At 44.3% G+C, this 246585-nt stretch overlaps 69 protein-coding genes; 41 read left to right on the top strand and 28 right to left on the bottom strand.

The window, feature by feature from the left end:
- Positions 1-17337: 17337 nt before the first annotated feature.
- Positions 17338-19944, top strand: GSBLH_T00001217001 (uncharacterized protein; the record flags this gene model as incomplete). Its single annotated transcript, XM_013039581.1, has 2 exons — positions 17338-17506; positions 17549-19944. The coding sequence occupies 2 exons, from the start codon at positions 17338-17340 to the stop codon at positions 19942-19944; spliced, it is 2565 nt and encodes an 854-aa protein (XP_012895035.1).
- A 1611-nt stretch (positions 19945-21555) lies between these two features.
- Positions 21556-22566, top strand: GSBLH_T00001216001 (uncharacterized protein; the record flags this gene model as incomplete). XM_013039580.1 has 6 exons in its annotated part: positions 21556-21961; positions 21997-22068; positions 22102-22188; positions 22221-22295; positions 22329-22412; positions 22443-22566. 6 exons carry the CDS (start codon positions 21556-21558, stop codon positions 22493-22495), a joined length of 777 nt encoding a protein of 258 aa, XP_012895034.1. The 3' UTR covers positions 22496-22566.
- Positions 22567-23349: 783 nt separating this feature from the next.
- GSBLH_T00001215001 (uncharacterized protein) lies at positions 23350-24782 on the top strand (the record flags this gene model as incomplete). The annotated part of the gene is made up of 4 exons (XM_013039579.1): positions 23350-23432; positions 23462-23621; positions 23653-24364; positions 24397-24782. The coding sequence occupies 4 exons, from the start codon at positions 23350-23352 to the stop codon at positions 24780-24782; spliced, it is 1341 nt and encodes a 446-aa protein (XP_012895033.1).
- A 190-nt stretch (positions 24783-24972) lies between these two features.
- Positions 24973-26806, top strand: GSBLH_T00001214001 (uncharacterized protein; the record flags this gene model as incomplete). XM_013039578.1 has 4 exons in its annotated part: positions 24973-25183; positions 25216-25289; positions 25318-25534; positions 25570-26806. The coding sequence occupies 4 exons, from the start codon at positions 24973-24975 to the stop codon at positions 26796-26798; spliced, it is 1731 nt and encodes a 576-aa protein (XP_012895032.1). The 3' UTR covers positions 26799-26806.
- A 24-nt stretch (positions 26807-26830) lies between these two features.
- Positions 26831-27302, bottom strand: GSBLH_T00001213001 (uncharacterized protein). XM_013039577.1 has 3 exons: positions 27185-27302; positions 27027-27150; positions 26831-26994 (listed from the first exon to the last, which is right to left on the bottom strand). Exons 2-3 carry the CDS (start codon positions 27106-27108, stop codon positions 26861-26863), a joined length of 216 nt encoding a protein of 71 aa, XP_012895031.1. The 5' UTR covers positions 27109-27150; positions 27185-27302; the 3' UTR covers positions 26831-26860.
- Positions 27303-30855: 3553 nt separating this feature from the next.
- Positions 30856-31148, top strand: GSBLH_T00001212001 (uncharacterized protein; the record flags this gene model as incomplete). XM_013039576.1 has 1 exon in its annotated part: positions 30856-31148. The coding sequence occupies one exon, from the start codon at positions 30856-30858 to the stop codon at positions 31135-31137; it is 282 nt and encodes a 93-aa protein (XP_012895030.1). The 3' UTR covers positions 31138-31148.
- Positions 31149-35345: 4197 nt separating this feature from the next.
- GSBLH_T00001211001 (uncharacterized protein) lies at positions 35346-36409 on the bottom strand (the record flags this gene model as incomplete). Its single annotated transcript, XM_013039575.1, has 2 exons — positions 35346-35956; positions 35986-36409. 2 exons carry the CDS (start codon positions 36407-36409, stop codon positions 35346-35348), a joined length of 1035 nt encoding a protein of 344 aa, XP_012895029.1.
- Positions 36410-36936: 527 nt separating this feature from the next.
- Positions 36937-37664, top strand: GSBLH_T00006220001 (uncharacterized protein; the record flags this gene model as incomplete). Its single annotated transcript, XM_013039574.1, has 6 exons — positions 36937-37026; positions 37060-37136; positions 37171-37282; positions 37313-37411; positions 37442-37615; positions 37647-37664. 6 exons carry the CDS (start codon positions 36937-36939, stop codon positions 37662-37664), a joined length of 570 nt encoding a protein of 189 aa, XP_012895028.1.
- Positions 37665-38071: 407 nt separating this feature from the next.
- On the top strand, positions 38072-40541 carry GSBLH_T00001210001 (Acetyl CoA synthetase subunit ?; the record flags this gene model as incomplete). Its single annotated transcript, XM_013039573.1, has 9 exons — positions 38072-38282; positions 38317-38513; positions 38552-38661; positions 38692-39070; positions 39102-39195; positions 39227-39720; positions 39749-39976; positions 40007-40332; positions 40367-40541. The coding sequence occupies 9 exons, from the start codon at positions 38072-38074 to the stop codon at positions 40539-40541; spliced, it is 2214 nt and encodes a 737-aa protein (XP_012895027.1).
- Positions 40542-41085: 544 nt separating this feature from the next.
- GSBLH_T00001209001 (uncharacterized protein) lies at positions 41086-42174 on the top strand (the record flags this gene model as incomplete). The annotated part of the gene is made up of 3 exons (XM_013039572.1): positions 41086-41568; positions 41603-41909; positions 41942-42174. The coding sequence occupies 3 exons, from the start codon at positions 41086-41088 to the stop codon at positions 42172-42174; spliced, it is 1023 nt and encodes a 340-aa protein (XP_012895026.1).
- Positions 42175-42292: 118 nt separating this feature from the next.
- Positions 42293-42678, top strand: GSBLH_T00001208001 (uncharacterized protein; the record flags this gene model as incomplete). XM_013039571.1 has 2 exons in its annotated part: positions 42293-42608; positions 42643-42678. The coding sequence occupies 2 exons, from the start codon at positions 42293-42295 to the stop codon at positions 42651-42653; spliced, it is 327 nt and encodes a 108-aa protein (XP_012895025.1). The 3' UTR covers positions 42654-42678.
- Positions 42679-42968: 290 nt separating this feature from the next.
- On the bottom strand, positions 42969-45142 carry GSBLH_T00007004001 (uncharacterized protein; the record flags this gene model as incomplete). Its single annotated transcript, XM_013039570.1, has 4 exons — positions 42969-43227; positions 43257-44056; positions 44087-44893; positions 44924-45142. 4 exons carry the CDS (start codon positions 45140-45142, stop codon positions 42969-42971), a joined length of 2085 nt encoding a protein of 694 aa, XP_012895024.1.
- A 980-nt stretch (positions 45143-46122) lies between these two features.
- On the bottom strand, positions 46123-46532 carry GSBLH_T00001207001 (uncharacterized protein; the record flags this gene model as incomplete). The annotated part of the gene is made up of 2 exons (XM_013039569.1): positions 46123-46376; positions 46412-46532. 2 exons carry the CDS (start codon positions 46530-46532, stop codon positions 46123-46125), a joined length of 375 nt encoding a protein of 124 aa, XP_012895023.1.
- Positions 46533-47181: 649 nt separating this feature from the next.
- GSBLH_T00006219001 (uncharacterized protein) lies at positions 47182-47935 on the top strand (the record flags this gene model as incomplete). Its single annotated transcript, XM_013039568.1, is given in 5 exon segments — positions 47182-47231; positions 47305-47524; positions 47557-47733; positions 47773-47902; positions 47922-47935. 5 exon segments carry the CDS (start codon positions 47182-47184, stop codon positions 47933-47935), a joined length of 591 nt encoding a protein of 196 aa, XP_012895022.1.
- Positions 47936-48525: 590 nt separating this feature from the next.
- Positions 48526-50650, top strand: GSBLH_T00001206001 (uncharacterized protein; the record flags this gene model as incomplete). Its single annotated transcript, XM_013039567.1, has 7 exons — positions 48526-48599; positions 48638-48730; positions 48762-49203; positions 49232-49317; positions 49347-49877; positions 49908-50319; positions 50348-50650. 7 exons carry the CDS (start codon positions 48526-48528, stop codon positions 50648-50650), a joined length of 1941 nt encoding a protein of 646 aa, XP_012895021.1.
- Positions 50651-50749: 99 nt separating this feature from the next.
- On the top strand, positions 50750-53604 carry GSBLH_T00001205001 (uncharacterized protein; the record flags this gene model as incomplete). XM_013039566.1 has 6 exons in its annotated part: positions 50750-51041; positions 51077-51897; positions 51927-52280; positions 52311-52761; positions 52793-53282; positions 53314-53604. The coding sequence occupies 6 exons, from the start codon at positions 50750-50752 to the stop codon at positions 53543-53545; spliced, it is 2640 nt and encodes an 879-aa protein (XP_012895020.1). The 3' UTR covers positions 53546-53604.
- Positions 53605-54003: 399 nt separating this feature from the next.
- GSBLH_T00001204001 (uncharacterized protein) lies at positions 54004-54395 on the top strand (the record flags this gene model as incomplete). The annotated part of the gene is made up of 2 exons (XM_013039565.1): positions 54004-54287; positions 54320-54395. 2 exons carry the CDS (start codon positions 54004-54006, stop codon positions 54393-54395), a joined length of 360 nt encoding a protein of 119 aa, XP_012895019.1.
- A 318-nt stretch (positions 54396-54713) lies between these two features.
- On the top strand, positions 54714-55469 carry GSBLH_T00006218001 (uncharacterized protein; the record flags this gene model as incomplete). The annotated part of the gene is made up of 3 exons (XM_013039564.1): positions 54714-54716; positions 54748-54854; positions 54884-55469. The coding sequence occupies 3 exons, from the start codon at positions 54714-54716 to the stop codon at positions 55467-55469; spliced, it is 696 nt and encodes a 231-aa protein (XP_012895018.1).
- Positions 55470-56428: 959 nt separating this feature from the next.
- On the top strand, positions 56429-58217 carry GSBLH_T00001203001 (uncharacterized protein; the record flags this gene model as incomplete). XM_013039563.1 has 7 exons in its annotated part: positions 56429-56545; positions 56579-56651; positions 56681-56839; positions 56870-56958; positions 56992-57062; positions 57156-57213; positions 57246-58217. The coding sequence occupies 7 exons, from the start codon at positions 56429-56431 to the stop codon at positions 57378-57380; spliced, it is 702 nt and encodes a 233-aa protein (XP_012895017.1). The 3' UTR covers positions 57381-58217.
- Positions 58218-61826: 3609 nt separating this feature from the next.
- GSBLH_T00001202001 (uncharacterized protein) lies at positions 61827-62243 on the top strand (the record flags this gene model as incomplete). Its single annotated transcript, XM_013039562.1, has 1 exon — positions 61827-62243. The coding sequence occupies one exon, from the start codon at positions 61827-61829 to the stop codon at positions 62241-62243; it is 417 nt and encodes a 138-aa protein (XP_012895016.1).
- Positions 62244-69641: 7398 nt separating this feature from the next.
- GSBLH_T00001201001 (uncharacterized protein) lies at positions 69642-70883 on the top strand (the record flags this gene model as incomplete). The annotated part of the gene is made up of 1 exon (XM_013039561.1): positions 69642-70883. One exon carries the CDS (start codon positions 69642-69644, stop codon positions 70881-70883), a length of 1242 nt encoding a protein of 413 aa, XP_012895015.1.
- Positions 70884-83403: 12520 nt separating this feature from the next.
- Positions 83404-83991, top strand: GSBLH_T00001198001 (uncharacterized protein; the record flags this gene model as incomplete). Its single annotated transcript, XM_013039560.1, has 1 exon — positions 83404-83991. The coding sequence occupies one exon, from the start codon at positions 83404-83406 to the stop codon at positions 83989-83991; it is 588 nt and encodes a 195-aa protein (XP_012895014.1).
- A 4926-nt stretch (positions 83992-88917) lies between these two features.
- GSBLH_T00001197001 (uncharacterized protein) lies at positions 88918-89196 on the bottom strand (the record flags this gene model as incomplete). Its single annotated transcript, XM_013039559.1, has 2 exons — positions 88918-89097; positions 89128-89196. The coding sequence occupies 2 exons, from the start codon at positions 89194-89196 to the stop codon at positions 88918-88920; spliced, it is 249 nt and encodes an 82-aa protein (XP_012895013.1).
- A 1247-nt stretch (positions 89197-90443) lies between these two features.
- On the bottom strand, positions 90444-91408 carry GSBLH_T00001196001 (uncharacterized protein; the record flags this gene model as incomplete). XM_013039558.1 has 5 exons in its annotated part: positions 91202-91408; positions 91070-91165; positions 90874-91039; positions 90689-90843; positions 90444-90656 (listed from the first exon to the last, which is right to left on the bottom strand). The coding sequence occupies exons 2-5, from the start codon at positions 91118-91120 to the stop codon at positions 90444-90446; spliced, it is 585 nt and encodes a 194-aa protein (XP_012895012.1). The 5' UTR covers positions 91121-91165; positions 91202-91408.
- Positions 91409-92975: 1567 nt separating this feature from the next.
- GSBLH_T00006217001 (uncharacterized protein) lies at positions 92976-94850 on the top strand (the record flags this gene model as incomplete). Its single annotated transcript, XM_013039557.1, has 7 exons — positions 92976-93063; positions 93095-93500; positions 93538-93631; positions 93665-93826; positions 93860-93960; positions 93989-94051; positions 94094-94850. The coding sequence occupies 7 exons, from the start codon at positions 92976-92978 to the stop codon at positions 94848-94850; spliced, it is 1671 nt and encodes a 556-aa protein (XP_012895011.1).
- Positions 94851-95808: 958 nt separating this feature from the next.
- Positions 95809-96620, top strand: GSBLH_T00001195001 (uncharacterized protein; the record flags this gene model as incomplete). XM_013039556.1 has 3 exons in its annotated part: positions 95809-96009; positions 96038-96095; positions 96124-96620. The coding sequence occupies 3 exons, from the start codon at positions 95809-95811 to the stop codon at positions 96597-96599; spliced, it is 735 nt and encodes a 244-aa protein (XP_012895010.1). The 3' UTR covers positions 96600-96620.
- Positions 96621-96643: 23 nt separating this feature from the next.
- Positions 96644-97148, bottom strand: GSBLH_T00001194001 (uncharacterized protein). XM_013039555.1 has 4 exons: positions 96961-97148; positions 96852-96925; positions 96725-96817; positions 96644-96694 (listed from the first exon to the last, which is right to left on the bottom strand). Exons 1-4 carry the CDS (start codon positions 97033-97035, stop codon positions 96658-96660), a joined length of 279 nt encoding a protein of 92 aa, XP_012895009.1. The 5' UTR covers positions 97036-97148; the 3' UTR covers positions 96644-96657.
- Positions 97149-97664: 516 nt separating this feature from the next.
- Positions 97665-98224, top strand: GSBLH_T00001193001 (uncharacterized protein). XM_013039554.1 has 3 exons: positions 97665-97707; positions 97742-98043; positions 98075-98224. Exons 1-3 carry the CDS (start codon positions 97680-97682, stop codon positions 98195-98197), a joined length of 453 nt encoding a protein of 150 aa, XP_012895008.1. The 5' UTR covers positions 97665-97679; the 3' UTR covers positions 98198-98224.
- Positions 98225-99400: 1176 nt separating this feature from the next.
- On the top strand, positions 99401-100702 carry GSBLH_T00001192001 (uncharacterized protein; the record flags this gene model as incomplete). Its single annotated transcript, XM_013039553.1, has 6 exons — positions 99401-99481; positions 99515-99618; positions 99650-99739; positions 99770-100064; positions 100092-100144; positions 100174-100702. 6 exons carry the CDS (start codon positions 99401-99403, stop codon positions 100700-100702), a joined length of 1152 nt encoding a protein of 383 aa, XP_012895007.1.
- A 645-nt stretch (positions 100703-101347) lies between these two features.
- On the bottom strand, positions 101348-102398 carry GSBLH_T00001191001 (uncharacterized protein). XM_013039552.1 has 4 exons: positions 102020-102398; positions 101811-101989; positions 101675-101776; positions 101348-101632 (listed from the first exon to the last, which is right to left on the bottom strand). Exons 1-4 carry the CDS (start codon positions 102276-102278, stop codon positions 101534-101536), a joined length of 639 nt encoding a protein of 212 aa, XP_012895006.1. The 5' UTR covers positions 102279-102398; the 3' UTR covers positions 101348-101533.
- Positions 102399-102459: 61 nt separating this feature from the next.
- On the top strand, positions 102460-103496 carry GSBLH_T00001190001 (uncharacterized protein; the record flags this gene model as incomplete). XM_013039551.1 has 1 exon in its annotated part: positions 102460-103496. The coding sequence occupies one exon, from the start codon at positions 102460-102462 to the stop codon at positions 103474-103476; it is 1017 nt and encodes a 338-aa protein (XP_012895005.1). The 3' UTR covers positions 103477-103496.
- A 276-nt stretch (positions 103497-103772) lies between these two features.
- Positions 103773-104799, top strand: GSBLH_T00006216001 (uncharacterized protein; the record flags this gene model as incomplete). The annotated part of the gene is made up of 5 exons (XM_013039550.1): positions 103773-103818; positions 103850-104007; positions 104042-104431; positions 104460-104579; positions 104611-104799. 5 exons carry the CDS (start codon positions 103773-103775, stop codon positions 104797-104799), a joined length of 903 nt encoding a protein of 300 aa, XP_012895004.1.
- Positions 104800-105297: 498 nt separating this feature from the next.
- On the top strand, positions 105298-106468 carry GSBLH_T00001189001 (uncharacterized protein; the record flags this gene model as incomplete). Its single annotated transcript, XM_013039549.1, has 6 exons — positions 105298-105409; positions 105443-105609; positions 105640-105702; positions 105733-105804; positions 105834-105962; positions 105992-106468. 6 exons carry the CDS (start codon positions 105298-105300, stop codon positions 106466-106468), a joined length of 1020 nt encoding a protein of 339 aa, XP_012895003.1.
- Positions 106469-108109: 1641 nt separating this feature from the next.
- GSBLH_T00006215001 (uncharacterized protein) lies at positions 108110-109237 on the bottom strand (the record flags this gene model as incomplete). The annotated part of the gene is made up of 4 exons (XM_013039548.1): positions 108110-108207; positions 108242-108995; positions 109025-109118; positions 109149-109237. 4 exons carry the CDS (start codon positions 109235-109237, stop codon positions 108110-108112), a joined length of 1035 nt encoding a protein of 344 aa, XP_012895002.1.
- An 801-nt stretch (positions 109238-110038) lies between these two features.
- Positions 110039-114215, bottom strand: GSBLH_T00001188001 (uncharacterized protein; the record flags this gene model as incomplete). XM_013039547.1 has 6 exons in its annotated part: positions 110039-111070; positions 111540-113612; positions 113647-113720; positions 113752-113858; positions 113893-114007; positions 114039-114215. The coding sequence occupies 6 exons, from the start codon at positions 114213-114215 to the stop codon at positions 110059-110061; spliced, it is 3558 nt and encodes a 1185-aa protein (XP_012895001.1). The 3' UTR covers positions 110039-110058.
- A 1679-nt stretch (positions 114216-115894) lies between these two features.
- On the bottom strand, positions 115895-120671 carry GSBLH_T00001187001 (uncharacterized protein). XM_013039546.1 has 4 exons: positions 120573-120671; positions 119728-120543; positions 116123-119694; positions 115895-116089 (listed from the first exon to the last, which is right to left on the bottom strand). The coding sequence occupies exon 3, from the start codon at positions 118878-118880 to the stop codon at positions 116730-116732; it is 2151 nt and encodes a 716-aa protein (XP_012895000.1). The 5' UTR covers positions 118881-119694; positions 119728-120543; positions 120573-120671; the 3' UTR covers positions 115895-116089; positions 116123-116729.
- Positions 120672-130263: 9592 nt separating this feature from the next.
- Positions 130264-132870, bottom strand: GSBLH_T00001186001 (uncharacterized protein; the record flags this gene model as incomplete). The annotated part of the gene is made up of 2 exons (XM_013039545.1): positions 130264-132659; positions 132702-132870. The coding sequence occupies 2 exons, from the start codon at positions 132868-132870 to the stop codon at positions 130264-130266; spliced, it is 2565 nt and encodes an 854-aa protein (XP_012894999.1).
- Positions 132871-157364: 24494 nt separating this feature from the next.
- On the bottom strand, positions 157365-157952 carry GSBLH_T00001184001 (uncharacterized protein; the record flags this gene model as incomplete). Its single annotated transcript, XM_013039544.1, has 1 exon — positions 157365-157952. The coding sequence occupies one exon, from the start codon at positions 157950-157952 to the stop codon at positions 157365-157367; it is 588 nt and encodes a 195-aa protein (XP_012894998.1).
- A 4662-nt stretch (positions 157953-162614) lies between these two features.
- GSBLH_T00001183001 (uncharacterized protein) lies at positions 162615-163064 on the bottom strand (the record flags this gene model as incomplete). Its single annotated transcript, XM_013039543.1, has 4 exons — positions 162615-162824; positions 162856-162910; positions 162941-162990; positions 163020-163064. 4 exons carry the CDS (start codon positions 163062-163064, stop codon positions 162615-162617), a joined length of 360 nt encoding a protein of 119 aa, XP_012894997.1.
- Positions 163065-163462: 398 nt separating this feature from the next.
- GSBLH_T00006214001 (uncharacterized protein) lies at positions 163463-164100 on the top strand (the record flags this gene model as incomplete). Its single annotated transcript, XM_013039542.1, has 3 exons — positions 163463-163672; positions 163704-163934; positions 163963-164100. The coding sequence occupies 3 exons, from the start codon at positions 163463-163465 to the stop codon at positions 164098-164100; spliced, it is 579 nt and encodes a 192-aa protein (XP_012894996.1).
- A 3617-nt stretch (positions 164101-167717) lies between these two features.
- On the bottom strand, positions 167718-168339 carry GSBLH_T00007003001 (uncharacterized protein; the record flags this gene model as incomplete). The annotated part of the gene is given in 3 exon segments (XM_013039541.1): positions 167718-167728; positions 167743-167976; positions 168009-168339. 3 exon segments carry the CDS (start codon positions 168337-168339, stop codon positions 167718-167720), a joined length of 576 nt encoding a protein of 191 aa, XP_012894995.1.
- A 3651-nt stretch (positions 168340-171990) lies between these two features.
- GSBLH_T00007002001 (uncharacterized protein) lies at positions 171991-173700 on the bottom strand (the record flags this gene model as incomplete). Its single annotated transcript, XM_013039540.1, is given in 9 exon segments — positions 171991-172442; positions 172477-172615; positions 172646-172785; positions 172790-172856; positions 172887-173010; positions 173040-173165; positions 173170-173258; positions 173270-173473; positions 173506-173700. Coding segments are annotated over 9 exon segments (1536 nt in total).
- Positions 173701-174670: 970 nt separating this feature from the next.
- Positions 174671-175793, bottom strand: GSBLH_T00006213001 (uncharacterized protein; the record flags this gene model as incomplete). Its single annotated transcript, XM_013039539.1, is given in 4 exon segments — positions 174671-174677; positions 174694-175228; positions 175257-175481; positions 175511-175793. The coding sequence occupies 4 exon segments, from the start codon at positions 175791-175793 to the stop codon at positions 174671-174673; spliced, it is 1050 nt and encodes a 349-aa protein (XP_012894993.1).
- Positions 175794-175993: 200 nt separating this feature from the next.
- On the bottom strand, positions 175994-176761 carry GSBLH_T00007001001 (uncharacterized protein; the record flags this gene model as incomplete). The annotated part of the gene is made up of 6 exons (XM_013039538.1): positions 175994-176157; positions 176188-176305; positions 176336-176407; positions 176439-176579; positions 176610-176710; positions 176743-176761. The coding sequence occupies 6 exons, from the start codon at positions 176759-176761 to the stop codon at positions 175994-175996; spliced, it is 615 nt and encodes a 204-aa protein (XP_012894992.1).
- Positions 176762-178029: 1268 nt separating this feature from the next.
- Positions 178030-179422, top strand: GSBLH_T00006212001 (uncharacterized protein; the record flags this gene model as incomplete). The annotated part of the gene is made up of 9 exons (XM_013039537.1): positions 178030-178102; positions 178134-178208; positions 178238-178317; positions 178347-178409; positions 178439-178489; positions 178525-178798; positions 178833-178993; positions 179021-179074; positions 179108-179422. The coding sequence occupies 9 exons, from the start codon at positions 178030-178032 to the stop codon at positions 179420-179422; spliced, it is 1146 nt and encodes a 381-aa protein (XP_012894991.1).
- Positions 179423-179677: 255 nt separating this feature from the next.
- On the bottom strand, positions 179678-181161 carry GSBLH_T00001182001 (uncharacterized protein; the record flags this gene model as incomplete). XM_013039536.1 has 7 exons in its annotated part: positions 179678-179997; positions 180028-180469; positions 180499-180627; positions 180656-180727; positions 180759-180821; positions 180852-181018; positions 181050-181161. 7 exons carry the CDS (start codon positions 181159-181161, stop codon positions 179696-179698), a joined length of 1287 nt encoding a protein of 428 aa, XP_012894990.1. The 3' UTR covers positions 179678-179695.
- Positions 181162-184361: 3200 nt separating this feature from the next.
- Positions 184362-185333, top strand: GSBLH_T00006211001 (uncharacterized protein; the record flags this gene model as incomplete). Its single annotated transcript, XM_013039535.1, has 3 exons — positions 184362-184632; positions 184662-185205; positions 185267-185333. 3 exons carry the CDS (start codon positions 184362-184364, stop codon positions 185331-185333), a joined length of 882 nt encoding a protein of 293 aa, XP_012894989.1.
- A 1364-nt stretch (positions 185334-186697) lies between these two features.
- Positions 186698-187063, bottom strand: GSBLH_T00001181001 (uncharacterized protein; the record flags this gene model as incomplete). XM_013039534.1 has 3 exons in its annotated part: positions 186698-186875; positions 186906-186960; positions 186991-187063. The coding sequence occupies 3 exons, from the start codon at positions 187061-187063 to the stop codon at positions 186713-186715; spliced, it is 291 nt and encodes a 96-aa protein (XP_012894988.1). The 3' UTR covers positions 186698-186712.
- A 4311-nt stretch (positions 187064-191374) lies between these two features.
- GSBLH_T00001180001 (uncharacterized protein) lies at positions 191375-192678 on the top strand (the record flags this gene model as incomplete). XM_013039533.1 has 11 exons in its annotated part: positions 191375-191434; positions 191465-191540; positions 191572-191721; positions 191753-191832; positions 191861-191940; positions 191973-192037; positions 192069-192097; positions 192128-192229; positions 192260-192363; positions 192393-192489; positions 192519-192678. The coding sequence occupies 11 exons, from the start codon at positions 191375-191377 to the stop codon at positions 192645-192647; spliced, it is 972 nt and encodes a 323-aa protein (XP_012894987.1). The 3' UTR covers positions 192648-192678.
- Positions 192679-192764: 86 nt separating this feature from the next.
- Positions 192765-193561, top strand: GSBLH_T00001179001 (uncharacterized protein; the record flags this gene model as incomplete). Its single annotated transcript, XM_013039532.1, has 5 exons — positions 192765-192898; positions 192930-193016; positions 193047-193099; positions 193128-193360; positions 193391-193561. 5 exons carry the CDS (start codon positions 192765-192767, stop codon positions 193559-193561), a joined length of 678 nt encoding a protein of 225 aa, XP_012894986.1.
- Positions 193562-193644: 83 nt separating this feature from the next.
- GSBLH_T00007000001 (uncharacterized protein) lies at positions 193645-193836 on the top strand (the record flags this gene model as incomplete). Its single annotated transcript, XM_013039531.1, has 2 exons — positions 193645-193769; positions 193800-193836. The coding sequence occupies 2 exons, from the start codon at positions 193645-193647 to the stop codon at positions 193834-193836; spliced, it is 162 nt and encodes a 53-aa protein (XP_012894985.1).
- Positions 193837-194305: 469 nt separating this feature from the next.
- On the top strand, positions 194306-196979 carry GSBLH_T00006210001 (uncharacterized protein; the record flags this gene model as incomplete). The annotated part of the gene is made up of 8 exons (XM_013039530.1): positions 194306-194454; positions 194484-194984; positions 195021-195230; positions 195263-195572; positions 195603-195807; positions 195841-196285; positions 196322-196550; positions 196581-196979. 8 exons carry the CDS (start codon positions 194306-194308, stop codon positions 196977-196979), a joined length of 2448 nt encoding a protein of 815 aa, XP_012894984.1.
- A 2140-nt stretch (positions 196980-199119) lies between these two features.
- Positions 199120-211965, bottom strand: GSBLH_T00001178001 (uncharacterized protein; the record flags this gene model as incomplete). Its single annotated transcript, XM_013039529.1, has 1 exon — positions 199120-211965. One exon carries the CDS (start codon positions 211963-211965, stop codon positions 199120-199122), a length of 12846 nt encoding a protein of 4281 aa, XP_012894983.1.
- Positions 211966-216830: 4865 nt separating this feature from the next.
- On the top strand, positions 216831-217554 carry GSBLH_T00001177001 (uncharacterized protein). XM_013039528.1 has 2 exons: positions 216831-217083; positions 217114-217554. Exons 1-2 carry the CDS (start codon positions 216979-216981, stop codon positions 217492-217494), a joined length of 486 nt encoding a protein of 161 aa, XP_012894982.1. The 5' UTR covers positions 216831-216978; the 3' UTR covers positions 217495-217554.
- A 1372-nt stretch (positions 217555-218926) lies between these two features.
- Positions 218927-220090, bottom strand: GSBLH_T00001176001 (uncharacterized protein; the record flags this gene model as incomplete). XM_013039527.1 has 4 exons in its annotated part: positions 218927-219089; positions 219119-219762; positions 219796-219874; positions 219905-220090. 4 exons carry the CDS (start codon positions 220088-220090, stop codon positions 218958-218960), a joined length of 1041 nt encoding a protein of 346 aa, XP_012894981.1. The 3' UTR covers positions 218927-218957.
- A 17-nt stretch (positions 220091-220107) lies between these two features.
- On the bottom strand, positions 220108-220673 carry GSBLH_T00001175001 (uncharacterized protein). XM_013039526.1 has 3 exons: positions 220623-220673; positions 220287-220588; positions 220108-220255 (listed from the first exon to the last, which is right to left on the bottom strand). Exons 1-3 carry the CDS (start codon positions 220648-220650, stop codon positions 220133-220135), a joined length of 453 nt encoding a protein of 150 aa, XP_012894980.1. The 5' UTR covers positions 220651-220673; the 3' UTR covers positions 220108-220132.
- A 136-nt stretch (positions 220674-220809) lies between these two features.
- Positions 220810-221566, bottom strand: GSBLH_T00001174001 (uncharacterized protein; the record flags this gene model as incomplete). XM_013039525.1 has 4 exons in its annotated part: positions 221423-221566; positions 221093-221392; positions 221035-221061; positions 220810-221002 (listed from the first exon to the last, which is right to left on the bottom strand). The coding sequence occupies exons 2-4, from the start codon at positions 221290-221292 to the stop codon at positions 220810-220812; spliced, it is 420 nt and encodes a 139-aa protein (XP_012894979.1). The 5' UTR covers positions 221293-221392; positions 221423-221566.
- Positions 221567-224824: 3258 nt separating this feature from the next.
- On the top strand, positions 224825-225836 carry GSBLH_T00001172001 (Ribosomal protein L2). XM_013039524.1 has 4 exons: positions 224825-224859; positions 224960-225140; positions 225176-225460; positions 225499-225836. The coding sequence occupies exons 1-4, from the start codon at positions 224841-224843 to the stop codon at positions 225773-225775; spliced, it is 762 nt and encodes a 253-aa protein (XP_012894978.1). The 5' UTR covers positions 224825-224840; the 3' UTR covers positions 225776-225836.
- Positions 225837-225978: 142 nt separating this feature from the next.
- On the bottom strand, positions 225979-227967 carry GSBLH_T00001171001 (uncharacterized protein; the record flags this gene model as incomplete). XM_013039523.1 has 8 exons in its annotated part: positions 227839-227967; positions 227725-227808; positions 227623-227694; positions 227391-227592; positions 227213-227355; positions 226954-227177; positions 226521-226920; positions 225979-226491 (listed from the first exon to the last, which is right to left on the bottom strand). Exons 1-8 carry the CDS (start codon positions 227878-227880, stop codon positions 225979-225981), a joined length of 1680 nt encoding a protein of 559 aa, XP_012894977.1. The 5' UTR covers positions 227881-227967.
- A 137-nt stretch (positions 227968-228104) lies between these two features.
- Positions 228105-228742, bottom strand: GSBLH_T00001170001 (uncharacterized protein; the record flags this gene model as incomplete). XM_013039522.1 has 4 exons in its annotated part: positions 228105-228274; positions 228305-228381; positions 228414-228560; positions 228594-228742. 4 exons carry the CDS (start codon positions 228740-228742, stop codon positions 228120-228122), a joined length of 528 nt encoding a protein of 175 aa, XP_012894976.1. The 3' UTR covers positions 228105-228119.
- Positions 228743-229791: 1049 nt separating this feature from the next.
- GSBLH_T00001169001 (uncharacterized protein) lies at positions 229792-230261 on the top strand (the record flags this gene model as incomplete). XM_013039521.1 has 1 exon in its annotated part: positions 229792-230261. One exon carries the CDS (start codon positions 229792-229794, stop codon positions 230248-230250), a length of 459 nt encoding a protein of 152 aa, XP_012894975.1. The 3' UTR covers positions 230251-230261.
- Positions 230262-232679: 2418 nt separating this feature from the next.
- GSBLH_T00001168001 (uncharacterized protein) lies at positions 232680-233625 on the top strand (the record flags this gene model as incomplete). XM_013039520.1 has 5 exons in its annotated part: positions 232680-232836; positions 232867-232921; positions 232952-233031; positions 233062-233415; positions 233446-233625. The coding sequence occupies 5 exons, from the start codon at positions 232680-232682 to the stop codon at positions 233580-233582; spliced, it is 783 nt and encodes a 260-aa protein (XP_012894974.1). The 3' UTR covers positions 233583-233625.
- A 47-nt stretch (positions 233626-233672) lies between these two features.
- GSBLH_T00001167001 (uncharacterized protein) lies at positions 233673-235500 on the top strand (the record flags this gene model as incomplete). XM_013039519.1 has 9 exons in its annotated part: positions 233673-233777; positions 233809-234006; positions 234039-234209; positions 234242-234299; positions 234330-234382; positions 234414-234530; positions 234561-234648; positions 234677-235197; positions 235228-235500. The coding sequence occupies exons 1-9, from the start codon at positions 233727-233729 to the stop codon at positions 235498-235500; spliced, it is 1530 nt and encodes a 509-aa protein (XP_012894973.1). The 5' UTR covers positions 233673-233726.
- A 15-nt stretch (positions 235501-235515) lies between these two features.
- On the bottom strand, positions 235516-235836 carry GSBLH_T00001166001 (uncharacterized protein; the record flags this gene model as incomplete). XM_013039518.1 is given in 4 exon segments in its annotated part: positions 235516-235537; positions 235557-235570; positions 235605-235736; positions 235768-235836. 4 exon segments carry the CDS (start codon positions 235798-235800, stop codon positions 235516-235518), a joined length of 201 nt encoding a protein of 66 aa, XP_012894972.1. The 5' UTR covers positions 235801-235836.
- Positions 235837-236206: 370 nt separating this feature from the next.
- On the top strand, positions 236207-237968 carry GSBLH_T00006209001 (uncharacterized protein; the record flags this gene model as incomplete). Its single annotated transcript, XM_013039517.1, is given in 11 exon segments — positions 236207-236285; positions 236357-236448; positions 236480-236557; positions 236589-236765; positions 236798-236911; positions 236930-237031; positions 237062-237199; positions 237231-237370; positions 237400-237493; positions 237524-237903; positions 237944-237968. The coding sequence occupies 11 exon segments, from the start codon at positions 236207-236209 to the stop codon at positions 237966-237968; spliced, it is 1419 nt and encodes a 472-aa protein (XP_012894971.1).
- A 99-nt stretch (positions 237969-238067) lies between these two features.
- GSBLH_T00001165001 (uncharacterized protein) lies at positions 238068-238136 on the top strand (the record flags this gene model as incomplete). Its single annotated transcript, XM_013039516.1, has 1 exon — positions 238068-238136. The coding sequence occupies one exon, from the start codon at positions 238068-238070 to the stop codon at positions 238134-238136; it is 69 nt and encodes a 22-aa protein (XP_012894970.1).
- Positions 238137-238655: 519 nt separating this feature from the next.
- GSBLH_T00001164001 (uncharacterized protein) lies at positions 238656-243290 on the top strand (the record flags this gene model as incomplete). The annotated part of the gene is made up of 4 exons (XM_013039515.1): positions 238656-239439; positions 239470-239621; positions 239749-240389; positions 243122-243290. The coding sequence occupies 4 exons, from the start codon at positions 238656-238658 to the stop codon at positions 243288-243290; spliced, it is 1746 nt and encodes a 581-aa protein (XP_012894969.1).
- Positions 243291-244345: 1055 nt separating this feature from the next.
- GSBLH_T00001163001 (uncharacterized protein) lies at positions 244346-245462 on the top strand (the record flags this gene model as incomplete). XM_013039514.1 has 6 exons in its annotated part: positions 244346-244523; positions 244554-244698; positions 244728-244860; positions 244890-244930; positions 244961-245178; positions 245211-245462. 6 exons carry the CDS (start codon positions 244346-244348, stop codon positions 245249-245251), a joined length of 756 nt encoding a protein of 251 aa, XP_012894968.1. The 3' UTR covers positions 245252-245462.
- Positions 245463-245545: 83 nt separating this feature from the next.
- The window catches only part of GSBLH_T00001162001 (uncharacterized protein), a gene marked incomplete at its 3' end in the record, with an annotated part of 1166 nt that continues 126 nt past the window's right edge, over positions 245546-246585 (bottom strand). The window contains exons 2-7 of the mRNA XM_013039513.1: positions 246400-246585; positions 246232-246368; positions 246145-246201; positions 245827-246111; positions 245691-245797; positions 245546-245658 (exon numbers count right to left, since the gene is read on the bottom strand). The exon at positions 246400-246585 is cut by the window's right edge and continues 48 nt beyond it. Of these exons, the coding sequence (XP_012894967.1) occupies positions 245546-245658; positions 245691-245797; positions 245827-246111; positions 246145-246201; positions 246232-246368; positions 246400-246585 (885 nt within the window). The remainder of the gene's footprint in view (positions 245659-245690; positions 245798-245826; positions 246112-246144; positions 246202-246231; positions 246369-246399) is intronic.

Genomic DNA, 246585 nt, shown 5'->3' with positions numbered 1-246585 from the left:
GCTTTGAAGATCGCGCAGATGGTGGCTAATGGTTTCAATGCAATCGATGGATATCGGATATTTGAACGAGTGGTGAATGGTGGTCTGGTATACCTAGGTCCTCGAAGTAATGATCATCCTTCGATGCTAGTCATATCCAATGACAACCCATACTTGCCATTGAAACCAGGATTGACTCGTGGAATCGATTTCACCTTTCATCGCAATTACTACATCAGGATGCCCGAGTTGACATCACCTTACGAGTTTGCGATGGCGAACATCGATGGTCTGAATGTGACGAATATGATCAAAGGTAGTACGTATTCCGATCGTGCTGTGTCGATCGAATTCATACAACCAACACGTGTTACGTATGTGAGGAATGATGAAGTTGTTGTTCCATCATTGGCTACCTTCGTTGACTGGGAACAATCTGAGTCGTACACGGCTAACACGACGATTCGCTTCCCGTACGGAATGATGACACTGGACGATAGTGCTGCTGAGACAGTCATTACGTACACGGATGACACGGTGAACCACAAGTGGACCATACCATCACGATTGACACAGGCTGACATGATATGGCACATGAACCAATGTTTTGACTCGGCTGCACTGAACATACGATGGAAAGCTGAGTCAGATGGGTACTACATTCACGCGGACCACGTGTTCTCGTTGAGTGGCAACCTTGGCACGATCATTCCCGCTTCAGGATCGCAATCGCATACATGGCGTATCCCTTTCGACGATGGTGTGTACTATGCCAACTATGGTCCATTGGTTGCCGAGTATCCTGTCGATATCACGAACGGTCTATCGAACATACAACTGTATTGCAACATCGTGAAAAGCAAGACGATACCACTGCTTGTCGAATGTCCGCAGATGGCACGGCTTGTACAAGAATTACTTCTACAAGAAACGCATGTTGGTACCATGTTCTGAATTGCTTGATCGCATCGTGTACGAATTGAAGGACGAAAATGGTGACCCGCTATCGTTCATTGGGAACGTGTACCTGCTGATCGGCTTCACTGTTTCAGGAGGAAATAATAAATGAATCTAGTGTTCAACATTGCTCGAACATACGAACATGAATTCACAAGTAACAATCTCATCAAAAGCGACATGGTGATCGACAGAGTGACTATGAAAGGAGAATCGCCTGGCACCTGCCTTGTCCTTGATCGAGTGAACAACATGCAAGAACGACGACAGTCTCCGTTGGTTGTATTGAACGAGGAGTTTACGGAGAATGCACACATGAACGTCGTGGTACCCAAAAGTCGCAAATGGTCATTCTCGTTGACCGATAAGACCGGTGCAACGATTGCCTTACCAATGCCGATTACAGTGTGCATTCACTTCCATGTTCTACACAATAAATGAGTCATAATCGTGCACTACCGGTAAGTGTGATTAACCACAATACAGTAATTCCGAAGAACAACGAACGATACCATGAAACGTTCAACACAGTGATCATGCCTCGTGACCTTGTGTACAAGATCACTTCGATTACATGCAAGATCGATACCACTTCTCTCTGGAACATTCGTGCAATGAATGTGGTGAAGGTTCAAATGCTGTCAGGGTTTGAAATGGTGTACAACGTCGGTCCTGGCTACTACTCGATTACCGAGTTGTGCCGTGCGATAGCCGATTCCATCCAGGTAGACGATGTTAACCGAGCATACTTGAACAGTGATGTGGCGACCGCTGTTGACCTTAGTGGCGCACCTGATTACACGAGTATCCTCAAGTTGGAAGGTATCGTTGAGGCAGGTATGGTAGCGAGTGAACCCTACGATGGGGGAAGCAAAGCTTCCCCCGGGACGACTGCGTCGTCCCCATACGACATCACGAATGGCATGAGTGTGATCCGAGTGTACAGTAGTATCAATGCTCAAACATTCGGTCTGAAGAGTCCGTTGATCGATAACCTGATTCATGTATCGATGGGACTGAACAACATGATCACCTGGGACAACCTATCGATCGATGTGATTGAACAATCGAACCTGGACTACATTGACTGGGTACTGACAGACGCGAATGACCGTCCGATCTCCTTGAATTCGAATGTGTACATCTCATTCACGATTTCGTGCTATACCTCTTCAGTAAAGAATGGATGAATACGTTGCTACAATTCCGATCATTCGATTCAAACCACACAAAGTGAAGTCGAGAAACATGATGGACAAGATGTTGAATCGATATTTCGATAAAGTCGTTGAAAGTGAATTCAATCAACAACGAATGAGGAGCGAACAATGGCGACAGAAGCGAACCTTGTTTGATTCGTACATGAATCTCTCACCCGCTGAACGTCGTCGTGTATCCGTCTCTGACATGCGTGGATATCAAATGCAGCGAATTGACGATGAGAACGTACTGTTGTACTCATTCGAGGACAACGTGGTCTACAATGCTAAAATTGGCAATAAGTTCAACAAGATCATTGTCCAGTCTGTGAATCACGAGTTGTCTGATATGGAGAAACGAGCTATCTTTGATAATCCATTTGGATATGAACCTGTATCACCCTATCGTATCATCTTCCCGACAGCACCGGCTGGCGATGCACAAATCGTGAATTTGCCTGGTGATCTTGGAGCCAGCATCAACGAAATGAAGAATGCTGCGGACAGCATATCGAATGCAGCTCAACAGATGGGAGAAAGTATCAACACATTTACTCAACAGAGTGCAACGATTATCAATGATTTTGCTGGCTTGCGAGACGATGTGACAGAACAAGGTGATCCAGATCGAGCAGTCCTGCTGTGGAATGACGACAATAGTACAGTATATGTTAAAGGTGTGACACACTCTGCGAAACGAGGTGGCCCGAAATACAAAGACTTGGTAGCTGAAGGTCGTGTTGAACGTGGTCGATGGATGGTCAAACCCGAAGTACAACCTGTGAATGTGACGAATCAGATCGTACAACGGATGAATGTGAAGCCCATTATCGCCAAGTTGAATGAAGTGATTACTGTGATGAACAGCTTTGATATCGAGGTGAACCTTGTCAATATTTATAATGCAATAGCTTATGTAGCACAACGAATCAATTTCCTGGAAGATAAGGACAAGGGTTATCCTAAGATGTTAGAATTGTTGGAAGGTGTACAAACAAAATTGACAAATACGAACGAAGGAATCAAGTTGTTAAGTGAGAATTATGCTAAAGTGGTAGAAAGCATTGCTACAGGAGATGAAAAGTTGTCGAAGGAAATTGATGACTTGGTAAATCAACAGAAAGCTGTGATTCAGGAGAGTAATCGATATTTGCAACAAGTCGAAACTCGTCTACAAGGAATTGAAAACAAACCCGATCCTCCTGCAATTGCTGATATCCAAGCATTGATTCCAACACAAAGTGAAATGCGAATCGATGATTTGATGAAGTTTATGAAGGAGCAGTACAATGATTTCTTGAAACAATGGCTTGAGCGAAATAGCTTCATTCAGCAATTTGTATCTGCTGAGTTGGCAAAATCGTATGAAGCAATTAACAAACGGTTGGTTGAATCATTCAATCGTTTCGCACCTATGTTTAGAAATATTTCTAATAGAATAGCGCTTATGAATATGAAACTGGTAACTCTTGGTAAAGTTGTTAAAGAAGAGGGAAAGACAACTAGGCAGCAATTATTGGATGACACGAATGCTCTGGGTGAAGATATAGATACTGCGAATAAACATTTGTTAGCTCTTGAAAACGGACAGACTCAAACTAACAACCTATTAACAAATGTTGGTAATACAGTTGTTCAAACTGATCAGAAGCTTACTGCATTGGGTAATCAACTTGAAAACGGACAGACTCAAACTAACAACCTATTAACAAATGTTGGTAATGCAGTTGTTGATGGACATGCTCAAACTGATCAAAAGCTTACTGCATTGGGTAATCAACTTGAAAACGGACAGACTCAAACTAACAACCTGTTGACAAATGTTGGTAATGCAGTTGTTGATGGACATGCTCAAACTGGTCAGCTGCTTACTACAATGAGTAATCATTTTGCTGATACTCAGCTGTCCCGGGAACAATTATATCAACAATTGTATCAGCAGAATATGAGAGGAATCCAGAACTTAATGGATGCCATTTGGCAATCATATGAATATTTCCGGAATCAGCCACAAATTCAACCTGTGATTGTACTGGACGGTCGTCAATCTGAAAGTGTAAATGCTAGTTTCACACCTCAAGCAATCGATCAAGTGAATCGAGCTGCAGCCTTGATTGACGCGTATGAAAGTACAGATTCTAATTCCACCAAGGAAAGTTGGGAAAGCGATGATACTCGCGAAGATTTCATTGCTTTCTCAAGTTTGCTTGCTCGCAATTTCAACAATCCTGTTTTCGCTCAATTTGCAAATGACCTTGGATTCTCACGTCTCTTCAGGGCTTATCGTGATCGAAATGAAGACCCCGAACTGATGAGTTTCTTCATACGAGTAGCTAATAGTAAGGATCTAACTCCTGATTATTTGGACTACATGAAAAACAAGATCAAACGGTTTGCTGTCAATGTAGATCAACAATTCGAGCAATATCTGCAAAATACGTACAACACGATCAAGGATATGTTCATTACACAGGGTTTCAATGGCTAATGAATATATCTTTGATCTTCTTTTCACTTTGTACGAATGGGGCACGAAGTGCCCCCGGGGAAATCTACGATTTCCCCATACATAGGGGCGATGTACATCGCCCCGGGAGGAAACTTCGTTTCCTCCCTACAATAAATGGCAATTCCATTCACTGTTGATATATCTGCTTTCTATGGCGAACCCGATTTCCGAGAACAGGATAGTGGAACGATTGTGGATCGACGCAAGACATTGAATCTACACAAGGAACTCGAAACACCAGTAAACAACACACCAAAGAGAAAGAAACGATCACCGAAGCGAGCTCCAGCGAAAAGTGCTGGTGCCATTGGCTTCAAGGACACCGGTGGAGCCATTGGCTTCAAGGAAGGTGGCGCATGTAAACCAGGCGGAGCACTAGCCTTCAATGAAGCACAATTGATGAACGAGCTAACCGGACTCAAGAAAGGCGGAGCACTTGGTACTCTTGCTGCCACGATCATCCCAGCACTCATTCAGATGGCTCCACAGATCATCTCAAGCCTCAAAGAGCTAGTGAAGGGTAAGGAGGGTGGCGCGCTGAAATTCGGAGGAGCTTCTGCTGTGTTCCTCAATGGAATCAACCCTGGCGATTATGACGACGTGTTGAAGACCATGAAAGCCATCGAACGACAAAGTAAAAACATTGAAGTCCGAGGTGGAGCCTTGTACGCCGGTTCAAGTCGTGTTGGCACGTTCTTCAAGAATGCTTGGAACAAGATCAAAGGTTGGTACGACAACAATGCCGAGAAGTTGAAACCCATCACCGATATTCTGGTCAATGCTGGCACGAATGCCGCGAACAACGCGATCAACAAGGGTGTGAACTATGTATCCCAGAAGACAGGATCGGATACTGTGAAACAGATCGCGAACGTGGTGGGTGACATGGCAAAGGGTACAGTGGCGGAACTTCGTTCCGCCGGGACGACGAAGTCGTCCCATTCAGTTAGCGATGTGGCAAACCAGATTCAGGGCAAGGAAAGCAAAGCCGGCACTGGTTACGATATTTCTGACCTGGACAACGAGACACAAGCAATTGAAGTCCCGACGAAAAAAAAGAATCGCATCCTCACAGCCCTTCCACAGAACGAGAACAAGATAGAGAAGTCAGTGATCCGAAGGAGAGTGTATTGAAGAAATTGTATATGCACGGCTACATGAATATGGATGCTGAACCAATGACTTTCGATGAAGTTCGAAAACTGGCCAAGCAACTCGAGATACCCGACTTCGATGTGATGGAATTGGACAAGTACAAGTCCTTGGCAAAGAAGTACAAAGAACCAGCGAATTGCATCATCTGGATACCCTTTGAAGACGGTGGTAAGCTTGGTCATTTCGTGTCTTGCTTCCGTGAAGACGATGGCACGCTGAACTACCAGGACAGCTTTGGTGAGATGAATGACTTCCCGTTGACAGGTACGAACCGTGTGTTCCGTGTGAACAAAGTGAAATACCAGTCGATCTTTGCCAACAACTGTGGCTACTTGGCACTCCTTCACTTGTACACACACGACGCTGTTGACCCAGCTATCCAGAGGGTGTAAGGGGAAGCGAAGCTTCCCCGGGGCACGTAGTGTCCCCTACTGTAACTATTGTACTTAAAAGAGTTCAATACATAAATACAAATAGAAATGAAATTCGAAGAGATTGACTTCTACGACTACAAGATCCGCATGTGTCTTGATAATGGTATTCGAATGTACCTTGTCTCTGATCTGCTGCGGCAGTACAACGATAAGCATGGTACAAACAAGCGTTTTACCGATTACTTACGAAACCAACAAACCCAAGAACTGATCGAACACATGGCAAAAAGCGTACGTGAGAATTCTCCCGTACGGTCTGAAGGTGGTCAAGAGGGTCAAAACGACAAGTTTGATATTTGCGACGTGATTCAATACATCACAATATCATCGACTGTCGGTACAAACAAGGGTTACATCATCTGCGAAGAGCTACTTCACGCATGCCTCATGTGGGCCGATCCTGCATTTGCCTGCGATGTGCTTAGATTCCTAACACGTCTTCGACAGGAGGACAATGACTACCTTCGAAAGGCAAACGAAGAGCTGAGACGTGCGAATGAAGAGCTGACCTATGAGAACAAGGAATTGAAGGATCGCCGTGTGCCAAATAAAGCAGGACAACAATGGTACTTTTTCATAACGTACATCGTTGAAAATGATGATAATGTGCACATCTATTCACAACATGTTAAATCAGATAAATGGAAGAGTACATGTTCCAAAATGGATAGAGAGGGACGTGTATGTGTGTATAGAGTGAAAGACATACCGAATGGTTTCACGTTCAAAGACGAGATCGATAAAATCCTTTTAGACTTGTGTAAGAAGTATGGTGGGAAAAAGGTACGTAAGACTCATTATACGATTCCAATGGATGTATGGGAAAAAGAGAGATTTGACATTATTCCAGAAATAGAGAAAGAAGCAAAGCAGGCTCGTGTTGGCCTTGGTTGGCGAAGTGACTTGGATGGTTAGCCCAAAGTAAACATGTTCGATCCTTTTTCACTTTGGCTATGCCAGTCCATACCTCGATCGTAGTCCTTTCTTTTTACTTTGTCGTACATTGCTATCTTTAGGTTGATCCACGTTTGCCATGCCGTCTCTCGGTTTCTGTACGAACTGGAATTCCTTGGTGTTGATGGCTTTGCTGTAGTCCTGTGGTTTGATTTCAACGGCTTCTTTGATGTCCAAGAGATTGTACGTGCGACTCTTGTCTCTCTTGTTTCTCTTGTCCTCACTTCTCGCTATACCCTTGCCAAGTTCCTCTTCGAGTTGCTGCACTTGTCGTTGTTTCTCTTCCACTTCTTTGCGTTTTCGTTCATCACTCAATGCCTTCGGTAACTTCGATCGCATCTTGTTGATTGCTTGTTGTTTGCTACTCAGTTCGTATGGGACGTACTCGACCAACGAATCGTCGTCCAGGTAGTACCATCGTGTGTGCATGCCCATCTGGATATCACGAAGTACCTCACTCAAATTACTCGGTGGTGGTATCTTCATTTTGCGCCACAGATCCTCTCGTCCAAGGATATCGTAGTACAAGAAGATTCGAGTGGCGTTGTCCAGGATCTTGTTGCTCAATCGAGAGAATCCTTGGAATGCAATGAAGCAACTGGTCTTTCGATGTCGACTCATGCAAGCCATGGTGTCCATGAAGTTCACCACCCAGTGATCGTTCGGCTTCGTGTACAAGTCGTCGAAGATGTAGATCGAGGGGTATGTGGTGTCATTGTAGATCGCCACACTTGATCCATCGTCATTCAATTGTTTGTACGCGACGTCCTCGCTATCCGTAAAGTCAGGACGCACCTCACTATCGGTGTTGATCCATTGTGTCTTGATGCCTGCTTTGTTGGCGACATGTTTGAGCACTTGTGGACACTTGTTTTCATAGCTCACCTTTCCCATGAAGAAGCAGATCTTGTCGAATGAGTGAGGTATCTCGTAGCACAACTGGTTGATGAGGAACGACTTACCCGACTTGGAAGGAGCAATGATGAGTGTGAATTGATTGAGGAATGTGTCCTGGCAATCAAGTTCCCAATCGAACTTCATAATGCCCATGCTCTCCTTGTTTTGTCGAAGGTCTTGCAATTGCTCGTCAATGGTCTGCTCTGGTTGGATGTAGTCGGCTAATTCTTTCAGTATTTTGGCATATTGCTTGCTCTTTTCTTCATCGGTTTCATTCTCCATCCGTTGTTTGATGGTATCCTGCATTACTTCGGCTTGATTGAGCGTATTTTCTGTTCTTCTCGTCAATAGTTTGTTGTTATACGGACATCGATGGTTAAATCGTCTTATTCGGTTCTTAATGGCGAGCAATGTTGTATCAATGTTTGGAATGTATGGGGATTCTTCCATTTATTCATGGAGGCAACAAAGTTGCCTCGGGAGGAAGCGTAGCTTCCTCCCTCTATGGCAACCACGGCAATCACGACAGCCACAGTAGCCACGATAGCCAAAGTGAAAAAGGTAGTCACAGCAACCACGGTAGCCATTTACAGGAAATCGCAATCGAAGACACTATTCTTATCCTTGATTTTGATTTGCGTTGCTGTGAGAGTTGTGTACGAGAACTCGGTGATATTGCCGTCCTTATCTTCCTTCATGAACTCCTTGCTCTCCCCGGTTACCACGATATCGATCGTTGCGTCCTTGTATTCGCGAAGATCCGTACAGGGCACATTTCGCAGGTCAATCTTGATAGGCTTCTTGTCGTTATTCACGATCTTCGTGTTCGGACTCAATTTCACTTTGAACTGGATCTCGCCATCGTATTCACTGTACGATCGACTATCTCTCTTCGTCTCATCAAGAATTCTTTTGAACTCTTCCGATTGCTCCTTGGGCAGTGTGATGGAGAAAGTGTTGAACAGTTTCTTCTTGTCTGTTTCGAACTTCGAGTTGTCACCCACGAAAACAATGGTAGCATCGGTGATCTTGCAAACATACTTAGCCGATTCGCCTTCTTTCTTGAATCCAGTCGAGGTGAGAGAAATGTTAGAAGTGTTGGAAAGATCGAAAACCTGAATCTTGTTGCTCATATCTATTTATATTTATGTTTTGAAATCTTTAAGTGATATTAGTTAGGCGTGGGGAAGCTACGCTTCCCCGGGGAGCCTGCGGCTCCCCTTACGCTCCCACAGTGTTGGCACGGATCATGATGAGGTGCATCTGGGTCGTCGCTGCAACATCCTCTTCCAACTCGATTTCGAACTGGATCTGATTCGCTGCTCGCATCGGGAACCACTCGGCTAACGGGAAGGCAAAGATTCGGAACTGATTCAACCACGTCTTGTACGTCAACAGCGTGTCGTACTCGTCGGAACGACTATTGCAAAGATAGTCCATCCATTCGAAGAACGTGTGATCAATTCCATCAGGTGTGTTCGTGTTGTCCACATTGATGATACGCTTCTGTTCACCAGCGATGTTCAATGAGATACGTTTGAATCGAATGTCCTTGAGAGTCGAGAAATCGCCATTGTCGTCCGTGAACATCATGAACATCATCTTGACGGGGAAGTTGACCAGCACACGATCATCGATGAAGTTCTGGCCAGAAGGAATGCGGAACGTCTTGGTCATGATCTGGTTCTTCACCAACTGAGTGTTCTTCAGGATCGAAGGTCGAATCATCACTCGTCTTGTAACTGTGATACCAAAGCGTGCATGTATCGAAGTACACACCGGTGAAAGCCGTGGCTGATGGAACAGCGTCCGGACTTGTAGCGGTATTGATTTTGCCAGCATCGATGTAGAAGTATGCATCATCGTTCGTGGGATAGATCTGAGCATCCATCTGCGTGAGATTGATGAATCGTTCCTGAGAACAACCTTCGAAGATGTCTGCAAAGTTCACATTGATCGTCGTGTACGCCGTGGTCGATCCAGGTGGCTGTACGAACTTGAGCATGTTGTAGAATAACTTGCCGCCATAAGGTCGACCCAGGATGGCCGCAGTTCTCGCGGTTTTATCGGTTGTATCGTAGTCACGGTCATCGTAGTAGATGTAGGACAGTTCCTTCAATCCTTCATTCACCACATTGTTGTGCTTGTTGTCCGTGAGCGCATTCAAGAGTGACCGGATCTGACCGATGTTTTCATTGTCTGCACTCAGAGGCAAGGACGCCAGGTTCTCACCATTCCAATAGGTGTACGTGACCTTCGTGTTGTTCACGATGCCTGACATGTTCTTCTTCACCGGAACATAGATATCCTTCGACGAACTGCCTGCATTATTTGCCAACCCGGTGATCTTGAGCTTGAAGGTCATTCGTGACTTGTAGAGATTGAAGTACACGTCATCACCGGATGGAGCGATCGTCCAATTGATCACATCGGTCGACTTGATGTTATTGGACTGATTGCTGAACACAATCTGCGATTCGTAGTTATGCACAGGAGGAATTGTAGTTGCCATTTACTATAGGACGAGAATTTTAATTCTCGCCCGGGGAATCGTAGATTCCCCAATTACTACGAGGAAAAAAACTGTTTTCTCTCCTCCATAGTAAATGGCAACACCAACACAACCTGAGAAACTTGTATATCTCCAGAACGGAGTATTCAAACGCAAGGAGATGACCGAGGGTATCCAGTACTACTCGGACAACTCTTTCGACACGTTCGCATTTCCGTCGACCAATGGCAACTATGTACTCACCAAGACTGACGATGTGTACACATGGTCGGTCGCAGGTGAAGATTTCACTTCCTTGGATAACTCGTATTTCAAGGACAGCGATGGACAATCGATTACCATTCCAACCAATGGAGCTATTCCCTTCTTCAAGAATAACTCGGCGTTCGGAGCGATCAATCTGCCAGAAAGTGGTTCTTTCATTCTCACGACTGACCCGGATAGTGGACCTTCATTGGAAGCGTTGACGAAGCCCGTGATTTTCGAGGCACTCGAACTTACGAGCACGTCGGACTGGTATGCGGTACCGAACTGGAATTCGACCAAGAGTGATTCGAAGGATCTATTCTTACCAAGTAAGTCGGGAACGTTCTTCCTTTCAGCCGATTCGAGCAATAACTACCAGTTCAACAAGGTCACATCAAGAAGTCTTTTCCATGAAGCTCTAGGAATCGGATCTGATGGGCAGAGAATCGTCACCTACTGGAACGATGCTGCCTATGGTCTATCATTGCCAACCACGGCAGGCTATGCGACATTCAAGGTCGAGAGTAGCAATGAGAGTCCTGTTCTTGCCAATCTCACGCCTGAGATCGTCTACAAAGACATCCTCGGGTGTACTAGCAATGAAAAGTGTCTCGTGTACAACAATGGGACCAACGTGTCCAAGCTAACAATCCCATCCACTGCTGGCAAGTACGTCATGGAAGTCAAAGAAAACGGCACAGTCTCGTTATCACCCACATCGGCTAAATTGAGTAAGACATTCGAGTACACCTCCTGGACAAGTGGACACCAGGTTGTTAGCGAGGCACTCACGTCGGAAGGTTCAGACCTTTCTGCACCGATCAAATTGGAACCCAATAAGACGTACATGATCACCATCGATGCCGTACTTCATTGTGACAACTATGAACAGGCACTTGTAGGATTCACGAGCGTGCCAACTCTCGTAATGGGTGTCGAGACAGCTACAATCATTAAAGCAAGCTTGAATAATCCAGTGCCAACAACGACATTGAGTAGCACGAACATATTCACATCAGTACGCCCTGTAGATATGAAAATTCAAATCTTACGTTCTGGAGACACCACGATCGAACATTACTTCACTCGACTGAAGGTAAGCATCATGGAACTGTAAGGGCAGCGAAGCAGGGGAAGACGTAGTCTTCCCCAGGAAGCCGAAGGCTTCCCAAGCTGCCCGGGGGCGTAAAACGCCCCCTCGTAGGGGGAGGAGACAAAGTGAAAAAGGAAGCCACGGCTTCCAGTCTTTTACTTTGGCGGTAATCGTTTACCCGATACACATTCGAGTTGATCAAATGCAACACCATCGATATCAATGATAATTATATCACCACCTAATGTCATCACACGATGACCTTCGATATCATAGATATTCTCATTGAAAGCACGGAGTTCAGCAATGTTTCGGGGAAGCTTCGCTTCCCCGGCGGGACTTTGTGGGAAGCCTTCGGCTTCCCGGGGCGACAAAGTCGCCCCACTTTGTCCCCCATACTTCACTATGTATTTATCATCATAACATGATTTCACAAGAAGATGTTGAAGATCAGGTGAATTTATCATCATATAAGGAGGATTATACTCATTATGATAATTTGTACCTTTTGGGTCCTCAACAAATGAATTAATCATATCATGCACATATTTACGTGTGATATCAAGACGTTCATCATTCATCCAACAGTTCATTTGTATTTCTATTTATGTTTACATTATTTAAATCTATTTAGGCATCCCTCATTTCACTTTAATCTCTGTCGGACTGACCGATATATCACTCCCACTGTCGTCATCGGATCCATTCTTCTCATTGTACACGCACAGGCAGTGACATCTGTCCTTGCATTTCGAGTCAACCACCAGTTTGTGGTTCTTCCTTCCACTCATCCATTTCCATGCACTTTTCAGCCATTGAATAAAGCGGTTCATTTATGAATGAAATCAAGGAACTAAGGAAACCAGCAAAACGAAGAGGCGCCACTCGAGTGATCATCAGTTCATTCAAGAGAAACATATACTTCATCGATCTCATCGATTTCTCTTCCAAACAAGACAAATGGATTCAGGAAGTGTTGGGCAGACAGAAGAGTACAGGATTCCACAAGAATCGTGGATACAAGTATGTCCTTGTATGTATTGATGGATATTCGAAATACCTGATGGCTCGGCGACTGAAAAGCAAGTGTGCCACAGAAGTCACGCATGCGATGAAGGATATCATTCAAACATATGGACCACCAAAGCATATTTGCTCTGATCGAGGTACCGAGTTCACCAATGCCATCTTTCGTACCAACATCTTGGGCAAGTATGACATCACCATGTATCACATGGATTCAGCGAATAAGGCAGTACTAGCCGAACGAGCAATTCGAGATATCAAGGAAGACATCATGGTTCCATTCAATCAATCGAAAGGTGTGTGGTTCGACTTGATCGATGGTGCCGTTCGTAGACACAATGCAAGGAAGAACAGAGACACCGGATATGCACCCACTGACATTTGGAACAACAACATCTTGTACACGGAGAAGACAGAACCATCCAACATGACAGCGAAGGACACAACACCTCAATTCGATGTGGGTGATTATGTTCGAGTGACACGAAGACCTCGCGTTCTGGAAAAGCGATCATTGACGAGCAAATGGTCTCAGGACTTGTATGAAGTTGTTGACATTGACGATCGATTCATGCCATTGATGTACGAAGTGAAGAATATGGAAAGCGGTAGCAAGCAGAAGTGCTATCATTGGGAACTCCTGGCAAGCAAATGCAAACCACAGCCAGCACCTCCAGTCACGCGATCCAAGAGTCGAAAGGAACCCAATGCATTGCGAGATGCAGCAAGGTCACATCGACCCATTACGAGGAGTCAGAAGAAAGTAGTGGGCACGTAGTGCCCACGGGGAAGCTACGCTTCCCCTAGGTGTTCGAAAACGATCGTAATGCTCTTCACACCACCTAGAAGCATGAGAGGGAGATTCGAATACGTACGAAGGACAGGAGAGTTGTAGGGGGAAGCAACGCTTCCCCCGGGGGCACGTAGTGCCCCCTCGTTGCCCCCAACATTCACAACAGCATAACCAGTGTGAGATACAAGACTATTCAATGTATCGATGTAGGGTCTGTCTAGGATAGGCGTATTGTCAAACGTGACTAGCACTCGATAACCCTTTTCAACCACCGATTCGATTGAGTCGCAATCGTTGAACACGTCGTAGGGGGAGGCATGGCCTCCCCCGGGGGAAGCAGAGCTTCCCCCATTGTCAGGAAGGTACGTTATGACAGTCGTGGTTATCAGGTATGATCCGGACGGCATAGGCGGCATACCATCACCACCCCACTCGCCATTGAATGATTCGGTTTCTGGTGTGTACTCGAAGACAAATGCTTCGTTCGCTTTCACGATACAAGCCGCACTCCCCCACGAGTACTGAGGAACACCATCCACTGTCTCTCGAATTAGCACATGATGACCGTCCTTCTCTGGCATGTTGATGAGCATGTTGTCGAGCTTCTTGAACGTGTAGTTGTTTCCATTGCTGCTGAAAATGTACGACATTTATTTACTTTGGATGATTTCGTTCATATGGTTTGACATACACACCCTTCAAACATGCACCATCATCGATAAACAGATCGGACAACTCGGGAGGCACTTCATCATCCACCACCTTGTAGACCACGCGAACATAGTAGTTGGAGAAGAAGTAAACAGCACGATTCTCGGTTACCACAGGTACGACATAAGGCTGTGTGTCATACGTCCTACAGAAGACATTCAGAGGCACACCGAGCAAACCGTTGGATTTCAATTGAGGCAATAGATACTCCCATTCATCCTCGGTAAACAAAGGTGGACGAGTTTCATCCAACGTCATCTCCATGCAATCATAGTCGTGCAATATTAAACCACAGTTCACATTTGCTTGCGGGGAGCAAACACTGAAGCCGAATAGACGCTCGGAATTGATCGGATACTTGGTGTGAATGATGATGTCGGCGAGTTCGATATTCTCGTCCTCACAAGTGCGTACCAGGGAAGACCATGTGTTGTTTTCTGTTTTCTTGTACTTCATTTAGGGAAGCATCTAGGGTTAAAAGAGAAAATATAAATATATAAATATATAAATGAATAGACCTACTCACACTTTGAATCCCAACACAGGACGAGAAATTCAAATCAACGGAGTTCGCTTCTGGAACCTTCTCAAGCGTGGATACAAGTACGACGAGAAATTGAATCGCTTGTACGATACACCTTTACCACCAGATACGACGAAATATGTTCCCAAGTTGAGAATACTTTCTCCCAGCAATCGCTCCATGATTATTGGTGGCACAGCATACTACGAGTTACTCCGTGACAACTATAGACCACGAGGTGGCAAATGGGTGAAGATGACGAAAGAAGAAGCCAAAGCATACGATAATGATCCTGACATCAACAAGATATTCGCAAACGACAATTCAGACGATTCGTCGTCCGAGTCTGAGTATGTCGACATCGATGAATTCGAATATGACGAAGATGGCCATGCGATTTTCCCATTCTAGGCTGGAAATTCCATAACTATTTTCCAAGTCACACCATTTTCACTTTGGTCACTTAAAGAATTTGTCGCCTATATATAAATGGATTCTTTTCGCGACGAATATACTATTAACCCTGAGACTGGACGAAAGATTAAGGTTGGGAGTCAAATCTGGAAACGATTAGCAGCCAAGTACTATATGATCGATGGGAAGTTCACCGATCAGACCATTCCTGATTCACGAGCGTATCTGTCGAACAAGGTATTCGGGCTGAAACAAGTAACACCTAACAGACGAGTGACACATAGGCGCGTCAGTGATCCCAAAGGAGAGCATAAGTATCTGATTGTTGGAAGCAAGACATGGAACGAGCGATTTCTTGAGTATGAATGGAATGGACATGAATTCGGTGACAAGCGAGGTCGTCCGTTGCCTGAGTTCATGAACACGGTGGAGAAGAGACGTGAAGCACGTCGCAATAAGGCATTCGCTCGGTTCGATCGCAAAGTGGCCGAAGGACGCTTGTCGGACGTGATCAACTCGTCACTCGGGTATGCACTCACGTACTATCACACTGTGGAAGGAGATATGTACAAGGAATGGATGAATGAGAAGCGCACCAAGAAGGACTTCCGGCCCAATAACGATGATGACAAGAGACTGTGGGTTCGACTACCGGGTGAAAAGGGCGATGAGGAAGTGGAACCGATCAACCTCGTATTCGATGAAAGCGAGGAGTTCAATGAGATCGTGAAGAAGTTTATCATGACTGGTATGCGCGAGTACAACCAGTGTTTCGTCACCATCATGGCATACAACCTCATGTTGACACAAGACGGAGATCCCAAGATTCTCAACCTCACCGATGATCGATTGGGACACCTCCGCATCGTTCGCCGAGATCGTATCGATGAGTGGATCGAGGACTACCTGAAGTGGTACCGAAATGGTGTAGAGGAACAGGAGACAGAGGGAAGCGGGTTCGCGTACCATGGGTGGATCGGCTTCCATGTCGAGATGTTCCCACTACGCACATTCGTGGGCTACAAGCACCACACACCTTTTATCATTGGACAGACGGCGGTCAACCCGAACATCGATGACAACCGATGCCTACAACGGTGTCTCATCCTGGCAAGTGAAGGCGGGCACAAGATTATTGCAAATCGCAAGATGGGCGATGCGAGTGTGTACAACAAGTGGTGGAAGCAACCCGACAAGAACAAGGTGTTCGGAGTGGCCATTCACGAGGTGGAGGAGGCGATGAACATTCGCGACAATGCACCCTTCAACGCGAGTGAAGAGAATTTTGCGAGATTGGAAGAACTGTTGAAAGTCTCTCTCAATGTATTCGAGGTCACACTCTTGCCTGGATACGATGACAACTCCGAGGATAAATACGATCTATTCACATGTTATCAAGTGTACAAGCCGAAAAGGAAGGGTGGATGTGGGGAGCAACGAAGTTGCTCCCGGGGCAACGAAGTTGCCCCATGTGTGTCGCTTTGCATTGTGAATGATACACGGGAGAGGGAAGAAATTCCCAAGCATTTTATGTACATCAAGGACTTGAGCGATTTCAAACATCGCATCTTTCGTCAGAGTGATGCAAAGAATAGACATACAACGAGAAACGTGAAGTGCAGGTTCTGTGACGACTTTTTCGGATCTCGTAAAGCCGTTCATGCTCACGAAGTACAAGTACATCGTGAACTCGTCAATGAAAGCGAAGAGTACGAGTTGGCGAACGAGGAGACTCGGTTGCGATTCACCAACCAGCGATACGAAATGCCAGCACCGGTCGTCGTGTACGCTGACTTCGAGTCAGCCATTGATGACAAGAACAGACACAAGCCCATCATGTTATCCTGTCTAGCCGTGTCTCGTATCCCTGCCATCCAGACTCAACTGAGAGTCTTCCATGCACCACACGAGAGCGAAGAAGAGCTTCGTCCTTTCATGGACTATCTCGTGCAATTGCAAGGGAGTGTGAAAACATATCTATTCGATGAATTACCCCTCGAGAACTCTCCGAGCATCGAGAAGGACTTTCGTGCAACAACCGTGTGTCCCTTCTGTCGCAAGAAACTGGAGGACGACAAGGTACGTCATCACGCACATGTGGCAGGTGAATACACCACAGGAAAGGGAGAGATACGTCACTTCGAAGCCGGACAGTACATCTGCACCTGTTGCACCAAGTGTAACCTACAACTCTCATTCAACAAGAAGAACTATCGTCTGCCAGTTTACTTCCACAATGGATCGCACTACGACTTCACGTTCATCATGAAACTCATCGCGACGATGCCTGGTGGGAATCTCGAAGTCATTCCAACCACTGAAGACAAGGAGATGCAGATCGAGTACAATGGCATTCAATTCAAGGACTCGTTGAAGCTCATCAGCAGTCCTCTCAGATCCATCGTCGCACAGACACTTGGAGGCAACCTCGATTTGTACGTGCACACCAAACAACAACTACGCAAGTACTGTGAGTCTCGAGGCAAGCAATGGGATGATGAATACATCGATCTGTTGACACGGAAAGAACCCATGTTCTACAGTCTCATCAAGTCGTACGAGTCATTGAACAATACCGTCATTCCTTCTCGCGAGCAATGCATTGATGATATGAAGGGAGAGATGATGCCACAAGACGAATATGATCACATGGTGAAGCTGTGGAAGACCTTCGATATCAAGACATGGGGTGAGTACTACGAATTGTACAATGTACTCGATGTGACTCTCATGGCTGATGCATTCGAACACTTCCGAAACACGACACTGAATGCATTCGGTGTTGATCCGATGCACTATATCACAGCACCACAAATGGCCTATTCGCTCTTCTTAAAGGTCACAATGGAGGGCGATCATAACGAGAATAGCCTCATGACCCTCGCAAGGAAATGGGCTCAGTACATCATGCGCATCAACGCCAACGAGGGACTCGCCGAGAAACAACTGGTAAAAGTGTTCTTGAATCGCATGGGTGAGTTCTATGAGAGCAAGGGCATTCGATTGATGGAGACAAATGATATCGATGACTTCATGCGATTGTTGAAGAACCTGCGAGGAGGAATCACTCAGATCGTGAAACGACATGCCAAGGTCGACATTGACAACAAGGAGCAAGCAACGTCGTCCCAAGGCATCTACTACCTGGACGCCAACAACCTGTACGGTGGAGCCATGCATCGAATGATGCCTTATGAGTTGGTGGGTGTACCTGAGCGACGAGAAGTGATGGAGAAGATCAATCGTGACCCGAATGGATGGGTGCAATCACTCAAGACGTTCGGTAAATATGGGTTCTTCATCGAGTGTGACATCGAGGCACCAGTAGAACTCCATGATAAGTTCAATGACTTGCCATTCTTTCCCGTACAGAAGGCGGGCATGTACTCCGATGGAATCAAGAAGTACGCAGAGAAGAACGACATTGTGGACAAAGTGAAAGAGGTGAATACACCGAAGCTCATCTGTGATCTTGTACCTCGTCAAAAGTATCTCGTGCATTACTCACTGTTGCAACTGGGCATTCAACAGGGTTATCGTGTCACGCACATTCACCACATCATTCGATTCAAGCAGGCACCATTTATCTTCGAGTACGTGAACATGCTGAGTGAGAAACGAGCCAAGTCCAAGATTACTGTGGAGAAGAACCTGTATAAGCTGTTAGCAAACTCAACCTATGGCAAATTCGTTGAGACTGGACTGAAGCGAATGAAGGTGAAGTTCGCTAACACGTGGAATGAACGTGAAGCCATCATTCAGAAGCATGGGTACGACATGATCGCCGGGACTACCATGTATTCCGAGAATCTGATCGGCATCAAGTTGAACACACCGGTGCGCAGGGTGGAGAAGCCATTCTTCATCGGGTTCGCCATTCTCGATATGTCCAAACACATCATCTACGATTTCTACTACAATGTGCTCAAGAACACATTCGACACCGTGGAGTTGTTGGGACAGGACACGGACTCACTCATCGTGCAACTGCACGATCGCGCTAACATCGTTCACAAGATGTGTGACATGTACAAATCATTCGACTTCTCGGAATTGGATAACACAAGCTACTTCTATGGAGAACTCGTGAAGTATTACGAGCATGAGGTGGACAAGAGCAAGTTCCCTTCATTGGAATCGTTCCTCAACTTCAACAAGAAGTTGCCTGGTCCCATCTTCAAGGACGAGCACAACGGACATCGCATCACGGAGTTCGTGGGACTTAGACCGAAGATGTACTGCTTGGTTGATGAGAAGCATGTGATACACAACGCAGCAAAGGGAGTTCCTCGCAACGTGGTGATCGATGGTGAGAGGATGAGCGTGAAGAACATCGATTTGTACAAGCGTGTTTTAGAGGCAGAGAAGAAGGAAGATGCAGTGATCGAAGGCAGCTTCAAACGCATCAACAACCAGGCCTTCGATATCAGCACGAAGGAGCAGACCAAGACCCTTATGACTTGCACGGATAACAAACGTTGGATCTTGGACGACAACGTACACACACTGGCGTTTGGACATTACCGATTGAAGGACATGTAAAGGAGAAGTTTTTTTACTTTGTTTTCTTTATCAAACAGTGTATAAAGGGCAGACAATAACCAAATTGGCAGACAATGGGGGAAGCGAAGCTTCCCCGGGGGAGCAAAGCTCCCCCAATAGCCGAAAAGGTTTTCGCGCTTTATGCGCCATGGTACTCGAGGTGGGCAATGGGTAGCAATGGTGGTCAGGCAGAAAAAGGGCCGAAAAGATTTTCGCGCTTTATGCGCCGTGGTACTCGAGGTGGGCAAGCAGACAATGGTCAAAAGGCAGCCAGGAATAAAATGGCAGAAAAAGGTCCGAAAAATTTTTCGCGCTTTATGCGCCATGGTACTCGAGGTGACCAGGTAGAAATAAAGGAGGCCAGGTAGAAAAAAGGAGGTCAGGAAAAAAAATGGCAGAAAAAGGGCCGAAAAAATTTTCGCGCTTTATGCGCCATTTTCCTACTACTTATACTGATTTGCTAAAAAATGGCTATTCTTCTCTATTCACAACATGGAACATTGGGTTCGTTATTTCTTTCAAATAAAATAGTAATCTTTTCCATTTTTTTCAAAAAGAGATTATTGCTGTTACATTAGATATTATACAAGTAAGTACACTGGGAATAGCTCTTATAATACGATACTAATCTATTAATAACAATATACATTTAGAAGGATGACTTGCGTGTAATGTTGTAATCACGGCCTTGTTTTGTTTTTTCGTATCGATACAGAGTGCTATGTGAAATACTTATCGTTATGATAGTGTATCGCATGTGTTGTAGTTCCCAACTTTTAAACGAATTTCAGTAATAAAAGTAAACTGGAAAAAAAGGAAAACTTTCAGAACTAGCAAGGAGTTCATATTGATAGTGAAGAAGTGGTGTTGCCACTACCCCGACGTAATAGCACAATAGCTAAGAAGTCTATTAGATAATATAGACATGTGGATGTAGATAAGATAGAAGTTAACGGAACAATCCTATATATCTCATTCTTTTTTTGTTTTATGAAGACTATTGCCGATTTTATCAATTCTGTTATTAGTTATTATCATGTTGACAGTTCCATGATCCAGTATATGCAAGGACACTTGAATAAAGACATGAAAGTGGATGGCTGGATTTCACTCATATTGAGCAATCTAGAATGTATAGTATTGCATTTCGATAATAGAGTATTCATGAATCAAGGATTTGTGGTCAATGAGCAGAAAGTGTTGAAAGTGTTCGGAAATCATCAAATTGGTGATATTTCATATAATGAAGAACAATCCATAGTAGTAGAAAAGGGAAAAGTTTACTTGGATCATGGAAGTCGATTTGAAGGCTTGGTATTGACAGAAAACGAGTTTGGAATTCCATTTGGATATGGTGAAATGTATGATGATAATGGAATATTGGTGTACAAGGGCATAATGATCAATTGGAAACGATTTGGCTATGGAACGAGTTATAATAATAATGGATGTATTGAATATGAAGGATATTGGTGTGATGATAATCGATTTGGAATTGGAAAAGTGTATGATCAAGCAGGTATTGAGGCTATTCAGGATTTCTGGTATAATGAGATGGACAGTGATCAATATGAAGGAAATGGAAGCAATTTCAGTTTCATAGTAAAAAGAATGGAGCTATTTAGTTGTATATTGGCTGATTGGGATATTTCGTTGTTCTATAATTTGGAATCGATCGAAATCGGCGATAATTGTTTTAAATCAGTGAAGACATTCAAAATAAATGGATTGGATCGATTGGAAACTATCAAAATCGCAGAAAATTCGTTTACGCAAGTGACAAATCAGTATGTTATTTTTGAACTTGATAAAGCAGTACCAGCTGCATATAGAGCAGATAAGTCTTTTTCCATAACAAGTTGCCCATCACTGAAAAGTATTGTAATTGAAAGATATTGTTTTGCGGATTTTGCTGGGTCTTTTGAGTTGAAGGAATTGCCTTCACTGACCTCTTTAAAGATAGGTGTGTGTGATACCGATACTTGCTGCTTTCTCTGGAATTCCTTTGTTATCGAGAGTATCACATATCGACTTATTCTAATAATTGTATAGACCTTCCACAACTAGAGGAGATCGAATTAGGTAGATGGGCTTTTTCGCTGTCGTTATCAACGAAAATTAACAGTATTACTACGGACGAATAACACTGACTCGTAGATCTTCCTCAATTAAAAGTATTAAAACTTGGATGGGGTGCAATCAGTGGCAGTTATCAGAGTGAAACGTCTAAACTTGAAATGCGAAGTAATACCTTTCTGAAGCCATTAAATGTACAGATTTACCTAGTTTGCATTCTATAACGCTTTATGGAGACGATAACTTTTGTGATGTCAAAGAATTAGTTTTAGAGAGTAATGTTTTCTTTTTGCTAATATTATTTTTAGATATCATGAATGTTCAAAATGTTAACATTATTAAAGATCAAAATTCATCGTTATTCAATAATCTGAAAAGAATTAGTATAACAAGTATTTCGTTATGTGTTGATGATAGGATAGACGTCTCTAGTAAACTTACTGACCTTTTCAAGCATGATAAACATTTTCAGTAAAAGATAATCCGATTTTGTGAAGAAGTACATTCGATTTGAGTTGGAACTGCTTATGATTGCATTTTCGATTCATTGCACAATTCACATTCTTATTTTTGTTCTATAAATGTAGTATACCATTTTAAAATTAGGATGATAAATAATATGATTAATATGCCGAATAATGTATTAGTAGGGGTTCATGTTTCCTTTGTTCCGTTTTTTTTTGGTGGTTCTCGACTGTTGTGTGATTAAGTCAGTCACAATTTCACAATTCAATCTAAACTTATTCTCCGCATTCCTCTCGCTTTTAAACCTTATTATCTCATTTTCTTTCGTGCTTTCCTATATAACGAATTCTCATTTTGCTCTGTATACAAATAACCATTACTTCATATCACCTTTTCGACTATTTTGCTGGTTTCCTATTTGGGCAGTAATCCATTTATCGATTTTCTCTGTAATAGTATCTCTTTTGTGTAAACACTATTATTATTATTTATGTTTTTTCGTCCATCACTATTCATTCAATTTGAAATCTATCACCTTTAACCGGAGCGACATATTGATATATATAAATATATATTTCTTCTCCCATTATGTCTGACGACACTTCATCTTGTACAAACTGTCCAATTTGACACCCCAACTATTATATCTTCGCACAATAAAAAAATAATCATTCCCCGTATATGTTAATACGTAATTGTACTATCTTGCTCATTTCATTTTATTTCGTCGGGTCGTTTTTGTATGTCCTCTCCTCTTCGCTTCAGCTACATTACTGCATTATTGTTACTGTGTATTTCAGTGCGATACCTTATTTCCCTAAACCCTTACTCAGGTGAACCTTTTTAATCGTTTTTACTTTAGGAATGGGCAAGGGACCTCTTTTTGGAGATTTGGAAGCTCAGCGTCATTGGATGGAGATTACCATTCACTTACCTATCTACGATTGGTATATATCTCCATTCTTCCTAAATTTAGGTATAGAAATGGAACTCACAATGATCTAATGTATTGGGGTCTGGATTACCCTCCATTGACTGCTTTTCACGAATATGTTTTGGGAAAGATAGCAGAATATTTATGTCCTGAAGTGGTGACCTTTGAGGCGAGTCGGGGTTGTGAAACTAGTTCTTGTATCGTAGTGCACATTTTATGTGTTTTTCTTTTAGCTATTTTCTCGATTGTCCGTGCTGGCTATGGATATACTGGTTTATCTTCCGTCTTGCTTGCTTGTGACCTATTTTGCTTCGGACTTACAGAAATCACATTCCGCTTTTATTCCATTCTTCCTGATGGTATTTTCTCCTGCATTGCTGTTAATCGATCATGGCCATTTTCAGTACAACTCGGTTTGTCTGGGTCTCGTTCTCCTTTCGCTCTTCTGTATCGAAAGAGATTACGACTGCATCGGCTCTTTCCTTTTTGTGATGGCCATAGGATACAAGCAAATAGCACTCTATTATTCGTTGGTGTTTTTCGTGTGGTTGTTGCGCAAATGCTATGACCGGAAAAGCGTTTCTCATCTTTTCCTTATCGGACTTACAGTCATTGCTTCCTTTGCTCTCCTCTTTCTTCCTTTCTGCGTCCATCTCCCCGAGGATCTCTCGCCTCTTTCGTCTCTTCGCGCGGTGATTCAGCGAATGTTTCCGTGGGATCGATGGGTGTTCGAGGACAAAGTCGCTTCCGTGTGGTGCACGTTAAACAACGTCATCAAACTGAACCGACTTTTCACTTTCGAGCAAATGAAGCTGATGTGTCTCATCGCTACCATTTGCGCCTGTCTGCCTTCGCTCTTCTTGCTTTGGAGAAAGCCTTCTCCTAATCGAGTGTATGCGTCGTTGTTTTCCTGCTCCATGTCTTTTTTCCTTTTCTCATATCATGGTAAGCTTCCATTCTTCCCCTTTTCTCTTTAGTTCATGAAAAGACCATTCTCTTCCCGTTGCTTCCCATGCTCCTTCTCGGAAAATCAGACCCAGATGAAGCGATTTGGTTTAGTTTCATGGCTTCTTACTCGATGATTCCGTTGTACCTGAAAGATTCGAATTTCCTTCTCGGATTGGTGTACACAGGCGTGATTCTCTTTATTCTGCCTCCTCAGAAGCCTATCGGCGTCACTCCAAATAAAACGGCGAATTGGTTCTTCACGCTTTGCTTAATGGGGGTGGTCGGCTGTAGCATCTTGTATTATGCCTTCCCTCCTCCTGCGCGGTATCCTGATCTGCACAGCGTGTTGATTTCTTCGATTTCCTGTGGATACTTCCTTCTCGAATATTTATTGGTTTTAGTCAAGTATTGTTGAACCTCTTCTTTGTTGTCCGTACACTATTTCCAATTCCTCATACGTGTTTCCATCATAGAAAAAGAGATTCTCACTTTTTCGATCTTGGAATGTTTACTACTCTTCAAAAGAGCCTTCCTCTCGATTTACCTCATCCACTACTTTGTTCTCCATCAGTACTCTTTTTCCACATGCTATTATTTTCACACAAATGTTCGTAATTACCACACACAAGTCCCTCTTCTTCAATTTCAACTCCACACCAATTACCATCATTCCTTTTCCCATCCAACTCTACACAAATCTGTTGTTGCCATTCCAAAGCACCACAATTCCTTTTCCCAGAGTGATGAATCACGACGAAATTGTTATTCTTGACTTCGGTTCACAGTACAGCCACTTGATTGCTCGTCGCGTGCGAGGTGAGTGGTGTTCGCATCCTCTGACGTTTTAGAATTTAACGTCTACTGCGAACTGTTCTCCTGCCTGGTGGATGCAAAGACCGTGATGGAGAAAAAGAATCTGAAGGTACGATCGTGTTTTACCTGCGAGCTAGGGAATCATATTTTCAGGCGGTCCTTCGAGCGTTTATGAGAAGGATGCTCCCCACGTTTCTGAAGAATTGTGGAAGTTCATCGAAGAGAAGCAAGTGCCTCTTCTCGGTATCTGCTACGGTCTCCAAGAGATTGCCCATCACTACGGAGGAGTAGTGGCTCCGTGTGACCACCGTGAATATGGACATGCCATGGTTGGTATTGTCAAGGGCCTGGAAGGTACTCCATCTCTTCCTCTGCTTCTCACCGCCTAGAAAAGGACTCTCAAAAAGCGATGCGTCTGCTGGAGGGTCTGGACGACCCCTTCCAAGTCTGGATGAGCCACGGCGACAAACTCTCCGCTCTTCCTACCGGCTTTTTCGACATCGGCGCGACCTCCAACGCCGAGCACGCAGCCATCGCGAGCCACGACAAGGTGATGTACGGCATCCAGTTCCACCCGGAAGTGACGCACACTCCGCAGGGCCGAATCCTGCTGAAGAACTTCGTTCTGAACATCTGCGAGGCGAAGGCGGACTGGGAGATGGGTTCCTTCGTGAACGAGGCGATTGCGCGCATTCGAAGCGAGGTGGGCGAGGAGGGCCACGTGATCGGTGCCGTGAGCGGCGGCGTGGACAGCAGCGTGGCGGCGGTGCTGCTGAACCGCGCGATCGGGAAGCGGTTCCACGCGGTGCTGGTGGACAACGGCGTGCTGCGTCTGAACGAGGCGAAGGAGGTGATGGAGCGTCTGGGCGCGGCGGGCATCGACCTGCACCTGGCGGACGCGTCGGAGCTGTTCCTGGCGAAGCTGGCGGGCGTGAGCGACCCGGAGAAGAAGCGCAAGATCATCGGGACGACGTTCATCGACGTGTTCGAAGAGGAGGCCAAGAAGATCGAGCAGGAAGTGGGCCATGTGGATTTCCTGCTGCAGGGCACGCTCTACCCCGACGTGATCGAGTCCACCTCCTTCCGCGGTCCCTCCGCGACCATCAAATCGCACCACAACGTGGGCGGGCTCAAGGAGAACATGAAGCTGAAGCTCATCGAGCCGCTTCGCGAGCTCTTCAAGGACGAGGTCCGCGCGCTGGGCGCCGAGCTCGGACTCCCGCATGACTGCATCTGGAGACACCCCTTCCCCGGCCCCGGCCTCGCGATCCGCGTGATCGGCGCGGTGGACAAGCAGCAGCTGGACATTCTGCGCCAGGCGGACAAGATTCTGATCGACGAAATCCGCGCAGCCGGCGAGTACGAGAAGATCGGACAGGCGCTCGTGGTGCTGCTGCCCGTGCGGTCGGTTGGAGTGATGGGCGACGGACGCACCTATGAGCAGACCGCGGCGATTCGCTGCGTGCAGACCACGGATTACATGACGGCGGATTGGTACCGATTCCCGTATGACCTGCTGGCGAGAATCTCGAACCGGATTATTAACGAGGTGAAGGGAATCAACCGCGTGGTGTACGACGTGTCGTCCAAGCCCCCAGCCACGATCGAGTGGGAGTAGTTTGCTTTGGGCTGTTTGTTCAACAAACAACGGGTAAAGGCTCCAATGACTCACGTACTTGTTTACCAGTCGTCATCATCATCTCCGAAGAGACCACCACCGCTCATATCAATATCCTCTTCCTCCTCTTCCTCTTCCTCCTTCTTCTCCTCCTCCTTCTCCTCAGCGGCTTCAGTGGCAGCAGCAGCTCCGGCAGCTACAAGTTCAATGTCCTACCACACTCCCTACCAGCAGCAGGAGCAGCTCCGCAACTGGGCTTCATCAGAAGCTCAGTAATGTCCTTTTCACCAAGGAACTTGGCGAAAAGCATGGGCCAGTAAGGCTCAACAGTGATGTTGGTAGCCTTCAAGAGCTGTGATATAATTTCCGCTCCAAAACGCTCCTACCTTCTCAATTCCGGCAGCATCGACCTTCACGCCAGAATCGGCAAGAATCAGGGTAGCAAGGGTGCAAGCGACCTCGTCACGTTCAGCAGCAGAAACGAAAGACATTGTAGCCAAAGTATTGTGAATTCTAAGGGTCGATCAGAATCGGGTATTCAGTGATCGAATGACCCTAAACTCTGTATTTTTTGCAGTGTAAATTCCGTGATTGGGACACTTTTGAATTTATTAGTTTTCGTAGGAATCGCGCTTGTTTGGAATGTGAACTATTTAGGGTTTGTGTGCCCTAAAGCCCTTGTCTCCATTTTTCAAATTTCACAGAAAGCACGCATTTTGTATTTTTTTTGTTTCGGGAAATAGGTATTGGAAAGCACCGCTTCTGTGCCTCTCCTTTCGATTTTGTACGATTGTTTTATGAACCAGTGAAACTCCCAAATCGAAAAAGCTGATTTTCTCTTCTCACATTTATTCTCCTATCATTGTAGCCTATGGACCTTCTTCCATTTTCCTCTGAAAGGCACTTGAGAGGTTTTTATAAGAAGCAGGTTGAGCTTTTTCTGAATGAATGCAATCTCGAAGATTTAGATAAGGAAGGAGTTCGGAATTTCTTAACTGTTGCCTAGGGAATTGGATGTCACTCGTAGAAGCTCCACAACGGTGTTGTTCCGAGTGATAACACAGTATCTCTCTTTTTCCAAAACAACAACACACGCGTTAATTCAGACGTCATGGTTAAGATACTTTTGGCAAAGTTTTTTCGGGATTGTGTATTCAAGTGTAGAGTGCCTTTTCCTGATATTGTTATTAAACCGAATGAATATTTTCCCTCGGAGCAGACAAGAGGTGAGTGTGCTGAGCGGTTTTCACATAGTTCCCACCTTACTTGAGCCGGACTTATCCTCCGTTCAGTACAATGACAGCGACTTTATCTCTTTTAAAGAGGGGTTTGTGAAGTTTGGAGTAAGTGACACAAGGAAGGTTATTTGATATGTGTAGAAGAAAAGCTTTTTCGGTTTTACCTATACCTACCGTTTCGCAGAACTGAATAATGTTTCTTGTTGTGGAATTCGTTTGATGTAGACTGTGTTGACAGTGTTTGAGCGTGAAAACAAGGAGAAGGTTATACTCGAAATCTATCTCGAGAGTATCATTTCCGTGGAGGAGATGCAGGACGAAAAGGGAGTCTTCCCTCTGATCATCCGAGAAGCAGATCGAGATACGATTTTAGCTTTTGATGACAACACGTCTTGCAAGTAGGTGTTTCTGTGCCTCGTCGATGATCTAGCGATTGGGTCAAGCGAATCACCTCGCTCATGGCTCTTCGAATGGTTTCTTCGCGCGAGCCGATCAACGAGACTTCGTTTAAATAGTACGTCATGAGGATTGGCTTCACGGTAGTCTGTGCGAGCACGGAGCCAACGTCAACGCGTGCTATGGCCGCGATGAAACCACGCCTCTTCTCTGCTACGTGCTCCGAAAGAAAAACTGGGAGCTGGCGAACTACCTCCTGAAGAAAGGGGCGCGTCCGAACTGCATGCTCCGCTGGCAGTTCGTGGTGCGGAACCAGGCGCTGTCCCCGAGCGAAATCCTGAACTTCATGGAGGTGAACAACATCAGTCCGGTTCTGAAGAGCGACGACGGTTTGAACTTCACGATTTTCCATTATCTCTGTCTCTTCGGGAACGTGGAGGAGATCGAGCGGCTGCTGCGTGGGCCGGACGCGCAGTCGCTGGCGAACGACCCGACGGACAGCAACGACATCGCTCTCACGATCGCTCTGCTCTCTCCGAAGACCTCCGTCGAGACGAAGACGCTCATAGCGAGTCGTCTGTACCCTCACTCGAACGTTTCGATTTGCAATCGCTCTTCGCAGAGTCCTCTCCATCTGACGCTGCTGCTAGGAAAGATCGATCTGCTGATCCACATGCTGCCCTTTGCCACCAACACGCGCTTCGATTCTTTCCGCAACTCCATTCTGCATCTAGCGATCAAAGCCAGACTGACGAGTGTGGCGTGGTTCATCATCGGCTATGTGAATTTCAACGAGTGGAATTGGGAGGACAGCACGGGAGACAGCGTCTTCACGCTGGCGATCAAGATGGGATACGAGGACCTCGCCTGCGAGCTGCTGAACTGCGGATGCACCCCGGATGTGAGCGGCGTGAACTGGCAGAGGAAAGGCTGCGAGCGGGATCTGTCCATTCATCAGGCGATCAAGCGCGGAATGCCCACACTGGCGAATCAGATTTTCAAGCAGGGCGGCTATGAGTTGAAAGCCGACTCGGAAGGAAATCTCCCCATCCATCTCGCGCTTCTGTATTATCTCAACGATTGCATCGACTTCCTTCTCTCGGATTCCACCGTTTCCACGTTTATCTCCGTCCCGAATCGAGCAGAGCAGAACTCTCCGCTGCATCTCGCGATCGAGCTCGGTCTTGCCGACTACGCTCACAAGATCCTCGATGCTGGAGCCGATATCAACGCCGTCAACAAGCTGGGATTCACTCCCATCCACTCGTTGATCCGTGCAGCGTGCGGCGAATCCAAGCAGGCGATCTCTCCGGACGATATCACGCAGCTGCTCATCGCACTGCTTCAGCACAACCCCAAACTGAGCATTCAATGCAAGCCCGGCAAGGGAACGCCCGGAGAAACCGCGCTGCACATGGCGATTCGAGGCGGGCTGCAGACGGAGCACCTCGCCGATCTTCTTCTCCAGGCCGATCCTTCTCTTGTGAACGAGCGAGATCAAGAGTCCTCGACGCCTCTTCTGCGTGCGGTCGAGCAGCACAGCTTGAAGCTTGTTCAGGCGCTCTGCGAGGCGCAGGCGGAGCTGGACGTCGTGAATCGAGACCGCGATACGCCGCTTCACATCGCGGTTCGCAACGGCGATGTGGCGATCGTGGAGTATTTGGTGAATCGCGGCGCGTATCTGCGTCTCTGGAACAAGGACGGACTCTACCCGATGCACCTGGCCATCCAGCTGAACAATCTCGAGATCGTGTCGTTGCTCTGCATCTACGACGTGGACGCCAATCTCTGCACGCGAGACGGCGACTCTCCGTTCCTCCTCGCCTGTTCCGTCGGCGGTCTGCGCGTTGCCAACTTCCTTCTCGATCGCCGGGCCGACCCTTATCTCTTCTCTCGTTCCGAAAAGAGCTGCATTTCCATCGTCGCCGACCTCGTTCGCGCTGCCAACGGCGATTCCCAATACGCCGAGCTCGCCCGACTTGTAAATTCGTGCGCTCCCACGCTGGCGCGGGACTGCTTCCCCAACGCCGATCTGATTCGCCGCGACTCCCAAATGCTCGACGACTACGTGAACCAGGCGATTTCCAAGGGACTCATCAGTCCCACATCCACGCTCTCGTCTTCTTCGCTCCCCTTCCAGCGCGCCTCCACGCTCCAGCGCGCCTCTTCGTTCCGCGCCTCCACGCTTCCGCGGGAGGCTTCTGCCGGCTTCGCCACGCTGGGAGCGCGCAAGAAATCGCGGCTGCCGCCGCCGCCTCCGACCAGCGAGCCGCCGGTGGAGACGCTCCGCTCGTCGCCGTCGCGCGTGTCGACGATGGTGCAGCAGCAGCAGCAGTAGGAGAGAGAGGGGCGAGGTCGAGCGTAGAGCGCTGTTCCATGAGATTCGGCAGCTGCAGCAGCAGCTGGACACGCTGGAGGAGCGCATGGCGCTGGAGATCAACGAGAAGGAAGTGGCGGCCGCGTCGTCGTTTGAGCTGTGGAAGGAGACGGAGGCGGGGAAGGAGAAGATCGGGAAGCTGAAGAGCTCGATTGTGAGTCGAGGCGTGAGCGAAGAGACGGCGGAAAGCAAGGCGGAGGAAACGTATAAACGGAGGGTTTTGTCGAAGGCCGTGGAGGCGGTGCAGGAGAAGTTTGAGGAAGAGAAGAAGGCTATTGAGGAGGAAATAAGGGAGAAGCAGGCTGCTCTGGAGACTATGGGAAAGTGAGTGTAATTTGTTAGTTGTTTGTTTGTTACTCCTTTTCGATTTTTCCTTTGTTTTTTTTCCGTCTCTGGAAGTAGTCTTCCATGAATAAGGCACACACTCGTTGCTCTAGTTTGGTGTTTTTACTGTGGGCATTCGTGCCTGTCTTGCTGTTGTATGGATTTTATGCCGTGTATTATGCATAGTCAAATATATCTAGCGAGTCGAAGTTGGCCGTTGACTAAACGGAAAGAGGTTGTTGTAAATTCGAATTCTGTTGGCTTTTTTATTGCGTAGCTAACAGATAGAAAATAGAATTACTGCAAAGTACCGAATTCTCTCCGACCCTCATCGTGCCAACATCGTTTTTGATTATTTTTGGTGTTGATCATATAGATTCTCCAATATCCTGTATGCGAATACTCATATTTATATTTGGGAAGGGTATGAGTTTGAAATCCGTTAAACACAGTGCTATTATGATTCCAGTGGCGGTCACTAGTGAAGAAGATGCTTATCTACGCCAGTACATGCAATACGCAATGTTTCCCTCGCGTGTCAATCTCATAACCTTCGAAACGAGCGTTTCTTCCTTTCCGGTTAACACTCTCCGAAGCATCGCAGTCCAAAACTGTCCGTCGACTCACGTTCTCATCACCACAGTCTACACCATTCCCTCGAGTACCTCACGATTTCCCTTTCCATATAGTCGGTCTCTACAGCTCTCTCTTCACCATCCCCGTATCCCTCCTCAACGATCCCCACCGAGCTCTCATCGTTCCCACATTCCCTCTTGGCTTCTCTTTCGTTCCGTGCGATACGTGGTACGACTGCAAAGACTCGTAACGCCGCTTTTGTTGGGTTTGATGATTTCAGCGCTTCCTACTTCGGATCGATCAGCAAGCGATATCTCTTCCACTGCATCAACTGGGGATCCTGCAGAGACACGTACCAAACTCCCAAATACGTTTGATCGAACCGCCGCCATTCCGTGTAGAAATACGTTCCGAACGCGTGGTTTTCGCTGCTCTCTTCGAACTACAGCACTCCGTTAACATGCTGGAACGACGACAACATGAATCCCATCGTGCTCGTCAAGAAATCGAATCTGCTCCCCGACTTCGATCGGCGATTTAATTATGAAGACTCGTCGATGACGGAGTGGGTGATGGAGCTTCGGTATTCGGGCTTTCACTTCCATTTGCTGTCGCATGGATGGTTTTTGGAGGTTTCCAGCTCTACGTAGGAGAGGAGGAAGGAGTGGTATCGTAGAGAGCCGGCAAATGGGAATGTGGGTCTCTCGAGGATTCAGAGAAACAAGTTGACGCCGGCTCATTTGACGCGAGCCATTCAGAGGTCGATTCGGAAGAAGTACAAGAATTTTCATTCTTTGCCGCCGTGTAATTAGGTTAGGATGTGCTATGGCATGAGTTGGTGTTTGTTTGAAATCGAGTGGAAGGGAAACGAAGTGAATGTGTGTAAAAAAAACAAAGGGGTGAAGAACATGGGATAGGGGTATTGTACAGCGTAAATTGAATTGAAAATGGAAATAAAACGAACTGGAAATCACGATCGAAAGCAAAGAACCATTGAAGCGATGAGGTCAAGCTCTGAATTCTCGAAGAACAATCTAGAGTGAAAAGGAGGCGTAATATATATCACTTTCGAAGCTTCCCGTAAATGATCCACGTTCATAACAGGCTCCTTGCTCTTGACTGCAATTTCCTCAGCTTTCTGGGTGAGTCGCTTTACAAACAGAACATAATCTAGATAGACCTAAAAAATCAGAGTAGAGGAATTGGAAATACTGCAGTGATAGCGAGATCGTTGATTCGCAAGTTTTTATGTCTTCTCATAAGCAGCTTACGAATGGAGTTCTTGGGAACCTTTGGCATTACACAAAATCACAAAACTAAAAAAATGTTTAACCAGCCATCTTCTGATGATGAAGAACTATTTTCAGATGATGCGTTACTCTCTCTACACACTGTAATGTTTGTAGATTCCCTGACACTCTTTTTTCATCCAGTACAAAGAAGTCGGCAGTTTCTAAAGAAAAACGGGAGTCATCTGGGAAATCTCTGTTGGATAAAGTTAAAGAATTAGTTGAAAACGAATCCCGGAACTTCGACTATGATTTCACCCTAAAGAATGAGATTGACGAACCCTCTGTAGTCGCCATTTTTGATTTTTAAAGAATAGCAAGATAGCGTGGATATTCCGTATATAAAGGGGCAGTTGGTGTTCAACAGTCTGGAGTTTTCTACCTATTCTATCTCTGTTCCTGTAATCACAGAAAGGGATATTCAAGGAAATCTGTTTTTACGTGACGTCAGAAGCTATTTTGAGGCGGCTTCCACAGGTAGATTATGCTACTTCCCTTTTGTGGGTAGAGTCGCCGGACGCCTTTTACGCGTCGCTTCTTCTCACAGACGTTCTTCAGCGCATTGATGCTTATAAGCGTTTGCCTCAATCCCTCTACACAATGCTTTTCCACGTCGCGGTGTATTCGAGGGATAGTACATCCTCGGCACGCGCCTGTACCTTGTTTTTGGAGCTCTGTGCGAGCCATGCGAATGATGGAGATATCGCAATGTTTTTCCCACTCTCATCGAACTATTTGATCGTTTGGGAACGGCTTTGTACGTGTTTTTTCGTTCTCGTTAGGTAGATTATTCTTCTCTAAAGGGAATCGACTTTCCGCAATTCTTTTCCACGCATTTGCAAACAAAAGAGTATGTGGATTCGGATGGATCCATTCTTCCCGGTTTGTTCGCTCTCTGCTTGATTGATCGTAGAGTTCATTTGTTTGTTTCCTCTCTCTAACTTTCGGCATTATCTTCAAATCTTGTTGTTCACACTTTCTGTCGTTAAGGACTCGACGTACTCTTTGATTGCCTCAATCAATCAATCGCAGATTCTTTTCTTCAGGCCAAATGTTGCAATTGCTGGAACGCTTGTTGATGGTTCTCGTCGAGCCGCGCACATTCATGCTGTATGATCTGATCTGCAATTGTCTTGGAGAGGTTGTGCTGTATTGTGAAGCCCACAACTGGTGCGAGGTGCGAAATGAAAGTGATTTGTAGGTCAATGAAGAACGTTTTGATGAAAGTGTGTTCCAATACGATGATTCGAAACAGCGAAACGTTGGGTTTGTTTTTAATTCGCATTCCTCTGCTCCACCCGCAGCTGGAAGTGCTACGAAGCGTTGCTTCTTATTATACTCTTAATCGCTTAACAGCTTCTTCTTCTGTTTGTGTCCAACACGTTAAAAGAAAAGAAGTTCACTATCACTTGATTCTTCCTGCTCATCTTCCGCTTGCACCTCCGTCTTTTTGCTCTTCTTTGTCGCACTTGCTGCTCCTCGCTTTCGACTCTTTCGCGTCCACAAATCGTCAGAGTTCGCCGTGCTATTGGAATGCATGTGAGGCAGTTTCTTCCACGCTTGGCTGAACGATCGCTTGGTTTTTGCGGAGACCGAATCGTACGTCGCTTCCTTGCATAGCAAAATGCGATCCAACGTTTCGGTCACGTCCTCAGCCGCCAATCCAAACTCGTTCAATCGCTTCACTGCTTCGTCCACATTGTCTTTGTGCAGGGGAGAAATGATTTGCTGATTCAACACTTCGCACACATCCAAAATCAAATCCTTCTTCCGCGACGCGCTCTGCGACAAGAAATGCGACGAAAGCGTTGTGAAAAGCTGCTGGTTCTTTCGCTGCTTCGACAGATTGCCGAAAAAAGCGGGGAATTTTGTCATGACAAACGATCCCGCAGCGAGGGAACACGTTCGAAGAACGGAGGTACTGAGCGATGGGAGCAAACCCCAATTCTATGCGATCACCCAATGAAGGAAGGGATTTACATTTGTTTTGAGAATGGCATTGTTGAGTATTTCAACGTCACAAAGCGAATCGGCTGCGTCCACCATCGCTTCGATCGTCTTTTCGTCTTTGTAGTGTTTGCTGGTGATCGACGGCAGATAGCAGTCTTCGATAATGAGAGGTGTGAGCGAGTAGTCGTTAAAGAAAAGGGAATAGCGGTCTTGGAACGAGTATTTGGATCCTTCTGTGAGGAGTTTTCGAGCGACTTGGAACGCCGTGAGGTTTTCTAACTAGAGGAAATTGGATGAGAGAAAAAGAGAAAGGTACAGTATCGGCTTTCAGAGAAGGGAGTGTGTCACTCATGGAAGAAACGTTTTCCAGTTTGTAATATTGAAGTTTGTTTAAACACTATACATTCATTGCAACACAAAAACAAGCAACTTGGCGCATATCGCCGCCTGACGACTCCACCAACTCCGCCAAATCCGCTTTGGACATCGCGATTTCTTCCTTCTTGCAAATGAATTGAAGACGCGTAATCATCGCGTCCTGAGGCAGTTTTCCAAAGGAACAATCATAGCATTTCCGAGCCAAACTCTGGATCTTTTTGTTGTCACGATCATTGCAAATGCAGATAATCGGAATCATGGAGGCTTCGATCACTTGAATCAATTCGCCGATTCCGCCTCGATCGCCGCCTCCCATTCCATCCACTTCATCCATCACGACGAGGATCTTTGCATTGGCATTACCCACTTTGGGTTTGGATTGCGAATCGGTTTTTGCGGAGGAATGATCGCTGAAGAACTGATGCACGTTTTTCGTTACGATCATATCATTGAAAAAACGCTGAACGGATTTTCGGTTGCGCGTGTCGCTCGCGTTTAACTCGACGATTTCATAGCCACATTCCTTTGCGATAATATGAGCCGAGGTCGTTTTCCCGATTCCTGGAGGACCGCTCAGAAGAACGGCTTTGGCATCGGGATTTTGACTTGTGTGTTTGACTGTGATTCGTTCTACGATCATAACAAGAACATAACAAGACTGTGAATGAACACATCGTCCCACTGCGTCAGCCATTGCTTCACGTTCTCGATGATTCCTTCATTTCCGATGATTTCTTTGATGGAAGACGGCGCGTATTTGACGGTAAACAAATCCGAAGAAACGAAATCGTGATCTTTCATGAGCGTTTCTTCCTTCTGCACAGCGTTTTCCTCTTCGAGCTGCTTCGATTTCAGCTGCTCTGCCTCGCTTGCAGCGCTGGCTTCCGGATTACTCGCACGAATCATTGCGAGAAGCTCGTCTTCATTGATGATTCTCACGTTCTTTTCGACCGCTTTTTTGTACTTGGATCCCTCCGTAATAGGTCGTCCGTCTTCCATCTCAAAGCCTACTACGAGGTAGTTCGTTTTGCCGCTCACCGCGGAGCGTTCGATCCCTCCGTATCGAGAAATCAGCTCTGACATCTCATCGCGAGTTAGAGACTCATTCAGTCCGCTCAGAACAAAAATGATATTCTTCAGACAGTCTGGCTTTCCTACTGGGATGGGCTTAGAGCCATGCTTTGGGGGATCGCGCGGCTCTCCCAGCCATTTGGGGCGGTACGTTCCTGCAACCTTCCGTTTCGTGACTGTCGGGGCCTCTCCTGCATTGCCGCTTCCAGTAGCATCGCCGTCCGCTTTGGCTTTGGCTGTGGCTTTTGAAGGAGCGCGTTTTCTTTTCACCGGATTTTGCTCTTTTTCTGTTTTCCCATCGTCTTTTCTACACTGATAACCAAAGATTATGCGTACAAGGCAAGTTTGATACTTGTCTTAGTAGTAGCTGCTTTTCTTGGGGGCATAGCTTTAACTTGAATAGGCAGTGTGTTTTGAATGAATAACACAGAACGTTGCCCAAATGGATGACGTTGAGGAACAAAAATATGACAATGGATACGATTTGAATCGCATTCTTGATTTTCGAATATAAATACGCTGCTCACAAAATTGTTGAGATGGCTGAAGAAGGACTGCTTAGTGAAGTTTCCACCGATATTTTGCTCACAGAAAACAAAGAACTTGGCCTTAGCGGAGTTTTGTTTGTTGTATGTTCTTTCTGTTGTCTTATCGAGTTCTAGGAAAATGTTGTAACCTTTTGCAAGAAGGAGCGCATTAATATCCCGACGTTATATACGTTGTGCCAAGTTCTTCAAAGGTATTGAGATTGTGTGTGGTGTGTTATTTTCTAGCCGTTTTGTGAGTATGCGAAAGAATATGGAGAGCACGATCAATCTGTTCTTATTAAATATCACAAAGATGAAGGAGGAGATCAACGTTCTGGAACTGTTGATCCAGAAGAAAGTATTGTATTGCATGTCGCCTCCAGTGTAGGAAGCTGCGGAGGAGACCAAGAATTTCTTCAACCTCGCTTCCTTGCTGTTTGTTGAGTCTCGCATTCCTCCCCAAGACAAGTGCTACGTGAAACTCAGTGTAGGATTTTTCGTTTTATGCCAGCAATAGCCTACTGTGATCGTGGAGATGACGTTGGAGGAAGCCTTGAAGTTCTCTCAAGATAAGTTGGCTGCATTGACAAAGAACGAGGAGAAGATTCGCCAGCAATACAACTACTACAGAGACCAGGAGACGATTTTGACATTGAATATGAATCGTTGTTACGCCTATATTCAGAGTGATGTGGGTTGTGAGGGATTTGGTGAATGTGTAGTTGAACAAGTCAAAGTGAGGAGTTTAAGAATAGTAAATCCGTTTGTTCATTTGTTCATTGTCCATTTGTTTGTTGGAAAGGACTTGTTAGGCTATCGCACACAATGACTGTAGTCGCAGTAAAATCGTAAACGTTCTAGTATTTTTTCTATAAATTCTCCATTCAGTTCCTTTTTCACTCCATCATTTGTTTTTATATATATATTTCCCTTCCTTTCCTTTAGTAGAGTGATCTTTATTAACTCATCCTTTGAAGGGAAAACAGGTCCCATATAGTCTAATAGGTTAGGATAGCAGGCTCTCACCCTGCCGATCCGGGTTCGATTCCCGGTGTGGGAATTCTTTTCTTTTTCTCTTCCAAAATAGTTCCCTTTTTTGCGATTCTGAGGTTCTACGTTTCTACGATATTATTGAGTCTTTTGTGTGATGTTTGTGAGAAGATTAGCCGCATTTAAGCCTATGCCATTCGCGAGGATGTTCACCTCGTCCATCAAGGACTATCCTATTGACGGGTTTTTCACTGCTAAGACTTATGCCATTGTGGGAGCTAGCAATAAGAAGGGAACGCTGGGTAACATCATCGCAGAGAATTTTGTGCAGAAATACAAGGGTGATGTTGTGTTTGTGAATCCGAAAGGTATTGTTGCTCTGCGGATTGGATCACTTTGCAGGCGGAGAGCTGTTTGGAAAGAACATTTACAAGTCCGTGAAGGACATTGACCACAAGGTGGAGGGAGCCGTCGTCGTTGTTGCTGCCAAGTTTGCTGTAAACACGGTGAAAGAACTCATGGAGAATGGAGCGAAATGGATCACGATCATTACTGGCGGTTTCAAGGAATCGAAGACCCCTGAAGGTATTGCTGCTCAGGTATGCTTTTAGCAAGTTTTTTTTATATAACGCTTTAGGAGGAGATTGTGCGTTTGGCTAAGGAACATCACTGTCGTATCATCGGACCGAACTGCATGGGAGTATACGATCCGCAGAGCGTCGATACGATGTTTTTGCCGGCCATCGGGTAGTTGTTTTTATGTGTCTCTGATCGCAGCCTTGCCAAGCCCAAATTTGGTCCCGTTGGTGTATTCTCGCAGAGCGGAGCCTTGGGCGTGACGCTGCTGAACGAGCTGGCTGGCCGCACGAATGAAGGCTGGATCTCGAAGTTCATTTCCTTCGGCAACGCGTGCGACGTGGACGAGCTGGACGCTTTGAAGTACTACGCCACGGAGCCGACGATCCAGCAGATCTGGTCGTACCTGGAAGGCTTCCACAACGGCCCCGCGTTCATCAACGCCGTCAAAGAAGCCACGCAGAAGAAGCCGGTTCTGCTCATGAAGGCGAACCGCGGCGCTGCAGGAGCCAAGGCGTCGGCGTCGCATTCGGCTTCGCTGGCGGCGAACGACGCGGTGTGCGACCAGCTTCTGAAGAACGTGGGACGCCGCTCGTTCTGCTCCATTGTAGGCGGGCGTGATTCGCTGCGACGTGTGGAAGGACATGCAGAACATCGGCACGATCATCCGCAACCAGCCGCTCCCGCAGGGCCGCCGTGTGGCCAGTGGCTCGCTTGTGTCCTCCTTGAGGCGTAGTCGTCACCGACGCGGGCGGCATGGGCGTGCTCATCGCGGACGCCGTGGACGCGTACAACCTCCGCCTGGTGGACTTCTCGCCGTCGACGGTGTCCAAGTTCCGCGCGACCTTCCCGCCCTACTACCAGTGCGCCAACCCCATGGATCTGACGGGCTCTGCGAAGACGGAGGACATGCTCAAGGCGGGCAAGCTCGCGCTCGACGACCCCAACATCGACGCGGTCATCATGGGCGTGCAGCCCATCGCGCCCGGCTTCGCCGACCCCGACAAGCTCGCCGAGATCCTCGTCGACCACTTCGGGCCCGGCAAGACGAAGAAGCCCTTCCTGGTGGTGGAGTTCGGCGGAAAGCACAACGACGACCGCATGATGCGGACCATCATGAAGGAGAAGGGAATGGCCGTCTACCCCGGAGCCGAAGAGGCGCTGCGCGCCTTGGACAAGCTCGCCGGCTACACCGAGTACCTCGAGGCGCGCAAGCAGATCACCACGCAGGTAGGATTCCCGCGGAACTGCCATCTAGACCTTCCCGGAGATGGACATCCCCGCGATTACGGGTCTGTTTGACCGGGTGCTGGCGAAGGGACGCAAGACGCTGACCGAGGTGGAGGGCTACGACGTGTTCACGCTCTGCGGAATCAAGACCCCCGCGTACAAGGTGTTTACCCGCGGGACGGAGGCGGCGGACTTCGTGGCGAAGCAGCTGGAGAGCGGGTCGAAGAAGTTCGTGGCGAAGGTGGTGTCTCCGGACGTGGGTCTTCTCGCCCGGGCTAACGTGCAGATCATCCACAAGACGGACGTGGGCGGCGTGGCGCTGAATTTGAAGGACCCCGAGACGGTGCAGCAGACGGTGGAGGCGCTGCACGCGAAGTTCAGCAAGCAGGACGTGGAGTACCACGGCATTATGGTGAGCGAGATGGTGCCGAAGGGACTGGAGATGATGATCGGAGCCAACCGCGACGCGACGTTCGGGCCGATCACGGTGTCTGGATTGGGCGGCGTGCTGGTGGAGGTGCTGAAGGACGTGGTGTTCAACATGTGTCCGGTGAGCGTGGAGGACGCGCAGTTCTCGCTGCGCCATCTGAAGAACACCAAGCTGGTGAACGGGTAGGCCGCGCGAGGAGAGGGCGATGGGGTGTAGCTTCCGAGGCCAGCCCGCGCTGAACAAGCCGCTGTTCGCGCAGTACATCTCGTCGCTGTCGCGGATTATGGAGCAATGCCCGCAGGTGTCGGAGATCGATATCAACCCGCTCATTCAGTCGCACGATGGATCGATGGTGGCTGTGGATTCTGTGTTCCGTTTAAAGAAGTTATAATTTGCGGTGTTTGTTGATAAATGGCAGAAGAAGAAAGAGGGGATATTTGGAAACACGATGCTTCGCCTTGTCAAATGGATCCGTGATCACCCTTGGTCAATTCCATTCGATGAGTTGTGCAACACAAAGCAAATCGACGAAGGGAGTCGTTAAATACTCGTGGATCGCACTGTTTATTGCCATTCTATCCTACTGCTACAACTATGTTTGGACCGCTTGTTTTCTCTTCCTTAGTCAATTCAATTCACTTCGGTGCAATGGATTTTGCGACTCGGACTCCCCACTGCAAGCATTCTGACCATTTTGTGCACTCTCTGAGGTTCGCTCATTTCTAGAGCCTTGGGATCATATCGCGTCATTCCATCGATTCGGTGGTCGTGTAATCCTTGGGAGCGTGTGTGATGGGTAGTTTATCCTGTAACCCCACCTCATCCAGAATCCCTAACCTACTGCGGACACTTCGATATTCAGGAAATCAAGCGCTCCGCACCCTGGGTACCCGTTGTGATCGTGATGATTGTCAATCGGTATTGAGGCGTAGTCCATGAACTACATCCTTATCTTTCTCTGGGTATCCTTCTTCAGCATCGTTTTCTGGGATCCACGTAGGGTTGGTCGCTCTTGTTGTCAACCAGGCGAATCTTCAGGGCTTTGGTTCTTATTTTGCTACGCTGTCTTTATCACATGCTTTGTAGCATTTCTATTCCTAACCAACCTATTTCGAAGGAAGATGGAGCCATCTCTGTTCTATATGTCCTGTAACCTTATCACTCTATTCTTCTGTGGGATCGTCACATCCTCTATGAACAATCTCACTCACTATCTACACAAGAAAGGTCCTCCCCTGTTCGATATCGGCTTTTTTCTCATCCCTGAAATCCCGCTTCAATATGCGGAGACTTCCGATTGTATTCTGGTGGGATATATCATGATCTGCGTGCTGCGAAGTCTGTTTCTACACCCTGCTGTGCGAAACAAAATGTGGGCAGACTTTGGAAGGATCTCGAGCATCATGATTCTCTGCAAGGTACATTATTTCTTTTACTTGGAATCGATTTCAGGGATTTATGGGATGGTGGACCCTTCTTCCAGGTCCTGCGCCTCACTGCCGACCTGGTTCCCCCAATTACGCTCCCAAGTCAATCAAAAACATCTTTATCAACCAAGGCACCATGTTCGGCCACGCTCTGAACTGCGGCGATCTGATTTTTAGCGGACACACAGGTTTTCTAGTGATCGTCATGTTGCTTTCGGAGGAGCTCTGGAAAGCAAGCAAACCGCAAGTAATAAAACTGTGGAGAGTGTTTACCGTAACAACGCTCATCCTGTTTTCCATTTTCTGCATCGCAGCTAGAAAGCACTATTCAGGTAGTGTTTTGCAGGTGTAAAAAAAACTGTAGTGGATATCGCATGCGCCTACTTGGTCGCTTTTCTCATCTTTTCCTCCTTTCGTCTTAGCTGGATTCCCTCCCATCTCTTGTTTCCAGCCACACGGACAGTTGTACTTCATACGTCCGTGTCTGGAGCCGATACGACCAAATCGGACACGATAATCGTCTCCGAAGAACAAACTAGACCTCATGTCCACTGGATGTCTGCAGAGAGTGTATCCAACGAACAGTTTGCATCCTAATTGTCCCATTAGTATTTTAACCCTATTTGTTGAAACAATGCTATTTGGCTGAGAAACGAAAAATCGGCCCTATTTTTGTCTTTTTCAAGTTGGGAATCGTTCGTAGATTTCGATTAACATGGCTTCGAGTGTGCCTATCAAACTGCTGCATGAAGGAGAGGGAAATACAGTGATCGTAGAACTCACAAATGGCGAGAAGTACCGAGGACACTTGGTGAGAGCCGAGGATAACATGAACTGCCAATTAACGAACGTGACGATGCGAGCGCGAGATGGAAAGCTGTCGAAGCTGGAGAACGTCTACATCCGTGGTAGCCGTGTGCGATACGTCGTTCTCCCTGATATCTTGAAACAGTCCCCGATGTTCCAGAAGGTACAGCAGCTTAAGGAAGCGAAGGAAAGTGTTGAGCGCGAGAAGAACAAATTGAAGGGAAGTAGGGTATTGATCATTTCTCTAATCTTTTCTAGTTTATAAATAAGCTGTTGGTTTGTAAAAGTACATTGCATTTGTTTATTTCCAACAAACTCTCCAATTAAATCATATTCTCTGACAAATGGACCTTCTCCACCATTCCGTTTTGCTTGTTCTTTAGTAGTATACAATCTCTGTGCATCAGCCCATTTCCTCTCTCTCTCTCCTACCCTTCGATATCGCAACACGTATAGTGATAGATCTCCGAATCGTTCACCTTCACCATGGCGGCCGTCCCCAGCGGTTTCCCGCACTTCGCACACAATGTGTTCTCGTCGATCTGCGTTCCCTTCATTCTGGACACTGCCACGATATGCTGGTTCTACGCCTCATCCCTTCCTCTCTCGCCTGCCTCCGCGTAGTCCGACATGGTCAGATTGAATTTCATGCGCGTGTTGTACATGCTCTCCGTCGAGGCGTTCACTGCCTGCACCGTAAACGGGTACAGCAGCTGAAACGGCGTGTCCTCGGGGAACTCATCCAGCACAAACTCCGCATCCAGATGATCGTGGAATCGGTCCAGAACCGCGAAAACTTCGTCCTTGTAATCGACGTCGCTTCCCGCGGGGGGATGCAGCATTCTACGCTCCACGCTTCTTCCCTCGCCTACACGTGCACCAGCGCGTGATACACGCGATAATCGCGGGAATCCGGCAATTCGCAGACCTCCGCGCAGTACCGGAACGCGGTTTCCACGTTTCGCAGCGAGTATAACAGGATTGTTAGCGCCTGCTCGTGTTCGTGTAACCGCGACAACACGATGCACCGCTCTTCCAGCATCTTCCCCGCGGGGAGCGCATCGAGGAGTTTCGCTGGGTCGTAGGAGGCGTTTCGGCGAAGCAGCGCGCGGAGTTCCGCGGTGTACTGCGCGATAACCGCGGGATCGGCGATGTTTTGGCGGGAAACTTCTTCGTTTTGAATCGGGCGGGAAACTTCTTCGTGTTCCTCCTCCTCCTGTTTGTGTTCCCGCGGACCTTCGTTTTGGCGGCAAACTTCTTCGGCCTCGTTGATAGTTTCGATGTACAGCAGCGCCAGAATCTGCGCGAGATTGTGATCCTCGGGGAGCCGCAGCGCCCCGGTTCCCGCGGGGATGTGCGGCGTCACAACGCGTAGATACTGAATGGGGAGCGCGTTTCGCCGGTAAGCGGAGGGCTCGCGCCGCGTGAGCGCGCGCAGATGCTGCGCGGTGTGGTAAATGTTGAGATGGCCGATGACGCCCTTGTCATCGACGAAGCAGCGAAGCACGAGCGCGGGGTCCTCCTCGTAGATCTTCTCGCTGCACTTGAAGACGAGGTCCTCGTCGATGGCCTCGAGTCCGAACAGCACGTGCGTGAGGATGCGCAGCAGCTGCGAGCGCTCGGGCGACGCCTCGCGGTACTGCTGCATCTGGAAGAGCACGACCTCGACGGCCTAGACGTGGAGCGGAGCGCCAACGCCAACGCGTTTGAACTGCTGCTTGCCCTCGAAGAGGTAGAGCAGCGTGAACGTGAAGACCAGCCGCGACTTCTCGGTCATCGCGGTCTTGATGGACTGCACCAGCCGCTCCTCGATCAGCGCTACGTCGCAGTAGTTCGCGCCCAGCAGGAAGGCTTTCAGCTCGTCCGCCGCCTGCAGCGCGATCAGCGCGAACACCAGCGCCGTGTCCACGCGCGTGAGCGTTTCGTTGGAGGCGGGCATGGCCTCGCGGACGTGCCGGAGATACCGCACGAGCGCCTCGTAGGCGTGTCGTCGCGCAGCGACGGACATGAGAGGAACCGCGATGGCGCGCGTGGAGGCGGGGGGCGGGGAGAACTGGAGGTCCTTGTAGAGAAAGAGAACGTCCTCGACGGAGCAGCAGCTGTCCTGGAAGTGCTGGATGGCCTCGTCGAAGCGGCTCTGGGCGAAGAAGAAAAGCGCGGCATCGAAGTGGAGCTGGTGGACGACGTCGCTGTCGAGATCGTGGTTGATGGCGACGGAGAGCGCCTGGTCGTAGAGAGGCGGGTTTTGCTGCGTGAGGAATTGGATCTGGTCTTCGGGAGCGAGCAAACCGAGCTGGTAGACGTTGTGCGAGGAGTAGAAGAGGAAAGGCGAGGCGGCGAAGTCGTCGTTGGGGACGATAGCGAAGCGGCCTTGCAGCGGAATGCGCTGAATGCGCCGCAGATCGACGAGATTGTACACGTAGAGGTAGTTGCTCACCAGCACGAAGCAGTACGGAAACAGAGCGAGGAGCTGCGTGGGCTGCGTGGTGATGCGGAGAAGCGAGTCTTCCTAGCGGGGAGAAAAACCGCGGGGAACTACCGGGAAAAGAGGCATGCCTTGCTTGTCGAGGATGCGGATGGTGTTGTCGCTGTCGAGGAGGAGGACTTGAGGATGCGCGGTGAGCGAGATGGAGAGCATGCAGGTTTTGGATTTCACGCATTTGGTGAGAACGGATTTGGTGATGGCGCATGTCTCCACATCTTGGATGTAGTACGCGATACGGCAGCCGACGAAGAGGGAGGAGTCCAGCCAGCCCATGCAGCGAGGCGTTTCTATCGAAATAGCGCGAGTGGGCGAAAAGAAAACCTTTTGAGGGAATGTAGCTGGTGAAGCGGAACGAGTTGGAAACTGGGCTGAAGGAGAAGATGAGCGTTTTCTTCGTGACGCCAATGCAGAGTTTGGAGCAGTCGAGCTTCAGAGCCATACAAAGACTGTTTTTCGTATCGGGGAGTAGTATCTTTGTGTTCATATCATTCACATCGATGCACTGAGGATATAAGATGCACAACGAAACCTACATAAACACCTTCGGAGGTCCTGCACAAGAGAAGTTGATGCACTGTGTCGACAAGCATCTCTTCTGCCGCAGACCGACATCCAAAATAGTTCTCGTGGATTCTGGGTTCAGAAACCTTTGTTTCTCCATTCTCTACAAACATGAGCGGATCCGTCCAGAAGACACCTTTTCGAATTGTGTACACAAGGAGTTTATCTCCCCGGCCAGATACATAGACAAAGTTGCGGAAGCTAGCTACCGACGTAATATTCACCTCCACATCTTTGAGAAGTAATTCTGTTTTCACCGTGTTCTTCTCCATATCAATTTGAAATTCAAAAATTGTGTTTTCTGCATCACCCTTCCTGTTCTCTCTCTTCCCCCATTCGTTGCACGTTTCCAACAAACTGCAAACAAAAAATAGACAAAAATCTTTTCAAAAACAGAATGTTCTCAGCAAACCCCTAAAGCTCTTCGTTCATCTCCATCGTCTTTATATCCTGCTGCTCCTGGAAATCCTCTATCGCGTGACGATAGCTGTAATTCTGAATCTGCACTCGCAATCCTCGCCACTCCCTTACTCGCTTATACTCCTTCTTCGAACATGCATGCGCGATGTCCACGCAAAGACTCTTCTCCACGTTTTCCTTCGATCCGTCTGCGAATTTTTGCAGCACGCCGATAATTTGATCGTCATAATCCGACACCAACTCCTCGCACAATGTACCGATCTTGCTGGGGTCTAGCTGTGAATTGCATTCAACGAACAAAAACGCGAATAATAAAAAGGAATGCGCTCGCAGGTGGATTCCAGCATCGAGTCGAAGAACATGCCGCGAGCGATGTACTTGCGCGAGGCACGACGCGTTTGGAATTCGAAGAGACGAGCGATGTTGACACAGTTTTCGCAGCGAGAATTGACGGAACGAGCGTCCAGATTGAGATAGCGAATGGTACAGAGACGATTCAGTCCCATGCAAACAACACGCGTGAGGTCTGACAAAATGAAAGAATGGAAAAAGCAGAGAAACAATTCATAATGTCGGTATCGACTTCATTGTTCTTGTCGACCAAGATATGAGCGATCTCCGTGCCTGAGGTTTTGACGATTTCATCGCACGCCTTGCGAATACTGGGCTTGTAGCTAGACATTATCCATCTGTACCAACCCTACCGAATCCAGATATCCACATTTTTGCAACGTTTTGCAAATCTACCCATGAGTGAAATCGAATCACATCAAATCAAATCACATCAAATCAAATCGAATCGTGTGAAACATACCTTCTTACAACCATCGCTTCAAACTCCTTTCGTTCCTCCTACAATGATAAACAAAGGTTCATAACAAAAGCTACTTCTTCCTCCGGAACAACGGGGACGTATTCCTTTTTCAATCCCGCTTCGTTAATCGCGTTCAAAAAGGAGTCGTTGTCAATCGTGTGCCATTCTTGCAGTAATTGGTCCATAACCGTTCTGCAAGCGTCGCAGGTTTGCTGCGTTCCTCCCCCGATACTCAGCGGATCCTCCTCGTCATACTCATAAGGTTCATCTGCAGAGTAGGAAAGAACGGAAATGGAGCAGAGAAGAAGCAGGAAAAAGCGAGTGAACATGAGAGATGAAAATAGACGCACTAGCCAAAAAAGTCGAAAATAACCGCAATTCCAGAAACGAAAAGGTCATCAGTATTTGTACCATGAGTGAAACAAAATCGGAAAACACAGTGGACCTGTGAGATTTTCTTAATGTCAATTATGTTTTCAGTGATGGAACCCAAATTTCGGTCGATTCGATTTCTTATATGTTGGACTTCATGTCAAAGGAGGAGTTGATCAACATGATAATAGAAACGTGATTTTTCCATTATTTGATCCAATTTTAGGTATAAGTCTGATATTGGGTTATTCAAGAATTTCCTGCATAGAGTGGAAAACGATGATAGATTTTTGAAGATATTTGCATTTAACCTAGGCTATACACTTACCGACGAGGCATTTCGGAAGGCCTTTGAACCTTTCGGAAATATCAAAGACAGCCGGTTGGCCCGAGACCAGAGTTCAAATCAGCCGCGAGGATTTGGCTTTGTAGTCTTTGACAATCCAGTCTCGTCTCTCAAGGCATTTGAAGCGGGTGTTTCATTCGAGGTTTCTCTAACAACACTCCCCTTCCACTGTAGGGAAAGCCAGCAAAGCTAAAGTACCAATATGCCCCCCAAAATGCTCCGAAATCGCGCGACCCCGACCCGAAAGCGGTGGTCGACGAGAAATTCGCAAAAGAAAAACGCAAAATCCACGTAAACGGCATTCCGAAAGAATGGAAGAACGCGGATCTCGAAAACTACTTTAAGCAATTCGTACTTGCTTTTTTTAAAGGAGAGTTGCGTAACATGTAGGGAGAAATCGAGGAGGCGTTTGTCTGTTTTGAGAAAGGAACACAAAACTCCCGCGGATTTGGCTTCGTCACGTTCGCGAAGAAAGAAGATTACGACAAAATTCTGGAGCCCGCGACACGCGAAGAGGAGGGTTTCACCCTCACAATCAGCAAAGTCGCTTTAGCCGCGCCCGATGAGCGATTCAAGCCAAGGCGTCTGTACGCCTCTTCTTTTTTCCCTTTCTCATCGCTAGTGAGAATTACCGCGATCGGAACCGCAGTCGCACGCGAAGTCGCAGTCGAAGCCGATCACGATCGCGATCTCGCTCTGCCGGGCGCAGTCGCGGCCACGCCCACGGGCGCAGTCGAAGCCGCAGTCACAGCCGTGGCCGGACGAAGCCGCACCGCCGAGACTACGATTACAGAGAGAAAACGTACGCTGTTCCGATGCAGCGATATCAGGGTTATCCGCCGCAAGGCTATCCCGCACAGGGCTATCCGCCCTATCCGATGCAGGGCTATCCGCCACAGGGCTATCCGCCACAGCAGCAGAACTATCCGCCGGGATATGCGCCTGTTCCTCAGAACTACCCGCCGATGCACCAGAACGCTTCGAACGACACTCCGATTCCTTATAATGATGCGGATTATTCGCTTCCCTATTGAATTGTTTGTTTTATCAGCAACACGGAGGCGAAAACAAGGGTGAATGGGAATGATAAAAACCCGATCCATGAGATTGAATGTGACTTACTTCAAATTCTAGATTTCAACTATGGGTGTGATTGCTATCTGCATTGTTTCGCTTAGAGGAGAGATTGGGTGCATCGTGAAGAGCTCTCTTGTCTCGTAGGCGATTGTGTGCAGATGCAGGCTTATGCGTGTAGATACCACCGTATTTCATCTCTGCTGCGATCCTTCTCCGATACCATGGAGGATATCCGTATATCTTGCCGCAGTGCCAATCGTAGTGTCTTGGGGTAAATGAATGGTGGGAGCGGTGAGGGATAGAGGAAAGCAGATCGAGGACGTGTTCCCCATCGCCCAGCCCATTCCCATGGTGGTTGGTGCGTATCGTTTGCTGTATCAGCTGATTAACGATTTCTACATTGTGGTCGTGGATCTGGACCACCACTCGCCGTTCCTTGCGATGGATGTTCTGAGCAAGGTGCGCGAGGTCATTTACCAAGTCATGAAGGGCAATCCCGAGTATAAACTGGTGGAGATGAACAAGATTGTGTTCTACTACGCCTTCCGTCGCTGCATCAACGGCATGGAAGGTCTCTCCGTGCTGGACACGCCTCTTCGACAGATTCGCCTGGCCAACGACCCTCTCTTCAGCGAGTACACCACCGACAACACTCTCTACGACATCAACGACATCAATCATGAGCGCGAGATCTCCCACGAGCTCCAGGACTACCGTCTCGACGCCTGGGACGCCGTTCTGCAGGTCTCCCCGCGGTTGTCCTCCCATCTAGATGGACTGCCGTCTCCCCGCGGAAATCAAGCGCATCGCGAAGCAGGACCAGAAGAAGGAGCCGTACGACGAATTCTTCGACGTGACGTGCGTCCTCCCCGCGGTTTGAACCCTAGCACGGAGCTGCCGAACCACCTGGTCCCCGCGACCGCCGTGACGCCGATGGCGGAGCTGATCGTCGACGAGTCCTTCGAGGCGGGTCCGGCCATGCAGCGTCTCACCGCGGTGGAATCGGCGCTCGGCGCGACGCTCACGCCGCAGGACTTCGCCGCGTTCCGCGCCGAGCCGCTGCTGCCCGCGTCGGCGGCGGTGTGCAGGCCGCTGGGGCTGGACGCGGAGGGCCGGGAGAAGGAGGCGGAGGCGGAGGACGCGGCCGGCGCGGCGGAGGAGAAGGAGGAGGAGGACGTGGAACTCGCCGTCGGCGCGGCGGAACCCATCGCCGTGGGCGTGCCGGCGCCCAACGCGGGCGGCAGAGCCGTCAACGTGGACACGGGCAGCGAGGTGAAGACCGCCGACGCGAACGTCGCTGCGGTGCCCGCGGCTCCCACGGCTCCCGCGGGAAAGGAAGCGGTGGGCGAGGAAGCGGAGGCGGAGGAACTGAACGTGGTGCAGGTGAGTGGAACCGTGGAAGAAACGGTGAAAGCCTTGTGAGGGAGGGCGGAGGCCGTGATGCATAGACAGACTCCCGAGGGAATCGCGAAGGTGCTGCTGGAGGGAACCATCGCGGTGCGACCCTTCGGCATCGCCGGCGACCTCACCGCCATCCCGCTCATCATCCGCAATGCCGCCTACACCTTCACGCCGATCAACGGCGTGTGCGAGCTGGTCAAGGACGACGGCCCGGTCAAGACGTTCCGCGTGAAACTCCCGCTGAACACGACGGAACCGCGGGAAGTGCTGCGGTACGAGGGACCGATGGCGGCGGAGAGCGCGCCGCTGACCGCGCGGCCGCTGTCGCTGCGCGAGGGCAACGTGACGACGGTGAATATGGCGGTGAACGCGAGCGCGCGGCTGCAGGCGGAGATCACGGCGATGAACTTAATGATCGCCCCGCCCCTGCTGAACGAGAAGGGCGATGGCACGAAGCCGGTAGGAATGGGATGGAGGTGGGACGTAGCACGGCATCAACCCGAAGGGCGCGTTCCTGAAGCAGTCGCAGCGAATTCGATGGAAGGATCAGATCGTCGACATCGGCGCAGAAGTCGTCTATGCCGGGCAGTTGATCGAGACGGTCGAGCCGGAGCGCAAGGACAAGCGGGACTGGGAGTATTGCCAGGCCAGCGCCGACGGACAGTTCCTGGGCATCTTGTCGGGCATCTCGCCGGCGATCGGGGAGGACGTGGACGAGCACTTGCACTGCACGTACCAGAAGCACGAGTTCCTTGCGTCGAGCCACTTCAAGTATCAGTTCAAGCCGTAGCGTTGTTTGTTCTAGAAGCTTTGTTCTATTTTGCTGTTTTCCATTTTTTAGTTCGACAGAAAGAAGTGGGCGCTGCGCGGCGGCATTGAGCTCTAGGGAATGGAAACCGTGGATTCCTGGAAAGCGAAAGGAAACGAGTTCATGAAATCTCGTCAGTATGATAAGGCCGTGGAGTGCTACTCCAACGGAATCAAGCTCGATGAAAACAATCACATTTTGTATAGTAACCGCTCCGCTGCCTATCTGGCCGCAGGCAAGGTGGACGAGGCGTACGACGATGGCGTGAAGTGCATTGCGCTGAACCCCACTTGGGCGAAGGGATATTGCCGAAAGGGAGCAGCCGAGCAAGCCAGAATGGAACTAGAAGAGGCGGCTAGCACATACAAAGAAGGTACTCGCCTTTTTCGTTCGACTCGTAACAACTAGGCATGGCAAAGTGCGGAAATGATCCCATGCTCCAGCGCGGTCTGGCCGAGGTAGAAAAGGCGAAAGAAACGGCCGCCAGCTTCGCCAACATCTTCCGCGTCCCGGATATCGACATCGTCAATTCGACCCCGTCTCTCGCCTATCTGCGCCAAGACGCGGAATTCATGGAGCTTCTCCGCAAAGCCGAGACGGACGCCTCGGTCAAAGAGTCCATCACCAAAGATCCTCGCTACACCGCCATTCTCTACGCGCGTCTCGCCCAAATCGACCCCAAATTCGCCTCTTCCTTCGCCCAAGCCGCTCAGCCGACCGCTCCTCCGACCGCTCAGCCTGCTTCTCCCAAGCCTGCGCAGCCCGCTCAGCCTGCTCAGCCTGCGGAGCCGCCGGCTCCCGAGCTGTCGGAGGAGGAGAAGAAGATCCAGGCGCTGAAGGAGGAGGGCAACGCGCTGTACAAGAAGAAGGACTTCGAGGGCGCGCTGGCGAAGTACAACGCCGCGCTAGAGGTGGACCCGCAGAACGTCACGGTGCGGAACAATGTTTCGGCGGTGCTGCTGGAGCAGGGGAAGCTGGAGGAATGCGTGGCGTACTGTAACGAGACCGTGGACATCGCGCGGTCCGTCCACGCCAAGTACGAAGACGTCGCGCGCACCTACATCCGCATCGGAAATGCCGAGATGAAGCGAGAGAACTACGAGGCCGCCAAGGAGGCGTTCCTGTCGTCGCGCACGGAAAGCCCGCTCAAAGGTGTGGAGGACAAGATCCGCCAGTGCGACCGGCTCATCGAGGAGGCCAAAAAGCGCGCCTATCTCAACCCCGAAGAGGTATTCCCGCGGTTTTTGCTCCACTCTAGGCGCTGAAGGCGAAGGAGCGGGGCAACGCGCTGTTCATGCAGAGCGACTTCCCCGCGGCGATCCGCGAGTACGACGAGGCGATCCGGCGCGACCCGACGAACCCGTCGTTCTACTGCAACCGCGCGACGGCGCTGAGCAAGCTGATGGACTACGGGCGCGCGCTGGACGACATCCAGAAGGCGCTGGAGCTGGACCCGACGTATGTGAAGGCGTACCATCGCCGCGGACTGATCGAGATGGCGCTGAAGAAGTACCATCGGTGCTTGCAGAGCTTCGAGCGCGGGCTGGAGCTGAATCCTGAGGACGCGGGATGCCAGGACGGACTGCGGAAGACGCAGCAGAAGATCGCCGAGGTAGGGCAGAGAGGCGGGTGTGAGGGGTAGATGCAGACGAAGCCGGTGGACGAGGAGCAGCAGAAGCGGAATATGCAGGATCCTGAGATCCAGGCGCTGGTGAACGATGCCACCATGCAGCAGGCGTTGAAGGAGTTGAGCGAGAATCCGAAGGGGTCGCGCGTGCTGGAGGATCCCCGGATTAATAAGGGCTTCCAGCTGCTCGTAGCGGCAGGCATTATTCGATACCAATTTCCTGTTTGTTGCAGAAACGAAGGGTTGGAGAGAGGGGACATGAACTGGACGAAAGCCATTGTGTCTGGAAGTGCGGGATTCGTGATTGCCATTGTGGTGGCGATTTGCATCGAGCGATGCGGAGGAGCGATCGGAGGAATTATCGTGTCGATCCCGACCACGGTGGTTCCTACCTCGTACATTTTTCTCACAGATAACGGAAAAACGCGTGTGGAGCAGGCAGCGTCTCTCTTTGCCACTCCAATCGGTAGGAATTTGCCAGTGAAGTGAGTCGACAGGAACCATGGCCACAAACCTCGTGTTTTTGCCAGTGTGGAAGATTCTTCCCAGTAAATTTAGTAAGCGTTATAGCAACACTGCTACCACCTGGATTACGCTCCTCTTGTCATTCGTGGCATGGTTCATTGCCGCATTCCTGGTCACTTCGATTGAAACCTTCACGAACGAGCGAGGCGTTCCTATTTGGCTCTTTTCGATTTGTGTAATGGTGCTGTGTGTGGTCATCGGCATTTGGCTGTGCTGGTCGCTTCCTCCCACTCCGAAGGGCAAGAATCGGGTGAAGCCCCTCATCCACTTCCTCCGGGGACTCTCCTGCATGGCCTGCATCGTCCTCAGCAGCTGGATTAGCTCGAGTGGGTTTGGTCTTTTCGCGGGAGCCTTCTCTGGCTTCCCCGCTGTGTTCAGCACCTCGATCGTGTCAGTCAGTCTGGCCCAGGGAGCGGCTGTCTCTACCGGCGCCATTGGTCCCATGATTATTGGAGGTTGCTCGTACGTGCCGCGAAACTGTGTCAAACCATAGGGTTGGGTGGTATGCGCTGCTCTGCGGTGCGTTGCACACGAACACGCAGCTTCCCGCCATCGCCAGTATTCTCTTGTCGTTCTGTGCGGCGGTGATTTGCTGGAACGTTCCCTCGTACTTTTTCATCCGGTGGAGATGTGACAGAACGGCGTTGAAGAAGGTACTTCCCACAACAGTCGACAACACAAACATGGCAGAGCACAAGAAGGAAGAGAAGGAGGAAGCTGCGTAATTTGGTGGCATTGCTATTAATAATGCTGTTGTTGTTGTTGTTGTTTTATCCGAGCTGGATTTTTGTTTGTTCTCGAAATAGGAGGGAAGAATTCAAATTTAACCGTGAAATTTTGGCATTTAGCGGGAATCTTCATTTTCGAAGTGTATATTAGTAGAAATGAAATACCTGGAAGTCCCAAGTCTATCTGTTCTGTGTTCTAAACTTAATTCCGAAACGGAAAGTGATATGCAGCTTGACTGCAGAATTGAAATGTATTCCTGTAATAATTCGGATATGGGTCGAGCACAGGTAAAATGTCGCCCGAACAAAAGAAACTATCAAGGCGACTACGACAAGACTACTTGAAAGACGTCGAGCACTTATCCTATTCAAGTAATATCCTTAATCATTCTGCAATTCAAATTTCTTAACTTGTGCACAAGGGAAACTGGAAGATCCTGAAATGTGCAAGGTCTATGGATTCCTTATTTCCACGCTCAACTTATCGTTCCCAGACTACGATTTTAGGTTCTCCACGTTGTATTCGTTTGACAGGTAGTAACGTCAAGCCGGATCATTTCTGCTGTGTTGATAGCACTTCTCGTGCTATCAATGAGATAAATCGACAACTGTGCGAAGTTCCGGAAATTGATTTTGGTAGTGTCTGGAGTGAGATCGATTCTGCTATCCAGCTTCGAAACTGCCTTGTATATAGTTATTTGAGTGATCTTTCGGATGATCCTCTGAGCGAAGGGCAAATGTACAAAAGGGGAGGGAAGGGCTTAGGACTAGTTGGTCGTTCAATTACTTTTTTTACAATAAAGAATTAAAGAAGGTGTTGTTTTTTGCTTGTACTGCGAGAAGGTAAGGGAGAAGGAGAAGAAGGGTGAAGTGTAGCGCGTTTTCGGGGATGGAAACTCCTGATTCGTTTTAGTTGGTGTTGTAATAGAATCGATCTGTTCGTTCTCTTCTTTGTTTATTTGTTTGTTTGTTACAATAGGCGAAATGAAAAGGATAGAATCATGGGAAGCACTAATCATTCATGAGGTGTATTCTACTTTTGCTGTTCTTTTCTTTTGTGGCTTGCTCCTCAATGTTGAGAGAGTGTGCCTCCGAAACGGAAGCTACTGCTTTGTTTGACAAAGCTGTCCTCGAAGGATCTACGCTTGATGTAGATATTATTGCTATGGTAAAGAACGCGAAATGATTGCGATTTGTAGTGTATTGAACGTTCTTGGTGGAATCTCGCTGCAAAGGCAATCGAGAAGTTCCAGTCGCTCGAAACACCCATCCAAAAGGAGTTTACGCATGCGATTCAGGAGAAAAAGTAAGTCGTTGGAGCGGGTGAGGAAATAGCATCCAAATCCGAAAGCTGCAGAGCATTTTCAATGCGCACAAGCAGAAGGCAACAATGATACCGCCTGCCTATCAGTGGGCAGATGGAATCGACGAGGTGGCTCTGAATATCAAGCTAGCGCACAAATGGGACGCTCCAGCCACGTTGGAGTGCGACGACATATCGGTCAACTTCACCGAAACGCATTTCCAGCTGCTGGCTCGCTGGTTCGTTTTTTTGGATTGTTTGTTAGTTTCTAGTCCTTCTTCGGGTAAAACGTTTCATATGAACATCAAGCTGCACGCAGATGTTATTCCTGCTAATTGCACTTGGTCGCGTGCTGCGGTGAGTCGAATTGTGGTAAACATGAAGAAGGCGGAGCGTGGAAAGTGGAGCAGCTTGCTAGGCGAGGGATTCAAGATGCCGCGTAATTCCCACAAGTGGTACTCGATGCAGGAGCAGATCGATAAAGCGGATAAAGAGCGACTGGATGTTGAGAATATAGCGAAGAAGATGGAAGAGAGAAGGCGCGAGAAGGAGTTGAGAGAGGAAGAAGATCGTCGTATGGAAGAACGAAAGAATCGAAAGAAGAAGGCAATGGCGTGAATTCGTTGTTTGTTGAAACAAAAATACGCTGATTTGGAATGGAAATAAGCTGAGGAGATTAATACAGTGAGGATTTGGATTGGAAGGAGTGAAGGTGAATTGATGATAAAGCGAAAGAAAGAAAGAAAGAAAGAAAGAAAGAAAGAAAGATAGAATCACTTCTCGATAGGAATCGATCGAGTGAGTACAAGGGAAAAGAAGAGGAATGTAGCACAATTAACATAATATTGCATTGCATAAACATCGGATCCGTTGACACGCAGATCATTATACAGAGAAACAGAGAAGGCGATTAGAGAAGACAAGAGAAGACTTACAGCTGAATCAGTCTTCAAATACAAGTAACACAGCGCAATGGAGATCGATTGAAACCCTTTAGGATAGAATAAAAGCGAGAAGTAGAGAAGAACGAAGGGGCGATGACGATTGACGAGCAAGGGAACAATTGTTACTCCCACAACGACAGTCAACAAAAAGGGAACAAAGGTAGAATGCGAATCTTGTAAGAGGTAGGACAATATACCGTGATAATTCAATGGGATCTCCCAGAAACAGATGGCAATGATAAGAGGATGAATGCGAGTATGCAAGAGCAACGCCGTTGCAAGAAAGGAAGAAGAACACGTTACACATTGCAGATTACTCAAAGGATGGACTGCATAAAGCATTTTTATGGAATTATCAGGCAATTCCAGCACAGTCGGCAGCTTTTCCATAATAGTGTAATCAATCAGAATTGACAAGATTCCCATAAGGATCGAAACGGGTTCAGAACGATCAAATATATATGCTACGTAATTAATAATCATAGTAAACTACAATCTAACAAAACTCCAGGGATTCGAATCCACAGCAATTCACACCACAAGAAATAGGCAATTCGGTTAAGGAAAAACAAATACTGGTATAGTTCCATAAAGTCAAAAGTAAAGTAATCACTATAAAGAATTTGTTAACTGATGATCGCTCCTCAATTTAAAGAGAGAGAAGAATATCATGTTACTGGTAAGAAAAGTCAGTCCAAAGCACTTCAAGATGCAATTGTCCTTTTGAAGCGGATATCGAAACCTCTCTCCGTATGATATTGGCGCTTGTTAAATAAAGAATAGTACAAATATATTATATATCACCTGTACACTTGTTTAGTCGAAAGACGCGCATATCTATACCATTCAATGGAAGGTATATTCTGAAGTGGAGTTTACAGCTAGTTCGTACGAATTACTCTGCGAATTCGTTAGTTCAGTTTTCAATGTCGATTGTCTGCGAAAACAACGGGGAACAATTTGCCATTCCAGTTAATATTCTCCTAAATCCGAATATCATCAATATGGTGAAGTGTCCCGACATTTACCTTTGCGATGATGCTTGTATGTTTGTTTTTGTTCCTTTTTACGTAGGCGTTACAAGCAACGAGCAATGTCCTTTTGTCGATCATACCAATAATCGTATTTTTACCTCCTACATGTACAATTGGAACCAACAACACGTATTTTTTGAACTTTTCTTCATCTAATCATAGAATCCAAACCTTTACACCCTTATCTGCGATCTCCAGCGCGAGTTCAGCCACTTCCCGCCCCTCCTTCGCCCGTAATCCCGCGGTTTTTTTTACCTCATTTCTAGTCTCGACGGTAGACAATCGCGGTTATTTCGACATAGATCACGTGTTCCTCATCCCGAAAGACCGTTACGAGAAGGGCCGCCTTCTGGGCGAAGGCTGCAGCGGGAAAGTCTACGAAGGGTAGAGAAAAATAAAGTGGAAATTCACGTCAGAATCTACAAAGACAAAATGATCGCGATCAAAGAGTGCCGAACGTCGCCGCAGTTCAGCGAGAAGAGCTTGCTGAAGGAGATTTCGATCATGGCGTCGCTGCGACACCCTTCGATTCTGCGCGTGTACGGGTATAACGTGGAAACGGAGAAGGACGGATCCAAAATCATCACGATTTTGGAGGACCGAGCGAAGACGTCGCTGGATCACGTGCTGGGAAAGCTGTCGACGCAGGACGATGGGCTGAGCGATTCGGTGAAACGGCTGGCTGGAAACGAGAAAGCCTATTGGCTGCGGAAGATTTACGTGATGCAGATCGCGACGGGGCTGTTGTACGTGTTTTTGAAGAAGATTTGCCACGGGGATTTGAAGCTGGATAATATTCTGGTGTCGGAGAAGGGGGATTTGATGATTTCGGACTTCGGAATGGCGAAGTTCGCGAATGGCGACATTACGAGCTCGATCGTGAATATTGGGAATAAACTGCAGTCGTGGTTGAAATGGATTGAAATGTAGTCGAGCCCCGGAGTTGTGGCGGATTCTCATCGAGATTGAGAACATGGAGCCGGATGAAGTGCATCGCGTGCTGCTTCATGCGGATGCTTACGCGCTTGGCTTGCTTATATCGGAGATTCTCACGGGATGTTTCCCAGTGAATGTATACAAGAACGGAGTGGCGAAGGAATTGACGGATGCGAATGTAGGATTGGAGGAGAGCGTAGAGCGTAGTGGGGATTCATGATGGAGGAGGGATATCGATTTAAGGTGAATTCGGCGCTGAAAAAGGACGAAAGTGGGGTAGTGGAAAGAGAGAGTGAAGTGTAGTTATTTACGGAATTGTGTCGGACTGCATGAAAGAGGAAGTAGGCGAGTGGAACGAGATGTGAGGTAGAATGAACGGCCGGAGATGCCCGAGATTTTTAAACGCGTGGAAGAATGGTTCAAGAAGGAAACGGTTTGCATTTGGAATGATTGATGTGTTTGATGAAAATGCAATGGAATTGGTTGGGGTAGTAGTAGTAGTAGTAGTAGTAGTAGTAGTTGGAAAGAAAATATAAAGAATAAAAACCAAACAAAATGATTGTTGCACAACAGGCAATTATACTAGAAAGAAAGAAAGATTGAGTGATAATCGTAAAACACACTCTTCAAGAAGTCAACACTTCACATTGATCCATAATACATTGGCTCCTAACAATTCATAAAATTAGTTCCCATCTCACTAATGTGATTTCGGGAATTCCAAAAATGCAGACTGATCGGGGTTTTATGGAACGAACAGCATTATGAACGTGGACTATTAAATCGACTTGCAATGAAATATTTTGCATTCGTGCTTATTCTGGCTGCTCTAGCGGCTTCTGACAGTATTTCTGGCTGTGCGGGTAACGTACGAGTTTCTCGCGAAATTTTGAAGTATAATCGAGTCAAGTCGATTCATAAGTAGAGCCATTGGAAGTGCTCCCAATTTGTCTGATATTGTTGTGTCTTTGATCACTTCGGAAGGAATTGTGCAAGAACAAACCGAATGCAGTCCCCAAGGATATTTCTTTATTCCAGTTTACGACATCGTACAAAATCAGTCGTATTTTCTAAAAGCTAGGGAGACTATACGCTTTCCATCTCCAAGAAGGACGGCTGGTATCTCTCTCCCGACTCCTATTCGGTATTATTCCTTAGTTTTTACTCCACTCTAATCGCTAGATCAGCAAGGACGATGATGATCATCTCTCTGGTTGCGAAAGCAACTTGGAGTTTGAGATCACCGGCTTCCTTGTCCGCGGCCACACCAGCAACAAGCACTCCTCCGTGCCTCCCCAGGGCCTCACCGTCAAGCTTCTCTCCAGCGACGGATTCGTCCTCAAAACCGCGGAAACCGACTCCCGCGGGGATTACGCCTTCCCCAACGTGGTGAGCGGGGAATACGTGATCGTGGCGGAGCATCCGTCCTGGTCGCTCGACGAGCCTTCCCGCCAAGTGCTCTCCATCGGCTTCGGTCCCGCGGAAATCCGCACCGACTTCGTGGTTTCGGGCTACAGAATCGCGGGGAAGATCGAGAACCTCAGCGGCGTGTCCTCCTTCGAGGGCGTTTCGCTGCAGTTTACCCGCGAGGATGGCTCGGTAGTGGGTACTGCCCAGCCGGATCCCGCGGGGATTTTCTCCCTCGCTTCGCTGACCGACGGAATTTACTGGATCATTCCCGCGGTTGCGCCGGGCGCGCCGGAGTGGACGGTGGAGCCGTCGAAACTGTCGGTGCGAGTCCGCGGGGATTCGGTGGATTTGGGAACAGTGTTCCAGATCACGGGGTTCAATCTCCGCGGGAAAGTGGTGGACGAGCGCGGAATTCCCGTGGAACACGCGAAGATCGGCGTGGATTCGCGGGAAACGGAGGTGGAAACGGGGAAAGATGGAACCTACGTGTTGGCGGGAATGAAGAGCCGGCTGTACATGATCGATGTAGAACCGCGGGGAACAATTGAAAATAGGCGCGAAAAGATCCGTTCCATTTTTCGTTCGAAAAAGTGGAGGGGAAACCGGGGAAACTGGAGAACCAGATTCCGGATTTGAGGATCACGCATTACATTCAGTGTGGAAAAGTGGAAACGGAGATCCTTCGAAACTACGTAAATCGTGGCGATTTTTGTCAATTTTGTAGCCGATGCTTCCCGCCAAATATTCCGTACAGGTATCGCAGAACAACATGGTGCTCAAGGAGTACGAAACCACTGAACAGTTTTGCTTCATGGTATCGATAACCGCGGTTCTGTGAGTTTTTTTTAGCTGTCCCCCGGAATCTACACGATCTCCGTGAAACCCGCCAAATTACCGCGGGAAAATCTGGAATTGACGTTCACCGAGGCGGAGGTTTCTGTGGGGAACCAGGAGATTCCCGCGGAAGTGGTGCTGAGCCCGATCGCGCAGACGATTTCGGGTCACGTGACCGTTTTGACAGAATTGGGCCCGAATTCCGCGGTGGAATTGGTGATGGGGACGCAATCGATCGGAAGTGTCCCAATTGACCCGAAACACAATTTCGAATTCCATGGAATTCTGCCGGGCGAGTACGAAGTGAAACTGTCGAATTCGGTAGGAATCGTGTTCCGGAACAATATTGTAACCGGCAGAATGGATGCTGGGGGAGTTTCATCGACGGGTCGGCGTACCGCGGGGATGAGTTCCGTATCGCGGTGGATGTGCGGGAAAAGTCCGTTTCGGACCTGGAGTTTCGCCAGACCGGCTACGTGGTTTCCATCGTTTCCCCGATTGCCACTCCCGCGGTTCTGCGATCGGCGGCGGGAAGTCGGTCGATCTCGATCCCCGCGGGGACGAGTCGGTTCTGCGTGAGCGGGGCGCGGTACGAAGTGGAATTGGCGGGTTGCTTCCGCACTCCCGCGGGAATCGAGGTGGTGTCGCGGGAGCACGCGGAGCTGTCGCTGGTTCCCGCGGTTTTCGCGGTGGAGGGAACGATTGAGGGCGCGGAATTGGCGGGAATGGGCGAAGAAGTTTTGGTGGGAAATTGGAATTGGCGGGAATGACGCACAGATTTTGGTGCGCGCGAAGCGGGAAACCGCGGTTCTCGCCGAGACGGTGGCCAAAAAAACGGGCGATTTGTACCACTATCAGCTGGTAGTTCCACGTTTCCACGTTTCCACTAGTTCGTTCCCGCGGGGGAGGTTTCGCTGGAATTCGGTGCGCCCCATTCTTCGTTCCTGTTCATCCCCGCGGTTCTCCCTGTCCACGTGCCGTCGACGCGCTGCATCCCCGCGGTGGAGCGTGTCGTCGCGCAGCGGGGCCGCGTGGTCGCGGGGCAGATCATTCCCGCGGTTTCCGACGTGGAAGTGACGCTGACGCTGGAATCGGAAAATAACCGCGAAATATCGACGCTGAGCGATTCCCGCGGGGAATATCAGTTCCCCGCGATTCCGTTTTCGTCGCGGTTCCACGTGGCGGCGCGGAAGGAGGGTTACGTTTTCCACGTTTCCCCGGACGGTCTGCACTTTTCCCACCAACAATTGGGTTCCCTGCGCGTCGTCGCGCGCGATTTGGCGGGAAACCCCATCGAGGGCGTTTTATTGGCGCTCTCCAGCGAAACCGCCAAGCTCACGGGCGTTTCGCGGAGCGACGGTTCCGCGGTTTTCGGTCCCTTGTTCCCGGGGCGTTACTACCTGCACGCGCAGCTGAAGGAGTTCCGGTTCCTCCCCGCGGGGCAGACGGTCGACGTGGCGGAGGGCGACGAGTCGGGCGTTTCATTGCAGGGGGAGCGAATCGCGTTCAGCGCGTTCGGGTCGGTCGTTACGCTGACCGGGCAGCCGCTCCCGCGGAAAAAAATCATCGCGGAGAGTCCCGCGGGAATCCGGGAGTCGGCGAGCACGGATTTGGAGGGAAACTTCCGCGTGCGCGGGCTGAAGCCGGGCGAGCGGTTTTCCCTCCAAGTGCTGGGGGAGGAGCACGTGATTCCCGCGGTGCAGGAGATCGAGATAACCGCGGGGGACGTGCGGGACGTGAAGTTCGTGAGTCTGCGGGAGAGAACCGCGGGGCGCGTGAGCGGCGTGGTGGAGAGCGAGGGTGCGATTCCCGCGGGGATGAAGGTAGTGGTGGAGGGAAAAGAAGGCCGGAAAACGGGGAAAGTGACGCGCGGCGGGAGTTTCGAAGTGAAGGAGGTGAAGGAGGGAAAAGTGCGAGTGAAGGTGGAGGGCGGGAAGGGAAGGTGCGAAGAAATCGAGCGGGAAATTCGGAAGAACGAAGCGAATCACGTGGTTTTGCATTGTGAGGCGGAGAAAACCGCGGAAATGGAGGTTTCGAGCGGCGGTTCTTTTGTGATTCTGGCGATAGCGATGATCGCACTGTTTGGATTCATGGAAAGAGAGTTGTTTTATTGGAGTGTTTGTTGGAATCAGGTGGATTGGGGGAGTGGGGAAAAGGGGAAAAAAGTGGGGGAAACTGGGTTGTGGAATGAAATGGAGTGGAGTATTCATGAATCAAGGATTTGTGGTCAATGAGCAGAAAGTGTTGAAAGTGTTTGGAAATCATCAAATTGGTGCTATTTCATATAATGAAGAACAATCCATAGTAGTAGAAGGAATCGTGGATTTGGATCATGGAAGTCGATTTGAAGGGTTGGTATTGACAGAAAACAAATTGGGAATTCCATTTGGATATGGTGAAATGTATGATGATGATGGAATATTGGTGTACAAGGGAATACTGATCAATTGGAAACGATTTGGATATGGAACGAGTTATCATAATAATGGATGTATTGAATATGAAGGATATTGGTGTGATGATAAGCGATTTGGAATTGGAAAAGTCTATGATCGATATGGTAAATTAGTGAATGAATGTGAATGGTATAATGGAATTGAAAGTATTATTGATGAAAAATATGAAGGAGATGGAAGCAAACCACTGAATATCGGAATGAAACATTTGAAACTGAGTAACAATTGTGTATTGGTTGATTGGGATGTTTCATTGTTGTATAATTTGAAATCAATCGAAATCGGCGATGAATGTTTTGGATCAGTGAAAACATTCCAAATCGATGGATTGAATCGATTGAAAACGATCAAAATCGGAAACAATTTATTTTCTCAGAAAAAGAATAACAGGGGAAAAGATATATCAAAATCATTCCACATATTGAATTGTGAATCATTGGAATCGATAGAAATTGGTATTATTGGAAGTGATTCATACAATTACTATTAGGCCAACTTCTTTATGGTTCGAGGTATTGACATGATATTGAATATTTGGGTAATGCATAGATTTTCAAAATCTAACCCTTTATTATCAACTCTGAAAAATGAAGTTTCCGTCATCCTCATGTTGTAACCATGGAGAATACTTATAAACACTGAGTATTGGTAGTATATAGATAATCCAAATGTTCGAAATGTAATTTACTTGAATCACTCAAATATGCTTGATCGAAATCTTTATAGAGCTTAGTTTTCGTGTTTTTCTTTTACCATTAGACTATAATTCTACTTTTGTTAAACATTCCAATTAGAATCGAAGATGTGTATGATTGAATTACTCATGTTAATAGTAATTCCAATATAAACTCCTTATTTTTCAAATAATTCCATTTTATGATAATTGTGTATTCTGTGCTTTGTATTGCTTTTGTTTATTTAATACACCTACCATTATTCTTTGTACATACTTTTAAAGTTAATCACACTAATATACTTTCTAAATATAATATTTACTCAACTATAAAATAACAGGTCAATTATTGGCTTCAACCCATTATCCCAACACCTTGCACGAAGTTTTCAAAAAACAATTAGTGCCATTGACAACACCACCTCATAGATAACCCTATGAATAAACGTGTTTCCCACTGCGACACATGGCTTCCTCTATGATCCAACAGCGGCATATAGTTCTGCTCCACCAGACTTCGTAACCTTTTGTGTTACATCGTCTGCTATCTGTTGTCACCGTTCACTGCCAGCGACCTCCATCGGGTCGCTCCATTCATCGTAAACAAAACGGCAGCGTACCGAACATTTTCCAAATTGCGGAAGCAGCGCCTTCGTCTTCTGCGTGCATAGCACGGCATGTTGCCTAAGCAGAGCACAGGATGTGAACACTCGCCGTTCTCGATAACTATTCCCTGTCCAGTAGACGCGAGAATCTCGATCGCGTACACGTTGTCTCGCAGCATTCGTTCATTTTTTCTTCCACATTTTCCTGACTCACTCGTTCAGCGACTTTCATACTAAATCAGAGATACCGACTTCTCCATATGGATCGTTCCCTGTACCATCATGAGACACCTTAGATTCCGAATTGGATGAATTAGATGAGTCATACCATGGAGTGTTATCTGACACTAAGTGGTAGGAAGAAAAGTACCGTTCCATACACTATTTAATAAATTACAATGATTTCGTAAGTCTTTTTTCCAGTTTTCTGATCTCCCTATCCATAATAGAATTAGTATCAACAACGAGCGCTTTGAAGAATCGTAAAAGTGTATGCAACCTTAAGTGTGTACTCAGCGTTATCTACGGCTTTACGAAACTACTGCACGTCGTTCTATCCAGTTTCTTGACAACCATGTCCAAAAGTTCCCTTCCTACGCGAAATGTGTTAAAATACAAACTACTTGTGTAATAAGCGAAAAATCAGATTGAATAATTCTATCTACCTCATTATTGACATGATTACTATGAACTACAATCGAGGTAAAAGAATCCACCCGAATATCGCTTTTTGATTCACATTTGTACCTGTTGTATTGTTTTTAGGCAATTTCACAATGGATGGAAGAACCAATAATCTACCTGAGTAATAAGGATAGAATGCTGATTTTTCACTTTAGCTTGTAAGATCTGGAAAGAGAGTATGTTAAATGCAGAGGACATGGTACTGACTTTCATTGTGGTTCTATTCCTTAAAAATTGAATGTGAAACACTGTTTGTAATCCACAGTATATCACTGATCAGCTGATTACTGGGTTTTGAATGTTGTAAACTATTACGACTACTTCGGTATGAAGATATACTTCTACTACTATTTCTTATGTTAACTTGATTTGTGCCTTAAATGTTTCTAGTTTTCTTTGTACTTTTGATATCCTCTTTTTTTTAAATATGTGGGTTCATTCATTGGCATGCGAAAAAAGTATATTTCGTATTTCTTCACCTCAATCGAACGTGTATTTCTACGTTCTGTGTTTTGGATTCCTTGTTAAGAAACGTATGAAATGATCGAAATAGTATTTTGTATCAGAGTGTACCATCTGAATAATATGTTCTGTTGTTCTCTACAATTTCATATTTTGCTTCTCTACTGTATTATCCAATGATTTAATAGCCCTGCATGAACTAAAAATACCTATTTGTAGGGTCATTCTCCTTATGCCGAATTTGATATTCTATAAACTCTCATATTTCTAAAATGTAATATTGAGTGTATTTCACGGATTCGCTACAACACAATTCCATATATACACAGACATTAAAGTATCACCACCCAAATAGTTCACAATTGTTAAAACAGTATTCAACTCTATATTATTATTAACGTTATTATTGGACATAACGTCTTCTACACACAAAACTTTACCAGCCATACATTAGACTGCGTCAAAAAACATTCATCAATATATTCGTGTGATCATCAATACCAGGTAATCAAATATTGAATACGTAATCACCTGAGAGGGTTAAAAACAATGAACTGGCGCTTTGAACGAACATAACTATTTTATCTTATTACTATGTATTCGTTTGTCTTACTTATACAAACGAATTTTATACGTAGCATAAAATAAATACTTTCCTATAAAGGCAGTAACTTGTAAAAAAAGCATAAGAGACCATATTTGATAAACAATATTTATTCCCACCAAACATAAAAGACAACTAGCACTCACATTATTTCGATAGGATTCTATGATACAACACTTTAACTTTAGTAAAGTCATTGTCTTTATATTTGATGGAATCTACAACAATCCACTTCGCTTGAGGCACAACTGGCCTTTTTTCGACCTTCATTCTCTTTTTTACGTTACGTTTCTACAGATTAAGCATGGGAGAGAAGAACAAACACGGACTGCCAACAATTGTTTCCTTTTTTTACATGCTAATTGATATAGAACAGGGTCAGTATATAGTATGGGCCCTTTCTGATCAGTGGAATATACTAGATAGAACTCCATACGCCTATTATTCCTTCCACAAAATGATTGTGTAATTATTATTACCACAAATAGACGATTATGTACAATCTTGTCCCAATTGTGGTCCGTTTTAAATTTATAGCCAATAGAAACTCAAGAATTTTAATTATATGTACAACCATCTATAGCTTTTCTTAGCTACAGTTGTACATCTTATTTTTGTCAGTATTCAATTCTCTATTTATCGAATATCGAATATAGATCAAAAAGTGAATAGTGTCATTTCCAAAATTATAGACTATTTTTGTCTTTATTGTTGAAATGATTGGGTAGTAATATGGGCCTCTGTGTCCTTATTATATCTTCTATTAATATTCATAAATATTCATAAATATTTAAATTTGATAATCTTTTTTGTGAGTTAACAAGATGATATTGACTCTGATATTGTTATTGCTGAGTATATCTTTGTTCTGAAATTGATCTCTAGTTGCCATTGCGCTAAGTGACCTAACTTGTACTACTGGAGAGACGTACGTGAAATTCATTAAGAAGTGCGGCTCGATGTATGCATATGAAGAGTCGTTCAAGGTATATTCTGGATCTACCTTGCTGTATACGGGAACTAATTTTGCGAACTATGAAACTCGAACTATTGAACGATGCCTGACTACCTCCACCAACAACCAATACACCGTTGAGATGATTGATTCTTATGGTGACTCTTGGTATAACGGAGCTTCTCTTGCTATTTATGGAAAGCACGGTAATGTAGTATTCAAGAATTTTATGGTTGATAAGCGTAAAGAAACTTATACTGTGTCTTTGTACTATGGTATCGACAAGGATGCTACTTGGAAGATGACCTCTGGATCGATTACTGATGGCTGGACTGATTATTCGTTCTCTGACAGCACTTGGTCGGATGCTACCCTTGGCTCTGTGACTACGACTGCGACCGGTACTCAGTACTTCCGCAAGCAGTTTGTGGGTCTTGCAAACATGGCTGCTTACAATGTTAAATTGTACTACAAGGCTAGAGTGGTTGCCTATATCAATGGAGCCGAAGTCTATCGTGATAACATGCCTGCTGGACCTATTTCTGCTGGTACTACTGCGAGTGGAAAATACCCTGATATTGCTTACCATGGATTTATTCGTCCTGGTACTGAAGTGGCTGCCCAGCAATCGATTCTGGCTGTTGAAGTCCATTTCTATACTGCGCAAACCAACGTCGATTTCAATGCTTATCTTACTATTTTGGCTTCTTCTACTACGGATGGCAACTGTTTCATCTATTCTGATGATGCCTCCATGTCTTCCATCCAAGGATCGTATGTTGCTAGTATTTATGACTGGTCGAGATCTACTTACTACAGTATTGACTCCACAGACTTCCCTGCAACTGTAACCTATTCTCTCAATGGTGATAAGGCTTACATCAACTCTGTCCGTGTATGGCCTTACACATCTGCTACATCTGCGCCTAGTACCTTCACTTGGCAAGGATCGAACGATAATTCGCAGTGGACAAATGTGATCAGTGTCTCTGGAGCTGCTTATGAGTCGAGCACATATCAAACGTTTGGATGCTATTTCTATGCTGGACTTTATCCTTAATATCGTTTTACTATCGAGAGTAGCAGTACCACCTATTCGAACGTCTACGAAATGCAGCCTCTGACCTGTGTAATAGCGATTCCTACCTCGATTACATTCACTCCCAATACTTACACATTCTGGGCCAAATACGAAGAGGTGTATGTTAAGCCTGATATTACCGAGTTTACTTCTTGCACAGCTCAGAATCTTCCTGAAGGACTCTCTATTGATGCTGCCACTTGCGTGATTACTGGAGTTGTGGCCAATGCTGTGTCGGGTGTGACAGTTACTGTGTCTTCGGTTGTTCTTGGAAACACCTACACTGGAACTTTTACCCTTATTATTCAGGAATGTGCTGGAACAGTCATCAACGTTCTTCGTACCTATGGATCGAGTGCTACAAGTGAGAGTTTCGAAATCAAGGATACTACGAATCAGCAGGTGGTTATGTCTGTTGCTGCCTACTCGGGTCAGGTTAATAATGAGGATTGGAGTAGCATTACTTGTGTTACGAATTCCAAGTATGAAGTGACTGTTGGATCCACCTCTACTTATTGGAATGCTGTTTCCCATCTCTATGTCCGCGCTGTTTTGTCTGGTACTCAGATGGAAACGATTCTTCGTATGAGATATGATACAAATGTCGGCTTCCCTACGAGTCGTACTTTCAATGCTCAGTATTCCATTCAGCCCCATTCTAGCTGGCATTACAAGCATGGAGAAGTTCCTGCTGATTGGTATTCGTCGACTTCCACTGAAGGATAGACTGAGGGAAATGACAGCAACTATCCCGATTCCTCCAACCAGATCCAGCTGTACAAAAAGACGTTCAATGTGGCGGATATCAACAACATTGCTGGATTCGTTCTTTCCATCAAGTTCAAGTATGGATGCATTGTCTATCTGAATGGACACGAAGCGTTCAGAAAGGGATTGACGGATGCTACGATCAGCACTTCGAGTTATGCTGACAACATTTACACGAACACTCTCTATCACCAGATTTCCCTTCCCATCAAGACGGTTCAAGTTGGAGATACCGCTGCTGTGAACTACATCCAGCAGGGATCGAATACCATCGCTATTGGAATTGTTGCTGCCAATGCAAACCAGAAGGAGGCGATCTTCGATGGTGCTCTTCGATTGATGTGCGAGTCAAAGGAATCTCGTGTCTTTGACTACACTATCTCTTACAGTGCAATTAGTGGATACCCTTCATCCTTGTTGAACCAATACTATTCACACACAGTATACTATTCTTCGTGTGCTAATAACTATTACAACATTGCCTTCAACAATGATCGACATGAATGGATCAACTCTATTACTATCAAGCTGTATTATACACAAAACACTCAGCAAGTTCGTCAGTTTGTGTTGAAGGCTCGTAGTGGAAGTGATGAGTGGACTACTTTAACCACTGTGACTGGTCTCACGTGGTCCCAAGCTGGTCAGGCTCACACGATCTATTTCCAGAACAACAAGGCCTATCATGAGTATCGCTTTGAGAACTTTGCTACTGGTGATACTTCTGAATGCTACTGAAAGTTCAATACTCTGGATCTGAGCTCGGTATACACCACAATGACCGTTCCTGATCTTTCGTATGCTGCTACTACCATCTACAAGGATATTGAAATGGGAGAAGTCTATCCGAACTCTGCTTATTACTACAACTTCCAGATCACTCCTGCTCTTCCTGCTGGAGTTGTTCTAAATCCTAGTACTGGTATGATTTCTGGAACTGCCACTGCTGAGATGACGACCACCTCTTACTCGATCACTGCCAACAAGCTGACTGGAGGCACTTCCACTGCTTCCTTCTCTCTTACTGTCCTGATTTGCACGGGAGGAAAGTCTTTGATTACTTTGGTGGTACGCACTGATAGCTGGCCTTACGAGGCTTCTTACAAGCTGTTCCAGGGAGCTGGCACGAGCGGAACCCTTATTTCATTTAATACAGTATTCATCATAGCCTCCGGTCTGAACTATGTGGATTCTTGCTTGGCGGATAATATTTACACCTTGCAGTTGTTTGATTCCCTCAGTGATGGTTGGACCAATCCTGCTGGATACTATCTGACTGTGGATATGGGTACAATGATCTTCGAAATGGGACAGATGCCCGATGACACGCCCTCTATTAGCACGATGTTTTCTTCTTACCTCCCGTTCCAGTTCGATTATTCTGAATGGAAGATCAGCTTTGATACTGTCGAGAATTGGCCCTCTCTTGACTTTGATGATTCTGCTTGGCAGTCAAAGAAGACCAGCGAGTTTACGACGAATGCCAGAGTCACTACCTATGTGCGTCATCAAGTCGATATTCCTGACATCAACAGCTATTCTGTATTGAATGTTCAGGTCAAGTATGCTGGAGGTATTGTTGCCTATTTCAATGGCCGCAAGGTGGCTCGCTTCAATTTGGAAAAGAACTTCAACGAGGAATCGCAGTCGCTTGCTGTCCATGATGTGGACACGCCTTCCAAGTTCCATGTGATCATGACTACGGTTGGTGGAACGAATGGAAAGAACATGATGGCATTCGAAATCCATCGTCCTCTCGGCCAGTCCTCTTCGAATAAGATCGTGTTCGATGCTACGGGTGTGTTCGGAGTGAACGAGTGTTCGATTCTTGTGGATACATACTCGGTTATTACTGGATCGCCCGTCTCTAACACTGAAATCGAAAACTTGTTCGATCTGAATCCCACGACCTACGGAAGTCAGGCGAACACTCAGGGAACTTATATTGACTGGGAGGCAGAGAACCTGGAGGAAACCAAATTCAACAGCTTCGCCATGCAGACCGTGTATTCTCGTACTGGTTTTGGATTCTCTCTCTATGTCCGTATGTCCAGCGAGGAGGAGTATATTTCCTCGTTGGCTGTTACGGGTCAGTCCACGCAGGCTTTGAGACGAATTGCTTGGGGTGTGCCTGTTGGAATTGCTGGATTCAAGCAGCTCAAGTATGAAGTGGATGTGCCTGCTAATGGTGTGGTGTCTTTCAGCTCGATTATGCTTCAGTACTGCAAGCCTAGCGGAACTGGAGTGTGTCCTGGAATCGGCGACTATCCTTCTGTGGGAGAGGGAGAAATCTCGCCTGCTAGTTGCGAGGAGGGATATCGTGGATATTCGTACCGTACTTGCTCAAATGGTCAGCTGGGTGAGATCAACAACAAGTACTGCGTGCAGAAGATTCCCGCAAAAATGCTTTACAAATCGGGGAGATTCGACCTTATTAAGGATGTTGAAGCCCATATCGATGCTCCCAAATATGAAAACATCATTGAAGAGTTTTATTTGGCTGAGAACACCTTCCTGCCCACTGGATTGGAGCTGAACGCCAAGACCGGAGAAATTACTGGAATTCCCACGGAGGAAGTTTTGTGAGAACCTTCACGATCTATGGAAAGAACCAGGTTGGTTCGGCTCTTACTGAGATTTCCATTTCTGTGAAGAAGGGAACATGCAAGGCGGTGGGACATTTCGATACCACTGAGGTTGGAAAAATCTTTGAATACGATTGCGCTCTGGGCGGAGCCTACGTGGGTACTGAGAGGAGAGCTTGTAACCTTGGTAAAAACGACGGAGAATGGGGTCCGGTTTCTGGATATTGTATGCCTATTGTGATGATCATCATTTTGGTGATCATTGCGATTATCAATATTGCTATTGTTGCCTTCGTTTTGGTTCGTGTGACTGGAAGAGCGAAGGCTGTGGGTGGCGTGAAGGGAAAGAGTGCGAGAGCCACACCGTCAAAGAAGAGTCTGTCCAAGAAGGAGAGTACGAAGAAGGCTGTAAAGGTTTAATCATTGTTTGTAAAAAGAGAAATGATTTCAACAATTGAAAAACATGCCCGTTCAAGCTGTTTCGTGGTCTCATAACGAACCGAAATTTAAGTCTTGGTATTTCATTTTTGTAACATGCGAAAAGCATTGATTACCGTGCACACCTGCCATTGTACCATTTATACAAGGTTCTACTCAAAACAGTCAAATGATATCAGTTCCAATATATATATATATATATATATATATGAGGGTACTGCAAAACACAAGATGAAAAACCATAAAATGATATGGTCTTGCTGTTCCTAGAGTTATTAATAGATAAGATGATTCATATCAAAATAGTGATTTAGGTTCTAGTGCTGAATTCACATAATAAGAAATAATATTGTACTATTTATTATAAATGTGACATAGAGTCTATACGGTGTTTAGAGTAGATAATTGTCACATATCAAAAGAGTAATAAATAAGCATTTGTGTGTAAAATGAAGAGAAAGGTGAAGAGGTTATATTTTATATGTAACATAATCGTGCGAATAATATGACTATTCGTAATTTGTAAAAATGAAAGGAATAAAGAAAAATAAACTGCATAAAAGTGTCATAACTCATCGTTATGATCAAAATCATGTTTTACGTTTAAGTGAAATCAAATATCATTTTGATTTCTGAATGAAAACACAATTCATAATTGGATACAATGGGGTTTTAACCTCATTTGAAACAAATAACGGTATCATTATCACTAAAATATGATTTAGGTATTCGTAGTGCACAAATAATAATCACAAGATAACTGGGAAAAACAAATTGTTCATTCAAAAAGCAATAACGTGATCTTATTAACAGCTGGCATAGAGTAACTGCTACACTCCCATATGGTATCGTATTGAGTAATAACAACTTGTTGTTTTCCTAAAACTACAAAGTTAGGAATCACATAAAACAGTGATATGAGTATTGATGACTACAATAAGGCGAATCTACTACTTAGACCATCATTTGATTTGTATAAGGTAAATTGGACTAGTTTGCACAGGTCCAATGTGTGAAAGTTGGGTCATATATGGTAAAATGGATCAAAGAAAATATGAATTGACGCAACAATCATAATTCAGTATCATTGTTAAAATGGTAAAGAAGAACATCATAATAATCAGGCAGGATTGATTGATATTTTGATAATTATAGAATCATGAATTGTGATCCAGAATCGGTTTGAAACAAACAAATAATCAAACAATCAATCAATGGAAATGTTCCTAAACAATGACGAATCACTGAACAAATCAAATCAAATCAATATTATAGATTTAATGCTTGATTTCGACAAGATTAGCGAGAATGGAAGAAACATCTATGAATCAAATCAGATCAATCAAACTATACTCGAAATTGATTTCGATCGAACATGTAGGAAAGAACCAAGTAGATTGACATTTCGAAGATTTGGAATATCTAAATACTATCAATATCAATATTCAGAAATACTTTCCAATGTCACTACACAAGGATAAAAGAAACTCCAATAAACAGAAGTTATTGATTTTAGATTTGGAAGATCTACAAAGCATATCATTTACAATCCATTCATTATTACTTCGAAGTGTCAAGGAACTTGATTCATTATTTCTTCCTTCAAGTGCACGCCAACCAAGTTGAATGGATTGTAATGATGGAAGATCTACATCAATCATTTCATTTAAATTCATTCAATACTTTCAATTATTGTTGAAAAGGATCTATTGAATGCAGCATAACCTAATGTAATGGATTGTAGATTTGGAAGATCTATGCATCATTCAACTATTCAATATCATATCAATACCTCGAATCACAAATGAACTACCATAGAAATTGCAAGATTTACTGCCAATTGTACCAATTTGAATGGATCGTAATTGTGGTAGATTCTTCAATTCAAAATCTCCAGCAAAATCACTGAAACTATATTGACCAATTTGAATGGATTTCAATGATTCACAATTCAATATGTGGAATGATTTTGATTCATCATTTCTCCAATCATTCTTTTTCTGAGTAAATGAATTGCTTCCGATTTTGATAGTTTTCAATCGATCCAATCCATCAATTTTGAATATTTTCACTTCAGAATAACATTCATCTTCAAAAATAACAAGTTTCTCTTCATATTTAGGCTTCATACTCAACACTTTAGGTTCAAAATCTATTGTTACTAAGTTCGCTTGATTTAGGCTCTTAAGCATATAATCAAGGAATATTAATCCACAAATGATTACTGCTAACATTATTAACCACTGCAAGAATGTTGGTATTGGTAAAATGAATGCCAATACAACAATACATAGCCCGAATATTACTGGAATCACTGCAAATAACAGTATATACTTTGATTTTGGTATTCCTTTCACCCATTCTCCTTTATATTCTATTTCATTGTTGATTTTATATGATGTTCCTTGTCCATACCGTTTCCTATTCTTATAATCACCTTCATAAATCACATTTTGGCCTTCTTCGTCATATTCCTTCCCATATATCCGATAAAACCCTATCTCTATTGAACCATAATAATATCCTTCAAAACACTTTACACCATTTTTGTATTCTATCATTTCATCATTTTCAAATCGATATAAAATCGATATTTCTTCATTGTTTTCCCAAATACTGACTCGTTGAAGTGATCCTGATTCAAAATAGTAGCACAATCCTTCATTCATTCCTTTTTCATTCTTTTGACAAATCGAAATCACATTTCCATTCCCATCCAATTCTTTCCAATAACCTTTCATTCCATCCATTCTTTCACAATGATTGCCTCGACATCCTTTTTCATACCTACCTTCAAATATCACATTCCCATTCTTATCATACTCTTTTCCAAATCCTTGACGATATCCATCTTCAAGATTCCCTTCAAAATATAATTCGCCTGAATCATAATACAATTTACATTGTCCTTTTATCTCATTACTTCGATATTCGAATTCTGCTATTATCGTATTGTTCATTGTTTTGATAACAGCTTTCCCGTTCAATTTTCCATCTTTCATCTTCGTTTGAATAGTGTAACCTTGATGTGGAGAACCAATATTCAGAATCACATTCTCACTATCAGTCTTATCTATAGTACTAATGGGAAATTGATTGGTAATACACCAATTCCAAATATCAACCTCAAACCCAGATTCCTTTCCCAGGTCATGAGACACGTTTAATGGTTTTATTTCGATAATACAACTTGATTGAATTCCAGAATCCGTAGATATTTCCATCAATAATGACAAAATGGCCAAAACCATGAAAAAACGAATCTTCTCTATTTGATTCCAGTATAATCCTTACATCATTATTCTACGCAAATTGTACATATTTCAACTATTTACTATCACTCTATGGATTGATTTGTAGTATATGACTATTTTTGTAAAGATTACACAGCTATTGGTGATTAACGAGAATGACCTTTCTATTCCTACAAAAAGGGTATTGAATGGAATGTGGTATATGCGGATCGATACAATTTGGTAAGATTGTCAAACTAAAACTGCATTAGTAGTAGGGAAATGACGCAAAACACGCGCGCAACCTTGGCTGCTTTTTTTCGGTCAAAGTTGCCTTTCCGACCCCATCTACGAGAGCGCGAAAACCGAAGATGCCGCTCGGACTCTATCTTCAGAAAATTCAAAAACGCGCGAAGCCCCTAAAGTCGGGGTCTGGGGGTGATTTTGCCACTTGTATTTTTTGCCTTTCAAGAGAAAAGGGGCTAATGAGCGACATCTTTGCTGTCCATTTTCGGTCATTATCTCTCTGGCTACCTTTATGCCCACGCATCACTCGCGCGACCTTGGCTGCCTTTTTCGGCCCAGCTGTCCAAAGTGAAAGATTGCTTACCTTACTTCAATTCGGTAATGACCGAACGCCAGTGTATGCACGTTGTCGTCCAAGATCCAACGCTTGCTATCGGTGCAAGTCATGAGTGTCTTTGGTAAAGAAAGAACATGTATTATTCCATTCTCATACAAGATTCACCTATCAATGGTTTATTCGATTCAATCAATCCTTACAAGTTCAGAAATCCATTTATCACTTCCATGACTGTGCTATTCAAACCCAATCAAGTCATGTTCAATATTGTGGACTCAATCAATGTGGTGACAAACACCCATGGTGAAGAGGTAACGATCTCGCCTGGTTATTATATACTGACTGAAATCATTGCCATTCCGAACACCATGATTAATACTACATTTTCAATTTCCACAATGGCTACAAGTTATGAGTGTATTTGGATCCAGTCTCCATACTCTATCGATTTCACGAGGTGCATATGATATCGTTACGATCATTGCAATGTTGAATGCGAGTGATGCTCTATTTGAAATAGTGTATAGTGGAGAAAAGGCATTTCGAGTCTATAACCAGTTTGTGATTCTTCCTCTGACACAACTTATTCATTCCTTGAATAAAGCGATTCATTTGTCGAGGTGTGTGTGGAGCATGAATGAGATCAAGGAACTATGGAAACCACCAAAACGAAGAGGTGCAACTCGAATGATCATCAGTGGATTCAAGAGAAACATATACTTCATCGATCTTATCGATTTCTCTTCCAAACAACACAAATCGATACAGGAAGTGTTAGGATCACAATAGAGTACTGGATTCTACAAGAATCGTGGATACAAATATGTCCTTGTATGGATTGATGGATATTCGAAATACCTGATGACTCGGAAACTGAAGAGCAAGAGTGTTACAGAAGTCATTCATGCGATGAAGGACATCATTCAAACATATGGTGAATCATCAAAGTATAGTTGCTCGGATCGAGGTACCGAATTCACCAATGCCATCTTTCGTACCAACATCTTGAACAAGTATGATATCACCATATATCACATGGATTCAGCGAACAAGGCAGTACTAGCTGAACGAGCAATTCGAGATATCAAGGAACACATCATGATTCCTTCCTTCCATTCAATCAATGGAAAGGTGTATGGTTTGATTTGATCGATGGTGCAGTTCGTAGACATAATGGAAGGAAGAACAGAGACACTGGATATATACCCAATGACATTTGGCTTAACAACAACAACGATATCTTGTACACGGAGAAAACAGAACCATCCAACATGACAGCAAAGGACACAACACCTCAATTCGATGTGGGTGATTATGTTGGAGTGACACGAAGACCTCGCATTCTGGAAAAGCGATCATTGACGATCAAATGGTCTTAGGACTTGGTTGAAGTTGTTGACATTGACGATCACATCATGCCATTGATGTACGAAGTGAAGAATGTGGAAAGCGATAGCACATAGAAGTGTTATGATTGGAAACTGCTGGCTAGCAAATGCAAACCACAACCAGCACCACCCATGACTCGATCCAAGAATGGTAAGGAACCCAATGCATTGAGAGAGGCAGCAAGGTCACATCGACCTGTTACGAGCACCCAGAAGAAGAAGAAGAAGAAGAAGCAACAACAACCTCGCTCAAGTGTTTGAAAACGATCGTGATGCTCTTCACACCTCCCAAACATACAAGAGAAGGGATATTCGTGAATGCAGAGATCGTATGACTCTCACTTGTCCATTCGATTCCATTTACCAGTTTGGTATAGAAAAGGGTCACAAGATTGTTGAGTGTATCGATGAATGGCACATCGAGCAATGACACACCATCCATTGAAACACTCACCTTGTATCCCTTATCCACAATCGATTCGATGGAATCACAATGTTTGAATAGGGTATTATTCTCATTGTAACATGGAATCGATGTGATTATCAGATATAAAGCCGAAGATAATTGGAATTGGCATTGATTATTGAATGGTTGAGTGGATATGTGTGTATGTTCAAACAGTGTGACATTATTGACTTTCACAAAACAACCAGAATGTGTTATCCATGAATATTGAGGAACGCCATCCACTGTCTCACGAATGAGGGCATGTTTGCCGTCGTTTTCGGGCATATTGATGAATATGTTATCAAGCTTCCTGAACGTGTAGTTGTTTGGATTGCTGCTGAATATGTACGACATTGATTGATTCAATTTACTTTGGTTGATTTGGTTCATAGTGTTTGACATACACACCCTTCAGACACGCGCCATCATCGATAAACAGATCAGACAACTCGGGCGGCACTTCATCATTCACCACCTATAGACCACGCGTACATAGTAGTTCGAGAAGAAATAAACCGCACGATTCTCGGTCATTACACCAATAATGTAATGAGGCAGTAAATCATTCCTTCAAAACACATTTAGAGGTACATCCAGCAGACCATTGGATTTCAATTGAGGCAATAGATACTCCCATTCATCCTCGGTAAACAAGGGAGAGTAAGTATTATCTAGAATCATCTCGATGCAATCATAGTCGTGCAAGATCAAACCACAGTTCACATTCGATTGTGGGGTACGAACACTGAATCCGAATAGTCTCTCGGAATTGATCGGATACTTGGTATGGATAATGATATCGGCGAGTTCGATATTCTCGTCCTCCCAAGTGCGTGCCAGGGAAGACCATGTGTTGTTCTCTGTTTTCTTGTATTTCATTTAATCAAAACGTGAACTGGGGTTAAAATAGATAAATATATTTATATAAATATATAAATATATAAATGAATAGACCTACTCACACATTGAACCCCAATACAGGACGAGAAATTCAAATCAACGGAGTTCGATTCTGGAACCTTCTCAAGCATGGATTCAAGTACGACGAGAAATTGAATCACTTGTACGATACACCTATGCCACCGAATATCACGAAGTACGTTCCCAAATCGAGTTTTATTTCTCCCAGTAATCGTTTCACGATTATTGGAAAATCTGTGTATACTGAGTTACTCCATGACAACTATAGACCACGAGGCGGCAAATGGGTGAAGATGAGCAAAGAAAAGTCCGAAGTGTACGATAATGATTGGAACATCAAGAAGATATTCATGGACGATTAGAACGATGATTCGAACGATTCGTCGTCCGAGTCTGATTACATCGACATCGATGAATTCGAATATGAAGAAGACGGACATGCTATTTTCCCATTCTAGGTCGGAAATCTGCTAACTATTTCCAATTCATACATTTTTCACTTTGGTCACTTAAAGAATTTGTCACCTATATATAAATGGATACTCATTGCGACGGATATACTATCAACCCTGAGACTAGACGAAAGATCAAGATTGACACTCAAATCTGGAAGCGATTGGGAGTCAAGTATTAAATGATCGATGGGAAGTTCACCGATCAGACCATTCCTGATTCACGAGTGTATGTGTCAAACAAGGTATGGATGAGAATATGAGGTCAATGGAGGCAACAAAGAAACCAAAACAAGCAATTCCTCGGAAACGAGTTGGTGATCCCAAAGGAGAGCGTAAGTATCTGATTGTTGGAAGCAAGACATGGAACGAGCGATATCTCGAATATGAGTGGAATGGACATGAATTCGGTGAGAAGCGAAAACAACCGTTGCCTGAATTCATGAATACGGTAAAGAAGAGACGTCAAACACGACGAAACAAGTTCTTCACTCCGTTCAATTGCAAAGTCGCAGAAGGACGCTTGTCGGATGTGATCGACTCGTCACTCGGATATACACTCATGTATTATCATACCATAGATAAGAACATGTACAAGGAATGGATAAATGAGAAACGAACCAAGAAGGACTTTCGTCTCAAGAACGATGGTGACAAAAGACTATGGGTTCGACTACCGGATGGAAAGAGCGAAGAGGAAGTGGAACCGATAAACTCGATGATGAACGAGATGGATCAGTTCAATGAGGTAGCGAAGAAGTACATCTTGAATAACATGCGCGATTATCCCAGTGTATTATCACTATCATAGCATACAATCTCATGTGGACACATGCCGGAGAAGCCAAGACACTCAATCACACCGATGATCGATTGGGACACCTTCGTATTATACGCCGAGAACGCAACGACGAGTGGTTGGAGGATTATCTGAAATGGTTCAAAAATGCCATGAAGGAACAGGAGATCGAAGGAAGTGGATTTGAGTACTGTAATTGGATCGGTTTCCATGTCGAAATGTTCCCACTTCGTACATTCGTGGGTTAAAAACATCATACACCTTTGATCTTTGGACAGACAGCGGTCACCCCCAATATCTATGACAACCGATGCCTGCAACGATATCTCATTCTGGCAAGTGAAGGCGGACACAAGATCATCACAAATCGCAACATATGCGATGCGAGTGTGTACAACAAGTGGTGGAAACAACCTGACAAGTACAAGGTATTCGGAGTGACAATTCATGAGGTGGAGGTAGCAATGGACATTCGCGATAACAAGGCATTCGATCAAAGTGAAGAGAATTTTGCGAGATTGGAAGAACTGTTGAAAGTCTCTTTCAATGTCTTCGAATTCACTCTCTTACCTGGATACGATGACAAGACCAAGGGTAAGTAGATTTATTCACGAGCTCTCAGATATACAAGCCGAATGGCAATGGAGGAAGTGTATCGCTTTGCATCGTGAATGACACACAAGAGGGGGAAAAACCCCAAGCACTTCTTGTACATCAAGGATTTGAGCGGTTTCAAACATCGTATCTTTCGTCAGAGTGATGCGAAGAATTATAGAAATCTCGCAAGAAACACGAAGTGCAGATTCTGTGACGACTTCTTCGGATCTTGCAAAGCCGTTCATGCTCACGAAGTACAAGCACATCGAGAACTCGTCAATGAAAGCGAAGAGTACGACTTGTCGAACGAGGAAACTCGGTTACGATTCACAAACCAGTGATACGAAATGCCAGCAGCTGTCGTCGTGTACGCTGACTTCGAGTCAGCCATTGATGACAAGAACACACACAAGCGAGTCATGTTATCCTGTCTAGCCGTGTCACGCATTCCAGCCATTGATACCCAGCTACGAGTCTTCCATACACCACACAAGAGCGAAGAAGAGCTTTGTCCTTTCATGGACTATCTCACACAATTGCACGAGAGTCTGAAGTCATATCTGTTCAATGAATTTCCCCTCGAGAACTCTCCGAGCATCGAGAGGGTCTTTCGTGCAACAACCGTGTGTCCCTTCTGCCATGTGAAACTGGACGACGGGGAAATTGACGATTCTATGAAAGTGCCCAAGGTTAGACATCATGCACATGTGGCAGGTGAATACACCACAGGGAAGGAGGGATATGCAGCTTCAAAGCTGGGCAGTACATTTGCACCTGTTGTACCAAGTGTAACCTGCAGCTCTCGTTCAACAAGAAGAACTATCGTTTGCCAGTCTACTTCCACAATGGGTCTAACTACGATTTCACATTCATCATGAAACTCATCGCCACAATGCCTGGAGATTTGGAAGTCATTCCCATCACTGAAGACAAAAAAATGCAGATTGAGTACAATGGCATTCAATTCAAGGACTCGTTGAAACTCATCAGCAGTCCACTGCGTTCCATCGTTGCACAGACACTTGGGGGCAACCTCGATTTGTACGTGCACACCAAACAACAACAATGCAAGTACTGCGAGTCTCGAGGCAAGCAATGGAGTGACAATAACATCGATTTGTTGACACGGAAGGAACCCATGTTCTACAGTCTCATCAAATCATACGAGTCATTGAACAATACCGTCATTCCATCTCGTGAGCAATGCATTGATGATATGAAGGGAGAGATGATGCCACAAGACGAATATGATCACATGGTGAAGCTGTGGAAGACCTTCGATATCAAGACATGGGGTGAATATTACGAATTGTACAATGTACTCGATGTGACTCTCATGGCTGATGCATTCGAGCATTTCCGAAATACCACACTGAATGCATTCGGTGTTGATCCAATGCATTACATCACAGCACCACAAATGGCATATTCGCTATTCTTGAAGGTCACAATGGAGGGCGATCATAGTGAGAGTAGCCTCATGACCCTCGCAAGGAAGTGGGCTCAGTACATCATGCACATCAACGCGAATGAGGGACTCGCCGAGAAACAACTGGTGAAAGTGTTCTTGAACCGCATGGGTGAATTCTATGATAGCAAGGGCATTCGATTGATGGAAACAAATGAAGTCGATGACTTCATGCTATTGTTGAAGAACCTGCGAGGAGGTATCACACAGATCGTGAAACGACATGCCAAGGTTGACATTGACAACAAGAAGCAAGCAACGGCGTGCAGTGAAGGCATCTACTACCTGGACGCCAACAACCTGTATGGTGGAGCCATGCATCGAATGATGCCTTATGAGTTGGTGGGTGTACCCGAGCGACGAGAAGTGATGGAGAAGATCAATCGTGACCCGAATGGATGGGTGCAATCACTCAAGACGTTCGGCAAGTATGGATTCTTCGTCGAGTGTGACATCGAGGCACCAGTGGAACTCCACGACAAGTTCAATGATCTGCCATTCTTCCCCGTACAGAAGGCAGGCATGTACTCTGATGGAATCAAGAAGTATGCTGAGAAGAACGACATTGTGGACAAAGTGAAAGAGGTGAATACGCCGAAGCTCATCTGTGATCTTGTGCCTCGTCAAAAGTATCTCGTGCATTACTCACTGTTGCAACTTGGTGTTCAACAGGGATATCGTGTCACACACATTCACCACCTCATTCGATTCAAGCAGGCACTATTCATATTCGAATATGTGAACATGCTGAGTGAGAAACGAGCGAAGTCTAAGACCACCGTGGAGAAGAACCTGTACAAGCTGTTGGCAAACTCGACCTATGGCAAATTCGTGGAGACTGGGTTGAAACGGATGAAAGTGAAGTTTGCTATCACATGGAATGAACGCGAGGCCATCATTCAGAAGCATGGGTATCACATGATTGCTGGAACTACCATGTATTCCGAGAATCTGATCGGCATCAAGTTGAATACACCGGTAAGAAAGGTCGAGAAGCCATTCTTCATCGGGTTTGCCATTCTCGACATGTCCAAACACATCATCTACGATTTTTACTACAATATGTTCAAGAACACATTCGATAACGTGAAGTTATCGGGACAGGACACGGACTCACTCATCGTGTAGCTGAGTGATAAGAGTAATATCGTTTACAAGATGTGTGACATGTACAAGTCATTCGGCTTCTCGGAATTGGACAACACGAGCTACTTCTATGGAGAACACGTGAAGTACTATGAGCATGAAGTGAACAAGAGCAAGTTCCCTTCATTGGAATCGTTCCTCAACTTCAACAAGAAGCTGCCTGGCCCTATCTTCAAGGACGAGCACAACGGACATCGTATCAAGGAGTTTGTTGGACTGAGACCGAAGATGTTCTGCCTCGTGGATGAAAAGCATGTTGTGAACAATGCAGCAAAGGGAGTTCCTCGTAATGTGGTGATCGATGGTGAGAGAATGAGCGTGAAGAACATCGATTTGTACAAACTTGCTTTTGAGGCAGAAAAGAAGGGAGATGCAGTGAGCAAGGCAGCTTCAAACGCATCAACAACCAGGCCTTCGATATTATCACGAGGGAACAAACCAAGACCCTCATGACTTGCACGAACAACAAACGATGGATCTTGGACGACAACGTGCACACACTGACATTCGGGCATTACCGATTGAAGAGTATGCAGTAAAGACGAGTTATAATTCGCTTTGGTCAACAGGGTAGAAAATGGCAGCTATCAGTTTGCATGCGTTTTGCACCGTGGTCTTTGAGGCAGCCAAGGCAAGCTAAGCTTATTTTTCGACCCTTATTTAGGGAGGAATCTCCGATTTCTTTCGGGGCAATGTAGTTGCCCCTATTTCTTATGAAAGCCAAAGAAAACCAAGTGCACTATAGTGAGCAATGGTAGATGGGGTTTGAGGGGTGACTTCGGACGACCAGCTTGTAGTTGAGTGGGTCTGGAGGGCATCTTTGGCCGCCTTTTCGGCCAAAGGTCTCCGCGCGTGAGGCGCCATTTTTATAATACTATTATAAGACCTATATATTATACCAAGATTCTTGTTGAAATTGTGGAATAAGTGTAATTCCATAATATTATCGTTTGATGCAAAACATTGCTGATTTTGCCAATTCTGTTTTAACGACTATCATATTGATAGTTCCATAATTCAAAATGTGCAGGGATTCTTGGGTAAAGAAATGAAACCAAATGGCTGGATTTCACTCATATTGAGTAATAGAGAATGTATAGTATTGCAATTCGATAATGGAGTATTCATGGATCAAGGATTTGTACTCAATGAACAGAAAGTGTTGAAAGTGTTTGGAAATCATCAAATTGGTGCTATTTCATATAATGAAGAACAATCCATAGTAGTAGTAGTAGAAGGAATCGTGGATTTGGATCATGGAAGTCGATTTGAAGGATTGATATTGGCAGAAAACGAAGGTAATATTGGAATTCTATTTGGATATGGTGAAATGTATGATGATGATGGATTCTTGATGTACAAGGGTATAATGATCAATTGGAAACGATTTGGCTATGGAACGAGTTATCATAATAATGGTTTGATTGAATATGAAGGATATTGGTGTGATGATAATCGATTTGGAATTGGAAAAGTGTATGATCGATATGGTAAATTAGTGAATGAATGTGAATGGTATATAGGAATTGAATGTATTGTTTTCTTTGATTGGGAAAATCGATTTAAATTGAAAAGTATACCATTCTGTATTGCATCAAAACATTATAACTGCCTGATTGTTTTCAAACAATTATAGATCATGATAAAGACATTTTTTTCATGTAATGGTCAATCCTACCTGAGAATATGGTTTTCTGATTATTACTACAATGGTTCTGAATTCTGATTGTTGTTTCAATTCATCATGGTTAATTATCGTTAATCCAATAAAGCAATTGTCGCATACTAAACACTTCTAAATCAATCCAATCTCCCCACAATTCAATTGATAATGTGAATAGGTTTTATCTAAGATTTGTTAATTATTGATAGTAAACTGGTTGCTGCAAACAAGCAATATTGTACATGACAGTGACAGAATGAAAAGGTTCAAATCGATTGATTTGCTATCACGATTCGCATTTATGGTTCCACTAATAAAAGAGTAGATAAAAAATACAGTACAACGCATTACAATACAATGATTGCTGTTTATTTAAAACATCGAATAGGAATAAATCATTGCAAATAAAAACGTCGAGATCGGAGTAGAACTGATAAACTAGGGCAGTGAAACTTAAATGTAATTGAATCCGATAGAATTGTATTGAAAGTAAGTGTGAGTTTACCTCTCAATCAATGGAACAATCATTTATTTGCTTGCTTCTCAATTCATTACAAAGCAATAATTAATCAACTTGATATTAATATAATCAATTGGAATGTGATTGATTCCAGATAGTTGTAGAGAGGAGTGATGTCAATCGTCCTTTCACATGTCGTATTTGACGCGAATTACATATACTAACTACGTGTACTGCTCGCTAAACACGTACTGCAATTCTAATTGTAAAGATATGCAATGTCAGCAGCTCCACAGAAATTTGGAAAACAGTCCCAAAAGTGATTATTAATAGATTCATGGCATTATCCGACAAATAGTACTATTGAGTTAATTACAATCATATCTGATTAAAATAGAGATAATCTACTTTTAAATTGACTGTATAAATAGCAAAAGCAAAGATATAATGGACTAATAATAGATATAACAAAGAATAGGGTGTAAATGTCAAATCATCATACATATATCCTTTAGATTAGTCAAATTAATGAAATAAAAAAGGGTCGTCATTGATTTGAACAAGATCAGCGAGAATAGAAGAAACATCTAAGAATAAAATTCAAGCAAGAGAGCAATACTTGAAATTGATTTTTCTTGAACATAATAAAATGAGCGAGGGAGATCAACATTTTGAAGATTTGGAATATCTAAATGCATTTATTTCCAATAGTTAGAATTACTTTTTAATATTACTGAACAAATATTATCAAAACCTCCTTTTTTAGCATTAATAATAGACGTTAGATTTGGCAAATCTACAGTCAATCAATTTATTCCTTGTTTTATTACCTCGCATATACAATGCATTATTTCTGTTTTCCAATTGTCCACAAAGCGCACTCTCACAAAGTTGAATGGATTGTAATGATGGAAGATCTACATTATCATAACATTTTCATTTCTCCATACTTTCGATTACTATAAATGTAGTCTCTAAAAATGCGTAATCACCAAATGTAATGGATTGCAGATTTGGCAGATCTAATAATTTGAAATACTCACTATTATATCAATACCATCAATTTTTAGATCACTATAATAGAAATTGCATGATTTACTGCCAATTGTACCAATTTGAATGGATTGTAATTGTGGTAGATTCTTCAATTCAAAGTCTCCAGCAAAATCACTGAAACTAAATTCTCCAATTTGAAAGGATTCCAATAATCTACAATTCAATATTTGGAATGATTTCCATTCTTTACTTCCCCAATACTTCTTCTTTTGAGTAAATGAATAGCTTCCTATTTTGATAGTTTTCAATCGACTCAATCCATCGATTTTGAATTTTTCCACTGATCCAAAACAATTGTTTCCAATTTCAATTGATTCTAACGTGGAAAATCGCGAGAAATCAAATGTCACATAATCATTATCATTACATGTCCAATCTGGAATGATTATCGAAGTCACTGTAGAATCTATAGATTGAATGAAACTGTAATTATTCGTAGTGGTAGGAAACAATTGAGCTAATTGATGGTTAACATCTAAAAATAACAGTTAGCTGAATATATACTTTTAACATCTGGCAATATAAGAGAGTAAAATGATTCAGGTAAATCGACATTTCGAAGATTTGGAATATCTAAATACTATCAATATTCAATATTCAGAAATACTTTTCAATGTCACTACACGAGGATAACAGAAACTATGTTTTTCAGTATTGATGGATGTTAGAATTGGAAGATCTACAGTTAATCAATTCATTTCAATTCAGTATTACTTCGTATTATCAGTAAGCATGATTTATCAGAATGTTTTCCAGCAAGTGCACTTTCACCGAGTTGAATGGATTGTAATGATGGAAGATCTACATCAATCAACTCATTCGAATTCATTCAATACTTTCAATTATTGTTGATAGGGAATCTGAGAATGCACGATTACCTAATGTAATGGATTGTAGATTTGGAAGATCTATGCATTCAAACATTGAATATTATAGTAGTACCTCGAATCACAAATGAACTATAATAGAAATTGCATGATTTACTGCCAATTGTACCAATTTGAATGGATTGTAATTGTGGTAGATTTTTCAATTCAAAGTCGCCTCCAAAATCACTGAAACTATATTGACCAATTTGAATGGATTCCAATGATTCACAATTCAATATGTGGAATGATTTCGATTCATCATCTCCATAATATTTCTTACTCTGAGTAAATGAATTGCTTCCGATTTTGATAGTTTTCAATCGATCCAATTCATCCATTTTGAATGTTTTCACTGATCCAAAACATTCATTGCCGATTTCGATTGATTCCAAATTGTAAAACAATGAAACATCCCAATCAACCAATACACAATTGTTACTCAGTTTCAAATGTTTCATTCCGATATTCAATGGTTTGCTTCCATCTCCTTCATATTCAATATCACTTTCAATTCCATTATACCATATACAATCCTTTATCAATCTTCTTTTTCGATCATACACGATTCCAATTCCAAATCGATTATCATCACACCAATATCCTTCATATTCAATCAAACCATTATTATGATAACTCGTTCCATAGCCAAATCGTTTCCAATTGATCATTATGCCTTTGTACACCAATATTCCATCATCATTATACATTTCACCATATCCAAATGGAATTCCAATTTTACCTTCGTTTTCTCTCAATATCAGTCCTTCAAATCGACTTCCATGATCCATATCCACTATTCCTTCCACTAAAAATTGTTCATTATACGGGATACCATCAAAGATGTAACTTCCAATTACCATCACTACTTTTTGCTCATTGAGGACAAATCCTTGATTCATAAATATTCCATTATCGAATTGCAATACTACACATTTTCTATTACTGAAAATGAGTGAAATCCAGCCATCCACTATCCATTTCTCATTCACACGTGTCTGTACACTTTGGATAAAGGAACTTTCAAAATAATAATTATCAATAGCAGAATTGAGAAAATCACAGATATTTTGCATCGAAATACTTATTTTGTAATGTAAACTACAGCAATGGGGCATTTCTACTTTCACGATTAATTATAGTATCTATTTGTATTTCGCAGGTATATTACTATAGTGTTGACCAGTGTTACTGCTGATACTACTGATTGTTTGAATGTTTGTTTCAATATCCGCCATACATCGAATAATGTACTCTTGGTTGTTCATTTTTCTTTGGCACTAAGAGCTTTGCTATTGATGCCCGATGTTGTCTACAATTACCATTATTTCATCGAATCTTAAAGGATAACAAGAAAAATATGATATCATGAAGGTTTTCTATTTCAATCTCAACTCTAGTCATTTTAGGCTAGTAATGATATTTTTTCGAATTTCTATTCTTATCCCATCACAAATGATGGATAAATACTTGCATTTTCCACTATTATATGCTAATGTACTCGCGATAACAGATACATCTTTTTAGTTACTATATATATACTTCAAAAATGGATATACATATATATGAGTTTGATTTAACATAAGCAAGTAGAATACTGACAAATTGGATATTTCATTGTTAGGGACAAGGGTAAAGAAGGAAATGGAATACTTTCTATATCTATGGAAATTGTCACTTCTTACGGTGCCAGACTTATTAGCATGCTTCTTTGGTCACAACAATCATCAGTCACCATTATTGCAGCATATTGCGAAGATAATAACCATGTTATCTATATATCCTAGAGATTTTCAGAAGATTGTGTGTGATTGAATGAAGTCATTCTTTGAGAAAATGAAAAAAATCTACGGTGCGCTTCACTAATTATAGACATGAAAACGAGAAATAAGAATAATCAATCATGTCTTTATGCTGTAATTATGTTTTGAAAGGTGTTTAGATTAGCGCGTTTATCTAAATCATTGTACTTGATAATCATCATGAATCAGAAAATCGATCATATGTAAGCAGATGTTGAGTTACAGCAGAACTAAGGATTCAACATTTGTAAAATTGTCATTCAGGAAAACAGAATATTTTACTATAAATTAATCAATATGCAGAAGAGTTGGCTGATACGAAGCAATACTATCGTTATTTTGCATGTCTATACTAATAGTAATCGTTTTCATGGGATTTTAACATATTCTTTCGATTCAACGGCCCTTAGATCATAATCATGCTACTGTATTCTATTGCCTCTAACTTCAAGCACCATTCACTATATTGAGCGTACTAACATGATAAGTATTGAAAAGGAATCAAATTCGTTTTTTGAATTAGAGGTATGACACGTTAGCTGAGATCAATGGAATTCTATGTCACATAGAATTCATTCATTTTGAGGCATCGCCATATTCTCGGTCGATTGGTTGTGGATTCATAATTTCTGCTAATTTCACGTCTACAAAAGTAGTTTCACTTTCTACAAAAATGGTTTAGGATAGGCCTCGAGAACAAACATCTTTCGATACTCTAATTTACAAACTCAAGATCGCTGGCATACCGTTTCAGCAAACTCCAGGAATAGCTCAAGAAGAACGTTGCAGAGTTGCTATCTTCGAACTCATATTTTGCACTTCCTTTCCGATACATAAAGCTCCATGTCTTCACTTCATCTTTCAACTTCTCCAAAACTGCATCATAATTGAAATACTACATTTCATTCCCTCATTTTCCACCTACGATTTGCTTTTCCACGCTTTTGGATTCGGAATTCACTTCCAAAGCGTTGTTTAAATAGTCCAGAACCATCATTATCATCGTCGTAACCTGATTAAACTCTGGATGTTGTGTTATCGTGCGGACTGCAGTGTACTGGCGGAGCAATTCGTAGATCTGCGTGTGAAGCAGAGAAACCAGCATAGACAAAGCAAACGTTAAGCGAAGGTCGCTCTGAAGTGAGGAATGATGCAATGGCATCGAGATAGAACGAAAAGACTTCCGAAGTACTACATTACATTACACTTCATCGGATTGCTATACTTATTGATTAACTCGTCTTCTGGAAGGGTTTCGAGTTGGACCTTCAGGAGCTGGAAGCGTCGATTCAGATACAGAAGCAACTCGACGAGTTTTCTCGAAGTATATCTATCTATGAGCGAAGCGAGAAATGCCCGACATGTCGAGATCGACGGCTTGCTGAAGCATGTTGCAAAGAACGGCCATAATCGACGAGAGGAGATAGAAGTCCTGGAACAACATCGAAAGGATTCGTCGTGTACGTTCGTTTGATGGATGTGCTTTGTAAGCAGACGGATCAGCAGAACTATGATTAGACAGCCGACTGACCAGGTTCCCTCGTCGGTTCGATCGGTGAAGAAGGAATAATCAGCGGACGACGAAGCAGAGAGCGAGAAAAGACAATTCATGAATGAAGTGTTCTTCGCAAATGAACAAACAAGACAAGAAATACCTGCGAAAACGCAAGCAGAATCGTTAAGAACAAGTACAACTGTTCATCGCCCAACTGATTCGATCGATACAGCAATCCTACGCTTCAACCCTTCTCTCCATTCAAACTGCAAAAGCTGGGAAGAAAGGCATACTCCGATTTGGAGATAATAAACTCCAAAAAGGAGGGAACTTTGTGGATCAGATGATAGAACAGAATCGATCTATGTCACACTCCTTTTCAGTATTTACACGGGAGGCTCTTGAAGATCGCGACAAATCAATTCGTACAGCTCCTCAAACGAAATGTAGCACTCTTCTTCCGCTTCCTCGTTCTGCATATCCGTATTTCGCTTATTTCTATCGTTTACTCTCCGCCAAAGCGCGACGCCATTCGGTTCAACGCGAGCTCGAACGGGTTTTGGGTCGTGCTGTTCACGCAAAGCAGGAGATTGAGAAGCAATTGGCAACGCGTTGCAGAAGGCGATCGGATGTTGGGGAGGGTGGAGGACGGCAAAAGAAGCCCGAACAATTGGAACGGATAGAGTAAAATGGAATGCGACTGGATGTCCGACGCATATCTGCTTCTAAATGGGGAAACGGAGAAACTACATCGCGGAGTCGAGCTTGTCTACGTCGTTTTGACACATGCGGCGAAGCAGCGACATGATCAGCACGGCGGACCAGTGGGGGACGTCTTTCCGTCTCGTAGCGGGAGTTTCAGCGATGAGGGGCATTCCGGAACAAATGAATAGAAGGTCCAAAAAGAAGTAGGGAGAATAGTAGGGAGAAACCGCGGAAATGGCGTGGTCGATGTCGTTCTGGAAATCAGATAGGGAGAGAGCAGAGGTACGTTTCGGAGCATTCGAGAGAATAAGGTGATAAGAACGCCCATAGCTTCCATGTAGAGTTTGTTGGTTTGCTGCTGGGGGGAATGCGACACGATTACATCCACCACCGTTTCAATGAGTGTGTAGGACGTCTTCCCATATGTACGAATAAGAGTTGCTAGGAGTGAGGAGGCGAATAGGCAGCAACCGCGAGAATAATTGGAGGGAGTGATGATGGCATCGGAGATCTTTGGAACTTCGAAGATTTCCAGCAGCTCCTCATCTGTGCACTCCTTCATAAAGGTGTTCAGGAAGCAGCGAGCAAGAAAAAGAGCATTTGTAGCTTTCTGGACGTTATCCAGATAGTCATCGTTCTAGATATCACATCAACGCTGTAGAAATACAGAAACAAACTTCAATAGTCTTCGAGGAACTACAATTACAACTTGACTCATATGTTGAATGAAAGTACCGAAATTGTGCGTGGTAACGGTATTTTTCTCTAGAAATTTAGTTAGAATGCTGTTTCTTCCTACTCATTTCTCGACTCCAATTCGTGGTGATTGTATGGAGGTGGGACTTACTTATGGACTGCAGATAGCCCTTTACTTCGAAGACTTCTGTCCAGATCGGATCGTTAAAGTCAAAAGCCTTATCTTGCGTTATTTTCCATATAGCGTTCATGTCGCCATCCCTTATTGATCCATCCGATAAGATATTTCCCATGCTGAACAAGAATAGAAATACTTTTTCACATTGTTCGTATCATACCTAGGTTTCTGGCATTGAGGCATTGCTTTATTTTTATTTTTCTAATGAGATGAAGGGATATTAATGTGGTTATCCGTTTGCAGAATAGCGATATGTACCTATTGGAGAAGTGTGTGAGTATTGCATTCGTGAGGTAAAGAACTGTGCGGGTATAAGAATAAAGCGAAAGCAGGGTTTTCTTCAAGGACTGTTATCAAGAATCGTGAATTTTCATTTTATTGTGTGGTAGTGGAATAGAACTGTGATATTTTATGTATCTTCAGGGAGAACATCACACTGTATGATAATGGGAAAATATCCACACTCTTTCTACGTTTTTATTCATTTGTTTATTAATAGCAAATTCACTGCTTACGTAGTATACATTAGCTACAAATATTGGTAAAATCTTGGTATGGATCTGGAAGGTTTTCTGTAGAATTGTAAAAAGCCCTCTCTCTCAACTTTTGCCATTTTTCTTTTTCTATATCAGATCTAATCACTTTTTGTACTGTATACCATAGTACTAATAATAATAATATTATTATTATTATTATTATTATTATTTCCTTTTCTAAGGGTACAAAAGATGGTAACTCAAAATGCCTTTTAATACCCTTGGTTCCGTTCCAAAATGGAATAGCAATTATATTACTATCATTTTTCCACAAAATACCATATCACACAAACTTAGAAAGCAAGAACAGATCATTATTATCTTGCCATATACTGTAAGAATGTCCAATTCCGATGAACTAGTGTATATGGAGTGCATTCATAAGGGTTGCACCTGCAAAAGACAGTTCCTGAAGCGAAGGGGAGCCGAGATGCCCCAGTATGTTTGCCTGCGTCACCGGAGACTGTATTTTGGTTTCTCTTGATTTCAATGGATAGCCACCGCTCAGTCCCCACTTTTGAAGAACCTGTTGTGAAAAGTGGTTTTTTATTGAAAAAGGGAGCTCGGTCTAGTAGCTATTCTAAACGATGTGCCGTTTTACTTCCGGATCGCTTGGTTATCTATGAAAACCCCGGTGATAGCAATGCTATTGTAAAACCCCTTTTTTCCTTTCATTTAGGCTTGCATTAACTTGTTTGGATGTTCTGTAAATCAGGATGAGCAGATTCAGAAACGGTTTTACCTCTACAATGAAAATGAAGATCGCTACTTCGAGTTTGAAGCTGTGTTGGATTCTGACTTCAGTGACTGGTTTTACGCAATTGAGTCGAACATCGAGGTTTTCCTATTCTTTTTTCGTTGATTCTAGTTTTTGGGAGAGGAGGGAAGAGATTTCCCTTGTATTGACGAAGACGACTATACAACTCCTGGCATTGGCATTACTCCCCAGACCCGACGAGTTTACTTTTTGCTTGTTCGTTCTAATTGCCCATAGCCAGCGGATCTTGCAAAACACCACGCAGCAGCCCAGCAGCAGCTCTCCGCGAAGCTCACCCCGTCGCTTCTTCGCAATCTGAAAGGCGACAAAGGCGATACATTCGTTTTCTTTTGCTCTCTTTCCCACTCACTCCCAGTCTCTCAACGTGTGGACAGGTACCTGGAACATGGGCGAATGCGAGCCTCCCTACAACATCGAAGAATGGATCCCTCATTTCTTCGATTTGATCGCTGTCGGCGTCGAAGAATGCATGCGTATCCCTTCTGCGTTGTTCCTCCAATTCAGACCTCCCTGAGCTCGAAACCCGAATTAACGGCGTGATCGGAAGCGACTACGTGTCGATCACGGAGAAAGTAGGAAGCACGCGCCGCGAGGTGGGTTTCCACGGCTACATCGCGCTGATTGTATTGCTCTTCTGTTTGTTTTCCATGCAGCTTTTCGTGAAAATCGATTTGATTCAATGCGGACTCATTCCCTTCCACGACATCACCACCAAATCGCTCGCTTTAGGCGCGAACTTGGTCATCACGCGAGCGGGAAATAAGGGCGGCGTGCACATTCGTTGTCCGCTCAATGTAAACTCGTGGAATGACTCGCTCTCGGACAATACCCACATCGATTTCATTTGCTGCCATTTGGCTTCGGATCAGAACGGAGTGTCGAAGCTGGAGAAGCGAAATGCGGATGCCGTGTAGGAGAAAGGAGTGGGGTTGATTGATGATGGGTAGAGCGCTTGTGGATGCATTTGTAAAAAGCGACGACTCTGGAATTGTGTTTTTAATGGGTGACTTGAATTATCGAATCACCATGGATCCTGAAACAGTTCGATTTCTTGTTAGAGCGTATAACAACTAGTGTCTTCAGCACATTCACAATTTCGTGGGATTGCACAACAAAGAATCGCAAGCCGCTCTTCTTGACAATGACCAACTTCTTCCCTCTCTTTCGATGGGCGTTTCCTTCCCTGGATTCCAGGAATTGGACCTTCCTTCCTTTGCTCCAACCTATAAAAAATACGTAGGCTTTATTTTTGGAATTCCTGAATCATAGAAAGGCGATCTGGGCAACCCTGGAGATTACTCGGATTTGACGCGTGTGGCGAATTCTTATGAGTGGAGAATGAAGGGGGACAACACACAGCGAACACCTTCGTGGGGGTTTCGGAACACTATTCCCTAGATACACGGACCGAATCTTAGTGCGAACCGATTCTGTTCCCGATGCACGTGTTTTTGTGTACCAGTAATTCCACAAATCTCCTTTATATTTTTTTTAATTCTGTAGATATGACGCAGTTCGTCGAATCGGCGATTCCGACCATTTCCCCGTTGCTGGCGCCGTTTTGCTTCGAATGGGACCATCTGCTCAGAAATGTCCCATTCCCAAAATGGTCCCTTTTCGCTCCACTCCTCACAATCAGCTGATTCCCGCGGTGGACTCCGCAACGGCTCTCTCGAACATCAGTCGCTGCCTCTTTTTCCGTTTCTGCGTGAATTCCCGCGGGAAGCTCCGTCCAATCAGCGAATCGGACGTGTCCACGCTTCTCCGATTCTTCTCCTTCTCGCTGATTCGCTCGAACACGGTGCTTCTGCGCGAGGGCGACACGTCCAATGCGTCGCTGATGGTGCTGGTGCGCGGGTCCATTCAGTGCGTCAACGAGGCTTATGAGATCGGCGTGATGCAGAAGGGAGACTGGCTCGGCGGCGAAGCCATTCTTCAGGAAGCCTGCTATTACTCCGCCATCGCGCTGACCGACTGCGTCGCGTTGACGCTCTCGGACCACGCGCTGAAGCAGATGCAGACCACCGCGCCGCTCCTCGCCATGTCGCTGAAACGCCTGCTGAAGGGACAGTCCATCACGGCGTTGCTCTCCATTCTCGATGGGCTCATTAGCGATTTCGACCAGAACGCCGTTTCTACGTTTCTACCCTTTGTGAGGCGTAGATCGCTCTGCTTCGCACACAGCTCAAAACCGTGTGCAAGAACCGCGGGAAAGTGCTGGCTTCGCCTGGAGCCGATTTGGCGGCAGCGTTTTACATAATCGCGGGAAAGGTGAATATTTCGATGGAGGTGGAGGGTGCGAAAACCGCGGGAGGATTGACAGGTAGGCGAAGATGTCATCATCGCGTCTCTGGGTCCGGGAACTTCGTTCGGAACCGAGTATCTGCTTCCCGCGGGAATCTGCAACTACACTGTGAAGATCGCCGATGACTCGCTGTTGTGGGTTCTTTCCCGCGATTCTTACGCCACCTACGTGCAGGTCGGTTTTGGACGGGCGTTTCATCGAAGATGGACGAGCAGCAAAGCGAGGCAGCGAAGCAGTTTGACCAGCGCATGTTCGCGTGGGTCAATCACCATCAACTGCCCCTCCAGAAGGCGACTCCCGCGATTATCGATCTCATTTCGGAGCTCTTCGGAGGCTTGACGTGTGCCGCGAATAAACGCATTTGGAATCCCGAAAAACCGCGGAAACAGTTCCGAATCCTATTGGACGGCACAGCTCGCAGCGGAAAGGAGCGTATTCCCGCGGAAGACGATAACGAGTTTGATCTGGGAATCGACGGTAGGGTGGAAACGTGGAACTCCAGAAATAGAGAGTGCGGGCGAGCGTTTCATTCCGAAGGGAGCGATTCTGAATGGAAGCAGCGAGGAAATCTGGACGATCGACGAGTGCGCGCTGCTGGATCTGGACAAGCACGAGTTGAAACAGCTGTGCGAGCTGCTTCGATGGAAGTTCTTCGGGTACGGAATTGTGTCCGGTGGAGTTCGATCGAATTCGGTGAGGACTAGAAGCGCTGGCGCCCAATGGAGTGGCGTATGGAGACTTCGCGGGATTGCAGGTCTGCGTGAATGACTGGGAGGGAGGCAAGTCGCTGGCGTGGAGATAACCGCGGGGCGTGAGGGATAGACCGACCCATGTGCGAGTCACGGGACTGGACAATTTCCAGCAGGAGGTGGAAGGCGAGGAGTTCGTGACACGTGATCTCCGGACCAATCCGATGAATTGGGGCGAGAACCAGCGAATGGGCGACGGTCCCATGGGCATTTCCGTGCTGGCGGGACTGCGGGTAAGTGTGGAAACGGGGAAGGGCGAGGTGCTGGGGGAGGGCGTGCTGCCTTTGGACGGGGTTTTGAGCCGAATGCAGGACGGGAAGAGCGACGCGATAGTGCGGTTGGAGGGAATGGACGGGAAAAGCACGGTAGAAACGGAGAAACCCTCGGATGTAGTCGATCTTTTTGACCTTCAAGGGGCTGACGAGCGAGGAGATGCAGGTGGCGCGGGATGGTGCGTGTGGAGAAGGGTTGGGATGTAGAGTATTTGATGCAGAGCATCGCGCGATCGCGTCGCACCGCCGCGGCGCTGCAGGAAGCCGACGAAGATTTCATTCGATTCGCTCCCGCCAAGCCGCAGAGACCCGGAAAGCCCGCCAAGCCGCAGCGACCTGAGCGACCTGAGCGACCTGAGAGACCTGAGAGACCTGAGAGACCTGAGAGACCAGGAAAACCGGGGAAACCGTTGCCTGGAGTTCCCGGACAGGATACTTTGCCCGCGAAACCATCGCGTCCGTTGCCTACGCCTCCAGGAAAGCCACTACCGCCGAGACCGGAGAGACCAGAAAGACCGGAGAGACCGGAGAAACCAGGGAAACCGGCACGTCCTCTGCCAACGCCGCCAGGAAAACCGCTACCTCCCAAACCAGGACAATCGCAGAATTCGCCGGTACCTGCTCCGATGATAATGCCGGAAATGGTGGACATACCGAAGAGCGAAGGAGACTTTGCGTGGTAACGAAAGAGAGTCGGCTCGCTGGAATTGTTTTCAACAAACATTGACAAAAGTACAGAGATTAGTCGTGTTCCGCAATCGTTGCCTGGACAATAGCACTAGGGGTCAGGAACAACAAGTTCATGTACCGGCCAATTGCACCGATCCACTCGTCCTTATCCTTCTCCGATGAGGCATACATATAATACGTCTGCTCTGTCGTCGAGACTTCAATGCTATGCCTATACATAAACTAACAACAAACAAAAAAAGTACTTCTTATGTGTCTTTTCATCGGCTGATTTTACTGTCTGGCATCTCGACAAATCAATCACTCCATGTGGCGGCTCCTACCATTGTGAATGCCCCAAAACAGCCAAATTACTCTCGTTCCCTTGGAAAAATAAAGTTTATTACCCTTCAGAATAAAGAATCGCTTTCTCCATGTCTTCAACCACATACCTACGCCACTCACTAAATCCTGAAAGATCCTCACTCTGCTTCATCAGAAAACCAGAAAACTGGGGATTCGTGAGATCAACATCAACAATAGTACGCGGCATCTTGAATAATAGCCTATTTTACATCACCTAGAGAATAACGGAATAACCGCGGGGCTCAGAAATTGTGTTCAATTACAATTATTTTTGGCTACCTGACGAATCAAGGAAAATGAATATTCGGCTCGAAGAAGAAGAATCCACGGTAAATTGAGCTGTTTGCAGAGATTGATGGATAGCCGAGCTACGTAATTGGAGGCCAGAACCACGGCCAAGTGATGCAGCTCCTTCCAAGAGACAATTTGAAAAAGCGCTCTATGATATTCCTGGTCTTTTTCTGCCTTCTTGTTCTTCTCTATCTGTGTATCATTGTAATTAGATCAAAACGCTCCTAATCCTGTTTCTTCAAACACCCTACTATGACTCTGGTGTGTTAAATCTATTGTAAAATCAGTAATCAAGGAGAAATAGAATAGAGCAATAATCGGGACAACCCTAATTGGGCCATATGTTAAAGCTTGTCCCGTATTAAGAAATATGGTAATCTCATAATCGTTCGAAAGAAGTAAGAAGTAGTGCTGTTGAGGTTACAAATAGGCTTACAATGCAAATTTTCGTCAAGACTCTTACTGGTAAGGCTGCGTCGTGGGTTTTTGTAATTTGCAGGAAAGACTATTACTCTCGACGTCGAGTCCTCCGATACGATCGAGAACGTGAAGGCTAAGATTCAGGACAAGGAGGGAATTCCCCCAGATCAGCAGCGTCTGATTTTCGCTGGAAAGCAGCTTGAGGATGGCCGCACCCTCTCTGACTACAACATTCAGAAGGAGTCGACCCTGCACTTGGTGCTCCGTCTGCGTGGAGGTGGTAAGGTGCACGGTTCTCTGACTCGTGCCGGAAAGGTGAAGAACCAGACTCCCAAGGTCGACAAGCAGGAGAAGGCGAAGTCCCACGTGGGTCGTGCTAAGGTAGGGGAATGGAGGTCGATGTGAGTGGTAGAAGCGAGAGCAGTACAACCGCAGATATGTAAACGTTGTGTTGGCTCCTGGCGCGAAGAGAGTGGGTCCCAACAACTTTGCTGCCCGTCAGGCTCGTGCCGAGGCTGCTGCCAAGAGAGAATAATTCGTAAGCGGGAGGTTCTTTTGGACTCTTTTGTTTGTTGAACAGTACGTTTGTTTGCTTGGTGATTTGTTTGTTTGTTTGCTATGCACAAATCTTTTTTGAAATGGAAAAGCTGGGGGTGGTTGCGTTCGGTATATTTGGAGACGATCCGTGAATTAATAGGCATTCCCTACCGATATGGAGACACCGAATTGTATGATTTGTTCCGTGAATGTGGTGAAATTGCGCATTGTAATGTACCGTGTTCTCTGCGGGCTCTATACGCTAGGTAATTCGGAATCAACAATCTGGAGAAGCTCAAGATACTGCAGTTGTCTTTTTTCAAAATGAGCAGTCCGTTGATTTCGCTCTCAATATGAATGGCAGAGTAGGACATTGGTGTTTCAATTTTCCCAGATTCTTGACGATAAAAGTCTACGAGTTGTGCCAATCAGTCAAGATCTCAAGCATTTTCTCTATAAGCTGCAGCTCCCCTATTTCAAGGATCCTAGCCCATCCAAATCGTCACCCAAAGAAGAAAAAGGAGCACCGACCTCCATTCGTCTTCACAACGTTCCAGTCGATTTATCGGAAGAGACTTTTCGCAAAGAACTTTTACAAATCAAATCCGAATACTCACTCAAGTTTTTCACATCCGCCAACAAGCCTGATCGGAAGAGCGCTGTCCTCACTTTCAAGTCCTCTTCGGATTGCGAATCTGCGTTCTCTCAGCTGAAAGGAGGCGTAGGCTTCGACGAATTCGATGAGAATAGACCCTCAAGGGAAGAAAGTTCTTCGTGGAATACTATTTCGATCATCGCGCATCCTCCAGCGATTCTGCGTCATCGACTAGCCGAACGTCTTCTCCTGTGCGAGGAGGAAAGAGGAGGCGAAGCATAACGGGTGAAAGCCAGGAGGGAGGTGCGATTGCCAATCGGAGTCGAAACCAAAACCAAAACCAAAGCCAAAGCCAAAACCCTAACCAGAATCAGAATCAGAACCAAAGTCAATACCAATATCAAAACCAAAGCCACAATCGATATCGAAATCGAAGCAGAAGCAGAAGTCCAAGTTGGAATCGTAGCCGAAGCCCTAGCCCTAGCCCCAGTCCCAGCCCTAATTCAAGCCCCAATACAAGCCCCAACTCGACACCTCTTCGGGGAAGGAGTAGAAGTCGGAGTGATAGTTTGAACCGTCAATTAAGGTGTATTGTTTGTTTGAATCATGTATTCAAACCTCGCAAGAGGGATCTATTACTCACTCCTCAAGAAGGCTGCATTGTTTGACAAGGAGCCTGTGCTTAAGGTAGAGATCGTGTTTGCTGCATTCATTTGAAAGTGTTTGTTGACTCAAGATTCTCTCGTCTATTATTATCGCAAAATCAAGAATGGAAATCAGAAAGAACTCACTGGTTGTCAAACTCTGCTTAGCGAGTTCCTTCAGTAGTTTTTCTTTTTATTTTGTAATATCTAGAGATCGGCCAGTTTATACGTTTGGAACATCGCTTACAGCGTTCATCAAAAAGAAGGCGGAGGAAGACGCCGACTTCTCAAGTGAAGAATCGTCGTTTTTATCATGTCTCCTAACAAACAGGAATATTAACATCCTTCTCCGACTCACAGATTATCTCAATCACCAACTAAACCACGCAAAGAACAAGGACTATTTCGCAGAGCCATCTCTCCCTGCACCCCGTGAAGATACAACTCCTTTTCTTTGTTCATTCCTAGTCCGTGAGTTTTATGATCGTCTCAACCCCACTCTTCTTCCCCCCAATCAATCATCCTACAAGGGCTGCGTTCTATTAGCTCACCCAGCCCTCGTTCTGCTCGATTCCGTCTGTCCCGAGCGAGAAGGCTTCGAGAACGCCCACTATCCCGCCTTCCTCGTATTCCTCTTCCTGCATTCTCTCTAGAAATACTTGCTGGACCCTCAGCAGAGCGTGTATCCCGTCGTCCACCCCATGGAGTAGATCATCTTCTCTCGATCGACCGTAGCGTGTTCCCCGACTCCAGAGAACTCTTCGAATCCAAACACTTGCTGATCAAACACGCCGCGCAGCTTCAGAAGCAGGAAATCCCGGCATCGCCGGGCAATGCCCAGATCGGTTCGCGTCGTCGCGTCTCGGTTTTGCCTCCAGAACTGGAGAGCGAAATGCGTGGAACCAAGGTGGAAACGGAGAACCCTCTACCACCACTGCGGTCTTTGGAATCGTGGAAACAGTGGGATTCGGTGTACGATCGGTACAGTTCGCAACACCCGATTTTGGGGGAGATGGAGGAGAATTCGAATCGAATCGTGCTGGCGTCGCTGGGGAATGTGAGCGAATCGACGCGGAATGAAATGGAATTCGTGGAAGAATCGAACGGATTGCTGGCGACGGATGAGTATGAGCGAGTGTGCTTGGATCTGTCGCGCTCGTGCGGGACGATGAAGAGTATTCCGATGTGTGTGGCCTCGCTCTCACTCTATTCATATCCTTTTCACAGAATCATCATCATCATCAATATTGAAATTGAAACTTAATTGAAATGAATTGAAATCGAAACTTGAATTGAAACTTGAATTGAAACTTGAATTGAAACTTGAATTGAAACTTGAATTGAAACTTGAAATGAGTTGAATTAAACAACAATAAACTCACTCACAACCAAATGAATGGCTCCTTCACTGCAGAGTTGAAGCAATGCATTCGTGGATCGCACTGCAGCAGTTTATTCCGGTGCACATCGATCATGTGGACGATCTGCTGTTTAACAGTCTTCACAATGCGGCGGAATAAGCCATAGACTCCATCGATCGCAGCCAGCTCTATCCCAATCTGCTAAAACGCCTGGGCGGCGAGTTTTCGCAATGCGCTGAAGCGATCTATCGCGAAATCAAATCGTTTTCTGTTAGTTCGAACAAACATCACAAATCTCCTTGCTGTCCTTTCCCACTCTCCGCACAATCGAATTGAACCACAGCAACAAAGCAAACGTAACGAACATGTACAGCAGGAACCGAGGGAGGAACCTCCACCCCATTCGCTCGATCATCCGATTCACCGGAATTCCAGAAAACACGCTTCCCAGCGGGGACATCAGCCCGTTCATGCTGATCATGAAGTTCGTGTAGCGACTGTCCACGCTTTCCAATGCAATCAGTTCGCTGAACGAGTAGGGAATGTACAAAAAGAAGCCCAGCAGGAAGCACGCGCCTTCGAACAAACGCTCCTTCTCGGCGGTGCTCAGCGCGGAGACGCACAAGCCCGCGGCGATGGAGCTGACGCTGCAGATCATCGACCGACTCACCATGTAGGCGTCGGTAAACCAGCCACACCAGAGAGTGCCGAGAATCCCGCCGATCTCGATGAAGCTAATCGCGGAAGCGCTTTTGGCGGCAATGGCTTCGTTGCGAACGATCTTGGGGAACATGAGCAAACCCCAGTCGGAAATAAGGCGCTGGTTGAAAGTACTCTGGAGAGTGAGAAATGGAGTAATAATAATAAAGAATTACGAGGAGAACAGAGAGCAGGATGAGAATGATGGAGAGGATATCAGGAAAGGAAATAGAGGTAAAACTAGAGTAGTCCTGCGATGAGTCGCTGGAATCGGAAGTCTAGATGAGAGAAGAGAAGAGAAGCGAAGCGAACATTGCTCTTTTCGTCCTTGGGAAAGAGATAATAGAGGGAGGAGAGGGAGAGAAGAACGAGGAAGCTGGAAAGGAAGTATATCTGCTTTGGATCACCACTCACAGTTCGGGATAGAGTATTACATATAATCGTACCAACCGAACTGCAACAGCAGATCACGGACCAGTATAGCCCACGCACTAGAGGGAATCAAACGAACAACCCACTACAATGATCGGGAATCCACTGTTTGATGATGATACAGATTATAGGCCACAAGGAGCCAATGAAAATGTAGTTTGTGGACCACAAAACGAAGAACAGGTGAAAACTCGGATACACAGCCGAACAAGTGATTCCGCATAAGAATGTGAGCACGCAAACAACGGTGCTTATCCAGGAATACAAAAGGAAGTAGTTACCCTTTACAAGGTGACTGGTGAAAAACTTGCTCAACCCATATAATATAAAAGAGACGGTGTTGATCATAGCATAGTCAGAGCGCTCGAAGAAGCCAGTCTCGATCAAAGCAGGAGCGGCTTCTCCAATCGCTCTTCTAACAATATTGTATGCAGTGCATGAAAGAAAGAGGGGTAACAAAATTTGAACTCCATAACTAGGTTTTACCATTTTTTCTGAAAGAAGAGTACTTTTTTTATTTTTTTCGTGTATGCTTTCTAGAGCGAAGGGTTGTTTACTGGCTGGAGCCTGCGGTGATGCACTGGGCGGAATAATTGAGTTTATGAGCATAAGTAATATAAGAGCGAAGTATGGACCGACGGGATTAACACATATGGTCCTGAGTAACGGCAGTGCATTGATCACAGACGATACTCAGATGTCGGTGTACACTGCTGAAGGCTTATTGAATGCCAGAAAGAAAAAGTGTGATTATCACGATACTCTTGTGGAAATCCATAAATCTTATTTGCGCTGGAGCAGAAGTCAACTGCATTCAGATCAGTTTCTCAAAAATGCTCCCTACAACATTGATGAATTGAAGAACGACGAGCTAACAAAGAACGGTAAGAATAAACCGCTAACGGCTTCACGATGTCCCGGAAGAACGTGCTTAACTGCTCTTGCTGAAGGTACATTCTTCACTCCAGATCACCCAGCGAACGATAGTAAGGGCTGTGGAACTGTGATGCGCGTGGCGCCTATCGCAATATACGCCAAAACCCTCGAGGAGGCTTACATGTTGGGTTGTGACTCCTCCGCACTTACGCACGGTCACATTCTTGGCTGGACCTCTGGTGGTGCTTTATGCGTGCTTCTTCGGCTCCTTTTGGACGGCGAGCCCCTCGAAAAAGCCGCAAACAGCATGATTGAATTCATCGAAACCAAGCCAGAGTGCAAACAGCTGGTGCCTTATTTGAAGCGCGCAGTGGAGACAGCACGCTTAAAAGAACGAGGATGTGACGCTTTTATAAAGCTGGGCGAGGGCTGGGTTGCAGAGGAGGCATTAGCGATTGGGCTGTGGTCGTCGCTGCTGAACTCCACGGATACACGCCAGGCCTTGCTGGACGCTGTAAACCACTCGGGAGATAGCGATTCGACGGGCGCCATCGCGGGATACATTGTGGGAGCTGCGAACGGTGTAGAGAGCATTCCGAAGGAATGGCTGGAGCATTTGGAACTGCGCGACCTGATTGAAGAGCAAGTGAACGATCTGTTGAAAGAGTAAAATAGGTTGAAATGTGTGAAGTTGTTTGTTATGCAGTCCCAAAATCAGCAGCATTTTTTGTTCTTCTTTGTATTACCTGCGTCATTATGTGGTCAAACTGGCTGCGGTCAGCGAAGGAATCTGCTGGTCAGCTTCTTTCGGCTGCGAATTCTGTGATTCAAGAGGTAGCTAAAAGAGTGGGTTTGAAGTGTTAGACTGCGCAATCGATTCAAGATGTTGGTAATGATTGTAACAGATCTGAATGATTTACGAGCGTAGTGAGTAAACGTACCAATGCATATATCAGTGAGAATATTATGAAACCTCCCGAAGATTGCACCTATATTACGTCAAATATAATCGGTTTTCTGTTCGAGGAATCCCTTCTTTGTAGTGATGGGCTTTCCGGGGATCCCGAAAACGCGGAAACTCGAAGGACACGTCAACAATCGGGAAGCGATCGCCTACTATCTCGAAACTCGCCATTCCAAACATTACCGTCTTTTCAACCTCACCGAAGAGGAATACGATGATCTCCTCTTCAACAGCAGCGTATCCTTCTTTCCTCTCCCTCGCTCTCCCCCAGGTGTCCCATTACAATTTCACCGGCTATTCCGCCCCCTCGCTCGGCCTTCTCTTCCACATCCTCCTCGATATGGAGACCTACCTCGCCGAAGACCCCGCCAACACCGCGGTGGTGCACGATTTCACCGGTGCCGGACGCGCCATGCTGATCACCGCCGCCTTCATCCGCTGGGAAGGCTGGCTCTCCAGCACGCACGAAGCGCTCACCATGTGTCTGACACGGCGGAATCTGCCCTCCGAAGCCATGCTGCCCTCCCAGCTGCGCTTTCTCGACTACTTCGAGTCCATCATGAACGGGGAGTTTCCGCCCCCCATCGCGTTGAAACTGTCGCGTATCACGCTGTCGTCGCTGCCGGCCATCGAGGGCGGCGCGTGCTGCCCCGTGATCGAGGTCGGTCCCGCGGGGATCTTCGAGTTAGGTGTACAATCAGCAGAAAATCGTGTGGAGGTCGTATCGAAAGGGAAGTCGCACGCGCGGCACGGTCAGCCCGGTGAAGACGAATGAGACGATCGTGTTCAAGCCGGACGTCCCGTTGTTGGTGCGGTTGCCGCGGGGAAATGAGGGTTTAGGGGAACGTGTTTGTGCGATGTCGCCATCTGCGGGAGAACGAGACTCTGACGACGCTGTTCCGTTTTCAGTTCGGAATTGGATTTGTGAAGCTGTTTAAATTGGATTTGGAAGGAAATGAGTGCGATCTGTCGATGGAGATGCCGAGTGATTTTCATGTCGTGCTCGACTTCCTGCCGATGGACGTGTAGGGTGTGGAGGGGGAGAGTAACGCGAAGAAATGCAGCGCCGATCGATATCGTGGATGATGACATCGAGAATGAGATTCTCCGCGAAAACTCGCCGCTGTGGCAGGAAATTATGCGACGACGCGAGCAGCGTACGAATGGAGCGGAATTTCGATGCAGACGAGCGAGGCGGCGAAGGTACCGAGGAGGAGGAGGAGGCGGAAGCGGAGGAAGAAGCGGAGGAAGGGGAGGAGGGAAAGGAAGGAGAATTGCACAGCGAAGCGAGAGAACTCGAAAGCATGCTGCGATCGTTCGAAACAGACTTGAATCGTGGGAGAGGGAGAGGATTGCGAGATGTAGTGGATCCAGCGGACGCGGCCGATGTGGGGGAGGATTTTGATATCGACGAATATGAAAGAGCGTTCGGAGAGAGTTTACAGGAATAATTATAATAATAATAATGCTGTTTGTTGAAAAAACCGCGGAAATTGGAAAACAGAAAATGACTCAAGAAACGACAAAATGAAGTGCAAAGGAGCTTTCGTGTACGCTGTTTTGTTAGTCTGCGTGGTCGCCATTAATGGGAATTATCAGTTATCGTTTACCGCTCCCTTTACAACGTATGATTCGTCAGGTACGCATTTTGGCCGCTAGAGCGATTCCTTAGGTCATCGTTATATCGAAAATTGGGAATGCAGAGGAGATGCGGTGATCAATGAGTATTTCGTCCGTCTGACTCCCGATCGCCAAAGTAAGAACGGATACTGCTGGAGCAGAAAGACGTTTACGAATGCCGAATGGGTTACGACAATTAAATTCCGAATTAGTGGACAAGTTTGAGTCGTACTTTTATGTGACAAACAGGGTGCCAATCTCTTTGGTGACGGTTTTGCTGTCTTCTTCACCCAAACCCAGCGCCCTCGTCACGTCCCCTATCAAAATCGTCCTGACTTGTAGGGAAAGATGTTCGGAGTGGACGATGTGTTCCAGGGATTCGCAATTGCCTTCTCCACTTTTAAGAACAAGGAAGTACTCTCACCCAAATTGGTAATCATCAGTTCGCTCGCTACCACCGCGATATCGCTCTCTACGTCGGCGACGGCAACACGGGAGCCTTCATCCAAGACAAAGACCACACCGGCTGCTACGCCCGCTACCGCTTCCACGAGAAACGCCAAGACTTCTCCGTTTCCCCGTTTCTCCATTTTGATTCTAGGTGGACAACTACGCGGTGGTGAAGATCGGCTACTCGGAGATCACCGGGATGGTGCGCGTGGCGATCGACGAGAAAAACACGGGGAACTACCACATCTGCATCCACGAGCATATCGATTTACCCGCGGGTTGGTGGCGCAAAGCGACCATCGGGATCAGCGCCACGACCGGGCAGCTGGCGGACAACCACGACATCCTGTCGGTGGAAACCGTGGAAGGCGAGGGGGACCCGGACCGGATCGCGGTGTCGAATCCGAGCGACCGGATCGCGGCGTCGGACCGCAGGGCGCTGCGCGAGCTGCTGGAGGAGAACGGCGTGGAGATGAGCCAGCTGACCGCGACGGAGCGCGGAGTCGTGGCGCTGATGGAGCGGCTGCAGCAGACGCAGGAGTTGGAGGTGGACAAGCTGAAGCGAGAGGTAGAGCACACGCTGGTGGGTAGGTATTTCCCGCGGGGAATGAGGGGTAGCGGTGGATGACTCGCTGAACAACATGATAAAGAAGCTGAAGCAGCGCGGCGATGTGTCGGAGGAGCGAATCGCGGAGCTGGAAGCGTCGCTGAAGAACAAGGTGCAGAACACGCTGTCGGTCGATCTGGAGGCGCGGCTGAAGTTCTTGGAGGATACGGTGAACTCGAGAATGACCAACGAGGTGAAGAGAAACAGCGGAAGGTGGATTGTGCCGTTCGTGCTGCTGGTGATCGCCATCGCCGTCGTGATGGCGGTGTCCTATGTAGGGCAGCGGGGGAGGTGCGAGCGTAGAATAAGTATAGGTATCTGCAGAAGGCGCATGTGCTGTAGTCAGGGTGTTTGTGGAGTGTTTGTGAGATACATTTTGAGGGAATGCAGAGTGTGGTGCAGTCCATCTATTCTGCAGTGGTGAAGGACGTTGTCAATTCCATTGCAGAAGATCATAGTGGATTGGAGAGTTCTGTCATTAGCGAGATTCAAAACCGCTGGATGGAAGAGTATACAGCCTTGGCAGGCAGCACTCTGAATCTCAGTTTTGAAGAGAAAGAAAGGAGTGGGCAACCTGATGAGGCGGAACAAGCAAAGGTATGTTATATTTCAAAATATCTGAAGGGTAGAAAAAGAAGAAAACCAAACGTAACTCTACACAGCCCACCATTCTCGCTTGCGATATTATGGCTTTAAATCTCCCTGGAACCACTTCGAATCTGTCTCCCGTGTTTTTTAATGTAGGATTGTGAGTGAATGGTGACATTCTAGTTTCAAAAGTCAATTCCTCAAGTATCTTTGCAACGATTCAATGACTTTTAGATGGATGGGCAAGAAGATGAGGAATACGATTCCTATTCATCCAGTGAAGACGAGTCTTCAAGCGAAGAATCGTTACCTCCTATTATTGTTGCCAAGAAGCCAGTTGTTCAAGTTTCCTCCTCGTCAGGGGGATCAGCAGGTGGATCATCAGGGGGAACAACAGGGGGAACAACAGGGGGAACAACAGGGGGAACAACATGGGGAGCAACAACAACAAAAACAATAAAAACAATAAAAACAACAACAACAAAGCGTACATCTTCACCACCCTTTTCTCAATCCAAACCTCCCATCCAGTCCTCCCTGAACCCTTTCTTTTCTTTAACATCCTTAACAAAGCCAATTTCCCTTCAAAAACACAAAGCCATTTCTCTCACCTCTCTCACCTCTCTCACCTCTCTCACCTCTCTCACCTCTCTCACCTCTCTCACCTCTCTCACCTCTCTTTCCCATCCAAAAAAAGCAATCACCACAAAAAATCCACCTCTGGAAAAGAAACCTGAAGAAAGCACAAAACCCGCCAAAACACCAAAACCTTCCATTCCTCTCCATCGAGCCGTGGAGGATCCGTTGAAACGAGTGCAGGAGTTCGTATCCAAGAAAGAAAACGAAATGCTAAAGAATCAGTTCGTCGAGGAATCGACCACTTCACTTATTTTATCGCGTTTTACAACGTTTTCGATTGTTCGCATAATGTGATTGTAGAGTCCGACACAGCCAAACCAAGTGGACATTGCATCTTCTTGATGGCATTCTCAAAGTTCAAAACAAGGAAATCGTGTTTGGGAAATGCACTTGTACCTTTACATTCAATTGTCGTGTTTGTAACAATCCCATTCATCACATTCCATCACACTTATTCACTTTGGATCGTTCTTTGTAGAGCTGCGACAGCTGATTCTGAAACGAAACACGCTGCAAATTGCAGTCTTCCAATTCTATCCCTCACCTTTCCTCTCTTTTTCTTCCTACCTGCAATCTCCAAATCGATTCGTTTCACCATTTGCTGAATCGTCAGATCGGCTTCTTTGATTCGCCTTGAGTTCTCTGTGAGTTCGTACGACACCGATCGCAACTTCAGCTCCAATCGCTCTCGTTCTTCCTCTTCTTTTCTTCGTTCCTCCGCCAAAAACCCGAACGAAAGCCACTTCCCCGAAATCGCCTTGAGTTTCGATTGCTTCGCGTTGATTCGATGGCCCAACGCGCTTTCAATCGTGTCGTAATCCAACGCCAAATAGGTTTTGATGGTCTGGAGGTTGATCAGCTCCGACACAAAGCGCTGGCGCAGCTGAATGTCGCTTTGAATGGAGGAAAGAAGGCCTGTCATGTAGGAAAACAGCGATCGAATTCGGTTTTGAATGCTTTGAATGTCTTCATCGATCGTTTGGAGATGCTGCACCGTGGCAGCCGATTGGCTTTGCTGCTTTTCGAGAAAGGAAGCACGCAATGTCTGCAGAGAGGATTCGTTTATCTTGAGTTCAGCGAATCGAAGTGATTTTACCATCGACAACTCGCTCAGCTTTCGGTAAAACGCAGCGACCTCGCTCTCTTTTCGCAGATACGCCGATCCCATCGAGTTCATCAGTTCCGAAAAGTTCGTGCTGTCGCAGAGCAGAATGTTCTCTTCGAATTGGAGCAGCAGCGCGGTGGTGACACGAAAAACTGCCGAAAATCCCGTGGCAAAAAGCAGGCTCCAGCAGTGAAACACGACATGCAGTGGCAGTGACTACGCTCAATCAACGAGTGTGGAGAAACATCGGAGAAGAGTGGAATGAACAAGCGAGCGACCACAATCGAGAGTTCATAGTTAATGTCTCGTAGATGCTGAAGAATTCGAGGCCCTGTTTGTCTGTGAATTAAATGGAATAATTACTATCACTCTAGATAGTGGCGAAGCGCGAAAGTGAAAAATGAAATGGCGGGAAGACCGAAACCCCATAAATCACGAAGATCCAAGGCATGTATCATGTGAGCGAAAATGTCATATGTTGTAGCAATGACGGATGCTGGATCATTTCTACAATAATAAAAGCAAAGCGAGGAGACATTTTGCAATGCTCTTGTTTTTGTTCAAAGCACGACGCCTTTAACATTGGGTCAATTTGTGCAATTATAATAGCGCCCACTACGCTGTTCATTCCCTGACAGTAGCCGAGACCCCAGTCTGTTTCGCTAATACGACGCAACACCCTTTTTAAAACGTCCTGGCCGCCATTTTCCTCAAATCGGAAAAGCTGATGACGCTGGAAGGTGCGAATGACATCACGGTCGATCTCGCCTACTTTAACACTAAGAGAGGAAACAAACTGTCTGTGGTCTCCCCTCGCATTAAGCAAGTATCGTTGAGATAAGAATAAATATCCGAGTATTCCTCCTCTAGTATATGAAAATCGTATGTTTCTGCTAATCTATTTTGAAAATTAGGATCTCGAATCGAAAGTAACGTATTCCAAAAACTAGTCGTTATAACTGCACCAGCGTGTTGCTACGGAATAGGAGACTCTTCCATCTTCTTATGAGTACGTATCAAGTCGATAATGACCTCTGCATCCAACAGTTCTACGTATTATTCATGGAAAAAATAGAAACCCCTCTGAATTTGCTTATTTAAAAACAGACATCTTGAAAAGTCTTGTATCTGCAAATCACTCCTCTTTCAAAGCATGTACGCTTAGGAACGGAAGGGACGATACAACGCACTCAGAGAAAGCGGTCCGCATTGTCCTCATCCCCTCCAAGGAAATCTTTGTTTCTTCCAACAAAAAGACCGTCAATGGTCATAATTACATTTACTTCTTTCCGTACACCTTGTTCAGCTCCTTCCACAACTGCTTGTCCGACATCGCCATGCGCACGCGCTCCGCGTGTCTCTTCTCGATCTCCTCCTGCAGCTGTTTGTGCAGCTCCTCGGCCACGGCGGGCTGCTGTCTCTCGAGGATGTTGTACCGGTTCTGTCCGGCGAGGTAGTCGCTGACCTTGCCCTTCAGCTTCTTGAAATCCAGCTGGAACGGGTTCTCGCCCTTCTCCGCGCGGCGCGGATCATAGCGGTACAGCGGCCAGTAGCCGCACTCCACCGCGCGCTGCTCCTCCTCGGCCAGGTGGCTCATTCCCAGCTTGCTCGGGAATCCGTGCTGCTGGCAGGGCGAGTAGGAGATCACGATGGCCGGTCCGTTGTACGTCTGCGCCTCGATCAGCGCCTTGATGGCCTGGCGCGGGTCCGCACCCACCGCGATCGACGCCACGTACACGTTCTTGTAGCCCATCATGTGCTTGCCCAGATCCTTCTTCATCAGACGCTTGCCGCCCGCAGCGAACTTCGCCACCGCGGACATCTGCGTGGCCTTCGACTGCTGGCCTCCCGTGTTGGCGTACATCTCCGTGTCCACGACCAGACACTTGATGTCGTCGCCCGAAGCCATGACGTGGTCCAGACCGCCGAAGCCGATATCGTAGGCCCAGCCATCGCCTCCCAGGATCCAGGTCGTGGCCTTGGGGAGCATGTCCTGGTAGTCCGCCACCGCCTTGATCTCAGGCTTGCTCTTCTCCTTCTCCAGCAAGGGGAGAAGCTCGTCGTAGCAGGCAATGGACACATCGGGGTCCTGGCGACCGTCGTACCACTTCTGCAGAGCGGCCTTCAGAGCGGGGGAAGGCGCAGAGGAGGCGAGAGCGGCCTCGACAGCGGAGGTCAGCTTGTTGCGACGAACCACCTGCGACTTGTAGATACCGTAGCCGTACTCGGCGTTATCCTCGAACATGGAGCAGCCCCAAGTGGGTCCGTGACCACGCTGATTGCGAGTGAAGCTAGAGGGAGGTGAGAGAGGGTTCAACACAGCAAGGGTTTAAGAGCAATGATTCATGCTGGAATTTCTCTTGGAATGCTGTGCGAGATGGACGGATCTTGGATCTCGGATCTCGGATCTCAGAAAGCAACGCCACGTCATCGAGTCTCCTCTCAGACGAAAGATGGATTTGCATTTCATCCTCGCATCCATCGAGCAACGAAGGAACGTCAGAATCGTTGGTTTTCACGTCAGCGAGTCTCCTCTCAGACGAAACACGGACAACGTTTACATCACTCTTCCTTCCTTCCAATCATTGATTCATTGATTCATTGATTCATTGATTCACTCAAAGCCATCAGAAAAGGTTAAGGTCACGTCAACGAGTCTCCTCTCAGAAACACGGACCTCATTTTCATCCCGTGAGCCAGCGAATCAAACACCCATCCCAATTCAATTTACATCACATCAAATCAAATCACACTACTTACGGTACGACTCCAGTGCCTCCCAGAGACACCATCGTGCATCCCATGGCATCCGCGAACGAAATGCGATCTCCGAACAGCTGCGTCAGCATCTTCACCACCGTCATTTCTCCGCATCCAGCGCAGGCTCCGTTGAACTCGAGCATGGGCTCCTGGAAGGCCAGTCCCTTCACCGTGGTCTTGTCCACCAGATGGCCCTTGTTCGTCAGCGTCATCGCGAAGTCCCAGTTCTTGCTCTGCACCGCAGAGACCTTCGTCAGAGGCTCCATCTTCAACGACTCCGTAGGGCACACAGTCGCGCACACCTCGCAGCCCGTGCAGTCCAGCGGCGAAGCCTGGATCGTGAAGTTCAGACCCTTCAGCTCGTCGCCCACGGCGGGGAGATACGTGAAGCTGGCGGGCGCCTTCTTGGTCTCCTCCGCGTCCATCAGGAAGGGACGAATCACGGAGTGCGGGCAGATGCTCGCGCACTGGTTGCACTGCGTGCAGGTGTCCTTGTTCCACACCGGTACGATCGTAGCCATGCCGCGCTTCTCGAACTGCGCAGTGTCCGTCTCCTGGCGACCGCCCGGAATGAACGCAGACACGGGCAGCTGGTCTCCAGTGATCATGGCCACGTGGTACTGCAGGTTCTTGTAGGCGTCCGTCGCGTTGGGAGGGAACTTGTGCAGCGGCTCCATCTTGTAGTCGATCCAGGAGGAAGGATAGTCGATCTCCACCAGCTCCTTTCCGGCCTGCTCCATGGCGGTGATGTTCATGTTCACCACTTCCTCGCCCTTCTTCGCGTAGCGGGTGCGGATGTTGTCGGCGATCAGCTTGGTGGCCTGGTCCTCGGGCAGCACCTTCGACAGCTTGAAGAACACCGCCTGCATCACCATGTTGATGCGCTGACGCAGTCCCACCTTCTGCGCCACGGCAGAAGCGTCGATCACGTACAGCTTCACCTTCTTCTCCGCGATCTGATGCTTCATGGCGGGCGGCAGATTGGCGTCCAGCTCCTCCACCGTCTTCCAGGGCGCGTTCAGCACGAAGGTTCCGCCCTCCTTGATGGTGCTCAGCATGTCGTACTTGTGCACGTACCCGCTGGTATGGCAACCCACGTAGTCCGCGTTCTCGATGTTGTACTCCGATGTGATCTTCTCCGGACCGAATCGCAGATGCGTCACCGTCAGACCGCCCGACTTGTGCGCATCGAAGCCGAAATAGGCCTGCGCGTTCAGCTTGGTGTTGTCCACGATCAGCTTCACGGCCTCCTGCGTGGCGCCCACCGTTCCATCGGAGCCCAGTCCGTACAGAATGCACTGCTTTGTGTTCTCTCCTCCCACGTGGATCTTCGGACCCAGAGGCAGATCGCTGTGGCACACATCGTCCACGATACCCAGCGAGAACCGGTTCTTCGGCTTCTCCGCCTTCAGGTTATCGAACGCCGCCTTCGCCATCGTGGGCGTGAACTGCTTGCCTCCAATACCGAAGCGGCCGCCCACCACCTTGATCTTGCGGTCCATGTCGTTCACCACGGCGCACACATCCTCGTACAGCGGCTCTCCGTACGCGCCATCCTCGCGCGTCTTGTCCAGCACGCAGATGCTCGAAACCGTCTTCGGCAGCGCAGCAGTGAAGTGCTTCAGCGAGAACGGGCGCCACAGATGCACCTTCATCACACCCACCTTCTCGCCGTGCTGGTTCAGATAGTTCACCGTCTCCTCCACGGTACTCGCCGAGGCGCCCATCACCACGATCACACGATCCGCGTCGGGAGCGCCCACATAGTCGAACAGATGGTACTGACGACCCGTGATGCTCGCCACCTTGTCCATCGCCGCCTGCACGTTATCAGGGATCTTGGCGAGCAGAGGGCCGTTGGCGAGAGCATGCTGCATCCAAGTATCGCCACCCTCCACGACACCCATGCATTCGGGATGCGTGGGGTTCAATCCGCGCTTCTTGAACTCCAGAGCCTTGTCGAACGGGTAGATCTTCTTCACCTCGTCCGGAGTTATCATCTCGATCGAAGCCACTTCGTGGGAGGTGCGGAAACCATCGAAGAAGTGAAGCATCGGGTAGCTGCTCTCCAGACTATACGTTAGTAACAACATAAGAAAAGGGCTACGCAGCAATATGAGCCACCAAGGCAAGATCGTGAGCCTCCTGCACAGAGTGAGAGGACAGGTAGCTGAAGCCGGTCTAGGGGTGAGGGGACAGAGAAACCACAAACTCCGCGAGTCGTGAACACATCACTGTAATCGCAGTACAGACAGCCAGTTTGCTTCGCAACCGACCGGCTGGCCACGTGAAGGACTCCGGGGAGCAGTTCACCGGCAACTTTCAGCCTAATCATGAGAACCGCCAGCATCACCAAAAACGTACATATCCGGAATCATAAGCATCAAACCTTGCGAGGAGGAGAACGTGGTACCTAAAGCACCTCCCACCAGAGCACCATGAAGGGCTCCCATAGCACCCGCCTCAGACTAACGATAGAAGCAGTCAAACGAGGCCTACCTGCATTTCAACGACGCGCACAGGCTGTCCAAAGATATTCTTCCGTCCCTGAACCGACCAGTTATCGCAATGCTCTCCCATAGGGGATGAGGGTGTGATAGGAAAAATGATGGCTGTTTCAGAGACGTTATAAGCAGACGCAGCTGCTGCCTCGTTACCATCGCAAGCAACACGCATAGACAGCGAACGGCCAAAAACAGCCTTTGTAGCAGCAGTAGTATTAAAGGCACAAGACCTTGCAGCAATAGGCGCTGTAATACGCAATAATCTTGACAGCATTATTGTTCAGCTACAATATATAGAGGAACAGACAAATCTATATGAGTTTCTACGTTTAGGGAGTTTCATTCATTCATGGATTCCCCATTTATCCTCTTATGTGATTTATCGATAAACGAAACCATGGAAGGGTGTGGTTAGTAGAGTTGGGTGATTGGAGGTTGAGAACAAGCGGTGATTGAGGACAGAGTCATTTTGTGTTGGTGGTTTGGTTTGGGCGGCTTTGCGTTCTTTTGAAGTGTGATTTCCGAAAACCTGGTAATATCAATTCGAGAGTTTGAGAAGGAAAATGAACAGGAAGGGTTGAAGTTTTGGAGGTGGGCAGTCATCTAAGATACAGAGAAATGAAAGTGAGCTTGATAGGGTAAGAGAGTGTAAGGGAATATCAAGAACTTGAATTTGGTGTAAATTACGATTCTAATTGTGCACTAACAAAAGAGAGAAGATTGTGGAATAGAATATTGAGCAACTCTGTGAGAGATTTCGAAAACAATGTGTTTCTCTCTTCTATCTATTTCTAACCGTATGTGGGTATTGATGAAAGGTCGATAGTTTGTGTGGATTCACTTTGTAATACTAGTTTGAACTATCAGAGTCGATTTGTAAAATAATACGCTAGTTAGTACTGAGTTTTATGATAAACGGGGTGAAAAGAAGCAAATATTCACAAAAGAAGAATAGATTCCTTGTTTGTTTGTTTGTTGTAGTAGGGAAAAAAGAAGGAAAGAACTAGCGATAGAATAGTGTGTTTATTAAACTCGTCGAGTCAGCATTAGATTTCAATCGATATCTTGTTGTGTTAATAACGATACATGGATTTTCGGAAGTGCGAACAATGTGAATCATTGTTTGAATAGGGGAGTTGTTTGTAGAGAAATCTATATCATAAGGTATGTATAAAATAAAATACAGGATAGAGTGCGATATTAGTAGGTATGATCTATTATCGGTTATTCTCTCTCTTGTAAAAATGGCTAGTGTTTATTAGATAGAGAATTACAAAAATCATAATGGCAGGAGTAGAAATGAGTATTAATCGAAAACAATGAACAAATGGGATGTGTCCAAATCAATGATGGAAGTAGAATACTGATAGCTTTGAGTAAATTAGTAACAGATTCGAAATGAAGCAGTTAACATCACACACTTCCACTCCGATAACAATAATAGAGTATTTGTAGTAGTAATAATAATAATAGGTAGAAAGAAGACTTCGAGAGTACTGTTGAGGAGTGGAAAAAAGACGATCATCATTCAAATCATTCAATCAATCATACTGCGTATCCTTCAAAATTATGGTAATTCTTGTTTCACAATCTAATTGAATCGTTAATAACCTAGTTAATGATATTTCAAGTGCAAAACAACCCTTTCTACGAACATTGAAACAATCGAGATTGTATCAGTCATATCATTCACTTTCGGTATTTTACCCATTTCACTTATTCAACTGTTTATACAAGAAGTGGAAAAAACTAAAACAGTCTCCGTTGTAAAGAAGAAAAAGAGCAAATCGATATTTGGATACTATTGAAATGACCAATGAATGACGGTAAGGAGTGTGGAACAAAGAAACAAGCAGAGAGAAACATAGAGAATATACAATAATCATTGAATGGAATGGAATGAAATTAAAGAAGTAGAAATATATTGAAATAAGGTAAAGAAACATCGATTCTATTATTACCATATGATAGATAACGGTGCTTGCTTTGGTGACACAGCTGTATCCATTGTGATATGAACATGATCAGCTAGAATGGAAGAAACATCTATGAATGAAATCAAATCAATCAACACAATACTCGATATTGATTTCGACCAAACTCTCTGGTAAGCGTAAGGTAGCTTGACATATTGAAGATTTGGAATATCTAAAAACGATCAATATTCACTAGTAGTAGGTAAATGACATAAAAAGCGCGAGAAATATTTCTGCCCTTTTTCTGCCCTTTTCAGGCCCTTACACCTCAAATCCATGAGGAAAATGCCCTAAAATCGGGGTCTGAGAGGTGACTTTGACAACTTTACTTTTTTGGCTTTCATAAGAAATAAGGTCACCAAAATCAACCTTAGCCGAAAATCGACGACGCCTTTTTCTGCTATTTTATTCCTGGCTGCCTATTTTCTACCTGGTCGCCATTTTCGACCATTGTCAACTCGGCTACCTCGATAGCCATGACGTAAAAAGCGCGAAAATTATTTCTACCATTTTATGCCATTTTGGTCATTGTCTGCCCTTTATACACTATCTGATAAAAAACAAAGTAAAAATCAACATCTCCTTTACATGCCTTTCAGTCGGTAATGCCCGAACGCGAGTGTGTGCACGTTGTCGTCCAAGATCCTTCTCTTGTTGTCCGTGCATGTCATGAGTGTCTTGGTCTGCTCCTTCGTTGTGATATCGAATTCCTAATTATTGATTCTCTTGAAGGAGCCCTCAATGATTACATTTCCATTCCTCTTGGCCTCGAAGACACGCTTGTACAAGTCGATGTTCTTCACGCTCATTCTCTCACCATCGATTACCACGTTGCGAGGAACTCCCTTTGCTGCATTGTGTACTACATGCTTCTCATCAACCAAGCAGTACATCTTCGGTCTCAGTCCCACGAACTCTGTAATGCGATGTCCGTTGTGCTCGTCCTTGAAGATGGGACCAGGCAACTTCTTGTTGAAGTTGAGGAACGAGTCCAATGGAGGGAACTTGTTCTTGTCCACTTCATGCTCATAGTACTTCACGAGTTCACCATAGAAGTAGCTAGTGTTATCCAATTCCGAGAAGTCGAACGATTTGTACATGTCACACATCTTGTGGACGATGTTAGCGCGATCGTGCAGTTGTACGATGAGTGAATCCGTGTCCTGTCCCAACAGCTCAACGTTATCGAATGTGTTCTTGAGCACGTTGTAGTAGAAATCGTAGATGATGTGCTTGGACATGTCGAGAATGGCGAACCCGATGAAGAACGGCTTCTCCACCCTGCGCACCGGTGTGTTCAGCTTGATACCAATCAGATTCTCGGAATACATGGTGGTTCCTGTAATCATATCATACCCATGCTTTTGAATTACTGCATCAGGTTTATTCCATGTGTTAGCGAACTTCACTTTCATCCGTTTCAGCCCAGTCTCAACGAATTTGCCATAGGTGGAGTTTGCCAACAGCTTGTACAGGTTCTTCTCCACGGTGGTCTTAGACTTCGCTCGTTTCTCACTCAGCATGTTCACATACTCGAAGACGAACGGTGCCTGCTTGAAACGAATGATGTGATGAATGTGAGTGACACGATATCCCTGTTGAATGCCCAGTTGCAACAGTGAGTAATGTACGAGATACTTTTGACGAGGCACAAGATCGCAGATGAGCTTCGGTGTATTCACCTCTTTCACTTTGTCCACAATGTCGTTCTTCTCAGCGTACTTCTTGATTCCATCGGAGTACATGCCCGCCTTCTGTACGGGGAAGAATGGCAGATCATTGAACTTGTCGTGGAGTTCCACTGGTGCCTCGATGTCACACTCGACGAAGAATCCATACTTGCCGAATGTCTTGAGTGATTGCACCCACCCATTCGGATCACGATTGATTTTCTCCATCACTTCTCGTCGTTCAGGTACACCCACCAACTCATAAGGCATCATTCGATGCATGGCTCCACCGTACAGGTTGTTGGCGTCCAGGTAGTAGATGCCTTGGGACGACGTTGCTTGCTCCTTGTTGTCAATGTCAACCTTGGCATGTCGTTTCACGATCTGTGTGATTCCTCCTCGCAGGTTCTTCAACAATCGCATGAAGTCATCGATATCATTTGTCTCCATCAATCGAATGCCCTTGCTCTCATAGAATTCACCCATGCGATTCAAGAACACTTTCACCAGTTGTTTCTCGGCGAGTCCCTCGTTGGCGTTGATGCGCATGATGTACTGAGCCCATTTCCTTGCGAGGGTCATGAGGCTACTCTCACTATGATCGCCCTCCATTGTGACCTTCAAGAATAGCGAATCTGCCATTTGCGGTGCTGTGATGTAATGCATGGGATCAACACCGAATGCATTCAGTGTGGTGTTTCGGAAGTGTTCGAATGCATCAGCCATGAGAGTCACATCGAGTACATTGTACAATTCGTAGTATTCACCCCATGTCTTGATATCGAAAGTCTTCCACAGCTTCACCATGTGATCATATTCGTCTTGGGGCATCATTTCTCCCTTCATATCATCAATGCATTGCTCACGAGAAGGAATGACGGTATTGTTCAATGACTCGTACGATTTGATGAGACTGTAGAACATGGGTTCCTTCCGTGTCAACAAATCGATGTATTCGTCATTCCATTGCTTACCTCGAGACTCGCAGTACTTGCGTAGTTGTTGTTTGGTGTGCACGTACAAATCAAGGTTGCCTCCAAGTGTCTGTGCCACAATGGAACGCAGTGGACTGCTGATGAGTTTCAACGAGTCCTTGAATTGAATACCATTGTACTCGATCTGCATTTCCTTGTCTTCAGTGATGGGAATGACTTCGAGATTCCCGCCAGGCATCGTCGCGATGAGTTTCATGATGAATGTGAAATCATAGTGCGATCCATTGTGGAAGTAGACTGGCAGACGATAGTTCTTCTTGTTGAACGAGAGTTGTAGATTGCACTTGGTACAACAGGTACAGATGTACTGCCCAGCTTCGAAGTGGCGTACTTCTCCCTTTCCTGTGGTGTATTCACCTGCCACATGTGCATGCTGTCTCACCTTGTCGTCCTCCAGTTTCTTACGACAGAATGGTCACACAGACGTAGACTGATAATCTCTCTCGATTTCGGGAGTGTTCTCGAGGGGTAATTTATCGAAGAGATACGTTTTCACTCTCTCTTGTAATTGCACGAGATAGTCTATGAAAGGACGAAGATCTTCTTCGTTCTTGTGTGGTGCATGGTAGACTCGAAGTGGCTTCTGGATATCTAGAATGTGTGACACAGCCAAACAAGACAATATGATCGGCTTGTGTCTGTTTTTGTCATCAATGGCCGACTCGAAGTCAGCGTACACGACGACAGCTGCTGGCATTTCGTATCTCTGGTTTGTGAATCGCAACCGAGTCTCCTCGTTCGACAACTCGTACTGATCGCTTTCATTGACGAGTTCTCGATGTGCTTGTACTTCGTGAGCATGAACGGCTTTGCAAGATCCGAAGAAGTCGTCACAGAATCTGCACTTCGTGTTTCTTGCGAGATTTCTATAATTCTTCGCATCACTCTGACGAAAGATGCGATGTTTGAAATCGCTCAAATCCTTGATGTACAAGAAGTGCTTGGGGTTTTTCCCCCTCTTGTGTATCATTCACAATGCAAAGCGATACACTTCCTCCATTGCCATTCGGCTTGTATATCTGAAAACTCGTGAATAAATCTACTTACCCTTGGTCTTGTCATCGTATCCAGGTAAGAGAGTGAATTCGAAGACATTGGAAGAGACTTTCAACAGTTCTTCCAATCTCACAAAATTCTCTTCACTTTGATCGAATGCCTTGTTATCGCAAATGTCCATTGCTTCCTCCACCTCATGAATTGTCACTCCGAATACCTTGTACTTGTCAGGTTGTTTCCACCACTTGTTGTACACACTCGCATCGCCCATCTTGCGATTTGCAATTATCTTGTGTCCGCCTTCACTTGCCAGAATGAGATATCGTTGCAGGCATCGGTTGTCATAGATATTGGGGGTGATCACAGTGCGTCCAATGATCAAAGGTGTATGATGTTTTTAACCCACGAATGTACGAAGTGGGAACATTTCGACATGGAAACCGATCCAATTACGGTACTCAAATCCACTTCCTTCGATCTCTTGTTCCTCCATGGCATTTCTGTACCATTTCAGATAATCCTCCAACCACTCGTCGTTGCGTTCTCGCCGTACGATGCGAAGGTGTCCCAATCGATCATCGGTGTGATTGAGTGTCTTGGCTTCTCCGGCATGTGTTCACATGAGATTGTATGCTATGATAATGATAAAACACTGGGATAATCGCGCATGTCATTCAAGATGTACTTCTTCGCTACCTCATTGAACTGATCCATCTCGTTCATCATCGAGTTGATCGGTTCCACTTCCTCTTCGCTCTTTCCATCCGGAAGTCGAACCCATAGTCTTTTGTCATCATCGTTCTTGAGACGAAAGTCCTTCTTGGTTCGTTTCTCATTCATCCATTCCATGAACATGTTCTTATCTATGGTGTGATAATACGTGAGTGCATACCCGAGTGACGAGTCGATCACATCCGACAAGCGCCCTTCCGCGACTTTGCAATCGAACGGAGTGAAGAACTTGTTTCGTCGTGTTTGACGTCTCTTCTTTACCGTATTCATGAATTCAGGCAACGGTTGTTTTCGCTTCTCACCGAATTCATGTCCATTCCACTCATATTCGAGATATTGCTCGTTCCATGCCTTGCTTCCCACAATCAGATACTTACGCTCTCCTTTGGAATCACCAACTCGTTTACGAGGAGTTGTATGTATTGGTTTCTTTGCTGCCTCCATTGACCTCATATTCTCATCCATACCTTGTTTGACACATACACTCGTGAATCAGGAATGGTCTGATCGGTGAACTTCCCATCGATCATTTAATACTTGGCTGCCAATCGCTTCCAGATTTGAGTGTCAATCTTGATCTTTCGTCCAGTCTCAGGGTTGATAGTATATTCGTCGCGATGAGTATCCATTTATATATATATGGCAAATTGTTTAAGTGACCAAAGTGAAAAATGTATGAATTGGAAATAGTTAGCAGATTTCCGACCTAGAATGGGAAAATCGCATGTCCGTCTTCTTCATATTCGAATTCATCGATGTCGATGTAATCAGACTCGGACGACGAATCGTTCGAATCATCGTTCTAATCGTCCATGAATATATTCTTGATGTTCCAATCATTATCGTACACTTCGGACTTTTCTTTGCTCATCTTCACCCATTTGCCGCCTCGTGGTCTATAGTTGTCATGGAGTACTCAGTATACACAGATTTTCCAATAATCGTGAAACGATTGCTGGGAGAAATAAAACTCGATTTGGGAACGTACTTCGTGGTATTCAATGACATAGGTGTATCGTACAAGTGATTCAATTTCTCGTTGTACTTAAATCCATGCTTGAGAAGGTTCCAGAAGCGAGCTCCGTTAATTTGAATTTCTCGTCCTGTATTGGGGTTCAATGTGTGAGTCGGTCTATTCATTTATATATTTATATATTTATATTTATCTATTTTAACCCTATTTCACGTTTTGATTAAATGAAATACAAGAAAACAGAGAACAACACATGGTCTTCCCTGGTATGTACTTGGGAGGACGAGAATATCGAACTCGCCGACATTATCATTATCCATACCAAGTATCCGATCAATTCAGAGAGACTATTCGGATTCAGTGTTCGTACCCCACAATCGAATGTGAACTGTGGTTTGATCCTGCATGACTACAATTGCATCGAGATGATTCTAGATAATACTTACTCTCCCTTGTTTACCGAGGATGAATGGGAGTATCTATTGCCTCAATCGGAATCCAATGGTCTGCTCGGTGTGCCTCTGAATGTGTTTTGGAGGAATGATTTACTGCCTCCTCACATTATCGGTGTAATCACCGAGAATCGTGCGATCTATTTCTTCTCCAACTACTATGTACGCGTGGTCTATAGGTCGTGAATGATGAAGTGCCTCCCGAGTTGTCCGATCTGTTTATCGATGATGGTGCATGTCTGAAGGGTGTGTATGTTAAACCCTATGAACGAAATCAACCAAAGTAAATTGAATCAATCAATGTCGTACATATTCAGCAGCAATAGAAACAACTACACGTTCAGGAAGCTCGATAACATGTTCATCAACATGCCCGAAAACGACGGCAAACATGTCATCGTACGTGAGACAGTGCATGGCGTTCCTCAATATTCATTTACGATACCTTTTGGTTGTTTTGTGAAAGTCAATAATGTCACACTGTTGGAACATACACACACATTCACTCAACCATTCAATAATCAATGCCAATTCCAATTACCTTCGGCTTTATATCTGATAATCATATCGATTCCATGTTACAATGAGAATGATGCCCTATTCAAACATTGTGATTCCATCGAATCGATTGTGGATAAGGGATACAAGGTGAATGTTTCAATGGATGGTGTGTGATTGTTCGATGTGCCATTCATCGATACACTCAACAATCTTGTGACCCTTTCCCATACCAAACTGCTAAATGGAATAGAATGGACAAGTGAGAGTCATACGATCTCTACATTCACAAATATCCCTTCTCTTGTATGTTTGGGAGGTGTGAAGAGCATCACGATCGTTTTCAGACACTTGGGCGAGGTTGTTGTTTCTTCTTCTTCTTCTTCTTCTTTTGGGTGCTCGTAATGGGTCGATGTGATCTTGCTGCCTCTCTCAATGCATTGGGTTCCTTTCGACTCTTGGATCGAGTCATGGGTGGTGCTGGTTGTGGTTTGCATTTGCTTACCAGCAGTTTCCAATCATAACACTTCTATGTGCTATCGCTTTCCACATTCTTCACTTCGTACATCAATGGCATGATGTGATCGTCAATGTCAACCACTTCAACCAAGTCCTGAGACCATTTGCTCGTCAATGATCGCTTTTCCAGAATGCGAGGTCTTCGTGTCACTCCAACATAATCACCAACATCGAATTGAGGTGTTGTGTCCTTTACTGTCATGTTGGATGGTTCTGTTTTCTCCGTGTACAAGATATCGTTGTTGTTAAGCCAAATGTCATTGGGTGTATATCCGGTGTCTCTGATCTTCCTTGCATTGTGTCTACGAACTGCACCATCGATCAAATCGAACCATACACCTTGCCATTGATTGATTGAATAGAATGAAGGAACCATGATGTCTTACTTGATATCTCGAATTGCTCTTTCGGCTAGTACTGCCTTATTCACTGAATCCATGTGATACATGGTGATATCATACTTGTTCAAGATGTTTGTACGAAAGATGGCATTGGTGAACTCGGTACCTCGATCCGAGCAAATATGCTTTGGTGATTCGCCATGTGTTTGAATGATGTCCTTCATCGCATGAGTGACTTCTGTAGCACTCTTGCTTTTCAGTTTCCGAGTCATCAGGTATTTCGAATATCCATCAATACATACAAGGACATATTTGTATCCATGATTCTTGGAGAATCCAGTACTCTTTTGTGATCCCAATATTTCCTGTATGGATTTGTGTTGTTTGGAAGAGAAATCGATAAGATCGATGAAGTATATGTTTCGTTTGAATCCATTAATGATCATTCGAGTGGCACCTCTTCGTTTTGCTGGTTTCCGTAGTTCCTTGATCTCATTCATGCTCCACACACACCTCGATAAATGAATCGCTTTATTCAAGAAATGAATGAGTTGTGTTAGAGGAAAAATCACAAACTGGTTATAGACTCGAAATGCCTTTTCTCCACTATACACTACTTCAAAAAGAGCATCACTCGCATTCAACATTGCAATGATCGTAACGATATCATATGTACCTCGTGGAATCGATAGAGTAAGGAGACTGGATCCAAATACACTCATAACTTGTAGCCATTGTGGAAATTGAGAATGTAGTATTAATCATGGTGTTCAGAATGGCAATGATTTCACTCAGTGTATAATAACTAGGCGAGATCGTTACCTCTTCACCATTGATGTTTGTCTCCACATTGGTTGAGTCCACATTATTGAACATGACTTGATTGGGTTTGGATAGAACATTCATAGAAGTGATAAATGGATTTCTGAACTTGTAAGGATTGATTGAATCGAATAAACCATTGATAGGTGAATCTTGTATGAGAATGGAATAATGCATGTTTTCTCTTTACCAAAGACACTTATGACTTGCATGGACAACAATAGATAGATTTGTGATTAAATTGTACACACATTGGCTTTTGGTCATTACAAATAAGCAAACAAACATGTAAATACAAGAGAAATAACAATAATTCACCTTTGCTAGGTACGTCTACTGCTTTCTTGCACTCAAGTATAACTGATGCAACAAACACAACAATCGAAACGAGCACTAGGTTGATAGTAGAAAGGAATTGGCGTGAGAAAGCACGAAACCTGGTTCCTGACCGATGATTGCCGCCCAAACAGCCTAGGAACGATAGTCGAGCACTCAGAATCGGTTGATCGATTACAACAACTGACAAAGGATCGCAATTGTGGTCATTGTGCAAAATAGCATATAAAGAAAACTGCCACCAAGTTTCACACAAATAGTGCCATTCCCTTACTACTATTGTTCCATATTAATGAGGTTTAAGATGGCTACAAGTTGATAAAGCATATTATTATTGATCGAAAGAGCTTTTGTTATTGTGAAATAGTATCATTTTTGTTATGTGACATGTATCAAATATGGATGAACTCATCAATAGAAATAGGAAGGATGAATCAGTCATTTACCACAAGTATTGTTGTATTTCCTTTGATATATGACTAATCTGTATAATATAGTCTCGAGATACTTTGAATCAATACTTGGAAAATGAATATCTGCAATAGAATAACAACAAATGTGTATTGTTTCATTTTAGTGCATATTGTGTGATATGAATTGTATCAAAGCCCATAATGAATTCACACTCTAAATGTGACAACTAATAATGTTGCTAGTTCGTGTACTAATCTGAGAGAAGGAATGAGCAGTATTAACAAACAAAAGTGTTCACAATAGTTATTCTCAATAGTATTGATTGTGAATAGTTGATGTTTTGTCATCATCATCATCACTATTATTCTGTATGAGAAGATAGAATAATGTGTATTTGTGATTGATTGTATATTTTGGCTTATTAGTATACTCCATGGAATAGAATACTGTGAAAATAAGATAGGTAAGTGTGGAATAATCAGAAATGGCCAATATGAATGAAAACAACAATACTAGAATGTAATAGAATAGTAGAAAATAACATATGTATGAAGTAGCAATAGAAATGGAGTCATTTTCACAAATTATGACGAACAATAGCTGAAATGATGATATTTCACAGGGATCTGTTTTATCACATCCTGAAACGAATTACATAGATCATGCATAGTTTTGCTTCATAACAAACAAAATCCAGACAAACACGATTCTGTCATTTCATTGGTTTAACACAATGTTTGATTCTGTTAAATCCATTTTCATAAAATAACTAATTCTGAGTAGCAGGAACAATATTGTTGATACTTAGTACTGGAATAACCAATCAATGAATGAATGATTGTAGTTTGTAGTAAATTCCGTTATTGTTAGTTGGAATGCACAATGATTGGTATATAGTGGTTGGAACTGAATGATTCCTAGATATTATCACAGATTGTATGCTATATGTGAATAGAATAGTACTGGAATGATTTGTGTAATTGGTCACAATCTATTGAATGAATATGAGTTGGATGTACAAAGATTGCATAGCATGGAGATGGTTTGTACCATAAATGGATGAAAGAAAGGAGAAAAGAAAAGAAAAGAAAAGAATAGAAGAAATAGTATTCATTGCTTAAGATCTTAATCCAATCAATGATATGTATTAGTTATTCATTATGAATGTAATACGTGATTATGATAATGAAGAGTGAATGAGAGAGAATCGAAATGAATGGGAATGTGATTGGTTGTGATATTGGAGTTGGATTCGATTCGATTTCAGCAATTCAACACTGTAATGAAAACAAACAAATGAATGAATGAATAATCCTACAAATATCGATTTGAATTGAGTCCATACTGTGATTATGTATATTTTGTACCATAAGAATGAATGATGGATTGTTGACAAGGAAATATCGTTAAATCTGTATAAAGTGGACCAATCATGTGAATTGCAATGGGATATTTGAATGATTATACGATCAAATCAATGAATGAATGAATGAATGATATCTTATCTAAGAATTGATTGACAATCTCAATACACTACTCACAACCAATGATCTGTAAATCAGTAACAAGGATGTCATTTATTCATTCAATCTATTCTATTCTATTCTATTCTATTCTATTCTATTCTATTCTATTCTATTCTATTCTATTCTATTCTATTCTATTCTATTCTATTCTATTCTATTCTATTCTATTCTATTCTATTCTATTCTATTCTATTCTATTCTATTCTATTCTATTCTATTCTATTCTATTCTATATTCATTCATATAATCATATTTGATTCACTTTGGTTTGGATGGCTGATTGAATGATTGAATCAACCAACAAATCATTGAATGAATGAATGAATGAAAGATTCTCTCTCCGTGGAGTGATTCACAAAACAACAAAGACCTTTATCACAACCAATGAACTGTAATTCTGCATCAATAATGTCATCAATTCAATCATTCATTCATTCAATCATTTGTTCATGCTTTTAGAACTGTTTAACGCATGATTGATTGATTGATTGATTGATTGATTGAATCGATGCCTATTCTGTATACCCTTTCATAATATGAATCTATCAAACAACAAAGCAAATAACAATAATAACGACAATGAATTCGTTAAAATGACACAGCAATGATAATAACAGTAATAGAAATCAATGAGAATAATAATAAGATTATGTGTTCAAAAGCAATGTCTAGAACAGAAATGAAATGAAGTAATGAGCAGCAACAACATAATAGAAACGAACAATAACATGAGTAATAATCCAAATGGATGAATTGTGAACTCAATGCAGTGTCCGATATCGAATCAATACCAAATTGATGTAGAGCAAACAATGTGTATGTGAATAACAAGCAATAATGAAAATAATAACAGTAAAAGGAATGAGAAGAAGAATATCTGAGAACAATCCATAGCTATTGATGATTAATAATAATAGTAATCATCATAGAAAGAGATACTGAAACAATCATATGTGTAGTTTAATAAAGAAATAAGGAAAGAACCAAATCCATGATAATAATAGTCATATTATTGGAAATATGAGTATTATTATTATGGATCAATCAATCAATCAATAATACTTACTGATCGATTCTGGATAATAGATCAATTAGATTGTTATGTGGAATGATCGAAATGAAGAACAAACTCGATATGTGAAAACAAACAAATACCAAGAATGCATATCAATTTCAAACAATCCACATAATTGAATGAATCTATGTGAATCGATTCAGATTTAAATATAAATGAAGAGAAGATGGTTTGATTGTCGGTTTCCATGGAAAGATTGATTGTTGTCACGAAACATCAATCGGATTGATTTGAAATGATTTCATATTGTAGGTTCTGATTATTGATTAAATCAATTGATAGATAGTTTGGTCCATTGCTTACTACAACTACTACTACTATTATTATTGTTGTTGTTGCTGTGGATGTTGCTGCTGCTGCTATTGCTACTTCTCTCTTACTCCCCTACCATTCATTCATTGATTCCAGACCATCAAAATCGATAACAATATTCCTTGTCAACAAAAGAAGAAATGGAATCAATGAAAGCAAAGAATCAAGTGTTTCCTTTATGACAATCAATGATCCATTAATCTATGAATGAATGAGTGAGTAATGAAGGAAAACAGAATGAATGAATGAATGAATAAGAACGAAAAACAATGTGTGTCATATGATATCGGATACTGGAAGGTAGGGGAGAAAGATGGGATGATGATGATGATTCAACTTCATTGACACTTCGAAGTAACAATGAATTGATTGGTTATGATTTGTTTTGGATCTTCCAAGTCTAACATCACTAACTTCTGTATAATGGAGTTTCTGTTGTCCTCGTTTTGGTGACATTGGAAAGTGGATCTAAATATTGAATAGAGATGGTAAATAGATATTCCAAATCTGTTTCAAAATGTCAATCTACTTGTATCATTGGGGTATGTTCAATCGAAATCGATTCGAGTATTGTTGATAAATAGAATGGAATTGATTTCATATGATTTTCATAGATTTCAATTCCATTTGGTAAGTTTAAGCTTATCTGATCTTATCTTGCTAGGTGATTTGATTTGATTTGATTTGATTCGTTTAATAGGAACACATTTCGATTGATTATGATTGGAACAATTCTATCTGGTTCATTTTACAATGATCTGTGGAATTTGTATTGTTGTTTCAAACTGATGGCACATGATTGATTCTATGATTGGTTAAAATGGATATATAGTAGTAATAATAATGATGATGATGAACATAAAACAAACAGAAATAAGCAAAACAAAACATGGAACAATCCAAACAAATAATCACATATTTCCTTATGAGAATTGAATCAATACAAATCGACACAATTTAATATGTCTGGTGGATAGTGAATAATAAGATGAATGTTAGAATAGAAAAAAGGAAATAATAAAGAAAAAGAAAATACAAAACAGAAAAACTAAAAACAAATTAGAATCATATCATACAAAAGAAAACAAAAGAAAAAGAAAACAAAAGGAAGAAGATAAAATGCCAAAATATAAGAAAATAAGAAACAAAGAAAACTAAAGAATAGCAAAACAAACAATAATAAACTAAAAATCAAAATAGAAAATGAAATAATAAAATGAACTACAATCAATTCCAAAAGTTGAACAACAACAACAACAACAATAACAACAAATGAAAAATGGAATAATCAAAAATAGATAAGCAACATCAAAACAAAAACAAACAAAAGAAAACAAAAGAATAATGAATCATTGAGTATTATCCAAATGAATACTATCTCAACAAACAAATATGGATTGTGTCGATTCCTATTGATTCAATACGATTAAGTGCAATGAATCTTGTCAAAACGATTCGATTGAAGTCGTTCGATCAAGATTCATTCGAAATATGTGATTTGTGGATTCATCGGTGTAAAATCACAAACAGCATATTGAATATACAATCAAACAATGGATTCCAAGAAAAGCCATTATCGAAATACTCATATTCAAACAACAACACAAATGGTTCTCACAATATGCCTCATTATTGTATTGTGATTATCAAATGCTGATTCCATATTGGCTTGTTCGAATGTAATCTAATGATTTGAATGATATCAATAATAATGATAATAATAATGATCAGAAAGAAAGAAAGAAAGAAGAGTATTGTTATGCAATACAGTACAATGATAGATTCCAGCTAAACCAATGATCGAACATAATGATTTCATGAATCTCGATCGATTCAATTGCAAAACAACCATTGAGACTACAATGTGTTTGAGTGATTGTTCCATTTGGATTCGATCGAATCAATTGGATAATTCTATCAGTCGATTGGATCGCTATCAATGAATCATTCGATCGATTCTATATCATTGAAAATCGAACAAATACAAATACAAATACTACTACTACTACTAATAATAATAATCACAAGGATTGATGGTTGAATACTCATCATCAATCTGATTCTGATTCTGATTCTGATTCTGATTGATCGATCCTATCCAATCATTCTATTCATGATCAACAATACCAAAGTGATCTAATGGTATTCAATATGCTGAAATAGACCGATGAATAATGTGGATGATGATACAATAGTAGTAGGGAAATGGCGCATAAAGCGCGAAAATTTTTTCGGCCCTTTTTCTGCCATTTTTTCCTGGCCTCCTTTTTTTCTACCTGGCCTCCTTTTTTCTACCTGGCTGCCTATTTCTACCTGGCCTCCTTTTTTCTACCTGGTCACCTCGAGTACCATGGCGCATAAAGCGCGAAAATTTTTTCGGCCCTTTTTCTGCCATTTTTATTCCTGGCCTCCTTTTTTCTACCTGGCTGCCTATTTCTACCTGGCTGTCTATTTCTACCTGGTCACCTCGAGTACCATGGCGCATAAAGCGCGAAAATTTTTTCGGCCCTTTTTCTGCCAATGTGGTAATTGTCTGCCCTTTATACACTATTTGATAAAAAACAAAGTAAAATCAATTCTCCTTTACAAGTTCTTCAAACGGTAATGTCCAAACGCAAGTGTGTGCACGTTGTCGTCCAAAATCCATCGCTTGTTGTCCGTGCAAGTCATGAGTGTCTTGGTTTGTTCTTTCGTGCTGATGTTGAATGCTTGATTGTTGATGCGTTTGAAGCTGCCTTCGATCACTGCATCTTCCTTCTTCTCGGCCTCGAGGACACGCTTGTACAAATCGATGTTCTTCACGCTCATCCTCTCACCATCGATCACCACGTTGCGAGGAACTCCCTTTGCTGCGTTGTGTATCACATGCTTCTCATCAACCAAGCAGTACATCTTCGGTCTCAGTCCAACAAACTCCGTGATGCGATGTCCGTTGTGTTCGTCCTTGAAGATGGGACCAGGCAACTTCTTGTTGAAGTTGAGGAACGAGTCCAATGAAGGGAACTTGTTCTTGTCCACTTCATGCTCATAGTACTTCACGAGTTCACCATAGAAGTAGCTAGTGTTATCCAATTCCGAGAAGTCGAACGATTTGTACATATCACACATCTTGTGAACGATGTTAGCGCGATCGTACAACTGCACGATGAGCGAATCCGTGTCCTGTCCCAACAACTCCACGTTATCGAATGTCATCTTGAGTACATTGTAGTAGAAATCGTAGATGATGTGCTTGGACATGTCCAGAATGGCGAACCCGATGAAGAATGGCTTCTCCACCCTGCGCACCGGTGTGTTCAGCTTGATGCCAATCAGATTCTCGGAATACATGGTAGTCCCGGCGATCATGTCGTACCCATGCTTCTGAATGATGGCTTCACGTTCATTCCACGTGTTAGCGAACTTCACTTTCATCCGTTTCAACCCAGTCTCAACGAATTTGCCATAGGTTGAGTTTGCCAACAGCTTATACAGGTTCTTCTCCACAGTGGTCTTGGACTTCGCTCGTTTCTCACTCAGCATGTTCACGTACTCGAAGATAAATGGTGCCTGCTTGAATCGAATGACGTGGTGAATGTGTGTGACACGATATCCCTGTTGAATGCCCAGTTGCAACAGTGAGTAATGCACGAGATACTTTTGACGAGGTACAAGATCACAGATGAGCTTCGGTGTATTCACCTCTTTCACTTTGTCCACAATGTCGTTCTTCTCTGCGTACTTCTTGATTCCATCGGAGTACATGCCCGCCTTCTGTACGGGGAAGAATGGCAGATCATTGAATTTATCATGGAGTTCCACTGGTGCCTCGATGTCACACTCGACGAAGAATCCATACTTGCCGAACGTCTTGAGTGATTGCACCCACCCATTCGGATCACGATTGATCCTCTCCATCACTTCTCGTCGCTCAGGTACACCCACCAACTCATAAGGCATCATTCGATGCATGGCTCCACCATACAGGTTGTTGGCGTCCAGGTAGTAGATGCCTTGGGACGACGTTGCTTGCTCCTTGTTGTCAATGTCAACCTTGGCATGTCGTTTCACGATCTGTGTGATTCCTCCTCGCAGGTTCTTCAACAATCGCATGAAGTCATCGATATCATTTGTCTCCATCAATCGAATGCCCTTGCTCTCATAGAATTCACCCATGCGATTCAAGAACACTTTCACCAGTTGTTTCTCGGCGAGTCCCTCGTTGGCGTTGATGCGCATGATGTACTGAGCCCATTTCCTTGCGAGGGTCATGAGGCTACTCTCACTATGATCGCCCTCCATTGTGACCTTCAAGAATAGCGAATATGCCATTTGCGGTGCTGTGATGTAATGCATGGGATCAACACCGAATGCATTCAGTGTGGTGTTTCGGAAATGTTCGAATGCATCAGCCATGAGAGTCACATCGAGTACATTGTACAATTCGTAGTATTCACCCCATGTCTTGATATCGAAGGTCTTCCACAGTTTCACCATGTGATCATATTCGTCTTGTGGCATCATCTCTCCCTTCATATCATCAATGCATTGCTCGCGAGAAGGAATGACGGTATTGTTCAATGACTCGTACGACTTGATGAGACTGTAAAACATGGGTTCCTTCCGTGTCAACAGATCGATGTATTCATCATTCCATTGCTTGCCTCGAGACTCACAGTACTTGCGTAGTTGTTGTTTGGTGTGCACATAGAGGTCCAAGTTGCCTCCAAGTGTCTGTGCAACGATGGAACGCAGTGGACTGCTGATGAGCTTCAACGAGTCCTTGAATTGAATGCCATTGTACTCGATCTGCATCTCCTTGTCTTCAGTGGTTGGAATGACTTCGAGATTCCCACCAGGCATCGTCGCGATGAGCTTCATGATGAATGTGAAATCGTAGTGCGATCCATTGTGGAAGTAAACTGGCAGACGATAGTTCTTCTTGTTGAATGAGAGTTGTAGGTTACACTTGGTGCAACAGGTGCAGATGTACTGTCCGGCTTCGAAGTGGCGTACTTCTCCCTTTCCTGTGGTGTATTCACCTGCCACATGTGCGTGATGACGTACCTTGTCGTCCTCCAGTTTCTTGTGACAGAAGGGACACACGGTTGTTGCACGAAAGTCCTTCTCGATGCTCGGAGAGTTCTCGAGGGGTAATTCATCGAATAGATATGTTTTCACACTCCCTTGCAATTGCACGAGATAGTCCATGAAAGGACGAAGGTCTACTTCGCTTTCGTGTGGTGCATGGAAGACTCTCAGTTGAGTCTGGATGGCAGGGATACGAGACACGGCTAGACAGGATAACATGATTGGCTTATGTCTGTTCTTGTCATCAATGGCTGACTCGAAGTCAGCATACACGACGACCGGTGCTGGCATTTCATATCGCTGGTTGGTGAATCGCAACCGAGTTTCCTCGTTCGCCAAGTCGTACTCTTCGCTTTCATTGACGAGTTCTCGATGTACTTGTACTTCGTGAGCATGAACGGCTTTGCGAGATCCGAAGAAGTCGTCACAGAACCTGCACTTCACGTTTCTTGCTGTATGTCTATTCTTCACATCACTCTGACGAAAGATGCGATGCTTGAAATCGCTCAAGTCCTTGATGTACAAGAAGTGTTTGGGAATTTCTTCCCCCTCCCGTGTATCATTCACGATGCAAAGCGACACACATGGGGAAACTTCGTTGCCCCGGGAGCAACTTCGTTGCTCTCCACATCCACTCTTCCTTTTCGGCTTGTACACTTGATAACACGTGAATAGATCGTATTTATCCTCGGAGTTGTCATCGTATCCAGGCAAGAGTGTGACCTCGAATACATTGAGAGAGACTTTCAACAGTTCTTCCAATCTCGCAAAATTCTCTTCACTCGCGTTGAAGGGTGCATTGTCGCGAATGTTCATCGCCTCCTCCACCTCGTGAATGGTCACTCCGAACACCTTGTTCTTGTCGGGTTGTTTCCACCACTTGTTGTACACACTCGCATCGCCCATCTTGCGATTTGCAATAATCTTGTGCCCGCCTTCACTTGCCAGGATGAGACACCGTTGCAGACATCGGTTGTCATTGATATTCGGGTTGACCGCCGTCTGTCCAATGATAAAAGGTGTGTGGTGCTTGTATCCCACGAATGTACGAAGTGGGAACATCTCGACATGGAAGCCGATCCACCCATGGTACGCGAACCCACTGCCCTCTGTCTCCTGTTCCTCTACACCATTTCGGTACCACTTCACGTAGTCCTCGATCCACTCATCGATATGATCTCGGCGAACGATGCGGAGGTGTCCCAATCGATCATCGGTGAGATTGAGGATCTTGGCTTCTCCGTCATGTGTCCACATGAGGTTGTATGCCATGATGGTGACGAAACACTGGTTGTACTCGCGCATACCAGTCATGATAAACTTCTTCACGATCTCATTGAACTCCTCGCTTTCATCGAATACGAGGTTGATCGGTTCCACTTCCTCATCGCCCTTTTCACCCGGTAGTCGAACCCACAGTCTCTTGTCATCATCGTTCTTGAGCCGGAAGTCCTTCTTGGTGCGCTTCTCATTCATCCATTCCTTGTACATATCTCCTTCCACAGTGTGATAGTACGTGAGTGCATACCCGAGTGACGAGTCGATCACGTCCGACAAGCGCCCTTCGGCCACTTTGCGATCGAACCGAGCGAATGCCTTATTGCGACGTGCTTCACGTCTCTTCTCCACCGTGTTCATGAACTCAGGCAACGGACGACCTCGCTTGTCACCGAATTCATGTCCATTCCATTCATACTCAAGAAATCGCTCGTTCCATGTCTCGCTTCCAACAATCAGATACTTACGCTCTCCTTTGGGATCACTGACGCGCCTATGTGTCACTCGTCTGTTAGGTGTTACTTGTTTCAGCCCGAATACCTTGTTCGACAGATACGCTCGTGAATCAGGAATGGTCTGATCGGTGAACTTCCCATCGATCATATAGTACTTGGCTGCTAATCGTTTCCAGATTTGTCTCCCAACCTTAATCTTTCGTCCAGTCTCAGGGTTAATAGTATATTCGTCGCGAAAAGAATCCATTTATATATAGGCGACAAATTCTTTAAGTGACCAAAGTGAAAATGGCGTGACTTGGAAAATAGTTATGGAATTTCCGAGTTAGAATGGGAAAATCGCATGGCCATCTTCGTCATATTCGAATTCATCGATGTCGACATACTCAGACTCGGACGACGAATCGTCTGAATCGTCGTTTGCGAATATCTTGTTGATGTCTGGATCATTATCGTATGCTTTGGCTTCTTCTTTCGTCATCTTCACCCATTTGCCACCTCGTGGTCTATAGTTGTCATGGAGTAACTCGTAATATGCTGTGCCACCAATAATCATGGAGCGATTGCTGGGAGAAAGCATTCTCGACTTGGGAACGTACTTCGTCGTATCCGGTGGTAATGGTTTGTCGTACAAGCGATTCAATTTCTCGTCGTACTTGTATCCACGCTTGAGAAGGTTCCAGAAGCGAACTCCGTTGATTTGGATTTCTCGGCCAGTATTGGGATTCAAAGTATGAGTAGGTCTATTCATTTATATATTTATATATTTATATTTTCTCTTTTAACCCTAGATGCTTCCCTAAATGAAGTACAAGAAAACAGAGAACAACACATGGTCTTCCCTGGTACGCACTTGTGAGGACGAGAATATCGAACTCGCAGACATCATCATTCACACCAAGTATCCGATCAATTCCGAGCGTCTATTCGGCTTTAGTGTTTGCACTCCGCAAGCAAATGTGAACTGTGGTCTGATATTGCACGACTATGATTGCATGGAGATGACGTTTGATGAAACTCGTCCACCTTTGTTTACCGAGGATGAATGGGAGTATCTATTGCCTCAATTGAAATCCAACGGTCTGCTCGGTGTGCCTCTGAACGTGTTTTGGAGGGGCAACTCACTGCCTCCTCACATCATCGGTGTAATGACTGAGAATCGTGCTGTTTACTTCTTCTCCAACTACTATGTTCGCGTGGTCTTCAAAGTTGTGGATGATGAAGTGCCTCCCGAGTTGTCCGATCTGTTCATCGATGATGGTGCGTGTCTGAAGGGTGTGTACGTTCGTGCATATCAACGAAATCATCCAAAGTAAAAAGTAAATGTCGTACATTTTCAGTAGCAATGGAAACAACTACACGTTCAAGAAGCTCGACAACATGCTCATCAATATGCCCGAGAAGGACGGTCATCATGTGCTAATTCGAGAGACAGTGGATGGCGTTCCTCAATACTCGTGGGGGAGTGCGGCTTGTATCGTGAAAGCGAATGAAGCATTTGTCTTCGAGTACACACCAGAAACTACCGAATCATTCAATAGCGAATGGGGTGGTGATGGTATGCCGCCTATGCCGTCCGGATCATACCTGATAACCACGACTGTCATAACGTACCTTCCTGACAATGGGGGAAGCTCTGCTTCCCCCGGGGGAGGCCATGCCTCCCCCTACGACATGTTCAACGATTGCATGTCAATCGAATCGGTGGTTGAAAAGGGTTATCGAGTGCTAGTCACGTTTGACAACACGCCTATCCTAGACAGACCGTACATCGATACATTGAATAGTCTTGTGTCTCACACTGGTTATGCTGTTGTGAATGTTGGGGGCAACTCTCCTGTCCTTCGTACGTATTCGAATCTCCCTCTCATGCTTCTAGGTGGTGTGAAGAGCATCACGATCGTTTTCGAACATTTAGGCGACGTTGTTTCTGACTCCTCGTAATGGGTCGATGTGACCTTGCTGCATCTCGCAATGCATTGGGTTCCTTTCGACTCTTGGATCGCGTGACTGGTGGTGCTGGCTGTGGTTTGCATTTGCTTGCCAGGAGTTCCCAATGATAGCACTTCTGCTTGCTACCGCTTTCCATATTCTTCACTTCGTACATCAATGGCATGAATCGATCGTCAATGTCAACAACTTGATACAAGTCCTGAGACCATTTGCTGGTCAATGATCGCTTTTCCAGAACGCGAGGTCTTCGTGTCACTCGAACATAATCACCAACATCGAATTGAGGTGTTGTGTCCTTCGCTGTCATGTTGGATGGTTCTGTCTTCTCCGTGTACAAGATGTTGTTGTTCCAAATGTCAGTGGGTGTATATCCGATGTCTCTGTTCTTCCTTGCATTGTGTCTACGAACGGCACCATCGATCAAGTCGAACCACACACCTTTCGATTGATTGAATGGAACCATGATGTCTTCCTTGATATCTCGAATTGCTCGTTCGGCTAGTACTGCTTTATTCGCTGAATCCATGTGATACATGGTGATGTCATACTTGTCCAAGATGTTGGTACGAAAGATGGCATTGGTGAACTCGGTGCCTCGATCAGAGCAAATATGCTTTGGTGCACCGTATGTTTGAATGATATCCTTCATTGCATGAGTGACTTCTGTGGCACTCTTGCTTTTCAGTCGCCGAGCCATCAGGTATTTCGAATATCCATCAATGCACACAAGGACATACTTGTATCCACGATTCTTGTGGAATCCTGTACTCTTCTGTCTGCCCAACACTTCCTGAATCCACTTGTCTTGTTTGGAAGAGAAATCGATGAGATCGATGAAGTATATGTTTCTCTTGAATCCACTGATGATCACTCGAGTGGCGCCTCTTCGTTTTGCTGGCTTGCGTAGTTCCTTGATCTCGTTCATAAATGAACCGCTTTATTCAATGGCTGAAAAGTGCATGGAAATGGATGTGTGGAAGGAAGAACCACAAACTGGTGGTGGACTCGAAATGCAAGGACAGATGTCACTGCCTGTGCGTGTATAACGAGAAGAATGAATCAAGTGACGACAGTGGAAGCGACATATCGATCAGTCCAACAGAGATTAAAGTGAAATAATGTATTCATAAATAGAAATGAACAGCTGGATGACTGAAGAGCGAAGAGAGATAGCACGACAATACGTGCATGACATGATCAACTCATTTGTCGAAGATCCTAATAGTGGAAATTACTATGAGAACTATGATCCTCCATATGTGTCGTTCTACTCACCTGACATTGAACGACTTCTCGAGAAAGCATGCCATGAGGACAAGTACTCCGTATGTCATCCCCAGTTTGATGTATTGCACGATCCTCACAATGAGATCTATGATATCGAGGGACATCGTGTGTGTGTAATTAATGGCACGATTGATATTTATATCGATGGTGTTGCCTATGACCAGAACGAGTTGACCAAGTGGCGTATGGAAGCTGCCAAGGCTGCCAAGGCTAACAAGTTCCATGTACGGTTACCATGAGGCAGCGAAGCTGCCTCGGGGAGACATAGTCTCCCCATGCCTCCAAAGTAAAATGGGGGCTTCCTTTTTTCACTTTGGAGGCGACATTGTCGCCTCGGGAGCAACTAAGTTGCTCCCTCTTTGTCTCCTCCCCCTACGAGGGGGCGTTTTACGCCCCCGGGCAGCTTCGCTGCCCTTACACTAGGGGGAATCTACGATTCCCCCGGGGGCACGTAGTGCCCCCTACACTTCCATGATGCTTACCTTCAGTCGAGTGAAGTAATGTTCGATCGTGGTGTCTCCAGAACGTGTGACTTGAATTTTCATATCTACAGGGCGTACTGATGTGAATATGTTCGTGCTACTCAATGTCGTTGTTGGCACTGGATTATTCAAGCTTGTTTTAATAATTGTAGCTGTCTCGACACCCATTACGAGAGTTGGAACGCTCGTGAATCCTACAAGTGCCTGTTCGTAGTTGTCACAACGAAGTACGGCATCGATGGTGATCATGTACGTCTTATTGGGTTCCAATTTGATCGGTGCAGAAAGGTCTGAACCTTCCGACGTGAGTGCCTCGCTAACAACCTGGTGTCCACTTGTCCAGGAGGTGTACTCGAATGTCTTACTCAATTTAGCCGATGTGGGTGATAACGAGACTGTGCCGTTTTCTTTGACTTCCATGACGTACTTGCCAGCAGTGGATGGAATTGTTAGCTTGGACACGTTGGTCCCGTTGTTGTACACGAGACACTTTTCATTGCTAGTACACCCGAGGATGTCTTTGTAGACGATCTCAGGCGTGAGATTAGTAAGAATTGGACTCTCATTGCTACTCTCGACCTTGAATGTCGCATAGCCTGCCGTGGTTGGTAATGATAGACCATAGGCAGCATCGTTCCAGTAGGTGACGATTCTCTGTCCATCAGATCCGATTCCTAGAGATTCATGGAAAAGACTTCTTGGTGTGACCTTGTTGAAGTGGTAGTCATTGTTCGAATCGGCTGAAAGGAAGAACGTTCCCGGCTTACTTGGTAATAATAGATTCTTCGAATCACTCTTGGTCGAATTCCAGTTCGGTATCGCATACCAGTCCGACGTGCTCGTAAGTTCGAGAGACCTCGAAAATTACGGGCTTCGTCAACGCTTCCAATGAAGGTCCACTATCCCGGTCAGTCGTGAGAATGAAAGAACCACTTTCTGGCAGATTGATCGCTCCGAACGCCGAGTTATTCTTGAAGAAGGGAATAGCTCCATTGGCTGGAATGGTAATCGATTGTCCATCGCTACCCTTGAAATACGAGTTATCCAAGGAAGTGAAATCTTCACCTGCGACGGACCATGTGTACACATCGCCAGTCTTGGTAAGCACGTAGTTGCCATTGGTCGACGGAAATGCGAACGTGTCGAAAGAGTTGTCCGAGTAGTACTGGATACCCTCGGTCATCTCCTTGCGCTTGAACACTCCGTTCTGAAGATATACAAGTTTCTCAGGTTGTGTTGGTGTTGCCATTTACTATGGCAGAGAGAAAATTTTACCCTACAATAAATGGCTACTACAATTCCTCCTGTGCATAACTACGAATCGCAGATTGTGTTCAGCAATCAGTCCAATAACATCAAGTCGACCGATGTGATCAATTGGACGATCGCTCCATCCGGTGATGACGTGTACTTCAATCTCTACAAGTCTCGAATGACTTTCAAGCTCAAGATCACCGGGTTGGCAAATAATGCAGGCAGTTCGTCGAAGGATATCTATGTTCCGGTGAAGAAGAACATGTCGGGCATTGTAAACAACACGAAGGTCACATACACCTATTGGAATGGTGAGAACTTGGCGTCCTTGCCTCTGAGTGCAGACAATGAAAACATCGGTCAGATCCGGTCACTCTTGAATGCGCTCACGGACAACAAGCACAACAATGTGGTGAATGAAGGATTGAAGGAACTGTCCTACATCTACTACGATGACCGTGACTACGATACAACCGATAAAACCGCACGAACTGCGGCCATCCTGGGTCGACCTTATGGCGGGAAGTTATTCTACAACATGCTCAAGTTCGTGCAGCCACCTGGATCGACCACGGCGTACACGACGATCAATGTGAACTTTGCAGACATCTTCGAAGGTTGTTCTCAGGAACGATTCATCAATCTCACGCAGATGGATGCTCAGATCTATCCCACGAACGACGATGCATACTTCTACATCGATGCTGGCAAAATCAATACCGCTACAAGTCCGGACGCTGTTCCATCAGCCACGGCTTTCACCGGTGTGTACTTCGACACGTGCACGCTTTGGTATCACAGTTACAAGACGAGCGATGATTCGACCTTCGATCCTGAGGACACTCAGTTGGTGAAGAATCAGATCATGACCAAGACATTCCGTATTCCTACTGGCCAAAACTTCATCGATGATCGTGTGCTAGTCAACTTCCCCGTCAAGATGATGTTCATGATGTTCACGGACGACAATGGCGATTTCTCGACTCTCAAGGATATTCGATTCAAGCGTATCTCATTGAACATCGCTGGTGAACAGAAGCGTATCATCAATGTGGACAACACGAACACACCTGATGGAATTGATCACACGTTCTTCGAATGGATGGACTATCTTTGCAATAGTCGTTCCGACGAGTACGACACGCTGTTGACGTACAAGACGTGGTTGAATCAGTTCCGAATCTTTGCCTTCCCGTTAGCCGAGTGGTTCCCGATGCGAGCATCGAATCAGATCCAATTTGAAATCGAGTTGGAAGAGGATGTTGCAGCGACGACCCAGATGCACCTCATCATGATCCGTGCCAACACGGTGGGAGCGTAAGGGGAGCCGCAGGCTCCCCGGGGAAGCGTAGCTTCCCCACGCGTAAAACGCTCTTAAAGATTTCAAAACATAAATATAAATAGATATGAGCAACAAGATTCAGGTTTTCGATCTTTTCAACACTTCTAACATTTCTCTCACCTCGACTGGATTCAAGAGAGATGGCGAATCGGCTAAGTATGTCTGCAAGATCACCGATGCTACCATTGTTTTCGTGGGTGACAACTCGAAGTTCGAAACAGACAAGAAGAAACTGTTCAACACTTTCTCCATCACACTGCCCAATGAGCAATCGGAAGAGTTCAAAAGAATCCTCGTTGAGACGAAGAAAGAGAATCACCCATACAGCGAATACGATGGCGAGATCCAGTTCAAAGTGAAATTGAGTCCGAACACGAAGATCGTGAATAACGACAAGAAACCCATTAAGATTGACCTGCGAAATGTGCCCTGTGCCGATCTTCGCGAATACAAGGATGCAACGATCGATCTTGTGGTGACCGGAGAGAGCAAGGAGTTCATGAAGGAAGACAAGGACGGCAATATCACCGAGTTCTCGTACACAACTCTCACAGCAACGCAAATCAAGATCAAGGATAAGAATAGTGTCTTCGATTGCGATTTCCTGTAAATGGCTACCGTGGTTGCTGTGACTACCTTTTTCACTTTGGCTATCGTGGTTGTCATGAATAAATGGAAGATTCCCCGTACATCCCCAACATTGATACAACATTGCTCGCTATCAAGAATCGAATAAGACGATTTAACCATCGATGTCCATATAATAACAAACGATTGACAAGAAGAACAGAAAATACGCTCAATCAAGCCGAAGTAATGCAGGATACCATCAAACAACGGATGGAGAATGAAACTGATGAAGAGAAGAGCAAGCAATATGCAAAAATACTGCGAGAACTAGCCGACTACATCCAACCAGAGCAGACCATTGACGAGCAATTGCAGGATCTTCGACAGAACAAGGAAAGCATGGGCATTATGAAGTTCGATTGGGAACTTGATTGTCAGGACACATTCCTCAATCAATTCACGCTCATCATTGCTCCTTCCAAGTCGGGCAAGTCGTTCCTCATCAATCAGTTGTGCTACGAGATACCTCACTCGTTCGACAAGATCTGTTTCTTCATGGGAAAGGCAAGCTATGAAAACAAGTGTCCACAAGTGCTCAAACATGTCGCCAACAAAGCAGGCATCAAGACACAATGGATCAACACTGACGGAGGGGGATCGGAGATTCCCCCGTTCACGGATAGCGAGGACGTCGCGTACAAACAATTGAATGAGGACGGATCAAGTGTGGCAATCTACAACGACACCACATATCCGTCCATCTACATCTTCGACGACTTGTACACGAAGCCGAACGATCACTGGGTAGTGAACTTCATGGACACCATGGCTTGCATGAGTCGACATCGAAAGACCAGTTGCTTCATTGCCTTCCAAGGATTCACCAAGTTGAGCAACAAGATCATCGATAATGCCACTCGGATCTTCTTGTACTATGACATCCTTGGACGTGAGGATTTATGGCGCAAAATGAAGATACCTCCGCCGTCCAATCTGTCTGAGGTACTTCATGATATCCAGATGGGCATGCACACACGATGGTACTACCTGGACGATGACATGCTAGTCGAGTACGTCCCATACGAACTGAGTAGCAAACAACAAGCGATCAACAAGATGCGATCGAAGTTACCGAAGGCATTGAGTGATGAACGAAAACGCAAAGAAGTGGAAGAGAAGCAACGACAAGTGCAGCAACTCGAAGAGGAACTAGGACGCACTTCCGACAATAAGAAGACCAAAGTGAATAAAGGACGCACGTACAATCTCTTGGACATCAAAGAAGCCGTTGAAATCAAACCACAGGACTACAGCAAATCCATCAACACGAAGGAATTCCAGTTCGTACAGAAACCGAGAGATGGCGTGGCGGGATATTATCCCGCCGGTGTGACGAAGCCGCCCCATGCCAGTCCGCCAAGCTCCACAGCTAGAAAGGGCAAGCGTGGCTTACGTTCCAAGTACGACTTGGCTTAACTGTGATGACCAAAGTGAAAATAGACCACTCTCTTTACTTTGGTTAGCTGTTCAGGTCATCCAAGTCAGTTCTCCAGCCAAGGTCGATACGAGCTTGCTTTGCCTGCAAACGTATGCTACACAATATCTCTTTCTGCTTGAGATTCCAAACAGGTTCTGGTACCGAGAATTTGCATTGTGGTAGCTTGCTACCACCGTACTTTTCACAGATCTTGCGTATTGGTTCCTTCATCCATCGTTTGAATGTCCAACCATTCGGAATGTCCTTGATGCAGTAGAACAGGCATCCATTGTTCTTTACGATTTGTCGTTGTACAATATTCCATCTGTCCTTTTGACAGAAATTAGCTCTGATCTCGATATTCTCATTGCTAGGATAATAAGTCAAATAGAAGTACCATTCCGATGTCGTGTCCGCATCAGGTATCTCTGCAGGCACATGTCGGTTCTTCAATTCCTTGTTTTCTTGATTCAGCTCTTCGTTCACCTTTCGAAGGTAGTCATTGTCCTCCTGTCGAAGACGTGTTAGGAATCTAAGCACATCGCAGGCAAATGCAGGATCTGCCCACATGAGGCAAGCATGAAGCAACTCCTCGCAGATGATGTAACCCTTGTTTGTACCGACAGACGATGATGTCGTGATGTATTGAATCACGTCGCAAATGTCAAACTTGTCGTTTTGGGAGCCATTTGCCTGGACGGGAGAATTCTCACGACCAGTCTTTTCACTGTTTTGTCCCTCTTGACCACCTTCAGACCGTAGGCTGGAATTCCAGCCTACGCTTTTTGCCATATGTTCGATCAGTTCTTGGGTCTGCTTGTTTTGTAGGTAATTCTTGAATAGCTTGTTCGTTCCGTGCTTCTCGTTGTACTGACGAAGCAGATCAGAGACAAGGTACATTCGAATACCATTGTCAACGCACATGCGGATCTTGTAATCATAGAACTCAATCTCTTCGAATTTCATTTATATTTGTATTTATGTATTGAATTCTTTAAGTAGTAATCCCCTCACAACCTCTGGATCGCCGGGTCAACAGCGTCATGCGTGTACAAGTGAAGGAGTGCCAAGTAGCCACAGTTGTTGGCAAAGATCGACTGGTATTTCACTTTGTTCACACGGAATACACGGTTCGTACCTGTCAACGGGAAGTCATTCATCTCGCCAAAGCTGTCCTGGTAGTTCAGTGTGCCATCGTCTTCACGGAAGCAAGAAACAAAGTGGCCGAGCTTACTATTATCCTCGAATGGTATCCAGATGATGCAATTCGCCGGTTCTTTGTACTTCTTTGCCAAGGACTTGTACTTGTCCAATTCCATCACATCAAAATCGGGTATCTCGAGTTGCTTGGCCAGTTTTCGAACTTCATCGAAAGTCATTGGTTCAGCATCCACATTCATGTATCCATGCTTGTAGAGCTTACTTAGTACGGAGGAAGCAGAGCTTTGGGGCGACTTTGTCGCCCCGGCGGAACTTCGTTCCGCCATGCTTCCTCCCGGGGCAGCGACGCTGCCCCTCAGTACACTCTTCTTCGAATCACTGACTCGTGCATCTTGTTCTCGTTCTGTGGAAGGGCTGTGAGGATTCGATTCTTTTTTTTCGTCTGGACTTCAATTGCTCGTGTCTCGTTGTCCAGGTCAGAAATATCGTAACCAGCACCAGATGCCTTTGCATCTTTGCCCTGAATCTGGTTGGCCACATCCTTCACAGTATCTTTGGCCATATCACCCACTACATTCGCAAGCTGCTTCACGGTGTCCGATCCTGTCTTCTGGGATACATAGTTCAATCCCTTGTTGATCGCGTTATTCGCAGCATTCGTGCCAGCATTTACCAGGATATCGGTGATGGGTTTCAACTTCTCGGCATTGTTGTCGTACCAACCTTTGATCTTGTTCCAAGCATTCTTGAAGAACGTGCCAACACGACTTGAACCTGCGTACAAGGCTCCACCTCGGACTTCAATGTTTTTACTTTGTCGTTCGATGGCTTTCATGGTCTTCAACACGTCGTCGTAATCGCCAGGGTTGATTCCATTGAGGAACACAGCAGAAGCTCCTCCGAATTTGAGTGCACCTCCCTCCTTACCACTAATCAAACTTTTGAGACTCGAGATGATCTGTGGAGCCATCTGAATGAGCGCTGGGATGACCGTGGCAGCGAGAGTACCAAGTGCTCCGCCCTTCTTGAGACCAGTCAGCTCGTTCATCAATTGCGCTTCATTGAATGCCAGTGCGCCACCAGGTTTACATGCACCGGCGGAACTTCGTTCCGCCGAGGGGGAAGCTGTGCTTCCCCCTGTCGCACCTCCTCCTGAGTTAACGTCGTTAAAAGCAATAGCTCCACCGGTGTCCTTGGTCGCCCCATTGAAAGCAATAGCTCCAGCACTTTTCGCCGAAGTTCGCTTCGTCGCTCCTCGTTTCTTCCCTCTCTTTGATTGCACTGGTGCTTCGAGTTCCTTGTGAAGATTCAATGTCTTGCGTCGGTCCACGATCGTTCCACTATCCTGTTCTCGGAAATCGGGTTCGCCATAGAAAGCAGATATATCAACAGTGAATGGAATTGCCATTTATTGTAGGGAGGAAACGAAGTTTCCTCCCGGGGCGATGTACATCGCCCCTATGTATGGGGAAATCGTAGATTTCCCCGGGGACACGAAGTGCCCCCTATCTCGTTCAAAGTGAAAAGAAATATGGGGAGGCTATGCCTCTCCCGGGAGCAACTTCGTTGTTCCCTACATTGTCTCCCCTTTGTCGAAGACAACCCCTACATTCCCTCTAGTGACTAGCTCCTTCTGCTTTGAACATATCCTGGATCGTGTTATATGTTCGCTGTAGATATTCTTCGTAAGTTCCTGTTGCAACAATGTGGAATCTGATGTAGTTCTTCACATTGGTTAAATATTCAGGAGTTAAATTATTGCTATTAGCTACCTGTATGAAGAAATTCATCAAATACTCGTCTTCATTTCGCTCACGATAGGCTTTGAATAGACGTGAGAATCCAAGATCACTTGCAAATTGAGTGAAATTAGGATTGTTTGCATTGCGAGCAAGCAGACTTGAGAAAGCAATGAAATCATTACGAATCATTTCTTTTTCAATCGCATCAGCAGTAGCATTATCTTCGTTATTACCTTCGTCGATCAGGGCTGTGACTTGATTTACTTGTTCGATTGCTTGAGGTGTGAATCCTTGAGTATTTACAACCTCAGGTTGACGATCACCCAAATAGATCACAGCTTGAATTTGTGGTTGATTCATGATCTGTCTATAAGCCTGATTCATCCTGTCATTCATTTGCATATTCTGATCCATTATTTGTTGCTGGACCATCTGATTATTATAAAAACCATTTGTCAACATGTTACCAAGTTGAGTCTGTCCATTAGCAACATCTGTCAGCAAGTTACCAGTTTGAGTCTGCCCGTTTTCAAGAGCTAGCAAATGTTTATTCGTAGTTTCTATTTCTTTACCCAGAGCATTCGTTCCATCCAATAATTGCTGCCTAGTCGCCTTTCCCTCATCCGACAATTGCTGCCTAGTCGCCTTTCCCTCATTTTCAACCGCATTACCAAGAGCTACCAGATTCTGGTTCGAAGCCTGCAATTCATTTGACACGTTTTGAAGCAAAGGTGTGAAATGATTGAATGATTCAACCAACCGTTTGTTGATTGCTTCATATGCTTTTCCCAACTCAGCAGATACGAATTGCTGAATGAAGCTATTTCGCTCAAGCCACTGTTTCAAGAAATCATTGTACTGATTCTTCAGGAACTCCAACAATCCATCGATTCGCATTTCACTTTGTCTTGGAATCATTGCTACGATATCAGCAATTGCAGGAGGATCGGGTTTGTTTTCAATACCTTGCAGACGAGCTTCGACTTGTTGCAAATACTGATTACTATTTTCAATCACCGCTTTCTGCTGATTTACCAAATTACTAACATTCTGGATCAACTTGTCGTCTCCTATCGCAATGCTTTTTGACAGATCAGCATATCGAACACTCAACAACTTGATTCCTTGGTTCGTATTATCCAATTTAGCATTGACATCCTTCAACAAGTTCAACATCTTGGGATAACCCTTCTCCGCATCTTGTAAGAAGTTGATTCGTTCTGCTACTTGGGTGACTACTCTGTAAATATTGACAAGGTTCACCTGGATATCGAAACTCTTCATCACTCTAATCACTTCATCCAACTTCTCGAGAATGGACGACACATCCATCTGTTGTACGATCTGATTCGTCACATTCAGAGGTTGTGTTTCGGGGATGACCATCCAGTCTCCTCGTTCTACATAACCTCGATTCTGCAATATTTTATATTTCTTACTACCTTTAAGCACACGTGATGTTTTAACAGATTCATCTTCTTCCATAGTACCCTTAGAATTATACTTCAGCATTTTTGCATCTGGATCTATATGTTCTGTCACATCGTCTCGCAAGCCAGCAAAATCATTATGAATTATTGCACTCTGTTGAGCAAATGTGTTGATGCTTTCTCCCATCTGTTGAGCTGCACCCGTTATGGCATCAGCAGCATTCTTCATTTCGTTGATGCTGTCTCCAAGATCACCAGGCAAATTCACGATTTGTAATTCGCCAGCCGGTGCTGTCGGGAAGATGATACGATAGGGTGATACTGGCTCATATCCAAATGGATTATCAAACACAGCTCGTTTCTCCATATCAGACAACTCGTGATTCACAGACTGGACAACGATCTTGTTGAATTGTCTATCAATTTTAGCATTGTAGACCACATTGTCCTCGAATGAGTACAACAGTACATTCTCATCGTCAATTCGCTGCATTTGATATCCACGCATGTCAGAGACGGATACACGACGACGTTCAGCAGGTGAGAGATTCATGTACGAATCAAACAAGGTTCGCTTCTGTCGCCATTGTTCGCTCCTCATTCGCTGTTGATTGAATTCACTTTCAACGACTTTATCGAAATATCGATTCAACATTTTGTCCATCATGTTTCTCGACTTCACTTTGTGTGGTTTGTATCGAATGATCGGAATTGTAGCAACGTATTCATCCATTCTTTACTGAAGAGGTATAGCACGAAATCGTGAATGAGATGTAGACATTCGAATTCAATGAGATCGGGCGGTCATTCGCGTCCGTCAGTACCCAATCAATGTAGTCCAAGTTCGATTGTTCAATCACATCGATCGATAGGTTGTCCCAGGTGATCATGTTGTTCAGTCCCATCGATACATGAATCAGGTTATCGATCAACGGACTCTTCAGACCGAATGTTTGAGCATTGATACTACTGTACACTCGGATCACACTCATGCCATTCGTGATGTCGTATGGTTCCGTGGCAACCGTGGAAGCACTTACCACACTGTCCAACTTGAGGATGCTCGTGTAATCAGGTGCGCCACTAAGGTCAACAGCGGTCGCCACGTCACTGTTCAGGTATGCTCGGTTCACATCGTCTACCTGGATAGAATCGGCAATCGCACGGCATAACTCGGTAATCGAATAGTAGCCAGGACCGACGTTGTAGACCATTTCATACCCTGACAGCATTTGAACCTTCACCACATTCATTGCACGAATGTTCCATAGAGACGTCGTATCGATCTTGCACGTAATCGAAGTGATCTTGTACACAAGGTCACGAGGCATTATCACAGTGTTGAACGTTTCATGGTATCGTTCGTTGTTCTTCGGAATTACTGTATTGTGGTTAATCACACTCACCGGTAGTGCACGATTATGACTCATTTATTGTGTAGAACATGAAAGTGAATGCACACTGTAATCGGCATTGGCAGGGCAATCGTTGCACCGGTCTTATCGGTCAACGAGAATGACCATTTGCGACTTTTGGGTACCACGACGTTCATGTGTGCATTCTCCGTGTACTCCTCGTTCAATACAACCAACGGAGACTGTCGTCGTTCTTGCATGTTGTTCACTCGATCAAGGACAAGGCAGGTACCGATTTCATTCCCCTTCATCGATATCCGATCGATTACCATGTCGCTTTTGATGAGATTGTTACTCGTGAATTCATGTTCGTACGTTCGAGCAATGTTGAACACTAGATTCATTTATTATTTCCTCCTGAAACAGTGAAGCCGATCAGCAGGTACACGTTCCCAATGAACGATAGCGGGTCACCATTTTCGTCCTTCAATTCGTACACGATGCGATCAAGTAATTCAGAACATGGTACCAACATGCGATTCTTGTAGAAGTAATTCTTGTACAAGCTGTCCATCGGGACATTCGCAAGCAGTGGTATCGTCTTGCTTTTCACGATGTTGCAATACAGCTGTATGTTCGATAGACCGTTCGTGATATCGACAGGATACTCGGCAACCATCGGACCATAGTTGGCATAGTACACACCATCGTCGAAAGGGATACGCCATGTATGCGATTGCGATCCTGAAGCGGGAACGATGGTTCCCAGGTTGCCACTCAACGAGAACACGTAGTCAGCGTGAATGTAGTACCCATCTGACTCAGCTTTCCATCGTATGTTCAGTGCAGCCGAGTCAAAACACTGGTTCATGTGCCATATCATGTCAGCCTGTGTCAATCGTGATGGTATGGTCCACGTGTGCTTCACCTTGTCATCCGTGTAAGTGATATCAATCTCAGCAGCACTATCGTCCAGTGTCATCATTCCGTACGGGAAGCGAATCGTCGTGTTAGCCGTGTACGACTCAGATTGTTCCCAGTCAACGAAGGTAGCCAATGATGGAACAACAACTTCATCATTCCTCACATACGTAACACGTGTCGGTTGTATGAATTCGATCGACACAGCACGATCGGAATACGTACTACCTTTGATCATATTCGTCACATTCAGACCATCGATGTTCGCCATCGCAAACTCGTAAGGTGACGTCAACTCGGGCATCCTGATGTAGTAATTGCGATAAAACTCGAAATAACAAGACAGATACACACCACCTGGTTCAGCGTATGGTCCGGGTATAATCTTGAAACATGGATTATCACAAAACAATATGAATCGTGGTTCTGTACCATTTCGACATCCCATTCGTACTCGACCACCATTATCTGCAATGACATATACCAAGTACCCTCCGAGAGACGCATCTACATATATCTTATTGATCACATTAGCGATCATATTCACGATATCAATAGCGCTATAATGACCTCGTTGGATTGTGAGAGGTCTTTCGCCATATCCACGTATTCCAAGTATAAAATTCGTCGTATCGATAAACACTCTCGTGTGATATATACTATCCTTGGAATACCAAGGTCCGATCGAAGAACCATTCGATGACACCAAGTCACCTGTATTTTCCGATGTGATATGCAATTCCAATTCTGGTGCATAGTCCTTCGCAGTCCATGACATGCTTTCTCTATTGTCATTCACCGTCCACGCAATCGCATTCTGGTGAGATGGAGGTAGTTCCATAGCACTCGCATATCGAGCATTGAGTTCATTAAAACATGTGGTTGTAAGAGTATTCATCTTGATCGGGGTAGACGTATCGTCCGTTATGTAGAATTCACCACTATCGAGTACTGAGCCATCAGCTAAACGCATCGTGTATGTCGCGAGAGGCTTTAGCAGGAACCGATTATCAGTTGTACGCATTTTCCAGTCATATGCAATGAAGGTGTTTGATCCTATGTACGCATGACCACCAATACCTTGATCATTCGTCATATCAGGTGGGGAATCGCTTTCAGGGTTGAACGAAGTTTCCACAGGTCGTTCGATGCACAGATTGCGTACCGTTGATGCCAATTTGAACCATGGAGTCCAACCAAAACCATCGATCGTCGTGTCAACACTGGATCGAACGAAATACCACCCGTCTGCTTGGACATTGAAGCGAACATGATCATCCTCGATCGTCATGGATGTGAGTGGAAGCACTTTCACCATTTCAGCACCGACAGCCTCGATGAACTCGCTGAACGTGTAGTAACCGACAGGCAATGTCAACAAGTGCGATTCCCTGTCATCAGTAACAACCACTTGATTACACGAGGAAGACAGGTAGTAGCGCTTCGGGTTATCCACTCCTTTCACCAAGATATCCGATTCGAATCCAAGGATCGACCTGATCTCTGGTGCATTCGTGAAATCAATCATGTAGAAGTGATCTACCGTGATGTGGAACGCATTCTCACCGCTATACACCAATTCGAACAGGGCATCACTTGCATTCAGTTTTGCAATGATCGTTTCGATGTCGTATGCGCCGCGTGGTATCGCGATCTCTTGAATCGTAGCGCCAGCATTGATTAGCACCACTTGATCAGTCGGCACATTGTGCAACACGAAATCCGTATACAACGACACAGACGAGATGTAGCACTGGTCGAACGAGAGAGGATTGTCCAGCTTCACTTCCTTCTTCGTAGTATTACCGAACACTTCGATCATGGAAAACTGATTAGCGGAAGTGACTCTATTTTCACTTTGATCATACACGTCATCAATCGTCAACTGGAGTTCGAATTCACCGTTCAGTCGCATCATCTTGCCATCCATATCGCGGAACACGAACATCAATTGATCAAACCGAGTGATCATTGGAATGCGCACGTCTTCCACAGTTCGCACGTAGTCAGCCGTTGGATCGTCAATGATCATCGTGGTGAGCAGGTTGTTGTTCTGGTTGGCAATCTTCAAGTCCGATGATCGCACGATCGTCGAGTAGATCTGGATCACTTGGCGATTTCGCGTGATATCAATCACATTCGATCCACTGAACGAAGCAGGTAGAATGACCGTTCGTCCATCGAAGCCGAGGATCTCACGAATGTCAGGTGCATCCGTGAAGTCAATCGTGTGTGGGGACTGAATCCAGATACAACCGAACGACGAGGCGTTAGTAGATATGGAGAATGTAGTATCGGTCATGGTATTGAGCAAGGCAATAATCTCACTGATCGTGTAATAACCAGCAGGGATTGTCACAGTCTCGTTATTGCTGTTAGTAATCACATTCGTCGTGTCCACGTTGTTGAACATAGCCTGGGCATCCTTGGGTCGAAACAGGACAGTCATGGAAGTGATGTAAGGATTCTTGTACTTGTACGGATTAACCCATGTAAATGAGCCGTTGGTAGGTGAGCCTTGAATAAGCATGGAGTAGTGCATGGTCTTTCTCTCTTTACCATTATATAAAGGGCAGACAATTACCACATTGGCAGAAAAGGGCCGAAAAAATTTTCGCGCTTTATGCGCCATGGCCATCAAGGTTGCCAGGTAGAAAATGGCCTAAAAAGGAGACCAGGTAGAAAAAAGGAGGCCAGGAATAAAAATGGCAGAAAAAGGTCCGAAAAAATTTTCGCGCTTTATGCGCCATTTTCCTACTTACAATCATAATAATAATGATAATGATGATGAATGGATATCGAAAACTAACCAAATACACACCATAAATTCAATCATTCAATGGATCAATGGATTGAACAGCCTTTCTATTCTTATCAGTATTATTGAGTGTGAATGATGAATTGATTCTTTACGATATTCAACATTCATTTGCATTTTGAATCAGCTATCTTTCATCCATTGATTGATTAATTGAGTGAGTGAGTGGTTTGTGTGATATTGAAGAATACGACATTCCATCCAAATATCGAATTGTGAAACCACGATTGATAGTACTACTAACTACAACTATCAAGTATCAAACACATCCGATTTGATTCCATTATTATCAAATTGATAAATCCATGTTTTGTGACTCATTGATAAACAAACAAACAAACAAACAAACAAAGAAAGAAATGATAGTTGGATTGATTGAATGGTGAATCCAATATGATTTCCAATGCTATTCAATCGGATTCTATTCTATTCTATTCTATTCTATTCTATTCTATTCTATTCTATTCTATTCTATTCTAGTTTCATTGCCTTGTTTTATCCATTTCACCTCTATTTGATTCTATTCTATGTATACAGTGATCGATTCCTATTCAATAAGTCAAAATCAATATCCTAATTCAATATCAATCATTCTATTGTATTGTATTATCTACCGATTTAACAATGGATTCACAAATGTGAATAATCATCCAATATCAATCGATTCCAACCATTCCATTGTGTCACTAGCAAATCCAATCTTATTATTCATGATTATGATGATGATGATGATGATTCGAAGCAAGCAGTTTCCTATCAATATTGAACAAATCCTAGTTCAAACCTATTCAAACCATCATTTCTATATTATTATTATTATTGGTAGATTGGATTCATCATTTGTGAATGTTCAATATGTGATCATTGGGTCATTGGTAATAATAATAATGATAATAATAATGATGATCGAAAACAATGATTGATTGATTGATTGAAACAACAATCATAATTGAGTATCATTGTTAAAATGGAAAAGAAGAACATCATAATAATCAGGCAGGATTGATATTTTGATAATTATAGAATCATGAATTGTGATCAAGAATCGGTTTCAAACAAACAAACAATCAATCAATCAATCAATGGAAATGTTCCTAAACAATGACGAATCACTGAACAAATCAAATCAAATCAAAATTAGAGATTTAATGCTTGATTTCGTGGACACGATCAGCGAGAATGGAAGAAACATCTATGAATCAAATCAAATCAATCAAACTATACTCGAAATTGATTTTGATCGAACATATTGGAATGACCAAGGTAGCTCGACATTTCGAAGATTTGGAATATCTAAATACATTCAATATTCAATATTCAGAAATACTTTCCAATGTCACTACACGAGGATATTCGAAACTAGAAAGTAAAGAAGTTATTGATGTTAGATTTGGAAGATCTACAAAACAAATCATAACCAATCAATTCATTATTACTTCGCATTATCAATGAACAAGAATCATCTTCATATCTTCCATAAAGTGCAGCCAAACCGAGTTGAATGGATTGTAATGATGGAAGATCTACATCAATCATTTCATTCGAATTCATTCAATACTTTCAATTATTGTTGATAAGGAACACTCGAATGCATGATAACCTAATGTAATGGATTGTAGATTTGGAAGATCTATGCATTATTGAAATATTCAATATCATATCAATACCTCGAATCACAAATGAACTACCATAGAAATTGTATGAATAACTTCCAATTGTACCAATTTGAATGGATTGTAATTGTGGTAGATTCTTCAATTCAAAGTCGCCTCCAAAATCACTGAAACTGTATTCACCAATTTGAATGGATTCCAATGATTCACAATTCAATATGTGGAATGATTTTGATTTGTTGTTTCCATCACCATTCTTTCTCTTAGTAAATGAATTGTATCCGATTTTGATAGTTTTCAATCGATTCAATCCATCGATTTGGAATGTTTGCACTGATCCAAAACATTCATTGCCAATTTCGATTGATTCCAAATTATACAACAATGAAACATCCCAATCTGCCAATACACATTTGTCAATCAGTTTCAAATGTTTCATTCCGATATTCAGTGGTTTGCTTCCATCTCCTTCATATTTTTCATCAGTATCACTTTCAATTCCATTATACCATTCACATTCTTTCACTAATTTACCATATCGATCATACACTTTTCCACTTCCAAATCGCTTATCATCACACCAATATCCTTCATATTCAATCAAACCATTATTATGATAACTCGTTCCATATCCAAATCGTTTCCAATTGATCATTATGCCCTTGTACACCAAGAATCCATCATCATCATACATTTCACCATATCCAAATGGAATTCCCAACTTGTTTTCTGCCAATACCAACCCTTCAAATCGACTTCCATGATCCAAGTCCACGATTCCTTTTACTACAATGGATTGTTCTTCATTATATGAAATAGCACCAATTTGATGATTTCCAAACACTTTCAACACTTTCTGCTCATTGACCACAAATCCTTGATTCATAAATGCTCCATTATTGAATTGCAATACTACGCATTCTTTATTACTCAAAATGAGTGAAATCCAGCCATTTGGTTTCCATTTTTTGCCCAAGCATCCCTGCACATTTTGAATGGTGGAACTATCAATATGATAGTTACTAATAGCAGAATTGACAAAATCAGCAATGTTTTGCATGGAAATGAAAAGAAATATGGTAAAACGGTTTTTTTGGAAACAAGATCTGTTTCATTATTTCTCGATAGAACACACGTCATAGATTATTGTGTATGGCTTTGATATGCTGGTGTGTTACAAACTAGAATACATATAATAAAATCTCATTTTCTCCACCCATTCCTATTTTTCTTTATTTCGGTGCATTTCCATCTATTCATTTATTTTTGTGTTATTTTCAGATACTTATAGCTTTGATTGTAAATTATTACGCATTTTGATCACCTTTACTCTCTCATGTCAGAATGGCTGTTCTATTAAGTCTAGAATGGATATATGTTCTTCAAAATATATCAATTATGTTGTAGTTAATCTTGTTTAGCAACAATCGAACTCACAATAGTGAATACTGTTGGAATGGTTTGATTTGTAATAGAGACAACTAATGGCAGTAGTATGTAGAATGCAAAATCCATCATTTCTATTTGATAAGTGGTTTGTTGTACTGATTCTCTGTTGATACTTCGATTCTCTTCTGTCACAATGATCATCCATATTGAATACAAAGAATGATATTGCAGAGAAAGGAATGTGGTTCATAGATTGAAATGGTGAATAGGAATCATAGTATCATTAAACAAAACAATCGATTGAATAATATGATAATGGATGGAATCCATGAATCCTATGAATGAAAACCTTGCTTTCTATTTGATCAACAAAACAATGTGAAATGCAATGTGATTAACATAGCAATAGTATAAAATAAACAAGTAATATTGAGTGAGTGAGTGAATGAATGAATATGCCATCCATCATAGAGATCTCTTCCACTCACTTCCACTCCATCTTTCCATTCCACTTCGCGAGTAGCAATCCGAGTTTCTTCATCGATCCAGTATCCTCGACCATTTCGAAGAAACGATTCTTTCGATTCATCATAAACGAATTCACCCACATAGAGGGGAATTCGATTCGAAGCGGTTGTGTTATTCCCGCTTCGCTTAAACTCGGTCATAATGGTTCCTTCGATTTTGCGGATGATCTCCACAAGCTTGTTCCCCTTCCAGATTCCTTCGAGCAGTATGGCACCCGTTTCTTCGTCATACGCGATACCCCATCCTTCCCTCTCTCGCTTCTCATTGAACTCACCGTGATAAATCAGGTGATCACTCGCATGCGAATAGATTTCCATTCGCTCGCCTCGGACATGGTTTATTATACGATGAAAATTCTTGTTATCCCAGATTTCATCATAGGATTGCACAAACGCGACACGTCCATTATCAAATCGCGTGAAGTCACCGATTTCGCTCCCGTTCGCATCCACCTCAAAGCACATCTTCAGTATGCCATTTTGGAATAGGCAAACCTTCCCAGCTCTCGTCAACGTGTATTCATCCTCGTGATCGCCTTGATAATATTGGAGGCTATACTTGCAGCCCCCAATAGTGATTTTCTTTGCTTCACCACGCGTTATGTAACCGTCCAGGAGAAATTCGCTTCCCTTAAGTTCTTCCATTCTACCTATTTATAATCACATATCCTTAGCCTCTACTCTTTGAATCCGTAATTTGCAGCCAAATATAAAGAATTTATGAAGAAAACAGAGAGATCAGTTTGTTTCCTTACACCTAAGTATTCTTCATATTTAAAAATTATGATAGAGTGCTACCATATACACATTGGATCCAAGATTTCCAAGTGAAGTACTCACTTGTGTTTCGCATCATTTTGTTCACATTTTTGTGGTTGAAATAGTTCGGAGGTATAGATATTTATAATAATATCAGGATTGTTTGGAAACACTCAGAATGGAAAAGTCCATTTTGTTGTCTACTATGTCTGTATAGGTTGTATATTTATGATATCATAGTGAAATCGTGTTATGAAGCAAGGATTTGGTTGTTCACTCCACTTTGTCTAAATAGTCTATATTATCATTATTATCATTATCATTATTATCATTATCATTATTATTTCGATAATCCAATCTATCCATCCATGATTCTAGCCAAATCATTTTGACTTGGGAATGGTTGGGTTTGAAAGCAATTAAAACTAGTAAAACTAGTAAATCGAATCAAATGGAATGGAATGGAAATTGGTTTTGATCCAGTGATTTTCACACAAAGAACCTATCTTCGCACATCGTTAACCATTCACTCCATTTTCTATCATTTCCTTATCCTAAACCAACCAACTAACTCTAAATACACTTTCTATCTATCTTTGTTTCAACTATCAACTCACAGCACTCTGTTATTATTATTATTATTATCAACTAGAGTCGTTTGGTTCCTCGTTCTCGATTATTCTGTTCATGTTTCTAAATCATTCCAACACCCTACACACTCTAAATCTACATTTTCCTTCCTTCCTAAACACATTTTCGATTCTCATTCAAATCCTACAACGCTTCAACCATTCCACATCTCTACAATTCCATCCATCCATCCATCCATCTATCTTCCAAACCAAACACCGCAACCATTTCTCTCTTTCTCTTTCTCTCAGCAACTGCCAAATCGGTCTGGATCGTGGAAACGTGGAAACATCGCGACCCACGGCGCACCAGGCGTGATCGACGAGGTGGGCGCGGATGAGCGCGCCGGTCACGTCGTAGGCCAAGAGGAAGAGGAAGCGGAGGCGGAGGCGGAGGCGGAGGCGGAGGGGCTGGGTGACGGAGACCACGGTGGCGTTCTGCGCCCAGTTGGACAGGAAGAGATCCAGAGAGCCCGGTCGACTCTGCACACCTTCGTAGGGAGCCACGGACCCCACCCCATCGCCCACCAGATTCCTGCTCACTCACACCCACACCCACACCCACACCCACACCCAGAGCGAACCGGTGAGCGAGGAGGTTGGCTCGCCGTCCACCACCAACACCCAACGAATTCCGACGTGGCCATCGTGGACACTCCGAATTGCCTGCCCATCCACTCGGCACTGCCCACTTCGCTCGGGACGCACTCCAGCGTGTAGGAAGTCGCGGGGATCCCACCCTCCAACACGTCCCACACATCGCGTCCCGCGGGGAACCAGACGGTTCGGCGGAAGGAGGAAGGAGGAAGTCGCGGGAGCGCGAAGCTCGCACGTGGCGGTGCAGAGATCATGGAAGGATCCGGTAATCGCCATCGCACAGTCCCACTCAATGCCCTCCGCCTGATTCCACACACACCGCATACAGAACCGCGGGGATCTTCTCTTGGCGGGAGAGATACCCGGTGAACGCGGCCACGCTCAGATAGATGGGCGCGTGCTGCACGCTCTGCACGCTCTGCACGCTCTGCAGGTCCAGGAAGCAGTTCGTGCTGGCGACCTCGCTCTCGCTCTCGCTCTCGCTCTGGATCACGGCCATCGACGCCATCCACGAGCGTCGCACCACGTAGTACCGAATGCTGGCGCCGCCCAGCTCCGCCGGCTCTGCCCACTGCACGCGCAGCGAGGTCGAGGAGAGCGCGGCCACCTCGAGGTTCTGCACCGCGCCGGGCGCGACGACACACGCGGCGAGGGTGATGGGAGAGGAGGCCTCGGAGAGGATGGAGCACGCGGTGGAGCACAGCGCCACGCGCACCCAGTAGGCCACGCACGCATCGAGAGAGAGAGAGCTCGGGTTGCTGGACGTCGCCCTCTTGGAGGAGCGCGTCGGCGGCGAAGAGCTGGGAGTGGGAGCCAACCAAGGCCTGCACGAAGAGCTCGCACCACCACCAGACCCAGCGCACCTGCGTGGCTTCGAAGGCGGCAGCAGCACGACGGGCGCGGAGGGAGGGAGGGAGGCAGGCAGGCAGGCAGCAGCACGACGGGGCGGTAGACGGAGAAGGACGCGAAGGCGGACCAGGAGGCGCCCTTGCGGACACGCCAGCTGATGGCCATCACGCTGTTCACAATGGCGCCCGCCACCAACACGGAGCGCGTCTCGAAGAACTGGCTCTGCACATTGCTGCCCATCAAGGCCATCCATCGGGGCTTCATCGGAGATGCCACTGCTTCAGGGAACCTCCATCTGCACAGACACGCTGCGCTGCGCTGCGCCTACTCCACTTCCCTCATACCAATCGCGCTCTCCACAATCCGAGCAGGCCACAACCGAACGCCAACCGAACGCCAACCGAACGCCAACCGAACGCCGGCGCGGGTCGAGAAGGTCGCGATGAGGGTTTCCGCGGGGAAGGGGAGGCCGTTTCGGGACACCAACCTGTTGGCATTGATGTAGAGCGTGCGTGCCTTCGCAGAACCGCGGGAAGGAGCCATCAAAGGCGAAGGCGAAGGCGAAGGCAATGGTGTAGTCGGAGATGGAGATCGCGGTGGTGGGATAGGAGAACGTGGCCTCGGCCAATTCAAACACGATGTGGATGTTCATGGGCTCGAATGGGTCGTTCATCACCTCGCACACGCCCACATTGCTCGTGCAGTACATCGTGGATTGCTTCCCATCTCCCATCGTCCACAGCGCCACGTCCCTCGCCCCATCGCCCGCCACGCAGCGCAGCATCGGCAGGATGGGCTGGCAGGAGCCCGTCCCCTATCGATCGATTGATCGATTCCCACTGCTGATAGGCGTTGCACCCATCCGTGATCATGCCCCACTAGTCCACATCGCACTTCGTATCCAACACTTGCCCCAAGTGCCCTTCCGGCTACCCCGCCGCTTCGTCCGCGGGGCACACCACCGCCACGCACCTCACCTCTCTTCCATTCCAACACTTCCCACACGCCCGCACCACGCACACCTCCACCTTCCCATGCTCCACAGACCCACAAATGCAGAACTGCACCGTCTTGGAACTCGCCTGCTCCCACTGGCCATTCCAGTTCACTCGGCTCGCATCAATCAGAGGCGAGGACCGTACCCACAGCAGTTCGCATACTCCGCCTTCTTGTCCCATTCTCCCAAGTTCCACACACGCTCCGCTTCTACAAACCTACAGCTCTTGCTCCCATAGTTTGCCCTTTCACTCATCGCAAATCCGTTCTCTCTACCACACTCTACCACCTCACAATATGAAAATTGAAAATACGAGAAACAGAACAGATATCCTAGGCAAGAACGTCGTGCCTGTACCAGATACCTCCCACGTTGTAAGTTATCTCCATGTATCCGCGGTCACACATGGGATGAATGGGTTCGCCACGTTGCACAGTTTGAAGTACAGAAATTCCTCACTCGGAACACACTCCACACAGCAAAAATGGAACCAGGGTCCACCACCATTATGGTATTGAATGCGTTCACGATGCATATCTCACACACACAGTTTAGTCAAAGTAACGATAGCGCACACTACACTAGCTTCTTCAAACACACCAACTTGAGGACAGAACCCATCCCAGCTACAATACTTACACTCCCACAACACAACACACAAAAACACATAGAAGTCCGAAAACAAAACAAAACAAAAGACAGGACATACAAGTCCAATTCCAAATTTTGAATACATTCAAACCCAGTAAGACGAAGCTAATAGCTTTTATTGTAAAACAAATGATTTCAAAAATACACAGGAATTGTGCAATTGTGAAAATAGTGTTGAAATTGGGTATGAGTGGAAGAATAGATTTCGAATAGGGAGGGAGTTGTTTTTACTGTGAAGTGGAAGGAGATGAGCGGAAATGGAATATTGTGGAATGAATAGATCGAAGAGTGTTGTTTCCAGTGGAAGCGTTGAACACTGTATTGCATTCCATTCTTGATGAAAGGTTCTGGGTAACCAAGAGTAACGTATCCACCGAGCAAATACTCGGATCCATGAATCTCACTCAGATAAGTTATTCACTAGGACAATATATACTTTATACATTCGTTAGCCATATCTAAATGTTCAAAATGTATATAATAATAACTATCTATTAGGAAGCTCATTCTTTGTTAGATGGAATTATTATTACTATTACTATTACTACTACTACCACTATTATTATTATTATTTTCTTCATTGGTTTGGATACTTATGCAGACATTTAACTTTTGCTTTATTAGGTGTTTTATCTAAGTGTTTTCTTTGTATATCTTCTCTATTCTATATATTTCCAATCCAAATATATAACTGTGATCATTCTAGATTCATTTCTTTCATAGAACCAGTTATTGTCAATTCATTGGTTGAACCAGTTAGAAATAATAGTACATATTATTGTCATTCCAGAAATATAGATGATAGTTCTCTCTTATCTATCTATCTATATATATACTCATTTGGATATATATATATTGTTATTATTATTGGTATACAAAAATATCATCGAATTATCTCTACATCCTTATTACAAGAACCTTGTAAAGAAGATGTGTCTACCTCTATTTTTGAAACTATTAATTCATTGATTCTATATATTAGGATTAGTAAATGATAGTTATAGCAATGAAACACAAGAATATGAATGAAATTGAAAACACCTGTTAGTTTCAATAATTTGAATAAATGACAAGCACCCACACTCGTTTACTATCAACAAAACAGACAAGACAGTCGAAAACACAAAACAGTCACTCTGCGAGAGATTTCAAATAGGCAATCTCTCTTTTATACCCTCCTGAATACATCCCCAAATAGTCCGAACGGGTAAACGTGCCATTATATATACGAACCTTGAAATGGGCGAGCTTTGCAATATCTTCGGGCACGTATCTAAATGTACAGTTGTAACATACATGGGTTCCAAGATATCCCTCCATTTTCGTTGGAATGATCATCTTCATTGCTCCAGATGCATAACTGTTCAAAAAGTACTGCAACTCATCCAGCATGGTTCCTTCATCCAGGAAGGTCTCTCGCTTTGCTAGATTGTTTTCTTTATTGGTTACACGATTGGTTGTTATCTACTAGTAATTTGTTAATTTTTCATTAATTACGGTAAATGCATCATTTCCTGAATATTTTTTTATTAAATACTGTGATGCATCAGGCAAATGAAAAGGGAACTGGCGACTATAAATGTACTCATCGACATCACAGAACAAAATGGCATCCGCTACAAACCGAAATCGATTAAAACAAGAATTCATTTGTGCTTGCTGATTCGTACATTGGAGCGGACTTTGCGTGTTCGGACGTGGCCAAGTATAATCTACCACAGTCAAGTATCCGCTCTCCATAAGCTTTCCGAAAGCCTCCTTAAACCCTTTGATTGGAGTGGACTGATAGAACACGATCATGCTCACATTTTGAACTCGGTGAAACGCGATGAACGCTCGAAGCTCGGGAATTGTATTATAATCGGAGATGTAGGAGCAAGTGATGAGCGGAAGCTTGGTGGGTGAAGGAAGAGAGACGCACGATTTGATATCCTGATAGATTCGATTGTGCAAATGATCCACAAGAGTAAACGTTATAATGTCGTTTTGCCTGTAGGAACGAGTGGTGGGAATGATAAACTTGAGCTGATTATAACCGACCATGTTGTGGAGCACTGTGTAGAGGTTTTTGTATGTCTTCGATTCAAATGTGAGAGAATAATTCGTTGTCTTTTGACTGGCATAATTTCGCATGTGCATGGTATTCACGGTTATGTAGATTACAAGCGAACTGTCTTTGTATGTTGTATCTATATCCACAAGAAAGGGCTCCAAGATGTTTGAAGTAACATTCTTAAGATACGAAGTATAGTCACTGCAAAGGGGAGGAACTTTGATGGTGTCCAATGTTCTACTTAAAAGAGGATCACCCGTTGGAGACGATGGAGACTATGTTTTATTCGATCCGTGTGAATACTGGCTGGCTAGAGGGATATGCAGAGCTAATGCTCTAGGTTTACATAAACATAAGAAAAATACATGAGAAACGCTATCGCTAGGAGAAAACCCACTCTTTCCAACAATAGAGGAGAGAGTTTGATTGTTGGACATAGTTACGTCTTCAATGGGTGCTGCAGTTATTTCTCTAGATACACTTTCCTAAATTCGTATTACCACGATCAAGAAATACAGCTTTCTGTACTTGCTGTCTTATAGGTAAAAGTCCCATTAAGACATGTAAACCTCTATAGTTGTTAATAGAAAAAGGAATATACGGGTAATTTGCGGAAGTAGTACAGTTTTTCAGACTTATCCATAAGTTCACCTTATCTTAAGAGTTGACAATTCGAATACGCATAGGGTGACAATTAAAAACAGTTTTATACTTGAAGTATTCATATACAAAAACAATAATAGAAACAATACTTGATAAGTGGTCTATTTCTCAATTGGAGTACAAAGATTGATAAGAAATTGTTATTCTACTCATTAAGAAATACCTGCTACATCCATTATGAAAAGAAAGGGAGGTTTTGTATTTGATGAAATAGGAAAATGCAATCGTTATGTTTTTCTTGATTCTGTTGCGAGACTCATTATTCCACATATATTTTCGGCAGTGAGAATGCACAAAAAACCCTTGAATTGAATTCCTCACAAATAAGAAAGAATACATAGTCCATATTCGTCATACGATCAATTTTTGCATTTCGTTGGACACTTTCGAAATGTCGTGTTTCTCCTGTTTTCCCTTTTAATTATATATTTTTATTTCTCACCCTATTTTCAAAGCAATTATGCAATTTTCGATCGAATCCGTTTCCCCTATAAAGAAATCACCTATTGTACCACCACTCTCTGATTCGAATATTGATTTTGCGGTTTCTGCTGGGGAAAACAAGAAATTCGAAGAGGGGGAATCTCCAAAGAATACCTATGAGCCGATGTCTGGAATGGATTCTTGCTTGTATTTGCAATATGAAACATGCTACAACCTCGCTTTTGAAGTATGGGATACGGCCATTCTCCCATCTGTAGATAGTGAAAAGATACAATGTCTGCCAAATACTGGATCGCGGTGTTTATCCTATGAATTGGACCAGTTATCGGTTGCGATCCGAAACCATATACTTTGACACAGACTCTACAAGGTTTGAACTAAAGAGATACTCCACAAATCATCAGCGCTATTCTAAGAATGCTTGCTTTTGCCTGTCCGCTGTTAAAAACGAGTTCATTGTGAATCAAACATTGATGAAACAGGGAAAGGTATTCATTACAACCCTCTTTGCAATAGATTCCACTGCCTGACAACCAAACAATCGTCTGCGAAGATCATTTATCATGGAAAGATATTATTTGGGGCACTGTATATATTACTGTGCGGAAACGAAGACTGCAACCTTGTTATCTCACTTTCTATCGAAACTCATGATATTTTTGTTATAAAAAAGTCGTGGAATGACTCTTGGACTTTACAAAAAACGAAGACTCTGTTTTTACAGTTCCATATCGCTGTAATCGCTTAAACTGCGGATTTCGGTATTTATTTCCATGGCAACTCCACATTCCGAGGAAATACGTATCGAGTGTAGATAGATTGAGCTCGATCCCACTCTTCACAACGATGGTGCGAACAGAATCGCAAACTTCACTCTGGTCCTCTCCACATCCCTTCCCTTCTCCTCCCTCTTTCGACTGGCTCATGTGTACAATCAAACAACACAGAAATAATGATTTAATATAGACTTGAGCTGTGAAACGAACTTCGTTATCATTTCGATTTGCCTGCGAATCATACATCCATTTCCATACACAATCGCACTATACGCTTGATCCCGCTCCTCTCCCTGGATTGTCTGGATCGTTCCCGGCTCATACGCCAACGATGCGTTCATTACTTTATACTTTGTCTGTAACACTCCCTTCCACTTCTCCTGCTCCTTCAGAACTCTCGCGATAAACTGAATCCCGGGTCCTGCCTCTTCCAACGCCAGATCGATCGACGACGTCTTCTTCTCCTCCTTCTCCTCCACCTTCGCCTTCAATCCGTTCGATTTCCCCGGCGTTGTGGGGAACGGAAGCCTCGGCTCCACGATCGGCGGCAGTCCCTTCTCCTCTCTCTGCTCCTTCTCCAGCTGCCACAGATACCGCAGATAAATCTTGTGCAGCGACGTTGGCGCGGACGTGTTCTGCGCGCGGAAATTGGGGAGCAATTTGTGAATGTCCGCCCAGCACCCCTTCGTGTTCACCGCCATCTCGTAGCCCCCGTAGCACTGCATCAGCTTCCAGAACAGACCCAAGTCCAGCTCCTCGTAAGAGAGCATGGGACGCTGCACCTCCATCCCTCGCTGCTCCCAGAACTTCGTCAGGAACTGGAAGAACTCTTCGCCTTCTCGCTTCGTGTGCGTCGCGGCCACCTCCGCCGCCTTCTGCTTCGCCGTTTTCAGCTCTTCTTCGCCCAGGCGGTGCGACTCCGCCCGCCCGCCGCTCCGCGCCGCTCCCTCGCGTTTCTCCCTCGTTTCCCGCGTGTCGCACTCGCACTCCCAGGGATTAATCCGCTCGGTTCCCGCCTCCGCGCCCGAGCCTTCCCACTCGACATGGACGCACTCCCACGGGAAGAACCCGCCTTCGTAGGGGTCGATCCGCACGATCGCGCCGTAGAGGAACGAGCCCTCCGCTCGCGCGTCTTTTCGCTTGCGTCGCTGCGTGGAGAGCGTGGACTCCACGCCCTGGAACCACATGCGGAAGCGGTCCTTCTCGCGGAGATTGTTGCTGAAGGAAGTGAGATATTTCTCGATGGGGACGAGGAAATCGGATTGGTTGCTCGCCAGCCACCACGTGACGACGAACGGATCGCGGAGCGTTTCCTCCTTCTCGGGGGAATCGATGGTGATCTCGATGTGGTCCTTCTGGAGCGAATTGTAGTAGGATTGGACGAGGATGCGAAGCCAGGTCGACGCAATCGGCTTCAGCGTCAGCCGGATGAATGGATTCCCCGCGCCCTCGAAGTACTCAATGCGCTGCACCTTGCAGAGACAGTCTTCTTCCTGCTCCTTTTCTTGATTGTCGAAAATCCCGCTGAACCGATTGCTCCGGAAGAAGTCCAGGATCGATTCGCGATGTCCCTTCGCGTAATACACCACCGTTTCGCCCTCCGTCGGGAACCCCGGAACCACCTTCACCTGCTTCTCCAGCGCGCGGAGGAAGCGTTCCCGCGTCGTCGTCCGCGTCAACGCGTCGACGACGACGAAATCCACGGCGAGCGTCTTCAGAACGCCGAGGAGATAATGCAAGGAAGCGAAGGTCTGCGCCTGCTGCACTTGCTGCTTCCAGAACTCGCGCGTGAAGATCCAGTCGGGCTGGATGTACGAGCGAGTGACGGAGGAGCAGATGAGCTCGTCGAGACGCAAGAGAATCGATTGGTAGGCTTCGAGAGAGAGCGGAGAGACGTCGAGAGAGCGCGTAAACGCGGCGATCGCCTCGCGATCCGCGTCACTGCGGAGGAAAAGAGGGATGAACAGCGAGCTGAGAATGGAGCGAAGCATCGGACTGATCATGTGGTCGTCGGCGGTCACCGACCAAATCCCAGGGAACGAAACCCACCGAATCCCGATGGAGTCGCCGTGGCTCTGCACCAGCTCCGTCTTGTTCGAGTCCGAATAGAGGAACACCGAGTTCTGGTCGATTTCGCGCATCTTCCGAGCGCTCACGTGCGTCAAATCGCCGAAAAGCTGGGGAGCCGACTGCAGCGAAGTCCGCATCGCCTGCTGGAACTGAGGCTTGCAGCGACACAGCGACGAATACAGGAACTGCTCGCTCTTCCCGCGGTTATCCAGCCATCGGAACAGCTCGTCGAGCTGCTCGGCGTTCCATAAAAACCCGATCGAGTCCTGAGGATGGTTCAAAACCCACAGACGCGCGGGCGTTTCTCCGGGAAGCCAAATATACTCCCGATTGTATCGATCTCTTCCGAGCGAATAGACGATCCAGAGCCGTTTCTGTGCTTCGTCGATTCGCTTATTGCATTCGACAATTCGCTGTCGCATGTCCGAAATCGACGCGTTTTTCTTCGCGAGGAACTGCGCCAATTCGCGTTCCTGCGCGAGTTTCCCCGTTTCGGAAGGGATGTATCGATAGGATCGCATTTGTTTCTTTAGAGAGGCTGAAAGCGACGATTTGGCGACGACGTCGTAAAAATGTTTGCGATTGGCGAGTTCTTGGCGCGCGTAGACCGCTTCCAGCTCGACCAGCTGCGTCGAAATCGATTCCAGCTCGCGTTTGGTGTTCGCCAGCGCGGCTTCGCGGTGTTCCCGCTCCTCATGAACGCTTCCGAGCTGATTCACCGCGGTAAAGAGTGCTTTCAAGAGCGTGACTTGCGATTGGATGGGGAGGGACGTGATGGAAGAGGTCGCTAAGGTCGAGAGAATCGACTTCACTTCGGGGAACTTCGAAAGGATCGATCGATGCGAGGCGCGCTTTCGATGGCGTTTGCGAGGCGCTTCATTGTCGTTCTCCGCTTTTTCGGTGAGTCGCTGCGGCAAGAGCTCGGCGATGGAGGGATCGAGCGGGAGGATCCAGTCGCGAAGCAGCGTGCCCGTGAGATCCATCATCTTCATCGCGTAGCGATAGAGCGAAGAGTCCGATCCGTTGTACAAGCGGCAGTTCGTGTAGATCAGATTCAAATCCTCCACGACTCCGTAAATCCCGCGGCCATGGCTCGTGCCGTCGCCGGTGGGAGGGCGTTGCGGCTTCTTCTTGGGCTCGGGCTCCTCCACGTAGTCCGAATTGCCGGACGTTTCGTCGGACTCGATGAAACTGTCACTGCTGTCGGAGACTTCCGAGCTTTCGGAGCTTTCCTCGATCTCCATTTTGTCAGGATGGTTTTGAGTGGATTCATTCGATTTGGTGGGTTTGATCGATTCATTGGGTTCATTGGGTTCATTGGGTTCATTGGATTCATTGGATTCATTGGGTTCATTGGATTCATTCTTTTCCTGCTTCGTTTCGTTTGGTTGACTCGCAGTTTCTTCGATTTCCATGTTCTCTCGTTCACTTTCTCTCTCTGAATCCTCACTCGCTTCCTCTCCCTCTTCCTTGTTTTCGCTTTCTTCGATCGGATCCGTGTACCATCCACTCGCAACACGCTGGCAAATCGTCTCCAAATCCATCGGCTGCTTCACGATGTTCCGATAGTCCGGAACATCGCAGAGAACCTCATCGACCGGATGAAGGAAATACACGCAGTCCGGATGCCGCATGATCTGAATCAACACCAGCTTCATCCGCGTCCACACATCGTCCGTTTCATCTACAAAATCACTCCCTCTCAGAAAAAACAACCAATTTCGTGGACCGACGGATTGAAAAAGCCTCGAACGTACTCCACGTAGTTATCATTATCGCAGAGAGCGGAGAACAACGTGTACTGGAAGAGAGTTTTCACCCAGCCCACGACTCGCATTTGCTTTCGAATCGACGTTCTCTTTTTGATCTCTTCGTTGATCAGAAATTTCGTGAGGATCTGAATCGCATTCGCGAAGTAAGGAGTCGTTTCTTTCGAAGACTGGATCGACAAATTGAAGAACGAGACTTTATTCAACGGCACTTGCGAGACGTTCGGCACGCCCAGCAAATCGTGGTAACAGTGAATGAAGTTCCACACTTCCACCATCTGTCTACGCCTCATTTCCACGCTTCTCTCTCACAGCCAATCCGAACACGTCAGCTCCTCCTTCGCGCACTCCGTAACCGCGGGGAACTCCGCACAGCTTGACGCCGGCAGCGTTCCGTTCTGAATGGCTTCGATCACGTGCGCATCAGTTCGCAGCTGATTACTCCGATATTCCGCCGTGGTCATCGAATTGTACGGCAAGGCCGTGTTTTTCCTCCAGCACTCATATTCAAACTCCAACGTCTGCACGAAGTTGTTCATCTCGAAGGTCGCCACGCTCGCCGCGTCGCCTTTCATTCGGTCCAGCGCGCGGAGCTCTCTTCGAAGCACCGGATACTCCATGATCAGATCCTCCTCCACGATCAGCACATCGTCGTTTCGGTTCTGATTCCACACTTCATTCAGCACAAACCCATAGTTCAAATCCAGACCCTTCTCCCACGGATTCTGCATCACTCTGTACACCGCGCTGCAGCTCTCGAACAGCCGTCGCTCCCGCAGGAAATGCCCCAAATACTCCGCGCACGGCGCCGACCGCAGCAAGGGGCTGCGAAGAACGAACAAAAACCGCTCGCTCTTCGCGAATAAAAAGCAACCGCGGTTATTGTAGTGGATTCCCCAGTACACGATCCGCACCGAAACGGAGACTTCCCGCGGGGAAGCCGAGAATACCGGCTCCAATCGACTCGAATCGGGAAACAGGGGAATCTCGGTGATCGTCTCTTCCGCTACTTTCACACGTTTCCCGCGGGTTTGTCGACGATCCTCTTCGACTTCCGCGGGGATTCGCTCCCGCTTCGAAGCCGGTTTGGCTTTGAAATGGCGCAGCAACGCATCGGCTTCGCCGGCCACCGCGGGATATTCGCTCTTCGCTAAGTCCGCCAAAAACTCGTCGAGTCCCGCGATTCGGATCTGATTGGCGGTGAGCGGGAACACACGGAAGGTGTACATCAACTGCAGCGCATGTCCGAATTCCCCGAATCGCAGATCGTTCGAAATCACGTTCCTACACCTGACTCGGTTTCCACGTTTCCACATTAGGCGTCCAATCACCTTCGTGGCTCCATCACGAACCACCAGCGAAGAAGACACCGCGCGTACCGTCACCCGCCCATTTTTCTTCACCAGTGCCTCAAATCCGCAGCGGTACGTTCCGCTCATATCCAGCGCAAACAGCGCTTCCTCCGAGATTTGCTCCGACCGCCGCCCACGCCGGCTCGGCTGCGTCCAGGGCGCGGGCAGCTTCGCTTCGCGCTGATTGGAGCGCGTCTGCGCGCGGGAACTGCCGCGGGAAGTCGATCGAGAGCTCGCTCGGCGCGTCGCGCGGGGCTTCGTGTCCGTCTGAGGCGTCTGAGGCGTCTGAGGCGTCTGAGGCGTCTGGGAGGGCGTTTCGTCGCTAAATGGGAGGGAGGGGAGGGCGGTACATGAGCGTGTCCTCGGCTTCGACGCCTTCGGGGGTGATGCGGCAGCGAACGCGCAGCTGCGTGCTTTGCGTGTTATGCGTGCTATGCGTGCTATGCGTGCTATGCGTGGGAGCCGAACGCGGTCTGGCGGGACGCTTGGTGCGCTTTCCCCGCGGGGAGGCGGGCTCCTCGTCCGATTCGACCAGAATCGATTCAGAGAGCGAAGGCAAATCGTCGTCGTCGTCGTCGTCGTCCAAATCACCGACCGCGTCCGCTTCGTCGTCCTCGTCAAACTCGTCCTCCATATCGAAGTCGCTTTCGTCCTGCTGCCCGTCTCCCTGCGGAATGCGCGGCTTCTTCTCCGACTCGGCATTGCCCAGTGAGTCATGCTCATTCAACTCGGCATTTCCCTTCTCCAACTCGGCATTTCCCATCGAATCTCCCTTGCCCATCGGAGAATTGCCCTCCTTGAACTCGGCATTACCCTGCTCCGACTGGGCATTTCCCAGTACCACGTTCTCCTCAAACGTCGTAGGCGTGTATCCCTTGCACTGCTCCACGCCTGGCAGCCGCTCGATCGCCGCCACCACGCTGCGATTGGCCAAGCCGAACATTTCCGGACCTGCCCGTCACTCCGCACCTCCGATCCTGCCTGAAACCGACGCGACGGTGCGCGGAATGCCCGCCTCCTCGCGCAGATCGTTGATCTTGAGGAGGATCTTCTTCCAAGCGCCGCTCGCGGAAGTGCCCTCGAAGACGAGACTGGGATCGACTTCGGGATACACGGCAAAGACGGGACTCGTGGGCCCTTCGCGAATCTCGGAGATGTACTTGATTTTCTCGCTAGGAGTCACAAAGCAGATTGAAAAAAACTCCAGATGGTAGATGCTGGTGTAGAGACGACTACTCTTGAATCCCACGGGGAAGAGGTTTTTCTTCGTGAAGTAATTGGGCGCGTTTTTCACTTCGCCGAGGCTCAGCACTGTCACAACGCCTGCTTCGAACGGAACGCTAGATGGAATCACCAAAGGCTGATCCGCCGCCGCTGCTGCTGCTCCCGCTGCTGCTCCCGCTGCTGCTCCCGCTGCTGTTGTTGTTGCAGATCGAGTTCTAGATTTGGTAGAATTTGATTCATGCTCTGTAGGAGCGGTCGATGCAGTAGCTGGTGAGCGATGACGCAGGGAGTACTTCCGAGGAACTTCGTTTTCATCAGAACTACTCAGCGGGGAAGGAGGCGCGGGAAGAACTGTGAGGGGAGGCTCAGAAAGGGGCTCATCGAAGAAGAGAGGGTTTTCCTCGTATTTGCGTTTTTCAGGGAAAGGACACACGCATGTTCCCTTTAAATAGATGGTTTGATTGATCTTTTCCCTTGGAAGAGCTACATCCAACAATGAAACGCAGTTTCCTGATATGAATCAAATACTAACACCCATACCATTGTGATCTCGAATCGAAAAATCATTTATACACAAAATGGGGACTTCCTTGTCTCCTGTATTAAATAAACTCCCCATTGTGGGAGGGATATTTTCTTCATCTAATTCGACTGAAATAATATGCTCCCTAATAAACCCTACGACTTATCTTATCAGTTGTATTCTCATCTTCTTCCCTTTTATTATGAATTTCTTCTTCCATTCTGCTGCAATATACGATTTGCCAATTCTCGAAGGATATAAAAGTCTTTTAGAAACTCTATATTGAACGAAAAGAAAACTCAAAACTATATTTCTTAACAGTACTGTCTTGCTGAGATATTGGCAAAGGCCGCAATAAACTCTATTCTAATACTTGCAAATCAATAGAACCTCGGCCATCGGCAAATGCACACAATAACCGTTTTCGCCGCATTGCTTTTTTGCTTTATTTCGTAAAAATGGCTCTAGTTTCTCGTTCGATTTTGATGCCGATTCATTACATATAGGGTTTACCTTCCTTCAGCCTGCCATTGTTACGATTTATGGAAGTGCTCTGGGTCTAACCTCGTTGAGACTGTTCCCATTAGTTGACTCATGTATTTGCTCTTAGTAAAATTGGTTGATATACAGTGATAAGCCCTTTTTCGTTTATTAAGAGAACTTTCCAACCGAGCAATATTCGTCGTCAAAGAAAGCACGGATTTTTACATCGTTTAGCAACAAGTAGAAATTACAAAAATTCGAACGATCTCTAGGTGATGGTCGCCAAATTCTCGCAAATAGACGGAGCAAGGGAAGAAAGCGACTTGCAGCGTAACCCATATATTTTTTTATTTGTTTATTTGCTTGTTAGCACAAACACGCCAAAGAACAAGATAACTTAACACCTCATTTTTGAAGTCTTTACATTTTTCACAGAACTGATCTCTTAAGATAGGCTCTAACGTTTTGTCCATATTCTGTGTCAGCGTTATCATCGAATTCTTGAGCTTCATAATCACATCATTCGGCTGTCTGGAAGCGATCACTCTATAATAGTTCTCGGCGACATTGATATCCACTAGCAAAATAGAGTGAATCGGCCTCGACAAAATATCACTTGAGGTCTTATTAAAGAGCAGCGAGTTCATAATCTTCTCGAACAAATCGTTCCAAAGCGACGCGTTTTCGCTCACGATCTGATTCAACCGCAGCATCGTCGGCGTCTCTCGCGTCCGGTTCAGATAATAATACGTTGCCAGCTGATCGATGCAATCCGCACATTTGCCCATCGTCTCCTCATCTACGCGTCAGCCCTTCCTTCCCATTCTCCCTACCATACGCGTCCAATCCAATCACCACAAACCGCATCAAGTTGATGAACCCTTCCGGAGCCATGCGACTCAGCGTCTCGATATGGTTCGTAAACAGAATATCAATAAACGTAAACGCCGCCTTCTCCAGCTTCTGCCGCTTCTATCCCTCACTCCGGTTCCCCGTTTCCACCTCCATCTGGAAGAACGGCATGCGCAGCACGATCGTCATGCACGCCTCCAGCGTCTGCTGCAGGCAGTTGTCGTTATACAGCACGAACACGCCGAACGGAACGTACTTCCCCGCTAGCATCGACCTCCTCTTCCCCTCCCCTACTCAGCATTTTATTCAGCGCCTGCAGCACCAGCCGCGCGCACGTGAACACTCCGTCCGGAGCCAACGACTACCCATCATCCCCGCGGTTATCGCCCACGAAATCCTGGTACGACGCCATCAGAAGCTGGATGTACTCGCAGAGGATCACCGCGGTTTTCTTGAAGAGCGTGATACCGTTGGTGCTGGTGCTGCCGGAATCCACGCGGGAATCGTCGTTCGAGCTGCGGTGCAGGGAGAGGAATAGTATTACACGAACGAAACCAGGCAGCGGAGCATCGCGTTGCACACCTCGTCATTCCCGTGGAACGCCGACACCGTCTTCTGCATTACCGCGAATAACAGCTCCGATCTACTCCAGAATTTCCCCTGATTTTGGCTACAAAGTTTCGAATAGAATTCCATAGGACCGCGAATCCGTGCAGGAGTCGCTCACGCCTCGCAGATCCTTAAACAGCTTCACCAGCTGGATCTACATCGCACCGGCTCTCCGCGGAATACTGTTACGTTCCCCTGCGCGAAGTCCTGCTGCTGCTGTAGCAGCTGCAGCATCGACAGGAAGGGCGCGAGGAACATCTCCAGGCGTCCGGGCACGTTGTCCATCAGCACCAACCGCGTCAGCGAGGCGTAGTACTGGTTCCGCATCGACAATAACCGCGGGGAGCCCAGGAACTTGAAGGTCTCTTCCTGCGTGTGAGACGATCGAATTCGAATGGAACGGTGTGGTTCTGGAGGAGAAACTCGACGCTTTCGAGCCCGAGAAGCATGCGGCAGCCTTGGTAGCCTCGGCTCAGCTCCAAAAACAGACGGAGACTCACCTCGATGACGCAGTCCGTGTCGCCCCAGTAGCGTAAATTGCTGCACACCTTCTCCACGATCTTGTTCATAATCGCGGTGAAGTCGCCCAGGCCCATTCGCTCGAAGAAACGCCCGAACGCCTAGCTGTGAGAGGCGGGACAAAGAGAGCATGCCATTTGCTTCATGGTGGAGATGGATTGGTACGCGATCGAGTTGCTCTCGGTTACCGATTGCAACGTGAGCGATGAGAAGCTACGATTAACCGCGGGAGTCGGCGGTACATCTCGCGGAAGGTGGAGAAGAACGTGATAATCGCGATTTCGAGACGCGGATCGGGACGATCGGAGTTTTTCTACACTCCCAAACAGTGGAAACGTGGAACCATGTTCATGCGATACCAGATGGAGTGGCTGAGGTTGAAAACGCGCTTGCAGAGATCGGCGTCGATGACTTCCTCGCCCTGATCGACCTGGGCGACGGAGAACCGCTGACCGGCGAGGATGTGAGTGATGAAGTGGATCATCCAGGCGAGTTTGCCTGGGGTTGAGGGGAAAGGGAGGAGGGATACACTCCAGAACGACGGTTTGGTACTGCATTTGCGTGTTGTTTCCGCCGCTGATGCGCAGCGTGGTGGCGATGCGGCCCTGGTTCTGCAGTGAAAGAGGAGCGATAGAGCAACGTTGTATTCGCGGAGCAGCGCGTCGTAGAGATCCGCGACGAGCTTGCTCCCGAGATCGAGCTTGAATCGAAGCATGAGTCCGATGTACTTCATTTCCCAATACACCGAGTCCATGTCGCACAGCACGTCGTCCTTCACGCTCTGGATGAACTCCTCGGCGAAGCCCAGGCGCTGCCGGATGTACTGCTCCGCGAGCTGGAGCACTACCTTCTCCATGATCTCCTTCACCTCGCGCAGGCTCTCGCCCATCGAACGCGCGAGATCCTGCGCCAGCACCGACCAGAAATGGAACAAGTACGTGAGCGAGTTGTGGTACGCCTCGAGATTCCCCAGCAGCAGGCTCGTAAACTCCTGCAATTGGCCCATGTAGGTCCGCAGCACGGGCTCGGGCGAGAGCCGCAGATTCATCACCATCTATCCATAAACCCACAGCTCCACCCTCACTTTGAAACGATCCACGATCTGCACGAAGCTGTGGATCGTGTCCGGGTTGTCCAAGCCGTGTTTGCTGCTCAGAATCCCCGTCAGTCCCTTCATGATCGTCCCGAAGATGTCCTCGCTCGTCTCCGCCGCGTACAAATCCGCGCGAGGCGCGTACAGCAGCCACAGCAGCGCGTCCAGCGTGGTCGTCGTGAGCGGATCCACGCATTGATTGTACACGTTAAACAGCAGCTCGAACGTCTTGTTCTGCAGCACGTCGCGCATCCACTTCTCCGGAAGATTCAGCGTCGGGTGGATCTCCCAGAGCTCCTCTCCCGCGCTCACCTTGCTGTCGAACGAGCAGCACCGCGTGAAGAGCTGCAGGGAAGCGTCGTAGAGCTGGTAGCGAAGATCGGGGGATCCCATCGTGGCGTCGTCGGTGATGAGCGATTTGGAGAGCATGTCCACCGCCAGCTTGAGGATGTTGAAGAGGTTGGTGTCTCGGAAGTTGAGAGCCGTTTTGTTCTGCTGCACGGTGCTTTTTTCTGGGTGGAAAAGGGGAAACAGAGGTACTTTGGGGATTGATTTCGTTGACTAATTCGTCGAGAATCTTGAGGGCGAGCACACAGTTCTCGGGAGACTCGGTGAATTTCTGCATCTTGTCGAGAATGTCGCGCTGACGCGTGTCGATCATCCAGGATAGACTTGTGATACGGCAGATTAATGTACAAAGGGTAGTGGTGACGTGTTTCGGAAGATTAATCCCGTTCTTGATTAGATATTCAAGAACAAAGTCGCCTATGTCGATCACGCTCTTGCAATCATACGGATTCTTAACTTTTGATCAATGTCGTAGTTATTCCAGTAATCAGTCATAACCTTGATCAGCGATGTGCCTGTTACATGAAGCGCGTAAATGTTTTTCGAGTTCTCGAAAATGGTTCTATTAGTCAGAACGAACCAAAGTCCCAACTCAGACTTTTCCACGAAATCAGGACTCAAGCAGATTGATTCAAGCATTGATCGAGCTTCGGGAGTACTACCATTTCCAACATTGCCGAAAACAGCGTTGCACAGATTTTCAAATTTTTGAAAACTCTCCTGATCCATTTTCTATAGAGTCTACACACCGAATTAGTCGAAGTGCGCAAAAAGTGAAATGTCAAAGAAAAAAGCTCAAACCATGTCCTCCCCATATGCTTGCACAAAAGAGGACAAAGACTTTAAATATACCTACCTCGAGACTACTGATAATAGTTCCTTTGAACTGAAAGCACGACTATTCGTTTTCCCTTGAGAATTCCGACGTATTACGAAGCGCGTATGCTTTGTAGCAGCGTTTGTGAACAAACAGAACACTTTGCGGGTAAAATACAACCTGAAGGAACGACCCCAGGAGACTTGGATTCTTTATAATTCATCAAACGCTTGATCATGGTCAGGTAAATTCGCACTGTATCGTTCAGCATCGCATCTACGCATCAACTAATCTTTCTGCAATCACGTCCAACGCTCGATTGTGTGATGCGCTCGCGACTTGACCGTTCGTAGATTCCGGTTGCAGCTACTCCGATCGGCCAAGCAGCATTTCCGACTGTGATCAACAGGTAGGTGCGGTATGCCTACAGTTCATCTCCAACTCATTTCATCACTTCTCGGTAATCTCCTTCCTCCATTTGATCACGTATCTTTAGCAAGTTGCGACGAATATCATAGGGAATTCGCTACCATTCACAATAATTATAAAAAACGCACTCGCTTTGTGCACAATTTGAAGAATCCCTTGAGAGTATCAGCAACCTGTTGACATTGTTTCGTTGCTTCTCGTCCCTCGGGCGATTTCTTCTCTTCTAGAGGACGGGCAGCCAAATCGTCGGCCCATTCCTTGAGTAAACCCTAGAGTTGATAAAATGGCATTGAATGTACTTTATAATATTCTTTTATAGCGTCATGGTCCCTTTCCATGCGCTCCTTCTGTGCAATTGTGACTTTTAACTCTTCTTCCTCCTGAGTTAGTTCAACCTTTTCTAAGACATCACTACTCAGAATTCGACCTTACTCTCTTCCTTCTTGTCCATCTGAAGTGAAAAGTTGAACAAAAAATAGATATGTAGATAATTTCGTTGAAGTGTTTAGTTGTTTAGATCAAACAGATCGTATTCATAATATACAAATGAAGTAAATGCTCGATATGAAATAGTAGGCGCCGGAGTACAGTCAATCCTCCTTCTTCTTCATTCTACAAATCAACAAGGAATTAAATATGTATGACTCTTCGTTTCCATCATTTTGCGAACGTAAATAGTCGTGAAAACGCCTCAGCACGACATTCAGGGGTGTAACCAGCAAAACAATCGTTAAAACAAAAATTACAAGGTACAGAATCACAAAATCCATAAAACGTTTTCCCCCTACAACACTCAAATTAATCTTGATTCTCTCCTTCCTTTTGCGAACTTCACTCCTTGCAACTACTCTCTATGTTCTTTGATTTCGTACACTTCTCCGCACAATTTTCTCCTACACCTCAATCTCCACATTCTTCCTCACAGCCACATTGGAGCACGTGTTATTCGCGGAATCGGCTTCTTCTGACGCATATACACAATAGGAACGACGTCACGCGCAAAGTAATACGCATGACTCAAGAGGACGCCGATGATTCCACTCCAAGGAATTCTATTCTCATTATCTGAATGGAAAGAAAAACTCGGCAGTTGTGACGAAATTCAGGAGAAGAAGAGCGAAGGGGAGATACGTCGACTTCAAGGGGATGAAGTACAGGCTCACTTTGAAAAAGGGATTTCGGCGTGCCCAGTAATACAGGATGAAATAGCGCAGCGAGATACCGATAATAATGTACGCAGGAACGAACAGGCTTAGAACACATGTGCCCAGAGCGCAGTAAATGAGCATCCAGAGAAAGTCCGCCTTGTGGTTCTTAAACGTGTTGCTCTCTAAACCCCACATACACTTCATATCGAAGATTGCAGAGAACAAAAACCCAACAGAGAGCTTTCCCGTGAAGAAAATGGATGGGATCAAACACAAGAGCTAGTGTCTTACATTCAAATAAGTTAAAAAGTACGCCTCTCTTGGAAAACAGAATTCGGCGATGAATTGAGAAATACATTATCCACCGATTCTGTGCTGCAGTTTACCTTTTGAATAAGCAGATTTACCTGTGACAAGAGCTCCAGTAACAATGGAGATCAACAGAAAGAAGACTGTGATTTTCGGTAACTCCTTGTATCTGTGCATTAGAATACATAACCAGTCATCACAATTCTTTATAATCTCTTGTCATACAGATAGATTCTCACTCTTAGGACAGTGATTTTTTAAAATGCAAAACTTCAAAATCCCTGAAGAGAAGAAACCAGCGCTGGAGGAGTTCAAAACATACATCAAACAGAATGGTGAGAAGAATAGGAAAACAATGAACTCTAGAAGTGACGGAGACTTTGGAGGACCAGTTGCTCTTTCGCTACTTGTATACGTCGAATTTCAATAAACGAAGCGCTCGTAAGGAAGGTCTGTGGCATGTTCCGTAGTGAGTCGAATTCAACGCCTGGTCGCTTGGAGACGGGACAATAATATCGATTCGATATTGGAAAATGAAGTTATCAAGAAGGTACGAGTAAGGTAGTGTTTTTTCCGCAGAATCACGATACGATTTCCCGAATTCTGCTGTACAAAACGCACAAAACAGATCGCTATGGAAGAGTATTGTTAGTGGAGAGTATTTCACGTAGCCTTGTACTATGTTCAATGTGGGTCATTTGAATCTTCGCCATATTTTATGCGTTTTCCTTTGTTTTGATATCTGTTTATTTCATAGCGATATTCCACAGAGGAAATCATCTCTGCTCACATTTACTACAATGAATACATGGACAAGCTCTCGCGCGAAGCAAGCAAGAATTTGGGCGTTGACTACGTCGGTAACGCGACAATTATCGATTTAGACGGGCTTTCGCTGTCGCGCCACATGAATCTGAAGGCCATGTCAATCTTCAAGGAGATGATTTTAATTCACACGTACTATTATCCCGAAACGTGTGACGTCATTTATGTTGTAAATTATCCTCCCATTTTTAATTTCTTCTGGAACTGTTTGTTTCGTTCTTTTTTATTCTTATTTTTCAGTCATTCAGCCCTGGATGACGACTCTTCAGAAGCAAAAGCTGAAGCGCATTCCTCGCCCAGCCATGCTTCTCGCTTACTTCAAAGCAGAGGATCTCCCGAAGATTTACGGCGGTTCCTGCGAGTGTGAAGGGGGCTGCGTACCCGGAAAAGCGATTAACGAAGTAGGACATGATCCACATGTCGAATAGAAAACTTCCGCGTTTACCGACGTTCTAACTGTACACGGCGGAAGTGCGGAGAATGTAGGACCGAAACCGCGTTGTTGTTAGGGGTAGGTGGAGCTGCCGATCGCGAGCGGAGAGACGATCGGCTGGTATTTCAGCACGCTGGACCGCGAAATCGATTTCAAAGTGCTGTTCGTGCAGCAGGGAAAGGAAGTGGAGACGGTGATGCAGAAGCACGTCAGCACGCAGAACTCGCTGGAGAGCGGGAAGTGGAAGGCGGGAGCGGATGGAATGATGAGGCTGGTGTTCGATAACTCGAAAAGCTCGTGGGGAAGCTGCAGCGTGAGCTATGAAGTGAAGATCGCGAAGGGTGGAGAGGAATTGGAAGAGGAAGAAGAGTGGAGTGTTTGTTTGAAAAAGGAATGATATGGAGTGGAGTGGAGTGGAGTGGAGTGGAGTAGATTGCAGTGCAGTAAATGATTTAAAGATTAACCAGTGAATAGCATTCTATAGATAGGATCATCTGATCGATGATTCATCAATTTTTCCATTTCTCGAACTCAAAATCACCATTTCCAAACCATCCCAAACAAAAATCTTCGATTCTCGCTCCCATTCCTTCCATGTTTCTCGCTTCTCCAAATCCCACCCACTTCTCTCTTTGTTCCCAACAAACACCCAAACTCTACCCACAGACGTTTACAAAAGATGAGTCTTCTGCGCGGTTCGGTACTTGCCATAGACTACAATCAGCACTCCTCCGATCACGACCACCACCAGCGCGAACGGAATCATCCACGCCGTGTTGCTTCGCTTGACCGCCGCCTTCAGCGACTTATTAAACGCCTCCTCCACGATTCGCACGCGCTCATCCAGCTTCTTGCTCATCAGCGAGGACACTTCCGACTTCAGCGAGCTTTCCACCTCGCGAATCCGGCTCTCCGACAGATCGCTCGACTTCTGCAGCTTCTTTATCATGTTGTTCAGTGACTCATCCACCGCTACCCCTCATTCCCCGCGGGAAAACCTACCCACGATCTTATGCTCGAGCTCTCGCTTCATCTTATTCAGCCCCAAATGACGCCGCTGGTCCACGCGCTCCATCGCCTTCAGCAGTTTCTTCGCCGAGTCGCTCAGCGCCGCTTCATTCACGCTGTACCGCGTCATCATCTCGCGGAACGTGTGGCTTTCCTCCTCCTCCAGCTCCTTGATTTCCCGCGGGACGCTCACAGCCACCTTGTCCGGGTCCCCCTCGCCTTCCACGGTTTCCACCGACAGGATGTCGTGGTTGTCCGCCAGCTGCCCGGTCGTGGCGCTGATCCCGATGGTCGCTTCTCTCCACCAGCCCGGTTCGAAATGCGTCGCTTCGGTGAAGCACGTGGTGAACTTCCCCGTGTTTTTCTCGTCGATCGCCACGCGCACCAGCCCCGTGGATTCCGAGTAGCCGATCTTCACCACCGCGTAGTTGTCCACCTAGAATCAAAATGGAGAAACGGGGAAACGGAGAAGTCTTGGCGTTTCTCGTGGAAGCGGTAGCGGGCGTAGCAGCCGGTGTGGTCTTTGTCTTGCGTGAAGGCGTTGGAGTAGCCATCACCGAGGTAGATAGCGATATCGCGGTGATAGCGAGAGAACTGGGTGGGAAATAGACATCAAAGGTACTTCAGTGTTTCGGAAGGTGGAGAACACCACGGCGAATCCATAGTAGACGTCAGTTAGCGAATACATCTTTCCCTGACTCGTAACATGAAACAATCAGTCTTACAGGAATGGGGCTGCGATGCTTCGTAAAAAACACTGCAAATCCATCACCAAACAGGGAACTGCCCTACCCATAAGCCAAATCGATAATCCTAACTTGGCCGCTAATTCGGAACTTGATGGTCGTCACAAACTCACCCTTGTTAAATGTATTGTCTGCCCACAAGACACCGTTCTTACTTTGGCGATCTGGAGTAAGTCTCACGAAATACTCGTTAACGATTCCATCTCCAGTACACTGCCAATTACGGATTTTTCTAGTACCTAATCCTCACTGTGTACGGGGCGTATTTACCATCTTGGTAGTATTCCTTGAAAGGAGCACTGAAAGACAACAGAGGGTTAACATCATATGCACATACAAGTGCCGTGAGCACAATGCACAGAACGAAATAGACGCGGTTCATTTGTATACCAATTCATTAAGGGGTAAAAACCGCGGTTCCCCTGGGCATGCAGTCAAAGTGTATTTTATCGAATGGATTCTTCCATTTCTCTACTGACGCAAGAGTTAGACGAGTATGATGGGAATGAGAACGATTTTGAGAGAATCACTGTTTTCACAATTTGGTTGTTTTATTACATAGGAAACTGTGAGTGAAATATATTCGAAAGTTAAGCAAGGAACAAAAATCGATTTTTCTTCAAAGTCTATCAATAGCAGCTTTCACTTATTGCTAAGGTTTGTACAGACATAGTGTAATTGAAATATAGTATCTATTTGAAAAATACTCTTGATGTTGTCTCTTGTCAACAATTATTGAGTATTTTTCTATTGTCCGTGACTACACCGGATTCTAATTTACAACTGACATCGAAGTTTGTAGAGTTAGGTATGAGTTGTATGTTTTATTCTCCAAATGATGCTATTTACGCTTCACTTTGTGATGTATGTAATTGCTATGTAATGATTAACTTGCAGATCATAATGGCTTCTGGATTCAAGGTACTCAACGAAATGGATTTGGTTTTGTTGGCGAAATGTTTAGTATCCTTCGGCACCTGCGATTTGGAAAGAACCAAAGTGATTATTGATCATTTTCCTGTTTCGAATTACCTATTTGAATGTGTAAAAGAGATAGCAAGTCATATCAATTCGATTCCTTCTCTTTACTTTTTAAATCACATTTTGAATCAGCTGGAGCGGAAAGACCAAGTGGTGGCTGCACTCAGAATGAATGGCATCGTTGAGAATATGATTCCTTCCATTCAGAAAGCAATCACAACAGCAGCAAATGATTCCCAAAACTCAAGCGATTTGTTGGAGTTATCATTGGAACTACTCAATCACATTGCACTCATAAACAAACAATTGTTTCCATCGTCGATCACTCTTTTTCTTCTTGGACTACAGCATTTCCACTCCATCTGTAATCGATTGAATCAAGAGTGTTACTACGATCTGTCAGAGCCGCTGAAGGAAGCAGATTGTGTCAATAACTGGCTGCTGCTGCTAAATTCATTTGTGGAGGGACAATCACAGCGGATTTCAATGCAATGCGCATCGTTTGTTATTCAATACATGCCCAGTATTCTAAAAGTTTTGATTTCTTTGGTATTCTTTTAATGGCATAGCTTCTGGTGATTCTTCATCCTTCGATCCAACTCCAAACAATTCAGTTGCTAACCTGGCTATTCCGAGTGATTCCCACTATTTCACAAAGTTTGTTTTGTCTTGTGTTGTTGATCTCTCTTAGATCTATTTCAAAAATACTTCTTTTCATTTGTTCCTTCTCTTGAACGCTTCTACTCGTCAATGGTAATTTCGATGGTTCTTTCAGGCAATTCCTCTCAGCTCCAATCATCCTTCCAAACTCTGATCGATGGAATTCTTCGAACCGCATCGCCTTTACAAGAAGCAATCATCAATTCTTCTCTCTCTGACAAACTGGACGAAAAAACAAAATCGAAGTATCGTCGACCTGGAAGCAATCCAAAATCATCCTCAAACTCAAAACCAAAGCTGAAATCGAAAGCGATCACCAAGCCCCAGCAAGAAGAAACCACGAATGATCTGCTTTCGAAATTCGATTCTATTCAATACACACACTGGAACGATCAGACCAAACAAGTATTCGACTCTCTGAACTATCAATTGGCAAAAGAAGTCTGTACAGAACTATTCTCTGAGGGTTTTACTCTTCATGATGGCTCTCTTCTATCGACAAAAATAACGATGCAAGTTTCTCCGTGTTTAGAAAACAGCGAGTTTGCTTTCGATCCAATTCTGTCGATTGAGTGTTCCCCCGCAGACAATCAAGTCACATTCGCTTCAAAAGTCTGTTCTGAATTGCGTAAACTCCCGAAATATTCGTTTTTGCCTCAAGTTGGCGAGTGGGCAGACGATCCTTTTGTGCTACTTCGCTATCTGGAGTTTCGAATAAACGATTCGCTCTTGCAAATCGATTTTTCTCTCTTTGCTTCTTTACTCTCTTTGGGACAGTTCGCTCCAAATGTCCCCATTAACTGCAAAGTCATCGTTCATTTCGGTCCTTTTTCATCGGGATCTCCGATGATTCCAGATGTTTCTCCAATGTCTGAAATGTGTTCTCCCGCGATTATGAGCATCATTTCAACTCTTCGTCGAATTCTGTCTCTGGCTCCTCCTGATTATCGAATTGCGAACGTCCCTTTGAATAAACTTGTGGCAAAATTACTGCAAAACGATTACTGTGTGTTGGGTTTTCAATTTCCGAATGTGTTGAAAGCACTTCTTTATTCAATTCCTGAGTTATTCGATTCTGAAATTCGGCTTCGTTGCTTGTTTTGCTTCCATTTCGATTTACCATTTAGAAAATGTTTTGGACTCGATGCCTTTTCTGCTTTCCAATCACTTTCCATTCAGAAAAACATTCCTATTGATTTGGAATTCCACCAACCTCCCGTTTGATTTTGTTATTATTCCTCTCATGAAAAGCTTCTTCGTCACACGGTCCATCGAGAATCCATTATGCAGGATGGATTGAATACATTTCGATTGCTCTCTCCCTTCTTAGACTATCAGGTATTATTAAATCTTCCCGTGAAACTCATTTTCAGATTAAATTCTGCGATGAATTAGGAGTTGGAATGGGTCCAACACGAGAATTCATTTCTCTTTTCTCTAAAGAATTACAGAACAGACAATACCATTTCTGGAATGATAGCGATGATTCTCCTTGTCTTCTCGTTTCTTCTTCTTCTTCTTCTTCTTCTTCCTTTCCACCTCCCAATCTTCCAAGCAATATTGGATTCGTGATTTGTCGATGTGGAGAATGGGTACTGAAGCATTGTCCAACACACCGATCTCTTCTTTGTCTGGATTCTGTTGGAGCGTGGAAATGTTCCGAGGGAGATTTCTCTGTTTCTTCGTATGATTCAATCTGCCCAAATTGTGGCCAAAGCCTCCAATTTTGCCTTCAATTACGGTACAATAATGCAACGAATATGATTTAGTCTCTGTCTCTCACAAGAGGATTTGAACAAGCTGATCGACTTTGCGAAATTGCACACGCATTCAACAAGCTGTTTTGGGTCCATGAAATGGGATCCATTGAATGGAAAATGCCTTTCCTTCGAAGTGAGTTCCTATAAACGATGCTTAGAAAACGATCATTGGCCGTTTCAAATGAACACTCAATCGATTTTGCAATTAGAAAGCTGCCATCTCGCCAGGGAAGTCGCGTTTCCGTTCGAGCCACAATTCATGACTGGCGATTTGTTTCCCGCTCCGATCGATTCGATTCAAGATATCGAAGCTTATGAAAGCGTGTTTTTCTCGATTGGGACTCTAATCGGATTCTGCTTGAAACACTCGATTCCTGTGGAACTTCCCCTCCATCCTTTGTTCATTGATTACATTCAACGAGGCTATTCGGATATCACAAATCTAAATGATGGTTTTGCTTCTTTTCATTCTCAACAATAGCCAAAAGTCGAATTGATCGCTTTGGTCGATCCAGTCTTCAATCGCTTTTTTCGTTTGTTTCGCATTTGCAAGACGTGGATTCGTATGGATTCGATTCCACCCTTCCTGGATATCCCTTTATTTCCCTGTTAGATGAGTCTGAAGTGACGTCTGAGTCGTATTGTAATTGGTTGCTGAGAGTTGCAGATTCATTGGTTGGCTCTGGAATTCGAAAAGCGGTGGAATTGGTTCGTGGAGGAATTGCTTGGATGATGGACGTGCATAGTCTTGCGATGTTTTCGATACAAGAAATCAGTGAAATGTTGCTTGGAAATGCTCCCATGTGGACAAACGAAACGATTGATTCGCTGTTTGTGTTCAATGCTTCGGAATCGGCGTTGGAAAGCGTGAATTGGTTGAAGGAAATCGTTTTGGAAATGAGCAATACACAGAAGGAGCAGTTTCTGATGTTTGTTACGGGTCAGCGCAGAATGAACGCTGATTCGAGTAAGCTCCACGTGGAATTTGTGGATGGTAACGAATCCTCTCTCCCCACTTCAATGACGTGTGTTAATTTGCTTCGACTTCCTCGCTATGTCGGTTCATTGATCGCTCTTGATTCGTAGAAATCCAAAGAAAAACTCAGGACGAAACTCCTTCAAGCTGTCGAAAATGGTTACAAATATATTCTAAATCGCTACTATGTTTGTTAAAAAAACAATGCAAAACAAAGCCTGCTCTACATAGCGAGCAATTTCAGCCCATTCGCCTCCCAGCGCATAGAGAAGATTGGAATACATCCTTCTCCGGTTTATCGACTCTACAATCGAGAAAAAATCTCTGCAGTACGATTCATAATCAGCGACTGCACATCATTCACCTCCAAAATCAACGTTTTCCCCGTGACAATCCCCTCCATCGTGTTTTTAATCGTTCAATGAAGGCCCCAATTCTCTCTTTTACACAATCAACAACAACAACAATTATAATTATAATAATTAAAAAGAACGGAATGAAGGATATGTGAAGCAATGCTCCTCTGGAAACGCTGCGATGTTCAAAGGGGACGAATGCGTCTGTTTCAGAATAAAATCGAGATCGTTGGAGACGAGATACGGCCGATTCAGACCGCCTTGGAATGCATGGCAAACGACTTGATGCGAGCGTGTATTCATGCCTGGAATCTGCTCGCAAACGTATTGTTTGATCGAAGGACGGCGACTGCGAGGCTCCAGCGAGAAAAGGCAATCGGAGCCTCGCATTGTGGCTTTCATTCGAGTGTTCGGACTAGTTTTCATTCATAAAAAAACAAACAAACGGATTGAGAATCAGCCCCTTCACGCCCAGCTCCGTAATCCGGGTGATCAGGAAGACTGCATCATTTGGAAGAGACTTAAACGCCTTCTTTTTAAGAAAAATCGTTGGGTAGTTCAACAGCAAGGTTCCCACTTTGAGATCACTGAGTTGCTCGATGATGACGGGTTTGATTTGAAGATTTTCATAATAGGATTTGTCTATATTCAAAGAAAGAAGGATTGAAACCTCGTTCGTAGGCAATACTGTCGTTGATGGTCTGGTAGGAAGTTTGGGCTAAAGGAACTTTGTAGTTATGAAGAATCGCGTTGGAAATGTCCGATTCGAGTTGCAGACAGTTGTCATACGACTGAACCAATCTGATCGACATTGGAGTGACCCAAAATCAAACTTGTCAGAGTTTACCGGAATAGCAGAACGTCGGTACCGTTTTCGAAGAAGACTAACAACCGACCGTTCAGGATAGTATGCCAGCGACGGTCTATGGAAAAAATAGAAATAAAACAAGATGTATACCCTAATAAGCCCGAAGCCAAGACAGATAACTCGTTAGGGAACCATTTTGGCAATGGCTGCGTAGATAATGACGTATATTCGTGGGCTAAATCGGAGAGGACAAACTAACTAAAATGCAACGTGACAAAAACTACCTTCCTAATGGGTGCTCTGTCCATCTCCTGCGCTAGTCGAAACAATTGCCTGTATATACTTGTTGCAACTTGCTTATTCATAACAAGAAATGAACAAAAGGCAAAAAACTAAAGCTCGATGTACAAGTTATTCCTTCGGCAAATCTGCGTCTGGTTCTCGGCCGTCTTGAACACTTGCTGCACACGGGCTTGGAAGTTTTCGCAAATAATCTTCATAATTGGTCTCGTTCCAACGCGAAGCTTATCCAAATACGTCTTTCTGTAAGCCGAACTAAAAATGAAGCGCACTCATGATACAAACTCATGATGAACCAAATCCATAGCAAACGAATTGATCAAAATATAGAACTTATACCCTGCGCTTCACACCTCCTTCGATTTCCTACCGCGATGTCGAATTAAATCCACGTATTGAACCTTGTTACACCCATAATTCACAAACCGTTCATCAAAAAACATCGTGTCTTCATCGTACTTAATAAGCAAATAAGGCTCTTGGAAACGATTTGGGAAACAAGCCAACTGTGCTACTACCTTCGAAGGATCCAAGCTGAACCATCGATAATTCACGTATCTCTACGCTTTGTTTCGCTCAGAAAACTCTCTACGTGTGTGATTGTCTTTGGTTTTTGCAACAAACAACTGCCTTTCGCAAGGCAGTGGCGGAGTTTCTTTTTGTTTGCAGGGAACAGCTTTTCGCTCTCGCGAGCACACGATAAGATCGTCGTGCAGTGCGCCAAGATATAGTCTCGTTTCAAAAAGAACGCAGGCACGATCGTCACAGACGTCGTCGAGCTCAGAATCGGAACGGGAATCTTCTTCAGCTCGCGATACAAATTCGCTGAGGCTCAGAAAAGCAATCCAAAACGAACGAGCCGGCCACATGTCCATATCCAACACAAGGAAATGCGTGGTGACGATGTTCACAATCGCGATGTTTCGCAGTTTGTTCACAGGGAAGTCGGTGGCTTCGGAGCTTCGCGAAGACACGATGTACAATATAATGCGAACGCGATCCGGGAGATTCAAACTCTTCACCAAATTCGAGGCTTTCCGCTCATCACGATTTTTCACCTTCACTGCAATGCTGAATTCGCCCTCCCAACGCTCCAGCAGCGAAGGGAGAAAGGCCAATCGATCCATGGTGGTCGCTGAAACGATCGAAAAGCTGAACTTCGGAGCATCTGGAATCACGACTACGGAACAAGGAGACAGCAAGACAAACAAGGATAGCGTGCTTTGTAAGGCACTTCCTTCGTACCGACAAACAATCGGCACCATTTGCAACGAGCTATCGAACTCTTGGGTGGGAAAAGATTCATTCGGCTCACTCCGGCTTTGGTTCAAAAAACAAGGAAAACAAACCACGACGCGCCAGGGCTCGCGCCTTCTCTTTCTTTCGCTTCGCGATCAGATTCAGCATGTCTTCCGCGCTGCTGATCGGACCCTGGGATTCGCTGTTCGGCGCAGAGCTCTTCGCTTTGGGCCGGAACGGCCCTCTGCGCGAGCTCCGCGCTCGGATGCTCCGCGGCTTTCTCGAACCAAAACCATTCCGGAGAGTCGTGGAATTGCGAGAAAACGCAGAGCTGCGGGCTTCAGAGGGGGTGGAAACGTCGGGTGCGTTGCTGTCATCAGCGGGCTCCGGGGTATTATCGGTTTCTTCGGGATCTTCGTCGCTGTCAGCGCTCTTGGTGTCGTCGGAAGAGGGCGAGTCCGCAGATTCGTCATGATGATTGGCGGAGTGAGGATCTGTCGGGCGGCCCGCGGATTCCGTGTCTTCGGAGTCTTCTTGTGATTTCCAATAAATTTCGGAATCGTCAGAAGCATCGACATTGGAAGTGGTGGAAAAGGCATGGATAGAAAAATCAGATTTAGCTTCGTTCGACGAGTCTGGATCGCTGTAGCTGTCATCCAAAGAATCAGCAGAATTGACTGTACTAGAATAAAACACAGAAGAAGACTCTGGAAATCAGCAATGTGCAGAAGAGGTACTGTGGTTTTCAAAAATATGGCTTTTGGCAGTAGAATTTACAACAGACACATCTTGATTTGGAACACGGTTTCGATTTAGGATAGATTTTTGAGAAACACTAATACGCGGATTCTTAACACGAGAAGCGTTTTTATACTGCAAACTATACTACACATGTTAAAACACAACAAAGCAACTACCCTGCTCACATTTACACCCGATAAAGAAAAGACATCACGATGAAAATCGAATATCGAAGAAACATGCCGTCTATCCATCACTTACGACAATAACTTCTACGGCGTTCCAAAATATATTTTTAGAGTTGCCAGCAAGGCTATAATGACCGGAATCGCTAATGCCACTATACCCCTCATGAAAAATATGATGTTTTTCCAAAGGTTTTAAAGTCAGTTTTTGTTCCCGTATGTTTCTTTTGTTTTTTGTTTTTGCAACAGCAGGTATTGGAACAGAATAGCCTCAGCAATAGTTTTGAGTCTTGATTGTGCAGATAATCAGGTGAAGCTCATTATTTTCAAGCAAAATAGTGGGAATAATTTTCACCAGAGAGAAGAGTCCGTTTCTATTCGTGGTGTGATCGATTCGACTCTTCACACATTTATTCAAGAAAAACCGCTCTATGCATTTAGTGAAAATCGAACAACAGAATACTGTGTCCCAAAGACGACGGATTTAGTCTATGAGGTTGTTTTATTGGATTCGTATGATTCTTGTCTCCTTTCAACAGTAGAAAGGGAGATGGATGGGATGATGGAGCGTACGTCGAAGTTCGTTCGGGTTCAAACTTTTTGCTTTTCAAAGGGCAGTGCCAATCGGGAGCGGAAGAATCCTATACGATTCGATGTATTGTGTTTTTTCTTCATTTTAGTGTAGTAACGTACATCATCTCTCCCTACCAAATATGGGGTGTTACATCCCGAGTTCCTTCCATCACCGAGTTTTACAGCGGTTTGTTGGATGCGAACTGGTTCCTCGACCCCTTCGACCAAGATTGGATTCGCGAGGATGAAAACGCTCCAGGCTACAACCACTACCTCACCGGCGAGCCGTCCATCGAAAACATCTACTACAACCGCTTCAATCTTTCCTCCAGCGCGTCGTTCAGCGCCGTGGAGATCGGGATAACGAACGATTTCCGCGATGTCGCGATTTATTTGAACGGAATCGCGGTTTTCCGCGAAGAAAACCACCAATCGAACGGAAAGAACTACTTCCGGTGGATGGAACACTGTTCCAATGAGTCGTAGCGTGCTGGTGAGCGGAATGTATCTGCGAGGCGGAATCAACGTGATAATCGCGGTGATCGACGAAGAGGAACACCAAAACAATTTGTATCTGTACGGCTATCCGGCGAAGCGGATGTACATTCCGTTCTGTAAGGTGGCTTCGCACAGCGAAGTGGTGGAGAATCACGATGTGGAGAACGCGTTCGACTATTCGAGTCGCTATTTTTATTTGAAAACGGAGCCGGAGATGTTCGTGGAGTTCGAGAATGCGTTTTTTGAGTAGGATGAAGGAGGAGGAATGGTGAGGATCAGCGCGTTCGAGATCTCGGAGTACGCGGTGCTGGATTATCACTACGCGTATACGTGGAAATCGTGGTCGATTTGGGGGCAACGCAATGCGATCAAAGCAATGAATGAATCAAACGAAATGAATGAATTGAATGAATTGAATGAAATGAAAGAAATGAATGACTCAAATGACTCAAATGAATCGAAAGAATCGAAAGAATCAAATGAATCCATTGAATCCATTGAATCAAATGACTCACACCAATTGAATGACTCAAATGACTCAATTGAATTGAATGACTCACACCAATTGAATGACTCAAATGACTCAATTGAATTGAATGACTCACACCAATTGAATGAATCAAATGACTCACACCACTCCACTGACTCCATTCACTCACCCAACGCGCGCACTTCTTCGCCTCTTTGGGTCCAGCTCGATCATCGCAGCTCCCCCACACTCTCCCAGCAGCTTTCTCTCTTCTCCTTCTCGCTGCAGGGCCCTCGCTACCCCTACCGTCGCTACCGCGTCGCCATTCTCGGTACGCGCGTTCCTCCTTTCCGCTCATTCGAAGAAAACTTCGGATGGCACACCACCTGGTTCCCCGAGTTTTTCCCCTTCCTCACGCTCTCCCGCTTCCCTCACGCCGTGTTCTTTTCAGACAACATAGCTCTGTATTACAACGTCGAGTTCTCGATGCGATCGCTCTTTTCCGAAGAGGAATTGAAAGCAGAGAAAGTGAGTTTTCGCATCGAACCGGATCTGCCCAAGGGCGTTGCGCTGAATTCGTTCACTGGCGAACTCAGCGGTGTTTTTGTCTGTTTGCAGGGAGTTGAGTGATTTGTAGTCGTATTCCGAGCCGAAGAAGAGCGCGTACACGATTACGGCCAAAGGTGAGAAACACGAGGTGAAACAATTAATGGTGATTTTATTAGATGGTATAGGCGTGTTTGCATGCTTATTTTTAGAAGCTTATTGTGTTGATTCATATATCGATGGGAATCGTGTGTACTATAATAACTATTATAATGAAGCACCATTTATCATTCTCTTTATTACTTGCGGAATCGTGATATCTCTCTTCTGCTATATAGTAAAAGTGTTGTTTGAGTATTTGTGTTTGTTGGATCGAAATGTACTATTTCTGGTATTACCTACGCAGAATCCAATAAATAGTATACTAGCTACACCAGACTACAAGAATCTAGTTAACCTGCACAGACAAAGAGCCAAGTTTTTCTTCTATTCTTTACACAGCTATGTCTTATTATTACGTCAGCTCGCAGCTGGAACAATCGCTGCAGATGCTAAATAGTCGCGTTGGGAAAAGTGCTGAGATTAAGGTGTAGACAACGGCTTATATTAGGAACTTGGTTATGAGTAGTCCCGAAGCAGCGAATTCAAAATGTGAAGTTTATGATATCAGTAACGACTCTATTTGCATGCTATCGTATAGATATTAATGGCGTGAACACACGTTGTTTGAAATGCTCGGTTAACCATTACTGCACCTACTACAATCAAAAATATCTTATTCCAATCGATCTCTTCGTCCCCAATAGCTTCCCTTACGTAGATCCTATTCTTTATATTCGTCCTCCAGCGGGTATAGCATTCCCCGTTCTTTTTTATCATAGGATCCAAGATCGTTCCCATTCCCAACGTAGTCGATGCCGATGGCCGAATTATATATATCCTCGTAAGTAACATTAAAAACGTACCCTTGCCTATTGCCTTCCATCCAGATTACACTAAATCAATTTTTCGCTTCCCTCGACAGCTGTTTCGCCACCTGCTTCCCCATCTGCAACGATCCCATCCCGCAGTACTCTCCGCTCCCTCGATTCCATCGCCTAGACTCATCAAGCAATGCAGCGACGTTCTCTACCCTCGTTTTGCCGCCAAATTCGACGACGCGAAGCGTATTTCCCCTATTCCTTGTTTAATCCGCAGAGAAAGCAGCCGAAGCCAAATCATTACTCGTACCTGCTTTTCTTCCCTTCTACGTTTAGTCGTCCATCGAGAAGCAAACCGAAGTCTGCAACGGCGTGCTGGAGACGCTGCGAAGCTCCGCGGCGACGCTGCAGGCGCAAAACAAGCAGCTCAAAGAGAAAGCAGGCTTTGATTGATCGCTTTTTACGCAGCACGAGACGGTCGCGAAGACGTACGGGCAGCTGCAGAGAGAGGGAGATGCGCGGAGCGACGATCTGCGCAATGCGTTTGTGTTTGGATCGCAGAACCAGCGCATGTAGGGATCATGATGAGGGGTGACGCGAGGCTGCTGGAATTGAGCGCTGCGGAGAAGACGCACACGGATCTGCACTCGATTTTCGCATCGACGCTCGCGATGAGCAATGTGAATGAAATGGTGGATGTCGGCGCGACGTCGGTTTTTGAGTGTAGATGATACGAGAAAACGGAAGACAGTTGTTCCAGGCGCGGTATTTGAAGGATGTGGTGAACACTCGATTTAGCTCGACAGCGAACATGCCGAATGCAAAGAGAATTGTGCCGCATGTGCCGAAGTTGTGAAGCGTCAGCGTGTTGAATTGAATACGTATTGGTCGTTTTTGTTGGAAATGCTCTTGGAACCCGCGGGAATGGCGATGGTAGTAATAAAGTTCAGATCTATTTCTTCTTGTAACTGTAATGATTCTTGAATTCCGAATTCCCCTTCCTCTTACTGTTGATGACTTCCAAGTTGCCCAGTTGGCAATGGTTATCAAAGCGCAGGAGAAGGTTACGGGCGGAGGTGAAGGTATCGTGGTTCTTAAGAACGAGCCGTGAGACTGGAATTGTCGGTATTAGGCATAGTTTTGATAACACTGATGGTCATATGGGTCTCAGTGAGATCAGTAAAACACCGATTCCTAAGGTGAAGGGCCAGTACACTCTGAAGAAGTAGGAATAATGCTGTCTGTACGAATCAAGGTATCTCCTGAGTTCGATGTGCCCTCGCGTTCTGAAGGCTATCATGCCAGCAGGTATTCGATCAAAACGGTTTGAACGTAGATTCTCTGTTTTTGTGGGAAGAAGCCTGGAATGCTCATCCGTACTGTTTAACTGTGATGACAAACGGATATTTCTCCATGGATAAGTTCAAACTTGCTATTGAGTCGCACTATCTAAATGATGTGGGTACTTCAGAGAACGCTCTGAATATGCCTGAAAAAGAGCTCAAGAAGCGAGAAGTCATTTTTGTTGACGTTGCCAAGAAGGGAAGCGAGAAGCTCCCCGCTGACGAAGTACATTTTCTGATGTTCTCTTCATGGTAGGATGTGACAGTTTATCACAGCCAGAAGCGGAACGTCGGTCCCCTTGCTCCCGAATGGTACAAAACTGCAAGTAGGATCGCTCTCTCTCATATCCATCCTAGATCCGGTAATGTGCTGCTACAAGAAGGTGACGATTCAATATCCTTAATTCGATATCCTCGACGCCCTTAACGTGCAGCTTCAAGTATTTCGGTCTGCAAACCATCATCGAGAACATCATTCGATCCCAGGAGATCAAGGTGTTCACGCGCACGATGCGCCAGCTGATCTGCCAAATGGACGAATGGGACGGTCTGACGATGGACGACATTCGGAGAATGGAAGATGAGGCCAAAGAGAAGCTTGACAAGATGATTGCGAGCTCGGAGGTTTCTGCGGTGTAGGTGAAGAAGCGAAGAGTCAGGCGTAGGATGAAGGAGTGTGCACAGGATGTTGAGCAGAAGTAAGTGAATACGATTCGAATGTTTGTTTGACATGCGTTTGAAAACTTCGCTGGGGCGGAGAGGATATTATTAAAGAAATGGACGACTTTATAGCAAGCACTTCCTTGTCGTTTAAGTAGATCATGGCAGTTCATTTGAGAAAAGATATGCTGTTGCGGATGTTGGAAGACACAAACGAAATTTCTGTATTGGCATGTTTACCGTCCTCATCGTTGTTTGTTTTGTTTCGCTAATGCAAGTACATCACCATAAAAATAGCTCTGTCTTAGTGTATAGCTCTTGGAAGCAATTATTTGATTCTTCGCATTGCTGAGAAACAAGTGGGAGAGCAAGATGTTGTACTATTACCAGGGGAAACGATCCTTCTGAATCAGGTTTCCTTTGAGAGAATGCTATCAGATAGACGAAACTAAATAGTGCTTTGTCTACGACTCCTGACAGTCAAGGTACAGGACGCTGGATCATTCCATCAATGGCTGGAATCAGCCCAGTAAACACCCAAGAGAAGAGCGGATATGAAGCATCTTCCCAAACCAAGAATAGTATACCCATGAATCAAAGCGACAATAGCAACAAAGCAAATCAAAGATCTGTTCTTTGTTATCTATTGGTAATTGACGAGTATAGCTGAGTATGCAATTGATATAAAGTGCGCGTGAGCAGCAAATAGGCATCGGCCGCTCGTGGAAATATGACCTTCTACAGAACAACGAAGCGATTGTTTCTTCGTCACTCCTTGATTCGTTGACACTCTCTGTCGGCGATTCGATCCGAGTTGCAGTGAATCTCAGTGAGTATATTATCCCGCAGCTAGAAAAGTTGAACGTTACGCAGTTCAATCAAAGCGATATGTACGTTAACTGTGGAACTATAAACAACAGCACTTCTCTACTCTACGTTGATCATTCGTTCAAAATTGTGGAGTCGGTTTCCTCGCCAGAAGGAAAATGGCCAGCATCGTATGGCTCGGTGATTGTAATTTCAACGCAAACCCTACAAAATCTGTTGAATAATATGTTTGAAGCGATTGTTCAGTCGAACAAGGTACCTCTTGAAGAGAAGCCAACGCAATGGATTAATGACTGGACCATGCAGTATTTGATCCTATCTTCAAGTCATCAGCAAATATACACCTCTAGTGACTCTTCCAAGTAATTCTTTTTCCTATAATCACGAATGATTCCTAGACAATTCAATGACTACGCGAACAAGGTTATAGCATCCATTCCTAATTCCGAAAACTACTCCGTCCAGTATTTACTGTACACATCCCTGCAATCACTATCTTCAGTTACAATCCTGTTGGAGCAAGTGTTCTTCATGATCGATGTGATCATCACACTTATTGCTGCCTATGTGATATACATATTAGTGACAACGAGCGTGAAAGAAAAAGTGTATGAAAGGTGGTCGATCGCTATTCTACTAGATTTGAAATGGCATTACTCCGTATTGTGGGATTACGACAAGCTGCTGCTTCACGCATCGTATTTGTTCAAGTGTTATTATTCACCATTCCCGGAATTATCCTGGGTTTACTACTAAGCATCCTGTGCTATGTTCTACTGGCGTACACATTCAATAAGCTCCTATATCTTTCGCTTCCTTATGCACCACCAACTTCCTCCTATATCTATTCGATTCTAGTAGGCCTGCTTTCTCCCATCATAGCGATTATTCCGCCCATCGTCCAACTAGCGAAACAAAAGCTGATTGAATCGCTTGATCTTCAACACTCGGTATTTTGATTCCTGATCCTTTCAAAATAGGATACAAACAATACAAGAGTTGTTGTCAAGGACAATCGAAAAACACCCATCACAATTGAAATGATTCTTTTCGGACTCATTCTCACGAGCATCGGAATAATGGTGTTTCTATTTGCAGTTGATGCCTTTCTTGATTCCGATATTAAACTCTTCATGACAATTCTTAATATCATTCTCATTTTGGCTCTATTGGGCGTGACAATTCGTACGGTCATCGAAACAATGTAACGAAACATAGTATCCACCTATCTTTCTCATTGGCTCACAACGTTTGTATCATTTCTCCTCTCCCATTTACCATGGCTCCATCCGGCTGCATTATATATTCGCAATAATGCAAATCTCCACAAACGAAGCAATCTGCAGCTTTCGATCCTCTGTACCACATCCTTAACCTTTATTCTCTTCGCTGCCTGTCTCCTTCGAATGCAATCCAACACACTCTATTCCAACATTAAGCTATCGATTCCTTCTGATTTGCTCGTCCTGACTTCTTCCACATCGGGATTGAACGAGCAACAGCTGGATTCCTTTTACGAGGAACCGTATACCCAATCTCTTATTGCTGGAAGACTGTATCAGTACCAATCCTATTCCGCTGATTCCCAACTCGCCACATTTAGTAATCTTCATTCTACAACGACGATCGTTTCGATTCTCGCGCCGTCATACATCGATCTCATGTACTTTCAATACTGAAATGAATAGTAAATTATTAGAGATCAGGATATGATCGTCTCATCCCATTCCAAACAACAACTCAAGACATTTCTCGACTCCAGCGCTCCATACAATACCTCTCTTTCGTTCCCATTTGCTGACGTTAGAGCCAATCCTAGTCCTGAAGTCAACTTGAAAAGGCAATACAATCTTTATTTTCCTGCTCTTTTACCGAAATCATTAAGTACCGATCTACAGGAAGAGAATGTTGAGAAATATGTGTTTTCCGTAACGAATCATGTGCGATATCACTTATAGAATACATCAGATTATTCTTCTGTTTCCCTAATTTCTCAAGAAGCAACCCTGGAGAAACTACCAGGTTTTTCTTTCAGTAAATACAATTACCAAAAATCAACACCAAACGCCATTGTATCGAAAAGCACCTTTCAGGAAATGCTTCCATCTATTTCTCTAGTGAAAGACAAAATGATCGTCAAGTTAAAACCCACCCTTTCTCAGAGGGAATATGCATATATTGTTGACAATACGCGGTCCATTGTTCAAGGAGATGATGGAGCAAGTCTTCTAGAAAGAAAATCCTTGGTAAACTCGATTGATGACGCCCAGTTGGCTTTAGACATCTATTTCTATATATTGAGTATATTATGTTGTATTCTACTCTTCTTTGCTACTTCGGTTTCCCTCAAGTATTGACTTTCTTACTTATGTGTTTTAATAATCCAAATAGATCTATTATATGTGATACTTCACACGAAATCGGTATTTTTCAATCATTAGGAGCTACAAAAAAGCTGTTGTACAATGTACGAAATAGCCTACCTTTCCGAACTAGATATTTACTATTGAATCAATTGTCAACATATGGAGCTCATTGATTTGTGGAATAGGAATAGGAATTGGAGTTGCTTTTGTTGTTTCACTTCAAATGAACTTGTAATCATTCATTCTGCTTCATTTCAAGATTATCAGATGTTCCAATAGCCATTTATATACCATTTTGGATTATAGGAATTCTTCTTGCTTTCTTGACTATTTTGTCTTTTGTTGCTTCAATAGACTCACTTCGATCTGTAGTATCACAGCCCATTGCATTCATAGCAAAAGGTGGAAAATATTGTATTGTTTTCTATCATAACCAATACTATTTTCAAAAACGATTATATGTCATGATTACACTCATTAATGTGGTCATAATAGCTATCTATGTATTGGATATAATATACTCAAAACATCAAGTATCTGGGAAGTAAGAAACTATAAAGTTGTTAATAATAGGAATATTTCGTCATTTACTATATTGTGCTATGGTAAAGAATGTCCAAAGAACCTAATTATAAAAGAATCATCAAGAATTACAACACGAGTCATAACTCGTAAAGAAATGAACAATTTAAGTGATAATGATTCTAACAAGAGTTATTCTAACACTATAGAAATCTCAAATGAAAGCTTGACAAATACTTCAATACCTAGTACATCGATCGTGACTCCAACCACAAAATTATCTCGATCAATTAATCCTGATAATAATTTTGAAGTGAAAATTCCTCAAAAGTTACCAACTATTCCGCCAAGGAATTTAACTTCGGATTCGTTTCTTACTAGATTTCGTAATCACAAACGTGTAAGTCATGCAGATATGCGTGATTATAAAACCCGAGAAATCTATCTATTTGTAATCAACTTTCATCATACCAAATATAAAGCTGCCTCGTTTATAAGAAATGAAATATATAGATTATTTGCTGATAAATATCCATATGATTTTGATTTGTTGTTAATCGGACCAAAGGAAAACTCACAACTAAAGATCTATGGAAATCGGTTATTTTCAAAAGGTTATTATGCATATCATTCGATGAGAATAGCAATTGATTTGTTTCCACCTGAAGCTGGTTATACATATGCTGGATACTTCGAAGCAAATGATGATAGTTGTTTACAACCGACTTTATTGGGTAAAGAAGATCACAACAAAGCTATGAGTGAAGTTTGGTTTCCATGGACACCCTATAATAAATGGCCATGGAATGTTGTAAAAAACAAAAATAATAAAGTGATGTTTTTGGCTTATCTGAATGCTGTATCAGAAATAGAATCAAAACCTACTCTACACAATCTTTGCAAAGTTGGCTCATCTCAACTCCGACACGGGTGGAGTGACTTTTTCTATTTTCCAAAATCCAATCTCACTACCTTTTTGGAATTGGAATCCGTGATGTATAAACATTATGTGTTTTTGGAAAATGCAGTTCCATTTATCATGGATTGTTTCAAAGCGAACGTCATAACGGATTGTAATCATGGAAAAATGCCAGATCGTGAGGTTTGTCCTCATTTACATCCTGTAAAATTTTCCAGATCCCGAGAACGTAGAATCTGTGTGAACCGCATATTGAATATTACGCTTAGTGAAAGGCCTGATACTTGGTGTATCTGTTTGTTTAATCTATCTCTATATACCAGTATTACAATCGTTATTTGAACGAACGATGATTTTCATAATAAGAGCGCATTACAATAGTCTATCGCCGAATCCCTAAGAATAGTTTTGATAAAAGGAGAATTGGGAATAGACTAGCCTACATGAAGAGTTGAATATACCTGGTTATGGAAAATGAAAAAGAAGAAAGTATTATTCAACGATATAATAAGTATTACAATACAAATACACGACTCTTATGGAAAGATAGATAAAGGTGATAGAAGATGATTGTTTCAAATACTCTGATTTGTAAGGTCCACACCACTAATTATTGTAATAAAAAGGCATATAAACACGTGTAAAACAATCAATACAATTGGGAAATAAAGCATAATCATATTACAAGGCCTAAGAAATCCCAAGAAACCCCATATACTCTGTAAGGGTAGTGCTCGTCACAATGTCTGCAAAATTAGTTTCAGTGGTAACCATAGTACTACTGACTATTTGTTGACCCAGGAAAATTTGCATTCTTTGCATAGTGGCTAAAATAGCATCACTATTAACAGGCATGAACATAACTCTGATCTTGTGAATAAGCCTGATTTTCTCATAAATTTCAAACCACAAATCATCAATATACTCTCCACTCAAAGTCTGCGTCAATTCACAATAATCAGTTTCTCCATGATTAGGATTATCTCCCACTATCAAGATCAGGTGGTTATAATCTCTATATTCTTCTTTTGTGATTTGTTCTAATGCTCGAATTAGCCCTCCTTGTATATCCTCACACAATTTAAAGTCGCAGCATTGTCCTGAATGGCCACCCTTTGCTTCAAATGTGGCTAGCTTCTTTTTGAGTCGAGAAAAGTTATTTGTAATATATTCATCGGTTTCACCAGTCATTTTGTCTGCATAATCTTTGTATTGAACAACTTGACCGACAATTCCTCCTTTTTCCAGATGAAGACTACTCTCCACTTGCTTTAAGGAATTCAATATTCCTTCTATATTGTCTCTTGTTGCATTTATATAGAAGCGCATTGATCCTGTTGTGTCCATGACAATACTCAGACAAAATAGCATTTGCTTCATTGTTTTCAAATTTCGTTTTATCATGGGCTTCTTTTCATTGTGAACTCCTTTTTCTATCTTGATACCAGATGTTAAAGAAGGGTCAATTCTTCTTTCTTCTTCAAATTGCTCTGAATTACATAGCCATACTGCAGCATTGCTAATCCATCGAGCCGTACCTTCTTCTGTAAATTCCAAAAAGAGTTTGGATGCAGCTGTATCGATGATCATTCTCCCTCCTTCTTTTTCTTCCTCTTTCCTTTCTCTCACCATTATCGCGGCATTCCCCTCGCTTTCCATTGCAAACGTGCAAAATCCGATCTCTTCTAGTTTCTTTTCATTCATTGCACACAACGTCCTTCCTTCAAATATGCGTAGAATTCCGTAATCTAAACGAGATAACTTTGAAAAGTCTGTCGCCTTTCCTCCTATTGATATGAAATGGCTTGCCCGCGGTTTTTCATCTTTGACTCGAATCATTATTTCCCCTCCTTCGATATATTCGTGGTTACTATCTACTGCTTTGAATCCATAAAATTTCTTAAAGTACAAATCGGCTTCATATGTGTATGGATAGTTTTCAAGGAACCAGAAGACGCCCCCTCCCTTCAAGAAAAAGTCATGCACACAACTCACAAAAGCATCAGCATAATCAAAAACATCTGCATCGCATGCTTTTGCCATCTTACCATCTCCAGGAGAGCACGTAATGAATGTCACTCGGTATTTCCCACTCTCAAGTTCTCGTATAGCCGATTTGTAATCATATGCGAATTGTAGTTTGAATCCTTTTCCAATCGGTTTTCCATTAACCTGATAGTCTCCCAGTTTATAAACAGGAGAAAATCTTTTCCCATTTACTTCTTTTCCCTTTTTCAACACTTCCTCTGTGATATATTCATCAATCACTTTTCCAGTTTTTGTTTTCTCTCCACGACACAAATAGAGAATAATAAACAATATCGAATAATGGCCGAATGCTCCATCGACTCCAAGATCATATTTGCTGTCGTTGATATCATCTATTTTGCTAATTGCATCTTGTCCATCTGTTTCATCAACGAAGCGAATTTGACTCAAGGTAGTTTCATAAATACTGGGAATGTCACAAATCTTACGGATAGTTTCGATATTTGACCTTTCGATATTTTCGTTCAGCATCATTGCATCGATAGGTTGTTCGGGGATTGCACTCGAATCACTAGCCATTGATTCTTCGCTCAGATTTAGCAGTGTTTCGGAGAGTCGAGTAGGATTAGAATTCCAGATCATTGTTGGGAGCAAGTTGTTGAATCCACACAGATACAACCCAAGACCAATTCCCAGATAGGTCATTTCACATTCATTCACAATTGAGTTGATTTCCAGTCGTGAATCATTGCATAGCACACCATTGGTTAGTACCATCATTACGGATTGGAAAGAACGGGCATTGCAAGTACTACAAGCATAGCGAATGCAATCGGGCAAGCAAGTATTTTGGCAAGGAGATAACAAACTGTGATACAGTACACTCACAATATTGTTTTCCCACAAATCCAGGGATGGAATGCCTGTTGCTATCCGGATGATTTGAGAAGAAGCCACCCACAAATCAATACAAGGTAGTTGCATATTACTCAGATTTCGAAGGATTGAAAAGACTGTGATCAAGGAATGCGCTCGGTTTGTTTCACTAAATGCAACCGAAGAGCAATCAATCACAACACTTGCATTGTAACTACGAATCTTACCACTACCAAGCTTCTTGAAAAACTTGCCATCTCCTTTCTTATTGACTATATACTTGATATACTGTGCTATAAGAATCGATGATCCGGAGGTAGATGCGACGTGTGCCGTAGATTTATTGGGTATGAACAGAGAGGTATTCATTGCTTCAAATAGATTCTCCTCTTGAATCTGTGCATTCAATGTTTTCAATATCACACTGCGAGTAGAAGTAGAATTTGAGTAATTCAATAACTCATTATCCGTAACTTCCAACATTTTAACTGGCTTCGCCTTGGTTATTTTATCGATTATTGTAAGTGATTTGTCTACTTTGAATTCCATATTCAGGTCTTCATGAATGTCACATTCCCCATCTTCTGAAGTAGAAACATTCAAAGTAGTATTCATTGCCAACTCTTGCTTGTCATAAAACAGACTTGCTAGGGTTTCTATTGATAAACTTGAGACATCACTGACTTTCTCTATCAATATAAAATTATTATGGAAATTGGCCAACAATGATTTCTCTAATAATATCTGATTGGAAATACTCAATGCTTCATCCTCTGTACCTTTTATACATAGCAAGAATAATTTCAAATAAACCCGAAACACTGTTTTCACTTCTTCATTTGATGACATCAGTTGCTCACTAAATCCGTCGCCAACTATCAATACTGGATCTTTCTCATGGAATTGACCCTTGATTGTTAACAAGTCGAGAGGAGTTGATGGCATTTTTACCACCTCCTCCAAATCAAATAATAGCAGAATGATATCAAGAAGAGATCGATTGTTGAGCATAATACGAACACCCTTATATCGACCACAAAGCACATACAAATTGAATGATATTCCGAGCTCTCTCATCACTGTAATGAAAATGCACGAAACGATGGTTCTCATTCGAAGTTTACTTTTTCTCAAACTGCAATTTGTGTCGATAATAATATTGATTTTGGTATGTGGCTTTTTGTTCATACAGTTCATGTGGCTTAACTTCTGAATAATATTGACTGCTGCACTTACAATTGACTGCACAATTGGATGAGTCATTCCATTTCCTTTCTCTTTGAATTCTACTATGGTGAGTGTGCTTGATGTGTTTAGAGGCTTTACATATTTCTCTGTAGCTATACGTTTGTATACACTTTCAAATATCTCATCCATTTTCATATCGTTCATAATTCTTAGAAAAGACTTGTAATTGACTGACTTGAATTCCTCTTGGCTTTCATTTGTAAGATGGGTTGGTGTATCATCTTCTGTTTCATCTGTTTCACCTTCCTTCATATCTACTGAATTCTTTTTCAATATTGTAACTACCCGACTTTGTACTTCATTTTTGATTTCTTCAGATAGATTCACCATCTGGACCTCTTCTTTAGATTCATGGGTATCAATAGGTTCTGTCTGATCCATTGTGTATACTTTTTCAGTTTCACCTGTTGCATTGTCCGCTTCATTCTCATCTTCATTTGCTTCAGCTTTTACTAGATTTATTACAGCATTCCATGCCAGCAAAGATCCTCGATGGGAAATCATGTTCAGTACAGATTGCGCAGCCTTTTTTATGGAGGGTAGAATCACGTCATTCATACATCCGTATAAGTAATGCAGAATTTCTTTACGCTTGTGTTCAGGCGCTGATACTATTACTAAAGATAAATTGGCAAAAGTGGACAAAAATTGAGTGAGTTGCCTCGATTGAAGACTGACTATTGATTTCTCATAATTTACAGTAGTTTTCGTTATGAACTCGATTGGGTTGTTGCTGTGCTCGTTACTTAGTATAGATAATCCTTTTTCATTCCAAGTGAATCGCTTACTACTTGCACAGTTTTTCATAGGTAATACAAAAGAAAAGAGTGTTATTTCAGGATATTCAACTATTCTGGTTTCTTTTCCCTTGTCACAATGAAATTGTTTATGTTCACCGTTACAAAAGACATCAATATCAATAGGAAACGATGTTGCATATATTTTGCTATAATTGTATCGAGAATAATTGCAATATGTGCAAGGAACTGATGTCATCATGTAATTGATCATTTGTTTCCTCATATAGCTCAAATAAAACTGTACAGTAGCAAGCACTTCTCGTGTACCCTTCAGATAAGCCGTTGCAGTTAATTCCAGTTTCTTTTCTCCAACCTCGTTATCATTCATCAAAATAACAAATTGAGTCGAAGATTTACTAATACTGCAATGATGTCCTTGTATTTCCAAGTCAACTTCTTCACTTGTAGTAAAATAAGGCAATGCAATCTGATAGCCATCGATTCCTTCATAACTATCTGGGAGTATGTAAGTATTGTTCTTGGGAAGACCAAATAACGCTTTTACTCCATCGTAATATACCACAATCACATCATTGAGTGTTGTGCCGATTACATCCTTCTGTTCATTTTCAACTTCGTGTGGAAAGAAGTAATGTGGTATCGATTCATATTCCAAGGTTTTTTTATTCAACATTATCTGTTTGTCGTCTAATTCCTGTTTTAGTTTATTCTTTTGTTGTTCTAATATCTTCAAAGAATCGTACTGTTGATTAAACCGAAAAACATCACAATCAGCAATTGCATCAATACTCACAATCGGTTCCAATTTATCTCCATATTGTATAAAGTCATTCACAGTCCAGGATGATTTGATATTGTTTACACATAATTTGTCAATAGGCAAAATATCCTTGGAGGAAGTAATCTCAGTACATTTGATGGCATAGTAATAGTAATGATTCTGGAGTGGTAAGAAGATTTCACAATTATTTGGAATATTATCATAGAAAAAAATAGACTCAGGCATATATTTATCAACTTGTTTTAAATGATGTAACCTATTATAGCGATAAAGAGTTTTTTCAGTTACAGGTATTTTATACTTTAATGAAAACCTTTTAATCAAACGAATCATAACTTGTAAGCAGTTCAGAACAAAATACATATCCCAGTCATATACGTATTGATTTTTTCCCAAAAGAGATTTCTTAGTTCCGATATACTCCTTAAGTTGATTGACTTTTTTTGCACAGTACACAAGAGAAAGACCACCAGTATTCGCAGTATTCTTTGTATTTATTCGAATCTTCACAGTCCATTTGAATGGTGCTAATGGTAGTACCAGTAAATAGCCATCACTAACTGACACACAATATTGCCTTAAAGTATCACCGCTCAATTGAAATGTATCAGACTTCAAGTAACTCTGTAATCCTTTTGGAGCAAATAATGAAATAGTAGCAACAACACGGTATTTTACTAATATGTGATTCAGTGGAATGAAAACCATTTGGAAGTCAAATGGGTTATACTTCTTGCTAGTTGGGTTTTTTATACTATGCTGTTGCGAAGGCTCGTTATTTAAACAATTCCTTATTTCATTAGAACTAAGATTATTCACAGCATGCATAAAGCTAAACATTCTTATGGTATTCTCGTTGCGCTTTTGAAAATCTTCAGTATATCCCTTTTGCTCAGTTCTCTTTTTTGCTATAATTACATACTTCGCAATCAACCGTCTTTTTTCTTTTTCCAACTTACTGCTATATGAATAGAATTGCTTCTCTTTCTCCTCCAATTTTCTTTCTATATCTCGACATTCTATTTGCATAGTATTTTTCTCTGCTTCGCAATTTGCTTGAGCTCTCATTATCACTTGTGATACAAGATCATCAATATTCTTCACATTTTGTATTACTTGCCGCATCACTCCGCTTAGACTTGGTACCTTTATCATATCAAATACTACATTTCCTTGAAGAGTTCGCTTGCGAGGACAGAGTATTTCCAGTTTTTCCTCCAAACTCATTGGGCAATCAGCAGCCCACACCAATTCCAAAATAGAATTAGCAGAATTCTCTGAATAGCGAAGTGATCGCTCCATTTGCAAGATATCACTAGGAATAATCGTTCCTGGCAGCACAACAGGAGGAAGATCGCATTTCCACCAAACATCAACTTGAGATATTTGTCTATATGTAAAGCGATCAACTTCCTTGGCATTATCTATTGCATATATTATTCTTGGAGATATTAATTCAATATCTTGAATTTCTGTAGACGTAAACAATTTATCAATCAAATGATTTTTCAATTGATCGAGTGCCTCCGACCGATTTGCTACTTTATTTTTCACCTCATTCCAATAGGACTCATACCAATCCTTGTCGAACAGCATTTCAATAGCTGTTTCAAATTCTTCTTGAGTAACATTCGTTGGAGTCACAAAAGGATAATCGCTATAATCTATAAGAAGACGATCCCATTGTAATCGTTCCATTTCTTTTTTCAACAACACATTTAGCATAGTCAATAGGTAATCAAAAAGAACGTTCCAATGTGAAAAATTCCTGTAAATATCGGATACTTTCAATTTTACTTTTAATAATTCGTCAGAATATTCGCTCAAAATGAATGGATAGTTTCTGAATGATTTCAATTTATAAATAAAATGAGAAGCCTTCATAATGTAACAGTTTACCAAGGACTTATAACTCGTTAATTCATATTGTACATCATCAGTAAAATTCATTGATCTGAATGTCTCATAATCGATCATCCCATCTCTAAATGCTTCTTTTATTTGTTTCTTAAATTTCTTCAAAGTTCCACAGCAACACTCTGCAATGGCATATCTATTTTGCATACTTTCCTCATCATCATTAGTTTCAATATTGGTTTCAGCCATAACGCGCTTAATAATATCCGCATTTGTATTGTTAACTATATTAAGTATAGAGTTAGCTGCTGCTGAATTCCTTATTTGAGTTGGGAAGGTTTCTATTAGGTTTTGTATTTTTGTTACAGTTTGCTTAAAAGTCTTCCATTTACCAAATCTCGCCTTATTTAATACGCTTTTCTTGCATTCAATAATAAAGATGAATTTCTTCTTGATTTCAATCATATTCTTCATAACTCTATCTATCAAATAACTTCGATCACTTGTATCCAACATTGCAAATACCTCAACTGCAAATTCATAGAGTTCAGTTTCCTTCATGAATTCCTTAAGTTTCTGTTTTACATCACAAATAAATATCAATTCTAAAGTAATATATGAATTTGTTGAAGGGATTGTAAAAATATACATGAAATTGTTTTTGTTACATGGTTGAGTCAAAAAATGTGCATCCTTTATTGGATCAATATTTGGTATCAAATACCAACGACGAAGGACACCTGCATTCTCGCCTTCTTGCCTTTTCATCATACAATTCTGAAGGTTTTCCATTTCGAGTACTTTGATTGCACAATCCATTACATAATAGATAAAATGATTCTCGAAATACTTCAAGCAGCTTCTCAGTAAATCTATCGTATCTGCTATTACGAATCCACTCTTTGTACTGGAACAAATCTTCTCCATTATGGCAATCATTCGAGTCATTTTTCCATTTTCTGACACATTGATAACACTATCCAAGAATTCTGATAGTTCATAATCTATCGAATGGGGAACTTTAATTTCTGATACAAGAGCATACTTCTTTGGTGTATATCCAAATTCATACAAGAATACATCTTTTTCTTTACTGTTTATCACTCGAATACATCGTCGGAATGTTTTCGATTCTTTAATTCCAAAATTACAAGGATCGTGTATTGATCCATTGATTTGACAGATTTCTTGAACATTTGCTTGAGTCGATATTGGATCACAATACACGATCACACAACGACTCAAGAATGGTCCAGTAAAGTGCTTCAATGTATTGTCCGATATTGTAAAGAAGATTCGGAATGCTTCGTGAATCCTTCTCTCTCCCTTTTTCGGTCGCATTGAATACGTTATTTCTTCATTTCCTGCTAATACCTTCAGTGTTGGGTTTTCTTCACACAGAGAATTCAGCGATTCCATCACATCATTGTTTGCCAAATGAATATCTTCGATTACAATCCAATTTCCACTCTCCATTGCTTTCAACAGCGGACCTTCTCGGAATTTGATACATTCATTCCCATTTTCATCAATTCCAAGAGTACTTCGACCGATGAACACATCTGGAGAGCTTTCGTGATTCAAAAACACCGAAGTGCATTGTTTATCCCACATCAATGCCAGATTCGAAATACAATACGATTTGCCAGAGGGAGAAGAACCATAAACCAAAATAGCTCGTTTGGATTGTAAAGCAAGACTCAACTTGAATATCGTCACTTTCTCTGTTGAAGTAAAACAATACTCTTTGAAAGATCCCGAATACATTTGTTGTGTTTCAATGTCCCAATAACCACGAACAACACATTGGTCGTCTTGTTTGATAATATCAACTTTCAATGTATCTTCCAGCTTCAATAACTTCTCGGTTTCTTTTCTCTCCGATTCTTCATAACGGCAAGCAAACACCAACCATAAAGCAGTTTCCAATGATAGGTTATTTCCATTATTCACAATCTGATCCACTTTCAATACATCTCGAAGTGAGAATGGAATCGATGTCTTTTGATAGGAGTTGTAAGAGTGTTCAAATAACTCAAGAATCTGGCTTCTTTTTGATTGATTTTCGATTTTTAACACATTTTTTAAGATATTTAATGCTGTGAGGAACAATTCATTCAGTGTGAATTTCAAATCACGATGATAAATACAATACTTGTAGAATTGACGAGGCAATGTGCTGCGATTTGCTGACATGGATGCTGGATTCATACAGCAAATGATCAGCATATCCGATGGAATATCGATCAAATCGCCTCCTGGAACTTGAAATGGATCGTGATTCACATAACAACGAATCAGAGTGAGTAATACTTCAAGCACATCTGATGGAGCCAAATTCACTTCATCTAATAGCAATGCGATTCGTTGATCTGAATGATCTCCTCTTTTCAATAGTTCTGTAATACTTCCATCTCTGAATTGTAATGCTCCATTCACAATCGTATAACATCCAAACAAACTATCAATCGTTATGGTATTCGAAAAATTGATTCGCTTATACACAAGATCCTCCTTTACGAAATAATTCTCAGCAGAAACAGTTTTGCCTACTCCAGGATCTCCTTCTAGAATCAGAGGAAGATGACTTCGATCTGCCAATACGATGGATGCCAATAACTGAATTGTGGTCTTTGTAGAAAGTAATGGATGCTTGGATTGAAGGCTGGATTCTATATCACCAATAACATCATTTGAAAATAGGAATGATAGAGTTTGCTTCAAATTCTCTATCATTGCATCATCTTCATTGCTTGATTGAAGGAATTCACTCACTTCCTTCAAATCCTTATTCATCAGTCCCATTTGAATCAGATTTTCTCGAGATGCCAAATCAGATAGAAGGAATCGAAGATAGAATGGAATCACTTTCTCAGCATTCACAAATTCATTTCTCAGCATATCTGACTTTCGTAGAATGTGCAAAGGATAGTCATCTCGACTTTCAAACTCATATTTCGCCCTTTCTAATTCAGAATAGGGTTGACAAAACACTTGAATGAATTGGTCTTTCTTTGCAACTCTTCCATAATCTGGATCTTCGCATGTTACAATCGCATTCACAGATTCACCAAGAATCTCTGGTTGAATTTGGGAATAATCCTCAAATAGACTAAACTCTTGCGAATCCAAACTAAACAACAATGAATATAATCGAGGAAGCAATCGATCATTTAACAGATTGATATTGTTCAATACGATTGAATTGTTACTCATTATCGAACGGAGAATCGGACCAGGACGCATCATGAGCAATGATTCATTATCTACCATGCCATACAATAACCTCTTCAGATACTCTCGATATGTTTCCATTGGAGTTCCATCAACATTTTGGATCGATGTTTGTCTCAGAATGTATTGAATGTCTTCTTTACGACAAACAGAAATCTCACCAAATGTGTGAGACATTTCCATTGAACGAGACATTTCCATATGAGCAGCATTGGGAAACAGCAAATGAGTGACTTCAAAAGTAATATCTGAATCACCAACCAATAACACAGGAAGATGAGTTTGCTTGAAATTGGAAATAGAAAGAGTAAATAATGCTGCCCACACAGCCATATCAACACCTTTCAATAATGAGTATTCAATTGGAACTGTTGTTTGAAGAGGTCCGCGTTGAAGCAATGAACTAGATTCATTCGTTGGGGATTTTATGGCTGTTACTGTTGGAGTTGACAAAACCACACTTGCCATTTCCAATTCTTCTTTCACTTCAGTGTCAGCTGTCTTTTTCCATTTTTCTATTATCCTGTGAAGTAATTCTTTGCGATCCATTCGATCTGCAAACAATGCTGCAACAATCCAAATTGGATGAGAAGTATTGAAACAAATCTTATCCAGAGTGAATACTTCATTCAATGGAATCTCGCCACTATCAATATGATCACATAATCGTTTGCAGATTTCACTATTCATCAACTCTTTCGCTTCAGCACTCTGGATTGGACTCATTTCACAAATATCGAAATAAGCAGGAAGAGAAGGCAACGAATTCACTCGACGTGTTGTGAATACGAACAAAGCTCGGAATGAAGGATGAATTGAATGATTGATAGAGGCTGGATAAGTGAGCTCATCAGTGAAAGGATCACAAACAGTATCAAGTATTTCCAGTAATTCTGCTGACATGTTTTCAGCATTTTCGAATATCACCAATCCTCCACTTTCTACAGCTTGGAGCAATCTTCCAGCTCGGAAATCGCCATTCATATCCATACTTCCCATCAGAGTGGAAAACTCGGTTTCTCCAGATACACTGAACACTTGATAGCTTCTGATATAGAGCTTATTGATGATTTCGCGAACTGCATAGGACTTTCCACTGCCTCTAGGTCCACACAATGTCACAGCCTTGTTTTTGCAAATACAATAGAACAATCTTGAAGCTTCAGTCCGATGGCTTCGAAGGGATTGCAGTTCAAAAAAAGGTTGTTGTCTAGCGAGCATTTCAATCAGAGATTCATCCAATTCGTATCCACACACTTCTCTTGCAAAACAGGCCATTCGATGGAGTTCTTTCTGCTGAAACCAGTCGATTGTTTGAGAATAATCATGAATCGTGAAATCAATTTCATCTCTTGTTATTTTGCCCAGTTTGGGAGAGTTTTCAAATCGCTTTGCATCTTCATGACTCACAAATACTTCCAAAAATCGGTTTCTCAAGGCAGGAGAAAATGCCAGCAATCCTTTCTCAGACGTTGTTGCGATTACACGGAATTCGGGACTCATTTCGAATTCCGGTCTTTCTCGACATTCATCAAATCGAACTACATGATGATGGCCATCTGCAGGTGATAATTCCAACACAGAATTCAATCGCTCGATCACATTCGATTTCATCAAATGCAACGATTGAAGAACACAAATACATCCAATTTCAATCGCTGTAAGCAATGGAGAAGGACAGAAACGAGGAACTGGTTTGCCTTCATCATCATCTTTCTCGAGCGAATAGCTTCCAATCACACTTTCTGTTGAAGAAGTCGAACTGCAATGAATTACTTCACAGGATGTTCCTTCATTCTGCATTATTTCCATTATTGCTCGACAATACTTTCGAGATACATATTCCGATTCTCCAATCAATAGAACATGACATCCAGATTCCAATCCTAGTCGAACTCGATCATACACATCCTTCCAACATTCCTTGTCTAATGCAGCTTTGCTGAAAGTAATATCCGCTTTGAATACTGGAGTAGTTCTCAAATCTTCATTATACGCGATTTGTAAAGCTCGATCCAATGCTTTGCTTTCATTTATCTTGCTATCCATCAGTGCTTCCATCATCCATTTTGTACGACTACAATCTCGAAGTGTGTAATCCTTTCCTTTATCAATCTCTCTTCCAGACACATTCTTTCGATTATCAGCTCGATCATGAATCTCACACACTCTTCTTCCAATTTCTACATTTCCTCCAAATATTGCCGTTATGATGTCCAATCTTTCCTCTCTGTCAATCATTGGGAAGTATTTCTGTTTCGTTGAATCGTGAGTGATAAATCGGAAACAATCGCGAATTGCAGAAGACAGATTGCTTCGTTTGTAAGAACTTCCGGCAGGATTCTGAGTGGCAATAATGCGGAAATCTCGATGCATTACGCGCTCTTCACTTCCATCCTTGCCTTCATGAAGAATCTTCTTGCCAAACAAATACGATAACACACTCTGAACCACAGAAGGAGGAGCCAGAGACATTTCATCCATCAATAGCAGTTTGCCATGAATGAATGCATCCGTGAAAGCTCCGTCCTGGAATTTGATCTTTTCTGTATCATCGTTCGTAATCACCATATCTCCAAGCAATTCCTCAGTTGTGGACGAAGGACTGAAGTTGTATCTCACAAAGGGAACGAGAGAACGTCGACAGTATTGCTCCACTGTGAATGTTTTGCCTGACGAAGTCACTCCCTCAATTACCACTGGAATGTTGTATTGAATCACATCCTCCACGATTTGATTTCGAATTTGGGTTTGATTTGTTTCTCTGATAAACGGAGGATCTTCTTTCATTGTTTCCACATATCGATAGGCTTTCGATTCGATATACTCCCAATCCTCACTATCAGAACGTATTGCCTTTATCAGTCGAACATATTCCTCTGTGGAATGGAAAATGAGCACATTGGATCTGCATAATACAGTGATAACCTTATTCTTATCAAGAGGAGACAAAATGCCAATCGTAGCATTCTTCACTCCAGAAATGCAGTGGAAATAGATTGCTTCAGGAATGATATTATGAGTTAGAGCTTCATCATGATTGATTAGTGGAAGAATGAATGTTGTTTCTTCTTTCTGCAAGTGAGGCAATCCACTGAAACTAATCATATCTCCCATATGAGCATAATCACATCCATCAGTCAAAGCAGATTGAAGGGAGTAAAAACTCTTGGCAATAGGTTGGTCATAATTCACTTTTAAGGAATCGAAAATCTCAGAAACATATCTATGTGTATTAACTTCGTAAACCAAAATCGATTCGTCATTTTCATAACTTCTTTGGCCTCTATGTTCCATTAATTCAAAATCATGCTTTTCAAAACAACTAGGTTCGATTTCTACATGAAATGAACTATTTTCACCCATAATAGAAATAATGACTCCATCATGCTCATACTCCTTTGATTCCTTTTCAGTTTCTATATCATCTAAAGCAATTAACGAATTATCGAGTACTGTAGATACTGTATTGTTTTCCATTTGATCAATAAAAGGAGTAGTGTCTTTCTGCTCAATGTTCTCCGTATGACTTAAACACTGGATGTCCTATCCATCACATGATGTTGGAATTTTAACAGTGTTATGTGTATCAGATGATATAGATGACGTATTTTGAGTACTATCCGTACTTTTCTTCTTTACTATTTTTCATATATGCTATTCATTCATACTCTCTAGCTCAATGGTATCGATGGAAGATAGCGACGACATCGTTGTATCCATGGTGACTGGCGTCATGTCTTGTGTATTAATTATTATTATAGTATTCTCAGTTTCTCTGCTCAACTTGACACTATAATTGTTCTACTCAGTATAAAGTCAGCATAACTACTACAATCCAGTAATCAGATAGATAATCCCTGACCATTTTTGATTTATCGAATTCATACCTCACTTTGCTTTTCCGATCCATATCATTCAGAATGACCCATTTCTGCGATATTTTAGGAATTCTTTTAACTACCGTGTTACGCTCAATCAATGTAATACTTGTAAGTATGTCTTTATCCTTGACACCCTGAAACTTCAGAGAATCATCTAAACTCAGTGCTTTTCCGTTTTCTACACAAAGTTGCGAACCCTCTCTGCTATATCCAAACAGACCGAGTATTTCTATTCCAGTCACGTTATCAAGGAACTCTAGAGAGATAGGGGAGCTGGAGGAAACAGTGTTAGACTTGTCATAAATTTGCAAGCAGATTGTTGGGTCATCTGCGTGCATGTACACTATTTACTGGATAAATATCATTTAGACATACTTATCACATCTGTAGACGTCGTGATCTCACCATCAAAGACTACAGAGCTTCCTTTCTTTGTCACGAATACATTTTTATCTTCACATCCTATCACATTCTTTACAAGTTGATTCACTGTAACTGATTGTGTAAAGGGTACTGTTTGTACATATTCCTCATTATTTCCATTGAAAACTCTAATATATTGATTCCTACCTACATTTCCACTACTGGTTAATATTGAACCATTCATGTTTTACGATCCATTTGCATTTTCTTCATATTGATCTGATTCTGCATTCTCTTCTCCGTTTTCACACTCACTGTCTATATTTCTCAATCCATATCATATTTCAGTACCGATAGGATCGCCTTTTGTATTTGAAGGATACGTATTCTCTATATCTTGACTGCGTACAACCAAACCACCTACGATATATATTTACTACTTCAATCTCATCTGAAATACCTTCAAAAGGGACGAAGGCTTCCAGAGAAATATACTGACCTTGTCTTTTCAATCGATATTTCCCCCAATCGCTTATAGGAACTGAGTATTCTGTTAAAATAAAGCAAATGAGTTTGTTATAGGAGAGATTTGTGTAATAGTACAATTCCCTTTGAATGTTTTCCCATTTTATTCTATATGAAAATACTTTGCATACAGATATGAAATCCCCATTTTTACATTGAGATTCTAATGTACTAGTATCAACTAATATGACGCTGTCTTTTATTAAGTATAGGTCACGGGTATCCAAGCTCAAGTCCTTCTACAAGTATTAACCAACTACATTTTGATTACATATAGTTCCTGCTTTATACTTTCTATGGTAGTTGCCGGTTGAATGATATACTTTATTTCACGGCTTCCAATAGAAAATCGTAATATCATAGATCAAAAAGCAGTATTTATGTTTAGAGAAAGTGTATCCTGTTTATTCACACACAGAAATAACAATTGATTTTACAAACAAAATTGTTAAATGAAAAATATGTACTGCGAGGATCGAGCAACAATCCTTTTTGCTTACTTTTAGTGATTTAATTAGAGGTCCAGATTCCATTTCGCTTGGGAAAATATGTGTATAATGATAATAAAATAATGGTACTTTACTAAGAGGAAATACCTCAATCACGATAATACAAATCATTCACAACATAAAATGATTGAGAATATTCGCATCCATTTATTCAGAAGCATTCGCAACAGTACGTATTGCAAATGACTAAAATACCATAAATGTATCTATCATAAACTATTCTCTCCATTCAGCATCACTTGCATTAAGTGATGTGTAGACAAAGTAGTTAAAACTATTTTTTTGTTTTCTTGGCATCCAATATCCATTGGTACTCCAGGAAACCAGATGTCGAAAATTGCTCTTCTCTACACTCTTTATGGATTGTTTTCCCTCAACAGCTCGATAAATTCCCTTCAGGAAGGTAATCTAGAAAAAGTAGAACATAAGTAGGGAAGACTCATTTCATTGTCTCAATTATTCTGCTTTCAAAGTATCACAACAATAATTCCTTTTTTCAAGGAAAATAAAAAAATAGCCGGTAACTGCAATATAAGAGTTATTTGTTGTTACAATTCTCTCAAATGTCTAACATGCCACAATTTTGCAAGCTTTCGGAAACAATAACAGTATTACGTATTATTATTTCGATTATCACAGTGGCTATCCATAGAGTGATTCCCGCGGTTTTCGTGTAATGCTTGTATTATAGTTCTCTTCGTCTATTACTGAGTTAGGAGCCGAAGCGTGATCATTTTTGGTTACAGAAACAGCCCATTGTATTTATAGCAAAAGGTGGAAAATATTGTATTGTTTTCTATCATAACCAATACTTTTCAAAAACGATTATATGTCATGATTGCACTCATTAATGTGATTATAATAGCTATCTATGTATTGGATATAATATACTCAAAACATCAAGGATATGGGAAGTAAGAAACTATAATGTTGTTAATAATAGGAATATTTCGTCATTTACTGTATTGTGCTATGGTAAAGAATGTCCAAAGAACCTAATTATAAAAGAATCATCAAGAATTACAACACGAGTCAAAACTCGTAAAGAAATGAACAATTTAAGTGATAATGATTCTAACAAGAGTTATTCTAACACTATAGAAATGTCAAATGAAAGCTTGACAAATACTTCAATACCTAGTACATCGATCGTGACTCCAACCACAAAATTATCTCGATCAATTAATCCTGATAATAATTTTGAAGTGAAAATTCCTCAAAAGTTACCAACTATTCCGCCAAGGAATTTAACTTCGGATTCGTTTCTTACTAGATTTCGTAATCACAAACGTGTAAGTCATGCAGATATGCGTGATTATAAAACCCGAGAAATCTATCTATTTGTAATCAACTTCCATTTTAGGAATTACACGTATGCTGCGTTTATAAGACAAGGAATTTATAGATTATTTGCTGATAAATATCCATATGATTTTGATTTGTTGTTAATCGGACCAACTTTGGATACAGAGAACAAAGTCTTTACGAATGAACTCCCCGAGAGAGGCTATTATGCATATCATTCAATGAGAGTAGCAATTGATTTGTTTCCACCTGAAGCTGGTTATACATATGCTGGATACTTCGAAGCAAATGATGATAGTTGTTTACAACCGACTTTATTGGGTAAAGAAGATCACAACAAAGCTATGAGTGAAAGGAGTAATACTTGGTTTATAGAAGAGAAATGGATGTGGAATAACATACACAATAGAAATAAGGTTTTATTTTCGAGGGCATTTTTGGATGCTGTGACAGAAATAGAATCAAATCCTACTCTACACAATCTTTGCAATTTTAATTCCTCAAAACTCCGACGTGGATGGGGTGACTTTTTCTATTTTCCAAAATCCAATCTCACTACCTTTTTGGAATTGGAATCCGTGATGTATAAACATTATGTGTTTTTGGAAAATGCAGTTCCATTTATCATGAACTGCTTGACACCAAACGTCATAAAGGATTGTAATCATGGAAAAATGCCAGATCGTGAGGTTTGTCCTCATTTACATCCTGTAAAATTTTCCAGACCCCGAGAACGTAGAATCTGTGTGAACCGCATATTGAATATTACGCTTAGTGAAAAGCCTGATACTTGGTGTATCTGTTTGTTTAATCAAAATTGGAGGCAAATTGGGCGGCAACAACTACAATCTTTTCAATATTAATTTTAATTAATAGTTGGGAATGGATTATTCGGACAGTTATCAGAAAATGATGGAATATGATTCTAACCCTCTTTTTTCTTTTGATGATCCATCGTTATTCTCCCAAGGTGTTTCTACAGCGGATCCGTTATGGAGTGATTGTTTTTTTACGAATGATTCGTTTTCGTCGCCGTTTTTACTAAATCCAATTCATTCGTTCGTAATGGAAAAGGTATTGCATATTTGTTACTCGCTTTTCTTTAGGCAAATCATAAGAGAACGGAACCTTCATTTTCTGTCTTGGCGTCTTCCAAAAGAATAAATGCAACGAACCATCATGACTCTTCGATTCCAGACTCTTTTTCATATAACGGCATGTATATACAGAAGAAACAAATAAAGAAAGTGCTGCAATTTCGTCCATATGACTACAAAACCCAAGAGTATATGTCTGAAAATGGATACAAAGCTGTATTTGAAGTAAATATGGGCTGAAAGGGTGATAAATAGTTAGTAGCAGGAGAGGGTCGGCTGATGACATCGGTTTTCAATCACCTCTTAAAGAAATGGAAGCGGCTAGCAGAGAGTTCCCATGAACTTTGCCTGCGGTCACCTGCAGACCTTGCTTTTGTTTACTCTCACAGCTGTGAGAAGCAAACTGTTGCTGAATTCTGCAAATCGAGCACTGAACTTATCGTGGTTGAATATATGTGGGAAGACTACCAAACGGATATTGATTTGGACTTTGAGAATGATGATGAGACTCTTCAGATCCGAAATGAAGAGAACATCTCATTGAGTTCAAACAGTACATTACCGGATTATTCTGAGGACAGCCTTACAGCTGAAGAAAAGAAGTTTAACATTTCCCTCCCCTCTCTCTATTTGTAATATGTAATATATTTATATTTATATATTATTATTGTACTCTTGCTTTTATACCGAATAACAAAAGAATTGTTGTTTATAGTACTATTTGTTTGTTTGATGAAAGAAGCATCAATGGGGATAGGCCGAGTCATTTCTATACATTTGGATTGTGAAATGATGTAACAACAACAGTGTCCACATGGTTTGTTTGATTTTTCAAGTCTTGTTATTCATGCTTTTTCATTCTTTATAGAAATGGATTTGGTTGACCTAACGGAAAAAACCTTTTATGAAGTTATTCCTTATAGAAGGCTAAGGCAGTTGATACTATTGTTATCATTGAATCCGTTCATGTACAATGGTGCAGTTGCTCCATGGTCCACCAGTTATTACAAATTAATGAGAATTCTACAGACATTCTATCGAAATGGTTATCTTCACGGAGAAAACCTTATTGTCCCTATTCACTACTCGAAGCGCAGTAATGCTCCAAAGGTTGACGGAAGGACGATTGGGAGGGTGTATCCAGTAAATGACATCAGCTGTGGGTGTTTACCTTCTATCCTCCGTGGTGCTTTATTGGGGGATTGTTATGTGTATCTAGATATTAGTAGTTCCCATTCCACGATTTTGATGGCATTGTGTGCCAAGAATGGTATTCAATGCAAGTACCTGTCTCAATACCATAATAACCGGGATAATGTTATCGAATCGACTATGAAAGAGTATAATATCACTCGGGAAGTTGCAAAAGTTGCGTATATTAGTTGCATGAATATGTCGACCTATCGAAATTGGAGAGAAAAGTATAATATTGAGAAGGAGGAAATTGGTTTTTTGCATGGTTTACGGATTGAGATGAATAACATCATCAAGCAGTTAAAGCTATGCTATCCAGATTATGTTGAATCTATTAAACAGACAAATCGGTATAAACACGAGGGCGTTTTTGAGAGTTGGTTGGTCCAAGACTTTGAGTGTATGATCTTATCTATGATTTGCTCCTCATTTCCGCACTTGGCAGAGCATGCCATTCTGAATTTTGATGGAATAATGGTTCTTCGCAAGAACTATCGAGAAGGGGATGAGAAGCGTATTTCGCAGATGTTGGAAGACTACTTAAAAGTTAAGGTGCAGTTGAAAATTGACACAATGGAATGTCTGGATCTAAGCCCTTTCGAAGAGCTTTACTTTGAGAAAGATTCCAGAGTTCTCCACAAGGAGCGATTCGAGCGTGATATTGCATACCTCAATTCGCTCAGCTCTCCACAGGCCGACGCTCTTCGGAATTTCAATACTTTTGAAGGGTTAGTAGAGTGTTTTCTTCGGTTTGGGATGTCTCAGGAGTTCCAGGATTACTGCGCAAACCGCCTTGTGATGAAATGGTCCAGCGATCTCCAGATGGAAGTTCTAATGAATGTGACTCCGAAGGATGTTTTTAAACAAATGTGGGATTTTCTCTCCTCTGTTTCCAAAACTCACTACTACGAACGCAGCGTCTCCTCCACAAACTGCACGAATTCGCTCAGATTTCCAAACGCCCTCCCCTTCAACGCCTTCTCCACGACTTCGCGCTTCGCTCCTTCAATTTTCTTCACTTCGATCAGCCCAAACGTCTACTCTCAACGCCCTTCTCCATCTCTACATTCGGATACAGCGCCGGAATCAAGCACGTCACTTCAACTTCCTCTGGGAAGACAATCTCCATAGTCTGATCGTCCTCGCTCGTCACGATCGCCTTCTCCTGCAGACTTTCTATCTCGGCGTGAAGACGTTGGCTCGCATACAGACCCGAGATCGCTTGATACACGAGCAGCGCCACGTCATTGCGAGAAATGGCATATTCGATCGCCTTCTGGAAGCATGGATAGGAGGGATCGAGCGTGGCGGACTGGATGGAATGAGCGGACTCGTCGTTGAGAGAGAAGGAGACGTCCAGGTCGTTGCCTTCTTTCAAATGCATGTGGATGTGGGAGGGGTCTGTGTGGATGCTGGAAACACTCGGCGAACGGCGATAGACGTTGCGGAGAGAGGTGAGGAACTTCATGCGATTCTCCTCGCGGAGCAAGGGGAGCTCGTCGACGTTGCGGATGTCGATCTCGATGTTCAGGGAGGGGATTGAGAGAATATCGGGAAGGTCCGACGGTTCGGAGGCTTCCACGCCCAACTCGGAAGCCAAGGCCTGAATGAATTGCGACAACTCGTTGAACTTGTGACGAGACTCATTCAGACACACAGATGCGCTATCATATTGTGATTCATACTCAGGGTTCGCTCCGGCAGGATATACTATACAGAATGTACTCGAGTATCACACAGTACCATCTTCCATGAGCACAGAAATGGATTCGCTACACTTAGGAAGAAGAGTGATTTGGTCGTTGTAATCTTCGACCAATTTCTACACTAGTAGTCAACAAAAGATGAGTACATTCAAAGATACAATTCTATCAGCAAAACGGTCAACCTCATTAGTTGATTCGTTAAAATAGGCAATCACGGCAACAAGGAGTCTATATAGGTAAGCAGAATGTGCGCGTACAACTTTTCCACAATACTCATAATAAAGTTTGTCTTTCGAAGAATCGACGAAGAATAACGAACACACCCTTTTCATTTTGAAACAAACACCTCAGCAAGCACTCAATAGTAACACATCTTATTCTCTCTTGGCAGCAGCCTCGGCACGAGCCTGACGGGCAGCAAAGTTGTTGGGACCCACTCTCTTCGCGCCAGGAGCCAACACAACGTTTACATATCTGCGGTTGTACTGCTCTCGCTTCTACCACTCACATCGACCTCCATTCCCCCACCTTAGCGCGACCCACGTGGGACTTCGCCTTCTCCTGCTTGTCGACCTTGGGAGTCTGGTTCTTCACCTTTCCGGCACGAGTCAGAGAACCGTGCACCTTACCACCTCCACGCAGACGGAGCACCAAGTGCAGGGTCGACTCCTTCTGAATGTTGTAGTCAGAGAGGGTGCGGCCATCCTCAAGCTGCTTTCCAGCGAAAATCAGACGCTGCTGATCTGGGGGAATTCCCTCCTTGTCCTGAATCTTAGCCTTCACGTTCTCGATCGTATCGGAGGACTCGACGTCGAGAGTAATAGTCTTTCCTGCAAATTACAAAAACCCACGACGCAGCCTTACCAGTAAGAGTCTTGACGAAAATTTGCATTGTCGTTTTAATTCCCTTCTCTTTATAGAAAAGTTTTGTTAAACTGCTCGCCTTTCATCCTAAAAGTAAAGCGCGTATCTGATTGGACGCACCAAAAATTTCTGAAGTAACAAACAAATACATAAAACAATCAAAAACATCTCAAAAACGACTTTTCGTTCAGTTTCGCAGATGGCGAGAGTTCTTAAACATATTTCGCATAAAGGCTACAAGAATCGAGAAATTTCGTGCCGAAGCCGAATGTCGTATTGAAAGCATGCTCATGGCACACACCTCTGATAAAATTAGGTAAATCAGTAAGGAAGCAAGAAAAATGTAAAAAGAAACTTTGTTGTTTTTCGCTACACATTGTCTATTTGTTACGTAAGATGCATAGCAGGATACCCCATAAAGGTGCAGTGATGGTCGTGTCTACGATTCAGCAACGAGTTGAAATACCTACTCTAGATAACACACATTACAAAATGAGCAGTGGTAGCTATGGGGAGGGCGGTAAAGGCCACATATCGTACAGAAAGTATAACCAAGCGGCTCCAAGGTCGGCTTGTTCTCTAAGGAATTATCCTCTTCTCTGCGAATAATTCCGGGATCCAAAAGGGAAGTATAGAAATAGCTCGTTGTACAAATTATGTAGGTAAGCATTATGAATATCGCCATTCCGGTTGACTCAGTATATCGAAACAGATAAATTGTTGGAATGACGCATAATATCAGGACAATAGAAAAGGGAACGGAAATTTTCCTATTTCAGACATTCTTCAGTAAATTATACCTATCTGGTCCCAAAGCAATCCAAGAACGGCCCTTTGATAAAGTATCGGCAATAACAAAAAACTGACCTTTTGAGAAGCAGAATCTATATTACTGAATTAGAAATTACCAATACTTCCTATTATCTCCGAAAAGCATGGAATAGCAATGACAATTTTGACAAAGAATTTTTCTTTAACAAACACATAGCATCTTGCATAAAATCATGATACAATCTATTCTCATTCCCCTAACGTGTATGTAAACGAACCTCGATGATTTCTATTTTGGAACTGATGGATTTGCTTTAGGCCTGCTTCGGCGTCTTTGATATATGCTTCTATCTTTTTGGGATCCGTTTCTTTGGCATGATCACGAAATTCTAGTGGAGTGATTCTTTCATTAAGCTATTACCCTCCTTGATCGCAACAATTAGTTTATCCCTCTTTATCGATGGATATGACTTCATTCCCTATCTCTCACCCTGTTGCTATAGAAATACCCTTAGAATGTCCCGATAGAGTCTGCAAACAATCTTTCCAGTTTGACTCATCGAATTCTAATATTAGTTGGACAGCAATAGATAGCGTTTAAAACCATTAGAAACAACAATATCACAAAGTTTTGTGAAGGAAATGGATATGAACGTGCTCCTTTCATTTTTCTAATGCAAGAATCATCAGAAGTGAGCGTAAAAATGGTATTCGTGTGGTGTTTGTAGAAACAAGAGAATTCACCGGAGGTAGCAAGAACGAGAAGCGACTCAACCTCGATAACAGTGGATGAATCAGAATTCGAGGAAGAGATTCTCCAGTTATTAGGGCATAACGAGGAAACCTTCAGTGTCTTTTGTTCTCTCTACGAAGATCTCAAGTGGTTGAACGATTCGACTGTCATGTAGACAGCAAAAGATCGATGCAGACGGCTTCTATCACAATCTGGAATTCCTGTGCACCACTTGCAGCGCTCTGCAGATTATGAAAGTCGTTCGTCTGAATTGTCCTCTGGAAATCTATCCTGATGTGGAGCATTTTCTTTCCAGGATGTATGTGGTGGCGCTATGATTAGTATAATTGTTCTAGGAGACATCAGGATATTGAGGTTTATGAACAGTATGAAGTGGTACAGAATTGGATAGAATTGGATAATATAACACATAGGACATGAAACAGCGGTACAACGCTTTGCTGTCACAAATCAAAACAATTTGTTCGCAATGTGAAGAAAACCAAGTTGGATTGCCCAACGGTAATGATTCCTCATCAATGATCAAATCAGACCATATTCTCTATCGCAAACTCTTCAAGCTCCGACGGAGAGCACGGAAAGTAGGGAGAGAAATCAAGCAGGTGATGAATGACGAAGAGTGTGGCTACACGGTCAACAGAGAAAGCGAGTAGTTCCAAGTCACCACGTCATCAACAGATTCAAATCCATGATTGAGATGTTGACTACGGAGCTCAGCACAGCGATCGAAGAAGCGAACTCTGTTTTCATTGTCTCATGATGACTCATTCTAGCTGCCAGACAATTACGAACCTCTCCTAGACGACGACGTTCTCAATGAAATGAAGCAATCCAACCACGACTGGGTGGTTCATCACATCAAGCATGACAAATTCGGTGACATGAAACGAAAACACTTCACGCTCTATCCTCGTTCCCAGCGATCCATTGGGATCTACTGCAGAGAAAACGATCATGTCATGTGTTTCTGGAAGGAAGGGTATAACAGTCGCTTACTGTTCGACTGCATTTTCTATCCAGATGGATCGAGCTCGTATTCCAATGTGTAGGACAAAACTTTCGAGTAAGAAGCAGAATTCCACTCCTCGTCCGTGTGTCTCGCTATTGTTTCCTATTTCAAGCCAAGCGGGCAGGTAGTCTCGTCCTTCAATGGAGCAACAAGCTGAGCTTTCGAAAATCCAAGGATATTCACCTGTACGCTCGGCGATACAGCGTATCCACAGAAGCGCCTTTCGAACTAGCCCATAGATGGACAGAGAGTGTTTGAGCTATACGACGAGCGGCAGTACAAAGTGCTGGAAGTACAAAACCGGTTTCTCACCAAACTGAAAATCGAAGTGAGGCATGTGCATTCGACCTTCTTGTAGGGAGGGCTGCTGACTATGAAGGTAGGCGCTGTTTCTCAGCAAGAAGATGGCACGAACTACATCACAACATGTTATTGGAAACGTAGTAATTCAGTGACCACTTTCATCACAGACGAGCTCATGAATATTCGTACAAGCTGGTCTGTGAGCCATACATGGGAACAATGGAAAGACATCCATGCGTATATCGAGTTCATTTCCGTTAACAAAAACATTGACCTTCCATCCTTACCCAAATCCCATTTAGTCATGACAACTCTTTTAATTGACGACAGAATGAATGCTCTCAATCGGTATCTCAGACAATACCGCTTGACACTTAGATATGTTCAAGGATTAATGCAATATGACCAGATTATATCCAGCTATGAAGTGAGCAAGTTCTTCGGAATTGCAACTCACATACGCAAGGAAAAATGTATTGCACTCTTTGAAGTTGTAAGAAATAGGCGCTGTTTTATGTATGCTTCAGCAAAATGGAGCAAAGGGCAAGGTAATTGTTTTCCGCAATTACGACCTAGAATGAAAAGCAAGTGGTAGAAAACATTGAGGAACGATTTGTTCTAACGGATGCGGATGTATCCATAACGGATCCTGTCTCCTATCTCACCACAAGATAAGATGACGTCAAAGAATGATATTGATGATACAATATTATTTTTAAAAAATGTTTCCCTTGTTTGTTTTAGTATTGGGTGTGGCGATTGCTGGGAATTTACGACTTAAATCTGAAATGCACGTTAAAGATTGCGGCACCGAAGCCACCCTGATGCATTTCACAGACTATAAAGTATCTGACCTCGAGAGAAGTAAGGACCTCACGTTTGATTCAGGATATGCCATCCTCAACAAGAATATCACATCTGGAGAAGTTCGGTTTGTGGCAACTAGAAACTCAGTATGAAGCGTTTTTGCTATATCATGAGTAGGGCCTTTTGCTTGATCATACCTTCGATTATTGTGGTGAGCAGTATTTCTCGCTACCACTTCTCATTGGAAAACTATATTACACTGGGTCTGATTGTTCAGTTCCTCGCCCCATAAATGATCATTTTAGTAGTAAGCTCCATGTTCCATGGTTCACTCCTTCCGTAAGAATCGGCTCTCTTTGTTGACCTTGTAGGGGAAATATGAACTGACGATCAATGCAACCTCAACCGATGGCCAGAATATTTTCTGCCTTTATGGATGGAGCGAACTCTAGTTTTTGGCTTGCTGTTCATTTTTGTTTCATACACAATGATTTCAGTTTTCATGCCCAAAATACCCCTGATTTTTTACTGTTTGTGACTATGCTTAAGAAAAAGACATACCGAATTCTTTGAAATGGGTCGTGTTATTCGAGGTAAGCATTGGAAAACTGGGGTGTGGAGGCATTTTTGTGTTTAATGAATACTTGCTGATTTCTGTTATTTGTGGCTGAATTCATCTAACGGCGTGTGTAGGACAAAGAAAGGGAGCTAAAGGAGCTGTCTTCCAGGCTCACACTCACCTGCGCAAGGGAGTGCCTCAATTCCGTGCCTTGGACTATTCTGAGCGCAACGGATTCCTGAAGGGAGTGGTGCGAGAGATCGTTCACGATTCCGGTCGTGGCGCTCCTCTTGCTCGCGTCACTTTCCGCAATCCGTATTTTCGTTTGACAGATGGTCGCTAATGGGTAGTTACCACTTCAAGGTGGACAAGGAGCTGTTCCTGGCTGCTGAGGGTATGTTCACTGGCCAGAGCGTGTTCTGCGGTAAGAAGGCCGATATCAGCGTTGGTAACGTGCTTCCTCTGCGTGAGCTTCCTGAAGGAACTGTTGTGTGCAACGTGGAGCACAAGGTGGGCGATCGCGGCAGTCTGGCTCGTTGCTCTGGCGACTATGTGACTGTGATTGGTCACTCGGATGACCGCAGCATGACGTTCATCCGTCTGCCTTCGGGCATCAAGAAGACGGTTTCTTCGAGGTATGCTTTTCTCTCTTTGTGTTGGTTGTAACGCGTAGCTGCCGTGGCATGGTGGGAATCGTGGCTGGCGGAGGCCGCATGGACAAGCCGATGCTGAAGGCGGGTCGTGCGTACCACAAGTTCGCTGTGAAGCGCAATGAGTGGCCGAAGGTGCGCGGTGTGTGCATGAACCCTGTGGATCACCCGCACGGAGGAGGTAACCACCAGCACATTGGTAAGCCTTCGACTCGCAGCCGTGGCACTTGCCCCGGAAAGAAGGTCGGTCTCATTGCTGCTCGTCGCACTGGACGTATTCGTGGACGTGTGGAGCCTTAAAACGCGACTGGTGCGTCATGATTGGCTCGATAGGGTACGTTTATGGCTTGGTATGTCGCCTTGTTTGTTTGTTGGTATCAATTCTCCACCACGTTTCCGTTTTCATTCTCATTCTCATTCTTATTCTTATTCTTATTGAAATCATCAGCACTTTCATTTTCATTTTCATAAACTCATTTCAATTGTGATCAACAAACAACATATCAGCCCCATAACTTAATCACTCCGTCCCACCCACTCGATGCCACATAGCTCTTCTCGATCGGATGCCACGCCAGTCCTGCACCGGCTCCCTTGTGCGCCGGCATCTTCTTCAGCACTTTGCACGTTCGCCAGCTCCAGAACCACAGATTTCCTTCTGCATCGCCACTCCCTACAAACTCTCCGTCCGGAGAAACAGCAGGCTGCAGAGCAAATCCGCTCACTTTGTGGCCGTTGAATCGCTTTCGGGGATGGTGAACGACGGTGTCCATACACTTGTAGACCGCGATCTGGTTGTTGAGCGCCTGGCAGAGAATGTAGTCGCCAGAAGGGTGGAGAGTCATGGCGGGCATGGAGGTCATGTAGGTTTCCTGGATGTATCGCGTTGGAGGGTTGTAGCCGTAGTCCCAGCACAGCATCTTGCGGTCATCCGACGTGCTGACGAACTTCCGACCGTTCTCGTAGAAGCACACCGCGTTCACTGCCGCTTCGTGGTAGTTGTACGTCATCGTGCACTACATAAAAGACCAGTCACAACGCTCACCTCGCCCGTGCGGATATCGAACTGATGGATACACGAGTCCTGGGAGGGAGTCAAGAAGGAATTCGAATCGGAAGGAGCCCACACGCACTGGAAAGGAATCGTTCCCTTGGTGTAGTTGCCAATGCACTTGCCGCTCTCCGTGTCCCACAGCTTGATATTCCGATCGAAGGACGCAGAGAGGAAGGTCTTTCCGTCCGAAGAGAACGCGACCCAGCGCACACCCGCAGCGTGGCCCATGTAGGTCCGCTTTACGTTGCGGCGATTGTACACATCCCAGATTTTGACCTGGCAGTGACACCCCACGCCCGAGCTTACCTTCATATCCATGCTTCCAGACAACAAAAGATGGCCGTAGGTAGGGAAGAACTCGATGCTCTGCACCGCTTCGGTGTGTCCCGTCCTAGAACTCTCACTCGTTTCTGTCGCGATTTACCATTTGTGGATCACCTTGGTCGGCAGGAACGATCGCTTCTGGTCCGCTGGATGCAGATCCGAGGGCGGAACGATCCACGTTCGACCCAGATAATCCTTCTCTTCCTTCCCGTGGAACGTCGACTTCGCCTTTTCGATTGGAATTCCGAGGCCAGACGGTTCGAACGGATTGACGGGCGTTTCCTCGTCCACCACGTCTTCGGGTGTTTTGCCGGTGCGAATCCACTACATCGAATCAAGTCGATTCTCGATAAGATTACCTCGCGTACTTTCTTGTCCTTGTTTCGCTCCAGCCACACGCGCTGCCATTCCGTCATTTCGCCCTTCTCTTCGGAAGTCATTCGATCTTCTTCTTCGCCCTGGTAGCCTGCCCAAGGACCCTTCCAATTCTCGACATCCGATGCTGTGGATAAAGAGAGAGTGTGCAGACAAGACTACCTTTGCCAGCGTGCTCTCGTTTGCGGCTTTGCTCTTTCGCGTAGTCCGCCTGACGCGTGTCGAAGATGGTGCGACCTTCGAACTTCTCGTGCAGCCACTTGTTTCCTACCACTTTATCCGATCCATCGGGGGCCTTCGCATATCCAAAGTTGTGAAAAGTCTGGTATTGTTCTTTGAAATCGAACTCTTCCAGATTCATATGCTAACCGTCAGACGAATTATGGGATCTCACTTCCACGTATCCAGTGGTCACGTTATTTTCACCGGAAGCAAGGGGGTTTGCGTAATATGGAGCTTCAGGTCCCTATGAATGGAGCACTGCACAAACCTTTACAACCACCGGCTTATACATCTCCTCCACGGTCGGATTATACTTTAACGTCTTCTTCGTGTTATTCACCAGAGACACCATTTCAGGCTAGACTGATACGACGATACAATCTCCTACCTGTTTACTCACAGGGAGAGATGGAGCTAGGTCTACATGCATCTTCTTCAAGACGGGTTCGATAGTCTCTTTAGTTTCCTCCTCTTCCTTTGGATTCTGCGTTCCCTCGTCCTGATATGCTCTTATCAGATCCATTTCGTATATTTGAATCCAGAGACAAAAGAAGTGCCTATTTTTGTCGTCAACTAACTCATTTAAAAAGCAGTCATTCTTTTCACAATGAACCCATAAAGAAGGATAGGGTCAGAGGTGTTAATCAAACACAATAAAAATAGAACAATTTACTCCTTACCCAACATAATGAACAAACCCATAATGCCAAGAATTGCGTATCTCAGCCACGGGTAATCGGTTGTCCAAATCGTAAACATTCCGAAATAGGGAGCATACGCCACACTTGCACCATAAATGTTGGTGCGAGAAAGGAATGACTGGCCTAACCATGACTATTTCACATCTCCTCTACCTCGAGCGTAAAGCTGCTGGTCGTATACCTGATTATTATCTCCCTTTGTCAAGAAACGGGACTCGTCCTCAGTTCCACTATGATCAAAGTACAAAACTATAGAAATTACGGATTGTGAATCACGTGAATTCGGTGAACAATCGGAATATCACGCCCAGGAATACTGTAAACAACAATGTCAGCAATCTTCAAGGAATGGAAGCGGTTATCGACGACAAGGACATCTCCACGTCTATACTCAGGTAACATGGAGCCTCTGAATGTAAGAATTACCAAATACGACCAATACGTAAGGATAACGACAACCGGAGTTGTAGTATTCAGTGTATAACTGAGCAGCTTCCATGCTGCAAGCGCAGAGGCGAAAAAGGTAAGCATCGAGATTGTCTGTATGATTAACAATCTCTTACTCTTAAATATAGAGTTCAGTGCTCCCATTGTGGAGGACTTCTTAGATGGTTCCTGCTCCATAGCCAACGAAAGTTTATATGACAGTGTACTGTACTTGTAAAAGAAATGTATGAAGAAGGTAGGTGGTTCGTAATACAAGTATTTGGTCAATCCTTTGTCAAATGAGTGTGTTGAGTACCTTCCTGTTGTGATCTAATCAGAAATGAGTATGAATCCGGAAGTGGATAAATATATATTGAAAAAAGTGAATACTGTTTGTGATTTGCCAATTGTTTTAAAGCATGAATATCGATTGAATTCCAATCGAATATACATTACATATAGTTTCCAGACTCATAAAAATATGCTGTAATAAAGCAAATTGTACATTGATGTCTATTTGAACCTTTCCAGGTTACAATCGATTTCGCATCATTTCCATAACCGACTCCAAAAGTAGAATCTTCATAACATCATCTTATCATTCAAGTCAAATGACACCTAGTTTGATTTGTTATTTACGATGTGATATCACGTTACTCAACTCAAATGGAATAAAGTCGCCATAACACCATCTATCGACTCCGCAGTGAAAATAAGTGGATGATTCGAATATATAAACCGTTCTATGTTTTTATGCACAATAAAAGAGCATGATTGGATCGAAAACTGAAAGCTGAAAATAGCCCTCTGTCGTGGCACTGCATTGTTCCTCTGATCGAATACGATAGTTTTAAAGTGTTTGCTGTAATCAATGCATATATAATAATGGTGGTTATTTGATTGTTTCAGGTCTTTAAAAACTGGGCGAACAAGTGTCTCCAGTCCTTTCACAGCTTCCCGACAAGTTTTACGAATAATTGAGCACCCTTTACAGAATTATCAAGATGTTTCCTGGAAATTTCTCCTCACTTCGGAATATAGAGCGAAGATTTTATGCAAAATGATTACTCGGTTGTTTGTGGTACTATTCCAGAGTTGATGGTTTTCAAATATTCTCTGCGGTCTTTGTTATTTACCCACAATGCTTAGTTTTACGAGCTTTCCACTTAGTGATGACATGATAATGGGTGCCACTCGTGAGCAGCTTGCTTCGGATGTTCATGTGTGGCACACTGATCGTTTCGAGGAGAACATATTATGGCCTGTTCCCTAGCATTAGCTGTCTTCAGGAGTCCCCTGAAGACAGCTTATTGTTTCAGGAACAGCGGATGGCTCTTCCTGAAACCGTTGCGCCGACTTTTGATATGTCTAACGACGTTTTACTAAGAAGTGATCCTTCTTCCTACCCGTTTTGTTCCTACTCAACTGATTCCGTTGAAAGTGATCAGAGCGATTCGCACCTTTCAGATTCCTATGACTCGTCTTCTCTCTCTTCTGTCGAGCCAGTTGGAGGTCTTAACTCTTACTTACAGTCCCTTATTGTTAAACAACAACAAACTAAAGCAAAAGAAAGAAGATTGAGGAGAATGCAAATCTTAAAGATGAGGAGGAAGAATGGGCTTATTTCTTTTGATGTGAAGCCTCTTAGATATGAAAGCAAACGTCGACGATAATCCTGCTATTTTTGTTTTTTGTTACAAACAGAGAATAAAGTAGACTTAAAATGAGCGAACGCTTGTTGTTGAAATGTGAAGTTCTTGAGATTGTGGACTATAATGACATTTTTAGGCCATGCTGTGAGGTTCTCGAGCTCTTTGTGGAGCATTAGATCCATAAATACATGGTACTTCCCAGATGTGTCAGAGGGATGAATGTCGACATTTTCCAGCAGCCTTCCAAGAAGACAGTCTTCAGCTGCATGAATCACCAAGTCCTGGTAGAGCGTTCCAATGTTGATGAATGGGACAATATCAGCAGACACGATATATCCTCCTCCGAGCACATAGTTAAATACACGCTTCCATCGCGGATAGTCCGCAGGGACATCAAAGGCGGTTTCCTTGTCTTTCTTGCTATACAGTGTATCTTTCCAACTATAACCCCCATAAAAGAAGTGATCATTCACAGAGGACAAGTATTTCACGGCATTGGGGACGTGCAAAAAGCAATCTGCGTCCAGTCGAATAATAAACTTGGCTGGGCAGTGGTCTCGAATCCATAAAAAGGAGTCCAGCATGGTTAATGTAACGTTTGTATAGCTGTCTACGTGCTGAGAATACAAAATATCGTGGAATGCTCTGTTTTCCGTAGTGATAGATTGGATAACCTCTGTATTTCCCTTGTCTGCAACCACGAAAAATCCATAATCTACCTTCTTCCCTTCAATGGATTCACGCTTTATGTTCTCTCTGAATAACATGCGACGGTCAATATCATTTTGATGCACTAGGATCATTACAAATAAGAAGGTATCATTGTGGCACACATCCGTATTCGTATCCACGACATTTGGCTCCAAACGATAGTCGATGGATTGATAATCTTTGTCTTTGGTTTGGAACTTATGAATCTTGTATCCACGCAACTGATACGCACGGTGTATACCATCAAACTTGTCATCACGAATACAACCATCAGATTGAATGATAGATGAAGTAAAGATGGAAGAAGCGTAGGCCTGGCACTTGCACGGATCGATATTCAAATTACAAACAATATCGTTATTAAACAGTCTTGGGAACATTGTCTGCTTCCATTTGAGTAGATAGATTGTCTGGACCAAAAAGATTCCAAAATAGAATACGAGCCACAACAATCTAACAAGCAACTTCCAAATGTTTTCTATAATCAAAGATTTCAACAAAATCAACTATATTGACTCGTATACAACATGTAGAAACAGAGAGAACTGGCGTAAAAGGACAAGTAAATACTCCAAAATAGTTGCACATAATAATTCCTGATGATGTAGAGTTTTACTGTTGTGTTGACTGTGCATTATAGGACCACACAAACCAGCTACGTTGTGTTTTAACTAAAAATACTCCTCTTCCATTGAACAAACAACAAATGATAGTAATTGGTTAATATTTATATAGTTTGTGACTCAATTATTAAATTTAGCAAGAATGGAGCATGGGAAGAGAGAATGTGCTACAAAATTAGGATGGGATCATCCATTTCTTTTAGAAATGTCCACCTTAAATTATGCTCCATTTAGAGTATTACGGATTGGATCATGGTGACATACTTTGGGACTAATTATTGAAAGTATTATAAAATAGGATGATAAATCACAAAATAATAATAGGTTTGTATTTTGTGTATATTCCAGGCAACGTACGGAGAGAGTACGGAAAACAATGCTTAGCCACCTGATTAAAATCATTTTTATATATTACACATGACCAAAGGAAGGCTTCTCAACAAAGCAAGAATAACACAAAATGAATCATGATGCTTCAGAGGTTTAATTCACATCAGAGCATTGTAATCCAGATATAAAAAAGAAATAGAAGTATGAATTTCAAAAATAAATCACTATCTTTGGGTGATTCAAAACTATGACCAATGAAGATTTTGTAAGGCATTACACATTCAGAATTCCTATTTCCTTTGATTTGTAGCGTAATCCTGTAATCGAAAAAAGCATTCCCTGCTACATGGGTATATCGGGCAGAACAGGCCTATTCTATAACATAGTTTAAATTCATGTAGGATCTATTTGTTTTCCGTTCGAACTTCATCCTTTAATCGAGGAATCAAGTATTCAAGTTTAATATTGAATTGAACAATAACCCCAGTTCTAACGTGTATGCCGTCTCTCTTCTAGTCGTTTGATATTTTCGTGGAAGATGACATACTGAACCTTTAGTAAAAGAAAAGTACCGTTTGCAATAATGAACCAAACAAAAACGAAGAGTTGGAAAACAAACATAGTCGAGCAATAGTATAACACAAAACAAAACGATCGATACTCAATTTAGACACTGATTACTGAAGAATATGAAGTATTCAAAATAGGCAGTTTTTCTGGACTCAAGGAATAATGAATTTACAATTATTCGTGTTTCTTTATGCTCTTGAGGATATAACATAATATATGAAATCTTTTAATTATCAAATACGCCTTGTATTAATAGGAGCGCAGCAACTGCGTGATATAAGTACAAGAGGGAAACTTGACGCATTTGCTCGTATCTATTATCAAGACACAGACTATAGAACTTCTACTCTACATGACTGCGGAAAGAATCCCAGTATGTACGGTTTGGGTAGTTAATATGTAGCGTGGAATTGTAGTCTATCCTTTTCTGGAAGTTCATCCAAAATCCGGATTGAAGTGTAAAAATGGATTGGGTAATTGATGTTCAGTTATGATGAACGGCTGCTAGGCGAAAAATACATTGGAGAGTGTTTGATTGACTGCGAGCTGATTCCTCAGGGGTTTCATCGTACCGTTCTTCATTTAACGTAAAGTCCAGGTTTCGTTATTCCTCTCACAATGAGGGGAGTTCCCAACAGCTCTTTGGGAACCGTTCGAGTGAACATTACCGTTCACTGTCTTCACAATTCCGGTGATTGGCGAACCTGCGGTTATGAAGAGGAACTATCGTCTATCATCAGCACTCCCAAATACGCATCTTGCCCAGTTTTAAATATCACATCAATTCCTGTATTCCGCGTGGAAGATCCGCTACCACCTGATCTACCAGTCCTTGCTACGAATTCTTGTGGAGAATGTCCCGTTTTGAAGTGTGGCGTTCCGCTCTCCCAGCATCCGGAACTGCTAAGCGGGGGATCGATGCATCGATCCCCCTCTTTCGGTGCCATGTCTGGTCAATGCTGAGAGGTACCTTGATGTATAGGGAAGCATCTTAATTCTCCAAGAGGAAATGGGAGAATGCAGCAAGCACGGCCTGTTTATCCTCCTCGAAAAGCTTCTGGTAGGCAAATGGCTCATGCTCGTGCCAAACGGGCTTCTTCTTCGCCAAATACTAAATAACTGTTCAATACTTTTGTCCCATGTGTCTGTTTAGTGGATCGCAGAGTGTTTGTTAAAGTAATTTGAGGGTTTTGCCATTTTTTGCTTTGATCGCTTTCGAATAATCTAGTATGAGGTGCAACATGCTCTATATCTTTGTAGGACATGCAAAGACTTCTTTCACCCACCGCAAGACTGACTGCCAGATGTTTCAGAGTACTCCCTTTGTTTTGTGGTTATCTTAAAGCGTTTCGCAGGAGCAGAGGCAAAGGCCGCTGCAGAGGCTGCAACAGGAGCTGCTTCAGCAAGTACTGTCAAGAGTGCGCAAACTGCCACTTCTCAAGCTTCGGCTGCTGCTGCTAAAGGTGCTCAGATTCCGAAAGGTCCACAAGGCCCCAAGGGTCCGCAAGGTCCCAACCCCGCAAAGCCGAAAAAGACATTAAAGGTATGTAAGTTGGAAAAAGACTAAACGAATAGAGATTCGTGAAGTATACTGTTGGTGGCGCTGTGGTACTTGCTGGAGTCGGTGGTACGCTCTTTATGCACTACAGAAATGACCACCTCGCCTGTGTAACCAAGCCCAAGGGTGGTAATGATAGTGACATTCGCGAGATGCTGTATCTTGTCCCCAAGAATCTAGACCACTACGTAGGAATCCATCCCATTGATTCACACATTAGTACCGCCACTACAACATGAGCTACTATTATGACCGTTTAATCAGCAGCATCATGAAGGGTAAGATCTGTAATCATGCATCAGTCGTAGAGAATCCGCTGAATTTCCAGACCATGGGAGACGTAATCGACTTCTTCTCTCAAGTAAGCATCAGGGCATGAAAAAAACGCGTAGTGGTTCTCCACGTTGGAGCTGAACATCGATACGAAAGCGCCGCTGTCCAAGGACAAGCTGTTAGAAATGCTGATCAAGTTCGACTACCAGCCGAACAGCTTCGCTCTGTATGTCATTGTTGTGTTTGGAGGCTTCTCTAAAGAATAGGGAGAGTATTACTTCAATACATCGCCGTTGACGAGCACTGGTGTGGATTTGGGCTCTACGTACTTCAATTGCTGGTGCGAGAAGAAGGGTAGAGAAGAGAGGGCGGTTCGATGTAGGCGAGAAGTTGGTGATTCCACAGGAGAAGGTTCTCGACCTGGTGAAGCAGATGCAGGAGAAGACGAAGGTGGAGTTCAAGAATTCGGGCTTTGTGCCGAATTGGGCGAATAAGATCGTGAGTCAGCGCGATCGCCAGATGAAGCCTGTTGCCTTGGTGGAGGCGTTGGAGAAGGAAGCGAAGGAGGGATTGGAGATGTATGATTTCCTGGAGGTGATGGCGTGTATGGAGAGACAGATGAAGGGTGCCAGGGTGGGAAAATACATGCCACTGAATCGCCTGCTGATAATGGAGGATACGTATATTCGACAATCCGTGAACGAGAAGGTGTTTGATGATTTGGAGAAGCAGCGAAATGGTCAGAACAAGGAGGAAGAGAAAGAGGAAGTGGAAGTTAAGGAGGAGGAAGTGGAAGTTAAGGAGGAGGAAGTGGAAGTTAAGGAGGAGGAAGTGGAAGTTAAGGAGGAGGAGGAAGTCAAGGAGGAAGTTGAAGTCAAGGAAGTGACTGTAGAATCGCTTCTGGTTTTCGTTGGATGGATGGTTGACACATAGGAAAATCTGGATGAGGTACGTATGAAGAAGTGGAAGCATCTGATTCGTGGAGAATTCGAGGGCTATCAAAACTGCCTGGACGAAGAACGCGCAGTTCGTCGTGACCTTGATGATAAGGACTGGTGGTATTGGTGTTTATTACAACAAACAAACAAACAAACAAACAAACAAATAGCACAAAACCCCAAAACGTTTTATTCCTCGTCCTTCTCCACGTTGAAATACTTGAGCTACATGTTAACAACAACAAGAGGCGACGAACCTTGTAGCTAGTCTTTCCATCAGCAATCACACGGAGATAATCACGCAGCTGTTGCTTCTTGAGGTACTTCTTGGTAAGGTACTAGCAAATAACTTTCGTTACTACTAATTCACACCTTTAAATATCTCTTGGCCATAGGACAAGACACAGCAACAGTCAGCTTGGTATCAGCGCTAGATACAGAAATCAGATCTCCCAGGTTGTTCGTCTTGTTGTTCACCTTAATGTGCTCCGCCAAAAACTTCTCCTACTCCTCATTTAGCAAAAACAGAACGTACAAAAGAGGGCATGTCCATAACGTGATCCTTCATAGGCTCAGAGCAATCAATAGTGAATTCAACCTTCTTAGCAATCTATACAAACCATTAGTCTGAGTTCGCAAAAGAAACAAGATTGGACCGCGATTCGATCCCTTCCGCTTCACTCCGTCATGTACATACATGGGCCATGATATTAAGTAGAAAAGACTAGTATATAGAAATGTATGGAAAACGATCATTAGTGAAATTCCCGCGATTATTTCCAATGTACATAATCCATTTCAACGTTCTCATCTAATAATGTTGTGATTATCATTGCCTCAATAAAAGAATCAGGAAAAAACGAAAAAAAGTGAAATGAATAATACATTGCGTTTTCTCATTCTGTATCAGCGTTGGGTACGTGCAACCGCTTCAGATTTGCAGAAAGTGGCTATTAGTACAGATCAAAACAAGGATGAAAAATCTGCCGTTTTTCTGTCACTACATTTGTGGTTTAACAATAAAATACCTTCAAGGAGGAAGAATTGTAATAGGTATGAATAAGTGACTAGGACTCTATTTTTATGGTAATTAAACTGAACAGAAGTCTAACCCTTGATTGTAGACATGGATCTGAATATCGTGATAAAAGCCTTAACGGATACAAACGATAAGGACAACAATGTCCGTAAAGAAGCAGAAAGAGTGTTAAACGAGGTAATGATGTAGAGAGTGGAGTAACGGATAGCTGACAAATGCTCCTGGATTTTTCCCTGCTCTTTTGTCAATTTTGAGCCAAGACGGTCTACCTCACACTCTGAAGCAAGTAGTGTTATCTGTGTTTGTCTGACTGCTAGAGCGCTTCTATCGCCCTGAAGAACCGTCTTCGTAATCGCTACGATACGGACAGTTCTAATGCCATTTCTGCTGAAGACAAGGCTGTTCTCCGCCAGAACATCATTCCCGTGCTCTGTTCACAACAAGATATATCAGTGGCACATTTGATGGGTCTTGCCGTCCAGGAGATCACTAGTGTACGCATGTCCGTTTTTCCGTTATGAACTAGGCAGACTTTGCTCAGTGGCCCGAGTGCATTTCCCAGATCGAGAGCGAGATGCAGTCCGGAAATCTTCAACATTTTTATAATGCCATTTATGTCATTCTGGTAATCGTCTCGGACGTTTGTTCACAGTGGTAGTGTATGTTGCGGTGCTTCCAATACCGTACCACGAAGGAGCCTGTCCATCAGCTCACCCAGCACTTTTTCCCTGCGATTCTTCAATGGATCCAGACCTCCTTCGTAGTCTTGGCATGAGCGTTTGACCGGCAGAAAGCCTCCCCTTCGCAAGAAAACCTGCAGATTCTGCACCTGGTCGTCAAGATGTACTACACCTCTCTGGACCTGAGCGAAATGGACCAGTCTGTGATCGCGATCAACGACCTGTCGACCTGGATTCCTCTGCTTTGCGTATAGCCTTGCGGGCGGGTTGTGAGGGTAGCAATTGATTCAGATGCCGGCGATCAATCCGGAGAACAACGATCCCACGGTGAGCGTGCAGGAGAAGGCGACGTTCCCTGAATGGCACGTGAAGAAATGGTGCATGACAACGATCCTGCGAGTGAACCACAACTTCTTGAAGTAGAGACGCGCGAGGGAGTGAACGGTAGCATGAAGGATCATCAAGAGTACAACGTGTGGATTCAGAACTTCGCCCCCAGCATCCTCACCATGGTGCTGGAACAGCTGAATGTGTACAAGACTGTAGGAGAGAGGAGAAGGCTCTGATTCTAGTCGGTGTACTATTACAACAAAGTGGCGATCAAGCTGTTCACCTTCTTGAAGGACATCACGGACATCGCCGTGCTCTACCGATCGTTGAAGACCCACATGCCCTTCATCATCAACGAGGTGTTGCCGAAGGCCCTGGCGCTCACCAAGGAGGAGGTGGAGCTGTGGAAGGAGGATCCGATCCAGTTCGTGGTGCACGTGCACGACATGTACTACGAGTTCAGCAACGTGCGCGTGGAAGCGGGCAATTTCTTGGTGTATCTCAGCAAGGTGCGAGCGAATGATATTCTGGCTCTGTTCCTCAATTATCTGACCGAGTCGTTCAATGTGTATGATAATACCAATCCGGAGCAGCGCGATTTCTTGGCGAAGGAGTGGATGCTGTACGCGTTGGAGCTGCTGGCGCCCAACCTGCTGAGCAAGGATAATCTTAGAGTGTCGGTGGTAAGTAGAGTGATTTGATTTGATTTGAATTGAATTGAATTGAATTGAATTGAATTGAATTGAATTGAATTGAATTGAATTGAATTGAATTGAATTGGGATGGATGTTTGATTCGCTGGCTCACGGGATGAAAATGAGGTCCGTGTTTCTGAGAGGAGACTCGTTGACGTGACCTTAACCTTTTCTGATGGCTTTGAATGAATCAATGAATCAATGAATCAATGAATCAATGAATCAATGAATCAATGAATCAATGAATCAATGAATCAATGATTGGAAGGAAGGAAGAGTGATGTAAACGTTGTCCGTGTTTCGTCTGAGAGGAGACTCGCTGACGTGAAAACCAACGATTCTGACGTTCCTTCGTTGCTCGATGGATGCGAGGATGAAATGCAAATCCATCTTTCGTCTGAGAGGAGACTCGATGACGTGGCGTTGCTTTCTGAGATCCGAGATCCGAGATCCGAGATCCGAGATCCGTCCATCTCGCACAGCATTCCAAGAGAAATTCCAGCATGAATCATTGCTCTTAAACCCTTGCTGTGTTGAACCCTCTCTCACCTCCTTTTAGGAAGATGTTCTCGTTAAATTCGTGTATCCCGAGTTCTCATCCTTTGTGGGAATTCTCCGTTCCCGAGCATGCCGTATCTACGCCGCCTACCACAAGCTCAACTTCAGTCCCGATCACTTAATGAGCGTGGTTGCGAACATGGTTGGCCTTCTGGACGATCAGGATTTCTCCGTCTGCATCAGCGCGGCTCTCAGCTTGCAAGCCTTCTTCTCAAAGGAGTCGGCCTGCTTCGAGTACCTCGGTCAGAACCTCCAGCACATCGTGGAGCGCTACATCTTCATTCTGCAGAAAGTGGCTGTGGAAGAAGTCATGCAGGCCTTCGACATCCTCATCAACATGTACGAAGGCCGCCTGCTGCCGATGAGTGCCGACATTCTGAGCATTTTGCTGTCGGCTTTCAAGGACTACAAGAAGGACGAGGACAACGACAACGCGGTGTTCACTGCCATGAGCACCATCGATTGCATCAGCAGCATCGTGATTAACGGCTGCGAGAATCCTCAGTACTACGATACCGTGGTCACTGCCGTGATGCCCACGATCATCGAGGTGTTCTCGAACAACGAGTGCGATTTCTACGACGCCAGTCTGATGATCGTTCGCACCTTCGCCAACTTCTACGCCAACGCGCGCACGACGCAGAACATGATCTGGGAGCTCTTCCCGCGCCTGGTCTCGATCATCCAGATGCAGGCGATCGACTACATCGGCGGATTCTTCCCTGTGGTGGACTGCTACATGAGCATTCCGGGATCAGGCATGCTGGATCATCAGTTCAACGGCAAGAGCTATCTGGAGATGATGTACGATTTCGTGAGCAGCGTGGCGTTCGATTCGGAAATCAGCGATGTGGAGCAGTGCTACGCGATGGCCATTCTGATGATCATCATCCACTATTACATGGGTAGGACTGAGGGAGAGCGCTGATGTGCAGAGCAGACGGACGTCGTGCTGAAGCCCGCCATGCAGATTGTGATACAGTTCGTGGAGAAGAAGAAGAACGAGATCCAGGAATTGATGAACAACCCTTCGGAGGAAGACGCCGAAGTGATTGAATACACGCTGGACGAGATTCGTGAGAGCATCGTAAGTAGTAGTGTGAATGCATGAACGGGTCATTGAGTGATTCTTTGATTCATTGATTGTTGCTGTCCCCTTGGTGTCCCTTTGGTGTCCCTTTGGCTTGTCATAGAGCCCTTTTCTCACCTCGCAGGTTCGTGCCCTTCTCGTGGTCTGCTCTGCGATCATCATCGATCGTTCTCGCGCCATGGCCTGCATGCAGGAGCTCGGCTACGCGGACACTTTCCTCATCGACATGCTCAGCTATCTCGACTCCTTCACTTCCTTCTTCCCTTGCAAGATCGGCACGATGGCGCTCGCCGCTCTGCTCGCCATGCCGCAAGAGCAGCTCCCCGCGTCATACCAGAACGCATATAACCATATCTTCGCTGGCAGCATGACGCTGCTGCGCATGGCGAACGAGACGCAGCCGAACGAAGAGGAGGAGGAGATCGACTACAACCTGCTGCTGGAGCGGATCCAGGGCCAGAACTTCAAGGAGAACGACTGGGGATACGACGATGAGAACGACGTGAAGAGCGAGGATCTGACGGACGACGAGCTGCGCCACTTGCAGGAAATTGGAGGCGGCTGTGGAATGGACTTCGTGGAGATCGACCAGGATCTGTACAATGCGGTGACAAAGATTAACTACGTGGCGTATGTGCAGCAGTGCGTGAGGATCTTTGGAAACTCGAAGCCGGACGTGGCCAACGCGGTCTTCAAGTCTCTGACCCCGGATATCGCGTCGTTTGTAGATGAGCTGATGAAGCTGACTTTTGAGGAGGAGCAGCAGTAAGCGATGAGGATGTTAGTTTGTTTGGGAATGTTTGTGGCAAACACGATACTTTTTACTACTACTGTAACATTTGAGAAACTTTGATCATGTCAAAATCTTCGAGAAACGAGGCCAGAATCGTCTTAAACGAGTCCAGTTCTGCCTCGGTCAGCGTGATTTCCTTCTCGCCCGGTTTGGGCGGAGCGGCTTTCCGGTTTTTCCTTTTCGATCGCTTCTTGGACTCGATCCTTTCGTTCTGCCCATAACCACATCCCCGCACATCCCACCTCTTCCCAATGCTTCAGCTGATAATCTAAATGATACACAGAGCAGTCGCAGTTTTCGCAGACCAGACAGTTGCACTCATCGCACTTCTTCAGCGAGAGATCCTTCACACTACGCTTAACCCCGCCTCGCTGTCATACTAGTAAAACTGATGGCAAATCCCACACTGACAGAACAGATTGTTCAGCAGCGCTTCGGCTTGCTTCTGCTGCTTATTCTGCGGGTTCGATGCGATTTCGTGGAGCGTCCATGCACTGATATACGAAATGTACGGATTGGCTTTTCCGGGACCTGCGACCCGATCGCCTGCTCTCTACGCCTCATTCCATCCTTCCAAGCCAACAATAATCGCGTAGATCGCGTCCTCGACGTCTTGACATTGATTTTCGGTTTGGAGCAGCGAGATTAAAAACTCAATGATCCCTTCCTTCACAAAATAGTCGATTTGCTCGTCGCTTCCGCATGTCGGCGCGTTCAAAAACACCCAATTCGCGTCGGTCTTGATATCCTTCCCCATGTCCGACTTCAACAGCGACAAAATCTTGGGAATACAATTATTGTCGATGATCGACTGAATCTACTCTTCGAAACTCCCGTCCACGACCGACTTGCTCAGGCGTCCCCGCGATTATATTCGAAATCGTCCAGCAAACCGACTTCACGATGCTCAGATCCGGCGATTCGAGGAGTTTTCGGAGATATTTGACGACTCCACAGTCCACAACGTACTAGAAATGGAGGCGTTTGGGTATGGGAACCTCGGTGTAATCGATGTTTTCCTTCTCGTTTCGATCGAGAGCCACGACATAGCCGACGACACGGAGCGAACAAGAGACTACCTGGATGGAGGGATACGCCAACAACTCGATGATGTTGGGGATAACGCAGGAGGCGATTAAGTACTGGGGAAAAGTGGAAAAAAAGAAAGGGATACGATGACGGTTGTTTGTTGAACGAAGTGCGGCGTGATGGCGTTGCAAATGTTGATCAGTAAGTCTTCATCAGCCTAGATGATTAGGCGAGGTTAATAAAAATAAGAGTACGGTTCCGTTTAGAAGGATGTTGATCGTGGCCAGCACTTGAATGCAATCATCCTCCGAAAATTGGATTTCATTATTATATTGTGATAAGCACCAAAAGCACGCTTTTTGGAGTTGAACTGATTGATCTGGCTTTACGATCATCCTGACTAGCCGAGATATAAAATCATGACTCATTACCGATGCTCGCACAGTCATATCGAATTTATCTCCTTTTGTGTATGCTTTAGATGGACTCGCATATAATTTGACGACGTCTCCAAGGAGAATAGTGGCAATCTCCTGGATACGAGTATTTTCTTTATCTAAATGGGTTCGAATTATGTTGAGAATCCCGGATTTACAAAGTTTTGTTACATACTGACTGCTGTAAGTGCACATCGAAGAAAAGAGATGAAAAATCTTATATTTAGCAGTAAATATCGATGAAGTACATCTACTATTACTTGTGGGCTGTGCTTCTTCTTGATTTCCTCGATCAGCAGAGATATGGTTTTCATATACTTTGAGGTGTCCGGTGTACAAGAAGTGTGATCCGCATCAATCTCGCTTCGTATTCTGGAAATCCACTCCTCAACTTTCTCATCTTCCTTTTCTACGCATAGATTAAAGTAACGGCTAATACCTTCAGGACTCATGACCTTTGTAGAATCATCCCCGCTTGCATCTCCGTTATTGAGAGAATTCAGATCAAACGGGTTATTCAGGTTCATTACGCTACCGAACGTGATTACACAGTTTTGAGATGATTATTCAGTCTTTTTCCCAGGAGTTATGCAGTACAAAGAAAAATGTGAACAATGTTTCAAACAAACTAGCAAACTAGCAAACTTTTCTCCTGCTAATGGATACGTCTCGCAAACTGTGACAGACTTGCCATTTTGTTTAGGAAACAGAACCATCGATCCACATGAACAGTCGACAGTTCCATTTTTCCCACAGGGAGGTGAAACCCGTTACGAAACTCCTATTTCTGACAATCCTTTCGAAAATCTACCTGAATGCAAGTGGAGTATGGTTTTGGAAAGTACAATTTCAACTTTTGTTTTTTCTCGGCATTCAAAACAAACCGGTACGTAATCTGTGTTTCCTCTCTATATTTCCTCAGCAGCTGCTCCTCATGCTCCGCCTGGAACAAATGGTCCCGCATCTGATCGTTCGACAGCAGCTACAAATCAACTGGACTTCGCTTACTCACGAAGCAATTCGGACGACGCAGCGAAGCGTATAGCCAATACCAGTCATCGTTTGATCCCTGTTGCACATAGTACAACATTCGATTCGCTTGGAGCTGCTAAAAGTGATGGAGTTTGATGGAGAGAAAACGTCGAGAACGGCGAGCTGCTGCGGTTGGAATCGTTTTAAGTGTCGAATGTGATAATTGTGGAGAATTACTAAGGGACGTTTGTGTTGGTCGAGAAAAGAATCGACAGCTGTTTGGATGTCGTTTACGCGAAGAGAAAAGGGAGTTTGGGACGCTTCGCGACGATTGGAGGTGGAGAAGCCGACGTTGGCTCCATCGATGACTACGTCGTAGTCAAAGGAATCGACTGCTTTTTTGAATTGTTGAAAGGCTTGAGAACGGTTTTGTGATGTTTCTTAGAGTTAAAGAGAGAGAAAAAATAAGCAAACGTGTCATGGCTTCGATACCAAGAAGCAACAAATCCCGTTGATCGTTCGTGAGATGGTACTTTTGAAGCTGTTCGTGGCAATGGGAACAAGATGCGCCTTTGATTTGCATGGGAGAGCAACTCCATGATGGATTTCTGCGTGGAAAGTGTTTGAAATCAGTACAAAACACAGAACTTCTGAAGAGCTTGGATGACGGAAGGTTCGTGAATAAAGTCCTCTTCTCGAGCTATTTTGCGAAGAGTTTCTATGATTCGATCGATATTATTTGTTTGAGAATCTATACAAATCACGAAAAACTAAGAGCAAAAAAACAAAATAACAATTCTTTGGAACGGACGGATTGATTGACTTTGAGTGATGACTGGGAGAGAATCAGGTCGATGTGCTCCATAATCTGTATGTCCTTTTTCTTGTTTGCTAAATCGATCAATGGAGAGACATGGCGATTTCTAAAAAATAAAAAGCATACTAGTGACTTCCACCTGAGTTCGATTCCATTCTGTTTCATCGTTTCAAGCATTCCCAAAGCATCGTCTACTCTTTCAAAATGTGCGTAGTCTGTTAGAATGGACGAACAAGTATTCTCTGGGATATCTTGACGCCCATTCAACAAAGAAACGCACGTATCAAATAAGCGACTCGAATTCTCCATTTTTGGAATCATAGAGAGAACCAAAGTAACAAGATCCCTGAAGTTGATGAAATCAAGTTAACAATACCATTCAATAATTTCAGACTGTAGTAAATTCGTTATTTCACTTGTGAGTTCATTAATATTACCACTCTGTATGTTCTCCAGCAATTTCTTGCGATATGCCCCTTTGGATTGCTTGTCCATCTCTCATAAGTGTTTAAACAAGTACCAAACACAAAAAGAATCGAGGCAACAAAGCAAAAGTAAATTGATTCCTGTTCCGTACTAGTAGTGTGCATCAAAAGAGAGTAGTATTCGTTCAAAACAACATCATCATAAAGTGTGATTCTTTGTTTACATAAAATCACTAATTCTTTCGAAAATGTCGCTAGTTCTATCTTTTGGAAGGCCAATGGTGGTACGAGACATTATTCGTCGGAGTATCAACTCTTCTCAGACTCTGTTGCTGATGAAGACTTTAGGTAATAGAATAACTGAGCCTTTCCATTCGTTACCGCTCCGATCACGCTCATTCAGTAATACAGTGTTTTTTCGTTGCTGTATTTACTTTTCGTTGTACTGATGTTTAGATGCAACAGAGACCGAGGAAGAGAAGTTGCAGAAGAAAGAGAGGCGCATGGAAAAAATAGAGCAGGAAAAGCGCCAGTTAATCAACTTTGGACATAAGTTCAATAAAATGGGGGGAACCAAGGTTGTTATTGCTTATTTTGGACTGTTGTTTCATCTTTTCTGTATTATTGTAGAGAAGCTGCTTTTTTCCTCGGAATTTATGGTGCTTTTAAAGCTGGGTTAGTTACTCCCGACGCTATTGTTGCGCTGATGAATAAGTATGAAATCACTGCCCGTTTTTCGCATCTCATTGCAAACAATCCTAATGTACTTGTGTTAGTGATACTTGATGATAGGCGAGCCTTTTGACTTTAGCCTACGCTACGAACAAGCTAACGTAGTGAAGGTTGTGCGGTGTAAGGTGTAGTTCTCCGCTCCGAATGGCACTTACGGCAGCCTACGGAACGTACATCGTCGACAAGAACAAGAAGAAGAATAAAATAAACGAGGGAGAGATGAAGGCTTGTGGAAAGGATGGCCAGTGTGGCTGTCATGGAGGAGAAGGCAAGGAAGGTGGTTGTTGCCATGGAGGAAATGGCGGATGCAAGGGAGGAGAAGGAGGTTGTTGCCATGGTGGAGAAGGAGGTTGCTGTGGCGAAGGAAAAGGAAAAGGAAAGGGCGAATGCAAATGCCATGGAGAGGGAGAAGGTGGTTGTAAAGGCAAAGGAGGGTGCAAGGGAGAAGAAGGAGGTTGCTGCCATGGAGGCAATGGTGGCTGTTGTGGAGAAGGAAAGGGAAAGGGAGAAGGTGGTTGTAAAGGAAAGGGCAAGGGCGAATGTAAATGCCATGGAGAAGGAGAGGGAGAAGGAGGTTGTTGCCATGGAGGCAATGGAGGTTGCCACGGAGGCAATGGAGGTTGCTGTGGAGAAGGAAAGGGAAAGGGCGAGTGCAAGTGCCATGGAGAGGGAGAAGGCGGCTGCCACGGAGGCAATGGGGGCTGTAAAGGCGGCTGTCATGGAGGAGAAGGCGGCTGCTGTGGAGGAGAAGGCGGCTGTAAAGGCAAGGGAGGCTGCCATGGAGGCTGCCATGGAGGCAAAGGAGGCTGTGGTTCGGAGCCCACTGAAACTCTGGTAACAAGTTTGTGTTCTGTTTGTTACAAAGACAATAAAAAGGAGTTGGTCTCTTTCTTCCCGTGTATTTCGAATCTCTCGCCGTTCTTCGTCCCATAGCTTGCTGCTTCTCCTTCTTCTTCATGATCCACTCTCTACAATCGCTTCCACTCGCAATCTCTACTTGCTCTTTATCGGAGCGAACTCGCGACCACGATGACGACGACGCAGCGCTTTCTCACGCGCTGTAAACCGAATATCCGTCGCTTCTTCCCCGTTCTCGTCGCTCAAACCTTTCGGAACCACAAAGTTCGGGTCGTTTCCTGCCTTCAGCACTAAATACATCTTCTTTGCCTTGGCACTGTTCGGGAAATCCACGACCAATCCTCCAGAAAAGCCACATTTCGTAGCCGTTTTCGATATCAACTCCATTTGCTCGGGAGTTTCCGGGTATAATTGAATGACAGCTCTAGAGAGAAAGAACAAAATAGTAAAAGCAAACCTCGCTCCAGAACGGAGGCAATTATACAGTGACATAAAGAAAGCAGTTAAACGGCGACTATCAATTATTACACAAGAAAACATGTACACAGGGTTCTCTCCTTTCGAGTTTGAGTAGCACAACCATTGAACGGCAGAAATACTGATGGCACCATCGAAAATGCCAGAGCGGAAGGGAAGACCTTGACCCATATCTTGTTTCATTATATCTCCTTCAACTCCATTCTATTTCATTAAGAAACAAACGAAATCAAACGGAAATGGCAATGTCCAACATGGAAGGACTAATATCACAACCAATCCAATGATGACCTCTATTGGAGATGCATTCTCCACTCAAACCACTTCCACAACCAATGTCCAATAACAGTGCAGGCTCACCCTCTGGTAATACCAATAAATCAATGGCACGATCGGATAGCTGCGCCTGAATTAACCGAAT

This window comes from Blastocystis hominis (assembly GCF_000151665.1).
Source record: "Blastocystis hominis, Singapore isolate B (sub-type 7) whole genome shotgun sequence assembly, scaffold_1".
NCBI classification, from domain to species: domain Eukaryota; class Bigyra; order Opalinata; family Blastocystidae; genus Blastocystis; species Blastocystis hominis.
This window is presented reverse-complemented; position numbering and strand designations above follow the sequence as displayed.

Coding starts and splice junctions, on each gene's coding strand:
- GSBLH_T00001177001 (XM_013039528.1), top strand. CDS start 216,979: ATGTATATACAGAAGAAACAAATAAAGAAAGTGCTGCAATTTCGTCCA. Junction 217,084..217,113: donor GATACAAAGCTGTATTTGAA/GTAAATATGGGC, acceptor GGTGATAAATAG/TTAGTAGCAGGAGAGGGTCG.
- GSBLH_T00001194001 (XM_013039555.1), bottom strand. CDS start 97,035: ATGTGGTTGAAGACATGGAGAAAGCGATTCTTTATTCTGAAGGGTAAT. Junction 96,926..96,960: donor ATTTTTCCAAGGGAACGAGA/GTAATTTGGCTG, acceptor TCACAATGGTAG/GAGCCGCCACATGGAGTGAT. Junction 96,695..96,724: donor TGGATCGGTGCAATTGGCCG/GTACATGAACTT, acceptor CCTGACCCCTAG/TGCTATTGTCCAGGCAACGA.
- GSBLH_T00001172001 (XM_013039524.1), top strand. Junction 225,141..225,175: donor CGCGTCACTTTCCGCAATCC/GTATTTTCGTTT, acceptor GCTAATGGGTAG/TTACCACTTCAAGGTGGACA. Junction 225,461..225,498: donor AAGAAGACGGTTTCTTCGAG/GTATGCTTTTCT, acceptor TGTAACGCGTAG/CTGCCGTGGCATGGTGGGAA.
- GSBLH_T00001193001 (XM_013039554.1), top strand. CDS start 97,680: ATGCAAATTTTCGTCAAGACTCTTACTG. Junction 97,708..97,741: donor TTTCGTCAAGACTCTTACTG/GTAAGGCTGCGT, acceptor TGTAATTTGCAG/GAAAGACTATTACTCTCGAC. Junction 98,044..98,074: donor CCCACGTGGGTCGTGCTAAG/GTAGGGGAATGG, acceptor TGTGAGTGGTAG/AAGCGAGAGCAGTACAACCG.
- GSBLH_T00001175001 (XM_013039526.1), bottom strand. CDS start 220,650: ATGCAAATTTTCGTCAAGACTCTTACTG. Junction 220,589..220,622: donor TTTCGTCAAGACTCTTACTG/GTAAGGCTGCGT, acceptor TGTAATTTGCAG/GAAAGACTATTACTCTCGAC. Junction 220,256..220,286: donor CCCACGTGGGTCGCGCTAAG/GTGGGGGAATGG, acceptor TGTGAGTGGTAG/AAGCGAGAGCAGTACAACCG.
- GSBLH_T00001187001 (XM_013039546.1), bottom strand. CDS start 118,880: ATGAAACTCATCGCGACGATGCCTGGCGGGAATCTCGAAGTCATTCCC.
- GSBLH_T00001213001 (XM_013039577.1), bottom strand. CDS start 27,108: ATGCTTTTCGCCAAGTTCCTTGGTGAAAAGGACATTACTGAGCTTCTG. Junction 26,995..27,026: donor CGGAGCTGCTCCTGCTGCTG/GTAGGGAGTGTG, acceptor TTGAACTTGTAG/CTGCCGGAGCTGCTGCTGCC.
- GSBLH_T00001191001 (XM_013039552.1), bottom strand. CDS start 102,278: ATGATCAACACCGTCTCTTTTATATTATATGGGTTGAGCAAGTTTTTC. Junction 101,990..102,019: donor ACAGTGGATTCCCGATCATT/GTAGTGGGTTGT, acceptor GATTCCCTCTAG/TGCGTGGGCTATACTGGTCC. Junction 101,777..101,810: donor CCAAGGACGAAAAGAGCAAT/GTTCGCTTCGCT, acceptor TCTCTCATCTAG/ACTTCCGATTCCAGCGACTC.